The following is a 288,358-nucleotide window of genomic DNA, read 5'->3' on the forward strand; positions in this document are numbered from 1 at the left end:
AGCCGGTCGGTTTATCACACCTTAAAACACCCGTTGAGGACTGTGCTCGTGTCCGCTCTTCCAGGAACGCTCTCACGTGCACGCCCCGCGCCGTCTGGGGAGAACGAATCGCAGCCGGCTGTCTCCTGTGGTTCCCCCAGTCGCTCTGGCTTGACGAGAACTATGGGTTCTGGCCCGAGCCCCCGTTCTCCGGAGCACCTAAGGTCGGCGGAGGGCAGCTCCGTGCAGAGCAGTGTCCGGCACCCCCCCCCCCCCCGCGCCCTGCACCCCCTCGCGGGCCTCACCTTGTCGTGGGGGAGACCCTTCAGAGGAAAAGGAGTAAGACTGGGGGGCGGGGGGGGAGAGAAAAAGCATCGGCCGCATTCTGAGGGGCTTGTGAGGGGTACCCGGCACTGCCTCACACGTCCTCCTGCCCCTTCTCCCGCACGTCCAGGCGGCGCCCGGGTCTCCGTGGGCAGTAAGCACAGCCCGCACACGCAGGCGCCCGGCAGCCTTCCCGCAAGCACGGAGAACATTCGCCAGCATCCCCAGGAACCGCACCACGATGCGGACAGGTGGAGTTCTGTTGAGTGACTGCAAGCTGCAGATGCCCCAAAATAAAATGAAGTCCAGCTTCCTCCCTCGTATAAGGAACCCCGTTTAAAGCTGTGTGTTCCCAGCGAAGCCACACGGTCCCATATGCCTCTATCCCGGGGACCCGCTGTGTTCTCCCCACTGCCATGCTTGCTCCTAGGTTCTCCCCAGGACCTTCCTGTGGCTTTAAGGTGCCTCACCCTCCCGACAGCACTGGGACCCGAGTCCTCTGCTTCGTTCTAGTGCAGCATCAAGTTGGAATTGGGAAGGACACCGTGACCTCCCTGGTGACTCGCACGGTGAAAAAGTACCTGCCCAGCACTCTGCCTCTCCTCACGGGCTTCCTCCCTAGTGCTGGGCACAGCGCTCCCCAGTCATCCCGTAATGCCCAGCAGCTGACTAAAGTGACACCTTGGCGTGTGGCACAGAGCAGAGGTCGGTCAGCGTCTGTGGACCGTCTGCATTGCCGCGTCTGCCATATGCCTGTGACTGTGGGCTCCTCCAGTGGCTCAAAGCTCGTCCCTGAACTCCGACTCCCTTTTTACGATCGCCAGCCTGGGACAATGTAATGACGAAGGGATGTGTGGAAACGGCCCCCGTTATGGAACCTTCGGCAGTAAGCAGGGGCTGGTGTTCCCCACGCATCAGCCGGCCCTGTGTCGGCAGAGCGGTCCGGGGAGGAGGCACTCGAGTTGTGAGAAAACGCATAGTGGGGGTCTTCATCCACCCACGGCACCGTGGGCCCAAGAGTTAACCCCGCGAGAGCAAGAAAGCACACCCACCAAGTTCTCTAGTATCAAAATAGAGCGATTTATTCAAGACACTGAGTATGATCTGTTGATTTTCTCTTGAAACAAATGAGCTACGACACACAAGGTGATTCTTCTCAGAGCGCGTGAGGGTGAGTGGGGGCGGAAAACCAAACGGGGGTCGATGTGGATGGAACAGAATCTAGAAAATGCAGACAGAGGACCACATCTGGCTGTACGTCTGACACAGACAATAAAAACTGCAGAAGCCAGAATTCAAAACCTCAGTGAGTGGCGGAAGGAACATTTCTGCATTTGACAAGAAACACGATTTAAAAAAAAAAAAAAGTGGAACAGAAGGCTAAAAATAACAAAGCAGACCCTTACATTTGACAAAGTGCACTTCACTCGGCTCCATGATCGAGGTTTAGAAGGACAAAAGAAACGCCAAGTCCTAGGTGTCGTGTGGGGTCAGACGGTGGACACCCTGTTACGGACGGCCCTCGGTCCCCCTGCCGCGGGGCAGCATCCCTCTGCCCGGTGGGCGTGCGGGACACGCTCTTGGTCACTCGAAACCCAACCGGAGATTCAGCAAAGGATCATCGTGTTGCTCTGACTTCAGAATCAAGGATCCATTTGGTCACTAAGACGTAGGCATTTACCCACAATTTCTCAGAGCTGGAAACAAGGACAAACAGGAACTGCACCCACGGGCCATCCCTCGATGACGGAGGTGAAGCTGCCGGCCGTCTGGCAGAGGGCGAGTGTCGCAGGCTCGATGGCTGGCAGTCGTCGTGCTGAGGATGGGGACGGATGGAAGGGGCGCTGCCCGCCCGCGCCTGGTTGGTCCCTCTTCAGGCCCGCGGGGAGCTCCTCGGCAATGGCTGCTCGGGGAAGCTAGGGATGCAGACAGTGGGCCTTCGTCCTCACCAGCCAGGCCTGTGTCGTGCGTGGCCTTGCAGCCCTTGGCTCCTACCTCATCGTTCCTGTGTGACTCAGAGTCACCAGGAGGCTAAGGCCCGGGCTCCTGACCTCCCTGTGAAGATTATCTACTCAACCCCTTACAGGATGTCTCGCCATGGCCACCCAACAGTGTCTGACTTATAAAACACAAGCCATGTCCCGACTACGGGACAACTTAAGCTCTGTAGAGGTGACATTTTTACTTGGTGTAGGGAGTTGAGATGGTGTTGGTCTGGACCCCCCAGCAAACTGCACCCCAAACCTAATGATGTCTTGGGGACAGGCAATGAATCATCGTCTGCTATCTTCAAAGATGGGAGTGGTGACTCCACAGAACTCTGACCCCTGGGCTAAGCATTTAGGTAACAGAGCCTGAATAAAATACCCAAGTCGGACACAGAGGACTTTTTGGTCTCGTGTAGACAGGGCATGAATGACTCCGATATCCAAGCCAATTAATGATCTGAGAAGGATGCACACACTCTGGTCTTTCTTTGTAGCCGGTCCCGGCCCATTCCAAGTTCTGTAGGAAGGCCTTGCCCTGCCCGGCCTGTTGGGTTTTGGCTGCATGGGTGGAGGCCACCCTCGAACATCCTGTCTCATCGCCGGAACACACACCCAGCTGACCCCTGCCCAAGACTGGACCCCCCGCCCCCAGGCCTGGCCAACTTCCTCATCCCTTCCCGTGCCTGCTGGGAAACAGAGGAGACAGGAGGCGTTATCTTTCAGTTCTTCGCCATTGTTCACTTCAAAACTAGGTCCCTGTTGGGTTGTGACAAGAGTACAAAGGTCACCTGATCCAATGAAAGGAAACTCCTCTAGGAACACAAAGCCATGTTTAATTTTTTAAAAACAGTAAAAAGATTCATTATTTAAAAAAAAAAAAAATCTTTCTCCTAGTCTCTTGCAAGAGAAAGAAATTATGAAGACAGCAGAGATTATTAGTGACGTTTCTACCTAGGTCATTCACCTCCGGGCCTGAACATCTTCCTTCCCTGTTCATTTCTGTCATCGGGAGAGCAGGGGAGATCCTGGAGCCTTTCAGGTCAGCGTTGCGAGGACGGGTCACCCTGCTCTCGGTGACGTGACCACCGGTATCTACAGTGCCGTCCATGAGATGTCGAGGTGACACGGAGCTCAGCTGTTGAGTTGTGCCTGGCGTCCTCGATACCGTTTGGTCTGGGGACTGCTGCTTGGGGTCAGAGGGCACCGTTCTTCGGCCCCTCTCCCACCGGCTACGAGGGTACACACGCCCCGCGAGACGCAGTGCTCGTCTGCGAAGCCCACAGCGCCGGGCTCTCACTCTCGTGGCAGAGCAACCCCGTGACCGAGGCACAGGACCGACCTTTTCCCACCCACACTTCTAACCGCCTTTCATGAAGCTGAAGGGAAAGGAAAAAGCGACCTCAGACCCTGCCTGTGTCTTCCTAAAATTTGTTTAAAATATGAATCACACAAAGCTCTCTATGTCTGATGACCATTTTAGGATTTTAAAATTGTTTTAACATAAAAATATTTTTTTTTTTCCAAAAATACTCCGGGCTCTCTCTCTTATATTTTTTTTTCTCCTGTAAAAAGTCCCCCTGCCCTGCCTGCTTACATAAAGCACTTATTACGTGCCGAAAGTGCCCTTGAGACCTAAGATCCGAAGCAACTATGAGAAAGGGACAGAGAGAGCGTGAGCGAGGGGCGATGGGGGCAGGGGGAGGTGGGGGACGGGAAAGCTGTCCGTCCACGATTTCGTCATGGTGTCCATGAGGCTCCATCCACTGAGGGTGTACTGCACACCAGGACCACACGGAACAAAGGAGAAAGGTGCAGGAGGGGCAGACGACGGGAAAGAAGCAACAAACCAAAAACAGTTTCCATCTCAGACTGAAGGCCCCCAGACGACAGGATTCCAGCCAATAGAAAAACCACCGGACAAAGAAGATTCTAGAAAATAGAAAGTGTTGGGATTACAAAGTTGCGCATTTCATCGGTACAAACTGGTCTTTGAACATCCTTTGTGAGAACTGTAGTGTCCAAATTGTTAGGGAAAAAACAAACCCGCCACGTGGAGGAGAGGCCCCCCCCCCCCTCCCCGCCCCGCTTTTGGTTTATCACAGCATTTTTGTTTTTCCTTTTTTTGGCACAGCTTTTTTTTCCTTTTTTTTTTTTTTCCTCGTCCTCTTCTCTCAGCCATCAGAGCCCGTTCTGGATGGAAACCAAACCGTGCACCGTTTAGCTGGTGGCTTCGTGCCTCCCAGGCTGAATGTTCTGGGTGGAAACCATTCTTTCCCCCTTTGATAGGACTGTGTATACTTCTGTTTTAAACTTCTTGATGAAGGTTACGGAAAAATAGAGACTCCCGCGGCCAGGGATGAGCTGATTTCCAAGTACACTCTAATGCAAGTCAAGTTCGTACAGTTTTGGAGCGGATAGAACCGTGTCTGACGAGCGTTGCACCCCCACACATTCACTGCTGGTCCGTTACAATTCTTTCTTTTCTAGAATATTTTGTGTTTACTTCCGAAGATCTAAAACACACACCTGCGAGGAAAGAGGAAGTGACTGTTACCTTCACAGACAACGCCAAGAAGCCTTTCGAGCCCTTAGACCAAATCTGGCCCATCACCCGTGTCTTGCGAATAAAGTTTTACTGGCACACAGTCACGAATGCGCAGAGAAGCTCGAATAAGAGACGAGTGTCTTGGGCATCTGACCAGCCAACCCCGAGCAAAGAGCACTGCACGGAAAAGCCAGGTCAAGGGCAATGCTTGGAACAAATGGCAGTTGACGCTTATGTGACGAGGTAGAGGACAACTCCAGCCTGAGCACACGGATGCTGGGAACGTCAGGGGCCCATGCTGACCCTTGGGAAGCCCGCCCAGTGTTGCCCCCCCGGCTTTGGGGCTCAAGTGCAGGAACGAACCAAAAGGCGAGACATGTCATGGAACCAGAAGAGGACCCCTGGGAGCCAGGAGACCTGGAGAAGGGAAGGTCCTGCCTTTACCACCACAGGGCCCAGGTCAGGGGCACAAACATGGAGCGAAGGCAGGAGCAAGTGTCCTAGCTTCAGCACCACTGGCATTGGGGCCAGATACTTCCCTGCTGTGGGGGCTGTCCTGGGACCGGTAGGAGGGGAGCTGCACCCCTGCCCTCCACCCACCAGATGCCAGTAGCATACCCACCCCCAAAGTAGGGCCAACCAAAAAAATGCCTCCAGACTTTGCCCAGTGTCCTCACAGGGACAGAATCCCCATGGTTGAGAACCACCAGTTTCCCTGAGAGGATGTTAACCAGGATGACAACCTGGAAGGGAGGAAGGAGGCGGCCATTCTCAAATGGAGCCGACCCAATGTGATCCAGCCCCGAAGTCTCCTTCCCCCAAAACACATTCAATTTCGACACCTGCTGTGCCCCAGGCCCTCAGAGACCAGGACCCATCACCCCCCCCCCCAGGAAGTGCAGTCAGGTATCAACCGCCTGGCTTTTCCTCTCTGCGCCCTTGCCCCTCCACTCCCCCGCAAAACATAGGTGCTGCTTACGGAGCCGTCGGACGCACTGGCGCCCACTTTGTCCCCTCGGGCATTCCAGCACACCTCGAAGATGCCGCCAGTGCCTCGGTAGCTGTGCACGAGACTCCCACTCTGCAAAGCAAAGCAGTTACCACTCAGGACGTGACTCAGGGATGCGCCGGCAGGAGCCACTCTCGGGATGTGACCCCGAGATGGTTCTCACCGTAGGTCATTGTGGAGAGCTTATCTCTGAAGTTTACAAAACAGAAACTCAAACAACTTTCTGGGAAACTTTCCGGTGGTTATAGGTGCGTGCCTCTCAGACGTCCTACCACGGGAGCCCAAGGTGCCCTACGGTGGCTCGTGGCCTGGACTTGGCAGGGAAGGTCGCACGTCCCTCGGCGCCCCTGCCCCCCGGGTCTGATGGTGCCCTGCAGACTGGGACAGCTGTTCCCAAGGAACAAGTCAGCAATGTTTTTGTTTTGTTTTGTTTTTAATATTTAGGGTACCCATCTCACGGAGAATTAAAGCGAGTTTTAAAATATCTCAAAGAGGGCGCCTGGGTGGCTCAGATGGTTAAGCGTCTGCCTTCGGCTCAGGTCATGATCCCAGGGTCCTGGGATCGAGCCCCGTGTGGGGTTCCCTGCTCCACGGGGAGTCTGCTGCTCCCTCCGTCTCTCCCCACAACTCGTGCTCTTTCGCTCACGCTCTCTTCCTTTCTCTCTCAAAAAAATATCTAAACTATTAAAGAAAAATAAAATCTTTAAAAAAATAAAAAATGTCTTGGGGCGCCTGGGTGGCCCAGTCGTTGGGCGTCTGCCTTCGGCTCAGGTCATGATCCCGGGGTCCTGGGATCGAGCCCCACATCGGGCTCCCTGCTCCGCAGGAAGCTTCCTTCTCCCTCTCCCGCTCCCCCTGCTTGTGTTCCCTCTCTCGCTGTGTCTCTCTCTGTCAAATAAATTTAAAAATCTAAAAAAAAAAATAGTAATAAAATAAAAATAAAAAAATAAAATGTCTCAAAGAGTGTTGTGATTTATACAAACAGGGTGATAATGAGGGTGATCATGATCTGACGAGTTTCTGACAGCAGACTGCACCTAATGAACGATGTCATTTTACAAATCCATCCAGCATGATTTCCAGCAAGTATTTCACGAAGGGACTCTGGCATGGTGTGCCTGGGGTGAGTTTTCCAGGAGGCCTATCTAGGGCTGTGAGGCTCAGCTTGGCATCAGGCTGGCTCCACGCAGGGCCCACCATCGCCTCCCCTTCTGCAGGAGGATGTGTTCTATGTAAGGCAGTCCCTGGGAAGCTTGGGGTCTCAGTGGACCCCTGCACCCCAATGCCAGTTACCTTGGCCCATCCCCCACCTCCTGTCCCAAGGGGAACATGGAGTTGAGAACGCAAATGCATCCGAATGTCAACCAAGCCCAAGGGAATCAAGAAGAGAGGTCATATGAAAAGGGGAGCAGGGAAGCCGTCTGACCCATCCTGAGATGCAACAAAATGGATCACTGGCTATTTTCAAGGACTCCTACCACACCACCATCTCCCTTCCGTTAGGAGAACCAAGAGCTGACTGCCCAAGATAACACCGTACTCCACTAGTGCCTGTCCGTTCTATCTTTATATTCAGATTTCTGCGATCCTCAGGTATGGCCAGAGAAACCTACAGTGGCTACATTTAATCAAATATCGTCTCCTTTTAGTTCTGAGAACAGGACAACCCACTCTCGGCCTATCCTTTGCTACAAACATAAAATATTTTCACTCAAGAATCATTAAATGGCACGGGCACTGCAAATCCTCTCTCCTTTCTACTCCTTGATGTGCTCCGTGGGGCCACAGGTGGTGGTGGTCTCAGAGGTGGTCAGGGCTGGCCCCAGGCCAGTTGGCTGCTGCCCCTGGAAACCTCGGATGGGGGGACACCTCTCCACCTCCGACCTCCGATTCCAGACGGCCACGTCTCTGAACACGCCTGTGCTCGAGAAGCAGATGAGGCAGGGAGGTGGTTTGATGCAGGAAGCTGAACAAGCAGAAGACGGGGCAAGCGTCGGGGAGGGGACCCACAGCCCGGACAAGGCACAGGGCAGGCGGCACTGAGCCTGCCTGGGGTCTGCCCGGGGAGGGCAGGCTGGCTTCAAGCCATCATCTGGGGCAACTCGTTCCTCAGCACAGCTTCCCCACTGGCTGCTCCTAGCCTGGGTCCCCGAAAACACTGTTTATAGGGCATTCCTCTTGGAAAGGACTGGGTCACAGGAAGCGGAGGGATTACCTGAGTATTCCAGATATGCACACACTTGTCAAAGGAGCCACTGGCCAGGTACTTCCCGTCGGGGCTGAAGGCTACACTGTAGACCGGTTCCTGATGTTTGGTTAGCGTGTGGATGCAAACGCCGCGCTCCACGTCCCACAGTCGAACCGTAGAATCAAACGAAGCACTAAGAAGATGGCACACAAATCATCACCACAGAAACACCTTGCTTTCTTTCCGTTTCCCTAAGATGTTTAACGGATATCATGAATTCTTTGTGAGTTGGACATAGTGAAAACAAGGCCATAGTTTTCAAACAGATCTCTTCTTCCCTTCCTTTCTTTTGGGGCTGTTATTAGGGACACAAGCTGATATCCACATTAACTTCTCCCTGCATTTCCTACAGACACAGATGATAAATATTTGCATAGAATATGGACCACGTTTTCTAAAATGCTCCCATAATTTAAAAGATAACCTCTACTGTCAGCAACTGAAATACCAATAGTTTGCGAAAATAGCAAATTGAGTGCATAAAACTGAAACCAACAGGAATTAAAATACAATCCCATCCAAATATGCGATCACACTGCCGAGCGCTGCAAGTCTGATTACTTTCCCATGTGAGAGAACAGCATGTATCACAGAGCTGCTACCTGGCATTTGGTCCCTCCACAGGTACGTTCCCTTCCTATCTGCTGACCGAGAGGGTCATTTATGCTCGTCATGGGTACCGTGGAACACAAGTACCTTCAAGGCCATCAAAACCGATCGGAGTGTGTTCTTTAGCACAGTAATGTAAGTGGATTTTAGGACAGTTACTCGAAATGAGGGAACTATGGCCACCATGTTCTTCTGGTTCTAGCCTCTCAGTGGATGTAGGACTCCCTTCCAGTACTTGCTTAAGAGATGGCGCTGGGTCGAGCGCTTGCAGCAAACAAGAGTCCTCACTGCTCGGCGAGGCTGCCCGCCGCCCTGCTGTGTGGTGAACGTGGAGGTCTTCCTGATTTACACAAGGCCGCCACCTTCGCCTGTACCCACAATCCCACTCTCCCCCACCGCAAGCACAAGCCCATGGCTGTTCCGGGTCACGAACCATCCCTGCCAAGTCCCCTCTCTTCCAAGCGAAGCAAACACACCCACACTGCTTCCAGCTGTGGGCTCCACACCCTCAGTTGCCCTGGCATTCAGTCTCAGAATCTCTTCAGTTCGCCCCCTAAATGTTCTTTTGAAAACACAGTACCTAGAACAGAATGTTACATCCTGAATGGGGTCCAGTGAGTCCTGGGACAGACCAATTCCGGCCTGACTGGCCACCCCGCTCCTCCCGGTGCTGGGGCCCCAGGGGGTTCACTCTATCAGTGGTTGGGTGAGGTTTGGCTAGAGCTGGGGAGCCCTTTGTCATCGCTCACAACGCTGCCCACCTGCCGCTGCAAGTTGAACCAAGGAACCAAGCCCCGTGTCCCCACTGAACTCCCGTTTCCTTTCTCTGTCTTAACAAAAACCTCCACCAAAGCCAAGTGCTCACAGCCTGGACATATGACCGGTGCCTCCTACCAACCTCATGGTTCAAACCATCCTTACACCTCAAGTTAGGTGTCACTTCAGAGTCTTGTGGGTGCTTTCAAAGCGAGCTCACCATGTCATTTAGTTTGGAAGGACCTGCACACATTTCCAACACACCTCAGTGAAATTTCCTGTTCTCTTGGGATACGAGTAAGTTTCGCTGGCCCTGTGGCTAGCCTGGCCACGGTGAGGGAGCAAGGCTGCTTTTAGCAACCACGCCCGGGCTGTGGGCCATGTGCGCTTTACCTTGCTAGCATGATGTTGGAATTTGGGTTGCTGGTGGCTGGCCCGGTGGGACTCCACTTTATGGTGTAGATCTCTTTGCTATGAGCCTGAAGGTCATGGACACACGTGTCCTGCTTCATACTCCAGATCTAGAGAACAGAAGACGAGCAATGTGAGCAGATGCCGTTTCTCCAGCCAGGAATGGTTCCACAGCACTCATTCCGTGAGCTCTTGGGAAGCTTGCCGCCCGGGGGGAGTGTGGCCAGCCAATCAGCAGGTCACCCGCCAGGGAAGGGGGGGGGGCAACATGCCAGGGTGCACCTGTGAGAAAGGCCAGGGGCAAGGAAGGAGTCTCTGCAGGACCCTCAACGGATCAACGGGAAGGAGCTGCAGGACAGCGACATCGAGTCAGAAAATGGGGAGAGAGGGCCGGGGACACACTCATCAGTGGAGGAGCAGCGACCGAGCCCACGGGGTTGTACACCGCACAGCCTGTCCTCCCAGCACTACCTTTAACGTCATGTCGTCAGAGCAGGATGCTAGCAGCATTCCAGAAGGATCCCATTTGATGGCATTGACCTCATTCTGAAAGACAGCAAAGGGTTTTCATCAGGAGAAAGGCTTGTGAGCAGATCCCACAACCTTCCAGCAGGGGGCAGCAGTGCCTCGTCAGCGCCACCAAGAGCCCCTGGCATAGAGGCTGGATCTCAGACTCCACTGAGAAACCAGGGACTTTCCGCGTTTCCCTTTATCTTCCTGTCTCTGACTCTGCCTTCCACGTTCATACACAAACAAGGCCATACACCGTACGTAATCCGCCACCCTCGACGACGTTTCTGTAAGGGAAAGAAGTCACTACTAGGCAGTCAAATGAATTTACATAAAATTCAGGGCAGGGCAGAAAACCAGTAAGAAGGACCACGGTAATTTAAAAACTGCCTTTGAAAATCATTTTCCTACGTACTTTCTATACCACGGCTACTTCCTGTCTAAATCCATACCAGACCCCTCTCTTTTCGTGCTGGGGGTGGGGGGTGTGTGTGGAAGGTGACAGTTTAGGGCCTCGGATACACAGGAAGGTGTAATCCGGATTGAAGACAGGATCAAAACGCCCAGGTGGTAACTGTTAGGAATACACCCATAAACAACATCCCCGAGGCAGGCAAGGGGCTGGAAATCCAGAGCAAACAGCAAAGCCAGATGCTGCAACCCAGCGCAGGTAAAAAGTTCTAGCAGGCAGTTTCAAGTGTGCTGTCGGGGGGGGGGGGGGGGGGAGGGGGGCAGAAAGGAATATGAGGCTGCAAAAAGCCTTCCAGTTCCGGGGACCAGATGACCCCGAGGCTGAATCCCGCAGGACAAAGGCCAATGCCCCGCCGAGGGACAGCATTTATAGAGCAGCCGCTTTATAAGCAGGCCAGTGGGTGAGCTAAGGGAGGCCGGAGGGCTTGGACTAGAGACGGGTGTACGCACGTGTGCACGAGAAAGCGGACGCCGGACGCCAGGAGAACCTGGGGCCCAAGGACAGCCTCAGCCTGCGCAGGCGGCCACGGTGGCTCTGGCTGCAACCGTTGAGAGGAGACCCTACGGGCAGATCTCTCAGGGCCCGGAGTGTGGAGCTGTACCCCCTCCCCTGACTGTCCTCAGCGAACCCGAGGGTGTAGCCAACTCTTTCCCCACAGTGCAGTTTGCTCTCCCCGATTCTGCAACCCAAGTCACATCTCCCAGGAGGCATCCAGGGATGGCTGACAGGGTCTCGGGAAGAAACGAGGCTCTACATTTAGCTTGTGTCTCATGCAGGATGATGAGCAGCGAGAAGACCCATTTAAAAATGTGCGACGGTGATCCAGTCGCAAGTGGGACCAGATGGAAGTCGTAAGGACTTGTATTCAAGCCTGCGGAAGAGCGTAGGGTTAGGGGAGAGCGGGAGAGACGGGGAAAGTAAAGAGGGGGGCGGTTTAGAGACACAAGGAGACGGTAGCAGGAGAGCTGATGGCCTGTGCTTTTAGAAGCAGGCCTGGAGGGCCGCAGGAAAAGGGGGGCCCCGTGGCAGTGAGCGAGTGCTGAGACAATGGTGTCCGTCAGTCGGGCAGGTGTCCCAGGAGGGCTGGGGCGGGAGGGGGTTTGGAGGCTCCGGGGATCTGATCTGGAATAGCAACGAAGAGCCTCGTGAGCCCCACACTAAGGAATCTGATGAGACGTCAACTGGTCTCTGAGCTTCTTGGATCAGATGTTGGTATTTTCCCCCCAACTTAGGAAAATGTGGCCATTAATGCTTCAGATGACCTTTGTGCTCTTTGTTCTCTCTCCGTTTCACATACTGGCTGGAGGGCTTCGTACGGTCCGTCCGTCATTAAGCCTCTCTGAGAAAGTCTGTTCAAGCTTGTATGCATTCTTTAAATCGGCTCATTTCTGGGATCTCGCTTCAGGTTCGCTAGCCTTCCTGCAGTCTCCCACCTGCTGCTGAACCCCACCACCCCGCCGTGAAGATTGTCGTATCAGACGGTCTCAGGTCTCAGATTTCTGAAACTGGGTTTTCTTTCTTTTTCTAAAGAATATAGTTTTCCTTTCTCTGCCAACGTTCCCCGTCTATTTGCTCAGTATGAGCATCCTTTCCTGTATGTGCCTGTAGATTTTCCTAACAGCTACGTTAAAAAGGCTTTCCTGCAGAAATGAACACTGACTCCTGAAGGTCAGGGTCAGTCCTGGCGCCACTGCCTGCCCACAAGTGCGTTAATCCAGCCACCAGCGACGCCGCAAGCACCTTCTGGGGAACCATGGGCCCATCATCGGAAGTCACACTTACTGTGTGTCCCTGGAAGGTTTTGACCGGGCGGTCACAGCCGAGTCTGCAGACGTGAATACACATGTCGGTGCTGCAGGAAGCAAAGGTCGTGTTGTTCTGCCAGTCCACGTCGAGGGCGGGCGCTGCAGGGCGGGGAAGGGGGGCGGGGCGGAGACACACTGGCATTTACTACTGGTGCACACGCTCAGCCGACTTAAAAGCAATTAGAAGCAGAGTCAAGAAGCCTTATCTAGTAACACAATAAAAGAACGTGCCCAGTGTGAACACAGCCTCTTCTCAGAGTCCATAAAGACCTGTCCGTGCACATCTGGGATGCTGAGCAGACGCTCTGGAGAGACCCCGTGGCGGCTGCCGTGCCCTGTGGCCTGTGGAGTCTCCGGGCCCCCCGACATGGGGATGGGGGTTCGTGAGAACGTGCACTGCCCCCTCTTACACCTTGCTGCTTCCAGAAATATCCCCGTGGCGGGCTGATTTGATGTGTTTTAGATGGGAAGAGACAAGGAGATGAAAAAGATTTCATATCCGATGGTCAAATATCTTGATTTTAAAAAATCTCCTGCAACACATTAATGCAGCCCATCAGCCGGAGGGGCCTTACCCTCTGGGGACACAACTGAGCTTCGGGCTCAGGACGGATGATGAGCACCCTTTCTGACTCGTGGGCCTTTCCCAGGCCCAGGCGGCTCCAAGAGCTCTGCTGAGGGTTTGGGGGAGGGTGATGGACTTTCTCTGCCTCCCGGCGCTCCTCCCTTCCCCAGACCGCCCGCCAGACTACGCAGCATCCTTGCTCAGACACAGGAGGAAGAGAGTGAGGTTCCCGCAAGCCTCTCGTCAGAGGTTTCGTGGACTGATCAGTACCCTAACCATGTCTCGTGTGTTTCTTTTAAAGGCAAGTCAGCACTGAATCGGGAGAAGAATCCAGATTTCTCAGGATATGCTAACGATCAGATTGCCCCTCCCGATCTTCCACAGGTGGGTAACTGCAGGGTGGGTTCCCGAGTGCACTTTGCAGGTGGGAGCATTTGGTGGGGAGCGAGCACAGGCGTGTTAAGGAGCCGAGAGCACCTCTTTGTGCCCCGCCCCCCCCAGCACTGGGTTTCGCAGTAACCCCACGGCTCCCGGCACACCTCCCGCCTGGGCACAGAGGAAGGAAGGCACGGATCCCGTTGGTCAGAGGGATGAGCCCGTGCACCAGAGAGCTAAGACCGCAGCTGCTATCACTGACAACACCGCACCGGCCAAGTCCTCAATTCCTGGGCCGCCCTCTGCATTCAGGGCATGCAATTCATACACTTGGAAACAGGGCGATCCGGGGGGGCAGCTCTGGGGACACTGTCTAGCACCTGGTCGTAAAAATTAACGTCCACTGACCCTTGCCGTCCAGAGAGGGGGACCCTCTGTACTTGGGTGGCTGGCTCCCCTGTGAGTGGGCCCCTGCCACCAGGACCCCCGGAGCCCCCAGGATGATCGCACCATTCAGTGTGGGTAAGCGACAGGAGGCAAGGCATAGCGACTCTGGGTCCACATGCGCTCCCTGCCCACACGTGGGCCAGTGAGGTTCAGCAATCAGCACCACTCCAGGCACAGCCTGGCTTTGTTTTGTTTTGTTTTTTAAGTTTAATTTTGAAATGTTACTGTTGATCCAGGTTCCCCCAATCGTTGCATTCTGCGGCTCTACGGGACAGGGGCAAGAGCAGAAGGCTGATCCTGGTACAGTGTGTGTGTTGGGAGGCGGGGGGCGGGGCTTGGTCACTTTATCACACAGGCAGATCCAGAACCGTGCCATGGTCACCGAGAATCCCCTCGTGCCACTTTATACTCACACCAAGCCCTCCCCTGCACCATCCCTACGGTCTGGCTCCACTCGTGCGTTCTCCAACAGTTCATCATCTCAAGAAGGTTATACATAATGGAGTCATACAGCAGGCGACCTTTGGAGACTGGTCACATTGAGACCCCTTGACATCTATCAGGCTGTTATGTGTTACCAACAGTCTGTTGATAACGTGCTCCTTCTTATTGCTGAATGGTAGTCCGCGGTTAGGCTCCAAGCTAACGCTTCCTGCTGATGGTGACGGACCATGGCCCTAACAGGTGTTCATGGGGAAAAACCTAACGAGCCAAAGCAATTTCTCAGATCAACCCATCAACTCAGGAGCTTCTGAATGCTGACAAAGGGTCCTCCTTATAAGCTCTGTGTTTTGCTCCAATAAAGAGCACACTTCCTTTTCTTTCAAGTTACCATCTTGAACAGTTTCTGGCACTCTCCTTCACACTAAAGAAAAAAAAAAGAGCAAACGACACCTGGATCTTACTGAACCAGCAGTGGGGACCTATACCCCATTATGGTGAAAATTACGGGTGAGAAGGTCTCTCAATATATAAGAAACACATGGGTGGTGTTCTTGGGCCAGTGGGATGCAGAGCCCTTCCATGAAGTCTTAGAAATGCTTTGGGAAATACTACATTCTGCTGAAAACCTTTATAAATGAATTCTTTTTTTTTTTTTTTTGAGATTTATTACTTTTGGGAGGACGGTGGAGGCCGGGGGACAGAGGGAATGCCCTGGCAGACTCTACACTGAGTGTGGAGCCCGACACAGGACTCAACCTCACGACTGAGACTGAGGACTTGAGACCAGGACCTGAGCCACAGTCAAGAGCTGGACGCTTCACCAACAGCATCACCCAGGCGCCCCATAAATAAAAGTGTCAGGGGAGTCTTACTGATGTTTATCTTGGGCATATTTTTTCTCTGAAAAGAGGAATCCAGAGCTGTGTTTCAGATATGCCCTCCGACCACATGGATGAGGCACACCTGCTCTTCTCGAGCTCTGAATCCGTTCCGGTATCGTCCCCGGCAACAAAGGTTGGGACACTTTGGTTATTTATGCCAACAATGCGAGACCACCAGGAAGGATCCAGTCACTTGCTACTTGTTCTGCTATGCTGTATGGAGCAGAGCTGTAATCTGGCAACATGCTCAGAGCCACGTAGACTGGCTTGCCAGACGCTGGGCTTGTAAGGCGAAGGACTTCTTAAAGAGAAGGAATTTCCTTTCGGGGTGGTGGAAACGTTCTGGAACCAGACAGTGGTAACGGCTGTCCACCACGTGAACATGTAGTAGTTTTTAGTAACGGTACATATCATGTGACCTACACACCCTCCCCTGCCCCACACCACCGAGGTCGGAACTCCAAGCCACCTGCGTCTGGAGCTGTGCCTACTTCCTGGTGAGAACATACATTCTGGAATATGTTCACCCACTTCCACATCATCAGTGGTGTTAGATTAAAGCAACACTAAGAGCTAAATTCCCTGGCATCCCACGGGGTGTATCCGGTGTGGACCCCAAGCTACAAGGACACACAGGAGAGACGTGCTATGTCTGCAAAGGACCAGGGTAACAGCTACGACCAGGGTCCCCCAGATCAGGAGAAAGCACAGCTGAAGGACTATGTGGAGTTGGTGTCCAGGCGTCGGAACCCAGTCCTGCCTCGCGGAATCTTTGGCTGTGTCGGCTCCCTGGACGACCCACGTCCCCTGCTTGGAGCCCCTCCCTGGGCACGGAGATGGGCTGTGCTGCCAAGGGGAGTCCATGGGGCCAGTGCGTGGATGCAGACCATCACCATGCACCCCAAACTCCCCGTCAGGGTGCCCCGAGAGAATAGTAAACACTCCCTCCATACGTGTAGATTCCCTCAAAATGGAGGAGACATTTCCTGCTGAGGGAAGGAGCGCCCACTCCCTTCTGCCAGGTCTGAGCCAATCTTTATCCCAGTCCGTTCCTTGTGGGAGGTGGCCGTCTGTCCTTAAGGGGCCACATCTAACAGTAAGACTGAGCTACACAGAGTGTGAAGTGGCAGGTGGGAATCCGGGTAATTGGAACTCTCTAGAGCCCTGGCTGCCTCATGTAACCTGCTAGGACCCCAACACACAAAAGGGACAGGGTGAGGTCCACAGTGGTGGCTACACATCCATGCGGGGCAGACGGACCCCCACAGGCCTGACGCTGCTCTCCACAGGAGTGCCCACGGGCAAGGCTGGTCCTTGGCCCGAGACTGGGAATTTGGACGTCCAGAGGTTTCCCACCACTGCCTAACAGACAAGAATGGTGTCCTGTGCCTAAACTGTGCCAACAGTGGGCTGTGTGCTGAAGCCCTCCTGCCTTCCCTCTGGGAGTCCGGAATTGCGGCACACGCCAAGCAGGGGTGCCTACGAGGACCAGCCCCCAATTACAAACCTCAGGCACTGAGTCCTAATGAGTTTTCCTGGTGGCTGACCCTTCCCATGTGTTGTCCCAACTCGTTTCTGGGGGAATCAGACGCGGACTGATTCCGCTCGGAGAGGACCCTCAGAAGCCCTGGACGTCCCCCCGCCCCCCCCCCCCCCCCCCCCCGCCATGTGCCCCTGCCCGTGGCTTCTGCTCTGTGTCCTTCCGCAGTGATGCATCTCAGCCCCGAGGACAGCTATCCGTGGAGTCCGGGAGTGCTCCCAGGGAGCTTCCGAACCTGGGCGTGGCCCCGGGGAACCCCAGTGCAGCACCTGCCTTGGAACAGCAGGAAGAAGGCACCCACACTGCTTCTGTGCTTGGTTCACTGCTGTGTTTTTTTTTTAAGTTCTGAGCAGGCAGCTGTTGAGGGTATGTGTATCTTGCAAAGCTTAAGAACATGGCTTCCCACGAAATGCATTTCCTTCCTACCAGCTACATCTGCGGACTCCTTCCTGCAAGTTTTCACGATTACTTTAAGGGACATTTCCTAGGGCTATGAATTCCTATTTTGAATTATTAAAAAAAAAAAAAAAACCCACCACAAAAACTCACCGGAATGAAACGGAAACTGTTGTTTGGCTTCTCCTGTGTGGGCATCCCAAATTATTGTTGTCTGTGCTCCGCAAACAAAAGGAAAAAGTTAGGAACTATTCTTCATGGAAAGATTTTTCTAGAAAAATTTAATATACAAGAAAAGACTGTGAACCACCCCTTTCTTCTAAACTAGCACTGTCCCAAAGAGATACAATGTGAACCACAAAAGTCATTTTTAATTTTCTCGTAACTACATTAGAAAAAAAAAGAAAGAAAAAGGGGCGCCTGGGTGGCTCAGTTGAGTGTTGACTCTTACTTTCGGCTCATTTCGTGATCTCGGGGTCCTGGGATCGAGCCCCAGGTAGGGCTCTGTGCTCAGTAGGGAGTCTGCTTGAGGATTCTCTCTCCCTCTCCCTCTGCCCCTCCCCTCGTACACATGCTTGTTCTCTCTCTCTCAAATAAATCTTAAAAAAAAAAAAAGGAAAAAGAAATCGGTAAAATTAATTTAAACAATACATTTTAGCTCACTCCAATGTGGCCAAAATATTGTCTCAACACAGAACTGATACGTAAACATTAATGAGATATCTGGCATCCTGTGTTTCATCTAGATTTTTGGGATCCAGTGTGGGTTCTATGCTCAGCGGTCCGATGGCCACATTCTGTGAACCAACAGCCACATGTGCTGGTGACTGCTCCACGGAACACTATCAGGAAAAGTGCCCCGATGGGTGGGGATCCCCCTTCCTCCCCAACAGACACCTGCTGATAAACCTGCCACGAGGCACCTCGACACAGCTTTCTAGCACTTTGCCAAATGCAGAGCTCGAGAAGCTGGCAATTCTGACCCTGGCCCTGACCATCACCCCCCCCGCGGCACGGATACCAGATCCAGCACAGCAGTGTGTCACACTGGGCCCGGGCACGAGTCACCGCTGTACAAATACAGAGAAAAATGATCTCCACCTTGCAAAGGAAAGTAAATCCTGAATCCTTAGGAACTTAAGGGAAGACAGGGAAGCAACCAGATGCAGCTCACTGACAGATGGGAATTGGGTTTTTTGTTTTTTAAAGATTTTATTTGAGAGAGAGAGCATGAGAGAGAGGGAGAAGCAGGTTCCCCGCGGAGCAGAGAGCCTGACATGGGGCTCGATCCCAGGTCCCTGGGATCATGACCTGAGCCGAAGGCAGACGCTTAACTAAGCCACCCGGGCGCCCCATGGGAATTAAGTCTTAATCAACTGGAATTTCTACCTTAACTGGAACTTTTCCACCTCCCTGTCCATAGCACTTAAGAATCTGCTTTAAGAACTGCTTATATTTTGTTATTAACTGCAGGAAATTGCAGATGAAATCCTCAGAGCACCAAGTAACTTCGAAACTCAGTTCTCTAAGTTTGGGCCCAGCTCTAGACCAATGAACTTTTTTTTTTTTTCTTTAAGATTTTAAGTCCTCTCTACACCCAACGCGGGGCTCGAACTCACAACCCGGAGGATCAAGAGTCGTGTGCTCCACCGACGGAGCCAGCCAGGCACCCCTAGACCAATTAACTTTCTTTGTCGTTTGGTGGAGCGTAACTCTTTTCTTAACAGAGCCACTCCCAAGTGTGGCAATGCGGAGACTACGTAAACTCTTTCACTACTTCTCTCTGATGCAAGGCCACACACCGCAGCAGCAATCCTATCACCTAGCTGGTGTTTCCGCTACCTATACCAGGGACGAAACAACACATTAACTACACAAAAGCTTTTTAAGACTGTGCTATACCCTGCCACCACTGCTTCTAGCTTAAGCGTGCAGCGAAGGTCAACACCAGCACCCCTGTCCATGACCCTTCCTCCCTCGGCATCACTTTCGAGAACACTCTCATTATTCCTGCCATGCTTGATGAACAACAGCAGAGCGTGTAGGACCCAAGCACGAAGTGAATTCCAAATGTGCATTCTCCGTGGCTGTCCGGCTCATCACCCGGCAGAGTCACAACCGAGAGGAAGGTGGAAAATCAAAAATGGAGTACAAAAAAGAGCCCCTGTGCAGGAGGCAGGTGAGGCTGCAAAGAACTTTTTAGGAAGTGCGAGGAGGTCAAAGGGTAGAAGTTACTGGCAATCCGGGGCGCGCACCCTGGACCCGGGTGTCCCTAGGGAAGTGAGTGCAGGTGCCTGTGAAATGGGGCCGTTGGCACCAGCGCTCACCTCCTCTCTCGGGAGCCCTGAAGAGGCCAACCCGTACAGTGAGCGCGACGGCACTCTTCACTGACCTAGAGGGCTACCCTCTGGGGCGGGGGTTGGCACACATGGTCACTGGCCAGATAGTAAATACCTTAGCCCACACCCGTCACAGTGTTGACAGGTGGTGTCTACTACTGTCCATTCACTGTAGAACTCAAATGGATACCCAGCAGTAACGTAACCAGGTTTCCAAATGATCCTGACGTCAGTAGGATAACGTAAAGCCCTTCGGAAACCACACGACAGTCTAGTCCTCAGACCCAGTCGACAGCTGTAGAAACACAAACCACTCCTGTCTCCCTTCGGCTTCATTTCTCGAGAATGCTTCCTCTCCAAAGTAAGGACTTCCAATTCCTGCTGAGTCTCAAGAATGATGTAAGCATTCCTTCCACGTTCTTTGGGGGTCCTGATTCCTGGCTCTTGGCAACTGAGGAAGCAGACCCAGAGAGAGTGGGCCACGCTCAGAGCCAGATGATGCCTGCACCTGCCGACTCCTTGCCCACCCATGGCTTCTAGAGGCCCTTGGCTGCTCGCGGCCACTCGGACCTGACCCCGTCCACCTGGCAGCCTTGTCCAGGCACAACACGTGTGCCGAGCATGCCCTGTGGGCCGCCAGGGATGTGCTCCCTCGTGGGCGGGCCCACTTTCCTCCAGCTCTCAAAGAAGCCTGCAGCCCACGATGGGAAGTCACAATTCACCGCATTAGGGAAACAGAAGCCTGGCGAGAGAAAAGGGTTTGTGTTTCCAAAACTGCTCAGTGGGGGAAAGGTTTCTGTCCCGTGCACCCCACGCCACTTTGCTTTTCAACCACTGGATACATGCAACTGGGGGATTTCCTCTTTCCATCGCTGAATGACGTACCTCAAAAAAAGGGGGGGAGAGGCTCTGCACAAAGGTCTGTGGAACAGTACAATATGTTGAGAGAGTACGTGTTATATATGAACAGTAAGACCAAAACCACAAAAACAAAACTTAAAGCAGCTCTTCTGCCTTGTTAAGGAGGAGCAAAAAGCCTCAGAATTAAACACAAAAACAAAAAAACCCAGGATGTTACCCAGAGATTAAAAGTAAGTCAGCATCTACAGATCAAAGAGACATTTGTTTTTTGAGACCTATTTTAAGCGAATACTCACTTTGTCTACACCAGCACTCAAAATGTAATTCCCCTTTTTGTTCCATTTCAAGGCAAAGATGGGGCCTTTATGCTGCCCTAAGGTGCTGGCCAGGTTGCCTGTCAGGTAAAGAAAGAACAGGCTGACTTCAAGGCCACGGTCGGCAGGTCGGCTCACTGCCAATCGCGTCGCGAGGCACGCCTCCCACCGCATGTGGGCGGGCCCGGCTCACCGTCTTCGGTCCATATCCGGGCGAAGCCGTCGTAGGAGCCTGTCGCCAACAGCGTCCCGTCGCTCTGCAGGCCAGAAACACACACACACACACCGCCAATAGCTCGGTGTGAGCCAAGACGGCGCCTCGCCGGACCCCGGGGCTGGAGCAGCCTCGGCTCCCAGTGAAGACACTAACGGAGCCCCCGGGACCACGGGAGGCCCCACTGCTCTGAACTGGCGACCTACGGTGTTCTGCCACGACACGGGGCAGACGAGGAAAACGCACCGCACCCAGTCACCCCGCCGACGTCCCAAAACATGCCATCTGAAAAGTTACAGGGACACTTGGAGGCACTGACCACGGCTGTTAAAAATGCGTTTGCACACAGAGCGCAATCTGTGATGCAGACAAACGCTAAAGGAGTTCGGAAGGCCTGCGTGCTTCCCAAGGGTAAATGCCTGTAACACCCACCGCCCAAGCGGCGAGCCGGACGGTCCCTTTTCCTGGCTGCCTGTCCCCTCTCCGTCTCCTCAACCCTGGAACCACCGGGCTCATTTGCTCAGGGACCGAATGGGAGGCCCCCGAACACCCCGCTAGCTGTCTGCCCAACACAGCCTTGCTAGACGCTCTCACAACGGGAGAGAAGCCCCGGGGGGCAGCGGTGGTGGCTCACAGACCCGATGGCCCGCTGCCCTATGTCTGCGCCCCACGGAGCCTCGCTGGGGCGCCGGCCGAGTTGGAGCTGCTAACGCATCTGGGTGGTGGCAGGTGCTTACGTTCCAGTCCAGTGAGGTCACGTCTTTATTACTCGGCACGTCGTGTCCCCCTTCTCGTATACAGTGCCTCAACACGAGCTGCGTGGAGCCCCCATTGCTGTTCTCATTAAGGTTCCATATTCTTGCCGTTGAGTCTCCGGATCTGTAGAAGGAAAGCGCATGTGCATTCATTCGGCTTCCCGTTCAAGCGCAAACAAAGCCCGGCAGCCTTTCTCGGGCTGCCTGTGTCAGCTAGCTCTGGCCTGCGGCCTCGTCTCTTCTTAATCCCGCTCACTGGCTGTGTTTCTTGCCTCACCACTTTTTGTTGCTTTTAGTTTTTTTTTTTTTTTTTCCAGGTAGGCTCCACACCCAACGCGGGTTTGAACTCACAACCTTGAGATCAAGAGTCACATGCTCTATTGAATGAGCCAGCCAGGCACCCCTTTGCAATTTTAAGTATCTTTGCATTGCTCCCTACCCCACTGAGGACACAGGGCGGAGCAAGGGCTTCTTCATGACCTGGGAAGGAGGGCATCATGGGGAGTCCAAGGTCTTGGTCCACACACCAAGGAGAGGGGAGCATGTATTCCATAAGGCACAGTTTCAGAAAGGAGAGAACATCCCAGACGCCCCAGACCCTGGGGCACCCCCGGCCTGGCAACCTTACCCGGAAGCTAGGAGATCACTGACAGGGTTCCAGGCACAAATGAACACCTCAGACTCGTGGCCCCGAAGGACTGTGGCTTTGTTGGGTGGAATCTCAACGTCTCCATCTATTTCCATTGGTTTCGAATGATTATCTGTCACAGGAAACAGAAGACATGTGGCTAACCGGTGTATAAAGGAAGTAAGTTCTCGGCGCACCTGAGTGTTAGAGACACCTTCTTTTTATTTTTTGTTTTCATTTTTTAAAATTTAAATTCAGTCAGCCTGTTAATAGTATGTCATGGGTTTCAGGTATAGAGTTCAATACACTATCAGTTGCATATAACACCTGGTGCTCATCCCACGACATGCCTTCCTTAATGCCCATCACCCCGTTACCCCATCCCCCACCCACCTTTCCTCCAGCAACCCTCAGTTTGTTTCCTGGAGTTAAGAGTCTCTCATGGCTCATCTTCCTCGCTGATGATTTCCCCTTCAGTTTTCCCTCCCTTCCCCTAGGATCCTCTGCATTGTTTCTTATGTTCCACGTATGAGTAAGACTATATAATCGTCTTGCTCTGATAGAGACATCTTTTTACGTGCTAGGTTAACATTACCTCTGACGATTTTAACTGTATCATGACTTTTGTGTAATTTAGTAAATGTATTACAGTTCTTTATTTCAACAGTCTCCAAATTTGATAGAGAAATACAAAGTTATTTATTCTGTATAACTAGGGCCACGCTAAGGTCTAACAACCACCACCATCGTGAGGCTGGTGGGGGGGGGGGGCGGTGGGGGAATGATGAGAGCTAGGTCGAGCCCAAAGGCCACACTATTCTCCAGACGGGATGAGACATCTTATCCGTGAGCACCTGTCTGAGGTATCACCTCTTTATCTGTGACGCGCACTCCCAGTGGGAGAGGCCACCACTCTTCCAGCGTGCCCACCACCCTGCACCCCCTGCCTGCAAACATCCTCGTACTCATGGGACTGGAGTGCTCTGTTTTTTCCTTCTTGGAGCCACCTCGTATCAGACTTCTTACGCCAAGCAGAGCTGCCAGGCTCTCTAACCGAATAAGCCCGCCCTGGGTGACTCATGGGATCTGGGTTCTGAATTCCCGGGTAGGCCTGGTGACCGTGGAGACAAGCACACTAAATGCCACCCTTAAGAGAACCATTCCGGAAGGTGGCTGTTCTTCTCCCAAGTGGCAGGATACAGAAGATTCTTGAAGGTCAGGATGAACGATCACTTCGGACACCACAGTCTGGCCTCAGCCTGCCTTGTAGCAACATGACCACAAACTGTAGGTGGCCCCAGGCTTCAGGAAACAAAGTAAAAGTAAGGATGATGTGCCATGCCAGAGAGGAAGTAGGAGCGAGCCCTTGGGTGTGCTCCCTGGAGAGTGACAGGTAACCCACGGGCACCCACGAAATGAAGGCTATCTGTGTGTGAACGGCCAGTCTGCTTTAAGGCGTGTACCCGTCTCTATGCAGCTAAGTCCCGTTACATTTTCTTTTCTTCTTTAAAGGCTCCTTGCCCAGCGTGGAGCCCAGTGCAGGGCTTGAACTCACAAGCCTGAGATCAAAACCTGAGCTGAGATCAAGAGTCGGATGCTTAAATGACTGAGCCACCCACATGCCCCAACCATTAAGATTTTCTACCCCCCCCACCAGGTTTAAAAGAAATCAGTACAATTCAGAAGTCTGCAAAATTTCTGTCTTGGCAAACACAGATTTCTTGAAGTTCACCACTTACAAATTCATTTCTGTGATGGAAGACTAAGAAAACAATGACCCTTAGTTTCTTCCAGTTTCATTTTTGAGAACTTGAGGGTTGTATTGCTTGTGAGTGGATAGGCACTAAGCGATATGCGGCATGAGCTGCATGTTGTCTTCTTCCTTCCCCGCCCCATCCTCGGGACCTGGTTAACAGTGATGATGGAAGCTACATGTGTGAAGTCCTTCCATTTCTACGCTAGACTCATGGCCCATACGTCATCCCACTTATTAGAATCTGCATTAAGCCTGTCTGGGTTCCCCATCTGATGGCGGATCGGATTCTGTAGCCGAAGAGAATTCGTCACCCTGTGTCCATGGACGAGAAGCTGCCACAGCCTGGCTGCAAGCTGCAGCCTCACCTGGGGCGGCTGACCAGCGAGCCACACGTAAGTGAGCCACATGCGAGCGCACACAGTCACGTACACATACACATAGGTGTGTAACACACATCCTGCATGTGCACGCACACACCGCATGCTTTCAATGTAGGCCCTGAAGCAGTCTTTGAGTTTATAAGCCACGTATCAGAGCGGAGTCCAGTTCTCTGGGTAGAGATTCAGGCGCTCTCATCAGCCACGTCCTTTAGGGCAATTACCTAACACAGACTAAGCGCCCAGCATTTGGGCAGGACCACATAAGGCCGCACCTGCTGTCTCCTGGGGCCCACTGCCCGCTCCATAAGCATGAGCTTGGCTAGTACAGCAAATGCCGGCCCAACGCGCTCCACACTGAAGGCCGGAGAGAAGACCAGGGGCCTCCACAAACGAAACCCTTTGATGTGGCACAGTAATCACACCGTACATCTTACTGTTAGAAAAAACGAGTTCTCTGAGCAGCACGACTTCCTAAAATCGAGGATGTGTGCGTGAAGGCTGCCACGTCTAAGGAATCCGATGAAAACAAAGCGTGAAGCTCTTCCCAGCAAACACGACGCCAACCCCAGGACTCCGAGAAATAGCCAGCAGAACCTGAAGAGTCTGCAACTCCCACGGACTCAGGAGAGAAACCGCCAGAAGCTCGCCCACTCCCAGAGCCCCGCACGTACTTATCGCGTGTGCTCCGTTCTCCTCCCCGTTCACCGTGGCCTCTCCGTTCTTTGGTGGGTGCTGCTGGGCCACGGCCGCCGGGGCTGCCGTGGCCGCCGTGGCCGCTGTGGCCGCTGCCGCCGCCGCCGCCACACTGGCCTGCTGCTGCTGAGCGAGCTTCTCCCGGAAGGCCTGCTGCCGCGTCTGCACCACGTCAGGCATCACAGCGTCGATCAGGGACAGGGACTCTATGGGGCGGCCGTCGAACACCGTGCCATCCTGGGGAGAGAGCCAGAGGGAGCGGCCGTCAGCTCCTGGGGCCCGGCGGCCTCTGCGCTCCAGGCCCGGCAGGTGCAGGGCCCAGAGTGATGCCCAGAGAGTCACGGCGGGCCAGGGCCAGGGGGGCAGAGTGGGGGGTGGGGGAGGGGGGACGGGGTGACCAGGGATGCGGCTCAATGTCCTACAGGGCCCAGGCCGCCCCGCCACAAAGAATCATCTGGCCCCCACGTGTTGAGAGTGCCGAGTTTGAGAAGTCCTGCCCAGATGTTACGGTAAGTACAGAAAGTCTATGAACCACCACCCTCTTATGAGGGAGAGGCAGCTCTCTGGAAACCTCAAGACCAAATTAGAGATTTTGGCACCATTCAGGTTTGATTCCTTGTACGCGTATCCATGTGACTCAATAAAATATCCATCTGCTGCCATTGGGGTTCAGGGTGTAGACTAAATGCAGCCGTGAAATATGGGCCACAGCATTGCTCAGTCCCCATGAGTGTTTTTTCAACTAGGTTTGATTCTCTGGCTTCTATCTGCAATGAAAAAATTCCCATACACACTGAACACAGGAGGAAGTTCTTAGAAATCGTTCCAAATATCAGAGTCAGACATTAAGTCAGTGCTTCTGGGTTGTGGCTGCTGAATGTGCAAACACGTTTTTGCATATTCTGAACTTCAATTACTTCAGAAATTAGGAAGAAGTGAACGTCAGGACTTTCAGCTGGACACGATCGAAATGACACGTGACCCCAGCTGACTTCTGACTATCATACAATATTGTATTTGAAAGCAAGGAAACAATAGGAAACCCTGGAAAATGTGTAAGCAAGTAGCCAGTCACCTCGTTGGCCACCTTCACGGTTGGGTTCTGGCCACGGCATGGCCAATGTTGACCAAGCGGTCAGCACGCTTCCCTACCACCTTCTTCATAGAGTCACGCCTCAAATGGACAACTACTCGGCAGGAAGTAGAAACTGCCCAGAATAACGAAAACACCTCCCAGTTTAAACTCTGGAAGCATGCTGTCCCTCTGTTCAGGGACCACAAACTGAAGTCACAAATGAGGTGCCCTTTTATTCATCTCCAGACATGCTAGAACTTGGAAGTGAGGAAGAGACGCCACGAGGGCTTCTCGACAGACCGAAAACATGGAAACCGGGGGACGGAAACATCGAGTGGCAGCATCACAGGATCTGAGAGCTGATTGGGGCGGGGGGGCCCTCTGGCACACGCGCTCCTATCCCATTTAACTGTTTTGTGGAAAAGAGAGACCAGACGGGGCCTCAAGGAGCTGGTGGAACATGGCCTCCAGGCACCCAATCCGAGAGGAGGAAGGAGGAGAGGGCCACTCAGGGAGGAACGGCACAGGACAGGCAGAAATTCGGGTGTTTTTCAAAGATGTGGGTTTTCGGAAACAGGTGGAGGAACACGGGTGGCCGAGTACAGGATGTATTTCTTTTGTAGGTTTTTAAAAGCTACAGAGAACGCAGAATAAGACACGCTTGTAAGGAGCAGGTCCGTTCCAAGCGAGGGAGCGTGGAAGGAATCCAGCAGACGGGCCACGGGTGGCGTGGCCGTGACTGGTTTCCGAGCTGTTCCACGGTTGCCGGGCTCCGCTGGTGGGGAGTCCAGGCCACCGGCCCGTGCCGCGGGTGCGCACGTACCTCGTTGATGCTGATCTCGGCCTCCACATACTGCAGTCCCTTCTGCAGGATAGAGATGAGAGCAGCCGGCGGCACCAGCGTCCCGTTGATATTGGACTGGCTGATGTGGCTCTCGATGCCGAACGTGAACGCCGAGTGGGAAAAACCTGCAGCGAGAGACGGGGGGGCGGGGGGGGGGCATAGGCTTTCGTGAGGCCCAGCCACGGAGAGCCGACAGCGGCTGTACAGATTGCAGATGCTCGGGAATAGCCGGGCGGGGGGGGGGGGGGGGGGGGCGGGGAGCGGGGGGCATGGGCCGGCCAGCTCCGGTGTGGGGCGAAGCGGCACCAACGGGCAGGGAGACAGAAGCAATGCAGCGGCCCCAGACCTGCGTGCAGGGGACGGAAACAGCTTTAGAGGTGGGGCTGTTTTGTTGTTATTGACAGCAAAACGGAGCATAATCTGCCCTGGATAATTGTTTCCTCTTTTTTTTTAAATATTTATTTATTTGACAGAGAAAGAGAGAGAAAGCACAGAAAGGGGAGTGTCAGAGGGAGAAGCAGGCATCCTCGCCGAGCAGGGAGCCCGATGTGGGGCTCGATCCCAGGACCCCGGGATCATGACCCGAGCCACGCAGACGCTTCATCGCCTGAGCCCCCCAGGAGCCCCCTGGGGAAATGTTTCCGTTGCAGAAGTGCAACTCTGGGCTTTCTCCCTGTGTTGCCGTCACTCGTTTCAGAGCTCCCGGCTTTGGTCTCTTGAGCGTCCCCCGGCCCAGCCGCAGTGCACATAGGGCGCCTTTCTGGAGGCCGGGCTCCGAGCGCTCACGGCAGGCGGGGGGCGAAGGCACCGCACAGCCAAATATCCGAAGTAGAAGAGACCATTCTGGACCCAGTGGGGTGGCTTGAGTCAATTTATCTAATAATCGGTAACTTTCCCTTGGCTATGGGATGCTGGCTCCTCCCCGTCCCTCCCTCAGCACTCGTCAGGGTGGTTACCGCGTGTACAGAACAATGCCTACTTCCAGAAAGGGAGGTGGCGGGACAGGGCAGGGGGTAAGAGGTGCTGGGGACCCCTGGGGGGTCCGAAGGCGATCGGGAACCTGCTGTGGCCACCGCTTCCTCAAGCAGAGTAAGGGGGCACCCTATGGCGGAGCTCCCGGCTGCTGCAGATCTTCCCTGCAAGGGGGCAGCCCAGTCCGCTGGGGGTACCGTCCCCTTGCTCGGTCTGGGGTGGCCAGGGGTGCCCGGGAGCTGGGAAGTCTTGTGGAGTGCAGGCCTTGCGAGTAACAGGGGCCCCTATGCTTGGCTCCCTGCCTGGAGGTGGAGTGGGGCCAAAGGCACTCCCACCGTGGGGCTCTGAACTCTCTTACCGTGTACACTGGCCATTCATCAGGCAAAAGGGAAGGCAGCGGGAGTTCTGGGGGTGAACCCTCCAGCTGCCTTGCCAGGACGTTCTGCCCATTGTGCAGCGAGAATCTGCTCGTCCCACAAGGCTGGACTGCTCTGACCAGTCTTGGGGTTACCCCTTCAGCTCTGCCAGCCCCCCCATTTGTAAGGGGGGATCCCTCAAATCCCGCTCCCTGGGGGTCTCCTCCATGAGCACCTGCCCATCACCGCTGGCTCATCCTACATGCTCGTGGGCCGCACAGGGCTCCCCGGGGGGGGTCCCCGCTACTGGCCTGCACACGGCCTCCCACACTCATGCTGCTAGCACCCCACCTTCAGAAGCCAGACCCACAGGGGCATGGCACAGGCCCCGCCTTCCAGCATTTCCACATCGCGGCTCTCTGCCTTCCCCAGAGCAAAATACAACCAGCCGATGCAATAAACGCAGCGCTCAGCAGATGGGAATGTTCCTCCGTGAAAGGAGCTTTCCGGGTTTACATTTTCCTCTCCTTTTCCCCCATCGACTTTCTGCTGCTCCTCAATCACCCATTCATCCCCCAGTGCCTGATTATAAGGAATATATAAAATACGTCCTTTATTTATTTCGAGTCCTGTGCCAGCCACGGTGACTTACAACAGGCTGCAGGTCCCTTCCCAAACCGCACATGCCTACGAACGCCGCACAGGCCCGCCTCCGAGGCTCCCCCACCATCTCCAGCCTCTGAGGGTCAGAGGCCAAGGCCCTCTCCACCCGCCTCCCCTCTGCCTTCGACCTTGCCCTCCATCTCAGACCTTTTCCCCTACCCCTAGGGCCAAGCTGGAACCACCACCCCGTGTTACCCAGTGACTCTTCCCTGGACCTGCGCATGGCGGCTTCCTTACTCTTCGTGCCTGCTGACCCCACTCCCCACTCTCGGGGCCCCCACCTCCTCCTCCATCTGTGGACCGCCCCCTCCCCAGGGGCGAACAGGGCGGAACACTGACTTCCATAGCCGTTTCCTGTTTCCTGGTATCTTTCCAAAGTCCACCACGGGGCCACACCCACCGCAGGACTCATAAAAATAACAGGCAGCCCTTACTTACCCGGCGCCTGCTCGGGGCCAGCACTGCCCCACGCCCTTGCCACGACCTCGCTGCCACGACCTCCCCCACCCTGGGCCTCCGCCACCCTGACTGCGACGTCCCCTTCTATCAGGCAGGTCTCGAGCACCCTGGGTGCTCAGGCTGACATCCGAAGCCAGGCAGCGGGACGCCACTCTCAGCCCACCAGGCGACTCCACTGAGAACCGTCCACGGAAGCCACCAGCGGAGCCCCGCGCCGACAGCCAACACGGGCACCGGCCGACTCGGGCACCAACAGCCGACACGGGCGCCGACCGCCGACGCGGGCGCTGACAGCCGACACGGGCAATGAGAGCCAACACGGGAGCCAGCTGACTCGGGCACCGACAGCCGACACGGGCGCCGACCGCCGACTCGGGCACCGACAGCCGACACGGGTGCCGACAGCCGACTCGGGCTCTGACCGCCGACACGGGCAATGAGAGCCAACACGGGCACCGGCCGACTCGGGCTCCTGCAGGGGAGGCGTCCCTCCGGGTGACTCACAGCATGAGCGGGGAGGAGAGGTCAAGCCTCTGCTCTACGTCTCGTGCGTCCAGCCAGCAGCTGTACCTAAACCCTGCAGCCCAGGGGACTCACAGACACTGATTTCTCACAGTTCTGGAGGCCGGGAAGTGCACGGTCCAGGGCCCAGATTTGGTGTGTGGTGAGCGCCGATTTCTGATGCTCACACGACAGAAGGGGCGAGCTAGCCCTGTGGGGGTCTCCTTCATAAGGACACGAATCCCATTCATGACAGTACCATGCTCACAACCAAATCGCCTTCCCAAGGCCCTGCCTCCGAATACTATCACACGGGGGCTGGGGGGTTAGGATCCCAACAGAAGAATCTGGGGGAGACCCAAAATGTGGTCCAGCAGAACACGTCCTTCCTCCATCCCTTCCTGCTTCACCCTCTCAAATACCGGCCATAGTGCTACTCAAGGCACACACAACAGCACATCCTGACCTCATGACTGCGGTTAAGCAAATCTGGGCACTCGGTGCCCATGATCTTCGAGGTGGCTGTTCAGTCAGTGCTGTTACGGCTTACACACAAGGACAGTAAATACTGGAGAAGTTAGGTGACGGGTCCAGGGTTCATGCATGTGCTGAGAGGCAGAGGAAGAATTTCAACTCTAGCTACGGGGTCGCAAGATTCATCGTTTCATCCGACCCTGAACACCCACAGGCACAGGAACCAGAATTCTTCAGTTCCCTGGGTTGGATGCCAACTCCGTTTCCCAGCCGGAACTCGCCGGCTCCCATCAGCCACAGCCACGGATGCAGCATAGGCAACGTGCAAAGGGCAAGCTGCAAGCCCACTTCTAACCCAATGTTCCACTACGTCCTTGATTTCCTTTTGCATCCGGTGTTTAAAGGTCACGTATAAGGTCTGGTTGCCTAAGTTTCTGATCTCTGTGCGTCATAATGCTTTGCGAGTTAGATCCCACTTTTGGAGACATTTGGACAACCTTCAGTTGAGGCTTGCTGCAGGAAGGGGACGGAGATGAACCGAGGGCGTGGGAGTCTCAGACTGAAAAGAAGCTGGGAGAGGAATCGCTTGAATGAACCTCCCCCACTGAAGAAAAATGATGACTCAGCTGATGAAGGTGCACGGGAGCGCCATGAGCTTGAACATCTGTGATTAACATTTGTGTCCTCTACTGGGGGGGGGGGGGGGCCTAAAATTATGACTGGAAACCAGATATCTTCATAAACACATGTGGTAATAACGTTCCATGTCACCACTGAAACCAGTCCTCCTATTTGCTTATAAATTTACACGAGCTGCATTTCTCTGGGCGAATCTATGCATAGCCTCTAAATCAATGGTTTTTTCATCCATTTGTTTGGGAGACTTTCTTCTTGACTTCGAGCCACCCTGATTTCACTGAGGCAAGCAGGAGGGCCAGGTGCAGAGAATGTCAGGAACAGTCAGGAGCGCTGGGTCCGTCCTCGACCCCCCACTGAGTGCCTGGGCCAGGTCACTTCATTTGGCTGGGCCTCTGTTTCCTGTTCTATGTTGTGGGGATAAAACATACCTCAAAAGGAGCTGATGCGAGAACCAGATGTGAGACCAGCAGGCCTGCATACATATTTGAATCTAGAGAAGACCCTGAACCAGTAGAAACCTTCCTTCTCTGTCTTTCCTTGTTTGTTCAGTGAGGAGACTGGATGAAACCATCACTCGGATACCTTGCAGTCCTGATGTTCATTCATCATGGAACAGGGACATGTCCACAGACCATGTGAGCAAGGCCTGTTTCAGCAATTTCTCTTACACCCGGGTTACTGGAGCTCTGCCGTGCGCCAGTGTGTTGTGTAAGGCACCATCTTGGAAGACTGGCCCCTCCAGGCAGGATGCTTCTCCTTGGGGCGCCATCTTGGAAGACAGGCCTCTCCGGGCAGGATGCTTCTCCTCTGGGGCTGGCCCAGCCTCCACCACCACCAGCACCCCACTCCTCCCAAATGGACTAGGCAAAGGAGTCTATTCATTTGCAGTCTGCCAGAGTGGTCAGACTCCTTGCCTTACACCTCTTCAGCTTTCAGTGCTTCTCTTCTTCCACCCAAGGGGACATCAGTAGGAAAAAGCACATTATGTCAATGATGGAGATGGAAATACTCAGGGACTAGTCCAACAGCAGGTGTGGAAGTTGTTAAAAAGGAGAATAAAGAGCTTAGTGGTACCTGGATGAAAGACCTGTGTGAGGGCAACGTGTCAGCATCCCTGGTGTGTGACACTCAGCCGGCCTGGAGTCATTGTTAAAGCCAGCAGGCTTGCCACCTACTTAGTAAGAGGTGGCCCAGCTAAAGCTCTCGACAGCAGGATTTCTCAGCTGTGGCATGACTTGACATCAGGGCCAGATCCTTCCTGGCTGTGGGGAGCACCGCCCTGTGTGTTGTAGAATGTGGAGCAACACCTCTGGTCTCTACCTACTGGATGACCATGGCACCTCCTCTCCGTCACGACAACCCAACGTGTCTCCAGATACTGCCTAATTGACCCCGACATGGTTGAGAACCAGTAACCTAGAAAAACTAAACCCCCCAAAGGACACTATCCACAGTCTACTCACACTTCTGCTTGACTTACAAACACAATGGGTGGATGCTTGTCACCCTCTATATGCACTTGGTCACAGAATTCAGGTAACACACAGTAACGGGATAACCAGATAAGGTGAGAGTATTTCCAAGGAGAAAAAAGGGTGTACTCATGATCAACTGGGGAAAGTTTAAAATAAGCACTACCTTTTATATAAAGCATGGCGAGATCTTCAAGAGGAAAAGTCCTTTCTGTTTTCCTCACAAGAGAGGAAAAGAGCCTGTGCATGAATTGGTCTCACCCAACTAGGCAATAAAAGTAGATTTAAAACAAACCAAGTACATGTTTTCTGTTTCTTGCAGTTACCACATCGCTAAACCACACCTCTTCCACAAAGGGCTTCACAAACCATATGAGTTAGTGGTACAGTTGAACCATTCCACCCAGTTAATGCTGGCCTCACTCGTCAGCAAAACCTGCTAAATTATCGCTCTCTGGCCCTTAGAAATACTGCTTATGTGGCAGAGAAAAGCAGACGTATAATACTCATGGCAGCTGTGAGGGTGGTTTTGTGTCTTCAGCCGAACCGAATACCAAGGGCACCGATTTGAGGCACCTATAAAAGCAGAATCTTTATGAAATATTTAATGAACTTGCATGCTGGGAATATAGACAGCCACCCAAAGCCAATGGGCATGTTAAATTCTAATTGTCTAGATCAGGGGAAGGCAAAGTGAGGCCCAAAGGCCAAGTCCGGCCCACTGCTTGTACTTGCAAATAAAGTTTTCCTGGAACCGTGAGAAATAAATGTGTGCTGTTTCTAAGCCACTCCGTCTGTGGGATTTTGCTGTAGGAGCCCAGAGGCACTCCACCTGACGACGCGCGGATAACAAGGGCAGTGGGCGTTTAGTGCAAGCTTCCCGTGTCAGGCAGCGGCATACGAGATTTACAGATGCTACGGACGTCACCCAAACCGTCACAGTATCTGCCCTGATTCAGCACGCAGAGTCTGGTGTTTTCCTTCTCAAGAGCCATCAAGAGCCTGCAGGCCCAGGCAAGACCTGTCGCCTGAGCCTGGGCCTGGAAGCCCCTCGAACCCAGCCGTGAGCCGGGGCATCTCTCAGGGGCTCCCCGGGCGCTTCTGCTCAAAGCACGTACCTGCTTCCCGCTTCCCTGGAGAGTCCTTCTGCTTATTCCGGCCTCTTGGTCTAGAATAGGGGTTCATGGTTGTCAAGGGAGGGCGATTCTGTCCATCCGCCTCCCCCCCCACCCCGCCCCGGCAGATGCAGGCAATGTCTGCAGACACTTTTGGTTGTCACAGGGGTGTGTACGGTGGGGGGGGGGGGGGGTGCTACAGGCATCTAACAGGGAGAGACCAGGGACGCTCAGCATCCTACAGTGCAGAGCACAGCGCCCCATGACAAAGAGGGGGCCAGGCCGACTTTCAACAGTCAGAGGGCGAGAAAGCCGGCTCCCGAACGCCCCTGTTCCCCACTGCAGACACCCGCTCAGTCGTCATGGCTTCGGCCGGATGGCCTTGCTCTGCGGAGGCCCGTCTTGTCCTCCCGGGAGGCAACGTCTCTCCTGAGCTCTGGCAGCGCCCAGCACTCTCCATTCTTCCGCATCTCCCAGCTTCCAAGGAGACGGAAGCTTCCTGAAGGGAGGAAGCCCATCTGCATTCCCTTCCTGGCACACAGAGCACCCACCTCAGGGCAGCAGCTATGGCTGCAGATGGATGCAGGTGAAGGAAACTCAAGGAAGGCTGAGAAAAACTGCTCAGGCTGATGTAGAGAAGGGGCAGTAAGCAACAGAATAAACCGGAGTCCTTGCTATTTTCAGAGTAAGAGACTTGAAGGAAAAACACAAGAATGAAGGATTTAGGGCTGACAGTATAGAAGGAAAACAGTTTTTAAACAAATCTAATTGCCATACGAGCAACAGTTGACAAAAGCACCAAAGACAACTCTTGGCCATACGTATACCTGAATTGTAAAATGATTACAATATTTGAGAATAAGAATAAAGGTAATGATATTCAGTGTGTATTATGTGGATTAGCCCTTTTCATGAATTAGCTCAGGGCTGGCAACAATCTATGAGTTCGTCTTATGAACTCCATGTTACTGATGAGGAAATTGAGTCACAGAGCAGTTAAGTGATTCCCCCAAGGGCACAGAGCTCGGAAGTGGCCATCTGACCCCTAAGTCCATGTTTATTTTTTTTTTAAGATTTTATTTGACAGAGAGAGACAGCGAGAGAGGGAACACAAGCAGGGGGAGTGGGAGAGAGGGAGAAACAGACTTCCCGCTGAGCAGAGAGTCCAATGCAGGGCTCGATCCCAGGACTCTGGGATCATGACGTGAGCTGAAGGCAGTCGCTTAACCAACTGTGATCCACCCAGGCGCCCCCCGAGTCCACGCTCTTAACCCACACACAGGACACTCTGGAAATTTGTTTAGAAACTTCTAAATGATTCAAAACGGCGCCCCTTCAAAAAAGAGGAAGAAGATCATTTTATCAGTAACACCCATTTATATTACATTTTTCAGCCAGCTAAGCTGCAAACAAGATCTATGTTGCAAAACCGACGCAGAATGCTTTCTGTATGACACAAAGCAAACTAAGATGAAGTGTATCTTTCAACAACACTCCCCTAAAGAGAGCAGTGTTAGGGATAAGAGAGACCACAAACAGAGTCAGACGCAGCGATGGAGGAATTGGGCGCGGTTTCTCTTCGCTTATAAAGATAGCACCCTTCACCAGGCACTCCAAGGCCTGGGTCTGTCCTCATTTGCTTCCCTGGCTTCCTTTTCTGACAACAGACAGGTGGAATTAAACAATTTCCAAGGCCCCTTTCAATTCCAAAACTCTATGTAGAAGTTAGAAATGACCTCTGTGCGCCATCAAACCCAGAGGATTTTCACTTACAGAGGTGACTCAGTAGCCACACGGAGGGAGGGGTTCATGCCATCGCAAGAACGGATCACTTACAATTCCCGAGGGACGGAGCCCTGCCACACCACACAGGGCCACACGCAGGGACCAGGAAGCCAGAGAGACGGAGGACGGAAGTGGGACTAGCTTTTATGAGTACAATGGAGGGGCAGCAGCTAGGTGGGGATGTCCCTCATGGGACAGGAAGTGAAAACACAAGCTGCAGAGTCTGTGGCTGGGAGGTAATAGGATTTTCGCGTGCCGGCGGAAGCCACCCTGTGAGGGAGAGAGGTGCACAGCCCCGGCCGTTGGCAGGGCCCTGTGGCTCGGTGAACACCCTGCTCCCATCTCCCAGGCTGCATGGGCTGCTCATTTACTACGCAGCACTTCCTTAGGTTTCTTTGAATATCGACATTCCTGTAACATCCCTCCTCACGCAGGATCGTCAAGGTCTCCGCACCAGAGCTGCGGCTGTCTGGCCCTCGAGGGGACAGGAGTGACTGGAAGGGGTGGGGGCGGGGCGGGTGCTGATCCAAATAAAGACGGCACGGAGGCCAAGGGCGACGATGTGGGAGCTGGGTCCGATAAATCAGAGAAACACACACAGAGACGGAGCTAGAAGCTGTCAACACAAAACGCATACCCTCATCTTTGGAAGCTACTTTGCTGTGGGTTCACTTCTGTTTGGAAGTGACGGATTAGTCTCACCAGAGGATTACATTTTCTGCCCAAGGCGCCGTTCTTATCATACGGAAACTTGACTTCTACCCATGGTAAAAAGCATAAAACTATGTTGAGAATCCTTTTTGATTTTACAGTCTCAATCACTGCATGTGTGCGTATCAGCTTTATGATTCTTTGTCCAAAAAAAAAAAAAAAAATCCTCAAGACCCAGCCGTCACTTTCTCTCCTAATTCTGACACTCGGGCACACAAAGCGCAGTGCAGCGAGAACGTTTTTATGGGCTGCAGACCTGTTCTAGATGACCTGCCATAATATGGAATTTGGTGTAAAATGGAACGGTCTTGGATGGCGCCCAAAAGAAATACCAGAAGGACCTCGTTAAAATAGGGTTTCGCTTATAACATCTGGCCTGGACCCCAAGGGTGGTGGCTGAGTACAGCGCAGGCCTCTATTGCAGCCCGTGCGCACTGCCAAGATTTTAATATCCTCTCAACATGGGAAACATCCAAGAGGGGAAAGCATTAGTCAGGTTATAAACTAAGGTTGCTACTTCCTCCCCGGCCAACAACTGGCTCGGGGAGAAGCGGCCTGGCAAGGGAGGCCGCTGTCCCTGCCGGGTTCCCAGAGCCCCGTGGGGGGACGTGCGAGGAGCCGCCTGCGCTCCAGCTTCCAGAAGGACACGAGGAAATGCAAGCAAAGGCGCCACCTGCTGGCACCAGAGCCCCCCCCCCCCCCCCCCCCCGCCCCGGGCAGTCTGAACCCTCGCGATTTGAGGTTCGGAAATCGGCAAATACGAGGAGCACGGAGGCCACGCCAGAGGTTCATAATTGAGAACACCATTAGCGCCTGGGTGGCTCAGTCGTTAAACGTCTGCCTTCAGCTCAGGTCACGATCCCAGGGTCCTGGGATCGAGTCCCGCATTGGGTTCCCCGCTCAGCGGGAAGCCTGCTTCTCCCTCTCCCACTCCCCCTGCTTGTGTTCCCTCTCTCGCTGTCTCTCTCTGTTGAAAAATACATAAAATCTTTAAAAAAATTTTAAAAAAATTAAAAATTAACTTACGAGTTTGGGGAAAACAGAGAAAGCAATTTAAAAGAGAGAGGAAATAAGTCACATGATTCTGCACCTGCTAAAACTGCTGTTCGCACGCGGGAGAATGTCTTCTGGCCCCTTCCTCTGTGCAAATGGGGTTTTATGAGAATTCTTACTCCCATACAATTCTGTTTCCCTGCTTCTTTACCTAACACAACAGAGGCATGTCCGCTGGTTGTTACGTGGTCTCGATAGCCACCATTTTGGCAGACCGCGTGCACTCATCCTTTACTCACACTAGCTTCCGATTTACTTTCAGAACGGAATCAACGGCTTCCACATGCATGGGGCTCGAGCGTTTCCGCCCACCCTTAACCTGTGGCCAACCCGACTGCCCGGTATTTTCTTGTCGTTCCTCCCATTCCGTGTCCTTCGTCCCTGTCAGCAAGCTGGCTCCTTCTCCCTGAACCCCTTGCCGAGCCTCAGGGCCCTCCTCAACCCAGCTTCATGATTTTGCTTGAAATGCTCTCCCCCTTGCCTTGCTTGCAAAATTCTAGCTCAAACATCGCCTCCTCTCTGTGCCCTGTTCCGGGGGTGCTGCACTCCCTTTGCACACACTTCCAAGGTTACATTCATCAGCCTCTGACAGGTGACCCTCTCCTCTGTCCTTTGCCCCCTAGCACCTAGGGCAGTGCCACCAGGCAAAGTACACGCCCTCATGAGACTCCCGCGGAGGTGAATATCGTGATGGCTGTTCTATTCCAGGACATCGAGGCCTCCCTGATGGCACCCAAACCTCAGACGGTACCCCAATTAAGTTTAGGTAGCACAGGAGCAAACATCTTAAAATCTAAGTTATTTATTTTAATATGTGTCATGCATATGCAGCTAACAGACTGGCACATCTCCGGAACTGTTTCAACTTAAGGAAAATATTAAGAAATATTAATAAAATGTGGCAACATGCTGTAGATGGGACACAAACTGTTGAGGCTGGGAAATACGCACGGAGACCCAGGAGAGCCACAGAAGTTTGCAAAGGGAAACGGAAATAAAGAGCACTCACCACACACACACTGGGTTGCAGGTAAGGGACACGGGGGAGGGCGGAGAGGAACGCCCGCATTCTGTTAAGGACCTTGCACGGAGGCCTGCAAACTAAATCACGTGTCATGATTGCTTCTGTGCTTTAAAGATGACATGAAGAGCTGTGACAGACACTCAAGTACCTAAACACTACAGAAAGTTGTCTCCACCCTGCTCTAGGGCAGAGACCCGGACTAGGGGATGGAGCCAATAAGTCCTGAGGAAAGCAATTTTGGAATCCTCAACTTCTTTTATGAGGCCAGCAGAGCCCAATACCCACACCTAACAAGGACGTTCAAAACGAAACAGGACACCCCAGTTTCTCCCAGTAAGATAAACGTGAATACACCAGACACGGTATTAACAGACCAAATTCAGAAACATATAAATAAGGACAAAATGAGCCAAGTGGGGGTCCATTCCAGGAACGCAGGGTTTAATGTCAGAAAGTGAATCGACGATTTCACCACATTAACAGAACCAGGAAAAATCATTTAAAAGAGGAAGATTCTGGAGTCAGATGGCCTGCTCCGGATCCTAGCTCTAGCACTATCCAGCGATGTGGCGTGGGCACGTCACTGCCTGCTCAGCACCTGGGCTTTCCCACCTGGACATGCAAACATGGTTGCACCTGCTTCCGAGGGGGTAACAGCTTTATTCACCAAGTACTGAGACTCGTGTGTGGCACGTGATAAGTGCTCGATAAATGTTAGCTCTGGGACTCCAACAAGGTCGTGACAACAGAACAGAAGCAACACTGGCAAGACAGGAGCAATGCCTGGCTGGCGGAGTAATAGATAAGAACGCAAGATGGGGGCAGTAGGAAAGATACTCTGGAAGGTGATGGAACAGGAGAAGTTGCTCCTTGGAGGGCGGGGGTGATCAGTGGTCAGGAAATGGCAGTAGGAGTAAGTGGGATTATATTAAGGAATGCCTGGGAGCAGTGCACCCAAAACAGCAGTCTGCAAGGCAAAGGAGGGGTTGGGGCGGGCCCCCAAACTGGGGGTCGGTGGAGAGGCAGGGGTGGACCCCCAGGCCGGGGGGGGGGTGTCAGTGGAAAGGCTGGTGTGGACTCCTGGACTGGAGCATCGATGGGAGACGCACAGGTGAACCCCGGGCCTTGGGGAGAAAGCAGCACACTGACCTCAGACACAGATGTGGGAGGGAAAGGAAGGGACGTCCCCTTGGGGACCATGGCGTGTATGAAGTGGACGGCGGAGGGGGCACAAATAAAGCAACATCCGGTGACACGGGACAGGAGGGGCAGTGTTGGGTCCAATAGTCCAGATGACTTGCTCGTCCGTCTGGAAGGAAGAACGGGAAAGGGAAGGAGTTGGCAGGAAATAAAATAGAGGAAAGCTGGACACTGTGAGGTCACATCTAAGTTGCAGAGCAGGCCGGCCTTAAATGTCATCGTGCCTGAACTTTGAGGACAGGCACCGTGACAAGGGGCTGCTGCATCTTGGCTAAAAGGGGAAACTGGAACCATCTCAGACTTCTTCATGTCATCGCCAGCTCTGAAAGTAAGAAGCGACAGGCTCCACCTTACAGGCATCTTCAACAGAGCCTCAAGTTGTTTTGATGTTCACAGCAATGGAAACTATTGGGCTACACCGAGCAAGACACATATTTAAACAACTGGAACTTATAAATGATGAAAGAATTTTCATTTTAATTGCTTTTTATCCCCTGTAACAGATTAACAAGCACAAGAACGGCAAACCGTGAATCTTGGCGTTTACACACATACAAATCGGAAGTCAACTCAGGAAAGGTTGTACGAAATCGCCTGGGAGCCAGGGTAGTCGAGACGGTTGAGAACATCTGGGACACAGGAAAGAGCAACTTCATCATTCCGTGTTGTCGCTCTAAGGGGCTTTATCATCAAACCAGAACAGTTTAGGACAGAAATAGACTCGTTTTGAATGAAGAAGAGCTCGTTTGCAACTAGCACCATTTCGGGAGAGTTTATAACGAAAACAGTTCACACGCACAGGACTGTCGGCTGAGGACCGCACCCCATAGACTCTGCTGTGCAAAGGGAACAGTGGGTATGCTGCCTTGGTGGAGGACTGTCAATTACTGATGCCACGAAGCTAGCTGGGGCAACGGTTTATTCTTTTCTAGATGAAAGGCATGGGTATCACCTTCTCCAGCTACTTAACCGCCCCTCCGTTTTTCAGTTGAAGTACCACATACACACAAATGCACGCATGATGGATATGCAGCCACAACGCAGACTTAAACTTTGGGACTGTGGGAGTGGCAGCCACAGAGCTCCCCGAGTTCTCCTCTGTCCCCGCTCAGCGGATGCTGCATGCCTACAGGACGGACGCCCGATGAAAACCCCAGACACCAAAGCTCCGGTGGTTGGAACACTTCACATGTGTCCCTGTACATGCTGCTGGGAGAATCAAGTGCCATCGTGTAAGTCCACGGGGACGGCATACCTGTACGCGTGTGCTTAGCTTCCCTGGACCGGGCCTCATGCAAGTTCCTGTGCTGATGCTCATCCGCTTCTCTCCCCCCCCCCCAGCTTTATGCAGAGAGGAGTGCCCTACGACATCATGTCCGTTCCCGCTTTAGAACGTGATGATTTGAAAGCCATATACATCGTGAAAAAAATCACCCCGATCACGTTAGTTAAGACCTCCATCACCTCCCAGACTTATACTTACCTGATGTGGCCACAACACTTACAATTTACTCCCTTAGCAACTTTCAAATATGTAATAACACTACATTAAACTATAAAGTCAATGTGGGGGCGCCTGGGTGGCTCAGTTGGTTAAGCATCTGCCTTCGGCTCAGGTCATGATCCTGGGATCCTAGGATCGAGCCTCGAGTCAGGCTCCCTGCTCAGTGGGGAGTCTGCTTCTTCCACTGCCCCTCCCCCTGCTCGTGCTGTGTCTCTCTCAAATAAATAAAAGCTTTAAAAAAAAAAAAAGTCAATGTGCTGTCCGTTATAATCTAGATCTTTTTGCTGTAATTAAACATGAGCATAACCATTACTAAATCATGTGACTCCCCTGAGCAAATCGTAGGGTCTGAGGATGGTGTTGGGGAGCCCTGACGCCCCATCACAAACGCGCTGCTCACAGCCGTGGGTAATAGGAAGGCATGTCTTGTTACTGTTCCGCAGGACTTCAAAGCTCCTTTCACCGGACAGTAACACGGACACGTTAATCAGGTCTTCCTTATCTATTATGTGATGAAACGAATACTTTATAAAGCAAAGGTGACCATTATCTCAAAGAAATGCTTGCCTTCACCATAAAGATCCTCTTTTTAAACAGGGACACACATTAGCAATGTAAGAGAGCCACTGCAGTCAAAATGTATTTTTAGAGACTCAGCTGAACAATAAGCCCTGAACTTTTGTTTAAATTAAGATAGCTGAACCATTTTAAAATGATTTCCCGAATCTGTGGAAACGTGTCTTGCATAAGAAGGCATTCCGTGGTCCTAGGAAACACGGCAGAGCCGACCAGGTCATTTGTCAGCTGCTGGGATTCCAGCGGGCAAAACGGCTTTTATCATTTTTGTAGACACAAATTATTCACAAATATTAAGAGTAGTGCCCTTTTCCTGGTTATCTAACCTCCTCACCAGGAGCCAAAAAAAAAATTTTTTTTTTATTTTTTAAATCAGATGGAAAGTCTGCTATTCCCAATTTTTTATTATCTGCTGGAGAAGGCTTTGGCAGACTTCCGCCTTCCCCAAGGGGAAAAAATACCCTGGAAAACTTTAATAAAAATGAGGACTGCATTTTGCTCATTGTTAAAGTCTATTTGAGTTCTGCAGCAAAAGAAATCAAAATATAGCCCAAGAAGATAAAGTGTGAAGAAACAGGATCCCATTAAAACCCCATTTACTAATAAAAACCAGTTGGAAGAAAAACATCCTGGAACTACAGGACACACATCAGTGGTTGTCCACCAGGGGCGACTTCACCCTCCAGGCTACATCTGGCAACGTCCAGAGACATCCTTGGCGGTGATAGCAGCAGGGAGAGGGAGGGTTCCTGGCATTTAACGGATGGAGACCACAGGGCTGCTCAAGATCCTAATACCAGGCAGCCCCAGAGGATAAAGAACGAGCTGGTCCCGAGTGTCAAGAGTGCTGAGGTTGAGAACCCTGGCCGTAACGAATGGGCTGAAAGCCCCTGAATGACACATGATGTGTGGTCCAAGTATCTCCAGGGATCAAGACCCTCAAATCTGCCCACCGCTCTTAGGCTGACCACATACGTGTTATAGAATGCTTTCAGCTCAAGTTCATAAGGGGGTCTTTTTTTCCTTGCCTCTCCATTTTATTTTTTCAAGAACCAACAACCCCAAGGTCAAGAGTCACATGCTCCAGGGCGCCTGGGTGGCTCAGTCGTTGAGCGTCTGCCTTCGGCTCAGGTCATGATCCCAGGGTCCTGGGATCGAGCCCCGCATCGGGCTCCCTGCTCGGCGGGAAGCCTGCTTCTCCCTCTCCCGCTCCCCCTGCTTGTGTTCCCTCTCTCGCTGTGTCTCTGTCAAATAAATAAAATCTTTAAAAAAAGAAAAAAAAAAAGTCCCACACTCCATCAACGGAGCCAGCCAGGCGCCCCCGTAAGGGGGCACTGCAAAAACATTTTAGACTCACGTGAAAAGGAGTGGGGAAGAAGCCCTGCACAGACTTTTATATCCCCAGTATGAATGCAGCGCCTGCCCAGTGTCTACAGCCCCAGTCAAATGCAGAATTTCTTCTCATAATTCCCCAGGAAAAGCCAGACAGGTGGGCACGGCACACAACGTCCACCTGAGTTCGCTGAATTCCCAAGGATGCAACACTTTGAGCTCTATACGAGACAAGTGCTGCTCACCTTCAGATGGTTGTTCATTATTCTTCTGTTTCCAGAAGGCTCACAAGGTTTCTGTGGCCATCCGTTTTCAAATGAGTATCGCCGTTACTCAAATCCATTATACAAAAAAACATCCCCATCAAAGCTTGGGCCCACAGTATGGCTGATGACTTGCAAATTTTAATTAAAACATCTTCACTGTCTTTGTATTATTGACCACCCTCTTTCTCTCTCTCTCTCTCTCACACACACACACACACACACACACAAAACTGCAGATACTGGAAATGCAAAACTGTGTTTTGGGTTCATGTTTTATAATTAGGAATTATAAAAATTAAAATTGCACGTACAATTTTATCCTGTGTATCCACATGCCACGATCATCGCCAGTCCAGACACAGCGCTCTTCCATGCGCACAGAACAACTCCCCGCCAAACTACCCGTCTGTAGTTACAGCCACCCCAACCCTAGCAGCCATGCCTACGGTCTTATCACCTTAAGTTCAACAGATGGGAGCATCCAGGATGCAGTGTTTTGATACCGGCTTGTGCTAGCCAGCACATTACTCTGGTGACTCATCCAGGTTGTGGCACGTATCCAGAGTTCATTCCTTTTTCCTGCTGACAGGGAGCCCAGGGTCTGCAACCACAGTCTGCAGAGCCGATCACCCACCGAGGCACATTTGGGGAGTTTCCAATATACGGCCATTACCAATGAAGCTGCTCTTTTCCGTTTCTTTTTTTTTTTTTTTTTAAATAACTAGATTTTATGGGACAGCAATTTAGCTTACAAATGGCACTGTGTGCGCCAAGGACTTGTCCCTAACGCTATTAAAAAGCCCTTAAATGTAGTAACGTCAACGTGGAAGTCAGGTGTTTTCTTCTCTTCCTTCTGAGACCCCAACCTCTGAAATAACGTCTACGTGAAACTTCCAACCTGTAGCCCTGCGACTTACCGGTAAAACACATGAACACAGAACGTACCATCTCAGCCCTTTCTGAGTGCTCCGGGTCAGTGACATGAAGTACGTACACGCTGCCGGGGACACATCCCTGCCATGCCTCTCCAGAACTCTGTCATCTTCCCCAACTCAAACTCTGTCCCCACCCAACACTAAGCCCCCGTCCCACCCTCTGCGCCCCCAATAAGCTCTGTCCCACTTCTCGTCTCTATGAATCTGACGACTCCAGGTGCCTCACAACAGCCGATTCGTGCAGTATCTGTCCTGGTGCGTCTGGCTTCTGGCATCAACACCAGGCCCTCCAAGTTCATCCACGCTGCAGCCTGTGTCAGAACATCCCTCCTTTTGTAAGGCTGCATGGCAGTCCATGGGGGGGGGGGGCACACTCTATCTGTTCATCTGCTCGTGGACACTGGGGTTGTCTCCACTGTGATTTTCTGAAAGAACATTCGACTGCAGCCCTAAAGACGCTCATCTCTGCAGGAAGGGAGCACCGCTGTCCATGACGTTCTCCAACATACCTCCTGCTACAACAGCCCACAAGTCTGCGATGGTGAGCGGGGACAGACGTGACACTCCGTACGAACTGCTCATTATCTCCAACCAAGCAGAGGTTCTAAAAAAAATGCATCAAGAGGCCAACAGAAGGGGGCCGGTCATTTCTGAAGTAACTGACAGCTCCCCGCTCAGGAGGCAGGGCCTAGAGAAGGGTTTCTTCCACTGATGAACTACAATTCCCAGGGACTCTACTTGAATCCAGGCGGGCTGGCTTTAAAAAGTGCCGTTTTCGGGGTACCCTGGTGGCTCGTCACTGAAGCGTCTGCCTTTGGCTCAGGTGGTGGTCTCAGGGTCCTGGGATCGAGTCCTACATCGGGCTCCCTGCTCAGTGGGGAGTCTGCTTCTCCCTCTCCCTTTGCCACTCCCCCTGCTAGTGCTCTCTCTCTCAAATAAAATCTTTAATAAAATAGAATAGAAAGTACAGTTTTAAAAGCCCCAGGTCACCCGGTATTGTTTCTGAGGGGACCTCTGTGCCCTTGTACTGTTTCTGAGGAAAGGGCTGGGCATCTGCTGTGGGTGGCCTCCCCAGAAAAGAGGAAACCCACCCCCTCAGACCTGTCCCCACCCCTACAGGGACCTCGACTCGTTCACCCAGCACAGCCTAGCTCTCTGTCTTAACCAAACAGGCTTCTTTCCTCACCTGGCCCCAGGAAGCGGCTGTGCACACATGCGTGATTTTGTGTGTTCCTCTGCACAGCCGACACCCAAAGACAGTAAAGGCCATCTGGCTAGTGAGAGGCCACATCTGGCTCTGCAAAATCCGCAGCATGCAGCCTGGGGCTCCCTCACGTCTGACTTCCTGCTTTGCCCCGTCAGGTGTGGCTCGGATCCTGACCCGTGAGGCGGGAATCACTGACACTGTGGTGTTACAGGCAGCCCTGCTCCATGACAGTGGAGGACACAGACACCACGTTGGATGAGGTGGAGCTGCACTCTGGCGCTCAGGTGCGGCGTCTGGTGGAGGAAGTAACAGATGACAAGACTCTGCCCAAGCTGGAGAGAAAGCGGTTGCAGGTGGAGCAGGCACTCCACAGCAGTCCCGGGGCTAAACTGGTGAAGCTGGCAGACAAGCTGTACAATCTGAGGGACCTGAATCGCTGCACCCCAGAGGGATGGTCTGAACATCGAGTCCAGGAATACTTCAAGTGGGCACCGTAATCTTTCCAGAAAGTAAAAACTGTGTGTTTAGAACAGAACCACCTTTACCTTTGTGCTGGGGCATGCTGTGGAGACAAAATGCTGCCTAAGCCTCACTCGCTCTGCTCTTACGTCCTAACCATGCTGACCTCATTCATACTGGGGCATCACAGGGCACGGAAAAGGGTGCTTGGCACCTGGCCAGGAAATCTTTACCATTTGTCTTGGCTCCATGAAACGAATGAGAAACGGCACCTAAGTTCTGCTGTAAACCTTGAAAGGCTGAGCACGTTTCACTATCCTCCTTGGATGATACATAATCTAGAACTATCCAAGGACGATACGTAATACAGAACTATGTGTGCATTATGTAAATCCAAGGAAACATGCCTAATTCCATGTAGCTGGTCAACAGACGTGTAGATACGGCTCTTCAGGAAAACAGAACCCGTCTAAGACGTAGATTGTCATTTCAGGAAACTGCCAATGCTCCTGTGAATAACGTATGCATTGTCATGTTAATGGGAGCAACAAATGTGCATAATAAATCGGCCCCTCGAGGACAAATCATAACAAATCAGAAAGGAAGTTCTGTGTATCAGGAGTTTTCAATCATACCTGAAACCCTTCCCAATGAAGAAAGAAGTTCATCATCCTGGTGATTTGTGAGATAGGATAAATCCATGTTTACCATCGCCTGTAACGGGAAGCTCCTTTTAGTACCTGAAATGTTTGAAACGACAGCCCTCGGGGCTGCATTGCGGGGTAACACACCTGCAACCTGACAAAACAATTTCTCACTTGTGTTTTCTTTTTCGCTAGCAGAACCACCAACCGTCGTGCAGCGGTTTTATGAAGGTGTGCCTCTTTAAGTGGGCTGCTGCTGTCAGTCCCAAAACACGAGGTGGGGAGACGCTTGAGTACCCGTGGCTGTGCGAGCAAGGCAGTGTGCGGACTTTTAGTAGCCACCCTACGTAGGGCCCAGTCTGTAGGAATCGTGCTTTCCACCCGGAAGCCCACCCAGATGGACGTCCGGCCGGTCTTGAAGCTCAGTCGTCTCCCCGCGCTGCAGAGCGGTCTTACTTTTATGTCTGCAGTGGCACTGCCTAGGGAGGAGACTGCATGCATCTGTGGATGGATGCTCCCTCACTCAGCAGATCTGGGCGAAAGTCACTGGCGGAAACCATGACCCCGCAGAGGTTCAAGAAGGCTAATTTTAAACCCAAAGAGGAAGCATAAAGCGTCATCGGTATGCTGCAGATCTGTCTGATGGGCTGACGTCCTTTTACCTACTTTCCATTTAGGCCCTGCGCTACGGGCACGAATCAGCGCCGCCAACCGCGTCTATAAAACCACTGCTGTTTCTCAAGTGCTGCGCTGCCCAGTGACACTGAAAAGGATGCAGAGGCTTCTGATAACCTTCAACCCACACTTATCACACGAGCCAGCAATCCCACGCCTACATGCTTACCCCAGAGCAACGAAAACACCGTACACAGATGTTTCTAGTATATTTAGTCGTGATCGTCAAAATCTGGAAACAAGTCAAATACTCTTCAACAGGAGAATGGACAAGCCAATTGCTACACATTCTTAAGATGGAATACGACTTAGCAACAAAGAGCCGACAGCCGACGCCGGCACAGGATGCTGAGAAGACCAGCCAGGCTCTGGAGGCTGCACGCTGCCCGAGTCCACGGAAACAACCCTCTTGCAGAGGCAGGAGGCCGGGGACGGGGCACAGAGTGCGGCTTGCCAGGGGCTGTGCGGGGGAGAGGGTCTGGTTACAAAGGGGCCCGGGGGGAGTTTCTGGGGTGATGGACTTTTCTATCATCTCGGTGGTAACTGGTGCTTACAGGACTGGACACATTTGGAAAAAACTGTCAACCCGTACTCTACAAAGGATAAATTTTACTGCATGAAAAGTATACCCTCATTTAAAAGCAGAGATGCAACCCATGAAGGGTGAGACTGCCGACCGAGACCATGGAAAGCGAGTCTGGTCACCATTTAACTGCTGTGGAAAATCTGGCTCCAAACCCCCAGCCCGTCTCTCCGCTTTAGACTCAACCGTGACTCTGACCCAGCTCCATGGACCATCCTTCCGTCTAGCAGGCAGGGAGCTGGCCTTGCAGACGCGATGTAACACAGACACTCCCTCTTTTTTTTTAAATTTTTTATTGTTATGTTAATCACCATACATTACCTCATTAGTTTTTGATGCAGTGTTCCATGATTCACTGTTTGCATATAACAGCCAGTGCTCCATGCAGAACTTTAATACTCACCAGGCTAACCCATCCCCCCACCCCCCTCCCCTCTAAAACCTTCATTTTGTTTTTCGGAGTCCATCGTCTCTCATGGTTCGTCTCCCCCTGACTTACTCCCCTTCATTCTTCCCCTCCTGCTATCTCCTTTTTTTTTTTCCTTAACATATATTGCATTATTTATTTTAGAGGTACAGATCTGTGATTCAACAGTCCTGCACAATTCACAGCGCTCACCATAGCACATACCCTCCCCAATGTCTATCACCCAGCCACCCCCTCCCTCCCACCCCCCACCACTCCAGCAACACTCAGTTTGTTTCCTGAGATTAAGAATTCCTCATATCAGTGAGGTCGTATGATACATGTCTTTCTCTGATTGACTTATTTCACTCAGCATAACACCCTCCAGTTGCATCCACGTGGTTGCAAATGGCAAGATCTCATTCCTTTTGACGGCTGCATAGTATTCCATCGTGTATATATACCACACCTTCTTTATCCATTCATCTGTCGATGGGCATCTTGGCTCTTCCCAGTTTGGCTATTGTGGACATAGCTGCTATAAACATCGGGGTGCATGTACCCCTTCGGATCCCTACATTTGTATCTTTGGGGTAAATACCCAGTAGTGCAATTGCTGGACCGTATGGTAGCTCTATTTTCAACTTTTTGAGGAACCTCCATACTGTTTTCCAGAGAGACACTCCCTCTTCTGACAAATCCCCCAAACCCATGCATTTCGGCTCTTTCACCAGCAGGGTCTGGGCAAGTCCAGGCGGCCAGCCTCCCTGCTTGTGTGAAGGGCCACCCTCCAGCAATGCTTCATGTTCACTGACCCCCTTCCCAATTGGGTCTGGGAGAAACTATCTCCTTTATAACTTGGATTTGGGGATGAAGCCCCAGAGGAAGCAGACTCACAGCGACTCGCTTACTGACGTTTCCCACTCTTCATACGGACTTGGAATAGGCGTCAGCTCCCACACTACATTCAGAAAAAAGCAGGGGCAGACAACTCGCAATGCATCCACTCTTTGGAGGAGCTGCTCACACCAGCCTATGCAGGCTGAAACCCATTCCTACGCCTTGTTCCCTTGCTTCCATCAACCTTGGATGGTGAGGCGAGCTGAAGGCAGGGTGGGGGAGCCCTCAATCCGCTGCTTTACAAACGGCGCAGCCGGTAACAGTGACTACGCGACAAACCCCCACAAGGCAGAGGCCAGCAAAGTCCTAGCCCTCAAAGCCGAGCTGCCACAGCTCCGGCACAAGCCAATTCGGCCACTCTGGTGCCGGAGCCGGCAATTCCAGCTTCTTCCTGCCTCAGTGGCAAGCCTTGCTCACTTGTTCCTCACTGCACGTGAGCAGGTGGGCTGGGACTTTCTGGGGCTGTCCCCGAGCGGCGAGGCAAAGAGCACAAGGACCAGAGAAGCAGCGGTCTACCTCACGCAAGGCCACCCCCAGCCCACCGCCCCCCTCCCTTCCTCCCCTGAACCCATCTTCCTCCACACAAGGCATTAGGATGGGGCCTGCTGCACAAGCCTTTTGCCAAGAGAGAACCTCCTGGTGCCTTCTGTCAGAGAAAGCCGGATTGCGAGGCGTTGAGGAATGAGTCACCTATGGGAGCGCTGGGCTTATTTTTGATGAGTGGCTGTAGGTGCGCGGGGGAGAGCAGGGATGCCTTGCAGGGGAGGCACGATCAAGGGACGCATTTTCTCCCGCGGCCCCCCGCCCCCTGCCCCGGGAGCTAGAGAGCAGACACCGATGGGCTGAGAAGAGGCTCTTTGCCCTGGGTGGGCGCTCAAGAAATACGGGCCAAACCGAAACCTGACGATTTGAGAAAAACATGTAAAACGACCCCAAAAGGACCTCTTGTATTTCTTCTCTGCCTGCTTCTGAACACGCCCTTGTGGGGGGCTCCAGGACTCACACGGTCTTTAGAGGAAAGCACAGGCATGCCTTTCGGGAAGACGCTCGCCACACACGTACGTAAGGACTGACACAGGCAGGAGAGGAGCTCACAGGTACAAAATGCACAGAAATCCTATCGTCCCGGGGCCCGACTCCCCTCCTCAGCTGCCTGGTGACGGAGGCCTTATCAACAAACACGAGAAAAGGAAGGTGGCCTTTCTGGGGGAGGGACGGTTTCCGTGTTTATTCAAAGAGGCCAGCCGCCTCCCCAGGGACCAGCCAACCGAGCACCCTTGCTCCAGGCTGCCCAGGCTAGGCACAAGGTTTTCACATCACGTATTTATCCTGAGGATCAGCTTGTGATTTCTTGACATATTCTGTGTTTTTGCCTCCGTCCTATCTTTGTGCAGAAGGATGCACACAGAAAGGAATCGTGAATTCAACGCTGAAAGTCCACACGATAGCACCCGTGCTCTAGGTGGGTGGTTCCCCAACTTCCCGGGGTAAGGTTTGAGAGCCACGCTGGTGACTCCCCAGATCCACAGGGCTGAGGTCATACATATTTTATCAATTTCTTTTATACTACGTTGGGCAACAGCCAATCCAAATGATCTAATATATATATATGGAGAAAGAATGTGCACTTCCCATGAAAAATGCTAGCTGGGGTCCCCAGGGACAGAGATCCAGGACCAGATGGGGAGACATGTCTGTTTATAACACGCCACGTTGTCCAGTGTTCTTCGTTACTTTTGCCCAGGATAATCACTTCCATTTTTTTTTTTTTTTTTTTGCAGGGGAGGAGAGGCTCTGGTGGGGCAAAGAACTTGGTTCAAGGGTCAGAGCCTGAGCCATGTGGTCTGCACGTAACACCCGCCCAGCTCAGCCTTCCTGGCTGACTCTGGAAGAGCCCGGACCTAGGGGCTCACAAGCTGGTTTCCCCTCATACTTGGTCTTTGGAAGACAGAAGCCCAGGAACTGGTTTCCTTTTTGAAAAATCAAGTTGCAAAACATAAACGATATGATACCAAGTGTATAAAGTGTAAATATGCACAAGGCCAATCATTATGGGTTGAACTGTATCCTGCCCCAAATTCCTAAGTTGAAGTCCTAGGGCCCCTGTCTAGGTTATACTGGAGTCTGGTGAGGCCCTAAATCAGGAGGACTATTTCCAAAAGGAAAGGATCCTGAAGGGAAGAGCTACAAGGAGAAACGGGACAAATTCGGACAGAGGTAGAAGCAGGCGGGGAGAAGGCCGTGTGACGATGAAGGCTGACCCGGGCGTGATGCCTCCACAAGCCGAGGAGCACCAACGATGGCGGGAAACCCACCAGAAGCCAGGAGACAGGCATGGAACAGAGCCCCCTCAGGGCCTCAGAAGCAACCCCTACCGCCCACACCTTGTATTTGGACTTGGGTCCTCCAGACGGTGAGACAACGTACTTCTGTTCAAGCTGCCCCGGACTGTGGTACTTCGTTACAGTGGCTGTCCCGAACTAATACCCCAGGGTCCACACTGCTTAGGAAGACACCGTGGGCACAGGAAGTGCACGGGGACCACAAACACCAAACTGGGCGGGGCGGGGGGGCAGCTAGCACTGAAAGGAGAGAGGGGGCGGCACCGCAGAGTCGAACACAGGCACCCCTCGGGCCTGGAACTGGTGTAGCTCTTATCTTGGGCGGGTAGGTGGTAACAACCGTGTTTCTCGTAAATGTCATTATGTACATCTCAAATGAAGTATTTAAAAGTTTTAAAAGTTTGAAGACAATATTTGCTTTAGAAATTAAAAATCCATTAACATTAATTAAAAAAGAATTCAGAGTCTTGAGCATTTAAGAAAGCACCCACAAGCAAGCCACTAAATTGAGTGGAGGCTGCGCCGTGGGGGGCAGCTGCGACATTGTCTAATGCACGAATCTAGGCCCGGAGGTATCCGAGGACGCCTCAGAGGGATGTCTTTGTACTGTGACAAAGCCCTGCCAGCCCCCTTCCCTGCCCCCTGCAGACACCAGCTGCTGTTGGCAAGCTGCACCCCGTCCCCAGGGAGCACACAGCCGGCCTGTTCATTGCTAACAGGAAAGTAATGGCTTGGTCATAATAAGAAGTGTCGGAAGAAACTAGAACTATTCCTAGGTTTTAGGAAATTGCCAAGGGCCCGTGGTGGGGTGTGGCTGAGGAGCTCAAAAGATCAGTGGTCTTAAGGCTGAGAGGTTCACATATACACACGCCATGAAGACACCAGCCCATCCATTCATGCCCCTTTCTAGGTCTACCCCAACTGTTCTTGACCATAACTGCAATCTGATCTCATCTGGGCAGAAAAATCAAGGGAAGAAAGTACACACGCCCCATCCCACCCCAGGAGCAGGGCAGCCCCAGAACCTTCTCTCCCGCAACTCTCTTAACAAGAACGTCGGCTGCTCTTCTTCTTCCCTAGCCCGGTTTCTCAATCAATGGTGGATGGTCCTGCACGTGGCATATTGCAGCTGAGTTTCCCACTGACAGAAACCCAAGCCCCTTACCTGACTCCTGGAGATAGCGATACACCAGGAAGTTCACCTCGTCACTGGTTATGCTCATCTTAGCCTCACCTCGCGGCGATGAGGTCCGTACGATGCAGGAGCCACCCTCTGTGAGACAAGAAAAAGTGGGAAAAGAGTTTTGAGACACTGCCTGTATTTTTGTCCCAGCATTCTTTCTTGAGACTGAAAATACCATACCCATGATGGGATAACCATGAAGGTAACTGTATGACATATACGCACGATGGGATAACCATGAAGGTAACTGTATGACATATACCCACGATGGGATAACCATGAAGGTAACTGTATGACATATACGCACGATGGGATAACCATGAAGGTAACTGTATGACATATACGCACGATGGAATAACCATGAAGGTAACTGTATGACATATACGCACGATGGGATAACCATGAAGGTAACTGTATGACATATACGCACGATGGGATAACCATGAAGGTAACTGTAATTTCACAATGACATATATATGACATCTATATATCCAGGAGAAAGGTTTCAAAAAAATAAAAGAGAAAAAGGCGTTGGTGTATTTAATAAGGCTGGGATAGGGTCAGGGATAAACCACACTAATGATACGTGTGCACTGTGAGCACAACATACTTGGTAACGAGCAGGAACGGAATCCTGAAGTGCACTCTGATGGGCTTGGGTGGGTAAGACACTAAGCACTTTTCCAGACAGAGAAGATTCGTGAGTAGACCAGAAGTTATGTCAACACCCCTAGGGCAGGTGACCACATGGACCAGATTGCGCCTGTTGCTCTAGGAAAAGATGAATCACAGTACCTTTCACTCCAAGTTTACGGGATAAACCCAATGGTCACTCTACCCATAGGCAGCACTGAGAAGGAAAACACACACGAGTGAGGAGTGAAGTGTGCATGTCACCTGAAGTGTGCATGTCACATCATTTCTATAAAGAAGCCAGGTCTCAGGAAGATGGAGCATGGACAGAGAGCAACCAAAAAGAGAGAATCTGATTTTCTCCACAATGATCCCAGTTAGCATATGAGCAAGTAACCCCAAAGAGAGGAGAGAGAAGTCAATCAAGCAGCAGAACTCTTCTTAGACACCAACAAACTAGAATGTAGACGTCAACAACAGCACTCACTCCAAAAAGAGCCAAAGCCAAGAAAGGCCATGACACCTTTCAGTGAGGTCACCAACCCCAAACATTTTTGGCTGTGGGGGAACTGTCTTCAAAGTCCGCACTGTACATTTTCAGGCATTTTTACTGGTGGCAAAACTTTTATCGTTAAATGAGAATTAACTTTTTGTTTACTGAGAATAAAGATTAAAGGGCAAAGTAGACCTTCAAGGATTCACACTCAAGGCAGTTGTAAGGGACACACCCAGTGAAGCCCCATCCTGCTAAGATCCCCTCCCCAAGTGTGCGCAGCACCTGTGACTCACTTCTACCCCACGGAACACATCAAAGGACAAGGATGTCACTCTCCTCCTTAGGTTATGTGCTATGGCAAGGGTGACCAGATGTCATTCTAATTATTATATCATATAAGACTCTTAGCGGCCTAGAGGGAGACACTCTCCTGCTGGCCTCGAAGATAAAGGCTGTCATCATGTGAACTGCCCATGGAACTGGGGACAGCCCACAGGAAGCTTTGCACCTCAGTCCTACAACCACAAGGAACTGAAATTCTGCCCAGAACATGAGCTTGGAAGACGACCTCCTCCCCTCCGCCTGAGCTCCAAATGCGGACGCAGCCCAGCGACCACCTTATCTGCAGCCTTGTGAGGCCCTGAGCAGGGAACCCAGCAAAGGCATGCCTGGACTCGGGATCCAGACAAACTGCCAGATGAGAAAGGTGTCGTTTCCAGCTCCTGGGGAAATCTGTGGTTATCATTAGGCTGCAATGGAGAACCAATACACTGCCTCTTGGGTCATTCCAATTCTCACATTAGTTACCAGAATTTTGCCACTCAAAAAGGCTTACCTTCTTTAGTTACTTTGGTGATATTCTGTACTTATGTATATATTGAAAAGAAAACCTGACAGTCAAAATACAGATCTGTCCTGAGGTTTATTTGCATCCTGGGGAATTCACTCAGAAGACGGTGTTAGCAAAATATTAGAGACGAAATAAAAAGCTATGAAATCAGAGCATAACCAAATGGGGGAAAAAAAACACCCATTATTTAAGGGAGAGAAAGTAAACAATTACAAAAACCTGTACCACAGAACGCTAACACTGAAGAGACTTTTGGTATTGTCACGTGGGGCAGTAACGACCAGTCAGTTACAAGGCCGAATTCACGCTACTGTGAATGGTCGGGCCGCGGGAAGGTCATCAGGTCATGAGGGTGGAGCCCACATGAATGGGATTAGCACCCTTATAAAAGAGACCCCCAGAGAGTTCTCGGTCTCTCTGCCAAGTGAGACACAAGGAGCACATGCCCATCTAGGAAACAGGAAGTGGATCCTCACCAGATACCAAATCAGCCAGAGCCTTGGTCTCAGACTTCCAGCCTCCAGAGCCGCAAAGAAGGACACGTCTGTTGGTGAAGCTGCCCCATCTGTGCCATGTTGTCACCACAGTTTGAAATGCCTCAGACACCACCCTTGCTCCATTCTCTTTTATTCTGTCATGCTGGGTAATCAGAAAGAAGTAAAATCTAACAGGCTCTTAGCGTCGGTACTTTTGACACTTGGGGCCAGATGATCCTCTCTTCGGGGGCCGTCCTGGGCACTGTAGGATGAAGGCCAGCACAACCTCGCCCACCCCCTAGAGTTAGGATGATCAAACACGTCTCCAGACGTTGCCAAATGTTCCAAATTGCAAAACTGCTGCTGGTTTTCTCTGGAGAGGAAAAATCAGCATTTTGTGTTTGACAGGAACCGCATTTACAAAGATGCAGGGAAATTTGGGGCTGGCTCACAGGTGTTACTTAATGACACAGCCATGTAACTAAAAGTCATCCTTGAAAATGCACCCATAAGAGCCAGGCTTTTTCAGATAGCCTACGTAAAATCTTTCTACAAAATTATCAGGAGTTTCATTAGAAAATAAAATATGGATTTCTTCTTTCAGCATCCAGATATTTTTTGTTTTCTAAGCAGAAAATGTCCCAGCACCCCCAAGAGCCACGTTCTTATTCGCCACCCACAAGTGTCTGTAGTCTGCACATGTGTTCACACAGGACTCTGGAGCAGGAGACTATCACATCCTCGAGACACCAAGGATTGTGGGACATTTTCGTTAGGCTGGCGTTCCTCTCTCTCTTTTTTTTTTTTAAGATTTTTATTTATTTATTTATTTGAGAGAGTGAGAATGAGAGAGAGAGAGAGAGAGAGAGAGAGAGAGAGCGCGCACATGAGAGGGGGGAGGGTCGGAGGGAGAAGCAGACTCCCCGCCGAGCAGGGAGCCCAATGCGGGACTCGATCCCGGGACTCCAGGATCATGACCTGAGCCGAAGGCAGTCGCTTAACCGACTGAGCCACCCAGGTGCCCTGGCGCTCCTCTTTTTCTTCATGCACCGTCCTTTTTTTGCAACTAGGAAAACTTCTGTTTCAGGTCTGGCTCTCCTGCTTTCTGATCATGGATTGAATTTCTCTCTAAACTTTTAAGTTAGGATGAGCTTTTCCCAATACAATGTTAACTTTGTAAAGGCTTTTTCACTTGTAAGCAGCAGAGAAAAGACAACAGAAAGCAGCCCTGGCCTGCAAGAGAGCCAAGTGAAATGTCATCGGGTCAACGAGACTTGTCCTCTGTCCCCGACGGTTCTACATCAACTACACAGTTTAATTTTTGAAAACACAATAATTGGATCACACCTCCCCCTCAATTGAACATCTTCTTAACTAGGTTTTAAATGACTATTTCTTTTAAAATCTAATTCCAGGGGCGCCTGGGTGGCTGAGTCGATGGAGTGTCCAACTCTTGATTTTGGCTCCGGTCATGATCTCAGGGTAGTGAGATCGAGCCCCACGTCTGGCTCATGCTCATGACGGAGTCTGCTGGAGATTCTTTCTGCCCTCGGCCCCTCCTCATGCACACATGCACACGAATGCTCTCTCTCAAATAAATAAATGAATCTTTCAGAAAAATAATAAAGGGGCGCCTGGGTGGCTCAGTCGGTGAAGTGTATGCCTTTGGCTCAGGTCATGATCCCGGGGCTCCCGGGATGGAGCCCCACATTGGGCTCCCTGCTCAGCAGGGAGTCTGCTTCTCCCTCTCCCTCCTGCTTGTGCTCTCTCTCAAATAAATATTTAAAAAATAAATAAAACAAAAATAAAACCTAACTCCCCTCCAAAAAAGGATTTACAGTAACCAGTGAAGTACAAGGTACATATATATTTTTAAGACTATTTCAATACAGACACAAGAACATTTTTTGAACTGACCATAAATCTAACAGCAGTAGTTCAACCCACTTCAACTCCTTGGGTTTTTGTGGGTTTTTTTTAAGATTTATTTATCTGAGAGAGAGAGAGAGAGAGAGTGCACACGAGCAAATGAGAGGGGCAGAGAGAGAAGAAGACTCCCCGCTAAGCAGCGAGCCCAACACAGGGCTCGATCCCAGGACCCGGGATCATGACCTGAGCCGAAGGCAGACCCTTAACCGACTTGAGCCTCCCAGGCACCCCTCAACTCACGGGGTTTGATTACACTGCAATCAAGAGAAACCAACAATTAACAGGGTGTATAGCTGCATACATCTAAGCAATGTGCTTGAAGGTGGTGGTGGTGGTTCTGATGGGTCCACTTTACTTTGACACCAATGGGTAAAACAGCTGATCTCCACTTGACAAAAGTTACTGTTCAGACCAACCTCAGCAACATGCCCTCCTAAGCGTGGGAAGTGAAGTGACCTCTCCTGTTTCGTCCTAGAGCAGACGTAAATTTCACAGAAGGATGTGAGAATGACATGCTGCATTTCCACGCAGGGTTCTGCGGTGCAGTTTCACGTGAAGAAATGCACTGATGTTCGTGGCGTTCAAGGTCTCCTAGTGTAGCAGCGACCAAGCGGGGGGTTGGGGGGCCCCAAACAGCGTGTGCGGTTTGGGCGTCAGCAAGGACACTCCACCTCTCCGGGCAGCTGCCACCTTCTGAGGCTGCCCACCAGCGAAGACGGAAGGAAGGTGCCCCCGTCCTCCCTTTTACTGTGGATAACCGGTCGTGAGCCACCCCGGCGGCAGGAGGGGTTTTACCTGTAGCATTACTACTTCCCAAGCCCCCCACTCCTGCCTCTGCTTAAAGATGAAACGGCTCTTACTGATGGAAGAGAAAAAGTCAGGCCAGGCTGTGAATCCCTGAGCGTGAGCTGCTCTAGGTCTGTCCAAGTTCTACTTAGGGACGGGACAGCCAGGGTTCTCTACATCAGACAAAGTCAAATTTACAGGAAGGGCTCGGCTCAGCTCCGTCTCTCACTTTGGTTTTTAATGCGAAGAACAGAACATCTAATTTAGTATCATAACCCCTACAGCGCACAATTCATTAAGGACATTGACACTGTTGTGCAACTATCCCCACCGTTTATTTCCAGAACCTTCTCATCTTCCCAAACTGAAACTCCATTAAACACTAACTTCCCATTTCTCCCCTGCCCCCCGGTCCCTGGCACCCACTCTTCCGTCTACTTTTCGTCTCTATGAATTGGGACTCCTCCAGGGAACTCCTCAGACTGATTTTTAATTTATACACTTCATGTGAAGAAAATGAAACAATCTGAAACAACCAATGGTCTGATTTTAAGGGGAAGCAACAGCATACCGCGGCCACAGGACACCTCTCTTGGGGCCTCATGACCCCATCCGTGTCCCCTGCGGATGCTCTGCAGAGCCACTCAGCAACCGCCCCCATCCGATGAGGTTCTGGGCTTCACACTCATGAGGCTGATGCATCGTGGCCCGTGTTGGCCCGTCCCTGTTTTGAAGGCCTTTCTCACCACTCGATACCTCAGCCAAAATAACAATGCCACAATAACGAGTGAGCCCCCTCACTTCACCTCACCCTGCCTCCCCTCCATGAGAGACTCATACCGGAAATGAGAACACAGGTCCGGCACACTGAACTCGGGGCAGCTGATCTGTTTAGAGGCGCTGTAAGGCTGTCAAGCCCAACACAGCTCTAACTCTGGCTGGTACTTGATTAAGTTATCAGCACCGTGTATTAGTTCCAGCAAACTCCTCCTAGGAAAGAAAGCCGTGTAAAGAGAATGAGAAGCCTTCACACCGAAAAGCAGCAGCTCCTTCACGTCAGATAAGCATCATCGGATCCTATCCCCATATTTACTGAAATCCTACTGCTAACAGACACACGTACTTTGCCCGGCATTTTCTGTGCTCAAGGAAAATGATGCATGAGCAGGTAATGGAGAAATTAGCGAGTATCTGCTCTATTCAAAGCATGGGGTTTCGGGAATACCAGCAATTAAACACATTCATACACACACTGGCACCCACACTCACTCACACACACCTCTTCCTTTAAGCTAAGACCTCTATGCAAATAATGAAAGGCTCCAATAGTTAAGCCCCCACAAGCCCCACAGAGTATTACAGGGGGAGGCCGAGTTCCGAGGAGGGAAGCTTTGGAAGAGGGGAGGGTAAATTCCTGCTGATGAACACAGCATCTGGGGAGGAAGACGGGAATGAGAAGGCAGTACAGGAACCGGGGGGGGGGGGGGGCGCACTGCTGTTTAAGAACAATTCTGACCTTGTGTGATGATACCAAACGCTCCCCAGGACCCAGAGCAGGAAGAACGCCGTCTGTGCTAAGGTTTGATGTGAAACGCCATTAATGTCTCTCATGTGGGGTAGAGGCTGACTTGTGTCCTCTCTTCACTCTGGAAGAACGATTTTGGTGGGCACATGCCTGTGCTGCCCGCAATAAAGTCAGGGTACAAATGTATGGGATTCGGGGCGCCTGGGGGCTAAGAAGCCAGACAGCCTGATTTCTCATCATATCGCCATCCCTTCCTAGCTCCAGATCAGCGGGCAGGTTATGTGACTCAGTTTCTCATCTCCAAACGTAGGCTAACGAAAGCCCCTACACCTGGGAGAGGCTGTGAGGGCTAAACGCTTTAACAGAAATTCTCAGAGCAGGCCCTCACGCACAGCAGAGATCCACGACTTGCTAGCTATTCCTCATATTCAGCCAACAGGGCACATCCCCAAAGAGTGACCAAAGGGGGCCTTCTGTAGGCATCGGTGGGACACACCACCACAGCTAACGGGCTCGGATCCGGTCCCCGGTGGTCTGCAAACACGCAAGCGGCACGTGTCAAACCTGTCAAGCAAGCACCGGCTGGGGACGCAGCGCACGTCTCAACCCCGAGCTGGTTTCCAGAACGGCATCCGTGCCCATCTCCAGTTCTGAGAACTCCAACGGGTGCTTTCCAACCTCTCCAGTTCCAGGGTAAAAGAGCTCTGGCGGCACTGGGGCACCCTCCTCAGCCTCTAACAGAAGGGAAACAACAACAAAAACAAAAACCCGGACAGCTCTGGTTTTTAAAGGAGTGCACTCGGGTGCATTTTCTTGCCTGACCCAGTGTTGATCTGAGACACCTTCCATCAGGTTGATCTGAGGTCTTTAGTGCGCGGAAAGGGGAGCAGCGTCGTTCCCCCCCCCCCCCGCAAGCGAAGGCCATGACACCCCCTCCTGGAGCTGCCTGAAGACGAGGGGGCAGCGTGCCCAGGGCTGACGGCATGTGCTCAGCGGCCCCGCCGAACAGAAGCGTTCCAGCACACTCGGTCACTTGGGGTTGAAGCCACGGAGAAACGGAAGGAGAGTTATTTATAGTACTGCTTTGCGACTGCATCTCAAGGTGGCAGAGACTCCTATTAATCACGGTTCCCTTCCCAAATCAGTGCAAAGTTCAGTCGCAAGAGAAATGCTGGTGAAGGGTTTCATTTTATCTAGTACATACTTACCCGGTTTTCTAGGCTAGCATTCTCCCTGAAGGGAGGGGATCGCCCCCAAACAACAGAGTCTAAATGGCCATTTCATTATCTTAAACGTAATAACCCCAAGAGACCTACTTGGGAGTTGGCGCAGAACTGAAAGGCAGAAAGGGCCAGCGTCTTGCCAGCAGGAGGGGGCCTTGTCCCGAAATAGTGGGCAAGGTGTACACATATTAAAGGAGGAAAACAGTGCGAATCCTGTATCATGAGAGGGAAAAGTTTCTCTTCTAACAATCTGCCTCATTGTGAAATATTTTCCTAAACTCTTTTAAAGCAGCCCTTTTCCTCCAGGGATGGAAGAAAGGTTGTCTCATTTCTCGTCCCTCCTAGCCTGTTGGCGTTGACGCTGGAAGAATCCATGGCTTAAAGTAATCTTCTGGAAAAGGCTCAGCTCTCCATGCAGCCTGAACACTGAGAGCCAGAGCTGCTGGATAATCTGCTCGAAATGACCTCATCCCAACAAAAGACACTTTCTGCCTTTCTCCGTGGACATTCTGACTCGAGCGTCGTGAGTCCTACCCTCCCTGTTCGCTTCCCTCATGATGTGTTTCTCTCTTTCAGTGGGAACTAGATTTATTTTTATTACACCATCAGTGACCAGTTGAAGATGAAATTTTTAGTGCATGTAGTAACGTTTGCATATCATCCTTTTCTAAAGTCTGCTTGGGGACCAGCTTACGTTGGAGGTGAAAGAGGCTTGCTTTATCACTGTGCATTATCTCTTTCTCCTACACAATTGTCATTAAGACAACATGTAGCTATTCAAACACTTTGCTGTTCAACGAGGATATGATTCCATAAATTATGGCACTTACAGTTTGACCCCAATTACAGGAAAATATACGCATGGAAGATACTGGGTGAAAAATACATGAAAACATGAACAGGGGTTTCATGGTAGTTGCTTACTTTCTTGGGCTTATCGTCATTTACCAGTGAGTATGTGTCTTTTATTTTACAGTAAGAAAAGATACCCCCCAAAGATAAAGATTTTCCACCAAGCTTACAGTTATTTACTTGCAGTCAGATGGCCCAAAATTATAAACCTAATCAAACAACTATCATTTTATTACTAAAGTCCTAGCAACAATCCTACCATTTAAAATATGGGAATAAACCAGTAAAATGAGATGAAGTCCTTAAAAGAATATTTCATGACTGGGGAAAATGTCCATGATACAGTGTCACGTAGGAAAAAAGTAGGTTTCAAGATGGAACGTGCATAATGCCAAATTTTGTTTTGCAGGCACGCATGTGCGCGCACACACACACACACGGAAGATAACCCTCCAAAAAAGTCTCACATCTATTTCTGGGGGTGGAATTTCACTGGAGTTCTCTGTGTGTGCTTTTCGTATTTTCCAAATCTTCTATGAACGTGAACTGTTTTCACATTCATTAAAATGTAATTAAAACCTGGCAGAGTCTGCAGAAATAATCTGCATGAGAACAGCTCTGCACTTCTAAGTAGGAAATGAGGCTACAGGGCTGGGAGCGCAGAGGAGGGGCTCCTGTGTTAGGAAAATAATGCCGCTCTTCACGGAACAAAAAACATCCCCGGGGTGAGGCATTCAGAAAGGGTCCTTTCTGCGCTTGGCCACCCTTCTGGGTTAATTCACGGCTGGCTGGGGCCTTCATCCAAAACCCGTGCGCACTTCAATAGCAGATGCTGACATGACAGGAAAGGCGTCCGGTCCCTGGGGTTACCCCTGAAACCATCTGCATGCCTCCCAAGTGGCCACAGAGTCCTCTCTCCAACTCTGCAAGCTCACCACCCTATTTACTGACCCGTCTCTGCCGTCCAGGGCAAGACCCCGAAGGAAGCCTTCCTCAAAGTGCTCCACCTAGTAACAGCAAACCGCTGCTCAGACAAACTGCGTCACAAGAGGCAGACCACGGACACACGACAGGCAGCACGACTGTCCTTTGCTCGTCCCGTCCCCTCTCACACTACAATGTGAGCTCAGGCACCCCAGACTTCCCAGCACACCGCCAGGGAGACACCGCCAGTGACGGCCCCCACGTAAGAGCTCTGCTTTTCCCATGATGTTGGTTTAAGCCAGTACTCGCAAAGAATCTGTAAATCAGTGTCCAGATCAAATTACCTTTAAGACTGAAAAACCTGAAGCAGCTTCTCTACAATGTACATGAGGTCCTCACACGAATTTAGGAGACGCGCGGGCTGGTGATGAAGCCTCTGAGACACTGTGATTCTCACCACATATGCAGGATTTATTTTGGCCTCGACAGTTCCCTTTCCTGTGTCAGGGAGTCGTGAGTGAGGTCATCTGCTCACAGAACATGGCCTCTGGAGTTTTGAAAAGTAAACCCTGTGGCTTTCTCTAGAAGATAAAAAAAGCAGGCGATGCCTCACCCACCGAGTGCCGTGGGTCTCCTAAGTCTTCAGAGAACAGCATTTTTTGATGCTTCAATTTAAATGAATAACAGAAACATTAAAGATTTATTTACTTATTTATTTGAGAGAACGAGAATGAGAGAGAGAGAGAGAGTACATGAAAGGGGGGAGGGTCAGAGGGAGAAGCAGACTCCCCGCTGAGCAGGGAGCCTGATGCGGGACTCGATCCTGGGACTCCAGAATCATGACCTGAGCCGAAGGCAGTCGCTTAACCAACTGAGCCACCCAGGCACCCTGAATAACAGAAACATTAAAAAAAAAAAAAGTTTAAAGGGTGCCTGGGCGGCACTTTCAGTTAAGCAATTGCCTTAGGCGTGGGTTGTGATCCTGGGGTTCTGGGATCGAGCCCCACATGGGGCTCCCTGCTCAGCAGGGAGTCTGCTTCTCCCTCTCCCTCTGCCCTGTTCATGATCATTCTTGCTCAGTCACTCTCTGTCAAATAAAATCTTAAAAAAATGCTTAAATATGGGCGCCTGGGTGGCTCAGTTGGTTAAGCGACTGCCTTCGGCTCAGGTCATGATCCTGGAGTCCCGGGATCGAGTCCCGCATTGGGCTCCCTGCTCAGCAGGGAGTCTGCTTCTCCCTCTGACCCCCCCCCCCATGCTCTAGCTCATTCTCTCTCTCAAATAAATAAAATCTTTTAAAAAAATGCTTAAATATTATGAACCTAAGTATGAGATCTAAGGGTCCAATGATCCCCCTATTTGTGTCAGCAAATGCAGGAACTCAGTTTTATCATCAAATGCTCAGCAGCTCACATCTTCATAGCCACAAGACTGGTAAGATTTAAAATATAAAATACGGAGAGCAAGCGTGAGTAGGCTTTCCAATCTTGGTACTACTGACATTTGGGACCACCTAAATCCTGGTGGTGGGGCGTCCTGTGCGCTGCAGTGTGCTGAGCAGCGTCCCTAGCCTCTGCCCACCACATGCCGGTAGCACCCCTCCCCCTGAAAACGGTCTCCAGGCAGGGCCGAATGTCCCCTGGGAAGGGGTGAGGACTTGCCTCTGACCAAGATCCCTTAGCTGGGGCAGGTACACAGGTCCAGGACCACTCCTCATGACATGGCCAGACAGCCCTCAAATTCCTCAAAGTCGTAGCTCCCTGAACATCCGCAGGGTCTCTGCTAAGTGACCACAATATGGATTCTGTCTTAATCCCATCATGGGCCTCGCAGAGCTGTACCTCCTGATGTCCTCCCAATTCAAAAAGCAGAAGGTAGGAGAGGCAGAAACAAAACAGGTGTGTTCCTCTAGGTAAGAGTCCACAGACTGTGGCCTGAGGCCAAATCCCACCTGTTGCTTCCCCTTGTTGGACCTGTGCGCTATGACTAGTTTTTACATTTTTAAATGGCTGAAAAGAATCAAAAGAATCCTATTTTGTGGCTCATGAAATTGATCTGACATTCAAATCCCAGTGCCCATAAATAAAGTTTTATTGGCACTCCCCCACATCCATTCACTGATGTACAATCGACGACTGTTTTTACACCACCACAGCACAGTGGAGTGGCTGTTAACAGAGCCCGGCTGGCCCACAAAGCCTCAACTATTTACTCTCTAGCCCTTGACAAAAAAATGCCACCCTTGCTCTGCTTTTCTCAGCTCTACCGAAGACTTTCCTGTGTCTACACTAGACCTGCCTATCTACCTGCCTTGTCTGTTCCCGGCTTGAAAGCTGCCTGTTTGCTAACCTGCAGGTGATGCCCCAAAACGTGGATGCTCCTCAGGTACAAACCAACCGCTTGAACAGTGAGAGCAGGGAACACCACCTGCCACGGTCTACCATGGTTACCAAAATCCCCCACAAACATCCAAAGTCATCTCTAAAGCTCAACACCAGTGCCTCACACACAGTAGGTATTCAATGTGTGCTCAACTCAACTGAAGCTTATGTTCCCTAAGTACTGAGTTAAGTCCCAATCAAAACTCCGAGGACCGACAGACCTCTCCCATCTTCCCCAACATTCCAGAAGATGGTTCAACTACATTTCAAAAAATACTGGCTGATGGAAAGTTGTGGCAGTTCATCAAAATGTTAAACACAGTCACCATACAGCCTATCGATTCTACTCCCTGACATACACCCAAGAGAAATGGAGACGTGTGTCTGCACAAAAACTGGCACACAAATGTTCAGAACAGCAGTAATATGAATAATGATGATTCATAGTAACTGAAAGGTAAAAACAACTCAAATGTTCATCAACTGATGAAGAGATCAACAAAATGTGGTATAACCATACAATAGAATATTACTCAGCCATAAAAAAGATTCACAGGGCAAGATGGATGAATCCTGAAAATATTAAGTTAAAGCCAGTCACAAACTCAATTAACATTTTACAAATTTTTGTTTTTATAAGCAAACTACATTTTTCAAATACTTAAGTAAAATATCAAGATTCTTACATATTTACTTTGTTGTTTTTACATACTTGGGTGTTTTTCTTGGGGGGAGGGAGGGCAGAGAGAGAGAGAATCTTCAGTTAGGCTCCACACCCAGCTCAGAGTCCGCTGCAGGGCTCCATCTCACAACCCAGAGATCATGACCTGAGCCAAAAGCAAGAGTCCGACGCTTAACTGACTGAGCCATCCAGATGCCCCTTTACATACTTGGTTTTAAACAAAAATACCTCAATAAGATTCTTACTGTAGTTAAATTTAGGACTATCACTTTAGTTCCGATTGAATTTTTTTTAAAGCAATAAGCAAAATTCTTAAAATTATGGAAGTTCTGTGGGTTTTTTTTTTTCTCTTAAAAAAAAAAGGGAAACAAACTGAGGGTTGATGGAGGAGAGCGGGGTAGAGGGATGGGGTAACTGGGTGATGGGCATTAAGGACGGCATTTGATGTAATGAGCACTGGGTATAATATAAGACTGATGAATCACAGACCTGTACCTCTGAAACCAGTAATATTTTATAAGCTAATTAATTGAATTAAAAATTAGCAAACTAAAGAAAAAGGCAACCAAATTGATAATGGAAAAAAATACAAATACAAAAAGTAAATAACACAGCAAATGAAAAAGTAAATAATAAAATCAAACTCTAAAATCCCATCTACCAAAACACAGCACTGTTAGAGAACTGGTTGTCAGTTTTAGTTCGGTATATGGGCTTCAACTCTTGGCACCTGTTTGATGTGCTCTTCTGGAAACTTTATCATCTCCTAGATCTGTAAGTAATAATCTACATGTTGTTCTCATTAAGTTTCAAGGTTAACTTGCAAATCAGTTTGCAGATACACACAAACTGCATTAAGAAACTCATAAAGCACAGGGGCACCTGGCTGGCTCAGTCAGTAGAGCATGCAACTCTTGATCTCAGGGTTGTAAGTTCGAGCCCCATGTCTGGTGTAGAGATTACTTTAAAAAAAAAATGTAAAAAAAATAAACTAATAAAGTATAGAATTAAGTTACAGGAGATAAAATCTATACTCATGTGCCTAATCATAATTACTTTTCTGGCTTAATTTTAATTCACAATGTTGACAAGAAAATTTGGTTTTAGAAGGTGTCATCCTCTCCTGGTAAGACCCAGAAAAGTCTGTAAAAGCTGGTTCAGTACCCAAAATTTGTGGAAGGCAATAAAACGCGAATTCATCATTTTAGCCCAGAATGATTTCCCAGTGCTCTATTACCTTCACTTTCAGCAAGGAGAAAGACCTGCAACTTGAAAAAAGTCATTTTAAAACGGAAGATGTTCAGTTTGGGCAAAATGCACTTCCACCTCTCCAAGGGATATCGGCTCAAGGACAAAGATGCAACAGCAAGTGGGTTGCTTACCTTTATGGTGACTTCATGTGTAGACCTCTGAACCAGTGAGCTCCCCAGCATCCGATCATATAAACTTCAAAGTGTCTGCCGGGAGCTGCCTGGTGAGAAATGAGGAGATAGGAAGAAAAAACTTAAAAATTCCTTGGGAAGTATTCACCTCTGGCCTCTCCCATTTCGTGGTTTTTTTTCTTTTTCAAATCAGTGGCATTGTTTCCCTTTTTCATCTCAACTCAAACTTAACACGTTTTATTATGTCACAATCTCTTACACTTGAACACAGACTATGCAGTTTTACCTGCAAAGTGAAAGACGAGAAAGGGGCGCAGCCAGCCTGTATTATCATATGTGTAGAAATCCCGAAAGGAAAATCTCCAAGTAAATAAAATTAATTTTAGTTCAGTTATTGCTACTGCTATCCTTTAATGAGAATCAATGCCTATCTGAACTGCTTTTGTCTTCGGGGCTGTGTCCTATGCAACCAAGAAACTCAACCATACACACCTCTAAGAGAAGAAAATATGCTTTAAAGAAACTTTATAGACCTCACTTGGCCTAATGCTTGTAACAGCCTTGCGTGCATGTCCATGTGTATATACACCCTCATAACACAAAGAAACAACATTGGAGTCTTTTTCTTCCTTTTTGGCTTCCCTAAAATAAAGCAAAAGAAAGGCACTGACTCACTATGGCTCAACTTATCCGTTATTGTCATACATTTCAATTTCACGAGGGTTCCGCCATTTGTACTTCTGAAGAAGCCAGGTTTGCAAGGTCCTAAGTTAACCTTCGTATCGAAAACGTTTCTACTTTTTGGTCAGTATAAACACTACGCAATCAACCCGCAATGGTTTAATAGTATTTACCTTCTTCCTCATATAATTTCCTTGGTTATGAATGAATCCAACTCCTACATTTAAATTATCTACTATTGTCTATCAGCTCAAAATCTAAGGAAATTAACTGCCTGCCATTTTCTCTAAATTCTTGTTCAATCGTGAGTGATAAAAAGGTGCCAGGGTTAATATGATTCAAATTCACCAGTGAAGCTTATGAGCAAAGGTGTTTCTTATTAGTAAATGCAGAACCTCATGAAATGTTTTAAGGAAATTCAAGTAAATTACTCCCAATGAGTCATGTTTATAGCTATGCTGCTCAAAGAAAGGAGATTAAAAAGATTTTACAGGTAGGTTCATAGGCCCTTGAGTTTCATTACAGTACATTTTTTAAAAAACACCATAAGGATATGTAAGATAAAATAACCAGGGCGCTTTTTAAAAAGCTACCATTGAAGAAAAATGAGATTTAAACAAAATTTCCCTACAACTCTTTGAATAGAAGTTATTCACCAGAGTGAGGCAGACATAAAGGAATATTGGTTTTGCTCATAAAATAAAAATACATTCCATAATGAAAAAATTTCTGTAGTAGAGATAAAATAGGACAACGGTCCTTAACAGTACCTGAAGCAGAAAGCAAATTACTATTTTCAGGATTGAGTTGTAAATTACCAGAGCGGGAAAAAAAAAACAGCCTTCTGATGAAATCGCTAAATACCATAAAGTACCAAAATATGAGCAGATGTCGCCACAATAAGCCCCAAATTGCTTGGAAATTAAAACACTAAAATCCATAATAATTCAATAAGTAATTAATACATAAACAGCTCTTATTACAAGCTGTTCAGAAAAATCTTTAGAATCAAATTCTCATTCTTTGGTCCAAAACAGATGGTAACTCACAAATGAGAGTCTTGGAATTGAAGATTATCTTTTATATATGTTGTTAAACTCAGGAAGTGTAATTAACATCATCTGTGTGCTGTAAACACAAAAATGGGTAAATATGACTGGGCAGCAATGTTCTTCTGCTTATGCAACATGTCAAAATTAGTTTATTGATGGAAACAATAAATTAAAAATGATAAATTCGATCTTCCAATACCTAATCGTAACTGATTTTCCCATGATCAGTACCCAGATAGCATGACCACCAATGAGCAGTACTGGCAAAAAGGTTCATGTACTGCAAAGTATTGGTATGAAATGCCAATGATTTTAACATATGCAATATATTCTTTATTCTCAAAGGTAATAATAAATATAAAAAGGACTTCACAATTTCCTGGTTGCTCGCTCCTCAGCTCTAGGCACGGACGGTGTAGACCTGTCCAGCAGAGTCCTTCCATGTGGAGGTACAGAGCCCTCGGAACACTCACCATGTTGTGCAAACATCCACTGTCAAGTCCCAAAACATTTCCATCACTCCCAAAGGAAACCTTGTACCCGATTAAGCAGTCGCTGCTCATTCCCTGGCAACTACCAGTCTACTTCCTGTCTCTCTGGATTTCCCTATTCTGAACATGTCACATCAGTGGAAGCGTGTCTGGCTCCTTTCACTAAGCAAAATGCTTTCAAGGTTCAGCCATGATAAAGTGTGTATGAGCACCTCATTCCTTTTTGTGGCTGAATACTATTCTACTGTGTGGATGAACTATGCTTTGTTCGTCCCTCCATCAGATGATGCCGGGCATCGTGGCTTGCGTTCACCTTCTGCCCATCGTGATGAGTGCTGCTATGAACATTCATGTACAAGTATGTGTTTGAGCCCCGGTTTCCCATCCCTTGGGGCATACACTGTTGGAGGGGAACTGCCCTGCATCAGCTTGCCTTGATCCTCCTTTGTGGAAGTCTCCTCCTCTCCAGGACTGACAGATGCAAACGGGACAGGCAGAGAGGTCTGCACGGGGAATGGACGTACAGGAGGGAGCCAGGGAACCCGCCAAGCCTAAGGCACCACCTGGCAAACGGCAGACAGCTAGAGCTCACCAAGAAGAAGAAGAACGCTCTCTCCCTACTTGGAGCAAAGCAAATTACTCTCCCACTCAGAAGCGCTTAAAGTCTGTCAGGCAACCAGAGAAACTGGACTGGTTTTGTTTTGCCCTTGCCCACCTCCCCACCTCCCCCCAGGTTTAGCACCAAAGTTCTGAGTTTGGGGTTGCTCACAACTCCGCTTAGATTTATCAGGGACACTTGAGCTTGACAATGGTTGTCCAGGTACCTTCTCAAACATAATACTGAATTTTAATATTGATCCATACATGTGATACCTAATAAAAGCATGGAATTATCATAGTGTGTCCAGTGGTTTCAACCAGGGCCGATGGTGCCTTCCACCCCGGGATATATTAGGCACATTCTGGAGACATTTCTGACTGTCACACCTGGAGGAGGTGGTCCCATGGCAACTAGTGAAGAGAGACCAGGGAGGCCGCTGGACATCCTACACCTCACAGCACAGCCTCCCCGCAACAAAGACTGATCCGCCCCAAAATGTCAATAATGCTAAGGCTGAGAAACTTTAACAAAACAGCTTTTAGACTAAATTCTTCTCTTCATGACTTCTGATTTTTACTGTGAAATATGGGAAGGTGAAATAACACTTTCACGCACATCTTAGATTCAGAAGGAAGCGTCTAGGGGGTCCTTCCACAGATTGCCATAATGCTTCCTTCGTCATTGCCCAAATTTTCAAAACAAATCACCCACATGGATCCCTAAGTCAAAGGGACAGACACATGTTTTGACTAGTCATAAATTAAATGCTTAAAATATAAATATTCTATTAATTCTATTTCTTGATAGACTAGAATCCAATTTGCACCATAAAGTCTTTTTTTTTTTAATTGCCTAAGGAGACACCAGCATGGTGCAGGACTCGGGTCTTCTACGGCCAGCCAACACCACATGCCAGCCAGGGAAGGAAGCCAGCACAGAAGCAGATCATCCTGCCCCAGTCAAACCATCGGATGACTGCAGCCCCCGCTGACCTCTTCACTGCAGTTTCAGAGAGGCCCCAGCCAGAACCACCCAGCCGAGTGACGCCAGCAATCCAATACATGGGGAAGGGCAGGTAGGAAAGATGTGTGGGGGCAGGGTCCCCTTCCAGCAAGTGCCTCTGCATCACTATCCACAGGCTGGGGACAATCATGTGCAGAGCTGCTGTCAGGAAAACCGAGAACCAAATGAACTGGGAAGCCAAGCACTCCAAAGTTTGCCAAAGCGTGTTCCTCAGAACAAGGTTTTCTAGGCGGTTGGAGTGCATTTGGTCTGCATCACCTGCAAAATGGTTCCACCATCCAAGAGAATCGGAAACACTGGGTTTCATAAAGTTATTAAAAAGCAGTAATAGTATAAAAAAAAACAATAGTGCCTAACACAAAACTGCACCTATTGTTTGCCCGGCTCGGTTCCACATGCTTTGAACTCATGTCATCCTTTATTAAATAATGGAAGAAGCCTACCTACCAGACCCTCATGTTGTGTTTTCACTGCTGTACCCCAGGCCCCACCACCAACCGCATCACACCAGGTGATCACACACAATACATGATCATTCTGCTCTCAGGATTCGCTCACAGCTCCGAGCCGTAGGCAGCAGGAATTCTGCAAAGCACCTTCTTCACCGAGCTTCACTTCTAGCAGGCTCCTCCACGTACGCAGGCGTCCCATGGGTGAGGACGCCTCATGGTCAATATGCCGTGGTTTGCCTAACACTCCCAAAGTCCTCTCTGAAAGGTTTTCCAACAATATGCTGAAATTTAAAAGACAATTTTCTGATTGACTCTGGACACATCAGTCACTAGACATTCCAATTAATTGAGGTTTTGCTGTTGGAAGACTGTGTTCTCCAAGAAAAATATAAAAACACACTTTTTAGAATTTGGAAGCTTGAAATCTAAAGATGACAGTACTTGACTAAAATGAACACAGTGTGCCAAGATGGTAATGACTTATAAAAATAAATGTTACTTTTAATATTATAATAGTATCAAGAAATAGGGCAGTTCTAGATAAGCCTTTATCCATTGGGAATTAATCAGGCCATCATCCTCATTTCTCTTTCAACTCACTGAACTAGGAAAATGGGTACTGCAAAGTGAAAAGTGACAATGCATGAATTATTTCCTCATATCTTATCTTTAAAAAAAAAAAAAAACTCACTTTTGGAATACCCTTAATTTAGGTGGATTAATTCTTGCCACTGTAGTAAATGTGTGCCTTTGTCTGTTTATATGTAAGACCAATGAGACAACACCGAAGGGACTCCCTTCCCTTTTAAAGTTACACTTATGACCCAGGGAAATGTTTTTGTATTGTTGGTGATAAAAGATCCTAATTTGGTACGCAAATTCCAAGGGCCTAACCTTTGATGTTCTTTAAAAATAAGCTTAGATGTCATAAACACATAAATTAAAAAACAAGGAACATCTTAAAACATTTTTCGTTTAAAAAGAGTCTGCATGGCGAGGGCACCTGGGTGGCTAAGTCAGTTAGGTGTCTGCCTTCGGCTCAGGTCATGATCCCAGGGTCCTGGGATAGAGCCCCACCTCGGGCTCCCTGCTCAGCGGGAAGCCTGCTTCTCCCTCTGCCTCTGCCGCTCCCCCCCCACTCATTCTTGTTCTTTCTTTCTCTCTCTCTCAAATGAATAAAAGAAAGTCTGCACGGTCAAATGACAATATATGTTGTCCAATGTCTACGGAAAACATTTAGTCCGAATGTTTTTGGAATTAACCCTGCAGTATTGTTAGCTGTAGGCGGTAAGCCTGGGTGTGCCATCAAGTCTCCTTTAGGGCACACGAACTAGGCAATGGGTCATTACTGTGCCAACACGAGAAAGTTTGGAAACATGGCTACTAGTGGAGTGTGCCCACAAGGCCGGCAGCGAAACGCAGTCACGGCTGACAACCCGTTCACAAGTCATCTTGTGTGTCCCCTCTGCACACGACCAGGCACATGTCCAAGAGCTTCCTGTATCACACCATTCTCCATGCTCCAAGTAGACAGCAGGGAGTTACAAACCATACAAAACTAATAAACACTGATTTTCATGGTGCCCAAACATGGGGCAGGGTTCATTTTACTCTTTGATCATAAAACACCAGTCCTTAGATACGGTAACATGTATTACTTAGAGCAAAGCTTCCAAGATTGAGTAAGTTTGGGAAATTCTAAGTTAAAGAAGATAAAACAGATCCATAAAGCTGAACAAACCCCAAGCGGGATATACACCAGAGAAAACCCTAACAAGACACAATCAATTTCCTGAAAATCAGCAGTAAAAAGAAACTCATAAAAGTAGCCAGGGAAAAAAAGCACAAATTACACCCAGAGGGGAAGATAACAGAACTCATAAACTTCTTGTCAAAAACGATGTAAGCCAGAAGACAATGGAATGAAATTTTAGAGAGCTCAAAGAATGTGTCAACTTAAAATTCTACTCTCAGGGGCACCTGGGTGGCTCAGATGGTCACGCGTCTACCTTCGGCTCAGGTTGTGATCCAGGGGTCCTGGGATAAGGCCCGCATCAGGCTCCTGGCTCAGCGGGGAGCCTGCTTCTCCCTCTGCCTCTGCCCCTCCCACTGCTCACGCTCTATCTCTGGGTCTCGAATGAATAAATAAAAATAAAATAAAATTCTATTCTCAGAATAGCTTTCAAAAATGAAGACAAAATAAAAACTCTTTAAGACAAATGCAGAGAGAATTCAATGCCAATACGCCTGTCCTACCAGAAAAATTAACTGAAGTTCTTTAAGGGGACGAAAAATGAGCTCAGATGGACCTCTGGATTTCTGCAAAGGAAGGAGGGGCAGCAGAAAGGGTAAACAGGGGGGTAAATATAAAAACATTTTCTTCTCATTTTAAAATTTCTTTTACATATAGCTGACTGCTTAATGCAAAATTAGTAACTGTACTGTGGCTTCTTAAACATCTGAAAGTAAAATGTATGACAAGAGTAGTACCGGAAGAACAGACCTACACTGTTAGGTCCTTACACATGATGTGGTAAGAGATACCAATGCAGACTGTGGCAAGTTAAAGACCGTTACTGCCAGCATTAGAGAAACTCTAAAAATTGGGGCGCCTGGGTGGCTCAGTCGGTTGAGCATCCGACTCTTGATTTCAGCTCAGGTCATGATCCCAGGGTCCTGGGATGGAGCCCTGGGTCAGGCTCCCTGCTCAGTGGGGAGCCTGCTTCTTCCTCTCCCTCTGTGCCTCCTCACCCCCCACTCATGGGTGTGCTCGCTCTCTCAAATAAATAAAGTCTTAAAAAAAAAAAAAAAACACTAAACATTAAAACAAAGAGATATAGCTAATAAATTAATAGTAAAGTAGAATCAGAAAAAAAATTCTTATTTTATACAAACATATGCAGGCAGTTTTGACCCCTGAGGGTCATCTTCCCCGAGGGCAAAAACGCCTGGAGAGACTTGTGGTTGTCACAAGGTGGGGGGAGGAGGTGCTACTAGCATCTAATGGGTAGAGGCCCCGGTAACTGCTCAACACCCTCCAGCACAGAAGACATCTCCCCTGAGAGAAAGGATTAACTGGTCGCAAATGTCAACAGAGCCGAGGCTGAGCAATCCCGATACGAAGGTAAAATGTCACAACTCTTCCAAGTCAACTCAGGCTGCTGGCTCTCGGTGTGGAGAGACAGCCTCTACGGTAAGCTTCTGATTTTTAACAAAAACATAGTCTACAAAGTATAATCTCTTAATTCAGTAATGAGAGGCACACACATCAGCTGTTTCCATCATGAAAATTCTTGAGCAGCAAGGCTAACTATGCCCTCACCTACACCAAATCACACCCTGCCCTGCCCCCACGTGCGGAGGAAGTGGATCTTCTATAAAGGCCCTTCACATCCATTATGTAACACAGCCGCCCTCTTCGTTATTCCCATTTTGTAGGTAAAAAGACTGAGTTCTAGAGAGTTTAAGTGAATCTAGACTAGTTTCACAGCTTATAAGTGGTAGGATTTTAACCCCAAAGTTCTGGCTTTGATCTGAGTGGTTGTGACATTTCATATCATACCAATTCATAATTTACAGTAATTTGGATGGAAGGGAGGTTAAGAATTTATTCTGCACAATGGAAATAAATAGGAATTTGCAGCTGGTAACATAATTTATTGAAGGGAAGTCTTCCAAACACTCTGAATAATTGATTTCATATATGCAACACGTTACATGCGATTCATTCGGCTCATCGTATACTCTGAGTTGATCTGAAATGGATTTAGCCATTTACACTGTACCAACAAACTACTGCGTTCAATTCATTTTTGGATTTTCTGTGATACATTATTTTTTCCGACCGACTCGCATCAGGCTCTCCCAGCCAGGGAAAGTCTGACACTGTCAGGTATCTAGACCCCAGTAGCTGGAATGAGAGTGAGCCACCGTGGGCTCTGCATTTTGCTCACTCTCTCGTTAGGCAAAATCCAGACTGATTGGAGTCTTCGACCAACACTGAATATTTATGGAGATCATTCATTCACAGGCGAGAGATCACTGCTCTCACCAAGAAAGCGGCAGTGTGCAGTCAGTTGAGGAAGTCAAACTGTGGAAAACAAGTTTCCTTTTTGATCCACGGAATTCTGATCCTTAGCAGTAAGCACCATGCCATTTCTACACACCCTCTCTGCTGCTCAATCGGTCTTTAAGATGTAGCACTGCCCTTACTCCATCACTGGTCCTGGGTACTTGCGAGGTTACGAGCAGCAGTAATTATCAGAGTAAAGGATTGTAGAATCAAAGGAAACACGTACGACGTACCTCAAAAGTGTGCATTCACATCAGACCCGATTTCACGTGTCTGTAGCTCCTGCATGCGAGTATTTTCCCATTCGTAAGATGAACGTCACTAACCCTGTAAGAACTGCAACTCCTCCATCTACTTTCAGACATTTCTTAACGATCTGATGTGGCTCCTCTGAACCCACTGGAGGGGTGATGCCACTCAGTCAGCCCTGGAAGACTCGAAAGGACACACAGTCTGGCTCTCTCAGGCCCGAGAACCAAACAGTTATGTCTTCTTCTTCCTGGATGTAATGGGGCTGAATCGCAGTGACACCAGCTTCGTCCCGTGTGTGACGGCTGCAAATGGCAGGGTGTAGTATTCAGTCTTTGGGGAAACAAATAGGTGAGGCAGTTTGCTTGAAGCACGACCAAGAATTCTACCATCTCATTAAAACGCACTGTGACGTAAACCGTGGGAGGCAGGCAGGCACTGCCGCCCTCTGTAAATGAAGGACACAGGACACGGAAAGAGAACATACCTTGTGTCCAGAGGAGGGCCTAGCGTGACATCGCTCAGGGAGACTCATGTTTTCTGGGGCGCCTGGCTGGCTGGCTGGCTCAGTTCGTAGAGCATGGAACTCTTGATCTTGGGGTCATGAGTCTGCGACCCACATTGGGCACAGAGATTACTTACAAACTACAACAACAACAACAAAAACCAGAAGAAGAAAGAAGAAGAAGAAGACAATGATGACGACTTGTGTTTTCCCTACAATTTAAAAAGGTGACTGAGGGGCACCTGGCTCGTTCTGTCAGTAGAACATGTAACTCTTGATCTCCGGGGGTTAAGGGTTTGAGCCCCACGGTGCGTGTAGAGATTGCTTAAAAATAAAAACTTAAAAAAAATAAAAATAAATAAAATACCAAAAAATACAAAGGCGATCGAATCTTGTGACAGAGAAAAGAACACATGATTTAAAAACTTTTAAACTTGGGGCACCTGGGTGGCTCAGTCATTAAGCTTCTGCCTTCAGCTCAGGTCATGATCCCAGGGTCCTGGGATCGAGCCCCGCATGGGGCTGGCTCCCTGCTCCGCGGGAAGCCTGCTTCTCCCCCTCCCACTCCCCCTGCTTTGTGTTCCCTCTCTCACCGACTCTCTCTGTCCAATAAGTAAATAAATAAAATCTTTAACAATGAAACAAAAGACTTTTAAACTTCCTGTGAGTCAAAGAGCTCAGCGGATGGGTCATCAGAATCCCCAGGTCTCCGAGGGCTTCTGAGGGTCCCACTGGCTTCCGAGTCTGAGCTGGGATGCTGACGTCACCCTAAGCAGAGGCTTCTCATGTTGCCCAATCAGGAATACACAGGCCAGAATGTCCCTGTGTGGTGCAAAGAGAAACACCGGCGTTTGTGCGCCGCTTCGAGGCTGCAGGAACGCCGAGTTCAGCGTGCCGCTGTCCCCCACACCCCCAGCAGCTCAGAGACTCTGCACGAGCGCTGCCAGGAAGGTGTGAACCTGGAGGCAATCCCAGGCCAGCTGGCCCTACACACCATCGCCCTCCCCCGCAACAATGTCTGTCTCCAGAGTGCACTTTTAAGGGACTCTTAAAATTAAAAGCTAGAAAGCCCAACTGCCCTTCTAGCGGTCTGCATTTCCCCTGAAGGTCAAACTCTGACCCCAATTGTGCTAGCCCTTGTCCATCACGCTGTACTTACACCCCGTCTTTGTTGGCTGCCTCCTCCCTGGATTGCAGTGTGGTCTTGTTTCCCAGAAATTACACTCAGTGCTGGGAAAGGGTCATGATCCTTTACAAGGCAATCTGGCAGAGTCTCGAAGAAGCATCACGGCCCTGGAGTGAGGCCGGCGTGGCTGAACCCCAGAATCCCCCACTGGAAGCTGTGTGTCTCCTGATGAATAACGTAACCTCTCTGTGCCAAGCGGTCTACAGTTACACTGCACAGATGCACGTATTCAAATATATGCAAAGCCAGACACGTAGGCTTGTAACAAAGTTATGACTATAACCACACAGAACAGCCACAGCCGTAAAACCCTGGCCACTAGAATGCTATGTTCCTTTTGTTCTATTCATCATTCTCTCACGTTTTTAAAGGAGGGGGAAAAACCGTGAGCCTAAAAAAAATAAAACAAGATGAAACTTATTTGTATTTTACCACCATTAAAAATGTTTTAAATAAATAAAAAAAAAAAAACCCCAAGATGAACCTAAAAACACTTACGCCACTCACTACTCGAGAGGAATACGTTTCAAGATGTTTCTTTAAAGGGACTAAAACAGTCACACAAGTAAACGTGTGAGGGAATCGAGTTTTCCTTTCAACTGGAACATAATCCCATTTGCCTGTGGTTTCCTTAAATGGAAACATACTACTTGGTACTCGAACAACCGACTTTTTAAATGAGCAAGTGTGTTTGAGAAAGGAAGCAAGCATAGTGAGATGGAAAAAAAAAATCGAATCAGACTAACTGTGGACACTAACATTCCTGAACAGCGTAGTGAATGCTACCTTCACGCTCTGCTCACCAAACGAGTTCACCCGCCTACCTTCTCGCTTTTATCAATACATCTTACCAGTCTAGTGGGCAAGACTTTTCTTCATGCAGATAGAATTTCAAACACAATCTCAAAAAGAGAAAATGCCAATGCTCCATTTCCTCTAAAAAGGAAACATAGGAACAGTAGAATTTCAGTGTATTTCCTAGTTTAAGCTTAGCCTGATTTCCTTTGAGCCTGTTCAAATTTCTGTCGGGTCCTAAGATCATGTTCATGAGGTACAGAAAATCCTATGGGGATGGACCTACAAGGCGTTATGCTAAGTGAAGTCAGAGAAAGATAAATACTATATGATTTCACGGATACAGAAACAAAGAACAAACCGATGGCTTCCAGCAGGGGAGGGGGGGGGCAAATACCTTTAACGCCTAAATATACATGTACCCACAGTATCCATTAAGAAGCTCTGGCGGGGTCATGTCTAACCACAAATTAAACTCTAAACAAAGTGTTACCCTAAAATGATACCCTGAAGATTTCATTAAAATGAAGGAAGATGTTAAATGGCGGAAATGGATGCTTTTTCAGATTTCCGGTTGTATGAATAGAACCTTTTACAACCCGTACGCAGCCCGCACTGCAGAGAAAAGCTCTTTGCAAAAAAAAAAAAAAAAAAATTTGAAAACACCCTACAGTTCCAAGTATGACATTTACATGGTTTTATTAAAATATCACAGATTAAAATGGAAGACTGCCTTTTAGTAGGGTACAGACCTTGTCCAAAAAAGTGGAGGAAAAAAAAGTGAATTTTGAGAAATCATCCTCAAATTTGGTTCCTTCATTAGTCAGAAATTTCTCTCTTATTCGATGGAAAGAGAGAATTCCTTAAAAGACAGGACAGAGAGACAAATTTTGGAACTGGGAATGAAAAAGGAAAGGTATCTGAAATGGGCAAGCCTTGAAACTCAGCTGGGGTCAGGGCGCCTGGCTGACTCAGCAGGTAGAGCATGCGACACTCTTGATCTCGGGGTTGTGAGGTTAAGCCCCACATTGGGTGGAGAGATTATTTAAAAATAAAATCTTCAGGGCGCCTGGGTGGCTCAGTTGGTTAAGCGACTGCCTTGGGCTCAGGTCATGGTCTGGAGTCCCGGGATCGAGTCCTGCATCTGGCCCCCAGCTCGGCAGGGAGTCTGCTTCTCCCTCTGCCCTCCCCCCTCTCACGTGCTCTCTCTCTCAAATAAATAATAAAATCTTAAAAAAATAAAATAAAATAAAATCTTTAAAAACAAACAAACAACTTGATTGGGGTTTTAAACTCTACACCTCCATAGGGCTTCAGCAATGAGCACTGGAGGCTTCCGTGTGGGGAAAAAGGGACACAAATGAGGTTTAGAACAGTGTGATGAATGAGGTGGATAGCGTGATGTACCTACAAAGACCCTTGGAAAAGCCCGTGTTCCACATGCGCAGTGGTGAACAGCCGTAAATATGCTTGTCTAACTTCTTCCAATTCTATCCTGTTAGACCAGAGTTGGCAAACTTGTTCATAAAGGGTCCGAGAGTAAAGAGTTTCAGCTTCAGGGCCCATATGTTCTCTCCCTGTTACAGTCACTCCACTCCACTCTACCTTTGTAGGGAGACACAGTCAAGCACAACACGCAAACCAATGGGTGTAGCTGCGTTCCAATGAAACTTTAATGATGTACAATAAAATCTGAATTTCACAGAATGTTCATGTATCATGACATTCTTCTTCTTTTGATATTTAAAAATGTAAAAGCCATCCTTAGCTTGTTGACGGTACGAAAGTAGGCACTGGGCTAATTCTGGCCTGTGGGCGTTCGCTAGCTCTTCTGTTAGATAACATGAGTCATGGTTGGATGCCATTTCCATCACATCTCACCAAGATTACTTCAAAATGAACCCTCAGGAAAACAGTATGATGGTTGCCCAAAACATTAAATAAAGAACTACCATATGATCCAGCAATTCCACTTCTAGGTATAGAACCGAAAGTACTGAAAGGAGGCAGCTGAAGAAATATTTGGACCCTGGTGTTCACATAGCAGCAACATTATCCACACCAGCCAAAAGATGAAAACAACCCACATGTCCACCAATGGACAAATGAATCCACAAAGCTTGTATATATTATAAACACACACATAAAGACATGATGGAGTACTAGCCAGCCTTTGAAAAGAATAAAATCCTGACACACACTACACTGTGGGTGAACGCAGAGGACATTATGTTAAGGGAAATAAGCCGGAAACCAAAGGGCAAAGGTGTATGAACCCACTCGTGTGAAGTAGCTAGAGTATCTAAAAACAGAGACAGAAAGTGTAATGGGGGTTGCCGGGAGCTGGGAGGTGGGCAGAAGGAATGGGAGTTATTGCCGTAACAGGTACAGTGTTCTAATGCAGGAAGATGAGAAAGTTCTGGGGATGGATAGTCAAATCTACTCAATGTCGCTATACTACATACTTAAAATTTACCATTTTGACCATGTTTATTTTATTTTTTTAAAGATTTATTTGAGAGCAAGGGCGAGCACGGGTGGGGGAGGGGCGAAGAGAGAGGGAGCAAGAAATCCCCAGGAGACTCCACACTCAGCACGGTGTCCGACACCAGGCTCAATCCCAGGACCCCAAGATCATGACCTGAGCTGAAATCAAGAGTTGAGCCGGCCGAAATCTTGAAATCAAGAGCTCAACTGGCTAAGCCACCCAGACGCCCCGAAATGGGAAATTTCTATTATGTATATTTATACCATAAAAAAAAAAAAAAATCTCAAAGAAAATGAACCTTCGATGCAAATGCATTTCTTCCAAAGACCCTACTTGTTGGTTACAAAGAAACTTAGATCAAAACGGTGGTGAGAGTTAAATTGCACATCAGTCATCTTACTTTGAAGTGAGCCTCAAGAATAAATGACCACTTTCTTTTATTGAGCCAGTTTCAAACCCTTAACCATGAAATACAAAATGGGCTCAGTTATCCTCAAATTCATAGGTGACACTCTGAGATACTTCCTGGTGGAACAGAGCCATTCTCTAGAAACAATTTCAGAATCTTGGTGCTTTCTGAAATTATCTGAACGTTAGTCAAACCCAGAAATTCTTAGGCCAGTGTCTGTCCTTGGAGAATTTAGCTACATGGTAGCAGAATGACACATTTTGGTTAATTAAATTCATATTAATCTTTGTGGCTGGGAAATGGGACAGAAGTTCTTGTTCAATCAAGATCACAAAAGCCATTCAAAAAATATTTAACACATTATGCCGTTAAATGATGTTCAGCACCGTCCTTGTGGTTGTTGGCAAAAACTCTAGAAGCCTAAGAAAAGTAAGTGTTCAGATTTAATTAATCTCAGCCAAATCATTTCTCCCTACCTCAGATGAAAGCTTCAGGAAAAAAAAGGAAATTTCGGCATTATTTCTTAGTGGAAGCTGTTCCCCTTCCTTTGAAACAAGAAAGGAGTTAATAAGATGATGACACTAACAAATTTCTCTCAGAAAGTTTCCAGATGGCGGGTTCACACTACTCTGATCTTCTCCAAGCTCGTGTCCGTGTTTACGAAAATACAAGGGGTTATCAAATAACTGTGGCACCTTAAGTTTCTGAAAGGCATCCTTCTGACCTCTGGGCCCCGCCCACTGACTGCCTCAGGGCAGGCCTGCAAGGCCACTCACTTGTACCGAGAGAACTCGTCCCTGGCTTGAGCCCCCAAATGCATTTCTGGCCCTGGCCCTCCCAGTTCCACACTCATCCCCCATGATGTCCACCTGGAAGTCCAACCAGCATCCCAAACGTGGCCTGTCCACAATGGAGCCCTGCACCTACCCTCCCTCACCAACGTGCCCTTCCTCCCTCCTGCTGTCCCAGTGAGTGACACCTCCCTCCCTCCCGGTGAATGACCCCAGACCTGGCCTCCTCCAGCCAGGACATCGGCTGGCGACCTCTGCTGAAGTATCCCAAATCTGGGCTTTCCCTCCTGGCCCCAAACGGAGCTCCGCGAGTGGACAATGAGACTGTCCTCTGCCTGGGAACCGCCTGGAGCCACCACAGCCCCTCCCCCACCCCGCAGCCAGCCACCTGCTGGTGCTGTGACAAGGCACTGGAGGGTTTCAAGTCCGAGCTCATCACCCTTATGTCCTGCAAGGAACTGCACACAGCTCTGATCCCGGGCCCTTGTCAGACGCCAGCTCCCATCACATCATGCCTGCCCCGTCTCCTTTTCACCTCTCAAGTTCCTGAAGCTCCGTCCCATGGCCCGGCCTCTGCACACCCGAACTCTGGGCTGGCTCTCCCCAGCTGCATCCTCCAGACTTCAACTCAACTGTCTCCTCCTTAGGAGGCCTTCTTACCCCTACCATGGAACCCCTTCCACCCAAGTCACTTGGTCACATGATCCTGCTCCTGTCCTTCACAGAATGTGTCGTTACCAAAGTGTCTGTTTCTCTGTCTACTGCCTGTCTAGCTCCAGCAGAGCAAAGGCCTCTGCATCCACAACCCTGAGCTCAAAGGGTGTCAAACTCAACACCTGTATCCACAAAGCTGAGCTTTGTGCTTCATACAAGAAACTTCATAAACAGCTAAGTACATATGACAAAAAAACAAAAAAAAAAAACTTCAGAATACCCTAAGATGTACTTAACACCGAAACTCCACTGAATATTGCATTTTCCTTCTTGATGACTCATGCACCATTTTCAGGTCTTGCAGGGCTTTATAATAAGCGTTAATGATAATCATATAGTAGGAGTAGAAGCAGAAGCTGTGTGATATCACAGCCGTCTGAATTTATAGAGTTCTGAGTAGACAGCAGTGCATCCCCGTGTCTATAAGAGTTTAGTATCATTATCACATAAACCTTACAACCAAGTTAGTCCAACATCTACGTAACGACTAGACTTCACTCTTCACTGTAAGGTCTAACAATGAAAAGACAAATAGTAACCCGTTCTCATGAAGGATTCTGCTATGCCCAGCAGCCAGGATAGTCTTCAGATACGCTGTGTCCCCAAACCTGTCCAAGGCTGCTCCCCTGCACTCCGCTGTCCTCGCCCCTGTCAACTACAGACTATGGAGACGTCACCCGAACGAAGTATGAGTGCACACAGAGCCTGTTACTAGCTTTTCATGGAAACGAAGCTGAACGCTAGACGGGACGAGTGTGAGCCCTCTTCACAAACGTCATGCGATTCGGTGCGGGCGAGACAACCAAGAAGACCGGGGGAACGGTGCAAACCTGGGGAGACGCAGAGAAGAGATTTCTGTGCAGTTTTCACGTGGAAGAACGAGAAGCTAGAAACCCAGCACGATGTGCCAGGCACTATGGGTAGAGTCTCCTGGGGGGAAGTGCTGGCTGGGACTCCCTGGAGCAAAGGGGAAGCCCGCCCTCCCTCCGAGGACTGGCAGGTGACCGGGTAGCCCCATGCCTCAGGGTAAAACAACGAAACACACAAGATGTGTGTGCCTCCTTTTTTAGGATTCCCAGCTTTTCCTGACTTTTTCAATTAACATGACAGTGCTCACGCCAGATTTTGGGGGAGGGGGCTAACTCCCCACGTTATCTCTGGGTGATGAATATGCGTTTATAATGTGCGCAAATCAAGAAGTCCTTTGGGCTGATACCCTGAAATTCTAAATAGCTGACAGTGACTGCTCACAGGGTTTGGAGTCCAGAGGGGGCCCGAGGTTACACGGCTACGGCTTCACGATGCAGCAAAATCGCCATGCTATTCCAGACAGCAGCCCCCACGCAAATCCTCTGAAGCTCCTTTACAAAATGAAGTGTCTACAAGTGCCTAATACAGAACATAAATAAAGATTATTTTCACTAAAACTGGTTTCTTAGTATTAGAAAAGGATGTTAATTTGAAATAAGTAGATTCAAATTGAAATAGGTAAGTTTTCTACCTTGTTAAATATCTTAGCTTATAAAAACTCCTTTCATGAACATTCGGTCCTAAAAGCAGCTTTCTGCAAAGGGAAATATATACCTGTAAGATACAATCAATTTTTTAAAAAAAGGAAACAAAATGCTGATCTTTGATCGAGTCCCTCAACCTCTCTTCACCTCCACCTTCACAGAGTGGCTTAAAACTCATTTCCTCCAAACGCGGGTGAGGTCTAGCCTTCTTGACCCCAAGAGGAATGATTTGCTCATTGCCTCCTTGGGCTCCCAAGGTGTATCCTGTATGTAGCGTGTGAAAGGACCAACTTCAGTGTGCTGGGATGGGCTCCTTACATTTCTCGTGTCTCTGCCAAATGCCAGACCTAAGACCTGTATGTATCCCTGACTGCATTTACCTCTCTATTCCAGTGGTTGCCCACTGGGGGGTGACAGTGTCCCCCCAGGGGACATTGGGCTATCTCCGGAGACAGTTTTGGTTGTTGCGGGAGAGTTATTGGTACCTGATGGGTGGAGACCAGGGATGCTGCTCAAGATCCCACAATACAGAGGACGGCCCCACCAGCCCAAGAACTAGCCAGCCCCAAATGTCAAAACTGCGCAGGCTCAGAAACCCATTATGTCCCCTTACGGAATTTATCTGTTTTTCCTGCAGCCAGTGTTCATGTTCTCTACAAGTTTAACCTTTTTTTTCTTGCTCCTATGTTGTCTGCAAGACACTTTCTTCACTCTTTTGGTAGGAACTCAATCTCGCTTATATTTTTCCAGCATTCAAAGACTCTCCACATGGCTCTGGGCATCACCGCAGGGAGGCCGGCAATCCACAGAGTTTTAATGTTTCTCTCTTCTAAAGCTACTGTCCTTAAAAAATAACGGTTCGATATATTTGTTCGAAACAAATATATTCTGCCTAAATTGAACAGAATAAAACACCATACGCCACTCAGTTTTATCAATTAGCGGTGAGATAACAACACTGCTATCAACGTAGGGTAATTACCACAGAATATTTATATTCAGAGCATCTTCTTCATCAAGACGAAAACAAAACAAAACCACACACGCACAAAAGGAAAAAATCCCCAAGGATGGTCTGAGTCACAGAGATCTCAATGAACCTCAACTTCTATCTACCTAGAAGGCACTTTGAAATTTTTATTTAGTTATTTAAAGTCATCTCTACCCACAATGTGGGGCTTGAACTCAACAACCCCGAGGTCAAGAGTTGCGTGCTCCTCCGACCGAGCCAGCCCGGTGGCCCAGAAGGCAGTCTGTACGTGGGCCTGCAGCGTTCTGTCCACCATCAGAGCAGGCTCAGTGCAGGGATGGAAGGGAGGTGGGAGAAAAGAAGACCGAAACGATCAGATACACACAAACAGGCTCAGGATTTCCAGGGCATCTATTTAAAACGCAGAAGACGAATCATTATGAACACTAATTCATCACAATGCCTGCCTCAGAAGGCAGTACCTGCCAGACACCAAAAGACTAGCCAATTTAGCCAAAAACGATTGGTTGAATTAAAATTAAATTAAAAACACAGGCACTGTACCTCCTGTCTCCCCCGTTACACCACTCCTAGTGGATCTGAATGGCTCAACTACTGAAACAGTGTCACACGGATGAAGCCCACATTTAAGTACCTGTTGCCACTCGTCTGCTGCCCTGTGGACATGAGGGGTGTCCAAGTCGCCATAAACGTGAGGAAGCAATCCATCACACACCGAAGCCTCAAACGGCTAGGTCTAACTGCATTAATCTCTTCTTAATGTCTACGGGGCATAAACCTGCATTTAACGAGACTATTCTCACCGCATGGAAATCCAGCATGGCAGGTCAGGAGGGGCACTTAGAACCAACAGACTGGGGAAACGTGAGGATGATTTACAAAGCTCCTCAGAAAGCAAAATACTACCAAAGCCTTGATAATAATAAAAGTGCTCCATTTGCATACGTTTTAACAGCATCACCACTGTAAGAAAACATAGCCTGAATTCTCCTTATTGGGTCAGAACACGCTATTAGAACAAAATCAGGGGCTTTTCTTAATCAGCTCACCTCATTCAACCTGCCATGATTACAAACCTCTCGGTAGTTTAAACGAGATCATGCTCAGGGAAAAGCATTATGTTTGCTCATTTCTACACAAACCCCAAGAGAAATCAATTTCACTTTACAATTTTTCTAATTGGCAAAGGTACATTAAAAGTGTGCGGTTTTTTTTTTCAACCAAGTAATATTATGTAAGAGAAAATGCTGTTTTACCTCTTTCTCGAAAACAAACAAGAATTTAAAAAACTTGAGTTTCTAATTACACAGCCAAAAATCACAAAAAAATAATTCAAATATACCATAATCACTTTTAAAAGTAACCAATACTTCACTACTTTTACTGTATTCTTCCTTGGTGGCAGAGGTGGAGGTGCGTATGATTGTTAGTATCTGCTCTCTGATAAATACTGCCAATCCCTGAAATCTATAAAATGCAGCCAAGTGATTTCACAGGCTCTCATTTTTAGCACCACATCTAATGTGTCACACAGAGCACATATTTTTCAGCCCACCAGAATGAAAGATTTTTGTCTGCTCTGTTCACTGCTATATTCCCTGCATCTAAAATAGTTCCTGATGTACACACAGTAGGTGCTCAATAAATACATGCTAAGTGGCTGCATGTTTTACGCTGAGAGATGAAGTGAATGCAAATGAAGAACAGAAGTGTTCATCGAGAGCTTAACGGGTACAAATATTATGCCACATGCTGGGCGGGGGGTCGGAGGGGAAGATCACAAGTCCCTTCCCGTGCAAGAAGCTCGCGATGTATGACAACATGCACTCATGTCAACTCCCAACACTGCATTAGATTATGTCTGACCTAGGATAGGAAAGACAAGAGAAACTCTCCCTTTCATCCTGGCTACTCCATTCTGCCCTCAGAACACAGGGGAGATCCTATTCCGTTTTGTGGACAAAGAAAGAGGTCTCTGGTCACCTGGCAGAAACTCAAGAGTAAGTACTGGGGGCAAGAGACAGAAAATGCTCACAGCTGGGCTTCAGCAGATGGGACAGAGATGTCCTTTGTCGAAGCTCCCGCCACACCGCGCATGGCTCCTGTAGTCTAGAATTCTGCATCTAACGTGTGGTGTTTTAGTAAAGCCACCTTCACCAGAGAGGCAGCAGGGACTAGAGCCGAGTCAGCTAGTCTCTCCTCACCCATTTCCCCCTTCATCCTTGTCCAGAACAGGACAGCTGGACTTCATGTGGGCCCATGGACACACCCTCCCCAAAGGACCCGTTTTCCATGAGACCCAGTTCTGGCCAATGACTATGAGGAGAGGTCAAATATGAAGCTTCATGGCTGCCTTCTTAAAATCACAGTGCTGCAATAAACAAGTATCACCGGCTGCTCCATTTGGTGACATTTTTCTGGATTTGGCACCAAATTTTATTTCGCTAGAGCCCTGGGGTGTGGTACCACCTAAACAAAGCTTGGAAAAGGGGCCTTCATCAGAGGAAGCATCCCTAGGCTCAATCCCCGACTCTGAACTTGTAAGTTTCCTATGTCAGGGCCAAGGATTCAACCTGTTTGACACCCTTCATCTTGAGTGTACAATGGGATTCACCTTTTTTATCTCACAGGGATGCTGTGAAGGTTAAGAAAAACAGCGTGGACAGAGCACTCCCTTTCAAGTGAGATGAGCCTTGCCTTCTCGTGGCCAACTCTCAATACTGGGGAGCTTGGTGGAGGTAAGGGGAGGTGGCCAGGCCTGAAAATGGCCCAACACTGAGCCGAACAAATCATCAAGTTAACTCACTGGAGTGTACCGAATGCTTTTCCAAAGGGGAGAGTGAAAGCGGGGTCTGAGATTTGATCATTAACCTAGAGCCTGTAATTTCGAGCATCACTTCCTTCCTTTGTTATAGGAGAACTCTGATGGAGACCGGCACTGTCCAACAGAAATAGGTCAGCTTCTATATAGCTTTAAATTTTAAAAATGTTAAGAGAGACCTGTAATTTTTCATAATACATTTAAATTTAACCTAACATATATGCAAAATAGCATCATTTCAACATGTACTCCATATCGAAAATTACTGAGATCTTCTACATCCTTTTTCCAACTCAATCTCCAAAATCCCCAACGTCTATGTATTTTTTTACTTATGGCACATCTCGATGAGGAAACTAAATTTTCACTGGAAATACATGACTGCTATTACAGTTCAGAAAACGTAGAGGGGAAAACACAGATCACATTATCTCCGTGATTCCCAACATACTTAAACGTTTTCTGATAACTAAGTGTTGATGTTTAAACTTAAATCAATGAATCAGAGGGGGAGACGAACCATGAGAGAACGATGGGACTCTGAGAAACAAACGGAGGGTTCTAGAGGGGAGGGGGGTGGGGGGATGGGTTAGCCTGGTGATGGGTATTAAGGAGGGCACGTACTGCGTGGAGCGCTGGGTGTTACCCACAGACAATGAATCACGGAACACTACATCAAAAACTAATGATGTACTATATGGTGATTAACATAACATACTAAAATGAAATTTAAAAAAAAAAAGGAAATACAATTTTAAAGTCTGTTCTTCAATGACACTAGCCACATTTCGGGTACTCCATAGCTCCACGTGGCTAGTAGTCACCTAAATGGACACAGCAGGTCAGCATGGCTACTAAGTAAAATCCTTTGATTGTGGGTCTGCGGGACAGAGGGATATGGGGACTTTCTAGGCCAGATGATTCCTCTGTAATTGGTCCACATGCAGATTTTTAAATTATATGCCCACATTTTTTTTTCTCGACCAATTCCTCATATTAATAAATTATCAAGGCTTAAAACTATCTCCTCCTAAAAATAGCATTGTTTCTTCTTGAAAATTACTTTTCATATCATGAGCTAATTTTCGTAATTTTAGACAGATACTGGAGCTCAGAGTCTCAGACTGGACCGACCCATGAGTCCACATTTACAGCATGGACTGTAAATGCAAATTACACACTGAATTTCACAGACAAGATGGTAGGAAAAAAGAAAGACAAAGTATCTCGTGGATAATTTTTCATAGGGATCACTTGTGGAAATGGAATGAGAGTCAAACAGAATATATTCTTACATTACTACATATTAAATTATGTATTGCAATATTAACCTGATATATGTTAAGATATGTTGAAATATTAATTTCACTGGTTTCTTTTTCCTCTGTATTGTGGCCACTAGAAAATTACATTTGGGGCTCCCATTCTATTTCTACTGCACGGCACCCATGGAGATTGCTCTATAGTGCCCATAGGCTCCAACATGCTGATGGTAGTCACCAAGATGAAAGCAGAGAGTTGTTTAGGTCACATGATTCTTGTTTTAACTGTGACCACTGCCAGTGTTTTAATTACATGCCGTAACATCTTTATTTCTTGACCAATTCGAAACACATTAATAATCACAAACCGTTCTAGTTGAAGACTAGCTTTTTATTGGGGAAAAAAAGCAATTTTCTGTTTGAAGTTACTTTTAATATTGTGAATTACTAGAAGTTCCATCAGACACCTAAGCAAAGCATAGGTGAAAGCCTGTAAGCCTTAGAATGCCGAGGTCATGGGCAGGTCACCCGCGGGGTGAGCAAACAACCCAAGGCTTACCTCTGCTCACGTTATACATTTTGATTTTGGAGTCACCTGGCCCAGCAGGTGGCACAAGTCTCATTTCCAGGTAAGGACCCAGGTTTTCATTTTGGAGCTACCTGGCCCAGCAGGTGGCACACGTCTCATTTCCAGGTAAGGACCCAGGTTGGCTGAAGCTCCCTCATCTCTAAAACGGGTGACGTCACAACACCTGTGCCCCGCTTCCTTGCGCATGGCCACAGGAACACAAAGGCAACGAAGACTGGGGGCACAAAACATCTTGGCCAGGACCACCATTAGTTACTCTTGTTAATTACTGTTATATTAAATCTTCTTTCAGGTATGACATCCTCTGCCCCTAACTAACTTCCAGGGATCACTTCAAGACTGAATGAAGCCCCACCCATTACATGCACTGCAGAATCAATGCGGACAGGTCTCGAGCCTCGAGTTGGAGGGGGGGTGGGCAATGGCATGCATCTGCTCAACGACGCAAACCATGCACTCAACGGTCTTTGTTTTAGTAACAGGAATATTACTGCCGCCTTCAGTTCTATGTGGAACCAAAAAAACTCCGCCCATACGATGGAGCAGCACTGAGGAGAGGGAATCCGCTTTGCCTGACGGTGACACTGTGCGAGCGCACCCCTACGCCCTGTGAAATGGAGTTCAAATCCAAAGTCACCGACCTTGAGCACGTTTCGGAGAGGAACGTGAGAGAAGGCTACTGTTCCCTGTTCTTGACTTCTGTGCCTATTGCATACCGCAGAGCAAAGAAAACTCCCAGTCTAGGGTAGGAAAACACAGAGGAAATGGAACCTCGGGTCCTAAGGAAATGCCCCATACTGGAGAAATAATGGCCATTTCCCCATGGACTATCTCATCTACTGAAACCCGGCAGGAAATGACTCATTCGAGCCCTGGCTAGCCTCTTCCCTATTCAACGTCCTTGAGCAAAAATACACAGACACCACTAAGATGCTACAGCTGTAATGTTGTAAAACGACAGGTATCCCACCCCAGTATGATCATAGCATTTCTTTGAATAAGGACTTCGGAGCGCTCTAGAAAATAACGCGTCCCGAGCGTATGATAAAATGGCTCAGTGCTTCACACACAGCACAGAGCTTGTCACAAAGTAGATACTCGATTAATTCATTTGCATAAGAAGACATATGTCACACATATACACACATTCGTGCGTATACACACATCCTTTGGAAACACTGAACTTTGGCTAATGATGAGTAGAAACAAATTAGCAAGTTTGCCAATTTATAATTATATTTTAAAAATCTTTTATTGGCTAACATAAGAATCTGTGCTTTTCCTACAGCTGTCATTCTATAAAAATACTGACTTTTGATAAGCATACTAGGAGAGAGAAGATGAGCGGAATCCACGTGTCTTTGTGACATTTGAACACATCAACTCACATGATAACCGGTGGTCTTACCTCTGGTGCACACGGACTCCTTGAAGGAAAGTGGGTTGCACCAATGACATTAGAAACACAGGTGGAGGTATAACCTTAGTAAATTAACCTGCTAACTTCCTTCCTGCTCTCTGGACATAGATCCTGTTTAAAAATGCAGCCCTAGTATGAAAATTCACAGTTAGGCTCAAGTCAGGGGACTAATGTGCCAGCAAACAGCAGAAATGACCCATTTAGCTGAAACTCTGACACTGCAAATCCTTGAAACAACTGGCATTCAAGGAAAATCCAGAAAGTGTCACGTTCAAAGAACCTGAGGTGTGCCTTTTAAAAGGGCTTTTGTCCAATTCACAGGGGAAAAAAATGCAAATGGCTGACAAACAAGATAAAATAGTCCACCTCATTAGTAATCAAAGAAATACAAATATATATATATTACATATATATATATATATATAAAGATGCCATGCATTCCCAGCTCAGCTGACTACCATCATGGGAACTGCTTGAGAGGGCTGTCCACCCCACCCCCACCCCCAAGCTCTCAATACTATACAATTGGAACAACCTTTCAGGAAAGCAATTTGGTAATCGGTCTCAAGAGCCCTACAATTCTATTTCAAGCAAGCTATCCTAAAGCAAAAATTGGAAGCAATCTAAATCTCCAACTACATGTGTTAAATAAATTACAGTACATGAACTTGACAGGAGAGACGCATAAAAATATTTTCATTATGAGATGTTGGTAGATGACCAAATGCTTACTCTGTAAGGTTAAGCGGAAGATAAGCATGACAAAGCTGAATATACAGTATGCTACGCCCACACATTTATAAACATTTGGGAAAAAATATACCAGAATGCTGATGGGGAACTTCCATGGGTGGGTTTCGAGATGTCTAGTTTCTTTCCATGCTATTTTATTTTTTCAAATTGCTCACAGCACATCATTTTTAAAATCAGAAAAGACTTACGAAAACCCTGGCAAGCAAAGAATCATGACTAGGTTCCACATCCGGTGAATATTTTTATTTTTTCATTTGAGAGAGAGAGAGAATGAGAGATAGAGAGCACGAGAGGGAAGAGGGTCAGAGGGAGAAGCAGACTCCCCGCTGAGCAGGAAGCCAGATGTGGGATTGGATCCCGGGACTCCAGGATCATGACCTGAGCCGAAGGCAGTTGCTTAACCAACTGAGCCACCCAGGCGCCCCCACATCCGGTGAATATTAACAAGATAAGTAAGAGAGCTATTTACTATTTATTTCTTTTCTAAAAACATCAATGATGCTTTTCCCTCTATCGTGTAATGTGTTGGGGAAATTCTTTTCTTCCCTAGGTATACACACCGACCTCCTCTGAGTCACCTTTTTGAAGTTTTATGATGCTCAAGTCTATGAACACTACATTAAATATTTATGATTGATATTTGCTGCTTCTAAAAATACATAGAGGAGAAGGTCTCTTAACGAGGCCTCCAATTTGATTTTCTCGCTGAATTAACCAGGACTGTGCACTCCACAGATGTGCCTACAGCTGCCCACGGGCCCAGAGCTCACCGCACTGGGGCCCCCTGCCTTCCCCGTGGGCCTAGGGGCCTCCCCGCCGGAGCCCACACCTGAGCGCTTCATGAAGTCCCCGTGTCCCCTGGCCACCAAACCCGCTCGTGCCGGCCGGACCTGCTACGTGCATCTGTGAAAAGGAATTCGATATTGTACCAACCTATGAACTGGGCGTGCAAAACTTTCTTTCCTCCCACAACTAGTTGCGATGCTGTGTTACAATGAGACCAACCCGAGACCGACCGCCAAACGCATATGCGTCGTCGAAATGGCTGTAGGGCGGACAAGGGGGGGAACACCCGTGGGAAAAGGCAATAAATTCGTGGGTGGATTCTGCAGAGAGATGCTTCCACAAATCCCTCCCGGCTCCCACTCCGCTTTACAGAAGCCGGCACTGGAAATGGCAGAGGAAGCATCACGGATTCAGTTTATGACAAGAGTTGACCCGGATCCACAGTACAAGAAAGAGCTCTATCCCCCTCTATCGAGAGGGTGGTGAATAAACCTGCACTTGGTGTACTTTAACCTAAAACACAAACAATCCCCAGGAGATGAAGCTTAACACGTTTGCCCTGAGTGTGGGCTCTGAAAGAACTGCACAAAGAAAGGGAAAAACAGTAACTGCAGAGTCAGAGACCCCCGGCATCCACCACCAGCAAGTGACCAGGTTTAGCACATTAGACACACGGCATGCAGACGGCACATACCCTTGATAGGATGTGAGCACAGGGCTATTGGCCTTTGTGGGTTTTGTCCCTAAAACTCATAATCCCAATCTGATCAAGTGGAAAACATCAGCCAAACCCAAACTGAAGAACATTATACAAAATGCATGCCCAGCGTTCCTCAAAATGATCAGGGTCGTATTAAAAAAAAAAAAAAAAAAGTCAAGTCTGAAAACTGTCACAGCCCAGAAAACGTAAGGAGACAGCACGACTAAATTCAATACGGTGCCCAGAGTGGGATCCTGGCACACAAAAAAAAGACAGGAATGAAAAAATGGGTGGAACCTGAAAAAAAAAGTCTGAAATACAATTAATAAAAAAGTTTTATAATAATGTATAGGAGTATCATTTCTTGTGATTCCCCCGTTTACCCGATGCTCTCTGATACCGACCAGCCCTGGGTCCCCATCCTGCAGGTCAGATGGCGGGCCGGTGCCTGAGAGAATCCATCGCAGAAGCAGCGGCACCCGTGAGCCATGCGGGGAGAGAACCTGTGCACATACGTGAACCAACCCACCCACCCAATCTGGGTCAACAGCTGTTCCTGCAGGCTGCCACCAAGAACTCGTTCATAGTGATGAGTCCGCCTCACTGCAAATCCTCAACACATGAAGATCGTTAGCCTTTCCCGGAGGAAACACCTACCCACTCCTACCAAGTTACAACTTTTATACAGATTTCCCATTTCCACCATTCAAAATGCTCTTTTCTCTTTATTTTTTTTTTTTAAAGATTTTATTTATTTATTTGAGAGAGAGAATGAGAGATAGAGAGCACGAGAGGGAAGAGGGTCAGAGGGAGAAGCAGACTCCCTGCCGAGCAGGGAGCCCGATGCGGGACTCGATCCCGGGACTCCAGGATCATGACCTGAGCCGAAGGCAGTCGCTCAACCAACTGAGCCACCCAGGCGCCCGATGCTCTTCTCTTTGTTATTCCATTTTTATTTTCAGCTTCCTCCCCCTGCCTTAACCCTTTGGATTATTCCCCTTAGCCAGACTTGAATAACAGGGATGAAAATCCTTCCAGGAAAAGCTTAGAGCAAAAAGGGGGAAATGCCCTTCAAGAGCTGGGTCAGGGCCACTAACAGTAAAGTCTGGTACCCCCAAGCTTCACGCCAAAGCAACCGGCCACATTTAGGGCAAGATAGGGCCTTCCCATGCGGCACCAGAACTCAGAAGTGCAGGTCAATACATCACCTGGAAGCTTCCGACCTTCCAGATGCTGACAGACACCATGTGACCTGGCTCCTGCTTATGATGTCCTGGGGCTCCGAGCTTTGGGTCCGGGGCTCTCCACTCAGGAAAGGCACTCCCCTCTTCTGGACGGCAGCTGCCTTTTCCAGAAAACACGAGAGCTAGACGAGAATCTTAAAGATTCCTTCTCAACTCGAAAATCAGGATCCTATGAAATGCTCATGAAGTCATCCTGACTTTGTAAAACGGAACTCCTACTCACCAGGTTCATTTCTCTACATCTGATGTGCCTTAAATTACTGTTCAAAAATGTCTGCCTTTATTACTCTATCCCGCCCCTTACGGCCGTGTCTCCAGGGCGTCGCCCAACACCTGGTGCACACAAGTTCTCAGTATCTGCCGAAGGAAGGAAGGAAGGAAGGAAGGAATGAGTTTAGTGCTGCATGAGCAAAGAGCATAGGGATGCTGCATCTTTGAAATCATGAGTAAGAGAAAATTTTGTACAGTATGGTACTGGCACAAAAATAAGACACACAGATCGAATGGAACAGAATGGAACGCCCAGAAACGAGCCCACAATTCTATGGTCAAATCCTCTATAACAAAGGACGCAAGAATATGCAGTGGGAAAAAAAGAGTCTCTTCAAGAAATGGTGTTGGGAAAACGGGACAGCTACATGCAAAAGAATGAAACTGGACCACTTTCTTAAACATACACAAAAACAAATTCTAAGTGGATTAAAGACCTAAATGTGAGAACTGAAACCATAAAACTCTTAAAAGAAAACACAACAGGCAGTAATCTCTTGGACAGTGGCCTTAGCAATATTTTTCGGAATAGGTCTCCCCAGGCAAGGGAAATACAAGCAAAAATAAACAATTGAGACTACATCAAACTAAAAAGCTTTTATAGAGCAAAGACAACCATCAACAAAACGAAAAGGCAAAACAAAACCTACTGAAAGGGAGAAAATATTTGCAAGTGATGTATCCAAAACGGGGTTAATCCAAAATACGTAAAAACACACAAAACACACACACACAAAAATAATCCAATTAAAAACGGGCAGAAGACATAAACAGACATTTCTCCAAAGAGGACATCCAGATGGCCAACAGACACATGGGAAGATGCTCAAGATCACCGATCAAGGAAATACCAATCAAAACCACCAAGGGCCATCGCCTCTCACAAGTTGGAATGGTTAGAATCAAAAAGACAAGAAACAGCAAGTGCTGGCAAGGACATGGGGGAAAAAGGAACCCTTGTGCACTCTTGGTGGGAATGTAAATGGGCGTGACCGCTGCTGAAACAGTATGGAGGTTCCTCAAAAAACTAAAAATAGCAGTGCCACATGGTGCAATAACTCTACTCTGGGTATTTACCCGAAGGATACAGAAACACTAATTTGAAAAGATACAGGCACCCCCATGTTCACTGCAGCATTATTTACAACAGCCAAGATATGCAAGCAACCCAAGTGTCTACCAACAGATAAAGAAGATGTGCGGTATATACACGCGATGCAATACTACTTAGCCATATAAAAGAGTGAAAATCTTGCCATTCATGACAACATGGCTGTATCTAGACTGGGCCAGGTTAAGTGAAATCAGCCAGAGAAAGACAAATACCACATGATTTCACTTCCATATGGAATCTAAAAAACAAAATGAATGAATAAACAAACAACAGCAATAAAAATAAATAAAAATAAAAGAGGCAGGCTCACAAATACAGAGAACAAACTAAACTAGTGACTGGCCAAGGGGGCAGGTGCTTGGGGGGATAGACGAAATAGGTAAAGGGGATTAAGAGGCACAAACTTCCAAATTATAGAATAAGTAAGTCACAGGGATGAATAGTATAGCGTAGGGAATACGGCCAATACTCCTGCAATAACTTTGTATGAGGACAGACGGTAACTACACTGGTCACAGTATTTCATAATGTGTGTAATTGTTGAATTAGTGTACAGCACAGTGATGGTGTACACCTGGAACTAGTAAGTCAACCATACTTGAATTAGCAGTAAAAATTCTGAAGAGTTTTCAAGAGAGATAAAATTCTGTAACCTTTGGGAACATTTCGGGGGGGGGGGGGCAATCTCATGGACTTTTCTCTCGTTAGCTCTGCAGAGAAGACAGTAAAGAAGGTAATTCAATTTCACTATCTTGAAAGGGAAAGGTCAACATTTCCTAAATGTCTTGGGGTAGCAGGATTGTATGGAGGGGCAGCAGTCCTGACAGTAACTGGAAGATTAACAGGGATACACAGTGAAGATGGGCACTGATAAGGCTCATCCATTACGGACTCAACAAATGTTTCCATTTGACTGGAGGGAAAACGATTTTGTACAGTATGTCTGTACAAAACGGAAACGAGAAAATGATCTTTCTGTCCAGGAATACAATTAAGAGCACAAAATAAGCACATAATCATTGTTCTTTAACTAACTGCTAGGTAGTAAAGTGAGAGCTTTATGGTGGGTTCTAATGGTTCCAGAGGTTATGCCACGGGCATGGCTAAATAAAGAATTTCCCCAGCATTTTTTTTTTTAAAGATTTATTTATTTATTCGAGAGGGGGGCAGGCAGAGTGAGGGAGAAAGAGAATCTCAAGCAGACTCCCCACTGAGCACGGAGCCCAACGGGCTCTCACAATCCTGAGAGACCATGAGCTGAGCTAAAATCAAGAGTCTGACGCATAACCGACTGAGCCACCCAGGTACCCCTTCCAGCATTTTCTGGTAATCTGTAATGTACTCAAAGGAGAAATTCTCTAACCAAGATGCAAATTTTGGGGTGTAAAAGAGTGCTGTGGTCAGGCAGCCTCTTACATGGCACCAGTGAGCCCACCTCCTGGTATTCAAACCCTGGCCTAGCCCAACCCACATTTACTAAGATTGGTCCATGTGAGCAATAGAACATGGCGGAATTGACGGTATGTCACTTCTGCAAGTAGGTATGAAAACTACTATGGTTTCCAGCACTTTCTTTCTCTATCTCCTTCTCTCCCACTCCCTCTTCCCCTCTACATTCATTTTTCTCATATGGATCACTCACTCTGGGGGGAAGCCAGGTCATGAGCAGTGCAGAAGAGAGGCCCACAAGGTGAGGAACTGAAGCTTCCTGCCAACTTGCTCATACATGAATGAGCTTGCAACAGATCCTCCAGCTGGGACAATTTTCAAAGATCGCAGCCGGGGCCAACCACAGGACTACAACTCATGAGACACCCTGGACCAGACCATCCAGCTCATCTGTACTTGGATTCCTCTCAGAACCAGTAAGAAATACTAAATGTTTCTAACTTTCAGCTGTTGATGTTGGGATTATGTGTTACACATCGACGGATAAATAACACAGGGGCTAAAACTGGAGTATACTAGGGGAAATGAAGGAATCTGGCCTAGAAACTAACCACATCCATCCACTCCCCGTCCACCACCTCCAAGCCAATAATTACTATTTAATTCCATTTGTCTGCCTTAGCGCAAGCAAACAAAGACCCAAACTAAATGGATCTATCTTGCCACCATCAAATAGTTCTCTCTTTTTTTTGAGAGAGACAGCCTGGAGCGGTTGCAGGGGCGGGGGGGGGGGGGGGGCGGGGGAGATGATACAGAAGGAGAGGGAGAAAGAGAATCTCAAGCAGGCTCCACACCCAGTGCGGAGCCCAACATGGGGCTCCATCTCGCGACCTGAGCCAAAACCAAGACTCAGACGCTTAACCCACTGAGCCACTTCGGCACCCTCAAATAGCTCTAAGAGTAAAATCTGTGTCTATTGAGTAAGTCATTTACCTCCCAGATTCATGCAGCCTGAGAAACCACAATGATATTTTTTCCCCCTAAATCCCCAGCAAATACCTTGCTCCCCTCAGCTAAGCATTTCCATGTCCAAATGGTACAAGCAATATTTTTCATTAGAGGAGAAGACAAGTTCCTGCTTCAAGTTCTTGGTTTCCTATGAGGTAAATCCTAAACTTGTCTGATTTATTTTAGCAAATTCTTGACATAAAAACTCAAGAAGCTGGGCTGTATTTTGCATCACCACAGAACAGCAGATTTGCCTGAAAGAGTCCCTTTGTGGCTTTAAGCTACTTATGTTACCTCATGTAACAGAATTTAGATTTTTTACCTCCAAAGCAGAATTCTAGTTTATTTGGTTGCCTTTCTCATGAGTCTGACATTAATGGCCAGAATGGACAGAACTGATGGATGCATACACGCTCTAATTGGGACTCTAATTATGAAGCTGGATCTTGTTTGGGGAGTGTAATTATGATGTGAAATCATATTCCCTATTGTCAAAAAACTGCTACTGGAAGCTGATCCTCCAAGGCCCCCAGTCTGTCTCCAAGGGCTGAATTCGGGGACAGAACACCCAGCTGGTTACCCCCTGTTTACTACCTGTTTACTACAACAAGGCAGAGAGAGAGGAAATTCCAAGGTCCAGGTTTCACCTTCCACGCTCAAGAGACTTGCAAATACAGAGCATTTTTGAGCAGATGTGTTATTTGACACGTTTCCCTCAAAAAAAAAAGAGCCAGAGAGTCTTGAAAGATGTCTAACCCCGCATCAAAGACTCACTCGCAGTATAATTTCTTTCAGAGAAAACTGGACAAGACTCCATGGGCGCGCCTTCGGATTCCAGGCACCAAGACCCCATGGGCACAACTGTCCCTCTTCCTGCCCCCCTATGGTTAGAACAGGACGGGGGGCTGAGCTCAGAACCACCAGGCTCTGCCCCCCCCACCCCCGGCGGCCAGGGGCCTTGAAGAGTCCTTGCGGTGTGGCTGGATCACAGAGTATTCCAGGGGACAAGGCGAGTGGGCCCACAGATGACATTGTCACCAGGACCCGGGCTCATTCCTCCTGTTCAGTCGTGTGAAGAAGCCCCGTCAGGCAGCGCGACAGAGAGCAGGTTCCCAAGCTGGAAGTCTGAGTCAGTGCACAAAGCCGTGAAGCGTACCTACCAGAAACACCACCCTGCACCTCTGTGAACTGTGCTTACCCAAAACTCCCCTCCTGACGGGCAGACCGTTGGAATCTGCAGGCCCCTGGCAGAGAAACATGAAAGAAAAAGTCGACCAAGTCAATGCTAGCCTCTGCCTGGCTTTTGACCTCATCACTTGAATATGCTCCTACGTACCAAGACTGCAGCAGCCTTGACCTTTCACAGAACACTACACATGGAGCGTTGCTGTATTTACATGCTAATTTTATTAAAGACAAAGAATTTTTAACTGGACTTCTTTGCTTGGCCTGTAAAAACGTCTAATGACCGCGGGCATGCGTCATGCATGGCTGGGTGGCCACCTGGGAGTAGCGGGGCGGGGGGGGGGGGGGGGGCGGCTGGTTCCTGGGAGAGGAAAGGCACGGTGGGATGAGAAGGTGTGGGGAATGACCACTACTCTGGGTTGAACTGTGTCTTCTCCAAAAGAGAGTTTGCAAGTCCCAATCCCCTGCAGAACAAGATCTTATTTGGAAACGCGGTCCTGGCAGATGGAATTCATCAAGATGAGGTCATAGGGAGTGGGGTGTGCCCCTGATCCATACCACTGCTGTGAAAACAGAGACACACAGAGAAGGCAGGGGATGGAGGGATGGTTCTACAAGTCCAGGAATGCCTAGGGTTCCTGGCAGCCACACGGGAAGCCAGGAAAGAAAAGGAAGGATCCTCTCCCCGAGAGCCCTCATTCAGAGGGTGGGTGGTCCTGGGGACACCGTGACATCAGACTTCGGGTCTCCAGAAGCGAGAGAATGAATCTCTGCTGTTCTAAGTCCCGCAGTGTGTGGTACACTTTGTTACGGTAGTCCTGGGAAACGAAAACAACCACTAACCGTGAGCTTGGCTCTTACTCTCTCACCAAATCTGCTGGGAGGCAAAGGTGCCTCTGATTGGCTCTGGTCCTATGTCTGACCTCGGCTGTTCCCCACTCAGAAAGATGTCCCAGCTCAACAGCACTGACACGTGCGTCCACTTTTCCCTTCGTGTCCGGGGACACACCTGGGGTTCAGGTAGGACTGGAGAGAGAGGACATAGCAGATTTCAAACTACAGATCTGGTATTTTAGGGGTTACAAAATGTCCACAAATGTACACGTATAGGCGTGTTTTACGTTACTGGGATCCAAATATACGTCCATATACGCATTTTTAGCTTTTGTAAAGCAGTGTGATTGTTACTGTATTTATAAAAATCACTAGATAATTATTCTAAAAACAAAGGTGGTGCTGTGGGTTTCAGATCAATAGGAGAGACACTAGAACTACAGCTTAGCCTGGCCCCAGGGTCTGTGACATCAGACCACAGAACGGATGAGACACCATTACTATAATGAGCTCTTTCTCCAGTCCCAGTAATGAGTCCGCTCGAAGAATTAATTAGGAATTCTGAAATGGCTTCCCTTAAAGGAGAAAGATTGGTTTGTCTCGAAGAACATTAAGCAGCGCAAATCTGTATACACACTTATTCACCTGCTTTTATTCTCACCGTTCAGGATGGCTGAAAAGCAAAGGAATCTTCATTTACTTCGAGATCTCTCCAGGGTATCATTCAACAACTCATGCAGCGAGCCTCCTCGTTTACAGCGACTGGTAGGCATGTCGACGTGCCTAATGACAAACGTCCCAGTATCTAATCAAGAACGAGGTTTGCCTTTAGAACCTCTAGTTCTACAGTTCCACACGCAGCCAACCGGGACCGATTATTAGAGACTGTAAAGAGACGAGGGGCGCCTGGCTGGCTCCGCAGGTGGAGCATGTGACTCTTGATCTCTGGGTTGTGAGTTCAAGCCCCACGCTGGGTACAGACATTACTTAAAAATACAATGTTTAAGAAAAAAAAGAGAAAGAAAATATAAGAGACTTAAATCACTTAAAATCCCCAACATTTGTAAAAGGAAAAAATATGGCTTATTATCATTAAATAGCAGATACCTTGTAAGAATTGAAATGAGTTTCTATACAAGAAAAAGAGAAATTGCAGTCAATTTTACCCAATATTTGGCATCCATTTAGCGTGAAAGAAGTCACCTTTTGACTATCTAGTTCATCAGCTACCATTTAAAAATACACTGACGTTCAACTTCAGAGCGATAAATTCAAAGGACATGAGTCCCGCATCCAGGACCAGTCACTACTCTTGATTCTATTTCACCACAAAGCTTTGCGAGCCAGGAATTCTCAGATCAAGCGTCAGGGCTTCTGAGAGAGACAACGCACTGGTCAAAAATCACTCAGCTTGCTCAGAGAACTAGCGGCAAGACAAGGGGGTATTCAAATCCCCCCGGAGTAGAATAAAAGAAGAAGAGAAACCTGAAGGTGTATCCAGAATCTGTACTTCGTGGTTATGAATATTCTTGACAGCCCTGAAGTCACCTAACTTAGCTTCAGCACTGGTATGAGGCATTCTAGAAAGTTCTATACGTGGGAACCACACACAGCACAGAATACTACTGTGCTTATTATAGTCTCCCTCAAAACGATGACATGTGTGAAATCATAGAAGGAAAAGAAGGACATCACATGGTCATTACGCCTTTGACCTCCCGTACACACATTCCGTATTTCCATCTAACACAAGCACACACTTGTAGGCCAGGCTACAACTCCAGTGCCTTGTTCCCTGTGGTTTCTTTCCATCCTCCGGAGACCTGACACCTCCTCGCCGGCTGTGGTCACAGCAGTGGGAGAGGGGCCCGAAACACAGCGGCCGCGGAAGAGCACAACGACAGAAACGTGAAGCGCGGGCCAGGACGGAAGATAGCACTCTGCCTTACGTGCCTGTTAAGAGTTTCAGCCCCTAGCTACACTTCTGGGAGCTGTGGCTAGGTCTGCCTTGACCACCTGCTTCCAGAAACAAGTTCTGTCCCTACAGAGGCTGCCCAAAGCTGGACAGCTATTCTCTCACCTTTCACAATTCACGGAATTAAGGGGCAACACTCTCACGTGTACCCTGCCTGGGGAGGACATTCCTGCCAACCCTCACTCACCACTCCCTTCCTGAACAGCTCCACAGAACCCCACGTGGCCACGAATCCTGGCCCTGTTCGACCCAAACGTCCACACTGGCCCAACCGTGAGCATGGGGATTAGCGGAATGCAAGTGTGGGGTACACGGGTATCGCCCTCCAGGCCCTGAACACCCCCCACCCTCAAGTTCTGCTACAGCCGATCACTAATGTGGCTTCCCCAGAGACTCAGACTCTAACAACGCCAGAAGTAACGCCCCAAACACTGATTTATGACATCATCCTCTACTGAGCAAAACCTCCAGCAATCTCCCCCACACACGTAATTAAGTCCACATGTCCCGACGGGTTTGTTCCCTCCACCAAGAAGAACCTTTGCTTTCTCCTCCGGATAAAATTCCATTCCGGAAAGGTCCAGGGGAAACGTCAATGCTGTCCTGAAGCTTCTGTCAACCCTCTTGAGCAGAATCAGACGCTTCGCTCTGCTCGCACAACAGTCAGGGGTCTGGCCGTGTTCAGGCGTGTCCTATCCAATCCAATCCCATAAAAAATTAAGTTTCATTTACTGGTATCACCTTCCGTGCATGATACACAGGAGATACTCACCAAGCGTTGGCTGCGCGGAATTAAAATCAGATGTAATATTACGTTAACACTATAGGAAAAAACATGGCTTTCCATGGATCTAAGCCCAACACGGACAGGCTTATGGGCCTCTTGGGTTTTACGAGTCAATTAAGTACTTGTCAACAAACATTTCCAACCGGGGTCAGAAAGGGTCATCAACAGTACCTAGGTGGAGAGGAGAGTATCCTTCTGTTACAAAGGAATGATACCATTCTCTGTGGTACTTTTTCTAAGCTCCTAGATCTCCACCATAGGTAGTTAAAAGCAAATGAAATCCTCGTGAGCTTTGCTGCTCCAACTCAAGGAGATACAGCAGGGCCCGACACGGACTTCCCATCACGGATGCGGGTTTCACGCATCCATCGACAGCAGAAAGTTCCAGATAGAACTGGGGTATCTCCCTCTCCCCTGCGCTTCTGTGGGGTACATATATGATCACCAGTCCCAGACAGATGAGCACCTCTTCATTTTATGGATTCCCCCCCAAAGGAAGTTTCAGCAATACCCCGAGAAGGCCAGCGCTCGTCATCTTTACATAAAAGAGACCACTTCCTGTAGCTGCTTATACACTCCAGTTCCAAAGGGACGCTGGTCGTCCGTCTTGCGTTGTGCTCCAAGGAGCAGGTGTAGGACAACTGGTTCTCATGTGCTAGTTCTTCAGCCGCGTTAACACAAAATCAGCTCTTAGCAACTAGAGGACGGTACGAACGCACACGCTTGATTTCTTAGTAACAACTATTGCTTTCCTGTGACCCCAAGAGGGCGGATGCCTCTCCCTCGCCCAGCAGGTAGCCCCAATGGGAAAAGGAAAGAGGAACGAGATCGGTGCCAGGGCTCATTCACGTTTTCTATGGGAAGACCGCCTGGCACTAAAGTGCATTCCTCCTGGAGACTCATATCCAGCTCTGGCCCCATAAAACCCCAGGCTATTTGTCCACAGCGTCCAATCTCTTCCACCTCTAACGTCTGGGGGTGCATGCACAGCACCCGGCTCGTGCTACTGCTCCGTCTCCAAGGATGACGACGAAGAGAACCAAAAACCTCATTTCCTCATGTTCCAGTATATGTCGTGTTTTATTTTCTAATCAAGATCTTGCTGGTCAACCACATATTCTTGTCTTAAAAAATTTTGTTTTTGAGGGCAGGGGAGGGGAGGAGGCAATCTCAAGCGGACTCCACCCCGAGGCTCGATCTTCTGACCCTGAGATCCTGATCTGAGCCAAAACCAGGAGCCGGACGCTCAACTGACTGAGCCACCCAGGCGTCCCTCGATCGCATATTCTTAGCTGTGAGCAAAATCTGTAACGTATTCATGGGCAGGCTTGAGTTTTGGGGAGACTTACAACCAAAAATAAATTCCGAATTACAAACAAGTCACTCAATGCATTGCACCGGGAGTGGTAATATGGTCAGAGCCACACAAGGAGTGAGGAGAGGGGAAAGCCGAGAGCAGAGACTTCTGAGAGAACGCTTCTGGAAATCGAGCAAACTCCCCATAAAAACTCAAAGATCCATGGCTCACAACCTCTGACACGGGAATCCACCTGCTCTCCTGCGTCTGGGACCCTCTTCTGCCAGCTCACTGCGGTGACCCTAGGGCGCTCAGAAAGACCCTCAGCCACCAACTCCAGCCAGGCAGCTGTGCCGAACCCGAGAAGGAAATAGGATGCACGGTGTTACGGTTGAATTATGTTCCCCCAGAAAGATATGTGGAAAACCGAACCCCCAGGACCTCACAACGTCACCTGATCTGGACATGGGGTCTTTGCAGAAGGAATCGAGGTAAGTAAAGAGCGATGTCCGTTTTCCTCTCCACTGCCCTAAACTGAGGAGCTGCTACACAAATCCTGGATACCCTTCATGGACTAAAAGACACGGAAAGTCTAGAACCAGTGTCTTAGTTTCACAGGGCGACCATAACAAAGGGACACAAGCTCGGACGCCTAACAGAAATGTATCCCGTCACATTCAGGAGTCCGGAAGTCGGAGACCAAGCTGTCTGCAGGGTGGGCGCCCTCGGAGGGCGAGGGAGGGAGAATCTGCTGCAGGCCTTCTTCACCCGTGGATGGCCGTCTCCCTGCTCACGTGCACCTGGGTCCAAATGCCCTCTTTTTATAAGGACCAGTCATGTTGGATCAGGGCCCACGCCAATGACCTCAGTAACTTGATTCCTTCTGTAAGACCCTATCTCCAAACAAGGTGACATTCTGAGGTGCTGGCAGTTGGAGCTCCAATGCATTTTTGGGGTGTCGGGGGAGACACAGTTCAGTCCATACCAAACAGAGACACAGACTATTTGATTCATAAAGCCCTATTAGTGGCGATTATTAATAACATACACACAGAAGGAGAACACTGTTTAGAGACAGGCTTAGGGCTGCCTTACAATTCCTTCCGCGGGCTTGCTCTTCAGAAAACCCTCTGAGCCTGCACCTCTGGGAACCAGACTATGCCAAGGGCTATCCCCGCCACACAAGTCCTGAAGGACACATCTGACTCGAGGACTGCTCGATCGAAACATTTTCCATAAATGTTGGGCATATCATGCATTTCTTTCTTTTAAAAACCGCATTCTGTCAGTGTCTGTGGCTTTGGCATTTAGAAGGTACTGGGGCCAGTGGGTAGCTGAGTATGTGTGTGGGATGGAGGACCGTGAGAGTGAGCATTCCCCGTCGTTCCCAATTAATGCCTTTGGGAGGAAAAACGCTCACAGAATTTCATAAAGAAAATGAAAGGCAAAGAATTCCACAGGGCCATTAAGAACGTCAGTGGTAGAGGCCCTTGGTCCTCTGAAAAGATAATTGAACTCACATTCTAAAATAACGCCTCAAGTCCAAGTCTTCGGAAGGATGTGCCTTCCCTTCCTACAGACACTGAGGCTTGGCTTGTTTTTCCCTGAATCTCCCACCCACTTAGGTCTCAGCTCTCCTCCAAGACAATTAGTCTCATATGACTTTCTCCTTATGAATATTTGAGAACCAATGTCAAAAATTTATAGCCTCCATCCAATTATTTATAACGAGGTACTTTGGCCCCGATTACGGTTATAGGAAACCGTTGGGCCACGGCGCTTCACGGTCCTGCAGCTTACCGCTAAATCTTCCCCAAAGGGGTTGGGGGGGGGTGGGGATTGCATGAAGCCATGCGATCATTACATCAGCTCTCTCTACCTGCGTGGACGTCTGCACGTGTTCCTTTACGTGAGAGCAAAGATGGCCACGGGACCACTTGGGGTGTGGCACAGATGACGACACACGCCTCGGAGAGAACCATCTATCTGTACCTGGACTTACAGCAGGCAAGTTCTGTGCTGGGAAAGGTTTTTCGATGCCTTCTCCTGCTTCCGCACGTCTCGTGCACACGTAATTCACATATCCACCAGCCTCCGTGAACGACTTGAAAGCGACATCTGAAATAACAGAAACTCTACCGCAGCCGGACGACTCCTCGATGCGAACGTGTGCATCTCCAGAGAGCACGGCTGAACCCCGGGGCTGCGTCAGCGGGTGGTGCTCTGGGTGAGCGAGGACGGAGAACCTCAGGGTTCGACTTCTGCCCCCCTGCCCTGCCAGTTTCTAGGAGCCACCTACACGTCCCCGAACTCCAGAGGCCATGACGAGAGGGAAGGGCATTCAACAGGTGATCTCAGAGCCTCAGAGTTTAGCGCGGTGGTTCCCCACCAGGGCGATTATGCAGCCAGAGGACGTTCGGCACGGTCTGCAAACATTTTGGGTTGTCACAGTAGAGGCGGATAGGTGCCCCTGGCCTACACTGGGGGAATAATTATCTGTGATGGGGCCGTCCTGTCCACTGCAGAGTGCTGAGCAGCATCCCTGGGTTCTACCCACTAGATGCCAGAAGCATCCTCCCTGGTCCACTTGTAACAATCAAAAATCTCTTCAGAGACTGCCAAATGTCCCCTAGAGGGCCAAATCCACCCTGGCTGAGAACTCAGTCTAGGCGAATGGCTGATTTCCTTGACCCCTTGTTTGTTTGTTTTTAAAGATTTATGTATTTGAGAGAGAGAGTGAGAGTGTAGTGGGGGAGAGGCAGAAAGAGAGGGAGGGAAAGCAGCAGACTCCACACTCAGCACAGAGTCCGATGCAGGGCTTGATCTCACGACCCCAAGATCATGACCTGAGCCAAAAATCAAGAGTCCAGACGCTCAACTGACTGCGCCACCCAGGAACCCCACGACCCCTTGTTTTCTACGGATACTCAGATTTACAGGGTCAGCTTGTATAACGATTATAAAAATTTCTTGTCTTCCCTACTAGTCACAAACAACTTGAGAGAAGGAGCCACAGAGACCATCTGGAGTTCAGTGTTTTAAACTATTTTGGGCAGGGCGGGGGGGGGGGGGGGGCAGGCGGCCTGGGTGGCTCAGTCGGGGAAGCCTCTGCCTTCGGCTCAGGTCATGATCCTGGGGGTCCCAGGATTGAGTCCTACGATCGGGCTCCCTGCTCAGCGGGGAGTCTGCTTCTCCCTCTCCCACTCCCCCTGCTTGTGTTCCCTCTCTCGTTTTGTCTCTCTCTGTCAAATAAATAAAATCTTAAGAAAAATAAATTAAAAAATAAAAAAGTATTTTTTTTTAAGACTTCACATCTATATTGTTCAGTGATGAAGCCACACAATAGCCTGCAACATTCTCCCACATTAACTAATGCAACAGTTTGCTCCCTTCCATGGGCTACAGAGTCTCCTTGGGATTCTGTTCACAAAATAATTTACTTCATCCAGCTCAGGTGAATGGTGAAAGGTCACAAAATCTAGACAGGAAAAAACCCCACACATGCAGGGTTTCTGCATATTTGATTTTCAGCTCTCCTCAAGTTTAAGAGAATGACTCCATGTAAACAATTTAAAAATTAAAACGAGATTACTTCAAACTTCAGGGACCACATCTCCAACACGCACTGCGTGATCTGCTGGTGTATTCCTTCAAACGCGGCGTAGGACATCCTCAATTGCGTGCTGGCCATTGGCACGCCTGGGCCACTGCTGCCGAATCTCAGCTGTGAAAATCTGGCGCCACTGGAAACGCATGCTGGTGAGCAACCCACTGGGGGGCCACTGCACATACAAGGAAAAATAACCTCAATTTGTAAGCTGTGCTCATTTGCACCGAGGGCTTTCAATTCTTAAAATGCCCTCGGGAGTCAAGTCATGATTAAGAATTCTCTTTCATCTCCAACTCCCTTTTCCTAAAAGCCAGCAAGATCGTGAACAGAAGGACACCTAACTTGTCGTCATGAGGAGCGATGCAATCAGGGACTCTATTAAGGGAATTATTTATTATATGAATCCTCTAAATTGAAAAACTGAAACAAGATTAACATTTGGGCAAGAAGGTATCTACATTTCAAACACGAAATAATGAGTTCCCTGTTTATCAGCACGGTTGTTAGGCACCACGCTGTCACCAAATGGAATCAGCACGTAAATACACTGACTGCCCCTTATTCCTGGCAGAACAAACCGTCACCACTGGAGTTCCTGGGTCACTTCCCAGCCCAACAGGGCCCTGGGCGAGCCGCATGTGTGACCGAGTCAGGTCGGGATGAGAATCGTCTGTATGTCACAGGGCGGAGGGGAGAGCCCAGCTCACCGTCAGGAGACTCTGCCGACGGCAGGTGTGCGAAGCCCCCTCCCCATTCAGGGGGCTCCCAAAGTGATTCTGAGTCTCGCTCCAAAGCATAATTTCTACAGCCTCATTCTGCAAATACAAAGGTGAGAAAACAACTGAGAGGGGAGAGATGGAGCGAAGGGAGGGGATTCACCCGACCCTTGGTTCTGTTTGGTTTTGACGTGTATACAGAGCTTACAGTCACCAGGCGGGTTTGACTGGACGGTAACTTTGCTCTGGAAACCTTTGAGGCCAGGACCCTGCCCTTCTGGTAGCTGACACTGTGGTCAGAAAAAAGTGAAAGTTTTGAAACCTCTTGGATTACTCCTTAAAGGGTTAGCTCTCAGATGGACTAAAGGCAAAATGAGGGCATGTGAAGGGATGGGGGAAAGCCTAGCAGGAGGCCGGTAGATGCTAATAATCGGACACAGGAAAAGAGAATCAGCTCGGCAAGCACAAGTTAGTGACTCTGAGGAAAGATCTCTTCTGTCCTAAGTCAGGATGTGGGCTGATGAAAATGCTTAAAACAACAATTCAATATACCCGCATCCTATCTTCCTTAAAGTATTTGGCTCCAAAACAATGCATTCTGCTTGAAGCTCTTCACTCACAGACGACCAATGCAAGGATCCCTCAAGGCGGAAATCTATTTCTCATGGATTCTTAAGACATTAGCTTCCCAAAAGATCTGCCCCTATCTACACACCCACCACAGAGATGGCTATGGATGAATTCCTCTAAATCCCAGAAAGAGTAAATCAGAACAAACAGAGCAGCTTCAATAGGGAATACTTTCATAGAGAAATTTCCCTAAGAATAAGTACTGTGAGTACAACACTATCAAATCACTGCCCTTTTACCCTTTTAGGAAACCTGAAAACTAAAATGCACTATTCTCTACCTAAAAATGTGTCCACACACCACTATGTTCCTTTTAAAATAAAGATACCTAGAGAGCTGGTTATTACCATCTCATGCACTGACGTAAAAAATTGTTGGAAGGTGTTTCCTTGGAATCTCAAACAGGTTCCTGCTGGGAGAGCGCCCTGTTTCACAAACATCATCTAATTCACTCTGCTGCTTGCATGCCCCTAATCTGGGATGCACAGTAAGAGCACCTTCCTAAGAAATACACTTCCTTGAATAACTATACGCAATAGCCCCTCAAATCCTATTATGGGCAGGTTTGTTTTTTTGTTTTTGTTTTTGTTTTTTTTTTTTAGAGAGCGAGAACATGCACACATGTGAGCGCGGGAGGAGGAGGGAGAGGGAGAGGGAATCCCAGACAGACTCCACGCTCAGCGCAGAGCCCGCCATGGGGAACGATCTCACAGCCCCGAGCCAAACTAAGAGCGGGCAGCTCAACCGACCGAGCTCATACCAAGCGCCCCCCACCTTCTGCATCCTGTTTTAAAAACCACTTCCCCCCCGGGGCACCTGGGTGGAGCACCTGGGTGGCTCAGTCGTTAAGCATCTGCCTTCGGCTCAGGTTATGATCCCGGGGTCCTGGGATCGAGCCCCACATCGGGCTCCCTGCTCGGCGGGAAGCCTGCTTCTCCCTCTCCCACTCCCCCTGCTTCTGTTCCCTCTCTTGCAGTACCTCTCTGTCAAATAAATAAATAAAATCTGCCAAAAAAAAAAAAACATTTCCCGCTGATCCCAGCCCAGTAACATCCCCACTTGGGAGCAGTTTCTACCCTGTGGGGGCAAGGCCGGCCCAGGGGTTGGTGGGAAATTCCTGGAAGGAAGCCAAGGTGATGGAAGAGCTCCATGCCACCAGCCTGCGTCGTCCTCAGGGAGTGGGAGGGCAGTGTGTATGGGGGCCGGGGGGGTGCTCCAGGTATGGGCTCCAGGTGGGGTGTGGGCATGGGAGAAGGGGAAACAATGCTGGGAGGGGGGGAGCTGGGAGATGAGGGAGGGAGGGAGGGAGGGAGATGGGGGTAGGGCAGAAGATGGGCCTGGGGGAGGGTGGGCTTGGGGAAGGGGCTGGGTACTGGATGCAGGAGGGGAGGGAGGCGAGTGTGAGGTGGGGAATGGGTGCGGGCAGGGAACGGCAGGTGAGGGGAGAAAGGAAGCCAAGCCTCCAAGCCTGGATACCCAGGACTCACCCCCAGATTAGGGCGAGCCTTTCCCATGGTCCCCTGCAGGGTCTTAGACCTCTCCCCACCAGATCTCTCAATCTCAGTGGCAGGTCAGGTGGGGGCTATCTGGGGTGGTCGTCTTCAGTTCCAGAAGGAGAGCGTGAGTAGTCAATACCCCTTCCATCCCTCCTTCCGATGCACGGGATATTTTATCAGCAGAGCTCATGTGAACACGACGCTTGGTGCTGGAGAGCATTTTCAATGCGTCTGGCAGAGGCCATCAGGCTAAGCCGTGAGTGCACACTCCCCAGCCCACAGAGAGATCCCCGGGCCTCACAGAGGTTTGTCACCTGGGTGTCAGTTAGTAAGCAAGACTGAGGACTGCACCAAGACAGGGAGAGGGACCGGCTCTCCTTAGGTCTGTAGTGAACCTTCGTTTGTCACTGTGCATCCTATTTTGTCACCATGTAAAGAGTGACAATGTGCCCCATTTGTCTGCAACACAGAGCACAGAAAAATCATAGCCTCCTGTTTCCTCACCTCATGCCCATGCACCCTAATTTTCTAGCAATATGTAAACATGAAGATGGGGTGGTTACAGATCCCCTAAACCAAAAAGATGCCCATGCACGTCTCACCACAGACTCATGCATTTATTTTCCCCTCAAGCACAGATGTATGTTGATTGCATGACAATTTGCAGAGAACCAGAAAAATCGTGCTTGGAAACCAGTTACAAACGGTGGCAATGAATCACTCTTAAATTCATCTTTTTTTCATGGCGGGGGAGTTCTCATGCAAAAGAGAAACAGGGGTTTAAAAGGCGTTGGATGAGATATATGGAGACAGTATGAACCCCTTTTTTCCTGGAATTAAGAAGAAGCACTAAGTCCTGGAGAAGAAAAGGTAATGACAGATACAGGGCGTAGGATGTCACTGAGCTAAGTATACGCTGAAGCTAACAAACTGCCACCAGGAGCCAGTTCCAGTACAGTCACCTATAGCCCATATCCGGGGCCCACCACCACAACTGACTTGTAGTGCAAGTTCACTGAATGCTGGCTGAATGAATGAATGCCTTTACTTGGTCTGACTCAGCCAGACAGGGGCAATTCCACTACCAGAACTTCATACTTTGATTTCAGAGAGAGACTCGTGTGTGTGTGTGTGTGTGTGTGTGTGTACACGCGCGGGGGCAGGGGGGTGAGCACGGGGGCGGTGAGGGTGTCAGAGCGAGAGAGAGAGAATCTCAAGCAGAGTCCACACTGAGCACAGAGCCTAAAGACATGGGGCTCAATTCCCGGACCTGAGATCATGACCTGAGCCTAAATCGAGAGTCAGACGCTCCACCGACTGACCCACGCAGGCACACCCCCATTACCAGAATTTCAAAGAGATTTCAAAGAGATGATGTACCACATCCCCCCATCAACCTGTTCAGAGGTTAGGCGTGAAATCAAGCAACCTACGCAGTAACTTAGGAAACTTCCTTCCCACAAAGCACAAGACAACACGTAAACTGGACAGACCCCTGAGCACTGTGCCCGCCCCCCACCCCCAGACCCCAACGTGGGCAGTGTACCAACCGTTCTTCTAAATGCTATGGGGCCATAGGGTGGCATCTTAGCCATAGCAAGGAGTAGAATTTTGATTTGAGCCGTAACACGCAGACAGACCTTGAAAACGTTATGCTCTGGGAGACACACCAGACAAGACCAGAAGGACAAATACTGCAGGATTTCACTTAGATGAGGGACCTCGAATAGGCAAGTTCATGGAGACAGAAGACAGAGGTTATGCGGGCTGTGGAGAGGGAGACCCTGTAAGAGTGAGCTACTGCATAATGGGTACAGTTTCCTAGGGAGGATGATGGAACAGTGTTAGGTAGAGATGGTTGACTGCACAAGAAAATGAATGGACTTGAATGCCACCGAACTACACATTTATGGATCATTAAAATGACGTTACGGGCGCCTGGGTGGCTCAGTCGATTAAGCGTCTGCCTTCAGCTCAGGTCATGATGCCAGGGTCCTGGGATGGAGCCCCACATCGGGCTCCCTGCTCCGCGGGGAGTCTGCTTCTCCCTCCGCCCTTCACCCCACTTGTGCTCTCTCTCGCTCTCTCAAATAAATAAAATCTTTAAAAAAAATAAAACGACATTACGTATATTTTACCACATATAGAATACGGGATGGACGTGAAGGTTTTTGTCATTATTTAGTCGCTTCTTCGATGCTATAGAATGAATGGCCCGCAGGTTAAGATTTCTCTATCAGCGACCAAAGGAGGTGAGAAGTCCCAGCTACAGAAAGTCCCCGTTACGCCACAAGGAGTTGTGACAGGACAGTGCTTCTTTAAATGCCCTTTAGTAAAGTGCTGGGCAAAAAGAGCTCAACAACTGAGGCAGTAAACAAAGTGGGCACAAGGAAATAAATTATTAAGTCAAAGGAAGAAATAAAAGAAACTGGAGTCCACAATAAGGAAAAAAACCGCATCAACAGACAGAAACTTTAAAGACATTTAAAGGAATAAACAGTTAAAAAACACACTTGTCTCATGAAAAATTTATTTTCTATTCCTATCCAAAATAGTTTAGATTTCCAAAATTACATCAAAGCTGTTCTTCTGGTGAGCAAGTGGCTTTGTTTTAGTCATTAATAAACGAGCGGACAGATTCCCAGCGCCTGACCCCGGGGCACTTTCCCACGTCGCACCTACACCAAAGGACCCATTTCCCAGACACGCCCCGGGAGGTCACAGTGCCCTCTTCGTGGGAGATGCCTTCCTCTGGTCTCCAGAAACATGCTCCTCATCAGTCACGGCCTCACTCCACGGTCCCCCCAGACCTCTGGCAGGCAGGTGCAGCCCCACAGATCCATCCTCGCCATGCAAGGAGGAGGCTCAAGCAGGAGTCCTTCCTGCACAGCAGAAGGGGCAGCAGCCTGGCTTGCCATCCGGGCACTCTACACTCTCTAAGACGTTTGATGATCAGCTGCTCTGGGCACTTCCCGCCCCCCCCCCGCCCCCACTTAATTGCAACCGGCACAAAGCAAGCGGTGAGTAAATCATCCTTGAACGACTCCTTTTCAAAATAACAAAGATTTATTTTTAAAGTATTTAAATATGTCAACACTAAGAGACAGCTTAAATCAGCTGGGACGAGGAAAAGCAATCAACTGGGACACAGAGCATTGCATCTGAGGAAAGACAGACAGCGGACCGAGCAGTTCCACGATGCCTTCTGCATTATAAAATGATGACAGAAGATAGCGTCACCAACTGGCCCAGTGTTTGCAGCATGGGGGGCAGGTACCGTGCTGAGCGCTTTCCATGAGATCTGCATTTAATGCCAATATTAGGGGAAAGAGATAGAATTCTTCGACAGAGCACAAAAATGAGGCTTAAAACTTGGATGGAGCTTCTGCAGGAGTCCCCAGCAGCAGAGTCCCAGCCGGGACAGCAGACCCCAGGCTGGACCCACTCCAGCCTCCGCCATCTGTCCCAGGTCTTCTGTGCTGGGTCACTGCCCGTCCCGACCCAGCTTTTCCACCACTACCCTCCTCACAAGCCCCCAACACACACACACACACACACACACACGCACACGCGCGCGCCATCATGACTTAGGGATAGCCGCTGAGTCTCTGGGGGAGGCACAGCCCCTGTGCCCTGCGGGATATGCCAACCAACATTCAAACAGCTCCATCTTCTCTCTGGTTTCTTTCAGATTTCTAAGAATGGGAAAGAGGGGCCCCTCCAAGGGAGGCTGAAGACAAGACTACAGATCAAAAAGAATAGTGCACAGCAATGATTTGAAACCTAGATTCAGAATACCCCCCAAATAGCCCTACTCATAAAAAGCAAAGCAAAAAAAAAAAAAAGAAGAAGAAGAAGAAAAACAAGAAAAATCTTTTAAGACTCAAATGTGTTTAAAAGATGTTGTGTTTTAGAACATGGTGGCCTTTCTTCCAAGGAGAGAAACATAATACAACAAATTTTTTTTTTTAAGATTTTATTTATTTATTCATGAGAGACACAGAGAGAGAGAGAGCGAGAGAGAGGCAGAGGGAGAAGCAGGCTCCCAAGGAGCAGGGAGCCCGACGCGGGACTCGATCCCAGGACCCTGGGATCATGACCTGAGCCGAAGACAGACGCTTAACCATCTGAGCCACCCAGGCGCCCACAACAAATTTTTCTTAAAAGACAAGTCAACGTTCAGAATTCCAATGCAAAACTAGTCCTACTGACACAGCATTTTGTTTAAACTAAGGTCTGTTGCTACCGTCACGTGAAGAGAACATTTTGATGCACATTCTTTAGCAAGAAACAGAACTGCACAAAGTTATGGGGATGCCAACCAAAACATTAGTCATATAAAAACATGTCTAAAATGATTCTTTAAAACAAAAAAACTCTTTATTTTGAAATAGGTTTAGATTTACAAAAAGTTGTGGAAATAATACAACATTCCCATATACCCTTCCCCCGGCTTCCCCTCATGTTCGTATCTGACATAAACACGGCAATGATCCAGAGGATCAACACGCATATCATACAATGGAGCAAACGACATTCCGTCCCTAATATGCTCTGGTATCCTTCCTTTCCTTGTCAGTCAGATCCAGACACTTTGGACACGTGCAAGAAGTTATTTTGTAGAATGCACCTCCGTTTGAGGTTGTCCAATTCCTCTCTTGATAAGATGCATTTTGGGCAGGAAGACCACAGAAGTGACAGTGTGTCCTTCTCTGGGCAACACGGTGTCCCGTGCCTTGCTCCTGGCAAGGTTAACCCACATAATGTGGCTGCAGTGGTGCGAGCTGCTGGGTTTCTTTCCCATTAATCACCACCCTTGTCCCTTTAGTAATTGGTAAATATCTTGGGAGAGATACCTTAAGAAATGCATTCTGATTGCCGTGTGTCAAATAAAGTTAGAAACTCAGTGCAGCTGAAAGGATACTCCTGTAAGGAAAGAGCAGTTGCTTTAGGATGACGTACTGGCGTAGGTAACAGGCCAGGACAAAGTCAGACCCCAATGCTGAGCAGTGTGCAATGACAGACACCACCTCTCAAAATAACCAAAAATCTTTTCATGTGAAGATCTCAACATGCTGACTGCAAAAAATGTCTCCAAAGAACATACACACAGAGCCAAAGTTTATTCTTTTGCAGAGAAGTGAGGTCCCAGGAGGTGGGAAGAAGAGATACTTTAAGCTCATGCTAAGGTTAGCTAGTGATTCTTCAATGTTACGGATACAAAAATTAACACATGGCTCACAGTGTATAGTTCAAATGGCTAGCACATTTGTATCCTTTTCTGAAGGGAAAACTCCCAAGAAGAAATATTTTTAAATGCCATTTTTAAAAAGAACTCGAGTTCAATCATGGATGAGGAGTTAAACAAGCGCATAGAGAATACTTAAAATGTCAAGGGATGTGTTGTGAGCAAAACTCCAGGCAGCTCAGCAGGCAGAAAGAGAACCCCATCAACTCATTCCGAGTGGAACGTTTTGGTCTACTTGCCAATGATCCAAAGGATGTGCCTCATCACGGCTTAATTTGGGGTAATTTTTATCCTGACTGTTAACAAAAGTTCTCTTTCAAAATGATACTATAAATATAACTAAGTTGATGGCTAAATTCATTGCCAATAAACACGACCATTAAAAAAAAAAAAAGTTTTCTTGTAAACCTAAAACTGCTTTTAAAAAAAAAAGTCTATTATTTAAAAAAAAAAAGTTACAATGAAAAGTAGAGGAAAAAAATCCACATGACCTGAAGTTACGAACAAACACATTCTAGATCCATCATTAAGACCTAGGAGCACTAACCCAGCAGATTCATTTATCTGCAATCATCAGTTTGCAATCACGATGGGAGAGAAGCTAAGTATCAAGCCACAGAAAGCCCCCGTCTCATGTTCTTGCTGGGCAGTGTATAAATGAGAAGAATGGCTGAGGTGAGCATATTTAAACCAAGAAAGGCACTAAAGACATACTTTTGCTCACACACGCATCCCTCGACATTTTAGGCATTCTCTATGCTCTTGTTTAACTCCTCATCCATGACTGAACTCAAGAGTTCTTTTTAAAAATGGCATTTAAAATATATGTAAAACCCTCATTTAAAAATAGTACAGTAGTTCCCCCCTATCTGCAAGGAATACATTGCAAGACCCCCCGGTGGGTGCCTGAAACTGCAGAGAGTACTAAGCCCTGTAGATACAACATGGTTTGTGCTTTATGTATACATCAGGCAGAGTAAGAGGTTCACAACAATAATTTAAAGAGAACAATTGTAAGAATATAATGCAATAAAACTTAGGGGAAGAGGGTCTCTCTCCCTCTCTCAAAACACTTTATTGTATCACACTCCTCCTTCTCATGATGGTGTGAGGTGACAAAATGCCCCTGGTGACATGAGCTGAGGTGGATGACACAACATCAGCCTACTACTGACCTTCTGAGCTACCGTCAGACCACCTGCTTCCAGACCACAGTCGGCCACGGGTAAGTGGAAAAGCAAAATCGCGGATTGGGGTGGGAGGTGGGGGGAAGGCTCCTCCATTTTTTAAGCAGCAACTACTTTCCTAAGTAAATATAAAGGAGTGGCTATCCAGCCTCACCAAAACACAAAATCATCTAGTACGTAGTTTATGTTTTAAAAATTCAAGCAAACATTTTATGAACCTGCGCTGCAAACCATGACCAGTTTCCTTGGATTTGGAGCCAACCCGGCCCCGCTGCTCACAAGCGGTGTGACCTTGAGAAAATACACTCACTTCCCTCGCAGGCATGGGGTGGCGGATAAAAGCACCTCTCAAAGGGAACCATTGGTATGACGAAGCTACCATGCCCCAGCAGAGATTTTGGGGAGCTGGTGTCAACGAGGAACAACTCAGTGCACGTGGATCAAGGGAGCAAACACATTCACTGCAGTGGGCTGAACCGTGGCCCCTGAAAACTCTGATGGAGTTTTTAACCCCCAGGACTTGCAAATGTGACCACAGATGGAAATCGGGGTCTTTTGCAGATGGAATCAAAATAAGGTGAGGTCATCCTGGATTAGGGTGGGCCCTAAATCCAACGACTACCATTTCTGAAAAGAAAGAAGAGAGTTGGAGACAGAGGCATGGAAGAAGGCCACAGGAAGCCAGAAGCAGAGCCTGGATGATGCGGCCATTAGCCAAGAACACCTGGAGTCACCAAAAGTGGAGAGAGGGGCACGGAAGAGATTCCTCCTCAGAGCCTCCAGAAGGAACCAACCTTTCCAACACTTGATTTTGGACTTCTGACCTCCTGAGCTGTGAGAGAATAAATTCCATTGTTTTAAGCCATTCAGTTTGTGGTTATTTGTTATGGTGGCCAGAGGAAACTCATACAGGATAATAATGGTATCACGGTGTGTGTGTAAATGTATGTATTTACATGGTATATATGTTACACCACATATTACACAGTGTGTGTGTATATGTATATTACATATATATCACATATATATGCACATATTATATATATTGTATATACACACCACATAACACATATATACTACATACATGTGTGTAAAAATCCTTCTATATCAGAGGCATATCCTGATATATTGATGGGTGAAATGATGTGGTGTCTGAGATTTGCTTTAAGTTGCCCTACCAACAATAACAAAATACTGAGGGACAGATGTTGACAGTGGCTGAAACACGAGTGACAGGTACGTGAGAATATATGAAGTATTCCATACGCTTCGAGTTATGTTTGACAATTTCCACATCAACAAGCCAAGAGTGTCTCCGTCGGGGACCAGCAGGCAAGTATGTAAACTACATACATACGCAGCATTTGTCCCAATCTTTAACCAATGCAATCAACTCTAATATCTAATTTTATTCACTACCCTCTTTGAAAGAGAAAGAACAAAAGCACAGGAACCCCATTCACTGAAGCTGGCGAGCAACCATCCAGCCCAGTTTCTTGAAATAAATCTTACTTTCACAAAGGTCCCCTCCCCTCCACGCTTGTTCAGATGAAGACCCCCACTAGGGTGAAGAACATACACCCACATCTGTATGAAAATAAGGGACTCTTACATGCAGTGCACTCACAGCACTTGAACAGAAAGGAGGGGAGCCACAAGCTGAAAATATCACCCTTTGCTAAGGTGACCACTTCAGGAACGCAGCTCCCAATGGGATGCATCAGCAGGCTGCCTGCAAGAAAGTGATGGGCTTACAGGTCTCATTAATGTAACGTAGGCCAAGGCCAACGACAGGACCATAACGGGGGGGATCCCACTGAAAGCTACTATGAGCACAGTCTTCAAACACGGACTCGTAGTTCTGAAGCAATAATGAAGGCTGTGTCTGCACAGGCGGTCAGCTTTGCAACACTGCATCTGTCCCAGGGAAGCTGCAGCCATTTGCTGCATGGACTCCAACCCCAACGATGCCGTGGTAAATGGTTGGCTGCATTCTTGGAAAGATGCTGAACCTTCCGGATACACTGATTTAGCAAAGGCCGGGCCTGATTCTCCTAATCCCTCCTCAGGGAACATTCTGCTCCAGCTTCACCTAAATTGCCCTGGAAAGAAATGAAATCAGAGGGGCAGCTTTGAGTCCGCAGACTTCAGAAGAAGCCTCGGCAGAATCTACATGGACAAGGGAATGAGAAACAGGACTCAGCTGGGCTGGGAGGTCTGCCTGCACCACCAGCAATCCGGCCCCTCTGATTTGCTCCACATGCAGGAGGTTTCCTTGGACGTGACCCTCACATTTCCAATTTCCTTTCAGAATTCAGAGACCTGCACATCTGGACGGGACAGGGACTTGGCCCTCTCCAACAAGACAACCTTTTGGCGGAGAATCCATCCTGCAGCGCTGAGCAAATGAAAAGCACCACAGAGCACGGATTCTCCGCCCAACACCAGTGACATGCAGGGTGGGATCCCTCTCTGTGGTGGGGCGTCTTGGGCACAGCAGAGTGCTGAGCAGCCTCCCTGGTCTGCACCCACTAGATGCCAGCAGCACCTCCCAATTTGGACAATCAAAAATATCTTTGGACACTGCCAAGTGTTGTCTGGGGTGGGGGTGGGTGGGGCGGCGGCAAAATCCCCTTTCCACGAAAACCAGAGTCCTAGAAAGCGCCTTACTGGAGAGCCCAATCCCTGACATGTTCTGGGGCAAAGCGTGAACTCTGCCTCCTTTCGATTTAACCTGGTGGACAAGAAATGGTAGAACCAATCATCATCACCAAAGAGACCAAGAGAAAAGAACTGTGCCTATGCAAGTTGAATCAGACTCCCTCAGATGGCCTTCTGGAAGGTAAAGAAAAAAAATTCTTTTGAATAATTACCATGTCGGGCCTCACGGGAAAGAGGTCTTTAAAATTTTAACTTAACTGTGTTGCAATTTCTAGGCACTCAAGATGGATGGTGCAATCACTTTTCCAGCAGCAAGGAGAACTGTAACACCACAAAAATGACAGTGGTTTGAGGACAGATCGGATTCTAACGTACATCAGAGCCAGTTCCCAGCCTGGCTCGCTCTACCTTCTCGAACCCAGGTAAAGATTCCCTGAGCTACATCTGTCTTCACGTGTTCGGCCCCCGACTTTCTCACAGACGCCCCCGCGCTCCCCCGGGAAGAACAGAGCGGGGCACCACGCGGCAACGAACAGGCCCGCGTGCGGGGAGAACGCCGAGTTGTAGCCGGGCCTCCAGCCCCAAACCGCCCTCTTTCTCATCCACGTCAATGTGCACTTCCGTCTCCCACGGGGCTCGCTGGGAACCAAGAATCTCCCCCACAATGGCCACGCAGGGATCCCCACATCCAACCCGCCGGATCCAGAATCCCCACACGCTGAGGGCATCGTGGGCTGTGTAACGGGACAACCGCCTCCAGCGGTTCGCTTCCCCGTCACTCCCTCCCGGGGCCTTGCAGGAGGGCAGGCTTCGGAAGCCTGTCTCAGCTCACACGTGCGAGCAGAGAGCCAATCTAGTTATTCTCGTCCCCAATGCCAATTCCATCAGGAAGCGTTCATGCAAGAAATGGGAAGGCCGGTCCATCCGAGAGGTACAATCAACATCCTGGAAGCAGTGCTTGATAACTGCTACTCACTGCCCCCCCCCCCGGTCCCCCCCCGCCCCCCCACCCCCCGGCCACAGTCAGGGGCAAAAAGTTCCCATGGTAACCAAACTGAAGGTCAGTGCTGGTGAGGACGCCTTCGAGCGGGTTTCCCAGAGCACTGAGGGTGGGCACGTAGGTGGCCCATTTCAGATCTGTTACAGCCTCTTGCATCACGTTGTTGTCGAGATGGATCCTGTTATAAAAAGATGCTTCAATTCTCTGCTGAAAAGGAATTTATCTGACACTCCCTCCCCCTGCGTGTGGTTTTACTTCCATGGTTAGCACACAGAGTAATTTACACATTCACAAATATTTAGGGGGAAAAAAAAAAAACCACAATAAACTGCCTGGAACCATAACATAATGCCTGCAAGTCTTTGCTTCAAGGAATTTTACATTAAATAAGATCCAAAATCCCCCTGGGGCTTCGGGTTTGCCAGAGAGCTTATTTCTCTGATTTCCATTTAACTCCTTGGATAACAGTCTCCGGAAGTTGCTGACACATCTCTGGTTTTTGCAAATAGAATAAAAATCATTTTCAGAGAATAGACGCATCATGGGTTCACTTTTTTTTTTTTAATCATCAATATTATCTGCTTGGCAAGCCATCCGAGCTTCCTCGGGATGATAGATGCTGCATCCATTTGCAGGATCCCGAAAAGAAACGGCCAATTCAAGTCCCATTATGCCGGGCGCAGTCTTCCTGCCAAAGCCGCCCCTGCATCCCGTCACAGGCGACCCATTTGTACTCAGGCACAGGACGCCGCTTGTGTGGACTGCAGCATGTCGGCCCACGTCGCCCCGCCAACAGAGCCCCGTTTCAGCCCTCCATCTCTGGGGCTTCCCTCCTGCCTGCCCCAGCTCGGCGACGACGAATTTTCAATTGCAATGCTTAAACACGTATGTGTTACTAATTACAATACCGACAATTCGGGTTTCTGCGCGTCGGGGGAACCTCTAGCCACAGCACTTTGGTGGGGCGGGGGGAGCGGGGCCTTGAGGACCCAGGGAGTTGGGGGGAACCACCTCCAACCCAGGGCAGGTTTACTGGGGACCGCTCCTACAAATTTTAGCATGGCACTGAACGGGAAGTTACGGTGAATTTGTCTTTGCCAAATACTGCCAAAACTGGTTTGCAAAAGAGGACCTTTCTAGGTATCTTGGAGAGGTGAGTAAGCGAACCTGGATGTGAGGAGGGCGTCTTTGGGCACCGCAGCCCCCTCCCAAGATGCTGGGGAACGGGGGTGTGCAGAGCTAAGAGTCAGGTTTCCCTAAACTGGATTTGAGAGAACACAGCCCAGAGCAGAGAGCTTTGCTTCCCCTCTCATTTAACAACACAAAGCCAACACACTAAAGCACATCAGACCGCGGCTGTTGTCACCATTTTGCCTCCTAAGGAACACCGACTTTCTGTTCCTACAGTGGATGTCCAAGCCATGCAGAGGCCGATGCCTGGCTTCCTGTCCTCACCCTGGCACCAGCGGGCTGCACGCCTGCCTGAGGCCTGACCCCATGAGCAAGCCCCATCTCTGTACTTAGGAGACAGGCCTGCAGTTGTCTCTAGCACCACCAAGGACCACGCCAGCCTTGTCCATCTAAAGCAGGGTTTCTCCATCATGGCACTTTCAACGCTTGGGTCCAAATCATCCCTCGTTAACAGTCCTGGGCACTGAGCAGCACCCCTGGTCTCCAATCACTAGATGCCACGGGCACCGTCCTCTGAGTTACGACAACGCAAAATGCCTCCAGACATTGCTAGATGTCCAAGGAAGGGGAGGGAGCGGCGAATGCAAAATCATCCACTTGGAGAAGCCCTGTCCTAAACAGCTTAAACAAGTCCCACACTGGTTTCCAGGTATCCAGCTATGTAATCTTAAATGAATTAAAATTAAAGAAAACCTGTAATTGAGTTCCTCAGGCACAGGAGGCTCATTTCAAGTGATCAAGAGCCCCACGGGGCTCACGGCTACCCACTGCCAACATGGACACGAACAGCTCCCTCTCTACACAGAAAGTTCTACTGGAGGAGACTCGAGGTTATCCAAGTTCTTCACTGTTCTAACACACGCACACGCTTCTCGAGGTCCTCGGCGGAAGAATAACTAACTGGTGGGCAATTCAAACTAACACCAGACACATTTGAGGTTCTACGCTTGGGAAAATAGGAAAAACTTAAAAAAACACACACACACACAAAAACTGGCATTTCTACAAACTGACCACTTGACCTTAACCTCGTAATTTTACTTAATACTTAAACTCGTATTTCCTTTTACTGAAGTATATAATTAACCTAGGATGTTAATATGTACACCATATTCAAGCAAGAAGACATTCACTCTAAATTTACATGTAATAAATGAAAAAACTATGAACCTGAAAAACACTGAGACTGGCCTAAAACTGCAAATGTGGGCAAAAGGAAAATGGCTGACTGCTACCTCAGTTACTCATCCAAGCAAGATCTGTCTAAATGATAGCCTCATCTCATCAGGTACTCCTGGTATCTGCCCAACTACGGAGACACAACCCCAGTCTGACTCCTGGACAACGCAGACACATGCACGAATATCTGAGCAGACACCAACCCAAGGGGCGTGGGGGACAAAAAGATCCAAACACATTTAAAAATACACTTATCTCACAAAGAACCTAAACGATAACAATAACTTTTATTTTTTTTTTAAGACCTATTTATTTATTTGAGAGAGAGAGAGAGAGAGCGCGCGCAGGGGAGAGGAGCAGAGGGAGAGAGAATCTCAAGCAGACTCCGCACTGAGTGCGGAGCCCAATGCAGGACTCGATCTCACGACCCTGAGATCACGACCTGAGCAGAAACCAAGAGTTCGTGCTTAACCGAATACACCACCCAGGCGCCCCAATAAATATAACTTTTAAAATGTACGTTTGCATCTTGAAAATCTTCCTGTATTATTTTGATAGCCAACAGTTCATTGGGTTCCTCTAGAGCTTCATTTGCAGGCATCCCCCATAAAAAGTAGTACTGGAATGTTCACGGTAGTATCATTCACGTGGTCAAACAGTGGAAACAACCCAAGTGTCTGTCAACTGAGGAACGGAGAGAAAACGTGGGGTCATTCCATATGACGGAGCGGCATTATTTGGTTATAAAAAGGAACGCAGCATTGACACACGCTACAACTTGGATGAGCCTCGAAAACATGATGCAAAGAAAAAGCAAGTCCCAAAAAGCCGTGCAGTATCTCCTTCCATGTAACTGAATGTCCCCAAACTGCTAAATCCACAGGGACAGAAAGCAGACTAGTAGTTGCCAGGGGCTGGAGAGGAGGACACGGGGAGTCACTGTTAAGGAGTGCGGCGTTTCTTTTTGGCATATTGAAAATACTCTAAAATTAAGATTGTGGTGATGGCTGCACAACTCTAAACACCTTCAAATCAGGCTCTGTCAATGAATGAATGGGATGGTAGGTGAATTATGTCTCGATGAAGCTATTCAAAAACACACCTTTGGCCAAAGCTGCCCTGGCCCACCTAGCACAAGGTATGAATGATGAACACGCTCATAATGCACAATGCCTTCTTCAGGATGGTGAACAAAGCCAAGCACGGGGCGTTTCCACTCTGATGAAGTAAAGCGGGGGTCATGGTGGTCTGGGGGTACCATCTTGACTGTATCAACACAGGGGTAACCGTTTCAAAACTCCCGTCTACAAAGTGCAGAAACACACTTCTTTCTTGCTGGTGACTCTCAGACATATGGGGCAAGCCCCCTTCCTCCATAATCCCACATAAAGTGTGTCCCAGCCAAGGTGCTGGAAGGCAAATCACCAAGCAGACCTCCTTGTGTCTTAAGCATCTGGCACATTCTGTGGTGCACTCCGGCCACCAGCTCAAGTCCCAAAGAATGATTCCCAAAGGCAGTCATTTTTACTGCCATTCCCCAAATCCCTACCTGGCCCAGTACACCCTACTAGGACCTGCGTTGCTTTCCTCCTCCTGATGAAGTCATACTGAAGGTGATGGGCTGCAAAGTATACTAAGATGCCCGGGAGGGTCCCCTCGATGTTGGAGGTGGGCCTCTCCTGCACCTGTCCCTGCCCGACACGGCGCCTGGGGTGCACACTCTCCTCAGCCTCTGGAGACGAAACAGACCCGGGAACTTGTTTTTGCCCCTGGGACCCCCACAGCCTCCTGGGGACGCAGAGTAGCTCGGCCTGCAGCCCGGGGGAGACTCCCGTGGAATACACGACTCAGTGCTCATTCTTGGCTCGGAGGACGCCGAGAGCACAGTAGCACAGCAGGAAGCCCAAACCCAAGAGTACGTGGCACATCTCCCCCTGACAGGGGGATGGATTCTGTGCCCACGCCAGCCCTCGCAAGCCACGGTCCAGAATTTCTTTATTCATAGGTTAACAGCTCACCACAGCTGCAGAGTCGAGAGGTTTCAAGAGCCATAAATCCATCTGCTCCCTGCTTATCTGAATTTCATACAAGATTAACATTCTACCTGCATCCGCTGACAAAGACAAATAGCCACAGAGTACAAAATGACAATATTCTATGGAGGTAAATACGGGGAAAGGAATTCAGTGGCAAACGTGCTATCTGCAACCAAAACTTGGGAGTTTAGGGGAATCCACCTTTTGTAAACCAGACCGTGCGTGGTCAACACAGAAAAATGTCTTTAAAGCAGATGTAGAAGATATTAAAGGTCAAATACGGTGCCTCCAAATAGGAAAGTCTTTAAATGAAATCATGAAAGCACCCAATAATGTAATTAATTTTAAAAAGAAACCATAAATTAAAATTTAAATCATACTTAAAATTAATCAGCAATATAAAATAGAGATTAAATGCAGCCCACTATCTAAGCCAGAAAAATCCTCCTGCTGGGAGGACCCGCCTTACAAAGGAAACTTTTCTTTAGATTTACAAGACAACAAGTGAGTGAGAGTGTCTTATTTCATTAGCTGGAAATAAAAAAGCAGGCGTGCATTTTGAGGAACTTAAAATTCCTCAAATTGCTACAGATGCTCTAGGTTCTGTAACAGGATTTTAACTATTTCAATGAGCTTGGCGCTTGCCCTCCACCTATTCCATCCACAACCAAAAATCAAACCTTTGCTGTCGCAGGCCTCGCAAACAATGTCCCGCTCCACCCCTAGCACCCAGCACACCCAGAAAGCACACTCATTATCCGCTGAACAGATGAACAGATAAAGCTGTATCAGTTCCGTCGCACTTTGCACCAAAATGTCAAAAGAAATGCATTCTGATTGCCGTGTGTCAAATAAAGTTAGAAACTCGGTGCAGCTGAAGGGATACTCCTGTAAGGAAAGAGCAGTTGCTTTAGGATGACGTACCGGGATAGGTAACAGAGGCCAGGACAAAGTCAGACCCCAATGCTGAGCGGTGTGCAATGACAGACACCACCTTTCAGAGTAACCGAAAATCTTTTCATGTAAAGATCAATGTGCGGACTACAAAAAATGTCTCAACAGAGCATACACACATTCTTGTGCAGAGAAGTGAGGTCCCAGGAGGTGGGAAGATGAAAGCCCATTCAAGGACAGGTGCAGGATGGTTCCGGGTCATGGAGCGCGGTGGCCAGAGACGAACAAGGGGAAGGAGGCAGGAAAAGAGATCTCATTTCAAGAGTGCAGAGTGGAAAGTGGGAGGGTAGGGGTGCCTTTCTGGAAGCTTCTGTGACTGCTTTAAATACTTCCACTGCTCCTGCTTTGGAAGCTAAGCAGGTAGCACAAATGTATAAAGCTCATCTCAGAAGAGTACAGGTGATTCTTGAACAATTCAGGGCGTAGGGACACCCACCCCCCCACACAATTGAAAATCTACGTCAAACCTCCGAATGCCCCAAAATGAACAGCCTACTGTTACCTGGGAGCCTTATCAACGACATAGACACTCAATTTACACTTGCGTAGTATGTGATATGTTTTACGTACTGTATTCTCACGATAAAGTGGACGATAAAGAAAAGAAAATGTCATTAAGAAAATCATATGGAAGGGCGGCTCAGTTGGCAAAGCGTGCGCCTCTTGATACCAGCTCAGGTTGTGATCCCAGGGTTGTGAGGTCGAGCCCTGTGTTGGGCTCCATGCTCAGCAAGGAGCCTGCTTGAGATTCTTTCCCTCTGCCCCTCAACCTGCTCACACTGGCTTGTGCATGCTCTCTCACTCTCTACTGTGTAGTATCTGTTCTTACCAGTTTAAAATAAACCTTTCAGAAAAAGAGAGAGAGAGAGAATATCATATGGAAGAGAAAATAATTTGCAGAACTGTACTATATTTACCAAAAAAAATCTGCATCTCAGCGGACCTGCACAGTTCAAACCTGTGTTATTCAAGGGTCAACTGTAGTTCCTAAGATAGTAGAATGTTGTGGGTTTTGTTATTTTCTTTTTTAAAGATTTTATTTATTTGAGAGAGAGAGTACTTGAGAGGGGTTAGGGTCAGAGGGAGAAGGAGACTCCCTGCCGAGCAGGGAGCCCGATGCGGGACTCGATCCCGGGACTCCAGGATCATGGCCTGAGCCGAAGGCAGTCGCTTAACCAACTGAGCCACCCAGGCACCCCAGGATGTTGTGTTAATAGCACTTGAGGATGTGCATGAGGAAAGGTCTGGCAGTTTGTATGTGGGTACGACACAATTTCACCACAAGAATCTAGAATCATTTGCTATCTCTGTCTAAACAGTAGTGACGAGCCAGTCACAAGGGATCCAACTTTTAAAATATTTCTTTGTAAACCACTCAACCATCCAACAATGGATGAACAGATAAACCAAACGGGGTCTCTACAAACGGGAATATTATTCAGCATCAAAAAGGACAGGGATTCTGACACATGCTACCACATGGATGAACTTGGGAGATACTAGACTGAGTGAAATAAACCAGATGCAAAAAGACAAATATGGCTGGATTCCAACTTTGGGGTACCTAGAATAGGCAAATCCATAGAGACAGAAGTGGAATGGTGGGTGCCAGGGGCTGGAGGACAGGAATCGGGAGTCAGTGTTTAATGGGGCAGAGTTTCTTCCTGCGAAGGTGACGAAAAGTTGCACAAAAATGTGAACATGACGACACTGAGGTGAAACTCGAAAATGGTTAAGGTAGTAAATTATATGTTATGTGTATTTTATCACAATATAAAAGAATCCTCTGTAAATCTCTTAAACAGGTACTAAGTAAAGGCATGGTCTTTCCCTTGTAGTCTTTTTGCAGGAGACTATTTTCATGTCGGGGGTTCCTTTAAAAATTTGCTATTTTTGTCCTACTTTGGGTTTTGGCTCGGGTCGTGAGATCGAGCTCTGTGTCAGACTCTGCTGGGCGTGGAGTCTGCCTCAGACTCGCTCTCTCTCAATCCCTCTCCCTGCGCTCACGCGCGCACTCTCTCTCTAAAATCAATCTTTAAAAAAAATTTTGCTAATTTTGCATACAGATGTCTCATAAAGGTAGGAAACTTGAAGAATTACATAATTATTCTAAGTAATAAATTCAGAATCACTACTGACCATAAAGAAACCAAATGAGGTAAATTATTTCTCTTAATAGATTATAAATGAAGTTAAGCCAGTTAGATGCCTATGAATTATACATCTGATCATGTTGTCGAAACTGTATTTTTTAATACAAAGGACAACATAATTTAGGAATAGAAATCCAGACCTAGAGCCTTATTATTTTCCAACTTTATAGTTACATTGAGGGTTGGAGTCACTGGAGGAGGCCCCACGCGTGTAAAACTCCCCACCGCGGTGCCTCATTCTCATGCCAGAGCCTAATGTCACTACTAGGAAAGAAGACAGAGGCCGTAGTTTACACATGCAAAGCTGCGGGCCATGTCCCAGACCAGCCAACCTCAACCCAGACCAGCCAACCTCAACACCACTGACATTTGGGCCAGTAACTCTTGGGTGTGGGAGGGTGGGAGGGAGGCCGTCCTGTGCCCTGGAGGATATTTAGCAGCATCCCTCGCCTCCACCCTCTAGATGTCCATATCCCCCAATACACACACACCCCAAATCCTGAAAAACAGGTCTCCAGACTTGGCCAAGTATCCCCTGGGGGAAAAAAATACCCCAGCTGACAACCACGTCCTGAACTGAGAGACACTTGGGAACCACCCATGTTTACAAAGCAAACAGTAGGAAAAACAACATACTTTGATTTATTATAAGAGACAGAAGTAGTGAAAAATGTCAGAAACAAAAGAACTGTTCCATCATTTTGAGGCCCCTTCCTAGCTGTGTTACAACCAGAATCTAAAACCAATTTCAAAGAGTTCATTCTCTAGTTTAATTCATCAGGAACTTAACTAACGTCCATTTGAGTCAAATTGCAACATGAAACTCACTAGACTTTCAATCCATAGTTGGGAAGAGGGTGCACTTTTCCCGATCTGCTTGGGCTCAAGAAAAAAGGAATAGCCAGCTTCTCACAAGGAAGCAGTTTTCCTGATAACCTGGAGGCAGTGTCTGCGGGGCTCTACGTGTGTGTTCTGGGCATTCACGAAAGCAGATGAAGACAAATGGTGTTTGAAAGAAAAGAACACTGAATAAATGTGCAGGGCAAACTGAAAGGGAGACCAAAAAGCGGAACTGTGTTATCAAACAGCACTCATCAAGGACTTTTCATCAGCTGGAGACAACAAAAAGCAACTGTGCTACCGGCTTATCCACACGGAACTGACACCTTTAAATCAAGAAGCTACGGTTCCAGCGTCACCCGCGAAGTTTTACTGCTTTTGATAAGAGAGACCAGCAACACCCCACTCTACCCCACCGCACTCTGAGCCTGCTGTAAGACCCCTCTGGGGCACCACGTTTACCCAGTTAGTATGAAACCCCCGGAACGGGGTTGGTCTGTGACAGGGCGCACCGCCCAGTTGAGATACACCAGAGTCCCTGTCTTGTCCCTATTACAATGTCCAGTCCTAATCAACTCTAACACTAAACCAATCCTTCAGGCTCCAACGCTCCACTTCTGAGCCATGGCTCCCTTTTATTACAAGCACCTGGATCATTCATGCCCTTCAATCCTTCCTGGATTGAACGAATAAAGAGCAATCGGTGAGAACTGGTCACCCATCTTGTGACTTAGACCCCAAAAAGGACGGCAGTCAGAGATGAATGAGAAAGCAGACGGCAAGTGTTTAGAATAAGCCACACAACACACACACACAGACACACACGCTCCCTCCCTCCCTCCCTCCCTCCACACTGGGCAAACAGCATACAGCCCAAAAGCAAACACTGAGTATTTCAGGGTTCTGAATCACTTCCAGGCTGTGGATGGGAAGGAGAAGAAAAGACGTAGGAGAGAAGCGGGAACGCACACGGACTCTGCAAGACACTTGGCAGTTTCGTGTCTCGTACCAAAGGACTGCGAAGTAGGGACTAACTTCCCACTGTACAGAGAAGACTGAGGCTCAAAGGTGCTAAGCAACTTCTGGAGGTCCCACAGGGCATGGGTGATGAAAACAAGAGGTGAGACCAGAGCTGGCTGCCTCAAGCTCCCCACCCCCCCCCCACCCCCCCCCCCCCCACCCCGCCGCGTGCCTCTCCTTCTGTCCTCACGGGAACAGAACAGCCACGCCGAGGAAAAGGGCACCGCACCTTTCACTATTTCGATTCACTAACCGCACCCCCGCCCCCACCAGGGGAGGGACGAGCAGGTCCCTCTGAAGGCAGCTCCTGGAAACAGCATGGCCGCATGGCTGGTCTCTGGAGAGCGCAGCCAGGTGGTTCTCTGCAGCAATCGGCGGGGCATGTGCCCCGATGGAGCCCGGGGGTCTGAGCCCAATCGCCTGCCAGCGAACAACAGCCCCAGGGCTTCCTGCTGGCCCCGCTGCGGACAGAACTGGAGGTTGCCTTCTTGAGCCACCTCGTCCCCATTCACAGCGAGCGGTACCCCAACGGGGAAGCAGCTCGATGGTGACTGGGCTCTGCTCCTTGCATGGCAGCTGTCTGTCTGTCCACGAAGGCAATCATCCGCAGTGGCACGATTCGGCGCCCAGCTCCTTCCATGTGGCCAGGGGGGTCTCACCCTCCATCCGTCAGCAGGGTCTTGATGCCAGAGAGGCCCAGCACTACTGCTGTACCCTCCAAACATGGCAGCTCCGGTGGGGTTTCAGCCAGCTGGAGTCCGTTCCAGCCGCCCACTCCCCCATGGGAGCCCCACAGCCTCGCTGTGCCCTTTCTGTGTCTGGTCAATGGACCCCAACAATGGCACTGATCTCCCAGGACTACCTGAGGCACAAACTGGGGACTTAAAACAGCATCTGGTCCACACCAAAACCTGTGCACGGCAGCTCTACTTGTACTAGCCCCCAGCTGGAAAGATCCCGAAGGCCCCTGAACTCGTGAATGGATAACTAAGCTCTGGTACACCCAGACAGCGGTATACAGCTCGGCATTCAAAAGGCACGAGCCGCTGACACCCACCACCGGGATGGATCTCAAGGGCTTCAGGCTGAGTGAATAAAGGCAGTCTCCAAAGGCCAGGTGCCGTATGATTCCATCTACGTAACATTCTCGAAATGACAGAATTCTAGAGACGGAGAGCCCAGTGGCTGCCAGGAGTTGCAGAGGGTGACCTAAAGGAGTGTCATGAGGAGCGGTGCTGGTGATGTAAACGGTGTGCATCTGCAAACTGCATGACCCGTGAACTACAGGACGTACTGCGTGGCGTCTGCAAACTGCATGAACGTGTATGTGTGATACACCTGTGCACGTGCATGCAAGCACAAGCACGCACACACGAGTGCACGTGAACACTGGTGAGATCCACAGACGGTCTGCATTGGAGTCCACAGGGCCAGCATCAATTTCCCCCTTGTGATATAGCACAGGATCTCGGGATCGTGATGGGAGATGCTCTCGTTACAGGGAAGTGGGGGAGGGGTACTCTGGGACTCCCGGGCCTATTTCTGCAACTTTTTGCGAGTCCAACATCACTTCGGAATAGAAGCTTTCAAAATGACTGATTGATGAGCAGATACACAAAATGTGGCCTATTCATACAACGGAAGAGTATTTGGCAAGAAAAAAGAATGATACGCAGACACGTCCTACCACACAGGAGGGACCGTGACAACACCATGCTGAGTACAGAAGCCAAAAAGGACGCACACCGCACGACGCTGTTCCCACGAAACGCCCGGGAACGGGCAAGCCTGTAGGCACAGGAAGTAGACCGGTGCTTGTCCGGGACCGGGGGAGGCCAGAGGAGGGGGTGACTCAACTCTGACAAACGGTCCACGTAGGGCTCTGACAGAAGGACTCACACCACGGGGGCAGGAGCACAACTCCGTGAGCAGAGCGAGGACCGCTCCACAGCACACGTCCAGGGAGCGACGGTCCCCTCTATGAACCAGCTCAGGGAAAGCATTACCAAAACCCAGCAACATCTGGCACACGTGTGCATTAGGGCTACCTTGTCACAATTTACTGTTCTTTCTGCCCCATGCGGGTTGGTTATAAGAGTCACCTCTGGTGCCCTCTCGATCTACAGATAGTCCCTCCATTACTGATGGGCCTGAAGTCCTCGGGTACGTCCAGGCCGGTGAAAGATGGCAGCTCTAACGCTAAAGGATCAAAAGCTCCTTAGAGCACAGTGTAGGCACGGTCCAGTCCACAGTCCTTGCCCTTCCCGTAGGCCCTTTCTGCTCCCCCATCACCCCGTTCAAGGCCACCAGGCTGCTTTATCAACTTTCCCTACTCAAAAAAAGGGGGGAGGGGGACGCCTGGGTGACTCAGTCAGTTAAGCGTCCACCTTCAGCTCAGGTGGTGATCCCAGGGTCCCGGGATCGAGTCCTGTGTCAGGCTCCCTGCTCAGCGGGGAGCCTGCTTCTCCCTCTCCTTCTGCCTGCCGCTCCCCCTGCTTGTGCTCTCTGTCAAATAAATAAAATCTTTAAAAAAAAAAAAAGCTTTGTTGTTCCTGGCTCCTGACCTTTGCCCATAGAGTCAGCCCCCCACCTAGTCTTCAACATCTGTCGATATCCCATCCACCGCCAAACCCATCTGGAGTCTCCCTTCCAAAAGGAAGGTCCCTCCTTCTTCGGCTACTCTGCCACATGCTGTTAAGAGCCTTGCTCAGAATTCAGGGGCGCCTGGGTGGCTCAGTCGGTTACGCATCTGCCTTTGGCTCAGGTCATGATATTTCGCAGTCCCAGGATCAAGTCCCGCATCAAGCCCCACATCAGGCTCCCTGCTCAGCAGGGAGTCTGCTTCTCCCTCTCCCTCTGCTCCTCCCCCTGCTCATGGTCTCTCTCTCTCTCAAATAATAAGTAAAATCTTTCAAAAAAAATAAATTAAATTTAAAAAAAGAGCGTTGCTCAGAATTCCCTCAGCAGGGAACGTCTACACCATGCATGGAACACCCATTCCCACCAAGGCCTTCTGCCGTGCCCCCAACTACATGCATTTGAAATGCCTTACCCCCCAAAACAAGACACATTTCACACACCTCTGTATACTCCACAATGCTCCGGAAATAACACACTGAACGAACAGTCATCCCAGAGATGGAAGATCTCTCAAACCAAGCGCTCTGAAAAGGATGTTCTTGACTTGAGAGGGCATCGGGCCTTAACCGGGTGCAATACAGCACACAAGAGAAGAGCTCCAGACCCCAGAAGGCCTGTTCTACGTGACTCTGGATTGGCTCTGCTCTATCAACAGCTCAGGGAGGGCTAAGAACGAAGGAAAACGTGTCTGCAGGGGCCTCTGTCCCAGGCCGTGCTGCCTCAGGAGGGTGCCCCAACAAGGTGGTTCTGGAAAATCCTGGCTGGTCCACAAGTGGTTACACGGTGGCCTGTCGTTCTCCACACACATACTAAGAAGAACAAACAAGAGGAGCGGAGCGTGTGCCAGACAAAAAGTCAAAAGCCCTTGCTGGTTATGACTCAGCCTTCTAAGGACAAAGAAGGGCCTCAAATGCATATGGGAAACAACATGACAAATGATACTTCTCTCCAAGGCATACAGATTTTAAATAATCATCACCATTTCTCTTTCCTAAAATCTCTGACTTCCAGAAGCTCAACGAAAAAGAAGGGTGTTAGGCAGACACACAGCATTTTCTTGCTAGCAAAATTACCTGTTACAAGAAATCTTGAGAAATCACCATTTCCAGTACTTAGAGCCAATACAGTAACATTTAATTTTTAAGCACAGAAAATATGAAGAGGTTGACAAGATATTTATTACCTAATAAGAAATCATTTTACAATTTCACTTACTCAGAGCCAAATGTAGGCAAATCCCTTCTTCCTTCGAGGGTTTATTTCCAGGCCTCTTTTCTGTCTTCAGTTACCTGTTAATGAAAAATAACCAAAGTCAGGCCAAAGGGTCCATGAAAACTTCTTGAGGTACACTGTCAACCGTTGCACAGGCCAGGAGATATCTGAATTAGGGATACGACAAAACCGAAATAATCACTAGGTCAGACGGTGCCCAGCCACCATCACTGACTCCCCGGCTTCACTCCCCAGTTAAAGCATGCAAATCTGGTCAAAAGTTTTGCTATCTCACAAGCAATTATGATCCTATCGCCAGGGAATGTCGAAAACTGGAAAATCCACTCAGCTCTTACGAGACACTTTCCTCTACCCTCCTAAAGCATGGTAAGTGAAAACACAGGTATTTGTTTTTGTTTTTTGTTTTTTTTTTAAACACACGTATTTCTAAATTCAACCCAACTAAGTAAGTTTCTACTGACAAAGGCTTGTTCAAGTCTTGCGGAAAATGCAAACGGCGCTCAGTGCTGTTCCAGTATTAGGGACTCAGAGTGCCTGGGCTTGTGGAACACATACCCATCCCGGCAGGGAAAAGTGGGGAACCTGGTGATGGAAGAGCAGGGACCATAAACTAGAAAGCAAACGCAGAGCGAGATCACTTCATACGACAGAACTACTGAAACTCCAGTTGGTGGTGGTGGAAGAGAAAGTGACCAGGGGCAAGGAGTTTACTTACTCTGGGGCCCGGGGCAGCACTCTTTGAGGAGGGAGCGTCTGAATGGGGGCGAGAGAGGCCACAATGCAGACACAGCGAGTGCAAATGTCCTGTGGTGAGAGTGACCTTGGCAAGAGGGAGGGAGGAAGGCTTAGTGCTGGGCACCAGAAGTGTGTAATAGCAGGTCCCGGGTCAAAGAGGACCTCACAGCTCACGGAAAGGAGTCTGATCCTACTCAGGGCCCACTACACCTTATTCTTCACCCAGCACCAGAGTTAATGAGAAAAGAAAATCTGATCATCCAGCTATTTAAAAAAAAAAAAGCCTTCGGGGCCTCCTGTCACGCTTAGAACAAAATCCAAAGAAGCTCTTGCTCAACAGAGAACCACCAGTGACTGGAACAGTGCTTGGCAGGAAAGACGAGCACAAAAGGCAGACAGGGTACAGGGTTCTAAGACATTCTGACCTAGAGGACTCACGGGGGGGGGGGGGGGGGGGGGGGGGGAGGGGGAGGGGGAGGCATGTGTGAGGGGAAGGGGAGGGAAGAACCCAGTGTGACTTCTAGCTTCAGGGCTTAAGCAACAATTTGGAAGGTGGTGCCATTTCCTGAGATGTAAGCAGACTGAGGAGAGAGGAAAAGCAAGACTTTTTTACATGTTAACTTTGAAACGTCCATCATAACTGTAAAGTGGACTACTAACTAGGTAGTGAAGGACACCAGTCTGAGCAATCGGGAGAGGTCACGGTTGCACAGGTAAGTCTGGAAGTCATCCCATGACCATGATCTTCAAAAGCTACGGGCCTGAATGGGAATGCCCAAAGCAGAGTTTCTCACCCTGGGCGCTGCTGACCCTGCGAATCGGATATAACTCTGTTGTGGGGGCTGCACTGCCCATTGAGCGGCATCCCTGGGCTCCACCCCCTAGATGCTGGTAGCAATCCACACGTTCGCCCCCTTTGCTGTGATAACCGAACTGACCCCAGAGGTTACCAGGGATCCCCTGGGGGGCACAAGCACCCTGCAGAGAACCCCTGGTCTAAAGAATGCAAGCCGAGGATGGAAGGCTGAGAGAAGAATGAGATGTCAATGAGACAGGGGTGTGCGGAGAGGTAGGAGGAAATCCAGGGTGGTGCAGTATCCCTGGCACCTAGGGACAGACATCTCTCGAAAATCATGGAATGACCAGCAAATAATGGCCACTGATATGGATGACAAGGAGGAGAGCAGATGACAGGATAACAAAAAACCACACTGTCTTCTCTTCCCAGCCCCACTGCATGGAAGAAATCTAGAGAGGCTTCATGGAGGCGGCAGCATTCCTGTTGGCCCATGAAGTCAGGCGACAAGGAAGAGAAGGGAGCTGCAGCTTGAGTGGTGCTGGAGGCAACAAAGGCAGGCAAGAGGGCAGAGGTTTCTAGAAACGTCAGGTGATGCTCTCAGGGTGCTCAGGAAAGGGGATGGGTGCAGCCGCGTGCCAGGACGCTGGGCAGTGGACAGCATGGGTGCCCCGTCCAGTGCCCCGTCCAGCAGAGGGAAGAGGAGGCCACCCGGGGAAGCTGGCCCTGCAGACAGCACACTCCCAGCAGGGGCGACTCCAAAATACCAGACAACCTGCACCGTTCCTCCCAAGCAGGAGCCAGGGGGCCCCATAGTTGAGCCGGCCGGCCATCTTTCTCTTTCTCGCTAAACTTAACAAGGGCTCGTGCTCCTGGCACACAACGCTCAGAGTCCCAAACTGTGTGAAAATGTGGACACAACTTGCCAGATAGATGCCTGACCCACTGTCCTAGCCCCCCTTCCATCTTCATGCCGCACCAGCAGTATTACCTTTAATGCTATCGTATTAAAAAAGAAAAAAAAAATTAGGGGGAGAAAAAGAAGGGCAGATGTACAGGCCTCACTTTGCTTCTAATTAATTATAAGAAACTCTCTCTGGACCAGAGAGTCCTCAGCTGTGAAATGAGGGTATTAAATTATTTATGAGGTTTCATCCACATCAAAAAATCTGAGGAACCATTTTCCTGTTGACTTCCTTTGTAAATTCTAAGGGAAAACCCTTGCAAAGAACTGAACCAAGAACTTGCACAAGGATGCTGGGGGAGGGACAGAGAAGGAATGTATGCATCCATCTGTCCTGCAGCCAACTGACCACAGAAATATATCCAAAGGCAGCAGTATTTTCCCAAAATTGCCATAATGATTAACATTTGCACGCCGGAGAAATTCAAGTTGTACCATCATGAAAACAACGCAAAAAATCCAAAATATGTTTTCAGAAACCACTGAGCCTAACAGAGAAGCTGCAATTTCCTCCTGAGTCCTTTCTTTTTTTAGTGAGCCCTGAATTAACTGGGCCAAGAGCCAGGGCCTAAGCCGGGTACTGGCATGAGGAACCCGAGAATTCTGAACACTTCATTTGCCATGAGGTTCAAGTTCTGTGTAATGAAGCTGTTGTTTCCTGCATTACACCAGTACTGAATAGCATTTTTATGTATGGCGATGATTCATTCAGTAACAGATTTTAAATCCCTTAAATCAGTGGTTCTCAAATGGGGCCGTCTTTCAGGGGACACTGGGCAATGTCTGGAGACATTTTTAGTTGTCAGGCTGCGGGAGGAACGCTGCCGGCATCTGGTAAAGCCGGGGATGCGGCACACGGCACAGCCCTCCTGAGGCAAAAAATTATCTGGCCCAAGTACCGATACCGCCAAGGGCGACCGGACTAAAATTTCTGTAATTTTACGGGAGATACATCCTATACGCTTTCATGCTCCAAACCACTTTTATTCTTTTCAAGGTAATGCGTGTACATTGTTTTAAGAAGTAAAATACAGGTGAGGCAAAAGACTCCTCTTTTCACTCCCAAGCGTTTTACAGCACCATCTATCCCCAATTCTACTGCCCGCAGCAGCCATTCTGAAATCGCAGAACTGTTTGTTTTGCTGGCAGTGATCCTCAGTATGACTTCCATGCTTCTGAATAACCTTGTAATGTTCCCTATCAGCTTTAGATATTACTTATTTGATTTTCTCACATATAGGTGAGAATTTTGGTTTTTTAAATTCCCTCCTCAATCCTATGCTAACCCTACCACATTTTCCCAGCAGTGTAACCATAGTTTTTGGTTAAATCTATATCTGACAGATATTATTTTGACAACAGAATGGGCACTGCTAAGCAAGCAATATAATATGCTATGATTCCTTTCTTATGCAACCTTTTTGTTTTCCTGGGGTTACTAATTGCATCTGTTTTTATTTCCTTAGTTTACACACACACACACACACACACACACACACACACACACACACACACACATACACCACCCCCCCCCATCCTTTGGTAATTCTTCCAGCATTGTCCACAATCCTTTGATTCAATTTTTCACATGATCAAGATTCTCAGATAATCTGTCACCTCTGTGGGTTTCCCCCTCAATCACTCCTACATCTCCCAAATATACACACATCAGACCTTCTGAAATTATTTTTTTTGAAGATTTTATTTGACAGAGAGAGACACAGCGAGAGAGGGAACACAAGCAGGGGGAGTGGGAGAGAGAAAAGCAGGCTTCCCGAGGAGCGGAGAACCCGATGCAGGGCTTGATCCCAGGACCCTGGGATCATGACCCTGAGCCAAAGGCAGACGCTTAACGACTGAGCCACCCAGGCGCCCCACCTTCTGAAATTTCTTGTCTCTGTTCCAGCCTGTGGTTGTCAGCATTAGGCCTGCTATAGAGTTCATGCCACCTTGAAACCACAACATCGTGAGAATACATTCTGTCTCTTTGTTTCTAGGATCCCAAATCTCCCCTTTCTTGGTTTACTCTCTCATTTCAGTGGGACACATTCTCTAGATTATTCTACCCTTAGTTAACTAGTAGAAGAATGACTTTAAATTCTGAGTGGAAATTATTTGCATAGAATTCTTACAACTTCCAATGCTGCCGTTAAGAAATCTGGTATCATTTTGATTCCAGATTCTTTACATGACCTTTAAATCCAGGATAGTGCTTATATACTGCCTTTATCTCTGATATTCCAAAATGACACGATGAGCTTTCGTGTAATAATTTTTATATGCTTTTTATTCTCTGTTCTAGTCACCTGGTATGAAATTTCTCTCTTCTTCAGATTTAAGATGTTTTTTCCAGCGTCTTGTCCTTGGAATACCTATTAGACAAAAATCTGAATAACCATCTCCCATTTACGTAATAAAACTTTCTTCACTATGCCTTCACTGACCAATAAGGTATCCATCAGCTGCATGCAGTTACGAAGCTCCCGAAATGTTTGACTAGTGCAACTGAGGAACTGGCTTTTAAATTTTATTTAATTTTAATTAATTTAAGTATAAGTAGTCACATGTGGGCATTGGTTACCATACTAATGCAAATCTAAAGACTATGACAAATGGGGGAAAAAAAAAAGGAGAGGCAGTGCCTATAGCACAACTCTAACAGGATATTAAACATCAGAAGATATTAAGATGTTCAGAAGAAAAAGTGTTCAGAAGAAGAAATGGAATGGAATTTCTAAATCCTCACCACTACTATTTTCAATATGAGATTCTAGGACTTCATTCCTCATGGCTTCCAGGAATTCCTCATAAGAACTTGAAGAACCTATTCTTCTGTACAGTGGATGCTGTAGGGGATAGACACCAAAAAGGCATACCAGGGCAGTCTCTGGGCATTCATTCACTCATTTACTCATTCAATACATATCACAAACATAACAAATTGTTACCCAGACATTCTATGAACAATATGACCATGACAGAAACCAGAACCGCAAAAGCCAAAACTGCAAAAACAAAATCACAGAAGTTCTGGGCACCCAAGCCAAAGCCAATCAGCCTATTGTTTCACCTCAATCACTGGGAGCCATTTTCTTTAAAGCTTAGGGCCCACCATTCGGCAGGCAGGTCACAGGTGCGCACTGAAAACAAACTAAGGGCAGGCGCAAAGCCAAAAGAAAGTCACTATTGTTTTTTCAACTCTAAAAAAGAAAGAAACATATTAGCACTGTGGAAATAGGGAAATAAATGTTCAGGGGAAATCATTTTTTATGTAAGCATCAATGTGGGAAACACATTTTCTTCATCTATTCTTCACATAAGTCATTTAATATCCATTCATTCCTGCAAAACAGGACATTTTATTGTATTTGTCGGTTTTACAAGTTCAGCATAAAAGTATGAACTACTCAGAAAGGAGAAAAACGGACACCAAACAAGATGCTTATATAAACTTGATTTCTTTTTAAATCTATTATGATGCTAATAAAAAGATTTCCAGGCTTGGAAATCAATGCTTCTAAACTCATACTGATGTATCTGAATGCATATGGTCAGACACATGTATCATCTACCCACTACCCTACACCAGTAGAGTCAACCATATTCCACTCACAACAAATGAAAAATGGGCTCCTGGCTCACACTATGATATACCAAACAGATTCCACACAGAAAGACCAAGATATGGTTTGTCACATGAAAATCTGATATAAGATAAGGTAATGACATGACCCAATTGGGTTTACAATTATATAATCCCTCTAGAGCCAATACCAACGGGGGGAAAAAAAAACAAACCCACAGCAAATTTTAATAGGCTATCAGTCACACCGTATTTGTTTCTAAGCATTTATTATTTAAATTAGAAGGATAAATTTTATTTAATGGCATGAAACTAATCTTTAGTGAGAAAAATAACCACATTTAAAAGAAGACACATTAATAACATCTTCCTTATTCAGCAAACTGTCCATCAACAGTGACTTGAATCTCTCCCCACAGATACACCACCAAACTGTATGCATGTAATCCTCACGTGACTCCAATCAGTTCTTTGTTTATAGGTGACATAGTGCATCGTGAGGTTAAAAGAAGCCCAATTAATCTCTTCCTCATCTCCCAAAGCACCATCTCCACATTTTGCAGTGAGCATTAAGCATAATTTTAAATGTAATTGTCAAGCACATTATCTGTTCGCTGAAATTATGATAAAAGTTTCTGAACACCATATGGTCCTGGTGTTCACATTTCAGTTTCTATCCTTTGCCAAACACATGCTCTCCCCCACTCACCTGGAAAGGTCAATTATACTGTCTTCGGTTTCAGTTAACAATGCTGCAAGCCAATCCCTTTTGTAAGATAATTAAATTCAATTATTTGCTTACATAAACACCTCAAAATTTGGGACACCAATGTCAACGATCAGGTAATTAAACAAAGTATTAAGACACGTGCGGCACACGCACACTCAAAAGCACATGCACACACCTCTTCCTATTCACAAAGCACAATGCTTCAAGTGTCACCTCCACATTCAGGACATCAGGAAGACAACCTAAAAATTCAAATGAAAAACTAAGACTAAAAACACCCAACACTCTTAGACAAACACACTGTAGTTTCCCTACATTGAAAGAAGTTGAATGGCAGAGGCAAACCCCCCAAATACTCAAGTTTCTAACCCATACCCCTTTGGAAACAGAGGCCTTTCAAAATGACTTTTAAACGCCAGGCTTTTCCAAAAATGCAATTTTTTTTAAAAGAGTTTTTATTTATTTAAGTAATCTCTACACCCAACACGGGGCTTGAAGTCACAACCCTGAAATCAAGAGTCACACGCTTATCCAACTGAGCCATCCAGGCAACCCTGGAATTTTTTTCAAGTGTCAAATTCAACAGTTTGGAGAAGGGGGCCACTAGGAATCCTGCTGCAGTTTATACTGAGGGTGACTCCTGCCCCCAAGTGTTTAGACCAGCGATTCTCAATCGCATGGACGCTGGGACCAGAGAGCTCTGCGAGAATCGCCAGGTGCCCCTTGCCAGTTGTGTGTGCAACCTGGGGCCAGGAATCCTCATGCCCCCAGGTCCGTCTCCGTGCAGTGGGGATAACTAACTGAACCCTCATAACGACCTCAGGAGAACGCACCACCATTCATTCATACATGGGAAGAGCAGAGAACCCTCCCTGGCACACAGTGGACGACACCAGGCAAGTACAGGCCAAAACCGCTCTTGTCACTGTGGTCCATACGTGAGGTAATCAGCTCACAGCCTTGTCACTAAGGAGACGTGCAGCCCCGGACGATGACCTCTGAGCCGTTACAGGCAGAATACGCAGCGCAGGCCCTGGCTGTCAGAGGCCATCAGTATTCGCAGTTATTAACAGAGAGCAGCTGGGGCTCGTAATTGATCCCAAGAAGCTGTTCCCAATCTTTCCTTCCCAGAGAAACAGCGATTCTTTCTGCATTGAGTGTTTTTTTAAAAGATTTATTTAGGGGCGCCTGGGTGGCTCAGTCGTTAAACGTCTGCCTTCGGCTCAGGTCATGGTCCCAGGGTCCTGGGATCGAGCCCTGCATGAGGCTCCCTGCTCGGCGGGGAGCCTGCTTCTCCCTCTCCCACTCCCCCTGCTTGTGTTCCCTCTCTCACTGTGTCTCTCTCTGTCAAATAAATAAAATCTTTTAAAAAAAATAATGAAAGAATTATTTATTTATTTGTGAAAGAGAGAGGGAGTGCTCACAGGTGGGGGAAGGGGAGAGAAAGAATCTCCAGCAGGCTCCTCGCTGAGTGCAGAGCCCAAGGCGGGACTCGATCTCACGACCCTGAGGATCATGACCTGAGTGGAAATCAGGAGTCAGGCACTTAACCGTCTGAGCCACCCAGGCGCCCCTCTGAGCTAATTCTTTACACTTGTTTAGTGGGAGACATTTAAGGACTTTTATTTCCATAACCTCATTTTCACTTCCTGCTTTTCAACAAGTTATGGAGACTCTATTCAGGGCTCCAAGGTCCCGTTTCCAACAGAGAGTACAGGAAACTGCTCCACCACACTGGCGGAGACAGAAAAAGAATTTCTGCTCCATTCAACGTACCTTCAAGCCAAAGAATTTATTTTTTTTAAATAGTGTGAGGTTTTTTTTTCCCCCCAGGAAAATGACTCCAGAGCGTTGCTAATTGTTATCAATCTTTCTCTCATAAAGTGATTTGACAGAGACTAGAAAGGCCTAGAAAGCTTTACCTACGGTCTGCTTTTCAGCTGCTTTTGCCCGAGTCTCCATCATACTAAATTTAGAAATATACTCTGTCTCGATGTACTTCAGCAGGAAGCAACCAGATTAAAAAAAGATGCCACTAACACACGAGAATTCAAAAGCTATTGTGAGCCAACAACGTCCAAGAAACCACACTGTACTCATTCACTAAAATACGCAGTCATCCTCCACCAGGAAAAAGGAAAAAGGACTTGAAGTGGATTCCAAACACACACACACAGACACACACACGAGCAACAATAAAATAGCTGGCGAAATCAGGGCACCAAGGACAAGCTGTTGCTGGGAGATGAGGACCATATGCAAAGCCCACGAGCGGACACAACTTAGATCAGTTGCAAGGGAACTAAAATCGGATTCTGAGTTTCCTAGCCATCTATGTAAAGAGACAAATAGGAGCAGAAGTTTGTATCCAAAAAGTGAAGAACATAATTAAAAACACAGCCTCTAGAGTGGATACACGTGCACAATTTCTCCCATGGGCCCCAGAGGGGAAACTGTGGGCTCCATACAACTCTGTTCTCAGTAAATGGGGTCTAGGACACGTTTCATTGGGCCGCTTCTTACAAGAGTTTTTAACATGAGGTAACCGCACAACCCCAAAGCATAGGTAAGCAAGTCAAGTCTGAGTGGATAAACAACACGGTGGCAGCGCACACATCTCCCCACAGCCCGTAGGACTCTCAGGATACATTTCAGAGGCGCTCAGAGTCCCAACTGGGCTGTGGGTCTCCTGGGGTCCCAGCAACACACTACAGTATATTGTAAACACATTTCAATGCCAATAAATATACCAGTTGTAGAATATCATTTTTAACAGTTGCCTAGTAACTCACTGTAAGGGCTAAATAAACTTTTGTCACCATTGCACTCAACTCCTTGCTATTTTAAGCAATGCCTCAATAAATAAGGAGAACCATCTCTTATGTGTGAAAAAAAACCGGGTCACCGACGTAAAAAGAAAAAGCTGCACTAATGTTTAAGGAAGAAATACCTCATGGCAAGACTACATAATGGCAGTAAGTTCAATGATGCCTCTCGGATTATTTGTGCTTCCATCAGTCACCGCAGGGTCTACATGCACCTGCAGAACGGCAGTACGCATGAGACCGACCACAGTCCGTAAGCAATGCCCGCAGTGTGTATGAACACACTCCCACGTGAACCAGGAAATAATTACAGAACATCTGGCATTAAAACTTCTTTGCAAATTTCAGGAAAAATGTCATGATTTAAATAGGACTTATTTCAGGACAGCAACATATTCACTCATCTTTGTGCTCGAGACGATGCTGGTTGATCCCTGTTCTTTCAAGGTAATTATGAACAGTGCTGCCTTTCACTCTCAAAAGTGTCCCAATATGGACAATACATTATGGGACGACCCTAGATCTTAGAGACAAGTCAGCAATGGAGATGGCCTAGGCTCCAGAATGACAAACCAGGAATGCCAAAGTCCCAGGCACAGCTTTCTGTCTAAAGAAACATGGACTGGGGCGCCTGGGTGGCTCAGTCGTTAAGCGTCTGCCTTCGGCTCAGGTCATGGTCCCGGGGTCCTGGGATCGAGCCCCGCATCGGGCTCCCTGCTCCACGGGAAGCCTGCTTCTCCCTCTCCCACTCCCCCTGCCTGTGTTCCCTCTTTCGCTGTCTCTCTCTCCATCAAATGAATAAGTGAAATCTTTAAAAAAAATAAACACGGAGTTATTAAACCTGGAGGTCCTAACATGGCCAAGTGGGTGGGAAGGGCCCTTGGTTAGAACCACGTCAATGGTCAAAGGAAGCTTCCTCCACCTGCTATCTTGCAGTAACAACATCAACCAGGTCAACAGACGTAATGACGGCACTTCATCCTTCCCACTCCTCAGGAACATCCAGCATTACCATTTCTCCCTCACTGGGTAATGTCATGGCCACACGTCCAGGTGAGTGGGGCCACAGCAATCAAGATGGACCATAAGCTCTACTACGGCAGAAACTGCATCTGTTTATGGTTCTTTAGTACCTATCAAGTTGTAGTCACCCAATAAATAGGTGCTGAATGAGTCAACCTCTTTCTCTTTCATAACTACTCTTGCTCAGATTGTTTCTCTGGTTCCTCTTCATCATCTCATCCATTAAACATAAGCAATTCCCCAACGCTCTGTTCTTGAATCCTTTTCCTCTACCATTGCTCCCTTGTAATACCATCCAAGATGGCGGCCCTCTTTGCAGGTAATTTTTTTTTTTAAGATTTTATTTATTTGAGAGAGAGAGAGAGAGAACAAACGGTGGGGAGGGGCTGAGGGAGAAGCAGCAGAGCGGGGAGCCCAATGTGGGGCTCAATCCCAGGACCCTGAGATCATGACCTGAGCCGAAGGCAGACTCTTAACCAACTAAGCCACCCAGGAGCACCCGCCCCTATTATTTTTTAAGATTTTTTGCAGGTAAAAAAAAAAAAAAAAAATTTCTTTTTGCAGGTAACTCTAAAGCTCTATTTCAAAGGCAGTATTTCTTCCACCTACTTCCTATCGCCACTTAGGTCCCTGTCCAGCACCTGAAGGTCACTATTTCAAATGCAATCTTCACTTTCTTCCCAGCCTCACATTACTATGTCTTTGACCCACCCTTTGTTACCCTTCACTCCCAGACCCAAAACTCTGCTGCTCCCACCGCAGACTCATGATCCTTTCTCTCTGCCAATCCCCCTCCCAACATTCCCTCAATCAGATGCCAAGTCCTAACATTTCGACCCTAGGAGTCTCTAACATTGCATCTCTCCACATTCACTGCCAATCCCCTACTACTTGGTGGCCCGGCTTCTGAATGACTGCACACAATTTCCCTCCTCCTGACCTCTCCCCCTGAAAATCCACAAAACCACATGAATCTTCCTAAAGCAGAGGTCTGATGTATCTCATGACTCAAAAATATGTAATGGATGACCACACGGCTTCAGAAAACAAACCCACACTCCTTATATTGGCTGCCTACAGTGCTGGTTTGTACACAGCTAGAAAAGCAGGGGCCAGGGCTAATACCACCGTCAAGAATAAGTTATCACAACACTATAAGTAGATGCCACCTATGGTAAGCAGAATAACGCCCCGCCCACCCAGGTTGTGCATATCCTAATCTCCAGAACCTCTGAACATATCAGGGTACATGACATGGGGGAATAAGAGTTGTTGACGGAATTCAGACTGCTAATCTGACCTTAAAAAAAGACTTGATCCCGTAGTATACAAGCATGCCCAATGTAATCAGGGGACTCCTTGAAATGGGGAAGAGAGTTGCAAAACAACCCATCAGAGTGATGGAATGTGAGAAAACATCAAACTGTTGTTGGCTTTGAAGACAAAGGAAGGAGTCATGAGCCAAGGATTGTAGGCAGCCTCTAGAAGCTGGAAAAGGCATTTAAAAACAAACAAAAACAAAAAACAAAGATTTTCCTCTAGAAGCTCCAGAAAACAATGTGGCCCTGCAGACACCTCAGTTTTAGTCCAGCAAGACCCATTTTGGACTTGTGACCTCCAGAACTGTAAGGTAATACATCGGTGTTGTTTGAAGCCAAGAAGTTTGTGGGTCACTTGTTACAGCAGCAATAGGAAACACATACACCCTTTTTCTTGCCCCTGAGTTCCCACTGTACTATATTCATACAATTTTATGGCATTTAACATTCTGTATTAGAGCCAGTTGACTATATGCCTTGTAATTACTGCAAGAGATAGTTCTAGGGGCACCTGGTGGCTCAGCTCAGGTCATGATCTTGGGGTCCTGGGATTGAGCCGCTCGTCAGGCTCCAGGCTCAGCAGGGAGTCTGCTTCTCCCTCTTCCTCTACCCTTCCACCTGCTTGTGCACTCTCTCTCTCTCAAATAATCTTTAAAAAAAAAAGAAAGAAAGAGAGAGAGAGAGAGAGAGATAATTCTAGGTCTCAGAGCGGTTACATTACAACCAAGTGTGGGCTCTACCGCATCTCCCATGGGAGGCTGTAGAACCAATCGAGGTGTTACTGTCCTCCCTCCATTAGGGCTTCTGTGTGAAAAACCCGCCCTCACTCCAAATGCTTCAAACTTCAGCCTGTCCCTGAAAAATCCAAGCAAGTCTTCCAGTACGGCCTTCAGAAGCACAGAATGAAGGTTAACGACCTGGAAAAGTGCTTCACTCAGTCTGGGAACTTATCTCCTGGGACAAATGGCACAGAAACAGCACTCAACGGTCAGAAGTCATCTTTTGGGCCCAAGCCCTGGCTCCAAGGGCCCTTGGGCAAGTGGTGCCCCACGATTCCTTTCTCTGTTGGGAATTATTCTTTAATTCCTTTACTGTCTCATCCACTGAGACCAACCTTTAGGAGAGGCTCACTACAAGGCACAGATACAGAGGACCAGCCCAGTTCCTTTCTTTAAGGAGCTTGTGGTCTCTGAAGCAGGTAATGAAAATCCCTAATTTCCTAGTTACTCAACAGGTGACACTGTAGGCGTTATAACAGCAGCTCAAAAATTTCTTTGAGAAATGATAACAAGCGTTGGTGAGGATATGGAGAAACTGGAATGCTCATACATCAGGGGTGGGATTGTAAAATGTAGCAGCCATTTTGGAAAACACTCTGGCAGTTCCTCAAAAAGTTAAACACAGAACTCATATGGCCAAGCAATTCCACTCTTGGGAATACACCCAAGAAAAATGAAAACAAAGGTTCATCCAAAAACCTGTAAACAAACAAACATTCATGGCAGCTTATTCATAATAGCCAAAGAGTGGAAACAGCCCACATGTCCATAAAATGATGAATGGATAAGCAAATTATGGTCTATTTATAACAAGAGAGTATCACTCAACAATAAAAAAAAGTGAAATATTGACTCATGCTACAACATGGATGAACTCTGAAAGCACCGCACGGAATGAAACAGATCAGACACAACAGATCCGTATTATAGGATTCCATTTATTTGACACGTCCAGAATAGGGAAATCCACAGACACACAAAAACTAGTGGTTCCTAGGGCTTAGCAGGGAGGGGAGGGCTGTCCGTGGGCACAGGCTGTCTTTCTGGGCTGACAAATGTTCTAAAATTGTATTGTGATAATATCTGCACAACTCTATGAATTTACTAAAAATCACTGAATTGTACAAGTGAATTTTGTGATTATATAAATTATGCCTCAGTAAAACTGTGTTTTAAAAAAACTCTTAAGATCCTTGAAGCAAAGATCATCTATGTATGTGTGTATAAATACTAAATAAAACATATTGCTACTATATGACCAAAAAACTCTAATGTCAAAAGCATAATTGCATAATTTAACTTGATAAGAGGCATATAGAAGGGATTTCTAATTCAAATTACGTCTGAACAATAAATTATATTGAATCAAGTCACATTTATACATAAAATGATTTTCAGCTGCTTTGCGATGAAAACCAAAATACGTAAAATGCTTCTTGTTATAGTCACAACAGAATACAGAAGATGAAACTCACTAGAATATCTGCTTATTAGGAGTCAAGAATACAAACACCTGAAGCCCTAGTTTAAATGGATTTTAAATTCAATATAAGTAGATTAAGAAATTCCATTTTCTGTTGTGACACATGACAAAAGCTTCAAGAACGACAGTAAAATATATTTTAAAAACTGCCCAATAGCTAATGAACCTGTTGTAGAGCTTCCTTCCAGACAAGCATGAAGTTCAGCAGTGCTAAAAAGGTGTCTATAACGCACCCACTTTCACGGCAGCTTATTCCTCTGAATATACTCTTCTATTTCAGACTGAACCAGTATTATAGTATCAGAATTTTGTAGATCCATTATTGTTTTCCCAGGTTCTTCCAAAGAACCTATTCCCATCTGGTGGATCTTGGCAGCGTACATCACACCGGTAGGGTCAATGAGAAGGACAATACAGAGCTGATCCATCTCACTGCCAGGCTGTGTTTCTCACCGAAAGAGGAAGAAGAGGCCGTCAAGGAGCCAGCAGAAGTCCTGGACCCCGATCTGCGGCCCCTTCTCAGCTGGACGCCCTGGGCCCAGCGTATTCAACTCTGGACTGTACCACCGGCTGGCTTATCCACGGTATCTGTTTCTTATGGCTGTGGTTAACAAATCTGCATCCACTTAGCTGCTTTACGCAACACAGATTTGTTCTCTGGGTCCTGGAGTAAGACGTGTAAAGCGGGTCAGAGGGACGGCGGCATCTAGAAGCCGGACATGGTGAGGATATGGATTCTGCCCTGGAGCCTCCAGAAGGAACATGTCCCTCTGACCCGTGAGCCCCCATCCGTCTGACTTCTGCTTCAGTGGACACACTTCCTCTCTGATTCTGACCCTCCTGCCGCTCTCCTCCACGTAGAAGCACCTCTGTGAGGACTCTGGCCTCGCCGGATGATCTTCCCATCTCAAGATCCTGGAAACAATACTCCCAGAACTAGGATGGGGACACCTTTGGAGGACCCCTGCTCTGTCTGCCACAACCATCAAGGACAGTCTTAAGAAATGGGAAGAGCACCCAGAGTCGATGAAACGTGATCCAGTGTGTGGCGACGGCAGCAGAAACGGGCTGGAGATGGGAGTGCTAGTTTTAGGACTTTGACCAGCAGTCACAGCCATTCTTTGGTAGACAACTGTGAGGGGGTGGGCACACGTGGGCTCTGCCTTGCACACTTAATAGTTTAAGCTGGCCTGGTACCAAGAACCAGAGGTGGGTGCAAGTCTGGCCAGCTCCACCTCACGCGAGCCTGACCTCAGAAGGCACACAAACACTGACATCTTATCCATTTAACCCCCACATGCACGACTATCCCCAAATCATGGATAAATGGACTGAGGCCGGATGATTTTCCCAAGAGCACAGAGCTACACAGCACGAAGGCTGGCATCTGAATTCCAGACCACTCCGTCTTCCGCTGCGCCTCAGCGCCATCTTCCACATCTTCCCAAAGCCTACAGCGTCAGCTCAGTCCTCAAACACCTCCACCCCCTTTCCCTAAAACACCACAAACTAGAAATGTATGATCTCAAAGCCAGAAATGCCACCACAGATTTACGGGCCCAGATGGAGGCCCATCTGAGGACTCGTGGGCAAGCGGAGCCAAGCTATGCACAACATGGCCCGCCCAGGCAGGGCCCCACCTCTTCCAGGACACTGCACACCTCACCTCCTCCCTCATCGAAGGGCCTGGCACCCACATCTCCAGCAGGTCCTGACCAGGCACCCAGTAACAACCACACCTTCCACGCAGCTCTGCCCCCAGCAATGGAGGACATTGGTACTCGCCTGCCCTTCCGACCAGATCTGAGGTTCTCAAGGGGGGAAACTATGCTCCACTCCTCCAAAAGCTGCTGAGCGCCTGGCATAATGTGCTCATGAAGCGTCTGTACCAGGAATCCATTATTCTCTTTTTCTTGACCCTCCCTATCCAAAGCTAAACAAGGAGAGATACCCTCTCCACAACATCCCGGAATACAAGCATTCCCCAAAACTATCATGTGCCAATGCAATTCTCCCCCCATATTTACAGGGGGCTCCATGTTTGCAAAGGAGTCCCTATTTCTTTACCCATCACTGCTTTGTAGCAGGAAGTTGTAAAGGGAAACCTTAGAACCTAACCAACTTATATGTGCAGACGAAAGTTCTGTTGAAATACACCATACTACGGGCACCTGGGTGGCTCAGTCGGTTAAGCATCTACCTTAGGCTCAGGTCATGATCCCAGGGTCCTGGGAGAGAGCCCCAGGATCTGAGCAGGGAGACTGCTTCTCCCTCTGCCCCTCCCCCCCACTCATGCTCGTGCTAATTAAAAAAAAAAAAAAAAACAAAAAACGCCATACTAAAAATCCTAACATATAAACTACACTTTGAAAATATGGTATCGGGCGCCTGGGTGGCTCAGTCGTTAAGCGCCTGCCTTCGGCTCGGGTCATGATCCCGGGGTCCTGGGATCGAGTCCCACATCGAGCTCCCCGCTCTGCAGGAAGCCTGCTTCTCCCTCTCCCACTCCCCCTACTTGTGTTCCTGCTCTTGCTGTGTCTCTCTCTGTCAAATAAATAAATAAAATCTTTAAAAAGAAAATATGGTATCAACTCTACTTTGGACCCTTGGGCAGAACAGAAGAAGCCCTATGGTCTTAATACCACTGTCACCAACATCATCAACATGGTATATGCAACAGTGCCCCAAAATTACAATACCCTGGGCAAAGGTGGATACTAGGGGACACGTCGTCCCGTGGCACACATCATGTGTGCAGAACAAGCAGTGTTCCATGTGCACACGCATAGGTGTGTACACTTATGTGTGTCGACATACACAGTTCACATTTAAAAACTTAAGAAATGAGGCTCTAAGACATTCTTCAGTCCAGAGTGTTTAAACTTTAGCACTACTTACGTTTGGGGCCAGGTCATTCTTTGGGGTGGCAGCTGTCTTGTGTACTATAGGACGTCCAGCAACAACATCCCTGGTCTCTTCCCATGAAATGCCAGAAACGTTCCCCCCACTCTCCAGCTGTGACAACCAAAAGTGTCTCCAGACACTGTCAGATGCTCCCTGGGGAACACAACTGCCCCTGGTTGAGAATCGCTGCTCTAAGCTACCCAAAGTCCCCAGACGGAGTGTGGCCTGAACTATTTAAGGCATACACAGTCCCTGACACGAGAACAATCTGCTTTCCCTGATTATTGTGAATTACAACCAGAATTACCCTCTTTGAGAGGTCTTAAAAATGCAATAAATTCTGCATTACACTTTTCTGACCTACATTCCGACTAAACTATAAGCTCTTATGAAAAGATCTGCGTTTTTCCATGCAAAAAAAAAAAAAAAAAGTCCATATTTTACCAAGATGATTTTGAAGAGCCTAACAGAAACCGAAACTGCATCCTTTCATTAGCTTTACACCGAAGCCCGCAATCAGGGAGAAAGCTCAGGAGGTGGTCTTGCATTAACCCAGATTCCATCTTCCCCGTTGACCAACATTTTTCTAGCTTACATAAATACTGCCTCTAAATTACTGTTTATTTTCATTCAGCTTGTGGACAAAGAATCAAATGGACTGCTGGAAACAGAGTCTACATCAAAGCTCTCATTTTCTCCTTTTCACTACGACTCCAAAAAGGATTTTCATGCTTTCGTCTCTTTCTCCCTGCGACGAGGGCACAGAACCCTGGGGCCAAATCCAAGAGGACTATTTGTGGGACCCCAGCCCCACAGCCCCGTTTGAAAGCGACTACCATCAGAAGGGAAGGGGGCTCTGAGTGATTCCTGAGAGCGCTAGTCCAGGCTGGGCACAGCGAGGGAAGGCACCACATCTGTCCCCTTTGCCCTGCCTTCTCGGAGCGCTGTTTGATCTGTTTCTGCCATCCTCCAGGGCGTTCTTCCCCGAGTAGAAGCTCCGAGAAAATGAAAGCGTCCTTCACGCTGCTTTTAGGACCTGAGCAGAGGGGAGCCGTCGCAGTACTCTTTGTCTCCAAAATTCCAAAGCGAACTAGCTGTTGCACATTACTCAGTCCAGACCGTGAGGTGTCTGAGTCCTGCTGGAGCCCCACACACATGCTCAGAAGCTACAGGCAGCTGAAGGAGCCGCAAAAAGAATTCTGTACAGTGAGCCCAAGGCACAACGGAGCTCTATGTCCAGGGGGCCCGTGTGGTACAGAAGGGAGCCAACGATTCCCTTTATTTTTACTCATAAAACGTAAGAATTTGAGTGGCCTTATATCAGCGTGGGACGTTTGATCTCTGACATCTGTTTGGAAGGTCTAATTCTATGGAGCTGGGGTTGGCAGACTATTTCTGGAAAAGGCTAGATAGGAAACATGGTAGGCTTTAAGCCAAAAGGCCAAAAGGCATCATACCTGTTACGCAATGCAGAGGTTACATGAGAAAAAAATCTCCTCCAAATCTTCACTGACAATTTTCGAAATTTTACGAACACAATTTTGTACTTTCTCGTGTCACGAAATAATCCTCTTTTGATATTTTTCACCCAACCATTTAAAAATGTGCAAACCATTCTCAGCATGAAGGGGGTACAAAACAGGTGGCCGGCAGGGTCTGGCTGGGGGCTGCCAGAGGAGACCCCTGACGTGGGGAGGAGAGGTGGCCCTCATCTCCTGGTGGCGAGCCCGCCAGCCCAGCTCTGGGGCTGGAGAGAACACAGGATGCTGCCCAGGCAGCCACAAGGCCACAGAGGATGTGAGGAAAAGCTACACTTGGACATCCGGGAGGAAAAGGTCTTTCTGAGTCCAAAACACACTCTTTGTGTTGTTTCTGCTAAGAAACTTATTAGGCCGGGGGACAACTTCAAGCATGAGAAAGGTGTGGTATTTTTTATAAAAACGACACTGCTTACCCATAAACTCTGTGCCTTATTTTTTAGTCATTAGTCTGCATGAATATAAATCAAGATTAGTGTTACTGCCTTACGATAGTCCTTGTATTGCACACACATAAATGGGGCATCAACTGATGACACGTGGTATGTTGGAGGTCTTCTCATTATGTCTTTGTCGAAATCCTTGTAATTTTCCAAAAGAGCACAAGAAATCCTAACACACTAAGCTTAATAGTAAAATATTTAATACTAAAATAGCACAGACTGGATGCTTTGATAACCATCGGTCACAAAACCTACTTAAGATTTTCTTTACGCAAATACAAGAATCAGCAATAGATCTTCAGCCGGGGGGGGAGAGGGCTTAAAAACAGTACAGAAATGCAGAGAAAAGCATAGAAGAGTGCAGAAAGTAATGAAAATGGATTAGGAGGGGGGGCGCCTGGGTGACTCAGTCCGTTGGGTGTCTGACTCTTGGTTTCCGCTCAAGTCATGATCTCAGGGTCATGAGACCCAGCTCTGCCACCTGTTGAGCTCAGAGATCATGAGGAAGTCCGCTTCTCTCCCTCTCCCTCTGCCCCACCCCCAGCTAGCACATGCACACTCTCTCTCCCACTCTCAAATAAATAAATCTTAAAAAGAAAAAAGAAAATGGATTAGGAGGTGAGTGGGAATGGCACTTTGGAGAATACCTATTACTAGAGTTTGGACTTGTGGACCATGTAAATGTTTTTACTTTCAAAAACAGTCCTAACTCTCCAAAGGTTGGGGGGGGGGAACGGGCGAGAGAGAGCGAGAGAGAGAGATAGAGAGAGAGAGAGAGAGAGAGAAAACAGAAGGGAAAGGGAAAAAAATCACCATGCAATAAAGACAAAGCCAATTTGGTAGAACGTTAACACACGAAAGTATCTGTTAATTTTTCCATGGGCTCACAATTTTTTAAAAATATCACGTTGGGAGCAAAACAGTGCATAAACCTTGGCTGCACCTGAGTTATTCTGCTCTCTGCCACCACCAGCTGCCCTTGGTAGTATTTGTCTTCCACAAAATACCTAGTTAAGTCAGTCTGCACACAGAAATAGTTCAAAATGCTCTTGTTCAGGAAAACAAAAACAAAACCCCATTGAGTTTGCATTTGTGTTGAGCTTGACCCTGAGAGCCCACTGCAGACTATCACAAGTCTGTCTGGACCTTCCCAGCCAAGGGCTGGACGGGGTGACCGCCCTCCCCTTCGCAGACTCAGGAAGGCCGGGCACTGTGCAGTCGACCTCGAGAGAATCAAAATAAAAACTGGGCCAGAACTTCCACGGACAGCACACATTTACCAGCCTTCCAGCTAGGTGGCCTCCCCAGAAAGCTCCACAGATCCCATGGGTGCAGCACGGGGTCTGTGACAGTGCTATTTACTGTGCTCTCACCTGAGTAGGTACCTAACGATTAGCAGGAGCTTGGAACATTTTAGAATAATTCACATGCATCTGTTACGCTAGGTGGTGGTACCCAGTGAGTCATAGGGTGAACACTGTTCTCAGTCCTTGCCAGGATCTACACGCAGGGGTTGGGGGTGGGGGGGGCGGTGGTTTGGATTTTTATTGTTTTTTGTTTGTTTGTTTTATTACAGAGAGAGAGAGAGAGCGCATGAGAGGGGGGAGGGTCAGAGGGAGAAGCAGACTCCCTGCCCAGCAGGGAGTCCGATCTGGGGCTCGATCCCAGGACCCTGGGATCATGACCTGAGCCAAAGGCAGACGCTTAACCACTGAGCCACCCAGGCGCCCTTATTGTTGTTTTTTTAAAAAAACAACAGATTACCTTTCTAAAACCCTACTGAAGTCTGCACAGAACTTTCTGTCTCCAGCTATTCTCGGTCAAGGTCAATGACCTGCTCCTTAGATAAGCCTTCAGCCTTCACCTCTCGGATTTCCTGGAGGCCACGTGGAAGAGTGACTACCTGTAATTTTCTCCTCCTGGGTAAAGCACTTCCTCAAGGGAAACCCCAGTTAACACCTCGAAGTTGTGCAAGACCCACAGCACTGACATAAGAGAAGACTTTTGTACTAAACGCTATGCAGCTTGCCCTTCCCTTCCCCCTCCCCACGCCCTGCAAGCCTCAGGCTTACTGAAAAGGCCATTTTCAATTGCATAATGAATTGTACAGCTTCGACAAGCACTTCCGTGTGGGGCACCGAGAGCTCGCTCAGCAGCTGTGCACGCCTGTGCCTTTCCTCCCAGTGTCTTCACCCTCGCGGGGCATTGTGCAATCCACCATTTTCCTAGACTAGATTACCTTTCTCATAACTTCATCTTCAAGGAGCTGGATATCCCCCAGTGCTTGGTTTCAAGGAGCTGGATGTCCCCCAGCGCCTGGTTACATGAGCTGGCACTTCAAGGACCTATCGGCATGGGTGTTATGAGATCAAAAGCTATTCCTTGGCTGTGACAGAGAAGAAGATCACATGGCTATCAATTTGTGTACTGGAATTTGATGTCTGTGTGGGACTCCTCTCTCCCCACTGCTTCATACCGCACCTGGGAGACTTCAGATAAGTTCCTTCGAATAGGTCATTCAAAAATAGTTGCCCTTTAGACTTCATCAAGATAAAATGCTTCTGCACAGCAAAGGAAACAGTCAACAAAACGAGGAGGCAACCCACAGAATGGGAGAGGATAATTGCAAACGACGTACCAGATAAAGGGCTGGGATCCAAGATCTAGAAAGAACTTACCAAACTCAACGCCCAAAAACCAAATAACCCAGTCAAGAAATGGACAGAAAACATGAACAGACACTTCTCCAAAGAAGACATACAAATGGCCAACAGACACATAAAAAAACGCTCCACACTGCTTGGCATCAGGGAAATACAAATCAAAACTACAATGAGATACCACCTCACACAGAGTCAGAACGGCAAAAATTAACAAGACAGGAAACAAGTGTGGGTGACGATGTGGAGAAAGGGGAACCCTCCTAACACTGTTGGTGGGAATGCAAGCTGGTGCAGCCACTCTGGAAAACAACATGGACGTTCCTCAAGACGTTAAATATAGAGCTACCCTATGACCCAGCCATTGCACTACTAGGTATTTACCCCAAAGATACAGATGTAGTGAAAAGCAGGATACATGCAACTCAATGTTCATAGCAGCCATGTCCACAACAGCCAAACTGGGGAAGGAGCCAAGACGCCCTTCAACAGATGAATGGATCAAGAAGATGGGGTTCACAGATACAATGGAATATGACTCAGCCATCGGAAAGGATGAATACCCAACTTTTACATCCACATGGAGGGGACTGGAGGAGATGATGCCAAGTGAGATAAGTCAAGCAGAGAAAGTCAGTTATCTTATGGTTTCACTTATTTGTGGAACGTAAGGAACAGCATGGAGGACAGTAGGAGAAGGAAGGGAAAATGAAGGGGGGGGAATCGGAGGGAGAGAGGAACCCTGAGAGACGATGGACTCTGAGAGACCAACTGAGGGTTCTAGAGGGGAGGGGGGAGGGGGCTGGGGTAATTGGGTGATGGGATGAGCACCGGGTGTTCTATGCAACTGATGAGTCACTGAGCACTACATCTGAGACTAATGATGTACTAAGCTACCTAACTGAATTTAAATTAAAAGAACAACAACAACAAAAACATCTACCTGCCCTCTGTAAGCACGCACGCTCCGCGACAGCCGCTAGGGCCCCAGGGCAGCACCTGGGTGGCAGCACATGGGCCAGAGACAGGCAGCAGCACGTGTGCCCATCTCTGGTCCTCCGCTGTCCTGGTCTCCAGGGTTTGCTTTCAAACAGAAGACAGGCCTGCATCGCCGACCCAGACCCAGGATGCGAGCAGAGGGAGGCAGGAGATGAAGACAGAGGAGCTCTTTCTCAAAACCAGGAGGACACGTGGTCAGAGTCAGCCAGCATTCATGCCACCCTGAGGAGGGACACACTCAGGGGGGGCTTACAGGTGGCCGAGATCAGAAGGCGGACGGCCGACGACGCACCTGGGCTCCCGACCCCCCTTCAGCCCGCCCGCCCAGTTCCTGCCCCATCCCCGCACCCCCCCCCGCCAACAGCCGCACACGCTCACATGAGCACGCAGGAGCGTCAGCGAGTCCAGTCCAGGGGTGCACGGAGGGTGACCAGCACCCTCAGGTCCCCGTGTCACCAGAGACACTCTAACGTCATGGCTCTCCGAATGCACTTTCCTTGTCCCTCGGATAACGGGATAACAAAGCCTATGGTGCCCATCGCACAGGGCCGTGGGCAGAGCCAGTGACATGCAGGCATGGTGAGAACGCAAAGCACGGACACTGATGGACAAGTGTGGCCTGGGGAGACGGGCCGAGGGCTGGCACGGCATTCCTCCTGGGACTACACAGCGCAGCAGTCACCACACAGGGGAAGTGACAGCTGCTTAGGACACCACGGTTTTCGGGGAGATCCCACCCGCAACGTCCCCGTGACCCGGGACTCCTTGATATGCCAAAGATACAGAGACGTGTGGCATCCCATTCCAATGCCAGCGTGTCTCCTGCAGTCTGGCGCAGCGCACACTGATGAGGTTTCAACTGCCCCTCTGTCTATCCCACTTCCTGACAATACCCCCGCTTCTTTATGGGGGGGCGCCTTTCCTTTCCCATGTGGCAAGCACTCTTGAGAACAGAGGGGAACGGACCAGGGCGTTATAACAAGATCCCAGCCCCTCCTGCTCTGGCCTCGGCCAAGGGCTTAGAAACAAAGCAAAGTGTTTACAAGCTCCCATGATTATAAAAATTTGCAAAAGCAATACATATTGACAGCAGTCCACAGTGAGGTCCACTTCTTCCAGTGTCCACACCACGAAAGAGGACAATGGGGCAGGAGAGCGATCACTATGCGCTCTGCTGTGGCTTCGAAGGGTTCAGCGATGAGGTTCCCGAGCAGCCCCGTACAGCCGCGTCATCACGAGCTGTGCGGGCCTAAGAATGCCTTGCAGGAATGCTCCCGTTTAGGACAAACCACGCAACATCAGGACTCAATGGACAGTGCCAGACGGCACACCAGGATGTGAACAGCATGGGGGCGGAGGACAAACAAGGTGACAGATGATCAAAGCCAGAAGCTACAGGGTAGGGAAAAGCCTTCCACAGACATTTGATCGGCTATTAAATCATCTGTCAATTTTTATCATTTGTCAAATTAAATACTAGAGGTTGTCCAAAATTTAGCCAGCCAGAAGTCCATGTGCCATTAACCGTAACACGTTGTAAAGCATCATAACAGCAACAAGAGGCCACCGGGCTACAGAAAACCCTGTGTTACCCATTTTCTCACAAAACCACTGCCACAGAAACAGGTGACCTAAGAATACACAGCTTAAGAAAAAAGGGAAAAACTATGGAGGCATATCAGGCAATCCTTTCAACTCACAAATGTTACTTTCCCAGAATGTAATATTTGCAATATCTGGTAACTTTACTTTTACTGATTATTTCAGAGAGAGAAAGATCACATGCAGCGACGTGAGGGGAAGGTCAGAGAGAGAGGGAGAGAATCCCCAAGCAGACTCCCCACGGAGCACGGAGCCCAACGCGGAGCTCGATCCCACAACCTGAGATCATGACCCCATCCGGAACCAAGAGTCAGACGCGCAGCCAACTCAGCCACCCAGGCGCCCGGTTGATAATCTGCTAATTTTAAAAGTTACAGCTAGCCGCCCCCTCAAAACCTGTAAACAGACATCCAGTAACCGAACCCATACCTGGTGAGGGCAGTTCCTACTGGGAAGACTGCCCCACCATGGTGACCAGACTCCTGCTCTACTTGGCCCCCGCTCTGGCCTAGAGGTGGGCACATGCGTTCAGTTCAACCCACTGCATATGTGCACCCATCACATGCACACACGCGGACACACACGTTCTGAATCTTCAGGTACTGACACAAGAGCAGAGATGGAATGGGAGTTTCCTTTAGGGTCTCGGTCACGCCAGTGTGACGGTATCCAGGCCAAGCTCTTCCTGCCACTGTAAACACTGCTGGCTTACCTGCTTCCTGCTTCTCAGTCCTGCAGAGCTTCCTTGATTGCTGCTGCTCCCCCCAAATTCCATCAACTCCAACGAACTCTGTCAGCTCAATTTAGCCAGAAACTGCTTCTGTTGTTTAAAACCAGAAGGGGTGCCTGGGTGGCTCAGCTGGTTAAGCATCTGCCTTCGGCTCAGCTCATGATCTCAGAGTCCTGGGATCCAGCCCCGCATTGGGCTCCCTGCTCGGCGGGGAGTCTGCTTCTCCCTTGCCCCTCCCCCAGCTCGCATGCATGCGCGCGCATGTACACATGCGCTCTCTCAAAAATAAGTAAAAATTAAAAAAAATAAAGAGATCCTCATGTACCAAGAAAATAATTATAAGTAAGTAAAAAAAATAAAACCAAGAACCTTAATGGACACTCACCTGATCTACACAGGGACGTATGTCTACCGGTAAACCAACATGTCCAAGACAGATGCGCGCACGCGCGTGTGTCTCTTACTGTATTTACAGCTTGGTTTCCGTTTCAGAACCTACCTGTAAATAACGTATATGTGTACACACACACACACACACACACACACACACACACACACCCATACATGCTTCTAACTGCACATAAAACATCTGGAAAAAATGCACAACAAACTATCAACAGTAGTTAGCAGGTGGGTTAGGAGAGACAAAGAGGTTGTACTTCTTAACTCATCCCCTTCGGTACTCCTGTTACATTTTTTTTACACTTTTACTCCCATTAAAATTTTCTGTTAAAATTTTTACAATTTTACCCAAATAGCATGTACCACAATAAAAATAAATGCATACAAACCTAAAAGGGGGGCCAAACGCAGAGAATAAATGCTCACCCGTGAGAAATGCTTAACCTCCTTCTGGATTTTTCTTCCCTTCCTTGGACAACAGTCACCCTTAGGCCCATCTCCCACTGTGGGCTACATGCAATCTAATCTTCAATGAGCAAAGAGGCAGAAATCTGGTTCTCTCACCACAGAAAAAGAACTGAATTGCCAAATCTAGCCCAAGTAGCTCAAGTAGCTCAAGCCCAACACCCTGACTTTCCCACATTAGGTGCTCCACATTTCATGAATAAAAAAATTCATGAATGAATGGGTTGCACCACACTGGCCTTCTGATCATTTGTTTCCACAATATTGAATTAGTACACTTAATTATAGCTAAATTCTACCAAACACATTTTTGCTTTTTTGTTTGGTTTTGCTTTGTTCTTGTACTGCCTGATTCCCAAGCTCCTTCTCTACGCTGATGAGTGAAAGGCCCTTTGTTTGCTGCGTGCGCCTATAGCAAAAAGTACATTCCGCCTCCATTCCGGATTAGAAAGAAAAAGCAAAGTTAGAAACTGGAAGAAGACTAGTGCCCCACTCATACTTAATTCAGTTGATAGAAAAAGCATTTTTATGTCCTTTAAATAACAATTGAGAGAAATATACAAACAACATAGAAAATGAGACTACCAGCAACTTTCCCTGGGGCTTGACACTAAATCACAGAATTTTCCAAACAATACCCCAAGTAGGTTAGTGAATGCATGAGCATCTTCAACCCGACTTCATTCTTAATAAAAAAAAAAATTATGGGAAAAAACAACACTGCCTAGTCCACTGAATTTAGACTTGTTTTTTATTAACTTGGTCTTTTGTCGATTTAATATAAAACATTCTGCTGTTTCTAAACGAGCACATATCTGAAGGGGACATAAATCGCCTGTGGGGGTCACTTCCCTGCGTGCTCCAACCTTCTTTGACTGAGCCCGAAGTGTTGCATTCTGACCCCACCACGGAAGGAGGTTAGCAGCTTCATGACAAGGAAAACACAGCAGGAGGACTGCCCCCTCCGAGAAGGCTGCCACCTCCGAGAAGAGGCCAGCGCCAGAGCTGGGCCTTTCTGGCTCACCCTTGCTCTCTGGCTCGCCTTCACCCACCAGATGGCTGGGTCTCTCCCGCAGGGACAGCAAATTCGAACATGGCCTGAGGGCAGCAGGAAGCCAGCTCTGACTGCATTCTCTGGTTGTGAGGACCAGCCTCCAGCATGCCTTGCTCCCGGGTCCCCGTGGCCACCCAGAGCACCATTTCCTGTGACGTGCCCTCCGGGCCTGGTTCTTGGTCGTGGCCGTCCAGTACACTAGGCCCTGCAGACCCCACGTCCTGCCTGGTGCCTAGAACGTGCCCAGTGTTTGGCCTGACACAGCGGAGACGATGACGAGTTCCCATGATCTCCACTGGGAAGCTCACACGCAGGTATCCGTGCATCAGACAAGCAGACACAGGTCCACTGGCGGAGAATAAACCTGGGCTCTGCACATGCGACACCCTCTACACAACGAAAAACACAAACACAAACACCATCCTGGAAAGTGATATACAAGGGAGAGAACTGGAACCTCCCATCGACCCTTTGCTACAAGGAAAGTCACATAAACCAGGCTGAAACCATCAGAACCGAGACGAGCAGCATGAACGCCGGCCCGACCTTTGAGGGAAGGAAGACCAACAACAAGAAACAGGACAGATCGAATCTCATCGCCAGTCTCCGTAAATCATGATTCCAATCACTAACTGAGCCTCCAGACATGAAACACAGCACAAATATCCCCAGCGGGGAACACTCAACAAACTCCTTGAGTCAGCGTCCTGAAAGAGAATCACTTTCCTTCCAAAGCCTCCCAATGCTCAAAGTCCCACCGTGCCACCCACCTGTCCTACGGAGCGGCCTCACAAAGCCCCACGTGCCTCTGCAAACCTACGTCACTGACCAGTACACACCCATGTTCACGCAGCATTATTCACAGTGGCCGAAAGGTACAAAGAATCCAAGCGTCTATCGACGGACGAATGGATACACAGATGGCATATACACAATCAACAGAACATCACTTGTCCTTATAAAAGAAAGGAATTCTGACACAGGCTCCGACACAGACCGGCCCTCCGGGACATGACACCAAGTGAGACAGGCACATCACGGCTGCATGATTCCAGTCCTCTGGGGTACCCCGAGTCGCAGATTCAGAGATACAACGGAGGGATGACCAGGGGCCGGGGGGGAGGGGAGAATGGGGACCAGCTTCGGTGTGGGAGGAGGAGAAAGTTCTGGAGATGGATGGCGGTGACGGTTGCACAACATTGTGAATGTACTTAAATCCACAGAACTTTACATTTCAGAAGGGTGAACATGGTAAATTTTAGATTATATATACCTTACCACAATAAAAGAAGGTACATAAAACTTAAAATTCAGTTCTTCCGTCCCACAAGGCCTACCCATTTCAAGCGTTTACTGGCCACACCTGAACGCCCACCCTATTGGATAGCACAGAAGGCTCGAGCCCTCCAGAAAGTCCCATTGGACAGCACTGGTCTGGTGTCTGTTAACTGAGTTCCCTTTGGCTAAGGAACTGGGCCAACAGATACAACTGAAAGGTACATTCCGTATATTTACCTGGCCTATTCAGCTATCTAGTACTCATTCCTTCATTCACCAAATATTAATAAACACCTCTCACCTTTGTGCTAGGCACTTGCTTCAAGTGCTGCTGAATAAAAATTAGCAAGACATTCTTCGTAGCTGAACACCCCACAGGATGGTGGAGGAGCCCACAGTTTAAAAGATAAATCATGGGCACCTGGGTGGCTCAGCCGTTAAGTGCCTGCCTTGGGCTCAGGTCATGATCCCAGGGTCCTGGGATCGAGCCCCGCGTCGGGCTCCCTGCTCCGCGGGAAGCCTGCTTCTCCCTCTCCCACTCCCCCTGCTTGTGTTCCCTCTCTCGCTGTGTCTCTCTGTCGAATAAATAAAACCTTTTAAAATAAATAAATAGGGGCGCCTGAGTGGCTCAGTCGTTAAGCGGCTGCCTTCGGCTGAGGTCATGATCCCAGGGTCCTGGAATCGAGCCCCGCGTCGGGCTCCCTGCTCCAGGGAGCCTGCTTCTCCCTCTCCCACTCTCCCTGCTTGTGTTCCCTCTCTCGCTGTGTGTCTATGTCAAATAAATAAATAAAAGATAAGTCACAACATAACACACGACATGTCGCCAATAGCATCCAAATGCTAAGTGTTTTTGGAGTTTGTTCTTGACAACACCCATTCCAGAATGTTCTACTCTGCTCAAGGGTTGACCCCACCGCCACCCCCACCCCAAACCCAGTGCTGATCTCTTCTAAAGAGACTCTACTTTCCTCTTTTCCACCTACTGGCTAATTTTCCACACGCATTTTCCTTCCCATCATCTCAAGAAAGAATTAGACTTTTTACCTTCCCAAAGTTAATCTCACCAACATTTTTTCTCAAGTCCAACCTCTCTCCTCCTGTTCTGGGCTCTGCTTCATCCGCCCCCTCATCGTCATCTCTTGTCTCTCCACATCTATAATTCCAACAGTCCTCATTCTGCAAACAAGCTCAACTTCCTCTTACTGTAGGGGAAAAAATGGGTTATTGAGTTGTCTTCTTCTTCCCAATCCGTCAAGGGTTGGCAAAGTACTTCAGTAAAGGGGGCCAAATAATAAATACCGTTGGCTTTTCCAATCACACCAGTCTGTGTCCTGGGTTGCTATTTATCTTTTACAACTCTTTAAAAAGGTAAAAACCACTCTTAGCTTGGGGGCAGGAGGTGCTGGTGTAAAAAAACAGGCCACAGGCTCCATCTGATAGTATGCCAACTCTAATCTACATGTTACTCTCGGATCCTGCTCTCTTACATATAATTTTTGATGTGCTCCTCCCCATCCAAGGACACAGCTCAGTGGTTTTCCCTCCTTTCACAGAATACGTTCTTATCCTCCGAGGGCAGCCCTTCAAGACCTCAACTCACCCTCTGACCATCCGAGCTCCCTGTTCACCTTCCAACATTTCTGAGCACCGCCCGTAATAGCCTAGTCTGTGTTGTCTGTCGTGCCGCATTCACACCAGTGAATTATCTGGGAAAGCTCCTCGCCCTCACACCACAGCTCCAAGTGCACACGCAACTTCCCTCACTGACCACCACCTTTCCAGAAATCTTCGTCCCCAGTTCAAGCGACCTTCCTGTGCTCCCATGGACCCCAAGCTTCCCTTATGTGGTATGTGATCGCCCCAGGATTCCCAGAACTAGCTATTCCTGATACACCACAGATATTCAACAAAGGTTTTCTAAAGAAGTGGCATGTCTTCTTCAAGGTCACATGAGAAGCAAAATTGAAGACGTAGTCTCACCTTGATCACTGCTAACCACCACCAAATCAAGTTTGCACAAACCCATGTGGAACCTGTGAATGTGAGAACCAGTTTCATTTAACATGTCCAGTAGGGCTGTCTCAGAAAACAGCATGCATGACAAATCATCACCAAACTCATCTGGTTTTTGTATAAATTAATTTTGTGTCTCCCCCAAAATTCATGTTGAAACCTAACACTCATTGTAATGTAATGGTATTTGGGAGTAGGGCCTTTGGGAGGTGATTAATGAGGGTGGCGCCCTCATAATGGGACCAGTGCCTTTACAAAAGACACCCCAGAGAACTCCCTCACCCCTGCCACCACATGAGAGCAGAATGAGAAGATGGTGGTCTATGAACCAGAAAGCAGGCTCAGCAGACCCAGAATCTGCCTACACCACGACACTGGGCTTCTGGACTCTAGAAATGGGAGAAATTAACTTCTGTTGTTTCTAAGACACAACCCACGGCTCCCCCCCAGCAGTTTATGATACTTTGTCACAGCAGCCAAAACAGACTAAGACAACCACCCTGGAAAAGATTTCAAAACTCTGAGGTATTTGGGTAATCATCAACATCAGGAGCAGCGTTGACAAAACAAACATCAGGGATTAATGATCCTCAACAGAGCTGAAGCATTTCACGAAGCACCTACGGATCATGGTCGGGTCAACGTTACCCCTTCCACGCACTCAAGGACTCATGAAGCACCTACTATATGCCAACACAGTGCTAGGGAGTAAGCAGCCGTGAGAAGCAAAACCACCTCTAACACCAAATTCTTCAGTATGCCCAAACAAGGATGCCAGGACACTTTTGTTGCTAACATTCATAGATTCATCAGGACAATAGGTGTCTCCAGGGTAGGCACCAAGATCCCTTAGGCTCCCCCCTTTCACCCCACTCCCACATCTGTGCTCTGCTCAAAATAAGAGCTCTGCTCAAAGTAAGAACTCAATAAATATTAGCTACTTGGAATCAAGTTCCAAATGATTACATGAAAGGTTTTGGTAACTCTGGAAGGAATTAGTGGATTGACCTTTCAGTAATTGCTTCAAGACCAAAAAAGAAAGAACAGTAACTTATAGTCTCTAAACCATTCTAGAAATACCTGAAACAACACAACGTCTTTGGTGAACAAACTCTGCACTTCAGTTTCTGTCCAAGGGAGATAAATAGCTCTTGTCCCGCCACCGGAAGAGAAATTAAAGTCACTCCCCTTCGACCCAATAGCTGGAACATGCTGTCTCCATCATCAAAATTCCATTAGGAGTCTTTGACCTCCACGTCATTTTACTGTTAGCTCCATTCTGTTTCTGGTGAGGTTAAATGCACCACAGCGGTGGGGAGGGGTCCCATTTGGAAGACGTGCCCTCACCTTATTAGGATTTTATAGCTGAGCTAAGGAGGTTGCCAGATAGACATTTATACTCGTATTCTGTAGAAATTATTTTGTAATTACTACCTGCGTGTAACAAATGGAACTTATTTAACTTTATAGGGCATTTACACCAATACGACATTTACACCACCTGATAAAACCACTCAGTTCTGACGCCTGGCCAAACACGAACTGTCCAATAATACCCTTACAATTTGATAGCTTCATGTACCGGCCACATAATCACCATCGTAATACACGCTTACGAGGTACTTTAAAAAAACATCAAAGGTATGTATTTAGGTCCTCACAGGACAGAAGAATGCCACGACTTGTGTGTTCAGATCATCAGTTATTAAGAACAAGGTGAAACTGTGTATATTAGCAGTAGGATGCTTGAACTAACAGAGCCCACACTGGCCAATTCGGGCTGATCAATTTCAAGCCATTCTAACGCAAGGAGCCAACCGCTGAGAAGTGCTCGGCCGGCACACTGCATGACCTTAAACATTCACGCTTCCTCCTCTCATTTCCCCAACCTCCGTCACCAAGACTTCTCCTGCCACTGTGTTCAATGGGACTCGAGCTACATCACCATGATCCTCCTCTGCCCAAAATACCTCTCTGTACATATTCTTTCATGGTAATAGTGCACAGACACACTCCTAGAAACGGAACTTTAGAGACTAGTTATTTGCAGCCAAACAAACAAAATATGAAGCACAGTTCTTTAATACTAAGTGTTTGACATTAACATGAAAGACGGTCTCCAAACAAGTCACACACAAAGTATACTGTCCTTTGTTATTAATTTCGACAAGAAGTCAGAGCTGAGTCCCACCACTGGGGCAAAATTAAATAGTGCGTGCTTATTTTCACAAAACCAGAACTATTTCTCACAACTGCTCATCCTATTTTTCCGGGTCCGTGTGACTCCCCCGTGAGGGGTCTGCTGACTTAAACACCCAAAGACCTTGTTGCAGTCAGGGATGCAGGGCAGCCCTCAGGCCGTGTGCGCACGTGGGGAACGCAGACTTCTTTCCAGTTAAACATCTGGAGACAAACTTGCACATTTCTGAGCACATTCCCAAGAGTGCAAGTCATGCACACCCTTCACCCCGTTTCCTTCGTTCTCGGAACAAAACGGAGCTACATCTGTGCGGGGTGACTCTGTATCCTCACAGAGGACTGGAAGGTTCCTCCGTCTCCCGAATAGCCACAAAAATAGCATGGCTCACACGTGCACAGCACACAAAGCAAAGCCCTTTTGCGGGTGGTGGCCCCGAATCGCCTGAGACAATGAGGGTTCTGGAGCTTCTGCTGCTAGCAAGGAGAAGGGGTAGAAATTCAAGTGGGATGCTTTCTGGAGGCAGGTCTGCTCTCATGTGTCCCACCTCTTAAAAAGGGAGCAGTAAGAATAGATGACAACAACTGCATGCTAAATAAGCAAGCACCGGGCCCTCTTCTGAGCACTCAACACAAAGCAGCTTTAAAACGTTCCAAGAAGTCCTATGAAGGGAGGTATCAAGGACCCCTGTCAGGGATGGCAGCAGGAGGCAAAGGGGACACTGACTCCAGTTATCCCAATGCCACACTGATTTTAGCAACAAAGGAGAGAAGAAAACAAAATCAGGACATTAAAAACCCTTGAGTCGTACACTTTAAATGAATGAACTGCATGGTACGTGACGTCCATCTCAATAAAGCTGTTTCTTTAAAAACCAAGAGGAGCCAAGAACGAGTGCATCTCGCTGTATGTGAATCAAACAACAATGTGATCTGGATTGAAACAAATCCTGTTTTGCACAGAGAAAGCATGCAAAGAGAACTTATGATAATAACACGTGGCCAATAAGTAAGTGTATGTTGATAAAAAAAAAAAAGGTAAATGATTTTAAGTGAGAGGAGCATTACCAAAAGAAGCATGTATGACTATCTCATAATGACAATGACTTCACAGACTTCGGTTTTGCTGTGAAAAAGCCACTGTCAGCGCAGGGAAAGAGAACAAAAATTGTCACCCACCATTTGTGCCTCAGCATCTCCCAGGCTAGCCTTTAGCGCAATGAGACAGCTAAGCAGAAAAGACAGTGTGATAAAACACCGATGCCGGCCAACCGGCTCCTGCACAGTTCCTTCTGCTCACCTCCCTGTGATTCACTGCCATCGCCCACAGCTTCCGTCCACACATTCCCTCCACGTCCCCAGCACCGGCACATCAGCACTCAAGACGCACGGATTTGAAGTGAACTCAACCGCAGCTGGAGACAGCCTGCTGGATGCTTCTCCTTTCAAAGCAGACTGAGGAGGACACCCAGAAGCAGAGCTAGTGTCCCCATCTGAGTTTCTGCTACCTTGATCGTTCTGGCCTGGTAATTCAGCATCCCTGACCTTCACGGTTCCAAAATACTGTGTAAATACTGCACTGCCACTTGTCTTTACTTTGGGTCTTCTGTGTGCAAGACTGTCCGTTTTTGCCTTAAAAATTACCCTGACCTTAATTTCCCCCCTCCCCAGATAACCAGCTAAAATGTCCACGGAGAATTCCAGAGCAATCTGAGGATTCTTTTTGTGGTTAGAACTTGAAAACAGCATTTTCTCAACATCTGAAAAAGGAGAAGTGTCTCTTTTCATTGAATACTTTCACTCAGAAGGAAACTAGAAGAGTTCCCAAAAGCTGTCCTCCTAATACATCTCCCTCATGTAAAAACACTTCCAAACTATAGCATTTATGTTGACAGAACTCCATTTTTACACGCTTAAGGACTAGAGAAAAAGGTCTTTGAAACATTGGAGGGGAGAGGAAAGAGAATGTAGGATCACAAAATCAGAAGAGAGAAAACCATTCCCAAGGCTGCAGAACGGAAACCTGCATTCACATATTCAACACAACTGTAACAAGTGTTTATGCTGTGAGGGGCTGCCCGTGTCCCCTCCGATGTATACATGAAGCCTCAGAAGGTGACTGTATTTGGAACCAGAGTCTCTAATGGGGTAATTAAATTAAAAAGGAGGTCATCAGGGTAGGTCCTAATCCAGCACGACTGGGGTTTTTACTAAGAGAAAACTACAACACAGATGGAGGGAAGACACACAAGCCAAGGAGAGAGGCCTCAGCAGAAACCACCACCACCACCACCACCACCACCCTCACTGACACCTGGGTCTCAGACTTCCAGCCTCCAGGGCTGCCAGAAATAAAGGTCTATTTAGGCCCCCCAGCCTGTGGCACTCTGTCCGTGGCACCCCAAGCAGGCTAAAAACGACACGCTCTGCCACACTCTGTGCCAGGCCCAGGAAGGGGCGTGGGCATGCTGAGCAAAATTATTCTCTCTCCCACTCCTGAAGAGGAAAAGCAAAAAGGTGATGAAGCTCATGATTTACCTTGTCCCCTCCCCTCGGACCCTCTGTGCCCTATTAAAAGAGAAACACAGATGTGTTTGGACCTGATGCCTCTTTTCTCTGTAGGTCTCTGTTTTCCACCTGTGTAACAGCACTCTGCAACATGAACTCACTAGGATTCCCTGAGTGAGTGAACATGCAGTACCCAACTAAACCCCTCCCACGCCACAAGCGTTCAATAAACATGATCGTGTTTTGAAACGGGGCGGGGAGTACACCTCAGGCCAATTAACCTGCCTCTGTAGAAATAGAAATCAGGCACCAGAAAATCTGTAAAGCTCCTAAGAACCTCCAGCAGGCAGCCTGGTTGAGAAGTGAGACCCATGGAGTCCTGTGCTCTCTGAAGCAGAGACAGAAAAGAACTAGTTATGGGACGGTCAGGTCCCGTACAGAAAGATCAAGATCAGGAACCCCAGTAAGGCCCAGAAGCTTCTACCTTGAACCTCCTGACACACCCTTGTGACATCCAAGCCATTATTATGCCCAAATCGGTAACAGAGGCTACAGGGCTCACCATTCTAGCAGGGGACAGGAGAGCAGGGAACAGAGATAATCCTTTAGGTGCACTGGGCCTACAGGATGCCCCAGAGCAGATGTTTGGGGACAGCAGTGGCGACAGCAGGGAACACAGTCCCATGCCCCCCAGAGAGACGAAGATTCTAAGTGGACACATCACACCCGCAGACAGGGCAGGGCGCCAGTTCAGACGTGGGGATCCACAGAGCTGGCGTCCAAAGGTAGGCGGAGACCAGGCAGAAGGGGCGACTGGCTGACCACCCCTATGGCTCTCTTGCACCTCATCCCCTCCGCCCTCACACCAGGTCAAGTTCCTGCAAAAAACACACCCTCCCAGCGCCAGAATTATCTGCTGATGACCTGGTATCGCCTTACAAACAGCCCAGAGAAAATGCTTTCACAGTGAATATATGTTTAGATCCTTACATGGGATACTCCACTCTGAAAGGAGAGCTAGTTCTAAGTGAACACATTTAAAAATGTAATGAAAGGGGCAATTAAAGCAAAAGATAAAATGTGCCGTTCAAAAATACATGTACTTTGGCGGGGGGGGGGGGGGATCCAGAAACAGCTTCCCTTTGTTACATTTTAAGATTTTATACGTTAAAGTCAATCCAGATAAATGACAATTTGAGGTGGAAAGACAAGTATAATTTCTTAAAGTCGACAGGCCAAAAGGATTTTCTCACCTTATTTTGAAAGAAAAATGTAAATATTTTTGAAGAGGCAGGAAAAAAAAAATTAAAAAAGAAACAAGCAGTACTTTTAAAAAAAGAGCCCTGTTTTTACAGCGCTAAAGTTGTGGACAATTTAAGAACACAAAAATGTGTGATGTGGTCTGTTCATTAAAATGTAGGATTTAGTATAAATTAAATTTTAAACTATAATTTACCCAGACAATAACTTCAAATGTAATAACTGAATTTGCTTTAATTGCTTTTAAATTGTGCTGGCAAAAATTTAAGGAAACTCCTAATTCCTGCCAATATATGAGAAGCAGGCAAACTCGAACACAGAAGAAAAATCATCATAAAAGCAAGTTTTCTGGGCTTTGGTGTCCTCCACAATGCCAAGCAGACCCAGAAGCTACTTACTTTAACAAAAGGAAAAAAAAAAAGATGAGAGAAAAGCCTGCACTCCATTAAATTAATGCCTGAATTATAAACATACGTTCGCTTTGAAAGATGTACACTGTAAACAGGATACTTCTCGTGTATGGATTTTTTAAATCGCCTTGCTCATTGCAAAATGAATAATTCATAAATGCTCTCCCCACATCCAGGTTTTCTCCTGCAGAAGAAAAAGTTTTCTGTCGTGCGTTGTGTTTATTCCTGAGGGTGGTGTATTTTGAAACTTGAACCGGTTCTTCCATATTTTGGTAAGGGAACGCATCTGGAATGGAGATTCTCTACCGGTTTTTACACCCTGAGCCGCATAACTCCCTTTCTGCGATGCCCAAATTGCACTGGAGGGCACAAAGTGCCCCCTGAGCAGGTGCCATGAGGCAGCCCCGCAAACGAGGGGGACTCTGGCGCCGTTAGAGAGAGACCTGGCTAGCACCATGGAGCAGCACTGCACCCCGGAACCTACAGACATCCTACGAGCGCTGCACACACGTTCCGACTCCACGCACCGCACCTGTGAGCATCCTGCGAGCATCCTGCGAGCGTCCCACACAGCGTCCGGACCCCGCACGCTCCACCTGCAGACGTCCCACCAGCGTCACACGCAGCGTCCCGACTCGGCACACTCCACCTGCGGACGTCCCCCCAGCGTCACACGCAGCGTCCCGACTCCGCGCGCTCCACCTGCGGACGTCCCCCCAGCGTCACACGCAATGTCCCGACTCCGCGCGCTCCACCTGCGGACGTCCCCCCAGCGTCACACGCAGCGTCCCGACTCGGCACACTCCACCTGCGGACGTCCCCCCAGCGTCACACGCAATGTCCCGACTCCGCGCGCTCCACCTGTGGACGTCCCCCCAGCGTCACACGCAATGTTCCAACTCCGCGCGCTCCACCTGCGGCCGTCCCCCCAGCGTCACACGCAGCGTCCCGGACATCGCGCGCTCCACCTGCGGACGACGCATCAGCGTCACACGCAGCATCCGGGCTCCGCGCGCTCCACCTGCGGACGTCCCCGCAACGTCACACGCAGCGTCCCGGACATCGCGCGCTCCACCTGCGGACGACGCACCAACGTCACACGCAGGATCCGGGCTCCGCGCGCTCCACCTGCGGACGTCGCCCCAGCGTCACACGCAGCGTCCCAACTCCACGCGCTCCACCTGCGGACGTCCCCCAGCGTCACACGCAGCGTCCCGGACATCGCGCGCTCCACCTGCGGACGTCCCCCAGCGTCACACGCAGCGTCCCGGACATCGCGCGCTCCACCTGCGGACGTCCCCCCAGCGTCACACGCAGCGTCCCGGACATCGCGCGCTCCACCTGCGGACGTTCCCCCAGCGTCACATGCAGTGTCCAGGCTCCGCGCGCTCCACCTGCGGACGTCCCCCCAGCGTCACACGCAGCATCCGGGCTCCGCGCGCTCCACCTGCGGACGACGCACCAGTGTCACACGCAGCATCCGGACTCCGCGCGCTCCACCTGCGGACGACGCACCAGCGTCACACGCAGCATCCGGGCTCCGCGCGCTCCACCTGCAGACGTCCCCCCAGCGTCACACGCAGCGTCCTGACTCCACGCGCTCCACCTGCGGACGTCCCCCAGCGTCACACGCAGCGTCCTGACTCCACGCGCTCCACCTGCGGACGTCCCCCCAGCGTCACACGCAGCGTCCTGACTCCACGCGCTCCACCTGCAGACGTCCCCCCAGCGTCACACGCAGGATCCGGGCTCCGCGCGCTCCACCTGCGGACGTCCCCCAGCGTCACACGCAGCGTCCCGGACATCGCGCGCTCCACCTGCGGACGTCCCCCCAGCGTCACACGCAGTGTCCAGGCTCCGCGCGCTCCACCTGCGGACGTCCCCCCAGCGTCACACGCAGCGTCCCGACTCCACGCGCTCCACCTGCGGACGTCCCCCAGCGTCACACGCAGCGTCCCGGACATCGCGCGCTCCACCTGCGGACGTCCCCCAGCGTCACACGCAGCGTCCCGGACATCGCGCGCTCCACCTGCGGACGTCCCCCCAGCGTCACACGCAGCGTCCCGGACATCGCGCGCTCCACCTGCGGACGTCCCCCCAGCGTCACATGCAGTGTCCAGGCTCCGCGCGCTCCACCTGCGGACGTCCCCCCAGCGTCACACGCAGCGTCCGGGCTCCGCGCACTCCACCTGCGGACGTCCCCCCAGCGTCACACGCAGCGTCCCGGACATCGCGCGCTCCACCTACAGACATCCCACAAGCGTCCCATGCAGCATCTGGGACTCCACGCGCTCCACCTGCGGACGTCTGCAAGCGTCCCACGCAGCGGCCCAACTCCGTGCTTTCCACCTGCCGGCATTCTGCAAGCATCACCGGCAGCATCCGGGACCTTCCTTCCACAAGCCTGAATTCCAGCACCGCAGGCAAATGCGGAGCGTGGCCATCACCCGTCAAAGGGCTGCCTCTGACTTTCGGATGGAAGAAGACTGTGGCCACCAGAGAGCAGAGGCGGCCAATGGGCCAGGTAACAGCTTCGACTCTGTGGGGCCCACGTCTACTACGACCCCGCAGCGTGCAGCCTTGAAGGACCAAAGCAGCCAGGGTCCCCAGTGGAAGACATCGGGTGTGGCTGCTTCTAGTAACACTTGACTTTACAAAAAGGGGCCACAGGAGTACTTTGTCCAGACACGGAGCATGATCAAATCTTGCTTCAGGCACTTCCTTTGTGATTTAATTTTAACAAGTCAGACACGGATTTTTAAATAGTTTTCCAAGATAAATAAACAGATGAAACAATCAAAACTTCTTGACTCCTTTTTTTTCCGTGCCAGTTTCCCAGGAATGGGTCAGCAACCTATTTTATCGGGGGAATGAATGCTGTCATGTGCTGCCAAGCCCCCTCCTTCAGCGTATTCTCCCCACCCCCCCAAGTGCTTGGAGTTGCGCTCCCCCGAACTCTGGCCCCAATGGGGGGAGGGGCTGAGAAAGACCTCCTTGCCTTGAGTCAGGACAGCTCAGCTAGGCCACCCCTTGGGCCCTGTTCCTTCAAGGCAGCCCAGCTTCTCCTGCCCAATCTGGCCTCCCCCAGCCCCAGCAGGTGCTGATCCTGAGAGCACCCCTCCCTCACTTCCTGCATGCTTCTCCTCATCCCAAGAGTCTGCTCTGAGGGACCCACTCAGAAGCGGGGTCGCTTCCCAGAGACCACCAGTCAACGCTAGGTGAGTGAATTCTTGAGAGGAGGGCCTGGACAGCGTTCTCAAGCCTCCCCCTTCTTGCACTTGACAGACACCCTCCTTCAGCCAAGATGCCGACACCCCTACCCCTTATATTTCATATTCACACGAGTTCCAGGCCCTCCGGAGAACTCCTCGCTCTTCAAAAAGGGAAATCCTGTGTGTTCCTGAGACTTCCTTCAACTAGGGGAATTCCTGGCAAACTGGGGCTCTAAATAAGGGAAACTTACTTTCCAAAATGCTTCTTCAGTGGCCTCTACATACACAGAGAAGTAGGATTCAGCCGTACCGGAGGAAGGAAACCCTGACACCTGCTACAATGGGGATGAACCTTGCCAACAGGAGGATGAGTGAAAGAAGCCAGGCACAAAGGACAAATACTGTACGGTTCCACTCCCTTCAACTCCCTAGAGTCATCAAAGTCACAGGGACAGAAAGCAGAACGGTGGCTGCCAGGGGCTGTGGGGGGAGGGATGGGGAAGATGTTGTTGAATGCACACACAGCTTCATTTGGCAGGATCAGGAGGGCTGGATGATTGGCTGCACAACCATGTGAATGTATTTACATATAATCAATGGTTGCTCTGCCCATACGGTGTCCACATACCATATGGTCCCAAAAGAACAAAATATGGACCATCTGGCCTTTTACACAAAAGTCTGCTGACCCTGACACAAATGAACCAAAAGATCAAAAAAGAACTTTTTTTTTTTTTTTTAATGCACAGGTAAGGTCGGTGACTAAGTATGAGCTAATGTGTCTCTGGTCCTCTTTTGTAAATAATCCCTCTGTCCCATGAAAAATGAACTATAGTACCTGAGAAAATGGACCACTTCTTCAGAGGTGGGCATAGTCTTCAAAAATCTGACCTCTGGCCAACCTCTGACTCTACCTGAACCATGGAGACAGGGCAGGGGGTGCATGGACCCCACCTCTTTCTCAACTAGGGTTCACTGCCCGGGATGGCTCACCCGCTCCTGGCCCGTGATAAGCCACCCCCAGTCTCCAGGTCTCGGCTTTCTCTGGTTCCATCCCCTGGGAGGGCCCTTCTAAACTCCAGAACAGGGTAGCCCGCCCCCCACCCCATCGCCAGGAAACCACCGTTTTGGTGCCCTTGTGGGTTTGCAAACACCCCACTAGTCTATCAACTGCAGGAGGACAGGAAGCAACTCTCATTGGCCTTGATATTCACCACCACCAAGCCAGGGGCCTGCACACATTAAGCTACAAACCAGTAGTCACTGAACAAATGAATCCAATGACCAACGGATTAATAGAACACAGAACTCCACAGAAATGAAACAGCTCCCAGAACACGAGTAAAAACAAATCCATCATCTCTGGACAAGATCAGGAAATACAATGCATGTCTAGAAAACTGAGAGAGAGTGCTCTGAGAAAGAAACAGGAACCACGTGAACTATTAACACAAATCTGTACAGTCAACACTCTGCGGACCAGAGGGCAGCAGACTATGGCCCTCTGGCCAAACCCAGCCCACTGCCTGTTCCACACAGCCCACAGGCTAAGGAGGCTTTCTTACAGTTTTTTAAATGGTTGGTGGGGGAAGAAATCTAGAGGAATAATCTTTCAAGAGAAATGAAGATTATAGGAAATTCACATTCCAGTGGCCGTAAGTGGAATTTTCCTGGGACCCTGCCACACACACCCATTTGTTGATAGAGCGTCTAGGGCTGCTTTAGCACAAGGCACAGTTCAACGGAGGCCCTGAAACACCGCCCCACCATCAAAGGCTAAAATGTCTACTATCCTGCCGTCCACAGGAAAAGGCTGCCCACCCGATGTCGATGAAACAGCCCCGGGCTTTGAACCTGCCTCCAGTGACCCCAGGGCGTCCCTCCCTAAGTTTCCACATCAATGAAAGGAAAAGACCCGACCCGAGGGTCATGGATATCTCCCCCAACTTCATACTCTGATTCCTTCTGAAGTCAGCTTCAGGCTTAGGCGGGATTCAAAAACAGAAGGAAAAATGCACACTTCATCTCCCAGAGACATGTAATCTATTCTGCTATTTTTGTTTGCTTATTTGAACTCCCCTCCACCTCCTGCCCCAAAACGAGTAGAGAGAAGTTCACTCAAGCTCATGGAGCCAGACTTCTGGCGGGGGAGTCACTAGGTTTGACAAAGAGACTATGTTCTCTCTCTCTCTCTCTCTCTCTCTCCCACACACACACACACCCCATCATTCTTAACTGTGGCTAAAGGCTGCACGCTCATTAGTTTTGTTCTTACACAGGAAACAGAACCAGAAAGGAAAATAAGGCAGGAATGTTCCCGTGTGTGTGCACATCACTAAATGCTTAAGCTTTCAATCCTCTCAGCCAAAACGAGGAAAAATAAATCTAAGACATAGTGCACTTCATTCGGTACTAGGCTTGTTTAAACCCAAAACGTCGGGGCGCCTGGGTGGCTCAGTCGTTAAGCGTCTGCCTTCAGCTCAGGTCATGATCCCAGGGTCCTGGGATCGAGCCCCACATCGGACTCCCTGCTCTGCGGGAAGCCTGCTTCTCCCTCTCCCACTCCCCCTGCTTGTGTTCCCTCTCTCCCTGTGTCTCCCTCTGTCAAATAAATAAAATCTTAAAAAAAAAATAAAAATAAAAAATAAACCCAAAACGTCTCTGGGAAAAACTATTTTCTCCACGCAAAAACAAATAAGCAAAAACACAGAGAGCAATGCATACATCAAAAGATTTCATGTGGGGCGCCTGGGTGGCTCAGTCGCTTGAGTGTCTGACTCCTGATTTCGGCTCAGGTCATGATCTCAGGGTGGTGGGATCCAGCCCCAGGTCGGGCTCCACGCTCAGTGGGGAGTCTGCTTGAGTTGCTCTCCCTCTGCCCCTGCCCACCCTGCACGCGCATGAGCTCTCGCTCGCTCTCTAAAATAAAGAAATAAATCTTGAAAAAAGATTTGATTTACATAACAATTTAAAGCTAGCCAAGCTGGTATTGTTTTATGTGTCACATACACTTTAAATACCAAACATACATTCTTATTACAGACAAAACAGGTTATTTTTCTCCAGTTCACAATCAGCTCTTAAACAGGATGGAACCAAAGGCAAAACACCACTCAGGAGACTATACGATTCTTCCGTTAAAACCCAGATAATTTCTTTTTTAAAAGCAAAACCCCATAAGGTAAATCTCAGCAAAACCGTCGCCTTATTAAACAATTATATACTATCTGGGTATTCTAGGGAAGGCTTAGTAAAACAGGAACATGCGGTTGAGAGGGTCCCCTCTACAGTCTCTGCTGTTACAACGTACAGTTAAACATTTCCAGTTACTGTGAGATCTGCTCAAACACCTAATAACACAGGATACAAAAATAAAACAAACACATACATTTAACTCAACAATTAGGGACAATGTTTTCAATATTCAAAAGCAAGCAAGTTCAGTTTGTGACCTCCATCTAGTAAGAGACTTAATAACTACACTTTAGGCGAGAATATAAATGCGTTATGGGTTTCAATGTGGGAGGAAAGGGAAGGTACCTCGCAATTGATAGAAATCAAGAAATCCAATAAATGCCCAATAAGTTTTGTCTGTAATTAACACCCCCCCCCCCGGTCCCTGGTCCGAGTAACTACCCTTCTAGAATATTCCAGTAGGCTCTGACAGTCAATCCACTCCTCTTTTGACGCCCTCCCAGTCACTGCGCACAGAGCAATCAGAGCCTGCCTCAATGTACAGATCTGGTCATTGCTCTCCGTCAATGCCACCCGATACTCTCAGGACAAGCGCTGACTTCTTAACACAGCCCCAGAGTCCTGGCAAAGGGGCCCTGGCCCCCCTCTCTCTCTCCCTCTGCTCATCCACTCTGGAGCTTTGCACACACTGTTCCTTGGCCAGGCATGCCCTCCTTCTCATCCCTCAGGTCCCGTCTTAAATGTCCCCTCCTGTGCCTAAGTAAGACGCCCCTACCATAGGCTCACAGCCACTGCATTTCCCCAGAACACTCATGATCAGTGTTGCAACCCCCCGATGACCACTGTGTGCACACGCGGACGTCTCTGTCTGCCTCTGGCTGGGATATGCGCACCAGGGCAACACAAACCTGGTCTGTGTTGTCCGCTGCTGTATCCCCGGGACCGGGGCAGCACCTACCACACAGCACTGCCCAAACGTGTGCTGAATGAAGGAATAAATGAGCGGGTGCGGAGGAAGAACCCACCAGCTAAGCCAAGCGTTTTCGGTGGCTGGGAGCTTAGTGGAAGGCCCCTAGGACAGAGGCAGAAGGCTCCACGTGTACTCTGGGAAAGTCAGCCTCCCGACTTGGCTGGAACGTACGCACAGGCCAAAGTCCCAGGGCATCAGTGAACTAGGAGGGCAGGTGCAGGGGGCGACAACTTTACTTTCACTAACCTTTACGGCATTGCATTAGGAAGGCGGGTAACAGACCTTCGTGGGATCAGCAGACCCGAGACTTTCAAAGATTTTATTTACTTACTTGACAGAGGGAGAGAGCACAAGCAGGGGAAGCAGGAGAGCGAGAAGCAGGCTCCCCACTGAGCAGGGAGACCGATGCGGGGCTCGATCCCAGCACCCTGGGATCATGACCCAAGCCGAAGGCAGACGCTTAACCGACGGAGCCACTCAGGCGCCCCGCACCCCCCCCCCCCCCCGCTGAGATTTTCAAATACTGCTGACACTCAACACAACTCAAAATGACAGGGAGTGAATGCTACTGCTCCATGGTGTTATTTAAAATATCTGAAAAGACTGTATTAAAGAACTGCAAAAGCAGATCATGAAGAGATGTTTGTACACCCACGCTCACAGCAAAGCGACTCACAGTAGCAAAAGGTGTAAGCAACTCAGACGTCTTATCCACAGATGAATGGATAAACAAAATGTGGTCTGAACACACGTGGAATATTACTCAGCTTCAAAAAGGAAGGACACGCTGACCCCTATGACGTGGGTGAACCTGGAGGACATCCTGCTCGTGCCAAGAAGCCAGGCCCAAAAGGACAGATGCTGTATGCTTTCACTTCCAGGAGGCTTCTAGAGGAGTCACATTCATAGAGACGGGCAGCAGAACACTGGGTGCCAGGGGCTGGGCAGAGGAGGAGGAAGACACACCTCCTGGGGACAGTTTCCACTGGGGAAGACGCGAAGTTCTGGACAGGGGCCGTGGGGATGGTTGCCCAGCAACGTGAACACGCTTCGTGCTGCTCAACTGGACACTTGAAAATGGTGAAGATGGTAAATTTTAGTTGCTTTACAATTTACCACAATAAAAAAGGAAGAGGGGGAGAAAACACATATTCCTACTATTCAACAAACAAATTTTGCTTTTAATACCATGATGCCAGTACTTTTAATCACTTTCCCTGCAAGCCTATTTTTTGAAATGCATTTGAAAATGTTATTCTGACAAGCCTCTGAGGCTTCGAGGGACAGCTAAAGGGACAAAAGAGGGTTCAGGACCCTGGTCTACGAGAACGGGGCAAACAAGGAAGCCGGACTGTTCAGAGCGTTGGGCAAAAGGAGTCCGAGCGTGGCGTCACCTCGTGGGGGCCCTGAAGTGTTTGCCCCCGTGCAGGCTGCTCAGCCCCTGCTGCTTTTGGCGGGGGGGGGGGGGGGGGGGTCCCTCAGCAGGCAGGTGAAGGGAGAGTGGAGTGGGAGAGGCAGGACAGTGCCAGGGAGGGGCAGAGGGGCTGGAAGCGCTGGGGGGTCCGTGATCCCAAGTTCACGGGCAACTGTGAAGAGGGGCTTCTTCCAAGTGGGGGCAGACCAGACTGCACTGGGGTCAAGGCGTGCATGGGACGAGAGCATCAAGGCAGAGTGCACGTGACTTTCCTTTGAACATGGGTGATGAGCAGGAGAAAAAACGGAAATAGGGCAATAAGCTAACAGGTCTGGCAAAGTGCTCTGTTGATTTCTTGTCATGCTTTGTGTTTTCAGTCCTAAAGGCGAGTAAAGGGTCTGCAGCGCTCAGAGGTGAGAGGTGGTCTTTCCCTACGGAACCTACAGTTTTCAATCAATCCCAAACCACATGAATTCCTGCTGAGCTCACAAAATTAAACCCACGTTTTCAACATGTTCAGAAAACCTTGCTCACAGATGGAAACTCTGAGATGATCTTTTCCTTTCTCAAATGTCAACAGAGATGATGGAGGGCTTGGTAAGAGTCGCTAGTCAACGACAGAGCTGGGCAGTGGGAATCCGGTGGAGGAGGTGTTTCTGCGTGGAGCTCTTCCGTCCCCCCCATACCCAAGGACGTCAGCCTCACCAGCGCCCTGCCGTGTGGGAGAGACAAGTCTTGGCACAGAAATCCCAATGGATGCTGAAGGTGCAGATCAACCTCCCTGGCTTAGCACAAGGAGAAGACCATAGTCCCAAACCTCCTGTACTTTACAGAAGACCTAACAAGTAATAAGAAATAGAAGCGGGTGAAATACAGGGAGCCCAGCTTTGGTTTGTGGGGGCCACAAGCCCCTGGACCTTTTCTCCCCACACCAATTCTCTGTCCTCACCTGGTCATGGTCACGTTCAGCCTTACCACAGTCATGGCATCCAGAGGCTTTGCTGACAAGACTATCCTCAGACATTGTATAAGCCCTCTTCTTAACTTGCCATCAGAAGCCCAAACAAACCATAGCCACGCGTGGCTCCCATATGAGACTATCCACTGGGTAGAGGCTACCCACTAGGTGCAGAGGCCACCAACTAGTGTGGAGGCCATCCACTAGGTAGAGATGCTATGCCCTAGTATGGAGCTATCCACTCGGTATGGAGGCTATCACTAAGTGTGGGCTGTGGAGGCTATTCACTTAGTACGAAGGCTATCCACTAGGTGTGGAGGCCATCCACTAAGTACAGAGGCTATCCACTAGGTGTAGCGGCTACCCACTAAGTATGGAGGCTACCCTCTAGGGCAGAAACGCAACATCTCCATCATGGAAGAAAGTTCTACTGGACAGCTGCTGAGGGTGAACCCATCCTCATGCAGTCCTGCTCTGCCTTGGTATATGCCCCGGCCCACTGGTTTTTAAGAAACAAACTTAAGTATAGTTCAAATAACCTCTTACACAGACAGCCCCATCTAAAGTGGATTAAATTTAGCGGGCTACTCAGATTCTGAGCCGGGGTGGTGATCAGGGAGGGCATGAAACAGGAGGAAGAGACGTGGCCATTGGCTACCACGTCCCCAGACGCACACCCTCTGTCCCCAAAGTGCAGTCGGAGAGCCTAGTTGGTGTCGTGCATCAGCTTCCTTCGAGTCAGGATCCCCGCTCTCTTAGAAAATCTAGGCCCTTCATGTTAGCTCATCTCTTGGTCCGACTTTTCAGAGGAACCATTGTCTTCTCCGCTTCTAAATATTCTACATGTTCACTGCCTTCCCGTCTGTTCCAAAAGAAATCTCCCTACTACTCGTCTCCAAGGCTAAACCCTGCACAATTTTCCTCCTGCAAGAAATACAGTCCCTCCCCGCTCCGTGACCTCTCTTAAACATCTCCCTTCTCGTCCACGTCCACTCAAACAGCAAGTCTCTCCTCGAAACACTCTCGCCCACACTGGCTTCCAGGCCCAAGGCTATTCTGCTTCGACATGTCCTCACCTTCGGGGCTGGACCTCTCCCAGGAGATGGCCCGCTGCCCCCAGGTCTCCCATCTCCCACCCGCTGCAGACCCACCGCTCTGACCCTGAAAACCAAACTCAGATTCCCCAGAGCCACCCCCCCTCAAGTCGTCCCCCGTGCACAGGCCTGGCTCCCGCGCCCCTCGTCACCTCCCTCGTCACTCTGGAGGACACGCTCCTTCGCAGCCGTTCTCCCGGGAGGGCGAGGGCGCCCCTCAGCCTCACCTGCTGCCCCAGGCCCCCTCCTCAGTGCTCAGCCAGTCCTCGGAAACTCCCCTCTGCCCCGCGCCCAGGCACCGGTGACACCTGTACTGGAAATGACACCACAGCTCTGCTGGTGTGCTGTCCACCTCTGCCGCAGACCCTCCAGGGGTCAAAGACATGTTCTACTTATTCCGCAACAGGAGGCCCTCAAGAGATCGCTCCTAAATCCGGTCCGGCGGTCCTCGGCATCAAAGTGTCATGCGTTTCGCTTGGGTCTTCCGTAGGTGCGTGAATGAAAAGGCGTGGGGAGAGAGGGTTTAGAAAAGCTTAGGAAATGGAAACCAGCGACAGATCAAGCAGCTTGCTGGCGAAGGCCAATTCCGGTAACTGGCCCCATCCATCAAGTCCAGCTACCTGAACACTCACTGAAGAACACCAAGTCCCATCCAGCTCCTGCTCCAAGCAAGCAATCTCCCAGGCCAAGATCAAAGGGCCACATGCCCATCTCCTCACTGACTTTTCTCAGACTTCGCCACAGGAGGACAGGAGACACCAGAGATTTTCCATTCTACAGTGGTCTGGCAGCACTGAAAGTAGGTTAGTATGAAAAATTATCTGGGCTGTCACTGCTGCCTTTCGATTCTAGCTAATGTTTAACCCCTTGTCTCCCCGAGCCCCTCCGCATGCCACTCCCCAGCCAGGAGAGCAAGAAGCCACGAGCATACTTGAAGCACGCTTTTGAGAAGCGAAGCAAGAAAACGCAAGATCATCCAGACGAAGCAAGCCACTCACGGAAGGTACCAGAGCTAACACATTACTTTGCCTCGCTGCTACGTACATCACAAACAAGTTTAAAGAGGAAAGCTTGAAATTAAAGCAGCCTCAAATTACAAATGGGACAGAGTCCAAATCCTCATTGGTTTCTCACTCAGAAATGTTTTTCGCCCAGAAACAATGCTAAAAAAAATATGGTCAGGTTCCCAGCTAGTCCAGAATGGCCTTGTCAAGCCTGCAAACATAACTTGAGATGCAAAGCAGCCACGAAAAATAGACAAGTAGGACCCATACCGTGGCAACTACACAGCATGGCGTCGTGCATCTCCAACGTACGTGGTGGTGTTTCCGGGGCAACGTGGAGCTTCTCTCGAGTACGGGAGACCAGGTACTTCGGGCGAGACACGCCTAGTGACGGGTCCCTCACTAGTTCTCACCCATGCCGAAGCCTTGGGGGAAGCAACCATCAAAAAGGGTGGATGAGAGGGCAAGAAATGGGCTGTCATCCTTGTACGGGAAGCCAGCACTGCACAGGAGGTGCCAGAATGTAGTTAAGCACCCGGGGGCTGGAGGACTGTCCACGTCAGATTCTGACTCTACCCCTTCCCAGCTGCGGGCCGTTCCTTACAACTCCACTTGGACCAGTCATGTCATGCACCTGTCACCCCGGTCTTGGAGGAGGGGAGGGTGGGGGAGGAGGAAATACCCCCTCGGTGAGGTGAGGTGGCTCTCCGAAGCTGACCGTTCCCACAGCGGTGGACTCAGCCCGTCAACACCCCCAGCTTCTGGGGAACTGAGGGAAGACGCAGAAAGGGCAGGCAACAAAGGTCACTTCTAGTGATCCAACGCCCCCTCTCCTGCCACCCACACGGGCACCCCATCCCCCTTCCATCTTATTACACAACAGCCCTGCTCTGTTCTGACAAAGCCGGCACCACCCCTTTCCAATCCCAAAGCATAAACGATAAGGGGTGATACATTACCACTCCCAGGACTAGGGGCATTGTAACTGGGACACCGTTTCACCCCGCAGCTGAGTCTCCAACTGTGGAGTACCAGGCTCCAGCAAGCAAGGTGAGAAGGAAACAGGGCTCAAACGAGGACGGAATCAGGAGAAAGGGGGAAATGCAAGCCACAGCAGGGAGGTGGGACATGCCTGCAGGCAAGCAGGCACTGCACACTGGCTCGGCGAAGGGCCGGTGAGTCAACGTTCAGGCTTCCCCGGCCCAGACTCCCTCCGTTGCGACACCGTCCGTAGAGACACGGCAGACAGAGGGTTTTATAAATGAATGTGCGTGGCTGTGTTCCAATAAAGCTCTGGGACTGACATTTGAATTTTACATCCTAGTCACGTGTCACAAAATATTATTCTTTTTTTGGCCATTTAAAATTGTAAAACCATTCTTAGCTCACAGGCTGTCCAAAAGCAGGTGGTAGGCCAAATGTAGCCCGTGCCTGAGAGGAAGCAAGCCTGTCTCAAGCTTTGGCTCAGAGATGCTTTTGGAAATCAGACACTGTCCTTTCCAGGGTTTCCACGCACCCAGCCCCCGCCTCCAGCCCCAGACTCTGGGGCGTCCTGTGGATCCTCAGACTGGGTAGTGCCATGAATCGGGCGGGAATCCCTCCAGTGTGTGGAAACGCAGGGGTGCCCTGGAGAGAACACAGGCTTTGAAGCCACAGTACCCCGGCCTGCCACCATCCGGCTCGGAGCTCCCCCGTTCAGAGCTGCAGACCAGGGACCGCACCGCCCTGGCCTCAGCTTCAAGGCCTGTAACACAGAAGAGTCTTTCCAACGATCTGCGTTCCCTGTGCAGAGGTTTGTACAGTGCCGAGGCCACTGCCCCGTGGAGGGCGGACACCCTAACGTGTACGGGCCAGGTGCTCATCGGGTATACCTTCGCTCCGCTCGGGGCTCCGGGACATTCCCACTCCCGCCCCGAAGTTCAGGCTCAGGTGTCAACCCAGGGATGGGACCCTGGCGCTGAGAATGAAGCAGGACACGGGACCAAGCCACAGTCCAGACAGCAGAGGTGGACAGGCCACTCGGGTTTCGGCGCAGGGAGTCACCAAGAAATCTCCCCCCCGGCAAATTCGACTCAGACACAGCCAAGGGGAGTGGGCCGTTCCTCCCCACGCTCCTTCTCCAGCATCTCCATCCCCGGCTCTGGGGTTTCTGCTCTCCCTTGCAACTCTGTGTAGTATTCACGGCGCACGGCAAAAACGTGTTCCCACGTAGGTAACGGAACAGCGGAAGATGGTGGTCGAGACCACCTTTCTTCAGGAGACCAGACTTACCCTGAAAGCTTTTATTTAACCTGCTGTGCAATGGCAGTCATTCTCTCCTTAGCAGAAGCAATGAGCCCACAGCTACAGAGCTCATGGCAAAACCACAGACCGGTAGGAAACAGTCAGTGACCACCTGGATAGCAGAAGTTCCTTTTTTTAGGAACGCTTTTTTCACCAGAAGCGTGCTTTTTATTTAGCTCAAGGTAGGCATGGGGAAACAGTTCATCGTGCTCACGATTATGGGCTTCTGGTCATTGCCAAGCAGGATTCACTGGAGAACACAGAGACTGGTTATCAATGTGCAAGCACATACGTTGTGAATGTCCTTTGCATTCTTCCTAACCCACCCCAACTCTGACCAGGCAGAAAAAGGCTTTACGGAGTCTGTCCCCTGCCGTGTCTACCTCTACACTGGCTGTGGAGAAAAGGCGGGCGGCTCTATCTTCCCTCCCGTACACGCTCTGTTCTCCTCAAAAGCCGGGGGCACATTCACCTGTGCCACACTGGTGTCTTGCTTTCTCCGTTTCTCGCCAGTTCGTTGGTTTGTGGTAGGGGGTTGGGCGGAGGAGGAGAGAGGGAAAGCAGAGCCTATCAACAAAGAGAAGATGGGGCCCCATTTCCTCTGCTTTCAGCCACACTTTCACCGCTCACTGTGGACGGCTGGCTCCTAATTGTGGCGGTGCAGACGCGAGACACAGGGACACATTTTCGGGAACTGGTCCCTAAAAACACCGTGCTCTCCACACTGAGGTTACGCCGCGTCGGTGCACGAGGAGCTTCGACCACAGGAGATCAGAGCAGATATTTTAAGAGCACTCTTGAAAGTACAAAAGCAAAGTACAAAAACCTCTTTTAAACGGTTTTGTTGAGATAGAAATCACACTCCATACAAATTCACCCACTGGAAGTGCACGATTCTATTGCTTTGAGTAGATTCACAGCCTTGTGCAACCACCACCAGGAAGTCCCCATTTCACTGTCCCCAGAAGCCCTGCACCCCCTTTAGCTAAAGAGTCACTAAACCAGGCACTACCCCCAGGCCCAGGCAACCACTAATCTACCTTGTTTCAACAGATTTTTTTTTTTTTAAGATTTATTTATTTGGGAGAGAAAGAGAGCACATACGAGCAGGGGCAGAGGCAGACAGAGAGGGAGTCCTAAGCAGACTCCGCACTGAGCGTGGGGCCTGACACGGGGCTCGATCTCACAACCCTGAGATCATGACCTGAGCCAAAAGCAAGAGTCAGACACTTAACCGACTGCGCCACCCAGGACCCCCAAGAGATGTGTCTATTGAACCGTTTCCGGTTCGTTCCCAAGCCTCTACAAATCCTTGACAGGCTCCTTGGCATCAATGACACTCACAACAAGCTTCCCCGTCTTATCGTACCTCTCTGGTGTGCGCCAGGAAACCAGCCTCGCTCAGGTCTCCACCAGTCACAAAGGCTTCTGCCAGCTCACTGCATGCCTCACTCACAAGAGATTCTCCATCCTCACACTGAAAGCTACTGGACTGAATTCTTGACCAGCTTGTGTCCAAACCCCCGGATGGAGGAACGTGCCATTATGGGGCTCTTGGAGATGAAGTAAACCTGGTCCTCCCCATGGAGAGTTACTCAAATCAGGGGCGCCTGACCACTATCAATGACCACTTCCAATTACGCTACCTTCACGGCAAAAGAGACAGGAAAGAAAAAGCATCCCGGCACATTCCATGGGATGGGAGACTGGGGTCCATTGTAGTATCAGTTTACATCTCCACTCTCCTAGCAAGACGAGTGGCAAACCGCCCAAGCAGAAGAAAACAAAGACATTCCAAAGTGAGGTCCCGACAGAGTACATAATACCCAACACCATACTATCTCACTGAAGTGGGGGAAAGAGGCCGTTTCATCCATTTACAAAATAAGGACTATATGAACTAAGAAGTGACTCCAGGGCCAAGGATTCCAGGTTATGACACGTTGGGTTTTCTCCTTCCCCATAATAAGCTCTTCCTGTAATTAGCAAGAAAAAGGGTCTTCTACGGCATTAAAATTTAATATTCTACATCAGTCTGCCTGGAGCTTAAAGGGGAAATGGTTGGCCTCATTAAAGCACCAAAACTTTTGCAAATTTTGGAGCGTGCCCCATACCCAGCATGGGCAGCACACACATCTGGTTCTCCACCACCAGAAGCCTCTCCTGACTTCCCGGGGTGCTGTCACCTGTCCCATCCACATGGACCGCCAACCTTAGTGGGTACTTCTTTACAACCCCAACTCATGATTCCATCCCCATCTGTTACTACTTACGCTTATCTTTGAAAGGGGACTCTCCAATGCGTCCAGGCAAAACCTGGTGAAGCCCCAGTAAGGACTGAGGACTAGTTAAGTGTGTCACGGCATGTTAATTTCCCGGTTTTGATACTGTCCCGGGGTTACGTAAGATGCCACCATTGGGGGAAGCTGGGTGATGACACACAGAACCTCTCACTATTTTTGTAACTTCTTGTGAGCCTATCATTAACCAAAATAAATCACTCAAAATGAAAAATTAATTTTTGGAAACCTAACATCCTCTGTGTTCCTGAAGGACCCTCCTGGTGCTTTGGAGAGCTAAACATAACAAACCCAAGGGACATAAATGAACCCCGTAAAGGTCTCCTAGTCGATAAAAACTAATTGCAACGAACAAAGGCAGTGAACCAGGAAAACCTCTTCCCGTAACTAGCAAGAAAAAGGGTCTTGTACTGCATTAAAATGTAATATTCTGCAAATACTAGAAATGAACAATCTGGAAATGAAATTAAGAAAAGAGCACTCACTAGAGCACCAAAAAATACATCTCATGCTCTAAAACGTGTACCACAAAGCAGAGCCATCATTACGCCTCAGCTCCTTCCATGAGGTTCCTGTAATCCTGAATCCTGTTCCATCTCGCTAATCAACAGGGTTCTGTAGGAAATAATTTGGTCGTCCTTCGGCATCAAGACAGATGACGGCAGGACCACAGCCAGTTGCTTCGATGCATGAGTTCAGAAATGAGTGACCATTAAGAAGTCCTTTCAGGACAGTCCTTTATTTGGATGTTTCTCATGGTTAAGCACACCCCCATTCAATCAATCACACACCCATTCCGTCAATCACAAGTTTATTAACTGAAAGAGAAAAGCTGCTAGGTTATGGCATTCTCTGGCTGGAACATAAACAATTTCAGAGACAACCAACATCAGACAAGGATCCAATTCCTTAAACCCTGCCCCAAATCACTGCACACAAGACCAAAATCTTTTAAGCCCTTCCTAACACCCTCTTACGGAGATGCCCCATGGTCCCCTTGCCGCGGTACATCAACAAGCCCGACCTTGTCCAACCACAGGTATGTGTGTTCCTGCTGGTTACTGCCTCAAGGCCACGGACTGGACCCAAACACAGGTAAGGCCAAATGCCTTTCCAAGAACGAGCCTCGTAATTTATGTCACCTGAAACAGAAAACGATCCAAGTGCTTCCAGAACTTATCTATACGAGCTGCAGATAACAACAAAGCACTTCCCTTCCAATTTTTTTTTTAAAACAAACTTTATCACCATTGGAAACCACTCATCCTTTATCAGTTGGATATTTTTGATGAAATGAACCTTATTTACTTGGTTTTAAGTTCAACTTGAGAAGCTTTTTACCTTATACCCTGGTAGTTACATGTTCAACCAAATGATACTTAATATTCCCATCACTTCAGAAGGGGTAATCATAGCAGTTCGTCAACTGTCCTTAAACATTTGTTCAATAACATTTTAATTAATGGGACCTCAGTGTTCAACAACCACAAAACGTGAAGTAAAAGGATGGGGCTGCCCAGAAAAAAAAGCTCATTTTCCCAGACTAAGACCACCTTAAATATATATACACCAACAGCACTTACTTATAAACTCAATTTCTTTTTAATACCTTAGTTCCCTTTCCATCATAAGGTGGGGGAAGGGGCCATCCCGATGAAACCAGCCAAGCAAGAATCATCAGGAGGTCCTGATGCCACTGACGGGGTTCCCCTGTGGATCAAATCATGACTGAGACGAGGTACGGCGGAGTTTCCCAACCAGCCCGTAAGACATCAGCGTTACCCGTATTTCAAACAGCATTACACCTTACAAAGATTCTACTGGGTTAACCCACTAGACCTGTCAAGACTTGACAACTTTTGATCAAAAACAGCAACATTGTTCAGTTCAACCTCATATGGGTGCAAAATAACTTTTTTATACATAAAACTGTCATCAAAAGTTTGGTTTTGGAGTAACTGTCAGAATGCAATTGTTAAAACTATGGAAATGCAAACCTCCTATCTCCTTTCAAGAAAGAATCGGCCAATCCACCCCGGCTTTGCTCTTCCAGAGCAGCCCCATGACTGAGCAAGGCCATTTCTCTCCAACTAATGGGCAGTCTCTGCTCTGCAGCTACTTGGCTGGTCCCAACTTCATCAGACAGACTTTGAGCTCTTGAGGCTTTCTACTCAGTCCTACCCCCACCCCCACCCCCACCCCCATATGCCTTCACGTGCCTTCTGGAAACTCCATTACAACACTGGCAGATCCAACTCCATCTCCAGAGGCCCAGACAGACACAACTGTGAGAATGCTGATTGCTTTCAGGTTGTTAAAAATCTCCCTCAAAGTATAAATATGCTTATGCGTGGCTCTAAGACACGGGGATACGTACTATGTGTATCTTTGCATCTGCCCATCTGCTAAAATTTATCTGTAACCCCAAAACCGATACCCATAGTGCCTGATGGTCATGCAAGGACACTCAGCAGCGGGAGAGAAGTTCTCACGGGGGACACGGGTTTCCAGCTGAGGCCGAACAAGGAAATGCTCTGCCTTCTCGTTTCAGCCCCCAGATGGTAAACAAGGGTCCTTCACAGGGTCTATTTAGTGCCAAAGTTTTTCACGCTTCTGTGCTTTTTGTTGACGGTATCTGTTTAGAACGGCCCCAAGCGCGGTGCTGAAGTGCTGTCTGGTGTTCGTAAGGGCAAGAAGGCTGCGGGGTACCTGACGGAGAAGACCGGCGTGTTGGATGAGCCTCCTGAGGCATGAGTTATAGTGCTGCTGGCTCTGAGTGCAGCGTCAACGAATCAACAGCATACGCTCAATAAGGTGTCTTTAAACAGAAACACACATAAAACAAGGGTAGGTACTGATTGGTTAAGCGGCGGCTCACGGGAACCTATCCCCTGTATCTCCCCCAGGAGCAAAGCTTCTATAGAGTTTCAGTGACTTTACAGAGCGTTAACTACCATGAATAAGGAGCATCTTCCAGGTCCACAAACTGCATAAAGATATAGCCATCAGAGTCCTCTCTGTTCAACCTAAAACCAACCTCACACCATCTGACCGTTATCTTCACGTTGCACAGACCTCCCTCTGTGACACGTGGGCGTCACCTCTCCCTCGCTCACCTTTTCCCCTGCTCCCCATTCCTTCCTCTTTCTGGCCTCTTCACACACGAGAGCTGGCTGGGCGAAACCAGCCGCAGCCCTTCTGTATAGCTGAGATGCAGTTCACATGAACATCAAGGGCAGCTAGGGAGGGAGAAAGCCGGAGCCAAAGAGAACAAAATGACAGAGCACGGGCACAGAGATGAATCCTGTCCCGGTGCTGCTGGTGATGTCTCTTGAGTCCATCTGTCGCAGCAGGTGCCCACCGCTGACCACCCCTCCTTTCCTGGAGAACGAACCTAACCTAAATTCTGAAAGGACCAAGCACATCAAGCAGGAAAGAATCTTCCTAAAAAGTACCAAAGCCCACGTAAACTTGCAAAAGGTTACCGATTTCCAATAAAGACTCTCAAGCTAAGTGTTTAAATATAAAAAGAATACACTATTTTGTTTTGTTTTGCAGTTTTTCTTACTCTTAAAGTTCAAGGGTCCCTCAACTGACTCTCCAAGGACTTTTCAGGAGACGGTGTAAATCAGTTGCTGACTTCGTACATGATCTACCGCATTAAATCTAAGAAGAACCATGTCGTCGACAAAACAAAGGAAGTCCCTCCGTATGTCATGCCTGCCACCATGGGACAAGCTTCTATGTCTTCCAAAGAGCGGATAATGGGATGCAGGTAACCGTCTTCCTTACTTCTACTTAGACCAAGCCACTGAATTTGATTTTCTCGGGGAGTCCAAATTAGCCTTTAATTCTGTCACATCCGCTGGGCCAGATCATCAAGACGTGCTCTCAGACCTCGGTATGAGACAACCCTACCCAGAGAGAACTTGCTGGAAGGTAGGCCTTTCCTGGTTCCTGTTCAAGGCAGTCCAGTCTCTACAAGTTCCAGGGAACATCATGATTACAGAGCACTACTTTTCAGGTGACCAGAAGATCCTAAAGACAGATTTCCAACCACTGGGTTTCACCATATGCAATTTTTACCATGAGCGGCAGAGCAACGGCCTGTAGTTTCACTAATTCAAGCCAGGGGCCACGAACAGTCTTGAAATCAATCATGTTGTCGTACCGGTGTGGCCCTAGCCCTCAGCTGGCAGGAGAAATGCGACAATTCCTTTATCCTCTCGGGGACAGTGTCACGTGGGTGCCTAAGGACCACATTAGGACTAAAACACAGTCATTCTGCGCCCACGTGAGGGCACTTTGCAGGCAAACATCACTCTGTATACTGGACGAGAAAACTTAAGAGCTTTTACAGCTACATGGTTCTTCTTGGATTCAATGCAGTACATCACGGACAAAGTCAGGAAGGGATTCACGGCGGCTCCCACCACCCCAATCTCCACACAGGAGAATCAGCCCATGTGCAGAAGTCATTTCCCCCAGTCTGGGGTGCGCAGGTGGGCCCTGAGGACAGGCACGCTGCGAGAAGTTACAGCGGGCATGAGAACCACGGGCATCTCACCGGTGGTGAAGGACAGAACCATCAACGGGACCCGGAGATGGCGTAACTGATCGTATCGGTTCCCGGTTCCTTCAAACACGGGGAAGCAAGGGGGAAAATACCACCTGTGTGGAGCAGAAAGCGTTCCCACAGAGCACTGTGGAAGGTGAAGTTGAGACACTGCCCTGTGGCCCCCGTAAGCAGGGTGGACGTAAATGAGCACTGGAAACTCTCTCAATCACACGGTGTGAATCACGGGTCAGGAACCCAGACTATCGCCAGAATTTCATTGTTTGTCCCGGAAGCGTGTCTTCTAACACATTCCCTGCACTTCCAATGGCTTTGTCATTCTGTTCCTTTCTCCCCTTCACACACACACACCTGACTCCGAGTCTCAGCAACACTCCAGTCTCCGTGTACGATAACGTGAAGCCTCTTCTCCCGGGTGACAGGAATTAACACTCAAAACATCTTGATAGGGGCATGAAGAATGGAAAGAGAAGTTCCGTTTCCTCCTACGCGGCCTCCAGCTACACTCTTGCAGCACAAGTGAGGTTCCGGTGCCCCAGAAGAGGGTCCGACCTGCCGCGGTGCGGGTGCCTTTCCCCAAAACCGACATTGCTTTTCTAAAGTGCTAAATTTTAACTTTCAAGAGGTTGGCTCGTTTTAACGGAAATTTTGTTTTAAAGACCTTATTTATTTGACAGAGAGCACGAGCAGGGGAGAGAGGGAGAAGCAGGCTCCCCGCGGAGCAGGGAGCCCGATGCGGGGCTCGATCCCAGGACCCCGGGACCATGACCTGAGCCGAAGGCAGACGCTTCACCCAGGCGCCCCTGGAAATTTTAATTTACGCAAAAGCACAGGTGGAAATCATCAAGATCAGAAGCGTAACAACACCTGAAATTGCTAGATGGCCCTCAGAACGTGGCAGTTAAGGGTCTTTCTCATTTTTTAATGAAGCCAAGCCCTCTTCCTAAGGTAGTTCACATACTTCTGTTTTCATCTCCTCTCTTACAACGTGAATTTCCAAGTCATCTGCTTGTCAGACACACCAACCTAGTATCCTAACAGTCAAGCAGATGTAGAGGCAAGACAACGTGAGGTGGTAAAAAATGGAAGGATCAGACGCACAGAGAATAGGGGGAGGGGGAGGGGAGGGGAGAAAACGAGTGAAGGGCGACAGAAGGTGCAAACTCCCAGCTATACGATACATGAGTCCTGGGGATCTAACATAAGCATGGCGGCTACAGGCAGTAATACCATGTTATGTATTTGAATGCTGCGCACACTGGGTAAATCTTAAAAGCTCTCAACATGAGAAAAAAGAAATCTGTAACCGTGTGGTAATGCATGTTAACTCAATTTATTATGGTGATCGTTTCACAATGTGTACATAAATCATGATGTTGTACACCTGGGACTAACACAGTATTAAGTGTCAATTTATATTTCGGTTTTTAAAAAAGAAGGGGGCGCCTGGGTGGCAGAGTCGGTCAAGAGTGCAACTGCTGGTTTCGGTGATCTCGGAGTTGTGGGATCAAGCCCCGCGTCAAGCTCTGCGCTCAGTGGGGAGTCCGCTTGAGATTCTCTCTCCCTCTGCCCCTCCTGCTATAGTGCTTGCACGCTCTCTCTCAATCAAATAAACCTTTAAAATATAAACATTTAAAAATAAAAATAAAAATGATCAACTAGAGGACGGAACAGCCTTAGTGGGCCCTGACCCTCTCTGTGCCCCCCATAAGCCAGTAAAGGTCTTTTCCCACACAGGGAATCCGCATGAACAAAAGCCTTACTTTCACAATTACTGAACCACTGATACGTACAAAAAGAACATTTTGATTACTTCCGAACTTGCTGGTAGCCACAAGAAGCGATACCTAGTCGATCGGAGCATAGCAAATTCTAGCACCCTCTACATCAAATGCTTCCCCAGCCGGCTTTTCAAAAGAAAACATACGTTTGCACTTGCTATGCACAACGGAGGTGAGGACCAGAGAAGCTTTAACTCACTACTTTGGTTGTCCTGCCAGCAAGCAATTCCCAATTTTTTTTTCATACCTCAAACATTTCAATCATCAAAATGAAACAACACGAGTGTAGGAGGAAGAATGAGGCGGTCAGCCTCTCAATAACATGCCGCCTTCCTTTCACGAGGTCAAAGTTTTCTTTCTGCCATACAGCAAGCAAGCATCCACATGCTAACCATCGGCCCCTGAGGACCGGAGACAGGATTCATAGCAAGGTATAAAAGGCTAGTCTGTGGAAACTTGATAAACGACCCTTAACCGCAGAGTGCAACTTGCATTGCAATGGATACCACTGGCAACCGACCGATAATTATCATAGGCTCACTACTGTGCAGAACAAAAAAAGAAATTTAAGGCACGATCTTTGCTATCAAGAACTTGGCAGTCTTGCTGATAAGGAAAAAGAAAATACATAATGGAAATAGTTGACAAAGGGCCACCTGGAGAAAAAAAAAAATACTAAGCTCACAATGGAAATCTCCTAATAAAAAACAGATTTTTCAACACCAAATAAATGCTCCGTTTATTAGTTGAGCAATAGTAAAGAATTAACACAGCTTAAAGGATGACTACAGTACCAAGCAAATGATCAAAAGTCGCAGATACCATAGAGACCCAGTCAAGACCCATGAGTTTTACCCTGCTTCTTCGCAGCCATCTGTGAGAGTTTAAACAATGCACTTGCGCTCCTCGGTAGGTCTTTGTATGGGAGGGATGCCCAATTCCCCTTCCTTGTTGGGACAGTCCTGCAAGACGAGGTCCTCAAACTCCAAAGTGCACGAGAACACCTGGAAAGTACCCGTTTGTGCTCTGAACGTTGAACATTCGGGCCCAGGGCACAAGACGCCTAGTAGAGGGCGTGGTCCTGCTTGTGCTCAGAGGGAAACCGAGGCTCAGCGAGTGGGCTGTATCATCAGTGAGTGGCAGGCAGACAAGCAAATAATTTCATGGCCCCCTGACTTCTAAGTTACTCAAGAGACAAACAGCAAATACTAAAGAAATACATGAACCTTGCAGGCTTCCGAGGAAAAAACTGAGAGACAGATACCAAGGGCATCCATGCAGTGGGAAGAAGAATGACCCCGGAGAAGGCCGCACCCTAACCCTGGGACCCGTGAAATGTGTGACAGGGAAAAAGAGCCTTGCAGATGTGGTTAAATTCAGGATCCTGAGATAGGGAGACGATCCTGGATTACCCAGGTGGGCCCAATGTCATCACACAGGGAGCATCTTTCCCCGCCGTGGTTAGGGCGATGTAACTATGCAAGAACACAGAGATGCCACTCTGCTCAGTGGCTTGGAAAATGGAGGAAGGGGCCACAAGCCAAGGAACGCAGGTAGCCTCTAAAAGCAGGAAAGGCAAGCAAAGGGACACTCTTAAGAGCATCTGGAAAAGCATGCAGCCCTGTCAACATCTTGATTTTCACACAGTGAGACTCGTGTCAGACTTCTCACCCCTCTAGAACTGTTAGGATGATAAGTTTGTGTCATTCAAGCCAGGAAGCCTGTGGTCATCTGTCACTGCAGCAGTAACCAACTAAGACAGTCAGTGAAAAGGAGATCAACCAGGAAAACACGCGTGACCTTCCTAGTAAACCCTTTGCTGGAGAATCACGCAACCCAGAAAGCCGTGGACGGATTGAGAAAAATCGGCCTCCCTAGTCTCCCACTCAACCCCAGAATGATAATTATGGTCCTATACAAAGGGTTTGTAAACTCAGCAAAGTAAACAACTCTACCATTCCGGGACGGTGTTAAGTCAGGGTTGTGGCTTCAGGGAGGCCCTCCAAAGAAGCCAAAGTCTAGCTGGATGGAATCCCATGACCTCAGAGCTGGAAGGAACTTCCCACCACACCCTTGGAAAATTCAAGCTTCCTATGCTTTATCCCAAGAAAGGACTTTCGAAAACCCCACCCAAAAAATGCAGCACAATGGAGGGGCCAGCAGGTGCCGCGTTAACTGACCACAACTGTTTGCTATGCTGATCTTTAGGGGAAAAGAGGGAAGGACAAAAGAGAAAGAGAAGGAAGAAGATTACGGCTTATGCCACAGGCTGGAAGCTGAAATGGAAAGAAACCGTGAACCCTTTTCCACTTTAAATGTCATCAGAGACAGGGGAGTCTCTGGTTCACTCATCCCCGGACATTCTTCCAGCTCGAGCCCCCACCGCTCACGCCAAGGCTTCCTGGGCTACCCAGAGTTTCCACAAAACGTGTACCAAGAAACCGCACAACAGATGCTACAGCGTGGAGGAACCTCAAAAATATTAAGTGAAAAGGAGCCAGACACGAAAGACCACGGGTCGTATGATTCCCTTTATAGGAAACGTACAGAATAGGTTAAGTCCACAGACAGGAATAGGAGCGGCGGCCAGAGGCTGGGAGACGCAGGGAGATGGGGAGTGACAGCTGACCGGGTATGTGGTTTCTTTTTGGGGTGACGAAAACATTATGGAATTAGGCAGTGGTGGAGGCTGCCCAGCCTTGTTTATACCAGGAAAGCCCTGACGTATACCCTTGACAGGGGTGAGCCCCATGCTACGTGAATTACATCTCCATAGAGCTATCATGTTAAAAAAAAAAAAAAAGAAGAAGAAGAAGAAACTAAGACATGAGCTCACAATTATAAGAAGAAGAAGAAACTAAGACATGAGCTCACAATTACGAGTCACTGCAAATTTTTAAAAATTTAACCATCCCAATGAGATGAGCCTACTTAACCAGTCTGGAATCCTGCACAACAATCCACTCCACAGCATGTCCTGAGTAAAGATTCTCAGACACTGAGCTGAGGTCAGCAGCCAGAGATGTGAAGCCGTGACCCGAGGCAAACAGGGAATGGACGGATTCAGGAGCAAAGAGGGTAAGACCTGGGCTCGGCGATCAAATGCAAGAAGATGCTTTTTACAAAATAAAAAAGACTTCGCAATCACTTAAAGCTGCTCTCCAAGATAAAAGAAGTATCTTCCTCCCTCCCCCACCACAAAAATTTTTTTTAGTATAACACATGCCTTGGCTATGGTAGTAAACATCTACTGATAACATCTAACTTCTCCAAATTAGTGAATTCAGATTAGACTCCTGAAAAGGAAATTAAAAATAAAATACATACTGAAAATAAAAGAGGGTTATTGGTTTGGGGCTGATGGTTCTGGTGAGAAGGGGTGGGATGCAGAAGGGATGGACCTGGTTGCCCTGGGAGAGGAAAGGCAGGTGAACAGCGATGCTTCGCCCCAAGGACCCAGGGGACACAGCAGCAGCAGGGGGGCCGTGGGCACAGTGCCTAGGTCCGAGCCAGCCCTTGAGGCTGGGTGCTGACCACAATGCTAGGCCACCTCCTCAGAAGGTAACAAGGCATCAGTCAGCTCCCCAAAGAGTCCAATAAGGGCAGACCCCTGTGGATGGGGCCATCACGGCTGGCGTTGGGGTGACATCAGCACCCTGACCCAGCAACCCTGAGTTTTTCTTCCCTTGGACATAAGGAAGTAAAACCCAGAAGCCAACAGGAAAACATGGATACCAACAACCACACAAAAATGGGAAGCCTGGTGATTCAAACCACAAGCGACATTACAAGAAACAGTGTAGAGAGAAATTTCTGGAACAAGTAACAATGCAGTAACAACCAAAGTCTATGAAGACTCAACATGTGCGTGGTCTAAGACCGGCAGCGGGGAACCTGCTAGAAATGCAGTCTTGGGCCCCACCCCCCATCTACTGAATCACAAAGTCTGGGGATGAGGCCTGGCAATCTGCGTTTTCACAAGCTCTCCAGGGCGTTCCGCCACATGGTCAAGTTTGAGAATCCCTTGCATGGCGACAAAAACATTTACAGCGGCATTATTCTTAAGAGCTAAAAAAAAAACGTCAACCCCCCCCCCCAAATGCCCAACAACTGGCAAATGGACAAACAAAACAGTGGTGCATCCACATCCCAAAGAATCCCACCTGGTTAAAAAAGGAATGAATTCATGATACGGGCCACAACATGGATGAACCCCCAGATCATTATACGCTGAGTGGAAAAAGTCAGGCAAAATCACGAGCGCATGCCATGTGATTTCACGGATAGAAAATTCTAGAAAACGCAAACTACCCGATCCAGTAACAGAAAGCTGATCAACGCGCGACGTGGATGGAGGAAGGGAGGGTTGGAGGGAGAGCCCAGAAAGGCACCAGGAAATGTGAAAGCGATGTATTTGCTTCGATACACGTAAGTAGACAGATGGATAGATTACCTACATACGCTTGTTGAAACCAGCACCACAATCAAGATGAGAAACCCGACTAAAGGCACAACTTCTGTATGCCTAGTTTACTATACTTCCGTTATACTTTAATACAGCTGTAAAACGAAAGAGAGCAGAGGAGCGAAGTATAACAGGGTGCCCCTTGGATAAAACCACGGGACTGCATGTCGGTACACGGGCAGCCGAACATGCTAGAGGCAGATCTATCCTGCCGCACTCGACAGACTGTTCATGTCGATCATTCCGGGAGAAGAGGAGGAAGAAGATACAACCCCACGTTGCTTGAATTCATGGAAGTTGGCATATCATCATCCTGTGTTCCCTCGGGAAAAAGCCTGAGCTTAAAACAGACAAAAGGAACAAAAGACTCAGGAAGGGGAGGTGAGCAGGAGATCTTGTACCTTGGAAGGCGCGGAGGACGGCAGGTTGCAGTCAGGTGAGAGCAAGAGGCCCCGCGGGGCAGAAACCAGAGCTGGGCGCAAGGGCCGCTGTTGCAGCGAGGTGCAAGACAGAGGACACAGGTGTGCAGGATGCAGTCGCAGGCAGGGGCCCCGAACTTCTCAGGGCACTCTCAGGGGACGCCGGGGCAGACGGGCCTCCCAGGCACATGGGCCTCCCTAGAAGGGGAGGGTGCTGGCCCGGGGCGGGCCTCCACTCCCCCCCACCCCCCCCCCCCCCCCCCCCCCCCCCCCCCCCCCGGCCAGTCCAGAAACACTTTCCATGACAAGGTGACGGCCGGAAGCAGCCCCTTGCATTTAGATGGTCATAATTTTCAAAACCTTTATGCAGGGTCTCGTTCCTTCTCCCTCTTTTCTCAGTTCTTAGGGAAACAGATAAAGATGGAAATGTGAAGTCCCAGATCCAAGCCAAAGGGTGGCTCCAGATTTTTCTGTCTACACTGCAATTTCATTATCTGTAAACGAATACCTCTAAAGGGATTGAAAGTCACTTTCCCTCTCTACGGTTAACTCCAAAAATCTCGTTTACCCTTTACTTTAAAAAAAAATCCCCATTGCCCTGGAGCGCGTGAAGACTGAAAGATGCCCGTTATCTCTTTCGTAAGCCTAGTGGTACCAATACTCCTTCAACGTCCCCAAGTCTTTATTGAAGACCTAAGCACCCCATTTCAAACTCCCCCCAGATTCAAAGCTACGAAGGCAGGGTGTCTTGGCCTCCACACTCCTGAGCTCTTGGGCTGGGGAATCGTTACTGGTACAGGGGGACATCCTCCGGCATTGCTGGGTGTGTGAGGCACCTCTGGCCTCTACCCACCAGGTGCTGGGGTACCCCTACCCCATTTGTAACCATCAGAAGGATCTCCAGACATCATCCGGCATCCCCTGGACATAAAACTGCCCCTCGTGGAGGAAGAGGGAGCTAAGGTATATCCCAGGCCAAGATCAAACTTCCCTCAAAGCCTCACAGTCAATGCCATGAAACAAACAAGAGGGTGCTGCAAGAAGAAAGATGCAGTTTTGCTGTATATGCCTGTGTGCTGGGCTCACCAAGGACTGAGCCCATCGCCGGAGAGGTAACCCCTTTATGCAGGATCCCCCCAACTCTTAACATGATCAGTTACGAGAAGCTCCTCCAGATTCTGAGCCAACTACTTCCCACATGGATCCACAAGGAGAGCCTGCAAAACTTCCATCACTACCCTGATTTTGCAGAAGAGGGAACGGAGGCATGATGGCTGTCATTCTTGCCTTCTCCTTCTCCCCACTTCTCCCTCTCCCACTAAATCGGGCCCTCGCCATCCACCACCCCGTAAGCTCAACCAAGCACAGAAGTACTTGTTCTGAGAAAAGGGAAATCTGCAGAGACAGAAAGGAGATTAATGGCTGCCCGTCGCTGGGAGGTAGGAGCCAGGATTGATGGCAAATGGACACGAATGACCGTATTGAGGAATGAAAATCGATTATGACGGTGGCCGCACAACTCCGTAAATTTACTAAAAATCATCGAGTCGTACGCTTAAAATGGGTGATCTTTACGGTATGTAATTTATACCGCAATAAAGTGGTTTCAGAAAATCAACTTGATGTAAGTCAAATTTAGAGTTCTATATTCAATTAAACACCACCACAAGCGGGCATCCTCAGCAATCCCAAAGGCAAAGCAAATATCTATGGCAAACCCAAACAAAACAAAGTAACCCATAGCTTGCAGGGAGGGAATGACAATCCAACCCGAATCTATAGCATGTCCAACTCAATCATGTGAACTAAATAAGGCGGAACACTACCAACTGCCCAACCCAGTGGTGTGGACGGAGAAATTCCACTCTGCCAAACATCGGGGCCATCAGAAACCCACACCAAAAAATACACTTGTTGTCCAAATAGAGAGCATTCAGTGGAAAAGCCAACAGGACAGGAAACAGAGGAGACTGAGCATTTACTCTGAGATGGCCAATCACGCCCAAACTTCCCTGAAGGCAAATGTCAAGCGGAAAAAAATGGGACCCCCTAGCTTATCCCTGTATCGTGCCAGGCACAGAACACAGAGGCCACTAGGAAAATCAAAAATCACAACGGACAGCTTATTCTGTGTGCCATTTTAAATTTAAGCATAAACCGGGAAATAAAAACATACAGCCTCATTTCAAGTAACTTTTCGGAAAACACGTCCAGGATAATTAAAAAAAAAAAAAATTACAAAATGAAACTAGAAACTATTACATGAACGTGCACTGCACCGCCTGAGATAAAAATGAAGTATTTCCATGAGCTAATCTTATTCTATATTTAGTTTGAGTATACGAATGTAATTAACCAAGGTTATATAATTTCGCTAACATCAAATTTCCAATTACAAAGCTTCACGTACAATTATTTGAATTACAATTGATTTGTTTTATTTCTGTGGAAAAATGAAGATAGCTAATTTTAATAACCCAGTCTTCCTAAGGAAAAGGAACTGCTTTCTCTGACACAAATTATGTAAATGGTACTTCAAGAAAGCTGTAAACTAATTTGTTTTTATATTCCCTTTCAAAGGTTAGTGGACTCAAACATTTAACGTTCTGATGGCTTCTGGCATTTGCCCCGTTCCCCTGCACTCCGGCGTCATACACCTATGTACGCCTCACGTTCTCAGAAAATTATACACAGACATCTGCACGTGACCAGTACCTGAGGGACGCATTCAGGAAACAGAATCAACTTTTGTGCGGGCTTCTAAGAAGAGTCTCCTTTTAGGTCCATTTTCCGAGATACATCTCTCTGAAATACTATACCGGGTAATCTGGCAGGCAAATAATCAAATGAATAATTATTAGTGTTTCCCCCAAAAGCAAAGTAGAAGAGGATTCCGGTTCAGAGCTGAAGTGATTGACCGGTGTCTGGCTGACCTAGCTGCAATATGAAGTCAAGACCTGGACAGAGCTCGAGGCGTCTGGCTAAAAAAGCAAACGACTTGGTGTAACTTCTCCTCCTTCTTAAAGGGGCAGGTGCAGGGGCAGATCAAGTACATTCCCAAAGACGCTAATTCTAACTCATCCGCTACAGAAACTTCCACGTATTGATCTCTAGAAAGGAGAGACACAGGAGAGTTAAAAAAAAAAAAAAAAAAAAAAAAAAAATTCCTCCTGTTTCTCCTCTTTACAGTAGGTGCCTTCCATTGCCATAAAGAGAAGCAATTTTTTTTAAGTAGGAGATAAATATTTCAGTTTACCAACAGACAAATGAATGTTTGTGATCCCAACGAGCGTTAATGACGTTTGGCACTAAGTGTCCTGTGGGCACGGGGAAGCGAACAAGAACTGTTCACCTAATGGCCTTTGAATTCACTTGCAAATCTCTGGGCTTTGTTTTACATACAAAGTTACATTGCAAATTCAATATTCACAAACGGAAAAATTGATGTGAACACCAAAAATGACACAGAAAAACCCAAGCTAACCTGTCAATCATTTCAAGTTAAACAAACAAACAGACTGCTGTGGAAATCCTGGAAAGACTCGCGGCTCACGCGGAGTCTCACGAAAACCAGACCTTCGGACAAAAGACCTGACATTTGCGCAGGTGAGTGTCTTGATTCTCCACAGCCCACAATGTGGTCTGAATCATGAATTTCATTTTTATACTTATTTGCTCTCTGTAACACCGGTAATACAGCATCGACTAAGTTTTCTTTTTATTTATTTAGTTTTAAGTAGGCTCCCCACCCAGTGTGGAGCCCAGCGACGGGCTTAAACTTCACGACCCTGAGATCAAGACCCGTACGAGGATCAAGAGTCGGATGCTTTAACCGACATAGCCACCCAGGCACCCCGAGTTTTCGCTTTTAAAAACAAACAAACAAAACAAAACACCTCTTACTGTGAAATATTGTTTTAAATGTATTCAATAACAACCATGACCAATGAAATAGGTCTTTGGAGAAAGACCCAACAAATAAACAGCCGGACTGAAGAAAGCCAAAGACTGTAATGGCAATCCCGTTTGTGCACTCTCTCTCCTGTTGGTTGTCTTCAAAAGTCTGAGCCTCTTCAACAAGCCTGGTTCTCAGGAGCCCTGAGGGCAGCCATCAACGAAAGCAGCTGATTTGTAAACAGAGTTAAGTGATTATGAAAACACTCCCGAGTCACGAAATGCATGAAAAGCACAGCACTGTTCCAAAATTTCATCATGCACCTGCAACAGAGGTACTGTCATCTGGTTCTACAACGTGAGTATTTTTTTCAGCTTTTAAAACACACAAAACCCAGCAGATCCAAGTGCACACACGTACAGACACATTCTGGCAGCTGAAGCCAGAGGGAAAGGGGAGTACATCTGTGTCCCACTTGCATTCACGTACTTCAAAAAAAGTGCCCCCTCTGCCCACCACCACTGGGGACCCATTCGGTGACGTCTAAATGTCTTTTCACTGCATATCCTGATCAGTGAAAAAGTTTCTAGCACAGGCCCCCAACCCAGGTAATTAACTATACACAACACTTGACTAACATTATAGGCATTTTTCACCAACTACAAAAACAGACCTAAGTATCAGACACAGAGTAAGTGGACATTGTTTCTTCCCTCACTCTAATAAATCTCGCTGTGCACCTGCCAGAGGACATGAAATCGACTTGGGAGACCACTTTGGGAATTAAAACCTGACACTAGGCAGTCTGGTTCCTCCCGCCCCCAACAAAATGTGGAGACTACTGGTTTAAAGGAAATGTACAGAGAAGCCCATGAAATTTATCAGAGAGTCCCATGAAATTTATAAGGCAACTCTAATTTCCACACGCCTCTCGCCTTGTTCTCATCTGGTCTACAATAATTTCTGTCATGCACTGGATACACATGAGATCATTAATTCTTATTTTCATCAACTTCTCAGGTGGGAACACCTCCAAAGTTGTTTCTTCCCGTGAGGCTTTTTAAACCATTTCACTGTCCCCGGAAATGGTTGAAATTGGCAAAGAATCACCTGTGCATCTTAGAAATACAAACCTAATACAAACCCTAGAAATACAACAAACCAAGTTAAAAGTTAAACCAAATTGTGTCTCCCAGACTGATCTGCAACTGTCAGGAAGTGGCAACCACCGTTTTCAAGCCGGTAATTGTGACTACTTGAGTCTTTACCAATACCTAGTTGGCACTGAAGTTGCGTGGGACTCAAGCGCCCGATAAGGACTCTGCTGGAGAAAGAACCTAAGGCAGGGACCCAAGTTTAATCTGTTTCCCAAATGAACCAAATGGTAGAGACCTCAATTCTCAGCTCAGCTGCTGGTATCAAATACAACCTACAACTCCGAAACCACCTGGAACTTTCTCTTCTTTTCTTTTTTTTTTTTTTGCAATCACCCAGAACTTTATAGATGCTGGGAATTAGGTTCTCATGCTGATGCAACAGATTTCTGCATGACATGACTTTGGTGACAGACTGCCACTCCACTTTCTCATTTCTCATCTTCAAATGGATGTCAGAATTACAAGGATAACTGCAAGAAAGGAGCTGACCTGGTGATGACTAAGTATCCCCTGCACTCGAAAGAGAAATCGCTGCTCCACTGCGCTCAATTGTTCTCCCAATTCTTACAATGACTTATATGGTGTTACAGTATTAAAGCATTTATTTCTGATCTAAGAAATAAAACGGCATCACGTACAGCAAGCTTTTTGTCCTCTGTTCCACCTATAGGGGTCTTCAAACAAACAGAAATGTGTGCAGAACTGAACAATACCAGACGTTTGCACGGGCTCTACGGCCTGCTAACGATGGGCAAGCAAGGTGATCACAGGAAGGAATCACGCTCTCTGAGAAAGGAGCAGTGTCCTCCTAAGCTCACTCCAACATGGGCGATGCTGGGTACCAAAGTTCTCAGTAGACTTCAGGAAAGTTTTCGGTTTCTTAAAAAGCGGGAAGGTAATCAGGTTTGGAGGGTGGAAGCCCTCCCACCTCCTCCTACCTCTGCATTCTCCCTGGGGGTTGGTGGCAAGTGTTCCAGAAAGAAAAGGAAAGTGCTCTGTGCTGCTGGCTATTTAGGGTCATAGCTTCCAGATTCCAGGGAAGCAGGTGAAAAAAACTCTCATTTTCTTTTAAGCCTTCAGGCAACATCCACCGAGGTAGGGGAAGAAAAAAATAATCACAAGAATTGAAAGGACACGGTTCACAAGAATAAACACCGTGAACTGTACCATAAGCGCTGTTTGTGCTTATTTCCCACAGTCTCGTAAGACTGGGAAAGCACAACACTCATAAAAATTATCCCAAGGCACCCAAGAGCCCAAAGTGTCTTCTGAATTGCTGGTGTGTGTGTTTGGGTGTGTCTGTGTGTGTGTTTTAAGTAAAATATACAATGTATCAAGGTTAAGTTAAATATTGCCTATTCTAATGTGAGTAAAGTGATAGTGGAAGCATGAGGCATAACCATCAGTTTCCCTAAACTTTTCACTAACACAATCCTTAACCATTCTTTAAAAAAAAAAAAAAATGGGGCGCCTGGGTGGTTCAGTTGGTGAAGCGTCTGCCTTCGGCTCAGGTCATGAGCCCAGAGTCCTGGGATGGAGCCCCACGTGGGGCTCCCTGCTCAGCGGCGAGTTTGCTTCTCCCTCTCCTGCTCCCCTTGTGTGTGCTTTCTCTCTCTCAAATAAATAAAATCTTTAAAAATAAAAAATATATTTTAAAAAAAGCCAACCGAACAATTAAGCAGCATCCTTTTCCAAATGAAAATCCTCACACAAGAGAGATAGGAAAAGCCTCAAGATCACCTCACCTACCCTCTGACTCTTGAGGACGCAGGCAGGTTTTCAATGACCTCACACAAGCAGGCAGACCACCCAGGGCAGGAAGAAAAGTAGCCAAAAGCCAAAACAAAAAGTCAATTCTTCTGGAAAAGATGCCATTTCTTAGGCGATCACTGGTCCAATGCAAAATGCAGTTCAACAATTAGATGGAAACACAGACCTAGGAATTCATTTTTTTTCCTCCAACAAAGTAATGCAAATACAACTTTATATCTTTAGCTTGTTGTATCACCCCATTGGCAGAACTGCGACACCTCAATGTGTGGGTCCTGTTTTTGAAACCAAAGACAGGACTTTATAACCTCCTGATACATTTCACATATTAAATGTCTCTCGGGGGTACAGCGGAAAGATTCGGGAAATATTTCTCTGAACGCGCATCAGAAAACATCCCATTTCGACTGATTTGGCAGCGAGAATTAACTGGCATAGAAAAGAGCAAATCTTTGGCAGACCCAACAAAACACCTGATATTCTTTCTCCACAGCTTCTTACAAATACTATTAGGAAGCAGTAAGGTTCTCTTCTCCTGCACCCACAGCGCAAACCCTGCTGTTCGGAGGCAAACACGCGGGCTCAAGTGTGCAAAAGTGTGAAGTTCGCAGGTCATCAGAGAGAAACACAAAGGAGGGTACTGGGAGAATGGAGGGGTTCCCCTAAAGGCATCTGATGCTGAGCTAGAAATGCAATTACCAGGACCTGGAGGGCAGAGCTGACGGGCCAGCACCTCAGTTAGTGCTGGGGGGGGGGGGGGGGCGGGGGGCTGGGTGACCGTGGAAGCATCACAGATGCCTTTGGGGTGATGGACTTGTTCTGTATCCCCATTTCGGTGCTGGTTACACAAACCTACGCATGTGCTAACATTCATAAAACTGTACACTGAACGAGACAATAGTCAACCTTCTCATATAATAATTCCGAAAGTTGCAACATATACACGCATGTATATAAACCAGCCCTGAAATTTAACTTAAGGGTGCTGGGCTGGGTGGGGGGTGGATAAGGAAAGGAAGCAAGTACTAGAGGCCATCATAACTAATAAGGATGCATTTGCACACCCAATTCTCAACTTCAGAGTGGAGGAAGGTATCAACATATGGGGCTCTGAGCATAATAATCCTACCTCCTTCCAAGTCTGAGAAATAAATTCTTTTTTGTCTTTCAATGAGAAAACGAACGACAGAGAAAGAAACTGATCTGCCCAAAGACGCAGTCAGCACATGGCAAGCTGGCTACCAACCAACTTTCCCCCATAGCCACATCATCTGCCCCAGGACCACCAGGAGCCCAATAAGGACCCCCATACAGGCCGAATGTGGCGCTCCTCTGGGGTCGTCAGGACATGGGGCCTCAGGTGGGCTCAGGACGCCCGGGCGCACAGCAGAAGCAGACTCTAGGCACCAACGGTGCCCTTTTCCAGCTGTACTTGGAAAATGCAGGTCCACGTCTGGCTGCCCTCCTTTGCTAAGTTCGAGTAGTCAGAGGAAGAGATGGACGCCGAGGCAGCATGGAGTACTGCAAGCGGCCGAAACTTCACTCACTTGCCCCCACCCTCCCAAGCGCCTGGACGGGCCTGCAGGCGCAGGGGTAACCTCACCTCTAGGTTCACCCACACGGCGCTGGGTAAAACAGAGTCTTCATGAGACAGGGACCGTTTTCTTCGTAATAAATATCAAAAGTACACAGAAGCTGACCAAAAGTAAGACCTAACCAATGTGCGACACATCAATAGAACCATGAGGAAAAAGTCGAGAAACATGCCTTCGAGGTGCACTTGCATCTGGGGGCTCTAAGCTACTTGGGTTGAGGGGGAGCTTAGGCAACGAACAGCCGCGCCCCTCCCCCACACCCCTGTTGGCCTTGTTTCTATTCCTTCTTCCAAGTCCATTCACTCCTACCTTCTCTTTCCTCTCCTCCTGTGAGCATCAGAACCTTCCTTTCTCAATCTGCGGTATGATTTACCTCCTAACGGATTCCCAAAAAGCACACGTGTGCCGTGAGAATACAGAACTTGCTATACAGCCTTTGCTCGGCACCCACCTCCCCCAGATGCTGTCCCACACGTGGTCATATATTGACCGTTTAATTCAGGGTTGGCGTCCCCACGTTGGCACCCCGACATTGGGGTCCAGACCATTCTTTGTGGCGGGGACCGTCCCGTGCAATGTAGGATATTTGGCAGCACCCACAGACCCTGTAGATCCACCATCCCCCCTCCCCCCGACTGCAACAACTGAAAATGTTCCTAGATGTTTCCTTGAAGGTGGTGGGCAAAAATGCCCCCACCGAGAACCCTTAGTTGACTGCCAGATTCTGGAGTTCAGTGCTCAAAGTACATTTGCCATAAACCATCGCCTCTGTCATCTCCAAAGACGTCCCTTTCTTTGGACGCTGAGCATCATCCCCATCTCCACCTCTGTTCCCACCTGCCACTGCACCCAGTTTCCTCTGCAAGACTGAAACATCTCTCTTCCAGTGTCTTCACTTTAAATTTGCCCCAATTCCATTTTTCACCGGCTTCCAGTTCACGTCTGCAGTCTTCGATCACGTAGTGGACTGTCAACAAGCATTTCATGGCAGTGATACTGGAGTGAACCTGCCCATGCGGTGCACACAACCATCTTTAGTCAAGTTCCCTGCACCCTGGTCTAGAAGCCACCCAGGGAGCGAATTCCTGAATGACAGCATTTTTCCCTTGAGGTCTTCGAAGCTTTTTCTCAGCCTAAGCTCTCTTTGGCCCGTATAAACATGTTGACTTTGCTAGGCTCTTCCCACATCCAGCTCTTATTTTGGCTTTGTTGGGTCATTCTGCCAATCTGGCCAACGTAGTCGGTTTGGTCAGGCCCCGTGGAAAGGATGGAGGAGGAGGAAGGGCCGGAAAGGGCAAAACCCAAAGGGGAAAACTCACATCCAGTCTCTCCTCAGGAGGCCAGTTACTTCCTTCATACTAAAAATAGTGGGGGGGGGGGGGGAGGGTCTCGTTCCAAGTTTAAAAAAAAAGTGTTTACAAAATGACTTTAGTCTTGCTTCCTGATTGAAACTATTTTTTCAATGTCTTTAGGGGTGAAAGATGAACAGCTTATTGGATGTAGCACGTTATTTTCTTTTTATGGGGGGGGTGGGGCAAATGCCAGGGATCAGGAAACCACAGCAGAGACAGCACCATGCCAGACACAGAGCATCTGTGATTGTCATCTAGGCTAAGCACTGGGCCTGGCAGAGCCCCGTGGGCCCCGGCGGAGAGCAGGCAAGGGGCAGCCCCAGGTATGAGCCGAGCTGGCTGAGCTGCTCGCCGCCCCAACAGGTAACCGAGAATCTCAAATCCTGGTGCTGAGGACCTCCGTGAGCTGGCCTTTGGGGTCTGGCCTCCCCAGGCAGAGACCCCTCTCCCACCTCCGGAAGACAATCAGGGACATCCCTGGTATTTAATAAGTACTTTCAGCCAAACTCGGACAGGTCACACCAAAGCTGGGAGGAAGTAACAGAGAGTGAGGACAAAGGGCAGAAGGGTGATCTGGGAGGTCACCGCTCTGAGAGACACAAAATTGGGTACCCCCTTATCCTCGTTTACAAATAAAATTTCTAAGCCACTACTATAAAAAAAATACAAAGAACTGTGATAAGGGCACATCAACTAGGTAATAAAAATAACATCCTGACTCAGGGACCTGGCATACAGGAAAAAGCTACAGCACTCAGCCATTTAAAAAAAAGAGAAAATACTTTGACGATTGTGAAACCTCACTTTGTTGGAAAGAGTCCCTATGAGCCTTTTTAATAGGGAAGGTTCTGACCTCAAGAGACAGAACCTCAAAACTCAAGACTTAAACTTCAAGGGGTGGGGGGTGCTGAAAGCCTGTGGTATCCATAGCAAGCAAGGGCTAAAACACATCACCCACCCAGGGCCTCACCGAGGTTGACAACCTGGACTCCCGAACAGCCCAGGGGATGCTCACCACAATCTGCTTAGGTGGGCATCTTGGAGACTGGCTGATGGCTACGCTTTTTTCAGATGGGGAAATCGATGCAGAGGATGCTACCTGCCTCCCCCAAGGTTAAACACTCAGGGAGAGACCCTGGCTTGGAGTCCTGGTTTGCTAATTCAAAACTGATCCAAAGCACCCCAGTAGAAAACTATAGCTCTCAATTGCAGGTTAAGAATCCATTCACTGGGGGAGGGCTGGCTCAGTCAGAAGAGCATGCGACTCTTGATCTCAGGGTCATGAGTTCAAGGCCCACATGATGAGTTCAAGGCCCACATGGGGCAGGGAGCCTACTTAAAAAGAAAAAAAAAAAAAAGGATCCATTGCCTGAAATCACTTTCCTGGGTCAATCACTGGCGGAAATGGGTCTTTTTTTTTTTTTTTCCTAAGTTTACCTGTGAATTATTTCGAACTTTTATAGCTTCTCCCTCCCCTCGCCCCAAAAAGTACACTAACTTTATTTCATTAGTGTTTCACTGCGGTAACGATAGAGTAGCACCCTGTAACAGAACTTTCTGTGTGTGCCTTTGCTCATATGGTGGCCGCTAGCCACAGGCACCTACTGAGTACGTGAATTATGGCTCCAGGGCCTGAGAGAACAGAACTGTTAATTTTTAATTTGAATCTCCATGTTCACATGTGGCCACTGGTTACCACATCAGACAATGAAGCTATAATAGCAATTCCTCCACTGTGCTCAGAGTCTCTGGATTCCGTGGACCTCCATCTGTATCGACACACAGATCTCAACGTAGATGCTCATTTGTCGATGCGTGTATGTGATATGAAGAGCTTTCGTGGTCCAAACGTGAAAACTCACGCTAGGGAGACATGAAAACAGGAACATCAAGCTTAAGAGCTCGGCTTCAGGAATCAGACAATCCTCCGTCCACTATGTATTAGCAAGTCAGTGTTCTCTGCAGCAGAATGGAAATAGTAATTGCTAGGCACAGGGCATTAAGTGCGCGATATTCAAACAACGTAAAGATGGGGCGCCTGGGTGGCTCCACCCTTAAGCGTCGGCCTTCGGCTCAGGTCATGATCCCAGGGTCCTGGGATCGAGCCCCGCATTGGGCTCCCTGCTCGGCGGGAAGCCTGCCTCTCCCTCTCCCACTCCCCTTGCTTGTGTTCCCTCTCTCGCTGTGTCTCTCTCTGTCAAATAAATAAATAAAATGTTAAGAAAAAAAACGTAAAGAATTATTTGATTTGCACAATGGCACAACTAAAATTTATAGGCAGCTTCAGTTTTCAGAAAACTTACACATTCTTTCTGTCCTCACAGTACAGTGAGTACCACGATTTCAAATCCCTTTTTTTATTTTTACACATTTAGAAACGACGCTCAGAAAAGCTGTAGGCCTTCAAGGTCAGCAGGGTGGGCCCTTTCGCTAGTTTAGGCCAAATGGGGACAAAGGCTGGGTTTCTAGCCAAGCATTATGTGTCAAGACAGTTGGATTCAAGGGCTCTGTCCACCTCTTTGCGGGCTCTAGAACCAGTGAGCCCCTCCTAACAGTCCACTCAGGGAAACTCCCGATGCCATCACCCAGATGAGGAGCCTACAGCTCCCACAGGTGAAGATGAGATTAAGACCAACCGGAACATCACATCCGCACCGTCCCTACTCACCCCATTGAAACATTCAGAAAGGGTGAGGAAATGGGGGTGCAGAAAATTGCTGAACTGATTAAGCTCTGTATACAAGCAAAAAGAAAAACCAACCCCAGAGGATCCAGGAATACGAGCCGCGCAGTGCACACCACCAACTGAAACACCTAAAAATCTCAATTTTTGTCCCACAGGTGTGTGTTCACTTAAGGACTGGAATCCCCTTAAGGGCCATTTTAATAAGTGGGTCAAGTGATGAACTCCATCTTTTATCCCTGAATTAGTTATCCAGCTGGGTGGTTGTCCACGAGAATCTGCAGCCCATTTGAAGCACTAAGATCCTTTGGTGAAAAAAAAAGTGTCATCTTAACGTCTTCATTGTGTCATACTCAACATTCCTGCCCCCCCCACCCCCACTGCCTCTTTTCTAGGAACGACTAGTTGTAAACTTTTTATAAAATCGGCAAGAGTCATTTGCTACCCGGAAGCCACCACTTGGGACCTTCGCGGGGCTCTCCCTTCGCCCCCTCCCATCTAGAGTTCCGCCCTTCTCCTTCCAGGTTAAACCAGGGACTCAGGCGGCGCATCAGCAAAGAAAAACATCCAGAAGTCGGATCAAGCTACATGGGACTATACAAACCAGAAACGGTTGCAGATGCAATAGGAGGTGGGTTTTTGTTTCTTTGGGGGTTCCGCTTCACATCATCACCGACTTCGGGGTTTTAAAAAAAAAAAAACCACCTCCGACTCTAACTTTGTGGAATTTCCAATGCAGTTGGCTCGGAGAATGCCAGGCCGTGCAGCGAGTTGGGGCGAGGCCTGACCGCGCGCTCCGGCAACGCACGTGAAGTCCAGGCCCTACCCCAGCGCGAGCGGGCCTCTAGCGACCCCAAATTGTCACATACCAGGCGGTCACCGACACCCGAAGGCGCACCCCCACGCCGTTCCGAGCACCACCGCCCCCCACCCCCCGTAGGGATGGTCCCCCCGGGAAGCACAGCCCAGGACACCGATCTGGGGGCACCCCTCCCCCGAGCCCCAGGAGCAACAGGTCTGCACCCTCTCCAGGCCGCACTCTGCAGACCCCGCCTCACCAGGGGCGCCCCCCCCCAAACACACACACAGATGTCGCCCTCAGCCAAGTCCCCTCGCTCGGGCCGGGGAGCTCCGGACTTCCTTGACAGTTTCTGCGTCTCGGAAACTGAGCAGCCACCGGGCCCGCGCCGCCTCGCCCGCCACTCACTCTACTGCGCGCCGCCGCGCTTCCAGCCGGTCCCGGGCGGGCTGGCCGGCGCCCGGGGATGAATGGGGCGCCCCTCCCCCACGGGGGGGGGAATCCCGCGGCGGCGCAGGTTCGCTCGGCCAGCCCCAGAATCAGCAGACAAAGGGACACCGGGGGACAGACCGAGCGCTTCCCCAAACTTACCAGCCGCCTCCCCCTCCCCAGGACAAAGCCCCCCCCAACCTCCGCCCGCCCCCGAAGCGCCGGCACTTTGGGGAGCGGCCACCTCGGGGTATTGTTCAGCCTGCAGGGAGCGCGCCGCACCCCAGCCCGAGCCCCGGGGACAGTTGGGGACCTGCCCCTCCAGAGCCCCGGCGGCGGGCGGAGCGTGCGGGCGCCCCGAGCCGCCCGCCAGCACCCCCCACCCCCGCCGGAGAAGTTTGCGGCCCCTGCCCCGCGCCCGGCCGGCTGAGCCCCGCGCACTCACCTCGCCGCCAGCAGCGCAACTTGTGGCGGCGCCGCGGCGCGCCGAACCTCCCTGTCGCCGGCCGTCGCCGAGACCGGGCCGTGCCGCGGCCGACGAGGGCCCGGCGCCCTGGAGCAGCCGCGCGCCGCCCCCGGGCCGCCCCCGCCCCGCCGCCGCGAGTCCCGGAGAGGCGCGGGCGCTGGAAAGTTTCGGGTGCCGAATGGCGGCCGAGGGCGCTGCGGCGGCGGCGGGGCGGGGGCGCTGGCGGCTCCTCGCTCCCGAGAGCGGAGAGTGGGGGGGGGGGCTGGGGCGGGAGCGGCGGCGGCGGTGGTAGTGGCGGCGGCGGCGGGAGAGGGCGGGACGGCGGGAGGGACCGGCACGGGCAGTGACCTCCGGGTTGGTGCGGGTGGAGGGCGAGCGGCCGCCAGCGCGCCGGCCCGGGCCGGGAGGACTTCCAGGGGGGCCGCCGCCGCCCGGGCCAGCCCCTCCCCCACAGCCGGGGGGGGAGGAGCGCGCCCCAACCCCCCCAACCCGTCCCCACCGCCACGGCGAGGGGGAGGGGAACCCGAGTCCATTCGGCCCCGCCCCTGCGCCCTGTGGGGGGGGGGTCGCGCCCCAAACCTGCCCCTCCCCCACGGCCGGGGGAGGGGACTCCAGGCCCGCCCCTCCCCCACGGCGAAGGGGGGCTAGAGTCCGCACCCCCCCCACGGCCTCTGGGGAGGCTCCGCGTCCCAATGCAGCCCCTACCCCCACGGTGGGGGGACCTGCGACCCTACGCAGCCCTTCAACCCGCGCTCTCCCCTCGCCCCCACGCCTAGCGTGGGTGAGGGGAACTCGGGCCTCTCCCTTTCCCCGTGGCCTCCAGGAGGATGAAGGAAACACGGGCCTACCCCCACGCAGTCCTCTTCCCAAACCCTGCCTCCCCACCCCCCAGCCAAGAGGGGACAGGAACCCGGGCCACCACCCCCGCGGTTTCCAGGGGGGGGAAGGGGAACCCGAGTTACTGCTAAGAGTGTTACCCTCCCCCACCTCAAAAAAGCTGCTCAGCTGCCTTAACATCCCCCTGCAAGCTGCCCGAGGGTGCATCTCTCTCAAAATGGGCGGCTTAGAGGACACCCCAAAGGCCTCCTCCCCCTCCCAAAAAAGTGGGGACTCAGGCGGAGCCTCGACCTTTGCAAAACACCTCCCGGAAAGAGCCAGAAATGCTTCGGGAGAAAGAAACTCAGACACACAGAAGTGGAGGCCAGGAGCTCGGTTGAGGGGGGGCGGAGGGGGCCTCTGGGGTTGGGGGTACCTGGGACCTCGGGCGTCCTCACTCCCGACCCCCACCCCACCCACAGGCTTTGGCAAAGGGTTTTCTGTTGCAATGGCTTATTCGGCCCAGCCCTAGCGCACCGAAGTCCCCAGAGCTTCCCCCTCCCCTCCAGTTTGGAGACCCCTGCCTACCACTCTCGGTCTTAATTCAATTAAACAGATACCGCGCCCACCACCCAGCACTTTAGCGTCTGCTTTGTTGAATATTTTAAAATAACTCTGCCCCTCCCTTTGGTGTATAATGAGCTTTGCGCTCAGAGCCCAGTACACTCAGCATTTTAAACTGTAACCTCACTTGCTCCTTTCTGGGACACTGGACCATTTGTTGTTCAGGTTGTTGGGGGGGGGGAGGGGCCCGAGGTGAGTTTTTAAGGGGCTGGTCCTCCATCAAAAAGGCGGACCTAAAAATTACTCTGCCAAATATTGCTGTAAAACGTCAATGATGTAAAACGACTGTTGCTACACCATTATTAGAGCACATCAATAAAAAATACACACTTACACAGTCTCCATAATTGTGAATCAGCAGGATAGATAGTGTCTTATTATGTATCAGTTGCCATTCAAGGCCCCCCAAAAGGACGTGGGGGGGGGCCTTCCCTTGAGCCTGCCCTTCGTTGCTCCCCGGCTCCCTGGGCTTGTGCGGACTGATGCTGAGGTATTACATGCAATAGAAAAACCAAGGGTGCAATTGAAAGCCCGAGCAAGCTCATGATGCAACCCTGCCCGGGTTACACGTGCTTCCCTTCCCCCACCGCCTGCTGGTGGGAGCGCTGCGTTTTTTCCGCCTGTAGGGTCACATTGTGGTTGATTGATTCTCCTTTCGCCTTGCTCAGTCATTCAGATTTGGAAAGTAAATAACAAGTTGACATCATTACAGCTCTCGGCATTACGGGGACGCGGCCCTTGGCTACCGCACACTTCCGAGTAGCTGCGCCAGCAAAAACTGGCCCTCTGGCTTGCCGGCCCTGCCTGTCGGTGAGCTGCTTGGAAATTCCGAGCTGAACTTGGTGAAAAGGCCTCTTTGTATGTTTTGATTACTTGGCAGGTGCCAATCATTTAAAGTATAGGAAAGTGGTGGAAATCCTCACTCCAAACTATGACCGCTGTGACCAATTTTTACAGCTGGCCTTCGGTTACTTACATTGCGAATGAGCTCAGAATCCATCGTGTCTCTTTGGTACTGTCCCTACAGTCCCAAAGGTCTTCTTGCAAAGTAAGGAACGTGGCTTACCCTAGGACCCCTAAGGGACTTTGTAAGACCCCAGTCAGGAAAATAGACCGCCTACGTTTATCATGATATCACTGAAATTCCTCTTTCTGAAATGCTAGATGGGCGGTAGGTAGGGGGTAAATTAGACTATTTTATCTCATGTGTTTTGCAGATTTCTCAAATGTGTGTCCTGTCAGGTGGGAGAAAACAAGGAAAACAGGAAATAAAGCAGAGCAGGAAAGGAGCACCGTGAAAAAAGTAAAAGTTAATATGGAGAGTGTGAGCAGCAATGATTTCCGCCCGTATCCACGACACAAGATCTACATGCCAAACAATTATTTTTGGTTGCTGACTGGACGGAGCTGACGAGAGTCGGCTTGGAACAAATGCTATCAGTATTTCCCCCTAAACAGTAGCCAAAATTTTAATTAAAAGGCAGGAGGAGCCCACTCAAATATACTTAACTAATGTGAGGAAAGGAGCAAAGGGATTTTAATGGAGAAGGAATATCCTTTTTAACAAATGGTTCTAGAACAATTGGACCTCCATATGCAAAAAATAAGAATCTAGCTACAGACCTTATGCTTTTCACCAAAACTGACTCAAAATGAATCATAGGTCTAAATGTAAAAGGAAAAACTATAAAACGTCTACAAGGTAACATAGGAGAAAATCTATATGACCTCAGGTTTAGCAGAGAGTTTTTAGATAACAACACCCAAAGCACAATCCATTAAAGAAAAAAAAAAACTGTTAAGTTGAACTTCATCAAAATTAAAAACATCTGCTCTGCAAAAGGCACCATTAAGAGAATGAAAAGACAAGCCACAGACTGGGAGAAGATATTTGCAAAATCCATATCTGATAAAGGATTATATCCAAAATATACAAAGAACTTTTAAAACTCAAGAAAACAACCTAATTTAAAAATGGGCAAAAGATCTGGAAATATCTCACCAAAGAGATATACAAATGGCAAATAGGCATATGAAGATGCTGAACATCATTTATCACTAGGAAATTGCACATTAAAACAAAATACCAGGGCACCTGTCTGGCTCAGCGGGCGGAGCTTGTGACTCTTGATATTAGGGTTGTGAGTTTGAGCCCCACACTGGCTGTGGCTATTACTTAAATAAATAAACTTTAAAAAAAATAAATAAAACAAAATACCATCTCACATCTATTAAAATAGTCCCCCCCTCCCCATGACAACAGCAAATGCTAACAGGATGAAGAGCGAGAGGAACTCGCATACATTGCTGGTGAAATACAAAATGGTGTGGCCACTTTGGAAGACGGTTTAGCATTTTCCAAATGCTAGACATAGTCTTACCATATAACCCAGCGATTGTGCTCCTGGGTATTTACCCAACTAAGTTGAAAACATGTCTACACAAAACCCGCATGGGAGTGTTTACAGCAGCTTTACTCATAATGGCCAAACACAGAAAGCAGCCAAGGTGCCCTTCAGTAGGTGAATGGAGAAACTGTGGCCCATCCATACGACGGAATATTATTCAGTCATAAAAAGAAATGAGCTATCAAGCCATGATAAGACAGGGAGGAACTTTAAAATGCATATCACTAAGGGAAAGAAGCTAACCTGAAAAGGCTATATGCTATATGCTTCCAACTCTGTGACACTCTAGAAAAGGCAAAACTAAGAAGATGGGCGGATGCCAGGGGTTCTGAGGATGGGAGACGAGTGATGGACAGATGGAGCACTGGGAATTTTCAAGGCAATAAAACTATTCCAAATGGTACTGTAACAGCAGATACAGGACATTTTACATTTGTCCAAACACTTAGAGCTGCACAACACAAACAGTGAATGCTAATGTAAACTCTGGATGTTATCGATATTGATTCATTAATTGTAACAAATGCACCACACTTAGGAAAGACGTTAGCACTAGAACCTGTATGTGAGAGGCGGATACTATGGGAATTCTGTACTATATGCTGAATTGTTTTCTAGATCTAAAACTGTTCTTCCAAAAAAAAAAAAAAAGTCCATTCTTTAAAAAACAAAAAAGAGTAGGAAGAGGTAGTAAACTTCTCATGAGACTTACTGTCCAGTTTTCATTGACTCCAGTATCTAATTTCCCCCGCCCCTGGGCTCATCTGACTTTCAAAGATTCCTAACACATAGGCCAATACTTGTTTCCATGAGTGGCCCACTCAGAAAGCCCTGAGATTCCGGAACTGACGTGCTAGATGTGGCAACGACCCCTCCTTGACGTTCACGGAGCATGTCTTAGCTCTGAGTAAGCGTCCACACAATCTTTCCTTATGAAAAGGGGAGGGGGTATGTGTGCTTTCCCACTTCACTTTATTGATCTCAAGCCTTTCTTTGCTCTGGGGCTTTGCTTCCAATTTTCTTTAGAGAGATTGGAAACAAACTATGAAAGGAGCTGGAGGTACCAGGTGGTCGGCCATGAGGTCTTACTTGGAGAAGTAAACAGGAGGAGAGAAGACAAAGAGGTCCATCACCTGCCATGGATGTGATGACAGCCCCCTCAGTTCCCCTTGACCTGGATAGGCACCAATCCTTTTTTTAATATGATGGTATGGGATGAGTTGTGCCCCCCCCCGCCCCCCCAAAAATCATATATGGAAGCCCTAGGCCCCCGGTCCCTTAGAATGTGACTGTAGGGTGCCTGGGTGGCTCAGATGGTTAGGCGTCTGCCTTCGGCTCAGGTCATGATCCCAGGGTCCTGGGATCGAGTCCCGCATCGGGCTCCCTGCTCCGCGGGAAGCCTGCTTCTCCCTCTGCCTCTCTCTCTCTCTCTCTGTCTCTCATGAATAAATAAATAAAATCTTAAAAAAAAAAAAGAATGTGACTATATTTGGAGATATAGCCTTTAAAGTGGTAAATACGTTAAATGCAGTCACTAGAGTGGGCCCTTATCCACTCTGACTGGTGTCCCTATAAGAAAAGTTGATTAGGACACAGACGCACGCAGAGGGAAGACCATGTGAGGTCTCCGAGAGAAGACAGCATCTACACACCAAGGAGAGAGACTCCAGGAGAAACCAACCCGGCAGACACCGTGATACTGAACTTCCAGCATCCAGGATTGTGAGAAAATAAATTTCTATTTAAACCACCCAGGCTGTGGTGCTTTGTTATGCCGGCTCTTGCAGACTAATACATGTGCGTTGTTGCTTTTTTTTCCCCCATTTGGAATGTCACATTCAGTTCACATCATTTGAGTACTGAGAACACCTTGCATTTGGTATGCGGTATTCATGCAGGATATCAGATCTGATCCTCCCCATAATGCTGGAGGACAAGGATTTTTATCTCCAATATTCAGAGGAGAAGACCAAACCTAAGAGGTTAAAGGATCAAGGGAGGGAGGTCTGTAACCACCTCTATGCCTTAGAGTTTCGTTAGTAATTCAGTGACTATTGTTTCTAAATGCCCCAAATACATAAAATAATACACAGGATTACAAAGAAACCCTATTATGTTAAATTATAGTTATCAAATATTTTTTAGAATTCTCATATAGTAATACATGCGCTTCCTTTTCAAGACTTCCAACAGTAGGCTCTAGAAGTGTAACTTCTGTCATTTCAGAAGAGTGATAAGTATAAACCAGATCTGCTTCAACTGTAACCTGTTCTAAAAATAAATCAGACTTCTCTGGGTGACAAATTGGTAACAAATTAAAGATACTGTTAATGCCTGCTGTCATTCATCCGAGAGGAATATAGATGTTCATAGTTGTCTGAGATGCTGAATTTCAGTTAGTGATTGGTGATGCTACAGCGGCAGAGTTTCTACCTGTGTAGTAGGTACACAGACCCCCTGAAATCTCTCCCTGGGATCTTCCCGCCCGGGGAGAAAGTGTAAGCCAGAATCCCTGCTCCTCTATGACCCTTCCACCTGGGGACTCATTCCTGCCTGTTTTGGGGGTGGGGGGAACCGCACCATAATGAAGATAACAAAATTTCCTAGGAGGGCACGGCCACCTCCCATGGGACCTGGACCGTGCCATTAAGGTGAGCTGAGTTTAAGGGGACACCAAAACCGTGCTCAAGATAAATAATATTATAATGCCATATTTTACAACTCACGATTAATGCAAACACACACACACACACACACACACACACACACACACACACACACACACACCACCCTCCATGATGAACAAAATATCAAAACATAAGATAGAGACAGGATCTGACCCGGCCAGGCATATGGAGCCAAGAGCTGGGAAGGAGGAATTACCCAGAAAGATTAAACTCCCTGCCTTGATGGAACATCTGTTCTACATGTGCAGACACAGTTCCTACACCTGTGTCTGCACAGCCCACAAGGTAAGGATACATTGTTAAAAGATCAGGGTGGGGGGTGGGAATAAATAGAAGAGTGATTCCTGGTCACATGTGAAAATTATCTGAAATTTGAATTTCAGGGCCCATCAATAAAGTTCCATTGCAACACAAAAAACACCCAATCCTTGACTGCTTCTAGGGTCATAACATACCCCATGGCCCACAAAACGTAAATAACATGTACTGTCTAGCAGGTTCCAGAAAGTTTGCTCACCCTTGCTTCTGAGAGACTGAGTGATTCAACAGTTCTTCACATAACTTGTTAACTTTTTCCTACGAAATTCTGTTATCTTCATGATGGTGGGTTTGTTTTTTTTCAAAAAATTTTTCAGATTAAGTTAAATTAAGAAGCACCTTTTGGGGGCCCTCTGGGTGGTTCAGTTGGTTAAACATCTGACTCTTGATTTCGACTCAGGTCTTGATCTCAGGGTCATGGGTTTAAGCCCTGTGTTGGGCTCCACACAGAGTGTGGAGCCTCCTTAAAAAAAAAAAAAAAAAAAGCACTTTTTTTTTCATATTTAAGAAAAAGGAGGACAACGATGGTAGAAAAAAAGCGCATCGTCTTCAGGAAGCAGCCTCATCCTGTTAGTGGATGTTGATGGATTCTAGAAGAGCAGAAGTGCCTGCAGGTGGGACACAGCCACGCACTCAGGGAAAGTAAAGGTCTCCAGAAAGACTCAGCAAAATTAAATGTATCCTGGTAGGCGCACACACTGGTGGGCAAAGGAAGAACCGAGGTTATAGGAACTCTACATTTTTTGTCTGTCTCACAGAGTTTTCCCATAGTTTTCTAAACATTTTCAAGATGACCTCACCAATCATCATCACAACCTATAAGATGGTTGGGGAGATACAAACATGAACATACCCATTTTACAGAGGTGGCAAGTTGAGTCTCAGGATAGTGCCTGTCTCGGTTTCCCAGCCCTGTTGCAACAAATCACCACACACCTGGTGGCTTCAAACCAAACCAGCACCCGACCATCCTGGAGGCCGGAAGTCCCGCTTGGGTACAGGGCTAACTAATACCGAGGTGCTACTGGCAAGGCTGGGGTTCTCCCGGAGGCCCCGGGGAGATTCTGTGTCCTCGCCTTTCCCCGTGTCCTGAGCCCACATTCCATGGCACGGGACACATCACATAGTTCCCACCTGCTGTTCTTTTGCGTCCCTCTTCCAATGCCAAAGTTCCCGGTGATTAGTAGATTGGGCCAACCTCTGTCAGCCATCACAGTCTCTCCACGGCAAGGTCCTTAATCCAGTGACCTCTGCACAGTCCCTGTTGGCCCGGACAATGGCATCTCCACCAGTGCCAGGACGTGAGGCCTGGGCACCTCTCTGCGCGTGGGCTACGTCTGCCTCCCACACTGCACTGGCACAAGGTCGCACACTACAAGGGAGGCAAAGCCAACTCAACCCCCCCCAGCGGATTCCAAAACCCATGGTCTTTGTGACACTAACCTTGCAGCCCATCAGCCCCTGCATCGTGTCACCGCCCGCCCACCCGGCAACGCCCGAAACGACGAACAGAACACCCAGGCTTACTTGGCAGCGCACGGGACAGGCGAGAGTTCCGATTCGGCCCAAGTAATACACAGCCACCAGGGCTGCAGAATAACGGGAGAGCCCGCGTCTCAAAAGGCCGTTCTTGCTCCCCTTCTCTTTAGGGAAGCGTATTTTGTTATAAGAAGCAATGTGCTTTTTTTTTTCCCCCTCCCTTTGTTTCCACTCGTACCTGGAGTGTTTAAAACTGGCTGGAGAGAATGAGCAGGGAAGAGAGGCTGGTTTTATAAATAGTTGCCACACAAAACTCATCTCCCACATCTTGAAGCAGACGCCACACTGACAAAGAAAATCCAGCAGTTTCCAGAAAGGCACAGGTGAAACCAGATGGAGGTGGAACGTTTGCGTCCACCCCACCCCCACCCCGCAAGCTGCCTTTGTCAGAAAGTCTTTTTGATGTTGTTTTTACAAAATGAACAGACACCTGATAAGATCAGACATGTGTCGTGTGCATATATGCCCCGGCAATCCCGTCCTCATTATAGACCCAAAGGAAAGGGAAACTTAGGTTCACACAAAAAATCTGCACGCAAATAGCTTTCTTCATAGTTGCCAGAACCTGGAAACAACCCGGCTGTCCTTCGGCAGAGGAATGGATAAATGAACTATGTGTCTCCACACAGGGGAGCAGTAATGAGCCCTAAGAAGGCACCAGCTTTATGCCCCTGCTACAACGTGGATGCGGCGCCAACATAAATCGCTAAGTGAAAGAAGCCAGCCTCAAAGGCCAACATTCTCCATGATTCCATTTACAGGATATGGCTTTCTAGAATCACCCAAAACTCCTGAGATAACTGTTGCCTGGGGGTGGGTGTCAGGAAAGACACTGACGACAGAGGGCCAAGGGGCAATTTTTGGGGGGGGGTGGTGGTGTTGATCAAGCTGTTCGGTATCTTGATTTCAATGCTGGTTACGTCAGTAAATGTTGGCCAAAACTCATGGGACTGTACTCTGAGAGGTAGACTTTACTATATGTAAATTATGCCTTAATAAAATTGACTTCAAAAACAAAAACAAAAGAAAGAAGGAAAGGAAGAAAGAGGAAGGAAGGAAGGAAGGAAGGGAGGGAGGAAGGGAGGAAGGGAGGAAGGAAGGGAGGGGCACCTGGGTGGCTCATTCAGTTAAGCGTCTGCCTTTGGACCAGGTCATGATCCCGGGGTCCGGGCATGGAGTCCCGCATCAGGCTCCCTGCTCAGCGGGGAGTCTGCTTCTCCCTCTATCCCAACCCACCCCCCCTACCCCCCCCCCCCGCTCTTGTGCCCGCTTTCGCTCTCAAATAAATAAATAAAATCTTTAAAAAGAAAGAAAGAAAGAAAACCCAGAAGTTTGGAGGAAAACACTGTAAAACTCAACGACATTACACCATGGGGCTTTTCTGCCATACCTGCGTAAGGATGTCTTTTTGTGTGTTGTTATTTTGACTAGATCACAGCCACTTGATAAGATCAGAAATCTGTCATGTAAAATTCTTAAAATGTCCCTAAGGGAGTGGGGAAGGGAGAAATCATTTTCATGAACTTTTGGGATAATAATGAGAATGAATCGTGTTTCTGTAAGTAAGGATTTCAGGTAACACTCCCCATCCCCCACTCACGGAAGCCCACACCAGCCCGTGGCCATCCATCGCTCAGGTGGGGGGCTGACTTGACCAGACACAGGCTTTCCCAGGAATTGAGCTGTGGCTAAAAGCACAGAAGTAAGGAATGCTTTCTGGAATGTGGAAACAAAAAGTATGCTCCCCAAAGGGTAGTTTGCCTTTGCAAAGTTCCCCCTGGATGACGAAAGTAGCTTTTTCAAATGAGTAGATAATCCCAAGGTGGTTTGAATTTTTAGATGTTAAAGGTCTACCCGGAACGGTAAAAGTCGAAAAAGGCAAGGTTCACATATGAGCTAAGAGTATGAAATGGTAGCTACACATCCCTAGCTCTCTGTCAGTTTATGCAAAGAGGACAAAGAGAGGTATTACGGGTACCGCACTGCACATACGCTTCTCCTTTTAAGATATCGTAAGGTTTACTAAAACGTTATATATGTAGTGAAATGTAAAAAAAACGTAAAAATGTCCAAAAACCTGGGGCGCCTGAGTGGCTCAGTTGGTTAAGCGTCTGCCCTTGGCTCAGGTCATGACTCTGGAGTCCCAGGATCGAGCCCCACATCGGGGCTCCCTGCTCAGCGGGGAGTCTGCTTCTCCCTCTGACCCTCCCCCTTCTCGGGTGCGCTCTCTCTCTCACGAATAAATAAATAAAATCTTAAAAAAAAAAAAAAGACTGTCCAAAAACCCATCAGCCCCCTCTCATCATGAGAAAAACATTACACAAACTCAAACTGAAAGACATTCTACAAAACACCCGACCAGGGGCACCTGGGTGGGTCAGTTGGTTAACCGTCTGCCTTGGGCTCAGGTCATGATCCTGGAGTCCCGGGATCGAGCCCCGCATCGGGGGAGTGCTTCTCTCTCTGCTGCTCCCCCTGCTTGTGCTCTCTCACTCGCTCTGTCAAATAAATAAATAAAATCTTAAAAAAAAAAACAACAACCTGACCCACATTCCTCAAAACTGTCAAGGTCATGAAAAACAAGGAAGGATGAGAGCCTCTCACGGCTCAGAGGTGCCTAAGGGGTCATGATGAGTAAGTGCAATGTGGTATCCTGGGTGGGATCCGCGACAGATAAAGGACAACCACAGAAACAGTGGGGGAGATCCAGATAGAGTCTGGAGTCTGGTCAACAGCGTTGGAGCATGGCTGACTGGTTAGTTGTGACAAGTATAAGGCTGTCAGCAGGGGAAACTGGGTGAGAGGTAAACAGAACTCTCAGCCCTAACTTTCTGTAACTCTAAAACTACTCTAAAATTTAAAAACTTGCCTCAACAAATTAGAAAACTTTCAGTTGACTTGAAAGAATTATCTTTAAATGGAAAACATTTCTGTATCGACACATGCACACAATTAACATTTTTAAGAAACTGAAAATGATATCACTTGAGAATAGTCCTGAAGAATGGAGAGCGGGTCTTGGGCAGGGACCAGGAAAACTGGTCCCTGGGAGAGTGGGCGAGTCTCTCTTCCCACTTCGCCCGCACTTACTTCCACCCTGGGACCTTACCTCCCTGGGCCCGTGCGGTTCCTGAAATGTCCCCTGCTTATTCCTGCCTCCTTCACCCCTGTTTTTTCTGAGGGTCCGTTCCTTGCCCTGCTTCCTCCTGGCCCCTCGGGGTTCTCAAGTTTCTGTTGAGATGCAGGGTGTGGATAGAGGGATGGGAAGGGGAGACACCTGTCATGGTCTCTTTGATGTGTCAACTTGGCTAGGCTACCATGCACAGTTATTTACTCAAATACTCTGTCCATTTCCTAGGGCTACGGTACAACGTACCACCAACTGGGTGGCTTAAAACAACACAAATTTACTTTCTCACAGTTCTGGAGGCCAGAAGTCTGAAATCAAGATGTCGGGAGGACCGCGTTCCCATTGATGGCTCTGGGCAGAATCCTTCTTCTTCTTCTTTTTTTTTTTTTTAAGTAGACTCCATACCCAGTGTGAAGCCCAATGTGGGGCTTGAACTCACAACCAGGAGACCCAGACCTGAGCTGAGATCAAGAGTCGGATGCTCAACCAACTGAGCCACCCAGGCACCCCAAGAATCCTTCTTTACTTCTTCCAACTATTGGTGGTGGCCAACAATCCCTGGTGTTCCTAAGCTTATAGCTGCCTCGTTCCAATCTCTGCCTCTGTCTTCACACGGACTTCTTCCGTGTGTGCGTGCGTGTGTGTTGTGTGTGCCTGTGTGTCTCCAAATCTCTCTCTCTTTTCCCTAAAAGAACACCAGTCATTGGATTTAAGATTTACCCTAAGCCAGTACAGCCTTGTCCTAACTTGACTCCCTCTGCAAAGACCCTCTTTCCAAGTAAAGTCACTTTCACAGGTACCAGGGGTTAGGATTTTTTGGAGGGGATACAATTCAACTCATTACAAACACTAATCTAAATGTTGCTGTGGAGGTGGTTTGTAGATGTGATTAAGGTCCATAATCAGTTGACTTAAAGCAGGAGAAATTATCCTGGGTAATCTAAGTGGGCATCATGCAATCAGGTAAGAGGCCTTCAGGGCTGAGGTTTCCCCGAAAAAGAAGAAATTTCTCCTGGGGGCAGCAATTTCAGTGAATTTCTGAGAGAATTCCAGCCTGCCCCTCCTAATTGCATGCCCTACAAATTTCAGGCATGCCTAGCCAGCCCCCACAATGGCATAAGCCAATTCCTTGCAATAAATCTCTTAGCACGTATCCTCTGTTGGTTTTCTTTCTGAGGATGAATTCGACTGCTGTATCCAGATCCAAGAATTACCTTGAATTTATCAGATATATACACGAAGGATCGCAAATCCTATTGCAGCTACAAACCAAGGAACGTTATTTCTTTATTTGCAACAGTAAATTGCATGCCTTGAATATAATCCAAAATATTGTGGGTGAAAACATCAAGTCATTATAAGAAGAACTAGAAATAAATAATCCAGCTAAAGCATGGAAGTGGCAGGTCAATGAGTTCTCAAATGCCATAACTTATATTCCTGAGACACTAGGTTCAGATCAGGTATAACCTTACATTTCAAAAATCAACTTAGCCTCTTGGTTCGGTCTCAACAATAGTTAAGGTTTTTCCCTACAGCTTGCCCCAGGACGTGAGTGACGTTTGGGATTGGTTAGCAACAGTGGCCAGGAACTAGAGCTTTTCCAAAGAGGAAAGTTGATGAGACCCCAAGAGAGGGGAATAAAAGGACAGTGGAGGATGGCATGGCGGAGGGGTGGAGCCAGACAGAAGGTGAGGGAAGGCCTCTGGGAGAAGCCACACGCTGTAGGATTCTATTTATACCTCGGATTAGTCTGCTAGGCTCTCCGAACCACACACCACGGACCAGGTGACTAAAGAAACAGAAATGGGTTCTCTCACAATTCCGGAGGCTGGAATTCAAATTCAAGGTGTCAGTAGGGCTCATTCCTCCTGAGGCCTCTCTCCTTGGCGTGCAGACACCACCTGGTCCCTGCGTCCTCACGTGGTCGTCCCTCTGTGCCTCTCTGTGTCTTAATCCCCTCTTCTTACAAGGACACCACCCCTATGGGATCAGGGCCCATCCTACTGACCTTATTTTATCTTAATCTCCGCTTTAAAGACCTTATGTACAAATTCGGTTACATTCTGAGGTGCTAAGAATTAGGGCTTCCATGTGTGAATCTTGGGGGGGGACACAATGCAGCCTGTAACATATGGAATGTCCTGAACCTTATCCTTAGAGAACCAAATCCTTAGAGACAGAAAGCAGATTAGCGGTTGCCAGGAGCCCAGGGAGGAGGGAATGTGGAGTGACTGCTCACCGGCACCGCGTTTCCTTTGGAAGTGAGAGAAATGTCCTGCAACCAGGTCATGGGTGCACAGCCCTGCAAAGGTACAAAACCCCACTGAACCGTGTACTTGGAAAGGATGGATTTCATGGTATGTGAACTGTATGTCAATAAAGCTGTTAATAACCCACCCCCGAACCTGACAAACAAAAAACGTGAGGGAAAGAGGTACCGCAAGGTAGGGAGTTAAAGAGGCATCAGGTGGAAAGTATCTGAAGAGAACACCCAAGTTTCCCTTTTGCGACGTGGCCTTGTTATGTTGGGGGGGGAAGGCTTGCCCCCCAACCCAGGACTCCGTGACGAGTGATTACCCGAGACCCTCCCTTCAGTATCGCAGAGCGTCCCCGCATACGGGCCCCGACACCCACGCTGCTCTGTGCCCTCACCCCCTCCCCCGCACACCCCCCTCCCCCCCCGCCCCCGGCCGTCGGGGGAAACCTTGTCAAGCTGCCGCGTCTAGTTCTAGAGCCCGGCTGGGGCCCGACGTTGCATTTCTCACCAGCTCCCAGGTGTCGTTGAGGCTGCCGGTCCACGGCCCTCACTTTGAACAGCAGAGTTGTAGGTTTCTCCATCTCAGCATTGTTGTAATTAGGAGGTCGTTCTTTGTTGGGGGGGACGCCCGTGCCTTGTAGGGTGCTGAGCCGCACGCCGGGCCTCTGTACACGCCAATAGCGTCCGCTCCCCGCAAAATGTCTGCATGCAGTCACCAGTATCCCTAGCGGTGGCGGACAAAATTGCCCTGGTTTGGAGCCCCTCGTCCAAAAAAAAAAGCATTTAAAAATGAGGAAGGCACAGCTCTGACTCGGAGTGGGGCTTCCTGACCTCCACATCACTGTCCTCCACGCCACTGTCACCTAGGGCAGGCACATCTTTTGGGGTATGGAGTCATCCCGTGCATTGTAGGTGATCAGTGGCGTCCCTCCAGCCAGTGCAACGATCAGAGCTGTCTGCCGCCCATGCTAGAGGCCCCCAGGGGCACCGGTGCCCCGGGTGAGAAGCGCTGCCCTCCACCCGCGGTGGTCATGGGACCTTCCTTGTTGCTTCCTGGCACCACAGCGAGAAGTCGAGAACGTGCTCTCAGCTCCCGCCACCGTGCGGCTGGAAGAGAGAGGAGAGAGAGCAAGTAGAACGGAGTACGAGCCTTGCCTGTGTGTCTCCCACTCACTGTCCCGTGGGATCCCCAACTCCCTGTCCTTGGCCACCAGCAAAACGGTCCCTCTTTGCTTTTGTGGACTCTAATGGCGATCTTGTTACATACGTCTATACGATCCTCACTTGAGCCCAAGCCACCAGAGAAACCTGCATCATCGCTGTCCCTGGAGCTGGGTTGGCCAGCGCTCACGAGTCTTTGCGGCCCTCCTCAGCCACAGTAAGTGGCCACAGCGAGTACACCTCGCTGTGCTCCCAGTCCCCAGCTCCCAGCAGCACTGGCTGCTCACAGGCATCTCGTGGTTTCCATTTTCCTTCTTTAAGCAGCCCCGGGCAGATGCAAGCGTGTGGGGGCGGGGGGGGCAGGCTGTGGGCAAGAGAGCATCTTTGGAGGCCTGAGTTCCTGGTACATTTTGGTCCAACCGTGTCTTGGCAAGAATGACTCACGGATGAGACGATTGTCTTTCCAGTGAAAACACCCACAAGCTGACCACGCTATCAAAACCAAGCCCGGGGACCTTGAAATCGCCCCACACAGACCTGTAGCACATTTGCCAGTGTAGTTAGCTCTTCGATTTGATCTCGCCTCTCATGTGTGGTTTCCCTCTTGTTTGGAAATTAAACAAACCAAGAAATTACGTGCTAATTGGCTGCCAGAATGCCCCAATTGTCCACAGGCTGTCTGCTTAGCAAAAGCGGTGATAAGATTTGGCTCCTGTGAGTCGCTCTTCTGGAACGAACCGGAGTCTCCGTCAGGCTGCCATGCCACACTTGCCACACCGTGGACTTCACGGAACAGATGACCTCAGACAATGGGGCTCTGATCTTCTGTGAGCCGACACAACACGTCGTGGAGACTGGGACCCAGTTCCCACGGGGAGATTGACGGATAGCCCCGTGTCCTGGGCATCTTCCTCCGTCTTCCCAAGGCCACCTGGTGTGCAGTGCAGAGGACCTAAAATGACTTCCAATTTTCCTCATGACCCCCTCTGCCTCCTGCAGAGCAGCCCCCACGTGGGCTTTATGACATGGCTTCACTGTGGGCTCTTGGCGGTGACGGATAAACATGGACAGGTCCGGGCTCTGCTCCTCAGAGCCGTGTAGCCTTGAGCAGCTCAGACTCGTCCCCCGAGCCTGGCAAGGTCATAGCACCGTGACCGTCCTGGGGCCGCTCCCTCAAGCTCCCCAGCGACCAACGTGCTGGAGATGCGCTGTGTGCCCTGCGCTCTTCCCCGGAGGGCAGGAGGTGGGAAAGCGGGGAATCTGGCTGCATGGAGGGCAGGCCCCTGAAAGCCTGTGCAGGGAAGCAGCCTCTTCCACCCGGCTGCTCAGCACACAGATGGGCAGGTCTAGCCCCCCCTGAGCGCCACGACCCCCGGGGGCCCCTTGGCAGTCCACGGCACGGGCTTGTGTTTTGCCCAGTTACCATCCCTTCGGTGTCCTGCTACTTCACCAGAGCGCCGCGAGCAGGACCGACCCTGGCAAGGCTCATGAGGATGGCCCCACAGGCCTGCCCTCCTAGCAGACCAGTCCTTTCCCACGGGATAAGGGGCCTCATTGAGGAAAAAGTTTATTCCACCATGACTGGTATTCCGAGCTGTCCTGACACCAGTTACGAGTTAGCCGAGGAGCATGTCCTCAGCCTTGAAGCGCTAAGCGCTAAGCTCACCGCTGCCTTAGGGGGAGCAGTGCCGGGCAGAAGAGGAGGCCCCAGGGACCCCAGGCGTCTGTCCCGGCTGGTCTCGGTCTGGCCTGCGCTCTGTGCCTGGACGGGGCGAGGTTCGGAGAGCACGCGGTAGGCTGGCAGGCACCTGGCTCAGTTGGGCCGGCGTCACCTGATCTGGGCCTGATCTTCCTCGGAGCCAATTTAATGATTTACAGGGAGGAAACCTGCTCTGCGTGCTGTTCAGGAAGACAGGTCAACAGCTCCTCTCCCTCCGGTGGAGGGAGGAAAATTCTGGGGCATGCACACATGAGCTCCAAGTGGGGTAGGGGCCAAGGACAGGGACTCACTGAGCGGCGGTCGCTGGATGGGCTGAGGGAGCCTCCCGGCGGGGCTGAGATGGCTTCCAAGTCTCCCCTCCCTCCTCTCTCTCCATCTCTCTCCTCCTTTGTCCCCCTTGCCCTCCCTCAGGTCAGATGCCACAAAGGCCTTTCTATTTTGCTTGTAACAACTACTTTGCATCAAACGTGCGCAGTTATGCAGACCGAGTGAAGAGCAATCCCAGACAGGCTAGAACTTTATTCCCAAGCCAGGATGTGTGTGGGGTCCCCCAAGGGCGGCCACCACGCTGCAGAGGACCCCGGGGGGCGCAGTGCCTGGAGCCAGCCCCAGTGCGCCCCCCCCCCCCGGACTGGCGGCAGGAGTTCCCACAGGCCATCCCGTGCAGGCACCTGGGCACCACGAGGACGTGACCGCCCGGTCACGACCGACTTCATGGCTGCGGGCTCAACCCAGGGCCCTGAGCACGCTGGTGCACGGACTACTGCATCCGCACACTGGATGGAGGGGGGACGCAGGTGCTGCCGGACAAGGGGTTTCTAGCCGAGGGGCAGCAGGGCGTGCAGAAATACCGCCCGGCCGGGGAACAGTGCCGCTGGCGGGGGAGGGACCTTCTGCGTGGGGAGGGGCCTCGGGTCGCCGCACTCCGCGGGCGCACTGCCTCCTGCCCCCCACCCCACCCCCACCCCCGGCGAATTGGCCTTACAGCATCCTCAGGGACCTGAGGACGGCCACCGAGCTGTCTGCAGCACCTCGCCCTCTCGCCGTCCGTCCTTCCCTTCTCTTCAACCTTTCTCTCCCGCGTGGTCCCCGAGCCATGCGCGCAGCGCGAACACGCCACCGACCTCCCCGTGCCGCCGCGCCCGCCCCTCAGTCCTCGGGCGTCCTGCTGGGGGGCTCAGGCGACGGGGACGGGGAGCCGGTGCCGGCGAACAAACCCACGTTCGCCATCCAGCCCCAGAAAAACATGAAACTTGGGGGGGACCAGAGACTACGGGCTCAAAAGCGGGAGCTGAGAAACAGCTGATGGGAACAAATATTAAACAAGCTGAAATGGCTAAGGGAGAGGGCTCTCTGTTTCATGCCCTCTCTCTCCCGTCCAGGGAAGAGGAGAAAGAGAGGATTTGGACAGAAAGGACAAAACCCCGGAGGGTAAAGGAATTCCAAGGCGGCGCCCTGATCCATGCCCGAGGCCAGTTTAGCCTCGAGCGGCTGCTTCGCGCCCTTGAACCACCGGTCGCGGTGCGCCCAAGTGTCATTCGTGATCCGCGACACCTGTGGCCCGGCAGGCCCTGGACCTCAGCACCGCCCGGCGCGCTCCCGGAGCCGCCCAGAGCTCTTTCCAGCCGCCACGGATGGAATGTTCCATCGGCCGGGCGCAGTTTCCAGGGCTTACATTGGAGCTGAGTGCTGCGGGGCTAGTTTCTACCTGGGCACGCACAGTCAAGCGCCCCTGGGCTGTGAAGGATCCGGGTTTAACATTTTACAAAGGCCCACAGCCACTGCAGTCCAGATACCTGGCTTTGCTACTGCAGAAGCAAGTCACTCCGTCTCCTCTGAGCTCCAAGCTCCAAGCTCCATGCTCCCTTTGAGAATAGAGAGAACTTAATAGTAACAGCAATAACTGGCTGCCGAGAATATTGCGCTAGACACGAGAAGCAAAATTCATGTTAACTCACAAACGGCCCCGTACAAGGGCACCTGGCTGGCTCAGTCGGCAGAGCACTGGACTCTGGATCTGGGGATTGTGAGCTCAAGCCCTACATGAGGAGGGGAAGCTACTTAAAAAAAAAAAAGTACACGTGCTGATTTAGATCTCCCCTCTAAATTAGATATTTATATCAGAGTCAGTGCAAGTGGAGGAGATAAGGATTTTTTTTTTCTTCTCCTTCTTCAGGGGATCTTTCTGCTGCAAGCTTGAAAAATCATTCAGATTTAAACACTTTGGATTTTTTGAGCTGTCTGTTCAGGTGGCGTGATACAAACAGTTCTGCTGGAACCTGTGTACAAACCCCAAAGTTGCATGTACGAAACTACAGGAACGGAGTTACGGGCATGAAGTTGTATGTTTTATCTGCCCTGTAGAATACTCTGGAAAGGAAACACCAGTTGGATAAATACATTGTAAAAGCAGGTAACATTTTTCTCAAAGTATGTTTATACTAAAATCACTGAAGACCGAAACTTGTATGAAAAAGAAGGCCCAACTTTTCCTTTCAAATCGCATTTCCTTGCTGGATCTGGATGCTTTTAGGAAATTAACGTCACTTCATACAATTGTAAACTTCTAAGCAAAGGGGCTTCCTAAAATAGCAATTCAGTGGCTCATCTGGCAAAAAGAAACAAACTGAAAACAAAAACTCCTAGTCTTGTAAATTTAATTCTGTTCAACATTCACTGAGTTCATTTTCTACATCGATAGGAGAAAAAGCAAAACAGTAAGACTCAGACCTACCTTCTAGAAGCTTAGACTCTAGTAAAAGACAAACTTACCTCTACTAAAAGTTATAAGGGACAAATGGGAGAAATGAGTGAGTGTGTATGTGTGGGAAGGGAAATTATCCCTTAAGAATTCATCTATTTTTCTAATTTTGGAGTTTGCCTAGGGGGTGTTCTAAAAGCTCACATGCTGTATTCCTTACTTTTTGAAATTGTCCTACTTACAATTTCGTTCAGTGAAATGCAGAAATACTAAAATAAAATTTAAAAAAACCCTAGTTTTTAAAGGCTTGTCTTCTGTGACTTTATGACACTCAGCATTTCAGATAATTGAGAAAATTATGTGCACCAAAACACTGAGGCTGGTAAATTAAACAATCCCTATTGCAGTGCTGTCCCGGGGGGAAAAAAAAAAATCAAAGTGGCACAAATCTGCGGTACAACATGAAAGCTTTCTCTCCTTTGTTTTTACTCCAGCTTGGGGTTGAATCTGCTGGCTGGTGTTCTGGGAGGTTCTGGGATGGTTCGGTTTATGTTCACTGTGTACCAGTAAGGACCCAGGCCCCACCCTTCCCCAAGAATAAAAAGTGAAGAGATCCTTCGGGGCTGTTGTGCTGGAGGGGGGATTTCAGCACTCACATCTTTGAATCCTGTGTCGTGCCTGGAGGAAGACGACATCCCGAGATGCTGGGGACGCTTCCGAGAAGCCCATCAGGTCCGCCGACGGGGTTATCGCTTTGCCGAGCTGCCGGAACGAGAGCTGGAGGAAAGACACCGTTTCTACTGCTGAGAGCCGTCCGGTGGAGGCTAATGCATTGGTTAGCCTATTCACAGAAACTTGTAACATCTGGGGTGTGTTGTGATGTGCACGCCGTAGTCTCTGGGGGCACCAAGAGCTAAGCATTCCATAAACAGATGTGACAGGTGTCATGCTTCACGCCTAGCAAATGGCCACAGTGCCCGCTTGTGTCACATTTCTGTCATCCTTGCCCGCACCAAAGGAGGGTGACTCAGCCTTGAGGGACTTGGGGCTGCAGCCGTCCACTCCAAGCAACGATCTGGCCCAAATGGTGCCCTTTACCCAACAAGGAAACACTGTCCCCATTTCTGAATTTCCAGTTTCTGTGAGACCACAATCTCCCAGTTATACCTGCACCCCACCCCCGGACCTCATTACCCACAACTGGACTCTTCCATTTGTCTCTTAATTGCCTGTGCCCATGCTCTACTCAGGCTTTTAATTTTGTTTATTTAAAGATTTATTTATCTGAGAGAGCAAGAATGAGAGAGAGAGAGCACATGAGAGGGGGGAGGGTCAGAGGGAGAAGCAGGCTCCTCGCCGAGCAGGGAGCCCGATGCGGGACTCGATCCCGGGACTCCAGGATCATGACCTGAGCCGAAGGCAGTCGCTTCACCAACTGAGCCACTCAGGCGCCCCTCTACTCAGGCTTTAATTGCAGCCTGTCTTTGTTCTCCGAATGCTCGGTCATGACCTCTCTGCTTTCTTCACCTACTTCATTCCCTGTCTGCTTTTCAAATCGCCCTCAGCTATTTCCACTTCCTCTAACTCTCTGGAACTCTGAGGGGCTCTACCAAGGGGTGGTAACTTGCCATCCCCTGCCTTCGATACCAGCTGAGGCTTTCACTTCACATCTTGTGTTCTCTGGCTGAGTTGGAGGGTCTGTGAGGTTCCAGCATCACCTGAAAGGCCTGTTGTTGGGCAGGGTAACTATGTTTTCTTTGACTGAACAACTGTTCCAACAGTAAGATATACTTGATGGGAGTGTAGAGGGAGAGAGCCACTCTACCTGCGAGTTGGAGAGATGGGTCTGGAAGAGTGGGGAAGGGCTTGGCACGGGCGCCAGGGAAGAGAGGACGTGTGGAAGAGAGAAGGAACGCCAAAGAGAAAAGTCTCCATGCACAAGATCTGTGGAGAGAGCCATAAGGGCCTGTTCCGCAGGATGGGAAGAGAGGCATGGTGGGAAATTCCTTGGGAGTCGTGGCCGAAGCCAGACCATGCTTCCCTGGATGCAGCAAGGCCTTGCAGGTGTCGCCTGGGGTCATTTCCCCCTGAGCTGGAGCAGGCTGGAAATCAGTCGGTGGCTGTGGGAGGTTGGAGGAAGGAAATAGACGGGTTTCCTTTTCTTTTGCTTCCCTTTCACATGGACCAATTTTGCTCATTTCCAAATAAATATTTGACTCTGAACAAAACAGCTTCTGCCTTGTCTTGTTTCTTGCAGCCAAATCTTCCCTTTGGCCATGAGGTCATCACCCCGAGTTCTCTGAGCGCCACTTTCCGCCGAGTCTCACTGTTCCTGCAAAGCCTGTGTCGGCTCAGATGGCCACGCAGGACCTTTCCCAGCCGCGACGAGCCTTGCGGGCCGCGCTCCCTGGCCAGGGCCAGCTCGTCCGCCTTCGCTCAGAGCTGCTGTTGTCATTTTGTCTCTGTGTCCACTGTCCCCGCCAGCGTCTAGGGCCCCTGAGCGCTGACTCTTCTTCACGACACTCACAGGGCTCGACCTTCTGTTATTAACATATCATGACTTAAAGTGACAATTCTAAAATGATGTCTGAAAAATGAATAAAATGTGAAAAATAAATAAAATAAAACAAAATAAAATAAAATAAAATAAAATAAAATGATGTCTGTTGTTCCAGGGAAAATGGACACTGCTCTGGAGAAAGGTGGGAGGGGAGGGGGAAAAATTCCCCAAAGGTGACTGTCTCTGAGTCACCGGAATTTGGCTACCCTGGGGACACACCTGTACTAGTTTTGTGTCAGAACTTGTGGTGTGCGTAGGGAGACACTCATTTACTTTTGTCCTAACCAGGGAGAACATCAACTTTCACAGCATGCTAACCACAGTGCGGTGCCTTGGTGTACGCAGTTGGTGCTCAATAAATAAATGCCCAACCTGTGTTTCACATTATTTTTCATCTAAAATTATTTCCATTTAAAATAAACTTAGTGAATTACCAACACATGCTGCAACGTGGATAAACCTCAGAAACATGCTGAGTGAAAGAAGCCAGAGACAGAAGGTCGCATGTCGCATGATTTCATTTCTATGAAATGTCCAGAATAGGTAAATCATTAGAGACAGAAAGCAGATTAATGGTTGCCTCGGGCTGGAGCAAAGGGGGAATGGAATGAGGAGTGACTGTTTAATGGGTACGAGGTTCCTTTGGGAATGATGAACATGTTTTGCGTCTACACAGAGGTGAAGTTTGTACAACTCTGTGAATATACTAAATGCCACTGAATTGTACTTAAAAAAAATTATGTGAATTTCATCTTAACCAAAAAAAAAAAAAAAAGGTAAGGAAGAAGTGTTATTAGAGTTACTAAAATAACGAAAATATAAAGCTTTCTTTTTTTCAAAATAAAACTTTAGTATTTGAAAAAGTAACCAGAAGTGATTTCCCCACTACACTGCAGAAGAAACACACAAGGCCCTTCCACTTGATGTTTGGCTTCGTTTAATTTCAGAGCTAGCAAGCGATAACAAAGAGAAACACATGGTGATGAGACCCAGCACAAATATGCGTCCTAGCATGTGTCTGTTCCGATCCCAGCAGACATTTGCCACATCTGTCCTCTGAGCCACACAGAGGGAAGCCCCAGCACTCACTGCTCCAGCTTCTTGAGGCAAAGAATTACTTTTTTCCTTAGTAGAAACAGTAAATAAAATCAACTTCGCCAAGAGAAAAAAGATAAGCAGTGCTAGATTGTTTTATAGCACGCTGAAAGCTACATGTACCTCCTGGTTGTACTGTGCCCGGAAATACAGGTCAGCTGTTGACAAGGATCCCGCTGGGCGAGACCAAGGAGAGGAGATACATTTTGTATTTTTGCCTGTACAGTGAAGGATAGAATTAGAAACATTCAAGAAGGAAATATGAATAATCTGATAGTCAACTCTAAAAAGGCTACATCTTTGTGCCAGAGTCTGTTTGAAAAAGAATAAAGTAACATGCCACAAAAATATCTATTGTAGGGGACAAGATGAAGAGGGCTCCTGGGTGGGGGGTGGGGGGAGAAGGGGGGGAGGGGAGGACGCTGAATATACAGTTCAGATGAAGGGGCTGTGATCTTTGTGGACTTTTAGTTACCAGGTTTACATTCTGTTGCAGGTGTCTACTACTCCAGCCTTGGGTTTGGCTGGGTGTCTGTCTTTAAACTCTGAGGCGTGACTTACATACAGTAAGCACAATAACACTAAGTGTGTTTACCCATGTATGCACCTGCATAGCCATCAGCCACATCAAGACACGGAACTTTTCTAGAGAAGGCTTTTCATTCCCCGTCTTAGTCAATTCTCCCGCAGAAGTTTGCTCACACTTTTGATTTCTCTCACCGTACCTTAGTTTTATCTGCACTCGTTGGGGTTTTAATGAGGGCTTATGAATTCAAATGACTCTATGGCAACATGTTTATAGAGTCTCATGGAGTCACTTTGCTGTCTTCCAGACACATCTTTTTCAATTAGACCCCTTTGAAAATGTATGCTTAGGGAGTGTGAAATGAGCAGATGCAAAAAGAACCCGTAGCCCAGAGGACAGAAGGTAGAAGCGGGCAGAATCTGTAGGTGTATTTTTCCCTCGCCTGCATTTACCTTTCTCCCCGCTTCTCTGCTTAAACAGCTCCAGATCAATAGGAAAAAACAACAACAACAACAACAAAAACACCCAATTGATGTATGCCCTCCGAGGGTGGTTTTTCCTCTCTTCCAGAACGTTTTCTAGTTATGTAAAAACATCGACTCTGAAAAGCATAATGCATCCGTTCCCACCAAAAATAGTGCATTAGAGTTTATTAGCATTTGGGAACTTCAAGTAATGGAAAAATTGAGCCACATAAAAAGAGACACATGATTAGTAGATCTGAATTTAGCACCATTTTATTAAGAACCCAGCACAGCCAGTTGTCAAGTCAGCCAGACAAGTTGACCTGCTTCACCTTCCTTAAAAGCTCCGATGAAAACAAAAAGTTCTCTGAGAGGATGAAAATAGCTACAAAAATAAATACAATATCTTGCTGCAGGTTCAATGGGCTCTAATAGGGCTTCAGAAGATATTAAATGTTTTAAACAGAAAGGCGGTTAAAAATAGAGAGCAAATGTAAATAATGGGGATTTTTTTTTTCCAAGTTATTTTGGGGCTGAAATCTGCAGGTGGAGGATGATGACTAAGTAATACTTAAAACCAATCTTTCCCTCAATCTTGTTTCATCGCAGTCTTTTTTTAAAAAAATTATTTATTTGTTGAAGTACTCTCTACACCCAATGTGGGGCTCGAACTCATGACCCCAAGATTAAGAGTCACATGCTCTCCAGACCGAGCCAGCCAGGTGCCCCCGTTTCAGTACAGTCTTCATCAAAAGCTCTTGGAAAATACTTACTGCCCCATGGCGTTGGGGTGAACGGTTTGACTCTCCGTCTCTCAGGTTTGGTGGCTGAATTCAGGCCAACTGAGGCCAACGGAGGAGGAGCGAAATGCCCCCCTTGCTGGATTCCCACTGCTGTTTCTGCCCTCATTGCTTGCACCCTGTTGGACAGCCTATAGGATGGCCCCCCCGTGATGCCCACCCCCTGCGGTTCACACCTCTGCGGGACTTATCTTTGATTGCCTTTCTAGAGGGGCGCCTGGGTGGCTCAGTCCGTTGGGTGTCTGACACTTGGTTTCAGCTCAGGTCATGATCTCAGGGTCATGGGATCAAGCCCTGTCAGACTCCACACTCAGGGCAAAGCCTGCTTGTCCCTCTCCCTCCCCCTTCATGCTCTCTCTCTCTCTCAAATAAATAAATAAATAAATAAATAAATAAATAAATAAAAATTTAAAAAAAGAACTTACTGTCGCTGGCCGTTGGCCAATTCCATTTAATCCCTCTTCATCCTCTGTCTCCACACCTGTCATTGTCTTCCTGGTTCAAAAAATTATATGATACACACATAAAAGACCCAATATCAGCTGACTCTGCCTATGAGGTACCTACAATAAATAAACTCATGGAAACAGAAAGTAGGAGAGTAGTTACCAAGACCTGGGGGAATTAGGGATGGAGACTTATTGCTTAATGAGAACAGAAGATCTCTTGGGAATGATGAAAAAATTCTGGAAGGGGATAGTGGCGACGAATACACTTAATGCCATGGAAGCGTCCTCTTTAAAATGATTAAAACGGCACATTTTATGTCATGCATATTTTTGCACGATAAGAAACCCAAACCAATATGACAACGATTTATAGCTTTACTTCTCTCTTTTCTTAGGCCAGCCGAACATGGAAGGTTGGAAGGCCCCAAGGAATCAGTCAGTCGCTGAGGTGAGACCCTCGGCGGATGAAGAAAGATGGTGGCCGGTGACTTCATGCGCTTCCCTTCAGTTCTCATGGTGCTCGAGCACTGGGTGACAGCTCTTATCAGCACCGGCCCAGGGGAACCAGGAGGCAGGAGGGGAATGGCCAGTGGGTGTGTGGGGCTTTGCTGAAGAACCCCGATGTATAATCATGGTGCCACACCCAACGTCAGAGATGGATGGTGGGTACCCCAGATGCTACGGAGGCCAGAAGTGGAAGGGAAGGGGCAGCGGAAGGCCCTGGGAAGGGGGCCTGGGGAGGCCGGAGGGGGGCAAAATGGCGCAAAGGCCGTGATGCAAGCTGCTTCCAGGAGCAGCTGAGGGGGGTTGGGGCAGGGAGCTGGGAGCGCAGTAAAAGGCAGAGTGACCTTCGCAGGTGCCACATGCACACCTCTGAGGAAGACCTTCGTGTGCCTTTGGCGTGGTCTGCTCCGTTCCTCAAAGAGGTGCTGGTTCTCCCTGGAACGAAAAGCATAAGCTCGGCCCATGAGCTTGTAGGACCAACGCGTTGCGTGTTAAACGATGCCACGATGCCTCGGGAAGGGGCTGGTTGTGAACGATGCTTCTCCGACCTCCGACCCCGGCACTCCTCCTTAGCTCCATCAAGCTGCTTCTGGGAGCCGGCTATTTGGAGGCAGTAAACAGTTGGTGCTTTTTATTTATTTATTTATTTTTTAAGATTTTATTTATTTATTTGAGAGAGAGAGAATGAGAGATAGAGAGCACGAGAGGGAAGAGGGTCAGAGGGAGAAGCAGACTCCCTGCTGAGCAGGGAGCCCAATGTGGGACTCGATCCCGGGACTCCAGGATCGTGACCTGAGCCGAAGGCAGTCGCTTAACCAACTGAGCCACCCAGGCGCCCCAGTTGGTGCTTTTTAAAAGTCAGAGCCTAAGCTTCTGAGCCGAGTTAGTCGGGGATGACGAGCAGTGATTTTTAAAGCGAGATACCCTGACTTTGAATTTCGAGGCCGGCCCCACGAGCTGTGGGGATGTGGCGCACAGGTTACTTTAAATGGCTGTGCTCCGGGTTCTGCCTCTGAAAAGTGGGGTCAATGTTGCCTCTTCTCCTGGGGCCAGTTTGAGAGGAAGATAATCTCTGCATTCTGCACTATGTTAAATTCCCAGGAAGTGCTCAACAAATTGAAGACGGTTCCACTGAAGCCTGCATCTCAAATGACTGGGAAGAATGTGAGCAGACGCCGTATCAGTGATCTGACTGCGAGGACTTCAGCGCAAAATCCAAAATAAAACAGCTACAGAAAAATGGGGGGAGGGGGGAAGGGGCCCGAGAATGATGAATGGGGCCGATTCCTTGAAAATATAAAACATCAGGCTAGGGCAGAGATTCTCAAACGTGAAAGCAAGCAGAACCTCCGGGAGAACTTGTTAAACCCAGATGGCTGGGCCCCAACCCTTGGGCTTCTCATTCAGCAGGTGGGACTCGAGAATGATTTCGAACACGTTCCTAGCAGATGCGGACTCTGCTCCGAGGAATACACTTTGAGAACGGCTGTGCTGGGGAAGCTCACGACTGGAAGAGCATGACTAGCTCAGGCATTTGGCCAGCATTTGGGGGATTGCAAGGGCACATTTGGTGACACGCTTGGGAAGAGCTGAAGATTGGAGACGTGATTCCTGCCAGGAAGAGCAGGAAGCCCGGGGAAGGACGTAGCCCTCTGCATACTAGATGGGGTGCTCTCATGGAGGCCTGCAGAGAGGATTGGGGATGGGTCCAGGCCAGCGTCCCTTCCTGGGGAGGACAGCAGACCTGCTGGAAACCTGGGGTTTGGATTCAGGCAAGTGAAGGGCTTAGGATCGGGGTTGTTCATGTTAGAATAAAACAGCCCCCAATTATGGGGGAAAGTGATTTGTGAAAGGCCTTCTGCAGAGAATGCTTCTGATTTCTCTCCTACCTGTGGCCCCTCTTCGCTGAAGTTGCAGGAGTAAACTACAAAGGGAGTGTGACTCATTTGTTCTGTTCATCCCAGCTCCTTAAAAAAAAAAAAAATTGTATAACACGGTACAATACTGAGTTTGTGTATTCTCTGGTGCATTGTCTTTCCACTGCTGTGTCGCAAATTACCCCAAATTTAGAGGCTTGAAACAACACACAATTTATTATCTCATGATTTCCTGGGTCAGGAGTCTGGGCGTGGCATAACTGGATCCTCCAGTCAGGGTCTTACGAGCTTGTAATCAAGGTGACTGAGGCCCTCAACTCCTAGAGGATGGTCTTTTTCATAGGCAGTTCACGAGCAGCTGTTTGCGTTGTCTTTGAGTCCCTCAGGAGAGTCTCCCTACTTTTATAAAGGTCATCTGATGAGGTCAGGCCCACCTTTTATAAAGTTCCCCTGACTAGGCCAGGCCCACCCTGGATGTCTCCCTTTTGAGTGACTCAAAGTCAACTGATTAGTTACCTAGTCACAGGAGTAACATCTCGTTGTATTCACAGCCCCCACACACAATCAAGGGAAGAAAATTTGGTGAGCTTTCTCTGCTGCTGCTTCAGCAACCCTTTCTTGCTCACGATGCCCCCAGGCTGTGTGCATCAGCTTTGGCATCGCTGAGCTCTGCCGAGCTAGACTTGGCTCAGCTCCACACGTCTCGCCATACCTGGAGCCAGATCCTATCTGGAGCCTGTTCTCCTCAAGGCCAAGGGCACACGCCCAAGTGTGCGTCAACCACACCCAGTGCCTTTAAAGTTTCTGTTTAGATACAGTGTACGCCACATCTGCTCACATTCCATCGGCCAAAGCCAAGTCATTTAATGAAGCCCAGGGTCAAAAGGGCAGGAAGTGCGTTCCACCTCCAGGAGCATTAAGACATGGGCTGGGAGGAATGGTTAGTTGAGAGGCGACATTGCAGTTTCCAACCCCCAGCTCTGTTCCCCTCCAGCTTCCCTCTCAATTCCCTTGGCCCCACCCAGCACGGCCCCTTCCATTTAACTCTCTTCATTAACCCTTCCGGGCGTGCCTTCTGTTTCCCGCAGGGACGCTGGCTGACGCACCAGGACCGAATCCCACCCGAGCGCCCGTGGGAATCAGCCTACCATCTTGACTCTTAATACAAAGGTTAGAGTCAAAGCTTACAATTTATTATAAATGCACCTGCACTTTACTACAGCGAGGTACCCCCGCCAGAGCAGGAGCACACACAGAAATCATTCTTTGACAGTAGAGAACTCGTATTTCTCCTAGACGTGTCCGGAGATCTTTAGCGTTGTTAATACCCCTGGTTTCAGTTAGAACCTTTACGACAATTTCCAGCTCAGTTTCTGATGCAATGTGATAAGTTAGTTATCTTAATACCAAAAGAGAGAGAAGAATTGCAGACGGCTACTTATGTCATTAACAAGTTAGAACAACGAGAAATTCTCATAAGGAATCCACGGTCAGATACGTTGCACAAGCTTATAATACCCGCCAGGCACCGGTGTTGCTCTTGACCAAAGAGAGCCACGCACAACGTTCACAATAAACTCCATCAACGTGGGTGGTTTTCCTGTGCACTCAGCGGATGTGTCAGAATGGAAAGAAGAACCACAATCAAGATCCATTTTGTAAGAAGCTTTCCTTTAAACAGCTTTATTTTGGCATCACTGACATATAAACTGTGCATATGGATGGTCACCATTTGGTGTTTTCACACCTTGGTGAAGTCACCACCACGCTCAAAATCACGTGTTTCCTCTGGCTGCCATTACAAAGCGCGACCAACCTAGTGGCTGAAGACAACACAGATTTAGTATCTTACAGTTGTGGAAGTCAGAAGTCTTACGTCAGTTGCACCGGGCTAAGAATCAAGGTGCCAGCAAGGCTGTGCTCCTTTCCGAGGCTTCAGGGTGAATCTATTTCCTTGCCTTTCCCAGCTGCTAGAGGCTGCCCACATTCCTTGGCCTGTGGCCCAGTGCCCCATCTTCAAAGCTGGCGACACCGCATCTCTGACCGTTCCTCACAGTGTCATCCCCTTCTCCAACTCTGGACTCTTCCGCTTCCCTCTTCCGCCGAAGAGGACGGTCATCGTGATATTGGGTCCACCCGGATAATCCAGGATCATTTCCCTATCTTAAAGTCAGATGATCAGCAGCCAGAATTCCACGGGCAACCATAATTCCCGGTGGCCATGTAGAGTGACATATTCACAGGTTCTGGGAATTAGGACAGGGACGTCTTTGGAGGGAGGGGCATTATTTTGCTTACCACAATAACCGTCACCCCCAAGAGTTTCCTCCTGTCCCTCGTAAGCCCTTCCTCAGGCCTCTGTCTATTCTTTTATTCCCAGGTAACCGCTGATCAGCTTTCTGTCACATTTTTTAGAGTTTCTATAGATAGAAGTATGTAATTTATATTCTTTTTTGTCTGGCTTCTCTCCTCCTGTCAGTATAATGATTCTGAGATCCATCCACGCTGCTCAGTGTACTGCTCTCGGGGTCGTGAGTTCGAGCCCCACTTTGGGGGTAGAGATTACTTAAGTAAATAAAACAAACAAACAAGCAAAACCTACTTCATTCCTTTTTGTTGCCTTGTAGTATTCCACTGTATGGATGTACTGTGGTTTATTTATCCATTTATTAATGATGGACATTTGAGTCCAATGTTGATGGGTTGTTTACAGTTTTGGGCTATTACAAATAAAGATGCTCTGAACATTTATAGTTTACAAGTTTTGGTATGGGCTTATGCTTTCACTTCTCTTGGGTAAATACCCAGAACTAGAACAGCTGGATTCCATGGTAGGTATACGTTTAATTTTTTAAGAAACAAACTCTGTGGGGCGCCTGGGTGGCTCAGTCGTTAAGCGTCTGCCTTCGGCTCAGGTCGTGGTCCCGGGGTCCCGGGATCGAGCCCCGCCTCGGGCTCCCTGCTCCGCGAGAAGCCTGCCTCTCCCTCTCCCACTCCCCCCTGCTTGTGTTCCCTCTCTCGCTGCGTCTCTCTCTGTCAAATTAAAAAAAAAAAAGAAACAAACTTTGTGAAAAAGCAAAAGAAAGCACAAAGTGGTTGTACCATCTTCCATTCCACCAGCAGGGAGTGAGCGTTCAGTTCCACCACGTCCTCACCAACTCCTGGTATGATTGGTTTTTTTCAACGTTAGTGACACAAGATCCACGTGTTTAAGATCATGCACTGATTCTTACCAGCTGGGTGATTGTTGACAAGTCAGTTCGCCACTTGGAGTATGTTTAAATGAGGAAAATGAGGTTTTCCTTTTTCCGACAAAACTTACTTGGTTACCGGAGGCACTATTATTTTTATTTCTGTTAATTTTTGTTAATATCAGGGTTCCTGGTAAGCCATTTTATCATGGACTGAAATGTTATCTGCCACAAAATGCCATGCGTCGGGGAACTTATTTTCCCTTTTGAGGCAAACAGGAGGCTTTGTTAGTGCTCTCCACGGTGTAAAAGAGCAAAAATGAGGACCCTGGAGCATTGCAGCGTGCCACTGGGGAGTCTCAGCCTGCCCTGAATGTGTGTGGACAATCGCTGGCTCTTCAGGTGGGCCGACTGCTTTCCTATTTACTGAGCTTCGCAAGAGCATCACTCCGCTTCACACTCACCTCTGGTCAGGGAATGATTGCACGCCTCCCTTAACGAGACTTTTAGAATTTGTGCTAAATATAAACGTGAAAATTAAGGAACCACCTGGCGTGACAAAGAATCTCTCCCGCAGAGGAGACGCTCATTTCACGCAGCATTCAATCACCCGCTCTCTGCTTTCCCTGCTGGGCGGGAAGTCAGCCCTTGAGAACCTGGCTCTCCTTCTTCCTTTCTGCCCCGCAAAATCCCAAATAACCTTCACACAGTGGACATGACCGAGTGACACGTGCTCTTTTAGAATTTCCATCCTCAAGAGCAGAGGCTGGACCCTGAAATTCTATTACACTCACCCCCAGAATAACGCTGCTTCCTCCTAGTTGTGATAAAATCCAGGAATCAGGCTATGGCCTTCACGGCAGCACGGAGCTGAGCGGTGGGTGGGCATTAGGGGGCTGTCCACTGTGGCCATCAGAAGCTGAGCTCCTAGCTGTTAACTGCGGTGCCTAACGTGACACAGCTGAAGGGAAGGCAGTGTGAATGTCCTTAATGCCACGGAACTGTGCTGAAAAGTAGTCCAAATGGCAGATCTTATGTTGTGTAAAGTTTACCACGATAGTATATGTGCTGCCAAAGTGAGCACTACACTTTACCATAATAAAAAACATTTTTTAAAAAGAGCGTGCGGTGAGAACAGTGACAGGTCCAGAGGGCCGTGGCGAAAGCCACCAGGAGAGGAGAGGGTGCGCGGGGAGACCTGGCGCAAGAGAGAGGCCCCCTCTCCTCGGTGTGTGTCCTTTGAGGTTCTGCGTCAGCACATGGCCGGGGGGACAGAAGGCGGCAGGAGGGAGCGAGAGGGAAGAATAACCTTCACCTCTCCCTGGCATTCCCCACCTTCCCCACTGTCCGCTGCTGATCCCTGGCGCCCCACTGCCTTCCCCACTGTCCCTGGTGCTCACGGTGCCGTTCCGGGGCTCCTGGCCCCTCCCTCCATGCTCCCAGCCAGGGGGACCGCATCGTCAGAACTCTGACTCTGACCACGGCTTCCGCCCCAGGCCTCTTTCCCCTCCTCTGACCTTCCTGCCTCCTTCCTCGAAAGACCCTCGTGATGACATCGAGCTTCCCCAGATAATCCAGGATCACCCCGCATCTCAAGATCTGTAACTTACACCTGCCTTTTGCCAGGTAAGGGTCACAGACTCACAGGTTCTGCCATTTTGATGTGAAGATCTTTGGGGGGGGGTCTTTATTCTGCCCGCTACACTCATCCTCTCCGCCCCCGCCCCCCACTCAAGCTCGTCTTTCTCCCAGGGTCCTGTCTCCCAAGCTAACTCATCATGCAGAATGCCTATCCCAGTTCGTAATTTCCAGACTTCGAAACCCCCCCATTCAAGCTGCTCCTGCCTTATCTGGAACCCCGGTGGGTGCCAGGACGGTGAAGCTACTGTTGTTTGCTGAGGGATTCCTTGCTCCCTGGCCCTCTGTCTCACCGATACGAATCCAGTACACGTAGATCTGAAATTCCCCATTGGCTCACCCACCAAACGCGTTTGTCCAGGAAAGCCCTGGGACGGGGGGGGGGGGGGGGGATCAAGTTCCAAACTATCGCCATGCCTTGAGGGACAGTGTGGCAATGAGGGGCTTCCGTTGTCTGGCCTGGGACAGCCCACCATTTTAGGACATCCGTCTCTTGGGAAAAAATGTTTTGCCACCCAAGCAAATCACTTCCAAAATGCAGAGTCAGAAGCCAGCCTGGGTGTGTAAGAACGCTCAGCTGACATTTAGTATCATACAGCCAACCACCTGCAGCAAATCCATAAAATAACTAAGCAAATATTAAATGCACAAGACTGGGGAGAGGTTAAGGGAGCAGCCTGCAGAAACCTAACATCCATTTAGAGAAGCAGTTCGTGCAGTCAAAACAAACAAAAAATTCAGAACTGCAAATTATTTAATGAACCAAACATTTCCTCTGACTTGCCTGGTCCTGTCTTTCGGCAGACGTCACCTGAGAGGCAGAGCTTTTCAGAGTCAACAGTAGGTCACCCTTCTCATGGGGCTCACCTATTACGCAGTCTACTCTCACCAGCAAAGTTTTGAGGCACAGAGATTTATTTTCTAGCTGTCTTCTGTTCCTTTCTGGAACACTTGCTTTTCTCTGGGGCTGACATCTCCTTATTCTGGAGTCTGCTGGCTTGAAACCGTATGTCCTCTGCTAGATCACCTCTGGCCAGTCAAGGAGATTCCCGAATTCCAGAACCTTCTGACAACTTTTCCCTCCATCTTGAAGACTCATCTGTGCCGTGTTGTTTGCTAATGCAAAAAATAAATAAATAAAATAAATCAGCATAACAGGGGCCATCTGGGCAGGAAACAGAGGGTTCCTCACACTGGGCTTGTTTATAAGATTATGGACATGGCATGGGGCAGGTAGGTAGGGCTTCTCAAGTTTGTCCCCAAAAATGTATCCCCCACAGAGAAGTGCTCGAAAGTCTCACTGGATCCCTTTTTGGGTTGAGGCAGGGTTTCTCAATCTCAACTCTACTGACATTCTGGGCTGGGTCGATCTTTGTGGTGGGGGCCGTCCTTTGCGTTGTGAGATGTTTAGCAGCATCCTTGTGTAGATCTGGGACCCTAGAGCCAACTGGTAACCCTCAAATTGTGAAGACCTACAAGACATTGTTTGCTGCCTGCACGAGTAGAACCAACCTCGAGTAGCAAGATGCCTTCTGTGAGCTCTAGCTTCGCTTTGCCTGAAGTGCCCCAATGGGCATAGCAGAAAAGAGGTGGCACCACTGTTCATGTTTTATGTGTTGAATTGTGTCTCCCCAGCCATCGCAAAGATATGTGTCCCATTCTCTAAGGCTTGTGAATGTTCCCTTCTTCGGAAATAGGGTCTTTGAAGATGTAATCGAGTTAAGATGGGGTCCTTCTGGATGAAAGGGAGCCCTCATCCGGTATGACTCCTGTCCTCACAAGAAGCAAGCAGAGATAACGTATAGACAGGCACCAAGGGAAGACGTTGCCCCCGCGGGGGGACGAAGGCTGCCTGATGGCAGAGACTGGGGGGATGTGTCTACAAGCCGGGGAACTCCAAGGATGGCTGGCTACGTCGGAAGCTGAGAAGGGCACGGAACGGATTCTCCTCTCCAGCCCTCACAGGGAGCCTGGCACTGCCACCTGGAAACCTTGATTTCGGACTTCCCTTCTCCAGAGCTGGGACAGAGTAGACTTCTGTTGTTTTATGCCACCTGCTCTGTGGCACCCGTCTAGTGGTCCTTGGAAACTCAGGCGGCATCGCTCCCCCAGGTTTATGGGGGGTGCCGAATGTGATTGTCCAAGTGTCCTTGCAACCCTCTCTACCCTGACGAGGTCTTGCTCTCCTGTAGCTTATGAACGTAAAGACACAAACTCACTGGCCTGATCTGGCAGCAGAAGCATACAGGAGTTGGAACCTGGGCTCAAATGCTCACATGTCCCTCGATACTTAGGTGGCCTTGGTTAGTCCCTTAAACCTCGGTATGGCTTGCTTTTTTTTGCCCGTTAGGTGGGTCCGATAATAAGTCACAAATCCAGTAACAGGGAATGTGAAGTGCCATTGCAAGGAACATGGGAGCCCCACGTGACCGCTCTGAGCCTCCTCCGCCGCTCACGGCAACCCTAACTCAGGCCAGGTGGGGGGCTGCCCTAGCACCGCTGGGAAAGTGCCTTCCTTCTAACGTTGTCGGGGAACGGGAGGAAGGTTGGGAGAAGCAGCTTGTGTGCACAAAAGGTGCCGGGATATGGCGTGCAGGTGCCCACGGCGGACTTATTCACACATCCCTGCAGCCCACCTTGATGGAGAAGCTTCTGTCCTGGGCGCTGGGGCTCTCCAGGGATGGGAGCTAAGTGAGATGGGCCCAACCCCGAGGGTCGTATCCTCTGGGTAGGGGAGAGGGACCATCCAGCTATGGGTTTGCTGCTTACCTTTGTCCCGGCCACACCTATTTGTGGGGTGGGTGGATTAAGTCTTAGCCATCCAGGTGGGATGTAGTAAGCAACCAAAAATAAAAGTTTTTGTCTCTTGCTGGGAGGTGTTCATTCCATGCAATTTGTGGTTACCTAAGGGATGGCGCCTGCTTGTCTGTGTTCTTTTAAAAAGGATGGGTCAGAAAGAAGGGTAAAATGGCAATGAGTCAGATTATTTGGGAGGTTGCTATGAATTCACAGAAAAGTTCTGAATTTAAGGTATTTTAAAACAATTACACTTTTATTATAATCAAGAACATAGAATAACCTGGTTTAGGTTAATAAACTGTCATCTTAAAGATGTCCTTTGAGGGCTTGCTTTAATGAACAAATGAGAATAATTAATAATTCGTGTGGCACTTTTGGGGAGCTTGAGGGGAAAAGAACCCGGTGAAATTAGATGCTAATTACCACACTAGAATCCAGGAGTATGTCTGGAATACCCAATGTCACATTTTTGGGATGACAGCTAAAAATATCAGCACTACAATAGGGAAAACTCAATTTCTAGTTATCTAATATTTATTAAATGCATGGAAAATAATTTATTAGTTTTGTTAAAAGGAGAATTCAGAAGAATCCGTGCCAATTAATTTACCAGGGCTATATTTTAATAGACTTTTAAAAACACTTGTCCTGAATTAATTACTCCTAGACGGTTATTGAAAAAATCCTATTAAAACTCAAAAGCCACCTTCCTGTATTCATTCACTTCCTGACAATGAATTCGAAGGTAATTTCAGTGTCGCCGGCACGCAGGCTCCTGAGTTCACGTACAGAGTCACAAACTCCAGTTCTCTTTCTCAGGCTGGAATATATACCCCTGGCCCTTCACCGTCTCCAGAACCAGCAGGCTTTATCTCCAATGTCTCTGTTTCCAAGTTTGGAATATTTCTTGATCCCATCAATGCCATCTTTAGGAAATTCACAGCATGTGTTGGCTCCTTGATTCAGAAAATCTTTCCTCTCCTTCACCAGTCTCTCCACCTAGGACTGGCTGTCAGGTAAAGAACCCAGCATCTCAGAACTGATAGGCAAGACGCAGAGGATTTTAGGAGATGAGAACGTATGTACCCATTCTCAGGTCTGGGTGGGCTGCAAGAGGCTCAGGAGGCAGGGCAAAACCAAATGTTACAACAAAGCGAAAAAGAAATACATAAATAAAAAACAAAAAGCAAATGAGCAAACCAATAAATAAATAAAACAAGAAGGCACTTGTATTACGCAACGATGTGGTAAAACTGACAGCCCTAAACACAAAAGATCTGATATCATTACATGTATGAAACAGCACGCATTGCACGGCATGTGCTATTTATATGTATGTAAATAGTTGTCATTGCTCCGTGATCTGAAAAATATATTTATCTAGTCCCTGCAATGTTTGCGCCATGAAAATGATTAGCCAGCCTTTTCTTCATGGACCGAGGTCAGCTCCCGCCCAGCTTCTGTCAAAACCATCATGTAATGTAAATTAGTGCTGTCCAAACTCATTAGATCTTATTAATTATGAGCTTGCTGGTTCCTAGCAAGACACATACAAGGGATTTGAAACTCACCAACATGTTGTAAACTCTGGAAGCAGGAAAGTTGAATAAGGCAGAGAGGAAAAACTAGAACACATGTTCACAGTTGAAAATCAGTATGGACAAAAATTTAGCTGGAATGTAATTAAGTGGGAGTTCCAGACCCAAAGGTATTACTAGATGGTTGGCTGGGTCCACTGGTCTGCAGTGGACCATTTCCGGCAGCTGGGGTCCCGGCAGAGTAAGGGTGAGTGAGGGAACTGTACGCAGGTGACAAGGAGAGGTCTCAGCTTGAGTTGCTGGTGAGGATGGAAGCCCGGGGAGCATTTAGAACTGAGAACTTGCTCTGAGCTCAGGCTTGGCTCCGGATTTAATCCCACTCCGCAGACTAGACCATTGCAAGGCAAGACACCCAAACATTTCCTATTCTCCATCGATTTGTGCAGGAACCCCACGGAGACAGGGAGCCCCCACCCATGGCTGAGAGCACGGAGATTGGAGCCACTGCCTGGGGACAGACTGTGGTACATACTGACCCTCCCTGGGCCTCAGGTCCATAAAATAGAGAGAGAAATAGTATCTCCTGGGGCGCCTGGGTGGCTCAGTCGTTGGGCGTCTGCCTTCGGCTCGGGTCATGATCCCAGGGTCCTGGGATCGAGCCCCGCATCGGGCTCCCTGCTCCGCGGGAAGCCTGCTTCTCCCTCTCCCACTCCCCCCTGCTTGTGTTCCCCCCCCTTCCTCTCTGTCAAATAAATAAAATCTTAAAAATAAACACATAAAATGAAAGATGTGGAACCTTTAAAAAAAAAAAAGAAATAGTATCTCCTTCAGGCGTTGTTAGGATTAAATGAGGTCATATTTGCAGAAGGGTTTAGGACAGTGGCAGGTTGATAATAAATGCTATGTAGATGTTTGACAAACAATGTCAAATGTGTGCTCTGGTCTGTTGTTTTAGGATGACAGACACAGGTGAGGAATCTTGCCACCTAAGCGAGCATAAAGGGATTATATTCTACTTTCTTTTGGTGGGGACGCTCTGGGTCTTCTCTGCCATGGGGACTTGGCGAGAGGTGGGGGGAAAGGAGGAGGGAGGGAGGGTGGGCATGCACAGGGGCTTACCTGAAGTCCTTGATGTCCCAACCACATGAGAAAGAGAGGAGAGGTGTCCTGTGTTCATCCCTCCTTGCCCTCTGTCTCTCCGTCCCTCTTCCAGCCCGAGAGCCTCGTGGGCAGGGTCTTGCCCTCTTGCTGGCTGTACACCTAGTTTCCTTGTTGCCTGTTACCCAGTAAGGCTGAAGTCACTCCTTCCAAGAATTGCTGGTTCGTTCCCAGGAAATGTTGAGAACCTTCCACAGAGTCCTCGAGCATTCCGAGAACACATGACGAATCATAGGCCGTGCGGCAGGAGAAATCCGAGGCAGTGACCTGACCAGCCGTGTGATGGCCACTCACCAGAAAGGCTGGCCAGCTCTGTATCCAAAAACACTATCTTCTCGGCCCAAATACTTGAGCACGGGGGGGCTCTCGAACGTTCCAAAGTGACTAGACGTGTGGGGATCCAGAACAACCATGGCATGAAGCAGCCAGAGGACTGACTGTAGGATCTACAATGCTAGTGGAGGCCTCTGGCAACCATGGCGTAGGGAGGCACGGTTCCAGAAGGCTTGTGGAAGGACAGAGAGCCCAGAGAATGGGGGGCTCTCGAACGTTCCAAAGTGACTAGACGTGTGGGGATCCAGAACAACCATGGCATGAAGCAGCCAGAGGACTGACTGTAGGATCTACAATGCTAGTGGAGGCCTCTGGCAACCATGGCGTAGGGAGGCATGGTTCCAGAAGGCTTGTGGAAGGACAGAGAGCCCAGAGAATGGACATGATGAGGAGAATCTGTGTCCTAAAGATGGCCAACCCAGCCAGCAGGAGAGTCTCGGTCCTTTGCCCTGGGCTCTTCCGGGTCCTTCTCCCCGCCCCGCTTCGCGCACGCGCCAAGTATACGGAAGTGGAAATGTATACATTGCCCCCTTTTGTGTGTGCTCGGGGCTCAGACCTTTGGAGACCACTGTGCTCTGAGCCCCCAGTGTTAAATAAACCTCCTACCCTCCAAGTTCTCCAGGTGTCGCTTGGTTCTTCCATCGGGCGATCCAGTCCGGGTTCCGGAACAGAATCACAAGGCATGCTGGGAGTGTAAAACACACACCCGGTTTCAGAGACGCAGTCAAGCTGAAACGTCTCATCCATCATTCTTACATCGATTACAGAAGGAAATGATTACATTTTTTTAAATACTGGATTAAACAAAACAATTTAAACAATTTTAAAAATCATGCTACTTTTTACTTTTAAATGCTGGCTATTGGAAAATCAACTTTGGGGCTCATGTCCTCTTTCCAGTGGGCAGCGCTGAACTGAAAATTTCTGCAGAGGAAAACAGGTCACAGCCCAAGAGCCAGACACCAAAGGCAGGGGGATCCTCAGAGGGCAGAACCCGAGACCAAGTGCGGAGAGAAGGACATTCTGAGGGAGGGTCCGACACAGGCAGCTCTCACTCAGGTAGAACAAAGAGGAGACAATGAGCAAATTATTTACCACGTGGGAACGAAAAATATATACCTGGCATGGCTCTCCTGGGAAGCTCCTGGAGAATGTGTTGCAGAAACACAAAATAGCAAACCAAGGAGAGACAAGATCCAGCCTGGAGAGCGGTTGGGGGGCGGGGGGGGGGGTAGGGCGGGAGGGTGGTTCCAGGATAATAGCTATGTGCCCGGTTTCAAGATCAAACCAGTGTGTTCCAGAGGAGGAGGGGGCAGGGCGGGCAGAGGGGCTCTCCGGGAGGGGTGGCGGGGAGATGAGGAGAGTCAGGTGCCTCCGTGAGTCCGAGCATGTGGCAGAAGCACCAACAGACATTGGAACACATGTGGAAGCAATCGGCATACATCCCTACAAAACCAAGCAATGGCACAAGACAGATGTTAATTCCAGAACGTGTTCAGAGTTGTACCAGAAAGGAAATGCGGCCATCCCTGCAGAGAGCTTAGGAAGCCGTAATGTAAAGACTATGTAAACAAAAATCATAATATCTAGATTGAAGGGAGGGGGAGGAGTTTAACTGGGGTAGTTAGCCAGCAAAATCCTCAGCTACCATAATCGAAGTCGACAAAATGACTAAAATGAATAAATGAAGAAATAGCAGTATGTGCTTATTTTTTTTTAAGAAAAACGCAGATAAATTGTAGAAGAAAGAGATAAGAGTAGAAAGTTGTTGCTTTGTGGGTGAGTGGGTTGGGGGTTTGGAGGGATGGAGCAGGGCGTTTTGATGGCAATTTTTGACTGAACTGTACGCATGCTTTCGTTGGATTTAATACATATTTTTAAGTGCATGGAGATTCCTGGCCAGGTAACCTTCCTTGAATGGAATGAAATTTCACCAGAATTTGGGTCTTAATCATCTGTTTTTTTCCTCGTACCACATAAAGAAGCAAGTTTCAAAACAGTTGCCCTTGCCGACCAATTCCCCACATCAGTGGGTTCGTGGCATCATCTGTGGGCCACCTTAGTCCTCTCTGTCTCTTGTCTTCCCTGCTCGGGGACACGATGCCAGGTGCCTGCCCCTCGCCACCAAGGCAGCAAGCTCCCCCCCCCCCCCCCAGCTCCTCTTGCCACGAATTCTTCTCAGAATCCTTCCTCCCTCTGGCATTCCCCAGCTGTAGAGCTCACCCTCGATGATTTTACAGATAGAGGGTAAGACGCCAATGCATCGTTGGGACAGCATTTGTTAAAAATAAAATTTTGGCGTGCATATTTTAAAAGGACTCAGCGTGGATCCGAAAATACACATGGAGACGGGCTGGATACACGAGGGGATCTCTTGTCTTTCCTACTCTTTCATCCACTCAAGGAAACTTGGTCTTCAAGGCGGCTACTTCTCCACCTAATTGCGTCACTTTTTCCCCAGCTGCGTTTTCAGAGAAAGCGGTCTCACCTCTTGGATTTCACAACTGACAGGATTTGCCATGTATTCACTAGGAAAAAAGATCATCTTTTCTGTAGCGATGTGAGCACTTGAAATAAGCCAAATTCTGACTGTCTGATAGATTTTTCCTATGACCACTTTGAAGGGCTCAGATTAAGGTCTCCTATTGATAGTCTCTCTGTCTCTGTCTCTGTCTGTGTCTCTCTCTCTCTCTCTTTTCCCGATTTGCAAGCTCATGCAGCCTTGTACAGATACACCCCAGCCCTGGAGACAGTCACGACAGAAGCGAAGGTGCCCCAGGAAATGGACGATATTGGAATACCATGGGAACAGTACGGTGATGGAATCAAAGACACCATTTTGGAAAAGTAGAGTGCTTGGTGGCTATTCCTCTGGGCGGAATTGTCTCATGAATGTAAAGGCGGTAGAAACAAAACAAAGTCTTGTTTGGCAAACATTTGAGCCAATGACTGAACTCACTTGAAAATGTATCAGAAGCATTTCAGGCAAGCAAAGGGCTAGAAACTGGCCACCCTTCCCCACAGAGACGGCATTTGGGAAGGGAAACTTCTTGTTATGTTCATCCGTGGAAGGCTTTTGCTGGTGAAAATAACCTCTTTATCAACAGCCTTCCTGAATTTTTATTTTTATTTAGCGATATCATGGACCTGTTTTCCGTCTCTTTCCATCCATCAGAAGGAGTGTTGGGGGTGGCTGTACACCGGTGTATATAATGCGGCTTCATGGTTTGCAACAGCTGCGATGTATGGTTCGAGTCTCACCCTGTCTCACTGGCGGGACATTTCTGTTACTCCCTGGCTTTTCGTGTTTAAACAATACCGTAGTGCGTATCCCATGTATGATTCTGCACATTAGTAGAGCTGTAGAAGAATTCTGGAAGACGGGATCTTCCCGGGAAGAAAGTTAAAAAAATGTTAGCGGAGAAAGCCAAACGAGTTCCTTCATTTGAATCCTTCACATTTACCTTCCCTTTGGGGATTCTTCACCATTGACTGTTGACACTTGTGCATGGCCTAAGGAATACTAAGGCCAACAACAGATGTCTTTGAGCCCAGGTAGTTTGGTTCCTGAGTTCATAGCCATTTCGCCCTACTGATATGATAACCGGCAGAGTAACACACAACCGTGACGTTACGTTTTTGTAGCGGTCAAATGACGGCAGACAAGTAAGCTTTTAAGAACGCATTCTGCAAATGCCGGTTGAACACCTACTCCGTCACAGCACTTTTCCGGTTGGTCAGTGGCAGCAGGGAGCATCCTTGTCTGTGCATCTGCAGAAGAGAATGAGAGAGCACCTGCTCGGTGCTTAACACACGGCTCTGGGTCGGCTTCCGCCCATGGTGGGGAGATGGGGGCTGGCCTGCTCGTCGGGGCATCCACACCTGCGGCAGTTATACAGGGCCGGGCTCGCCTCCTTCTCACCTTGACCAGTGTGGGACCCAGTAGCTCCTTCTGGTGAGAACGAAGTAATTGAAAACTTGCTTTCTTACTCAGCATGGTTTTCCCCTGAAGCATGAAAATCATTGCTAAATGTCTACCGTGGGCAACAAAAACCAACAGTGCAATCAAAACGTGGTGTAGACTTAATCTTGGAGGGCAGTACCTGCCTTGTTTTTTTTTTTTTTTTTTACCTACTCATCACAAGAGAGTCGGTTTCAAAACCACCCAGGCCGAATGACTACAGGCATGGGAGAGGGGCTTTGGGGGTGGGGAGGCTATTTGGCCAGTCTTAACAGATGTCAGGGCCCAACCACGGGTCTCAGATCTCCGTCCAAGAGGAAGCAGTTGGAAAGGAGCCCGTGCTCTCTCTACAAATGTTGATTTTCTTTAGTGATGCTCAGCTCCGGCCAGCACTGCAAAGCCACCCACACCATCGTTATCCACGTCTGCACAGGCGTTCTCGTTCACAGGGGCCCGGTTGAATGAAAGATGACACTGTTTGCTAGACTTCTTTGGCCCCCTTGACAGATACCTGTTGGAAGTCCTCTATTTTCCTTTTGTTGTTCTTAAAGCCAGATTTGGAACCAAGCACCGGTTTCCAGAGAAAGTCTGCTTCTGCTCCCCCATCCCTGCTGCATAGGAAAAGCTTATTTCTAATGTATGCTTCTTGGATAAACTAAGGGGACTGAAACATGTTCAATCACCAAAGCCGGGGTGTTCCATGACTTTTGGGGCTCACGGTAGGTCTCATCAGGAACTTGAACAGTTGGCGTGCAGAATGGTTTTCTTTGGAGCTGGAATGTGGGGACAAAAATAAAACCATTACAAGTTCGTTGGGTAACCTCTGGAAATCTGGAAAACAGCAGTCACTCCTGGGCATTATTGTAGAGAAATGAAAACTTAGGTTTCCACAGAAACCTGTCTACAGCTGCTGAATTTGTAACAACGGCCAAAACCCGGCATCAGCCCGGATGTCCTTCAGCGGGTGAATGGCGGTACATCCGAAGCACAAAATACAACTCAGCAGTGAAAAAGAACCCGCTATTTATTGATATACGTTGCAACTTGCACGAATCTCCAGGAAATTATGCTGACTGTAAAAAGCCAGTCTCAGAAGGTCACATAATGGGGCACCTGGGTGGCTCAGTTGGTTAAGAGTCCAACTCTTGTTTTGACTCAGGTCATGATCTCAGGGTCCTGGGATCGAGCCCCAAGTTGGGCTCCTAGCTCAGCCGGGAGTCTGCTTCTCCCGCTCCCTCTGCTGCTCCCCCTGCTCTCTCTCTCTCTCTCTCTCTCTCTCTCTCTCTCAAGTAAATAAATAAATCTTTAAAAAAGAAAAGAAAAAGATCACATACTGTACGACCCACTCTGAAGCATCCTCACAATAACACAAGGTGTAGAGATAGGGACCAGATCCCTGGCTGCCAGGGGTTGGGGGAAGTGGGGGTCGATGTCACTATGAAAGGGTACTTCCCTTGTGGATATCTCTGTCTTGATAGGGGTAGGTTATAGGAATCCACACATGACCTGAGCCAAAGGCAGACGCTCAACGACTGAGCCACCCAGGCGCCCCCAAAGATGTAATTTTTTCAGGAGGCGGGAATAAGAGATTTTCTGCAACTTCCTGTGAGTCTGTAATTATTTCAAAATACAAAGCTAGAAACTCTTGGGTGGAAAATATTGGCTCCTAGGAAAATCACCTGTGAAATCTGTTGGATTAGTTCATTCATATGCCTGGTAAAAAAGTTCACTCTGGGATGGATCTCATGTTCTGCCCCTTCCAGCTTCTTAGCAGGCAAGGGCTGAGCAGGCACTATTAAGAGAACCAAGTGCCTAAAGTACCTTTGTCTAAAAGTCATATTTTCTCTAAGTACCCACTATGACAGAAAGAAGAAAAGCCAAACATGGGATGAGTTAATCACTCAGGTCTGGTCGGCTAACGGGCAGGGACATTTACGTTAAGATCATTCGTGCATTTATATCCACACCCCTTTCTTAGTGAAGCATGCAGTGCATTTTAGGGGTGACTGAGCCCCACTCCCCATGCCCGTAGCAGGCTCTTTGCCTCCTCCACTCTCAGACCCAACCAGCACCAGAAAGCTCACACTCCTGCCTTATTGTCTCTGAATTCCGTAGTGGAGGCGTGGCCTGCTTTTTCCTCTGACTGTATGGCCGGAGACGCGCCTTGGGAACTCTCATTGAATAATTAATTTTTAGTTTTAAATAATTCACTAGTCCTGGCCTGCATAATTGCTGGGGACCAGAGAATTAATTAGTTGGATGGTTCTTCTTTCTTCTCCTTTGCTTGGAGGGAGGGCTAGGCATTGCTGAGTTGGGACATAACCGCGCAGCCTCTAACTAGGCCATTATCCCAGCGATATCCGAGACCATAAAGGCAAAAGGAAAGTAATGATCATGATCCTGCACCAGCTTCAAGCAGCGATTGCGCTTTCAACTCTCCCGCAGTTTTGTCCTTGGTAGCCCACACAACCCTCCCGGATTATTTTTGGCGATGAGGACCAGGCTGATTATACATAAAGGAAATAAAAACATGATCCCAAATCCTTGGTTTAGAACATGCGTCAGGCAAACTACGGCCCATGAGCCAAACCCGGCCCACTGCCTGATTTTGTAAATAAAGTTTTATTGGCGCACACCCATGCCCATCCGCGAACATATTGTCCACGGCCACTTTCAGCTACAATGGCAGAGTTGAAGAGTTGTGGCAGAGACCATATGGACAGCAAAACCTAAAATATTTATTCTCTGGCCTTTACAGGAAACGTTTGCTGGCCTCTGGTTTAGAATGTCATTTAAGCCGCCAGGCTCCCGTTGATTGACAGCAGCTTTGCTAGGACTGTCGACGTTGTGGAACCTCGTGCCCGAAGAGGCTTCTTCTCCCTGCTCTTGACACCTACGGGAGGGGACTGAGGGAGGAAAAAATAGAAGCGAGAGGCAAAAGCCCTGGGTAATCCATAACTGGGCGCTAGGCCTTGGAATATTTAGGATTCGGGCCTCATTGAGCAGAACCCAGCTCCTCCAATTGCATCAAATTTAACCTGTCCTCTACTCAGGTGGGCCAGGAGGTGAGGAGCTTTGCAGTCAGAAGTAAGTTCAAATCCCCATCCCCTCTTAGGCTGTGTTACGTCGGAACCTTTCTGTTTCCTCAGCTGGTAAAAGGTGATGTTCTCCCTTCTCCACTGGGTTCTCCGAGGGTCACAGACACTCACTGATGGACAAGCACTTAGCATGGTGCCTGGCCTGTAGTACATAAAATGGTAAGTCTTGGTTGAATTGATCATTACGAGTCTCCCCGAGATACCTTTTATCTCCAGGCGATCAGTTTACCAGATAAACTGCAGAGTTCTCTGTACCCGGAGTTCGAAACAGAAATTGCAACCCTAAACTTATCTGCAGAGCTGGAAAAGCTCATTTGGGGCCGGCACGGTCCTAGAAATGGACAGGATGTCCAGAGGACAGCCTAGCTTTTTGGACGGGTTGAGAGCTGTTTCTCCGCAGGGTCTTGGGCCCCCGTCTCCGTCAGCAGAAAGCCAGAGCGCTTTGGCCTCAACAGAGCTACGTACAAAACGGAAATACGACGCATAATCCATACCGCTCCGCAGTAAGCCACGCCCTGGCAGGGTAAAAGACGGAGAAGGGAAATGTGAACAGAGCAAAATATTTCAGAAACGTTGTTGCCCCCGATGACCTTGCGGCTCAAGCCGGGAATCTGCGCTTCCTTCCGGACTTCGCGGCATTCCGGGTCCCCGGAGGCTAGGTCACCGACTTCCCATCCATTACCTTCTTGCTGCCGCCGCCCCTACTCCCCCATCTCTTGTCTCCTGAATTACATAGTCTTTCCTGGTCTCCCCAACTCCCGTCTTGTTCTTCCAATTCACAGTCTTCCTGCTCTTCCTAAAACAAATCCGGGCCAGCACATTCCCTTTGGAAACAGCTGTGGTAACACACACACACACAGTAAAACTGAGTGCTAGTGACCCTTTAGGACACTCACGGGGTTGTGCCACCATCGCATATGTATTTCCAGAGCGCTTTCAGCACCCCGAAAGGAAACCCCCGCCTCCTTGGGGCGCCTGGGCGGCTGAGTCGGTTAACCATCTGCCTTCGGCTCCGGTCAGGATCCCAGAGTCCTGGGATCGAGCCCCGCATCGGGCCGCCGCTTTGGGAAACCATTTGGCAATTTGTTAAGAAGTTTAGCATGCCCACCATTTGCATCAACATGGATGGAACGGGAGGGGATGATCCAGAGAAAGACAATTACCATATGGTTTCACTCATACGTAGAACATAAGGAATAGAGCAGAGGAGCACAGGGGAAGGGAGGGAAAACTGAGTGGGAAGAAATCAGAGGGGGAGACGAACCATGAGAGACTGGACTCTGGGAACCAAACTGAGGCTTACAGAAGGGAGGGGGGCGTGGGAGAATGGGGTAACCAGGTGATGGGTATTAAGGACGGCATGTGTTGGGTGTTACACACAACTAATGAATCGTTGAACACTATAACAAAAACTTATGATGTACTATATGTTGGCTAACTGAACATAGTGAAAAAAATTAAGAAAAAATAAAATAAAAAGAAGTTTTGCACGTATTGGGGCGCCCGGGTGGCCTGGTTCGTTGGGTGACTGACTCTTGATTTCGGCTCAAGTCATGATCTCAGGGTTGTGAGATCGAGTCGAGTACAGGGCCCTGCGCTCAGCGGGGAGTCTGCTTTTCTCCCTCTCCCTTGCCCCTCCCCCTGCTCATAAACTCTGGAGCTCTGTCTCAAATAAATAAATAACTTTTTTTAAAAGAAGTTTATTTACTTATATATTTAAAGATTTTGTTTATTTTTGACAGAGAGAGAGAGTGTACAAGCAGGGGAAGCAGCAGGCAGAGGGAGAGGGGGGAGCAGGCTTCCCGTGGAGCGGGGAGCCCGATGGGGGGCTCGATCCCAGGACCCTGGGATCCTGACCTGAGCCGAAGGCAGACGCTTAACCGTCTGAGCCACCCAGGCGCCCCTAAAGAAGTTTAGCACGTATCTATCTGGTGCCCAGCAAGCTCACCCCTAGGTAATTACCTAAGAAAAAGTAAACGATGTAGTTACGAAAGCCTTGTGCAAGAAGCTGTCTTATGTACAGTCACCGAAACCTGGAAGCCATCCAGGAGTCTGTGCCCAGGAGAATGGCTACGTAAGCAGTGGCATAGCCATCGGATGGAATACTGCGCGCTAATAAAAAGGAATGGACTATCGCTACGCATGACAACACACAAAGACGAATTTCCCGCACATCACGCTGACTGAAAGGAGCCAGTCACAGAAGAGTAGATACTGCAGGATTATATGAAGTTCTAGGAAAGACAAATCTAATTTGCAGGGACAGACGGCAGATCTACGGTTGCTTCTGGGTAGAGAAGGACTAACTAGGAAGAATCACGATGCAATTGTCTGGATGGTGGATATGTTCTGTGTTCTGCTAGGTTACGGGATTTGTGCATCAACAAAACCAACCAAGGTGTCCATGTAGATCTATGCATTTCACTGAAAACTAAACCTCAATGCTAAAGCAATAGCATAAAAGTAATCCTGCTGCTTCTAACCAAGAAGACGATTTACATAAGTACCTGGTTTCTTATTGTTACACCTAAGCAATAATTGAATCCCATGAGGCCTGTCACCCCATTTTAGACAGTGATATTTGCTCATCCTCCTTGCTTGCCATTCTTAGGATCACTTAACTTAAAAAAAAATTACTTGTAAGAATTAAATTTGTTTCATCGTTGAAAATGTTGCGGTTTTTGAGTAGTGGGGATATAATTTTCCGATCAACATTCTTGTATGTTCATTAGAGTGAAAAAAAAGAAAAAGAATCTTTTAAAGTATTTGTATCAGTCGGCTTTTGCTATTCTGACAAAGGCTCCAATATTTAATGGCTTCAAGCAACCACCACTCATTTAGCTCCTGGTTCATGGGCCAGCAATTTGGGTTGGGCCCAGACAGGGGATTCTTCTGGTGGAGGCTGGGCTCCGTTGTGCACTACCAGTTACCCCTCCTTGTACGCGCTGAGTTATCTGAACATGTCATTACCAGCAGCCGTAATGCCCGATGAGAGGCCAAGGTTGTGGGTCTGTTGTCATTTTCGAGAGGGATGCAAACTGCTTTAGGATCTAAAGTAGGCCTGTCTGGAAGGCAAAAACCAAGAAGCTAATTTCACGGTCCTAGCCAACCCCCACCATCTCCGGCCTTGTAAAGGGACCCTTTCTCAATTTGGCTTCCTTTGTGCAGTAGGATTGGAAAGTCTCCTGATCGTAAAATCTAGCTGCTTTGTCCTCCTTGGCACTGATGGGTAGCAGAAAAGCAAGCTTGATATATTTCTGCAAATACCCAACAAAATCTCTGGGAGGTTCATGCCTGGAGCTAAGACTGTTGTAGGAAGCCTAGGATGATGCCAAAAACACCAACCTCAACTCAAATAGAACAATCCCTATATGTTTTTAGTATGAATATGAATCCGGTTGTGATCATTCATTGAGCAAAAAAGATTGGAATGATTATAAAATGGTTGAAATGAACCATCATGACTTATGTCAAATTTTAAGCAGTCACACCAAGAATTTGTTATGCTTCCTTGTAAAAATTGGAAATTATCCACCTGGACACTCAGAAGAAAAGGATGACAAAGAGCGGATTTTTGAAGTATTTTTCTGAGTCTAGTTGGTGCGTTTATCATGTATCCATTATGTGTAATACCGACTTCCCCATCTGTTACAGTAGAAGCAAGTCATGCTTAAAAAAAAAAAAATCTTTGCCGATGAGAGATAGTAAAAGAGTCATTTCCACCTTGTGCTTGTGCATTAAGTTTTAATGCTAATAGCTAATAGTTCTGACATTCCATTTTCAGTGGCACTTACGTGAAGTTCTATTTTCTGTGTGTGTGTGTGTGGGGGGGAGCTTCATAATTATTTCAGTGACAATTACGGCCAATGACGTTTCTTCCAAAAATCATTTATCCTATGAAATGTGGGAAATCGTCCTGGATGGGGAGGGGGACTTGCCAGATCCCCCACGGAGGAGGTGAAGATGCAGACGTGGGGAACGGGGCTGGAGAAATAAGACTCCCTCTCTCCTGGCCCCCTACCTCTCCCCGGCTCCCGCTGAGGATCAATATTTCATCTTTTCTGCTTGAGAACTCTGACCCAGTTAGTCAAGTGATTGAGCCCGGGCTGTGCTATCCCACACACATTCCCTTCTCTTGTCGCTCCTTTGGCCACAAAGACATTATTTTGTGAGGGGTCAGGTTTCTGTTTTGTAGAGCAATTGATTTTGCTTCCACACGTTATGTTTATGAACCAAACACACACACACACACACGCACACACGCACGCACGCACACACGCACACACGAAAGCTTAATTATATTTAATTTGGTGCCAGGATTTGACTGTCTAGAATCTGTGTGTGTTTGTTAACGTGGCTCCCTGTTTTTTAGACCATGGGTGACAATTGTCTGTTCCTGTCCGCAGCCCCAAGGTGGGGCGTCCATGCTCTGCCTTGCTGCATTGCGGTTATTTAAAAATATTAATTGATCCACGTTGTCTTCATGCCTAGAGTTGGGCTTTAAGTTAGAAGACTGTCCGGATTTGGGATCCCCCTCCCAAAGCAGAGCCTGAGACAAGGTTGCAGTGCAAGCAGTTGACGTGTGAGCAATCCCGGGAGGCAGCGGCCTACAGAGGGGCATCCTCAGATCTCCAAGCACCCTGGGCAGCTAAAGCCCCCGCCTGGGGGCCTCGGAGACGGTGGAACATGCCTCAGAGGCATCCTGCCCGGGGGCTGAGGGCCCTGGGGCATGGGTCCGCCGACTTCTAAGAGTGATTTGCTGAGCGCTGCTTCCCGAAGCCCCAGCTCTTCAGGGTTGGGGCTTGTGTGGTACACAGGCTAATGTGGTCCTTTGTGTGTAAAGGTGAGCGGGGAGGAAACAAGCGGATCCAACAGCAGGAAGACAGCCTTCTGCAAACCAGGCAGCGAGCCCTTCCCACCCCCGACCCTGGACTTCCCAGCATCCAGCACCGTGAGCTGTACATGTCCCTTGTTGAAGCCGCTTTGTGGTGCGTTGGTACAACAACCGGTGCTGACAAGGACAGAGTGCATGCCCCTCTCTGCAAAGCTGCACACACCATGCCTGTTCGTAACCCAAAGACTGGAACTTAGTCCCGCGGGCTCACTTTGCTATAAATGGGGCTGGAGAACGTGATCCTTATTTGGGGGTGGCCAGGGGCTCAGTGAAAAACAGCAGGTTTGATTCTTCAGGGCAGAGTTTCTCCACCCCTGCATGATGGACATTTTGGGCAGGGTGATTGTCTGTGGCGGGAGGCTGTCCTGTGTGTTGCTGGGTGCTTAGCATCCCTGGCCTCCGCGCCCCAGATGCCAGTAACATTCCCCCGCCCCCAAACAGCGATGACCAGTAGAAATGTCTCCAGACATTGCGCACTGTTCCCTGTGGGTCAAGTCGCCTTGGGTTCAGAACAGCTGTGAAAGGGATGGGAGAATCGCATACTAAGAGACACATGTCAACACCACCCCTTGCTGGGAAGATGGGTCTCTTTCCTGTATCTAGACAAACCCTACTCTCCGGCTGGAGGTCAAGCTGCGGTGTTATTTCCAGGTTTGTCAGCAGGCTGGGCTTTGCTGGAGCTGTTTGGTGATGTTTTGGCACCGTTGCCGACCTTGTCAGCTCCAAGTTCGATGCACCCCCTTGGAGATTCTGTGAACTACTTAATATTCCTTAATACAGTCATTTTCTGTTTAGACTAGCCAGAGTTAAGTCCTACTGTTTACAACAAAGCATCCAGCCTGATACAATTGGCCTCATTAAGATTCACCCACGATCCCCCTTTAAGACCTTGGTCTTTTGTTCCTCGGGTTAAGAAGCCAGGCAAATATTCTAGGAATAACTCACAAGAGCAAATTGCCATGCTCGAGACCCATGGGAACATGCTAGTTTCCACACGAGTTTATAGGTTAAATTCTGTCTCCGTTGTCTGTTTTTTTTTCCCCCTCCTCCTTTTAGGACTTGTTGAGAAACTTTGTCAGAATCAAAATTCCCTCCGGATTTCTATACATTTATTTATGCTTTCTTGTCCTTCTGTGTTCCAATGCAGCTCCTATAATTCTCTCCTCCTGTCTTCCTTTCTTTTCCACGGCAGCGACTCATTCCGCTTTCTTGCGTCTCTGTCTCCGTGTTCTTCCAGCCTGATCTCTTCCCCACGGAATGTTACCTGCTTTTCGTCTTGCTGTATCTTTTTCTCTTCCCTCCGCATCACTGGCTTAAACCCCTTGAGCCTCTGATGTGTTCTATTTTCTGTGCAACAGGAAAGCTCTTTCTGAAAAGGGAGTGAGTTCCTTCTGGAATAGGTAGGAAAGTAGGAAGAATGGGGGGGGCAGGTTGGCTGGAGTCCGTTGTCATTCCTAGGCAGTCATGAGGCTGCCTGGGGGAGGGGCGGAGGCCAGCCCTGGGGCGAGGGAATGAGATGTAGACAGACTCAGGGGCTGCTCCTGCAGGGGTGAGGCCAACCTCACAATATGGGTGTGCAAAGTGTCTCCGAGTTCAGTGGCACCCGAGGCGTTTGAGGTGGTGGGGAGGAAGCTCAGGTGCAGGCATCCGTGGGCGTTGGTGGTTCTGGACCTTGATTCTGGGACCCATCAAGACTCTGGGGGAGCTGGCTAGAAGTTCTCAAGGTGTCAGGGTGAGGCCGGAGCTCAGAGCAGATCACAGAGCTCCTGGAGCTTGAGCACAAAATCGATAAACCACGCAGAGGCCTGGGTGGGCATCTGACCTGGACCATGAGAGGGGAGCAGGCTGAGACAGCAGTGAGGTGCCTCTCCCGGGAGGCCGGGGCCCTCCAAGGGTGCCTAGCTCCATCTTAGCAAGCCTCGCCCGGTGCCGTGGGGGCGGTGGGTTGGACTCGGTCAGGGCCGAGGTGGGCAGAGCCTGTGACAACTGAACAGAGCTAGGAAGGAGCCACCTCCAGCGGGGATTCGAACACTTGAAATGTGCTTCAGAATCACCTGGGAGTCTAGGGTAAGCATGGATTGCAGGGCTCCGTCCTCAGAGCTCCTGATTCAGGCGATCTGGGATGGGGCCCAGGAATCAGAATCTCTAACAAGTTCAGAGGTGAGGCTGCTAGCTCAGGCCATGCTCTGAGAACCATTGGCTTATGCCTTTTCTCAAACAAGGTTCCTCCGCCCTGGCTGTATATTAGCGTCCGGTGAGGGGATTAAAAATCTCGTAGTGACTTTTGCTACTGGTCAGTTTTGCTACTTTTGCTTCCATTACAACCAGAGTGAAATGCGCAAACTAGACACATTTTTAGAAGCACTGGAGAGATGTGGAAACAGAGGGGGGAAGTAGAACTAAAATTCCAGAGAAGGGAGAGCCCTTCCTCGGTGAGATGAGAGCCTTTCCACCAAGCCTAGGTCCCCGAGGCCCCGCATCAGACACATGAAAGCAGACGCTGGAGGGTGGAGTCCGGCCTCAGCATCAGGGTTCTGTAAGGATCCCCGGGTTGTGCTAGGGGACAGCCAGGGCGGAAAAACACGCTCTTCTGTGGAGAACTGCTCTTAGGGCCCAAACCGGATTGCTCTAGGGTCTTCTGGCATGAGAGGGGCTCTGACCACCCAGGGATAAATCAGTTGACAGGGAGAGGGAGAACGATGCAGGACTTCCCTGGGGGACACACATGTCAGAGGAGAGCATGGAGGGTGGGGTGCAGGGGCACCGGTGCCCATTCTGCCTTTGGGGATACACAGAGCTCATGATTCTGACCGTCTCCTCCTCCCTCCCCACTGGGGTCTGGGAGGGTAAGCCCGTGAAGTTACTGTTCCTCACCTACAGGTCTTTCTCCGTTACTCATTGCCGCAATCCTATATCCCGAGCCTCTCGCTCAGTGCTTCTTAACTGGAGGAGATTTTGCACCCAGGGGACAATGGGCAATATCTGTAGACATTTTCGGTTGTCACTCCGTGGGGCGGAAAGGTGCTCCCGGCGTCTGGTGGGCCGAGGCCAGGGATGCCCCGCGACATCCTCCTCTGCACAGGACAGCCCCCGCTTACAGCGAAGGAGCCAGACCCAGATGTGCGTCGCGGCTGGGAAAGGCTGCTCGGCTGGGCTGCACGAACGCCTCGCCTGAGGCGTCCCACCCCCGCTGGGAGCCCTGACCGCCAGGGCGGAGGCGCCTGCAGGTGAGGCCCGCCGAGTGCTTCCTTCCCCCTGACCTCCCGCCGCCCTGAACAGGTTCGCAGCATCAGCCAACGTCGTCAGCAGTGAGCGCCTGCCCGCACAGGTGGGGGCCGTTGGCCCCGAGCTTAGGCGGAGGGCTTGGCAGGGACCTGAATGGGACCTGTGTGTTCTGAGGGGGCCGGGCTGCCTCAGAGCTCCACCAGCTTCAAAGCCAACTGTCTTCACTTTTCAGCAGCCCTCCTCCGCCTCCCGGCCTGAAACGGCCTGCCCATCCCGCAGCCTTCGTCCCAGCCGTTCACCGTGACTCATTTCTCGTGGGGAGACAAAAGAAGCCCTTGACTCCAACAAATGTTTCAGACAAATAGCAATAACAAATCACTGATTCCCAGGAAGGTGGGAGGAGGTGAGGTGGCTAGAATATGTTCCCACCATTGTGCTAACGTGGCCTCGTGAGGCCGATGTGCCGCTTACCACCTTTCCATACCTTGCCAGCTATGGAAAGGTGTGAGAGGATGAAGCGGAGTTCGGCGCAGGACAAGGAGGCCCGGAGCAAGGTGAAATGCGTGCGCTGAGGAAGGGGGGCCGGCGGAGGGGGTGGAGAGGCAGCCCGCACGCTGAGAGGCCGGCTGAAGGCTCGCTGAGGAAGCCCTAGCAGCGGACGGCGTCATAAGCACTTCACCTGGATCATCTCACGCAACCCTCATGAGCCCATGCGACAGATTCTGTTACTGCCCCCTGCATCCTTTAGCCATTGCCTCAGCAATCCTGTGTTAACAAACAGCCCCACAAAACTTCTGTGGCTTAACACGCCAATCATTTCATCTCTCCTCACATGTCCGCTGTCCACAGTTCAGCTGAGCCTCAAGGGATCCAGTCGGGGCACAGCTGGAGTAAGCTCCAAGCTGCAGGTGGGGTTCACGTTGCTCCAGGCATGTCGCTTTATCTTGGAACCAGGGGTGTGACTGGAATATGTTTTTCCCACCGCGCTGGGAGATACGCAAGAGTGCAGCAAAACCGTGCAAACCCATTTCAAGCCTCTTCTTGTGTCTCATCTTGCATTGGCAAAGGGAGGCACGTCGCAGAGCCTGAAATCAAGAGCTGGGAAAGTGCACTCTGCCCACCATGAGTTCAAAGCAAGTCAGAGCCCAGCTCAACACTGATGGAGTGGCGAAGTATACTCCCCCCCCCCCCCCCCCCCCCGGTGAAGGCTGGTGGCAGGGGGGAGGCGCTGCTGGGAATTCGTATTTGCCAATCATCTAATCTACCACATTTTAGATCTGTGGAGACTGAGCCACAGAGGCATTCAGCAATTTGCTTTAGGCCCCAGGGCAAGGGGTAGGCTGGGACGTGAACCCAAGTGGTGTGGCTCGAGAGCCTATGTTACACCGCACCAGTCTACACCAGTGGACTGCATCCACCAGCCATGGCCCCAGATCCCACGGCTTACTGTCTTATGTGCCTGTCATAGCAAGTCTTCAAGCAGCCCCCGATGGTCCTCACCTCCGGGTGTCCACACCTCTGCCTCACCTCCTCCAGCTTGAATATGGCTGATCTTTGTGACCGGTAGAATGCTGAGAAAGTGGTGGTGTGTGCCTTCTGAGGCTAGGTCATAATAATCACTCTGGTTTTCTCTTTGGAGTCTTGGACCACTCACTCTGGGGGAAATGGGACCCCATTGTGAGGATGCTCAAGCAGTCCTGTAGAGAAGTCCTCGTGGAGAGGATCGGAACCCTCCTGCCAACAGCCGGCACCAACGTGCCCGCCATGTTGAGTGAGCCACCTTGGAGGTGGGCCCCACAGCCTCTGCTCTTCAGATGCTTCCTTTAAGTTTTCCAGCAGAAGCCCAGATATTGTGAACCAAGCACAAGCCATCCCTTCTGTGTCCTGTCTGGATTCTGCACTGGAAGAAACTTGGACACGTAATGAATGATTATGGTTGGCTTAAGTCACTAAATTTTGGGAGGATTTATTATACAGCAATAGATAACCAACATACAGCCTTGCCTAAGGACTTGAGATGCCACCCAACACTGCACAGTCCAGCAGAACTTGGAACTCCAGTATTCTGACCTCTTACTTGGTGTTGTCTTCATTGACACGTGAGCTATTGGATGAGGACTCAGGTCCCCGGGCCGCATGCTGGTGCTGTGAGTGCCTGGTAGATCTGAAACAGATAAGGAATTCTGAAAGATTATCCATGGCGTAAGATGCTGACGGTGGAAACGCCAAGGTTAGTTAGAGAAGCATAGCCACACTTCACGAGTGTCTCCAGGGGACACTATGACTTCTCCCCGAAAGTGTGCCCCTACAGATGGCCTCCCAAGCTACGAGGGGCGTGGCAAACAGCTCACTTCCGACAGTTGCCTTCCCTCTCCGCAGAGCCTCCTTCCGAGACTCAGAAATAGTCATGGTGCCATTCATCTGTGTTGCCTTCAAACATGATGTCCAGGTTCCGTCTTCCACTGTAATTTGTCCCTCGCTTCACTGAGGTCAATCTGTCCCTCATTAGCTCCTGGGCATATTCACAATTTCCACTTAAAAGATGGCTCTTGTCATTACAATCAGTAAGAGACACTGTGGAAATGAGAAGACACCAGCTTCCCCGATAACAACCATGAGAAAGATAAGAAAACCCCCTTGGCTTTTTATAATTTTTAAGTGAGTAAAGCAATGCCTGCCCGCAATAAAAGTGCAGACCCGACAGCCTTGGCAAGGGTTCTCGCAGCTGGGAGACTATTCTAAATATACCGTCATTTAAAAAAGCACTCCCCACGAGACTCGGTCCCTCACCATTTACCTCTGTCCCCCAGTGATTGCTCCGGTGTTGTCGCACTGGGCACAGATCATTAGAAGCGCTTTTCTATGCAGGAAGACTGTTCCCCCGTTGAAGCCTCTTTGTAAGCTGCAGTTGCTAAGCATTCCGGGGATGGGGGAAAGGCAATTTGCTTGATTCAAGAGATCAGGTTGGGGAAAGATCAATCTTGGCCTCATGGTTGGTTAGTGAGATCAGTCAGGGGCTTGATGGTTTCTGAAAGAAATCTTTTAAACCAACAGGTTCTTCTGTCTGTGATTTCTTTGGCCTCAAACCCTCTGCAAGGGGCCAGGGGCTAGAATGGGCGGTATGATGCCCCACCTCCCACACAATCAGCGGGGACACGTGATCACCACGTGTGTTCTTTTAACCGAGGAGGGAAAAATGCTCCACAGCCCACACCCCCTCCACACACATATGGTTACAATGTTCTCTGTTTTAGATAGGCATTGCCGTGATAAATGTTTAACGCATTTTCGATTTAACATTAGACACTGCAGAGAGTCCTCAGTCAAGATTGAGAAACACCAACCTTGAAACACTTAGACCTGAAATATTTGAAAATAAGCATATAACTGGATGGGTATTGTTTGGTGTGTTATTTTAACAATCATTTTCTTTCTTTCTTTTTCTTTTCTTTTTTTTTTTTGAAAGAGAGTGAACGAGAGAGAGAGAGAGAGAGAGCGCACACAAGCCAGGGGCGGGAGGCAGAGGGTTAAGCAGACTCCCCGGGGAGCAGGGAGCCCGATGCGGAGCTCGATCCCAGGACCCTGAGATCATGACCTGAGCCGAAGGCAGATGCTTAACTGTCTGAGCCACCCAGGCGCCCCATTTAACAATCGTATTAATACAAAGCATAGATCCTTGTTATGTAATGACATCATGAGTTTATACTCAGAGACACTGTGAACAGTTCACATTCATCGTCACCATTACCAGGTAGTAGAGATATCAGCATATGTACCTGCAGAAAGCTTCCCAATGCCACACAACCAATAAAGGGCAGAGCCGGAGCTTACCCTGAAAACAGCCCGGCTCCAGCCCGTGTTCTTCCACACTGCCTACCAGTCCCTTCCGGAGGCATACACTCGTGCACATTTGCAGTATGCCTTAAAATGCGTTGCAATAAATGTGTCTCAACTTGATCATGCAATGAGTCATTAGCAAATTACGGTTCCTGTCTTTCCTTTTGGCAGTTTTATTTCTAGTATGTTTATTCTTCAAAACCCGGTTCAAATATCACTGCCCATGAGCTTTCCCCGAACCCCAGCCAGGACCATGCTCTGCCCTTTATATTCCACACCTTTTATTTCTCCCTATTGTTGGATTCTTTTGTATTCGTTTGCCTGTATGGGTTCCTTTAGGGCAGAACTAAAATCTCTTCACCTTTGTCTGCTGGAAATTCTAAATTCATTCAAAAAAGCCTTAATTTATGGAGGTATAATTAATACGCAATAAAACACATAGCTCTTATTTGTGCCGGGCGGGGAGGGGGTTTCAAATGTTCGCATCTATGTGCCTAACAACCCAATCAAGGGGCAGACTATTTCTATCACTCCTTCTGCCCCTTCGGCAGCCAGTGCCCTTCGAGCAACCACAGATCTCGGAACCTCCGTTTGCATATTGTAAAAACTCTTCAGACTCATCCGTCTTCTTTAGTCCAGTTAATGCTACTGGAAGCCTTCCGGCTGCTCAGGTTATAAAACCCAAACCCTTTTTTGTCATATCCTTTCCCCCTGTCTTCAACACATAGTTCCTCATCTAGCAAACTCTGCAGAGCATCTATATTCCAAGCCAAGGATCTTTGCCAAGGATGGAGTCATGAGCCAAAGCCAGTCAATGCCACCCTCCCGTGGTTCTTTCTTCTAACCCCCCTCGTTTCCTCCGTCCACTGTGCATGTCCTTCTCATCTTTACACCGTTACTACCCAGCCCTGCGTTGCCTCTTGCCACCTCCCCTTCTTCTAACCCGTCCACCTCAAGGCTCCTGGCCGTTGTTATAGACATCCCAGGTCTCCGCATTCCACTCAAAACACAACACACAAAATAATGTCTCAACCCCTCAGGTCGCCCTCAGGAAATTTCGCAGTCTGGCTTCACCCTGCCTTTCTAGTTTGTCTCCCTTCACCTGTGGCCATGAGACCTCAACTCAAGCCACCCCAGGCAGCTTGTGTGTTTCAAAAGTTGTTCTGTCTCCCTCGAACTCTTGAGTCTTTGCCTGGGCTGTGCTCTCTGCTTGGAATGTTGCTCTTTCTGCTTCTGGAAATCTTACCCCCAGTGCCTGTTCCGCAAGGTCTTTTGAGGGGTCCTTTCTCTGGATTCTCCCGTGACGTGCCATGTCTGTTGACCCACGAGCTGCCCTCGGACCCTCTGGTGTGAGCTCCTAGGTACTTTGTTTCCCTATGTGTCTCCCAGAAACATCATTAGCGTCACACCATGGAAGAGTCCATGTTATGAGAATAAGAGGGAGAACGTTCTTTCTGGAAGAGCAGCAGTGTTCTCGTTTCTTTTCTCTGCTTGTTTTGATCCTGGTGATACATGGGATGATCTTGTTTCTCTCTTCAACTGGCTGCTTGGAAGCTTGGAGCTAAACATGGCACCCCCTTCCCCTAAACGCAGATAAAGTCTGTGTGCTGTTGTTACCCATGGTTTCATGTCATGTTTCTTAGTTTCCCAAGACCCATATGTCTTATCTATTTTTCTCCTCTGGATGGGTTTCACTATGTTTCTGCTCATAGTAGGTACTCAGTTAATTTGTTCAATGGAACAATCCATTGGTTTCACTGGCATGCAGCAGAGAAAAAAACAACAAAAGCTCTTCAAGAGCAGATGGATGTTTGGTTCAGCTTTAAACCAACCTCCACCCCCAACAGCCCAGCATAGAACTTTGGCCCTGAGTAGAAACTCAATAAATATTAAATTTCACTGAATTAAAAAAAGAGAGAGAGAGAGAGAGAGAGAGATGGGGCACAGGAGAGCTCAAAATCATCCCTAAATGGTTATGGTAAAATCCGTGAAGATAAAGTTGTTTCTATCATAGGGTTACTATAAAACTATGGGCATCAAACTAACATTAAGTAAGGAAGAGAATGGGGCACCTGGCTGCTTAGTCGTAGAGCGTGCAACTCTTGATCTTGCGGTTGTGAGTTCGGGCTCCACTTTGGGTATAGAGCTCAGTTAAAAAAAAAAAAAAAAGGAAGAGAATGACTTTGGATTTTCACTGCCATTTCATGCAGAGCATTCTGGAACAAGGCAAAGGCCCGCCAAAGGACGAACTGTGGCTACCTCACTGGGGCAAGTCAACGTGGGATGAAGGAGTGTGTGGGGAAGCTGTCCAAGGGCTGGTTGCTTCTGCCACAACAAAGGGAAGGTAAGATGAAATCGATGATTCTTTCTACGCCTCTTGATATGCTTCCATCAATCCTGTTGCATGGAAACTGAAGATTTATGCACTCGTAGAGAAAGCAGGAAAGGAAAGCCAGAAAATGTGAAGACATGTAATTGTATGGTAAGAGGAAATTGTGGCTCTCGATTGTGTTACTGGTTTCTGTTTCCCATCTCCCGCCGGAAAGAGACCTTGGCCATCATCTGCCCGTGAGCCGCTCCGGCTCTGCCTCTCTGTGTGGGTCCCCCGGAGTCTATCAGATGAGGACGCGAGCATCCCCCCTCCTCTAGTTTCACCAGCTCAGGCAGACAAGCTCCTCAGGCCTCCGTGCATCAGTAGCACACCCCGGCTCCTGGAGAGCACAGAGGCTTGCCGGTCAGTTCAAGGTCACGGGTGGGAAGCTGCAGGCAAGGGCATTCCTGAGACTGAATCCCAGCTCTCTGTCTGCCCTTCCCTGACCCATGTGTCCCATGCATCTAGGAAGCCACTTAGAGAAAGAGCATGTGTTGGTTGGAACCTCAATGGCCAGCCCATCTCTGCTGTCTCCAGTCCTGCTGTCCAGTCATCCCTACCGGTGACATCTCCTCTTCCTGTAGAATCTCCTACAAAGACTCTGGGTGCCCAATCCTGGGACCTAAGCCCATCTACCCTACGTCTCAGAACGGCTCAGCCTTGTATCCATCCTGCAAATATAAACCAGGTCAGTGAAATGCCACGGAGCCCCAGGAAGCGCGGAAAAACAGCCGAGGAGAGTCCTTGAGAAGCCTTGCATCGTGGGGCAGCTTTAGGAAGGGTTCTGAGACTGGCCTGCAGTTTTCTGTACTCCTTTCACTTACGGTTACTCTGTGGGCAGCTAAAGAACTCGATCATCGGGCGCCTGGGTGGCTCAGTTGGTTAAGCGACTGCCTTCGGCTCAGGTCATGATCCTGGAGTCCCGGTTTCGAGTCCCATATTGGGCTCCCTGCTCAGCAGGGAGTCTGCTTCTCCCTCTGACCCTCTTCCCTCTCGTGCTCTCTATCTCTCATTCTCTCTCTCTCAAATAAATAAATAAAATCTTAAAAAAAAAAAGAACTCGATCATCATGTGCCTTTCATTGCAATAATTTTTTTTAACCTGAAAAATAATGGTGCTTTTTTCTTTGCCTTTTTTTTTCTGCACAAAAACATCAAATATTCCAAACATAGAAACCTGCCTATGGGAGCTTGGTTTCCATCACTCTCCGTGGTGTCTTTGATCTTCAATCGTTGCCCACCAAAGGTTGTAAATCAGAGTTTCTCCACCTCGGCACTATTGACATTTGGGGCTGGATATCCTTTGTTGGGGGGCTGTTCTGCATACTGAGGGATACTAAACAAGATCTTTAGTCTGTGCACTAGCACCCTAACCCCCTCATTTCTGCAGCCTCTGTTGTGTGGTGAGCCACTGAGCAGCAAGCTTCAAGAGGGAGACAGGCCTTTTTTTTTTTTTTTTTTTTTTTTATGTAGACTTGCGCTTATAGATCCTCAGGGAATTTTCCTAGACCGGAGGCCTCGAGGCAGGGCTAGGAAGAGCTAGGAGAAGACAAGAATGGGGCAAGGAGGCCTGTGTTCACCTTCCCTTAGGCCAGTCTGAGAATACTAGTGTGACCTGTAGGAAGGAAGATGGGCCTTTTGCGCCGGCATGAACTGCCATTCTCCCAAGAAATCACATTTAAAAATGTCAATCTGGTGTCTAAGAAATAATAAAAATAATAAAAATTGTGCAATTGCCCAAACTGGGTTTTAATTCGCAGTCCAGCGTAATGGAACGTGTTAAAACCTCTCTCCTCTTTGTCTCCTGTGAACACACACAAATGACAAATGTCCTCAGACTCTCTTCCTTGCCCCCCGTGACCCCTCCCCAGCTTGCTCTCAGGCACGGTGCTCCTTAGGGGCTCTACGTCCGCCCCCTGCCTCCATTCCTCTTCCCCTTTGTCCGTCCCCTTGTTCTTCGGATTTTAAATCTCCGTCTTTCCAGTGTGGTTCTCACCACGATTAACACAACAAAAGCTTCAGGCAGAGAGCAGGGCCCCCTCCGCGGGTCGGGAGCGGATGAAGAATTAAGTCGGGACATCTCTAAGGGTGAGACCGAACGCACTTCGCAGACACTTGGTCCTACGGGACACCAACTTTGCCCCGTTAGTACGAGAATTAACTCTGTGGTCTTTTTATCGAATGACTATGTTGTTTTGAACCCTCTCTCAGTTTCTATTGCTAGATCCCAAATCATCGCAAGCTTGTTGGCTTGAAACCACGCGCACTGGTTCGTTCCGAGTTCGCAGGTCAGAAGCCTGGGCACAGTGTGGTCACGCTCTCTGCTCAGGTCTCACCAGGCTGCACTGACCTCACCTGGACTCTGGGGCTGTGGTTCTCATCGGAAGGTCTGGTCCTTTTCCAAGCTCCTGTGATCGGGGCAGAAAGCAGTCCTTGGCAACTGGAGAGATGAGGTCCCTGCTTCCTTGCCGGCTGTCAGCTGGAGGTTGCTTTCAGCTCGCGGAAACCACCCACATTCTTTGCCGCATGGCTTCATCTTTTTCAAATCCGGCAGCAGAGACTCTGCCTCACCCAATTCCCCCTTGCCTTTCAAATCTCTTTCCAGGAAAAACCCTGTCACCTTTAAGGTCTCTAGTTAGGTCAGACGCACCAAGGCTAATCTCTCGTTCTTAAGGTCAGTTGATTTGGGACTTAAGTGCACCTGCAAAATCCTTTCACGTTAACACCTAGGTTAGTATGTGACTGAAAAATGGAGAAGGTGTGGATATGCCAGGGGTCAGGAATGTCTGGGGCATCTCAGAATCCTGCCGATTGCAATTTCTAATATGAAAATGGAGGGCTCTGCCACTTGAAAGCTACCATGTTATCAAGGAACCACTGATTGATTTATTGATTGATTGATTCATTCATTCTGCTTAAACCAGCACGGAACACGCAATATGCCCTTAATTAATATTCATTTACCTAGTGTTTTTGAGAAGTAAATTAACGCATTCAACAAATATTTATTGACTACCAATGATATTTCAGACTCTCCTCCAAGTGTAGAAGACACAATGATGCACTGTCAGATGAGTCTCCTGTTCCAGTGGGTTCCTGAATGAGAGAATGCTGGAGACTTCCCAGACTGCCGTGTCCTCATGGGACTTGCTTTTCGTTGAATAAACACTTACTGGTTGCCGAATCCTCATGATAAGGCTGAACCCTTAATCACCGATTCCTTAATCGAAAGACAGTTGTTCAAGGCAAGTGATGAGACATAATCTGTCTTAAGCCGCCAACTTGCAGATTCCTTTGCTATGTTATCCTTAAGGTAAGTGGAAACAAGTCTAGATGGTGGGTATTAAATCCCCTTGCCTTGATTGTGAGTGGAGGTAAGAACAGGATGGTGGAGATATGGGGGTGGTTGGTGAGGTTCTAAGGCTCCTGGGCTGATGCCTATTGGAGACCCCAGTGCAGGGACTGGAGACCTGGAGTAAAGAGCTGAGTGGGAGGTCCAATAATTCTTATGAGGGCGTTAGAAGTAGGTCTGTGAGGTGCAGCCATTACAACTGTTTTCTAGGTCAGTAGGAGCAGATCCTTAGGTGGCTGGCTGGGCTCGAAGATGAGATCTGGATAGGCAGGACCACATCTCTCTCTCCAAACTCAGTGATTCCACTGGGGAGGGATTTTTGTCCCCATACCCCTTCTGGGAACACTTGGCAGTGTCTGGATACATTTTTGGGTGTCACAGCACAGGTGAGGGTATATACATCAGCATCTAAAGGGTAGAGGCCAGTGCACAGGGTGGCCCCCAGCAATAAATAATTATCTGCCTCCACATGTCAAGTGTGAACCCTGCCCTAACCAGATCCACATGTTGGGGTCGATGGCCAAGGAACTGTGAATGACAAAGGCCATTACCTTCAGTGAATCATGTTGGCAACTGATACCCATTCAGGGCTCTACAGTCAACCAGTGGTATGACCTCGGACACAAGCTGGACCCCAGTGTGCTGTCATGGGGATGCCTCGTTCACAAGAGGGTGAATAGAAAAAATAGAAGACTTTTGACTTCCCATTAGTCAAATGATGATTCCTGGTATATGTTATTTGGAATACTTAATTTTCATTTTTTTTCTTATCTGTTTAGCTTTTATTCAGATCTACCTTTATTGTGAAGAAGGCACAATTTTAGGCTAAAAAGAACAGTTAACCTTTGGGGAGTGGGTTATGGGCCTGAAGTGAATTTCCTGGTTTCCTTAGATCCTGTCTTGTTGCAACCTTCTAAAAAACGCCCAGCCCAGGATGCTGGTGTTCGGATGGGCTAACAAGTCCTCCACTGTCCTTTGAGGGCTGATTTCTATCTATTGGCCCCAAGATACCCTCTGGAAGTTGTATGTTCAATGACGTCCCAGACACTTTCTCCTTCTTCGTCATTTACTTCTTTTTTGAAATCAGGTTTCGTAAAACATACTTTTGATTGGGGTATGTTCTGGCTCATTGAGAATATACTGTATTTTAAATATTTTTCAACTTTAGGGCAAACGTTATCTTTTATTGAGTAGGAGTATCAAGATGAAATGCAGATGCCCAACCAATCTGGTGAGAAGTTAGGCAGAAGCGCACCCTCCTTCAACTCTAGAGAGAACAGTGGCAGATATAGAGCCCTTGATGGTTTTTCTTTTACTTTATGCACTTCCCCTAATTAATCCTTCCCGTTGGATGTGATACCCGAGAGGTGGTTTAGAAGTGGTTTCCCAGGCTTAGACAGAAGGTCGTGTGGTCCTGCGTGGGTATGATGGCAGGTGTTCCATTTTGGAGGCTGCATGGCCAGAACGGATAAGTGTTGGGGCCTCAGAGGTAATTTTTCCAATAGGGGAAAAAAAAAAAGTGCTTCAGGTAGTCAGTCTCTTGTTTTCCTTTTCTTTTTCTGCTTTTATCCATGGTCTGTTTGGCAGTTACCCAAATTATAAGACTCGACAGTCATTTCTGTTCAATAACCTTGCTTTGAAACCCAAAAAGTGCCCCGCGTGCAGCTCTGTCAACAGGGAATCATTCATGCTGAGCAGACAAAACGTATATACTTAATTGTTTTTATTGAAATAAATGCCGTGTGTACCCCCTGCTCTTTAATGAGCACACACGGGTTGACTAAGACGAGGGTGCCAGTTTCAGGTGCCATCTTGGATTACTCGCTTTTGCACTTGAAAGTAGGAAAGAGGCTTGTTTTTATATGAGAAAAAGGATTTCACCTTTTTGGTTTTACCCCCCATCTCCACCCCAGGCTATTTCTCAGAGGGGGAATGAATTGGATTAACGGAGGAAGAATGAGGACATTTAAAACCTTCGTTGTGGGCATCCATTGATTCCCCACTGGACAACTGGTGTTTCAAGCAAAGCTAAGGTGCTCGCAAAACTTTTGAGTGTTCTATTAGAATTTTAGTCAGGCTGTGGTACGTTTGTGTTCTGTAGGAAAGACTGACGATCAGATTTATATAGAGCACAGGAGCTTGCATCCAAGCACCTGCTATTGTCTATGAGAAGACAAAAATGTCAGCCAATTTGTTCATAAGTACCCTAAATTTCACTACCTAAGGCCAGTCCTCTCTCCCTCCCTTTCTTGGTCCCTCCTTCCCCCCCTCCCTCCTTCCCTTTCTTTGGTGCTTCACTTAAGAATCACGACGAGTATAGCCCTGCTTCTAGACTCTCGATTTTGAGATTGAAGGTTTTAGATGGTGTGTCGTTGTAGCACGAGGCTATCAGTTTTCCACCAAAATCACCCCTGTTTATGAAGCTTCTCAAACTCTACAGACAGAAAACTAAACTCAGCATCGTCCCCGCCCAACTCTGCTCCTTTTCCATCTTGTTTATCCAAATGGATCCATCCTCCAACCATTCTGCCTTCCTAAAACCTTTAAATCACTTGTTAATGAATTCATCAGCCAATATGCATACGGATAAGTTCATGGCTCCCTGATTTCCATAACCTAAATGCTTCCACCGAACCGGCACCAGATGAAGAAGCAAAAACACTACCAGCGCCCTGTACCTAAAGTTGGACTCTGAATGAGTTGACTCCTTGCAGATCTCGTGAACTCTCTCTTGTCCATTTCCTCCTGGAACCCTCACCTCCCCTCTGATCCATCTCCTCATTGGTCTCCCAGGCCCCAACCGTGCCCCTGACCATCCATCCCCCCTCCCATCCGTTCCCCCTCCCCCTGCCCGGTCACGCTGGAGCACAAACTGTCATAGCTCTTCCCTGTTGAAAAATGTAGTCTTGCTCCCTAGTGCGATGGTGTGAAAACCCAGTTTCTTTTCATCTAGAATCCAAGGTCCTTGGGACCCGATGTGAACATGTATTTCCAGTGAAATCGCCACTGTCCCAGTGATATAAATAGTCACAACAGCGATAGCTGATATGTCTTAAATATTTAACAACCATGAGGCTCTTGGTGGAGGCTCTCGATGAAGACATAACAGATTTTAATGCCCACAGCAGCCTATGAGATAGATGCTATTCTTTTTTTTTTAAAGATTTTATTTATTTATTTATTTATTTGAGAGAGAGAGAATGAGAGATAGAGAGCACGAGAGGGAAGAGGGTCAGAGGGAGAAGCAGACTCCCTGCTGAGCAGGGAGCCCGATGCGGGACTCGATCCCGGGACTCCAGGATCATGACCTGAGCCGAAGGCAGTCGCTTAACCAACTGAGCCACCCAGGCGCCCAATAGATGCTATTCTTAACCCACTTCGCAGGAAACTGAGTAACTTCCCTGAGGTCACATCATGCATCCCATAAGTCACAGAATTGCAATTCAAAGATCTTGGGACTCGTGCTCTTAAGCAAGACAAGCACCAAGGTTTTCCACATCGATGATTTTGCTCATGCTGTTCCACCCTGCTGGGCGTGTATAACCAATTTTGTTTATCCACCCCTGACCGACTCTGCAAGACTCAGCTCCCATATGCCCTCTTCCAATGAATTCCTCCCCTTTCCTTCAACCGGAAGTTGTCTCTGAACATTCAGAGCATTTCAGCTATCCCTCCTGTGACTCCCTCCCTCCCTCATTCATTCAAGAAATACAATTGATTTTCATTATTTGCAGTATTGCTGTTCTATAGATTCTACATGAACACTGAATTAGCAAATACTGAACCTTTGCTCCTAGGGGACACACGGGGTCAGGTTCCTGCAAGCCTCTGGTCATAAGACTTTCATCAACCTATCGGTACATAAACTTGTTTTATACATGTTCCTGTTCAAAGACATCTTTTTTTTATTTTTTAACATTTTATTTATTTATTTGAGAGAGAGAGCAAGAGAGAGAGCACAAGCAGGGGGAGCAGGAGAGGGAGAAGCAGGCTCCCCACTGAGCAGGGTGCCCGACATGGGGTTTGATCCCAGGATCCTGAGATCATGACCTGAGCCAAAGGCAGGCACTTAACCAACTGAGCCAACCAGGCGCCCCAAAACATCTTATTGCATATATATTATTGATTCATTCACATTGAACTGATAGCCAACAGCATGATAACTCAACAGCATGAGTTATCTTTAGCTTATCTAAAACATATTTTCTCCGTAAGGCACACTCCAGCCTTCTTGTGCTTAGGAGCACTGGAGAGCACCTCAGCATCAGGGGGCCATTTTAAACAGTGAAATCACCAACCAAAAGCACAAAAACAAGCAAAAAATCTTGGCAGTAGACAGGCTGGGGAAAGGATGCTTGTTTACAGTCTCACAGCTGAAACAAGAAGGCAGAGCACCACCTTGTTTCAGCTCAGCTGGGAAGGTACATGTCAAGAGACTCAAAAATTACCACTTCAGTGTATGTGTCCTGACTTTTGAATGACTTCAAAAGCACCAGGCATATTGATTTCAGGGCGACAGATAAATTTTAGCAAGTAGGCAAATTGGCAAATACAGAATCCGTGAATTGTGAGGATTGACTGTATTTATTTCAACCTTGTATTGCTGTTATTTAGTAAGTGCTTCTCTTTCCTGGTAAATTATGATTTTCTTGAGAGAAGGAGCTTATGTTTTATTAATCTCTTCCCCACTACTAGCCTGATGCCTTATTCATATTAAGTGCTCAATAAATTATTTATTACATTAATTAAAGGGAAGAGGCAGAAGTACCTACAGGTTTAGGGATCCATAATGTTATTTCTTCATTGAATTTGTCTTTTCTTGAGATATTTTTAGTCCACTCGATGGGCTATATTTTCAATATATGTTCAGTAACATATAATTGTCATCCCCATCGCCAAAGGCATTTTTTCTTATTTCTTTGTCTTAATTTTTCTTATTTTAACACCAAAAATACTGGGGAATGGATAATTTTATCTCTTGAAAATGTGCTCCAAATATAAACAGCCTGGTAAGGATGTGATTTGGTGGAGCTCTTTCAGCCCCCTGTGATTTAGAAAATCATGCCATGTGTGTGTTTAGTGGATCCATGATCCTGTGAAGTACTGGGAGTGGGGTGGGGGCTGGGGGGAGTAGGGGGTCACAGGCCGTGAGCTGTGGCTGAAGCATGGTTTTTAGTTGTGGCCGAAGCGTGGTTTTTAGCTGTGGCCGAAGCGTGGTTTTTAGCTGTGGCCGAAGCGTGGTTTTTAGTTGTGGCCGAAGCGTGGTTTTTAGTTGTGGCCGAAGCGTGGTTTTCGCCAGGGGTGATGCTACTGATCATCTTTTTCTTTATTCTTGGTTAGTCCTTCATACTCAAGAATAAGAAATTAATGATTCTCTCCAATGTTTTTCCCCATTTAATAAGTTTGCCTTGCCTCTCCTTCCTCACTACCCTTTGCATTTTGAACGGAATGCAAAAATAATGAGGCTGTTTTGTTCAACGTCCGTGAGCTTTAGCTATATAAACCTTATATCAAATCAAATTCTTTTCCATTGCTATAACAGCATTAGCTCTACAAAGATCACGTGATTTTCCACTGCCGCGGGAGATGGATGATTATTCTACCAAGCAACAAAACAGGTAGCTTTGGGAGTTACGGAAGAATCTGATGTTCAAGGTTATATTTTGAGGACAGATAGTTAGCCAGACTTTTCAAAGCTCATTAAATAACATACATTCGGGTATCTGGGCTTGTGTCAAATCAGAATCCAATGGAGATCTCCGGTTTTCCACTCTTTGGCCCCATTCTTTTCAACAGGGTTAAATTTTAAGAGCTACAATATAGGAGAATGTGGTCAAGAAAACAAGACATAAATGCGATTGCAGATTGTAAGCGTGGTCATCAACCTTCTGTCCTACTTGATACATTTGCCTTTGCAACAGGAGTTTGCAACTACTTCCATCAATAACTCAGCTCCATCCTCCCTCCCTTCGACTCGGGTCTGGCCTGGTAACTTGCTTTGGCCGATGGAATGTGATACTCGGGACAATGACGTGTCACTTCCAGGCCTAGATGTCAAGAGGTCTTAGGTCCCTCGTCTCTCTCAACACTCTGCCCAGCCTTCGGGAGGACCACAGTCTCTACGGCACAGAGATAAACCGTTTTAGAAGCAGGCAATCTCCAGCTCACCTGAAAGCCAGCTACAGGTCCATGAGCCCAGCCAGGACTAGAAGATCCCCTCAGCTGAGCCCAGTCCAAATTTCTGACCAAAATGAATGGTAGTTGTTTCAAGTCATTAAATTTTGTTATGCAGGAAAAGCTGACTGGTACAAACCTTCAGAAGAACCCACATTTTAATCTAGTGAGCATACAAGAGTAGTGACCTGAAAATTATTTCCTAACTACTCCCAAACTGTAGTATTTTCAGGGATTTAAAAACTTAAAAATCCTTAATTAAACAAAAAAGTTTGGCCTTGGCTATTTCAGTAGTCTTTCTGCTGGAGCAAGCAGAATGATTGACCTTTGCCCTGCTAACAGTAAAAGTCTGTGCATTTCTTCTTTGGAGTCAGCAACTGAATTGGAAATACTGAGGAGGAGGGGGAGGGAGCCTCGGGCAAGGCCTTTTGCTATCAGGAAATACTGCAAAAAGCAACCAAACAACACACCCCAAACAACTCTGCTCTCTCCTAGGATTTGCATCCTGCAGGCCAGTAGGGAAGAAAGAGAGAGCATGTGTGTTAAGTTCTAGTGGGAGATTTTCCTTCAATAAGAATTGTGAACTTTCAGTGAGAACCTCTCCATATATTTACTATTTGGGAACATTAAGTAAAATATGTTTAGCAAGCCGAATTAGAATGGACATTATAGCAAGAACCTTTCAAGTAGGAACAGAGAAGACTCTTAGGAAATTGAGTCATGCATGACATTAAAATCGTCCTTTTAATACTATGGCTTCATGGAGACACATTTGGGTTCCAATTACTGGGAAGGTGATCAAGCACTGTTAGCTCTGGCAGTGACAAGAGATGGATTGAAAGAAACAGATATAATTGATTTTAGGGAAAGCCTATTCACATGGACTGACTCTGAGATGCCCTGCCTTTCATCCCCTCGGAAGACAAAAATCTGGTCTTTCAATAACACGGGCAACTTGATACTCATCTGTGAAAGCATTTGTGTCCATTTTTGTGGGTTGTGTGCATTAAGCTTTCATTATTTTCCTAGTGATGGCTTGAAACAAAATTCACTCTTTTTTAATAGTCGTGCATAGTCACGGCATAAAGTTACAAAGGTCCGAATAGTGAAAAGCAAGCCTCCTGAGCTCTCTCCTCTCAGACCTCCACTTCCCCTCCCCCTAGGCAACCCCTGGTCCATGCTTGGGTTTGTGTGCATGCTCACAAACCCAAGGGGGGAGGGGGGCGGCAGACATTCACAAGCATGTATGTGTGATAGAGAATATGATGTGCTCAGCAAACCTCATTACTGCTTTTGCTTTTTCTGGCCATGATGCTAAGCGATGTCCTCAGCCTCGCTCGCCCTTAGATTGGGTCTTGGCCAGTCCTTTGGGAGAGGGGCTCCCTGCCGCTCCCAGACCCTGCTCCTCGAACCCCCATCAGAACCTCCCCACGTTCTCTCTTCTTTCCTCTACCCCCTTCCAGAGACCCCAGCTGGAGTGTCTCATGACTCTAACTGGTTGGGTTTGCTTCTTACTGTAGTGAGTCTCAATTGGGAGCGGGGTAGCCTTCCCACAGGGGACATTTCACAATGTCTGGAGGCATTTTCCCTTGTCACAACCGGGTACTGGCATCTAGTGGGACATCTAGGCAGGGATGCTGCTAAACATCGTACGATGCCCGAGACAGCTCCCCTTCCCCGCCCCCAGTAGAGAAAGCCTGGCCCGACACGTCCCTGGCTTGCATGGATTTGTGCAGATGTTCCTTTACTGCTCCCAGAAGGGACGCAGTTTATGCTATAGATGGCATCTTGCTTTTTCCTCACGCTAAGCTCTTGAGCAAAACATTCAACTCGGTATTCCTTTGCATTACTTCTCCCACAAAGGCTCCTTATTTCCTCTTGAAATCCGCTCGCTCAGGTGAGTGAGCAAGGAGAGCCGCTAACGGGCTCTGGGGGAGCATTTTGGAAAGCCATTAACGATAACAACCATGATCGTGTATTAGGATGCATGGGGGGGGGGGAGGGGGTATGTGGTCTGCATTACTTCCAGCATCTGTGCCCAGGTGTTACAGCTTCTGAGAACAAGGGGAACTCTGAACTGAGTCTGCCCTGCTGACCAGATGCAAAGACGGTGAATCTCTCCGAGCTAATGCGCACGCATAGCGATCATCACCAGCGGGCTCACTTCAAGGTGACTTGGGGAGACCCATCTGAAAAGTGGTTCAGATTGGAGCTTGTATTGTTTCTGGGAGTTGCCCTGGACACGTTGAGTTAAGCAGGGGTGTCAGGCTCTTCCTCCCCCTGACCATTTTACCTGCCCAGACACGACCGGGCTGAGTTTCTGAAACACACCTTGTTGCACGTGGCTCATTGCCCCTGGCTGAACGCGGCTATCCCGAGGCCACGGTCTAGTGGATTAGACTTCCTCCTACCAATCCTACCGTGGGGGCCCTTTCTTGCCTATCGATAGATGCTGCTGTTGACCCCTACCCAGTCGTTGGGCTTTGGCCTCGCTGTCTGCGGGATATTTAGTGTTCATCTAATTATGTCATAGATTTGAGAGTGTGATATGATCTTAGAGCTCTCATTCTGTAGATGAAAAAAAAAAATGCTTGGAGCTTCCTCAAAATATTTAGGGAAGTAGGGTCTAAAACTCAGCTCTTCGGATCTGTGCTTTTGCGTGTTGTGTTCTTCTTCTTCCCCATCTTCTGGACACCCAGATCCCACGCTCATTCACCAAATATTTACCCAAGCATTTCTTACGTGCCAGACGCTGTTCTAGAGCGAACTTGCGGTGTCTCAGAGAACAAAATGGTGATCTGTGCTCCTTCCACGGAGCTTGCATCTTAGCCGGAGGAGACGGACAAAAGCAAGATTTGTAAGAAATCAGAAAGGCACATAGTATGTTAGGAGGAGACAAACAGTATAAAGGAAAAGAAAAAATAGACCAGGGTTGAAAAGGTTCTGGAGAATATGAATATAGGGGACAAGCAGGCATTTTATTTTATTTTTTTATTTCTTTGTTTGTTTTTAGGGATTTCTTTAAGAGAGCGAGAGAGAAAGCGTGCGAAGGTAGGGGCAGAGGGAGAGGGGGAGGGAGAGAGACTCCTCAAGCACACCCCCCACTGAGCGTGGAGCCCGACTTGGGGTTCGATCCCAGGACCCTGAGATCATGACCTGAGCTAAACGCAAGAGTCGGATGCTTAACCGGCTGAGCCACCCACGAGCCCCCTGGGTAGTAGGCATTTTAAATATCATGGACAGGGTTGGCCTCACTGAGAGGATGATGCTTGAACAGAAACTCAGAAGAATCTGTGAGAGGCTCACCTGTCCAGGCAGAAAGATGACCCCACGCAAAGCTCCCGAGGCTGGTGTCACCACAAATCTCTATTTGTCCAAGGTAGTCTCCCTTTACGACTGTTGTCCTGCCACCACGATTACCAGTGCTGCTGTGTGTGTGCTGTGGGTGAGGGCGGAGGGGGGCAGCTTCCAAAAAGAAAGAGCTATTGATTAAGTTGCCCACTGTTTGGTCCAGGAGCAGACTTCTGTTGCTATTAAATACTCTCCCCTTTCCCGGACGTTCCTGCTTCCAAATGACTTGCACTTTCCCAGAACACACAGGCTGGTTCTCCACCTGGAATGCCTTCCTAACTGGCAGTGGGTGCAGGGACTGGCTGCGCTTGAATTTCCCAGGGAAGGGATTAAATAGACCGCCTCTGAATTTACTGAAATCCACTGCATCCGAAGCCCTGGGAGTGAGTCCCAGGAATCTGCACAAAACAGAATTCCTCTGTTCTCTTGGTGCGCGGGTGTGACCTCAGACCAGCAGCGTCAGCCTCGCCTGTGAACTTGTTAGGAACGGAAATTTGGGTCCCACTCGGGCCTGAGGCGTCAGCACTGCTGGAAACGTGTCCCAGGAAACTGCCCCGACAAGCCCACAGTCAAGTTTGAGAGCCCCTGGCGTAGTGGCAAGGACTCTGCCCTTTTAAAGCCCGTCTGATGTGGGTTTGAAGCCAGGTTCTAACACACATTCATCTGTGGCCGCAGGCAAATCTCCGAACCTCATTCTTCTTGTCTGTAAACTGGGGATAATTAGCTACCTAGCTGGTGGATTAGAGGCTGTGCCCGTAACGTCGTATGTGGCAGGCGGTGGATTTCTAATAAAGGGTAGCTTCCCACCTTCTCCCGTCTCTTCTTATTGGCTGGCTCCGCTGGGGTTAATATCATGGCTTTGTGTGGGATAGGCGTGGGTTCCACATCTTTACCACCAACTAGCTGGCAGACCTTTGCAAGTCACCGTCAAGTGGGAAGAATATGAATGCATTTGTGGGGCGGGATGATGGAGAAAATTAAGGATGTTTGCACCTACACTGCATCTGGATCTTCACACAGAATGTGGCGCATTTTAGGTACTCATGAGTACGAGCTGGCGTTCGTTCGTTCAGTCGCTCAGTAAAACCTCCTGTGTGCCTCCTGAGTGCCGGGCCTTGTCACAGGAACGCGGGCTGTGGTGGGGGGTGAGGGTGAGGGAGGTCTCGGCGAGGAAGTGCCCCCGCAGAAGACACCGCGTTGATCAGTCGATTACGCGGCTACCCTGGTCCCCACTTCTCACCGCGGGCACGCCCTGCCTCACCCGCCGGTCTTCAGTGCACCTTTCCCAGTGTCTCTGGTGCCCCGAATCAGGACTCCCCCCAGAGCCGGTGTCTTGTGAGGTCCTGCCTGCGGCACTGGGATGAATGTGCGGGTAATGGGATGTCATTTTAAAGGGGCTTGTGTCCCCAGGCCCCGGGGGACCCTTAAGCCCCCGACCGGTCCCAAATGTGAAAGGATTTTAAGCTCCTGCGGTCTTCATGCCCACTTGCATACCACTATTTGTAAACTTGAGGGGAAGCTGTTCAACCTGTGCCCCGTTTGCTGCTTTGTCTTGGGAACGGTCCGCCGTCGGGCCTGCGGCTCCCTGACTGTAGGTCCCTCCACAGGGCCGCCGCTTCTCCGTTGGAGCCTCCCCGTCTCCCCTTCCCCCGGACCTAGCATCGAGCTTTGCCACAGAAGTGGTTATTCAACCGCCTAAAATCTGAGAATCCCGATGAACAGTATCATCTGTTCGAAGGCACTTATTTTATTCCGAACAGAGTTATGCCACAGACTCTCGGGTCTGTCTGCTAGGCTTTCCTCACGGCTCGGGCACACATCGTGTGGCTTTGGGAGGGGGGCGAGATAACGACAATTAATCCCTCAGCTTGATTTTGTTGTCCCTTTAGTGAACTAGGTCCCCTCGCGTGGGTTCGCGGAGCCTGTGGAGCTGCGGACTGTATGTAGGGTAAGCCCAGCGCCTCAGACCCCCATAACGGTGGACGCTGTTGATGTTGGCTCGCCCTACAAGACCCAGCTGGGCTGGAAAGGCGGACACGATACTAGGCTACCGTAGCGTGGAAGTTTCTGTTTGTATCTTTCCCAACAGGCATGTATGCGTTTTGCAACTGAGAGGAGCCCACTGTTTGGCATCGATGGGTTAATTGGTGTGACACAGGTCCTTTTACGCTGGTCTTGCAATTTCTCCGCAGCCCTGGAAGTCAGCTATTTTTGGCAGCTCTCCTTGGCTGACGTTCCCCTGCACCTTCGGATCCTTATGAAAAGTGACTCTCTGCACAGAGACATCCAGCTAATGCATGCTCGAGGGTTTCCTGGAGAGCCTCTGGGCTTCGCTACAAAACCAAGCCAAGCAAAACCCGATCTGCCTGACCTTGAGCTGGTTTACCATGTGTCTCTTTCTTATCCAGAGGATCTCCAAGGAGTCCTTCACTTTGAACAGTGCATCCTCAAATCAAACAAAGCTTTCTTAATAAAAAGAACAGGCAAAATGTTGCCTTTTGCTTATTCGCCCTATCACGAGTGTTCCTTAGGAGTGAGTCCCTTGACATTTCCTCTTTGCTGACTCAAAATAACGATGGAGAACAAGAACCCGGGCGGATAAGAAAGAGAAAAGGCAAGACCAGATACCCTGAGACTCTGGGGAAGAGCCAAGTTTGGCTCAACCCTTCCCCACTCATTTTTTTTTTTTTTTTTTTTGACTCTCGTTTCAAAGAAAGCTTTGTCCCATCAGACCTGCAAGGAAGTCTGGCTGGAGGATGGCCTTCAGGAGGCTGGGGCCTCTCCACGAAATGTGTAGCTTACAAAATGTTTCTGAGGACCCCGAAGGCTTGTGGGATGTTGCACAATGAAACACCGGGCCGTTATGTGTGCAGTGGGTTTTTGCTTCCTGTGCATTTCTCTGAAACTCTTGCCAGGTTCTCGACCGTTATCACCATCTTGCAGAATTTATGAAAGCTTCTAACCAGTCTTCTCTACCGTCTCTTTATTTTCTTTCTATTTTGCCCTAAGAAATTTTCTTTTGTGCTCAAGACTTCTTGTAGCTCTCGTATTTTAAAATGTATTCGTAGTTTAGGGGCGCCTGGGTGGCTCAGTCATTAAGCATCTGCCTTCGGCTCGGGTCATGATCCCAGGGTCCTGGGATCGAGCCCCGCATGGGCTCCCTGCTCAGGGGGAAGCCTGCCTCCCCCTCTCCCACTTCCCCTGCTTGTGTTCCCTCTCTCGCTGTGTCTCTCTCTGTCAAATAAGTAAATAAAATCTTAAAAATAAATAAATAAAATGTATTCGTAGTTTAAAGAATGAAACC

General features: G+C 48.7%; 2 protein-coding genes across 10 annotated transcripts; one reads left to right on the plus strand and one right to left on the minus strand.

Annotated features, from left to right (window-relative positions):
* Window positions 1-1,362: 1,362 nt before the first annotated feature.
* Window positions 1,363-214,410, minus strand: TBL1X (transducin beta like 1 X-linked). 9 transcript variants are annotated; one of them, XM_027609266.2, is made up of 17 exons: window positions 214,271-214,410; window positions 133,963-134,036; window positions 66,739-66,827; window positions 52,582-52,689; window positions 27,143-27,288; window positions 25,223-25,481; window positions 22,416-22,548; window positions 21,770-21,911; window positions 21,012-21,075; window positions 20,801-20,898; window positions 17,458-17,518; window positions 12,634-12,755; window positions 10,341-10,415; window positions 9,852-9,979; window positions 8,061-8,226; window positions 5,816-5,917; window positions 1,363-4,817 (listed from the first exon to the last, which is right to left on the minus strand). In XM_027609266.2, the coding sequence occupies exons 4-17, from the start codon at window positions 52,637-52,639 to the stop codon at window positions 4,791-4,793; spliced, it is 1,581 nt and encodes a 526-aa protein (XP_027465067.1). In that variant the 5' UTR covers window positions 52,640-52,689; window positions 66,739-66,827; window positions 133,963-134,036; window positions 214,271-214,410; the 3' UTR covers window positions 1,363-4,790. The 9 variants fall into 9 exon arrangements, with proteins under 9 accessions (XP_027465067.1, XP_027465066.1, XP_035581714.1 ...); XM_027609265.2 differs by lacking the exon at window positions 214,271-214,410 and adding an exon at window positions 212,476-212,712; XM_035725821.1 differs by lacking the exon at window positions 214,271-214,410 and adding an exon at window positions 171,212-171,230.
* LOC118356507 (putative uncharacterized protein ENSP00000383309) lies at window positions 171,135-173,328 on the plus strand. The gene is made up of 2 exons (XM_035725463.1): window positions 171,135-171,213; window positions 171,347-173,328. The coding sequence occupies exons 1-2, from the start codon at window positions 171,135-171,137 to the stop codon at window positions 173,326-173,328; spliced, it is 2,061 nt and encodes a 686-aa protein (XP_035581356.1).
* Window positions 214,411-288,358: the final 73,948 nt, after the last annotated feature.

The sequence above is a fragment of the Zalophus californianus genome, chromosome X (assembly GCF_009762305.2).
Source record: "Zalophus californianus isolate mZalCal1 chromosome X, mZalCal1.pri.v2, whole genome shotgun sequence".
Classification (NCBI taxonomy): Eukaryota; Metazoa; Chordata; class Mammalia; order Carnivora; family Otariidae; genus Zalophus; species Zalophus californianus.

What these genes read in the sequence shown, in the direction of transcription:
- LOC118356507 (XM_035725463.1), top strand. Translation starts at nt 171,135, where the DNA reads ATGGAGCAGCACTGCACCCCGGAACCTACAGACATCCTACGAGCGCTG. An exon ending in CGACTCCACGCACCGCACCT is followed by an intron (nt 171,214 to 171,346) that starts GTGAGCATCCTG and finishes ACGTCCCCCCAG; the next exon opens with CGTCACACGCAGCGTCCCGA.
- TBL1X (XM_027609264.2), bottom strand. Translation starts at nt 33,884, where the DNA reads ATGAACCCCTATTCTAGACCAAGAGGCCGGAATAAGCAGAAGGACTCT. An exon ending in CCGGATATGGACCGAAGACG is followed by an intron (nt 20,899 to 21,011) that starts GTGAGCCGGGCC and finishes TTTACCTGACAG; the next exon opens with GCAACCTGGCCAGCACCTTA. An exon ending in CTGACGACATGACGTTAAAG is followed by an intron (nt 9,980 to 10,340) that starts GTAGTGCTGGGA and finishes TCTGTTCTCTAG; the next exon opens with ATCTGGAGTATGAAGCAGGA.